Source organism: Teleopsis dalmanni, chromosome 1 (assembly GCF_002237135.1).
Source record: "Teleopsis dalmanni isolate 2A chromosome 1, ASM223713v2, whole genome shotgun sequence".
Taxonomy (NCBI): domain Eukaryota; kingdom Metazoa; phylum Arthropoda; class Insecta; order Diptera; family Diopsidae; genus Teleopsis; species Teleopsis dalmanni.
Genome location: NC_051846.1, coordinates 142,444,398 through 142,658,826, shown reverse-complemented (window position 1 = coordinate 142,658,826; position 214,429 = coordinate 142,444,398). Strand labels below are relative to the sequence as shown.

Here is a 214,429-nt window from a genome sequence, read left to right as displayed (position 1 = left end):
CACAACCAAACATTTGTTAATCCCATCTTAAGTAATACTCGACCAATCAATTTCCCAAGCTTAGGACCATTTCCTTTTGGTAGGAATGGTTCGCTTGAAAATTCTAATGGTACCGATTATTTCGATGAGGATGATCCATCCCTTTATTATCCACCAGCATATAGTTTTGTATACAAAAACAACTATAGCAACCCTGTACCTCCTGGACCGATTGTTCCAGGAATTGTACTACCACCACCTCCGGAACAGTTTTCGCGATTAGAAAAAGAAGAAAAGATAACTACATCAAGTCCACCTCCATCAACCACATATTTGCCTACTCGACATAGAATTTATTCTACAACATCTGTGCCAACTACTATTTCCACAACAACAGCAATCCCTCACCGGCAAGTTATAACAAAAATATCTGAATACACTCCAAAAACTATTACCATCACACCAATTCCAACGACAGTACCGACACCTATTCAAACGAAAACAGTTGTGAGATTCCCACCATCTCCACCACCAACTCCAATTTCTTCTGTTACACCACCTGTTGAACCAGTTCCAGTTCCAGTTGCTGTGCCAGTGCCAATATACCCATCTAATCATTATCAAACTGAACGACCAAGTATTGTGTCTTTTGTACCTACGACACCTTCATCTACAACAGATACACTATCTAAGTCCAATCCTATATACTACGAATATGTTGAAGCGAAACGTAAACCAACCACATCTAATGTTATTGATGACTTTTTATCTACTACAAATAAGCCTCCTGTTTCTGAAAGACCAGTAAAACTGTATCCAGCTAATAAACGTCCGTCTAAAGGACAAAATCATCGTCATTACTTACCAGCCAATCGTCCATTCATACAAGAAAATATTGTGTATATTACTCCCAAACCAGAAGTACGCTATAAACCGCCAACACATGTTACGCTCTATAAGCCTCGACCATTGGAAAACTTTGAAAATGAAGTCAATGCAATACGCGAGACACTGCGCTACTATCAAAATCAACAATTAAGAGACAATAATATACCACGAACACCGAAGGCAAAAACTGTGTATGAGTACTCATTTGATGCCACCAAAAACCTGCAACCAGTACAACCTATTGCAAATGATGACTTTAAGCCTCCAACAGAATTTGATGATCAACCCTTTCAACCAATGGTTACCTATAGTCCACCAGTCGATGATGAAAATTCATTCCGCGCTGTTGCTTTTGATAAGGTGGATAGTAAAACGCAAGAACAACCGCAACCGAAATATCAAACTTCCACGACTTTAATTCCGGTAGAACCAGAGGCACAATATCAACGTACTTCTCAAGGTAGATCTAAAAAATTACGATTAACTGCAAAATATCTTGAACAACCACTTGTTGCATCATATCAACGGCAGCAACAACAACAAGATCCAAGAATTTCTCAGGAGTTTCAGAGTACACCAAGAACTATATTAACAACACAAGCTCCGTGGGCTTCTATAGATGAATCAAGAATAACTGATTATAGACATCCACAACAACAACGTGAACAATATGAACGTGTACAAATACCATACAAGAATCGATTTCCCGGTTATTATTACGGTCCTCCTCAACCGCCGATACGTCAAAATAATCGATTCTACGATGAACCATTTCAAGGTCCGGTGCGTAAAATTATAAATTATCGTCCACTTCTACCGCCCGCTCAGCAGCATCAACAACAACAATCACCGGTTTGGAGTTTAGAAAACGATACATATGTAAATTATGCACCTAATCGTCCACCACTTAATCCCGAAGCTGAATTTATTGATCCTTATCAAACAATACCATTAAATCCATATCGAAATCAGGGCCCCCGCTTACCATTACCACCACTTTCACATCAATCCCAATATTATGCACCGCCACAGCGGCTATCACCGTCATTACGTCAACAACAACAACCACATTCTCTACATCGTGATATTTTAGTGAACTACAGACAGCCTCTACCACCACTGAATCCAGAAAGTGAATATATTTCACACCCACAAGTGGTACGTAATCAACCACAGCAAGTTTATAGAGAGAATGATTATAGACAACTACCGAATGTTGGTGAACAAGGCAATGTCTATTATATTACACCAAAATATCGACGAGCTTTTAACAGTAATAATAATAACAACAATAATAATAATAATAAAAACAATAATGCTAACACAGGAGGTGAAAATAATGGAAAATAATTGGACCCTCTTTTAAACATTGGTGTCAAATACTTGATATGGCTGTGTGCATGTGATGTCTGTTTGAAAGGAATGAATGAGATATGAAGATTGTGTATTAAAATATAGTTAGATAGTTCAGTATATTATTGATTCTTTTGAAATTCATATTTGATATGTGATTTATTGTAGAGACATAATTATTAATTTATATTTTTATAATGTATAGGTAATATATGATCAAAGAATAAAACTAAATATAATGTCAATGGTATTTCTTTAGAAGTTTTAATGATAGAAATTAGTTTGAACGTTATTGTTAAAATATTCCACTTCATATAACTTTTTATGAAGAATTGAAACATGAAATCATTCTTAGTTTCTTTTTATAAACAAATTTTCTTTGACTTTTACCTTTTATGCATATCTATCTTTAGATCTTTATCTTTATTTATCTTTATTGTCTTTATTATCTTTATCTTTTATTTATCTTTATTTTGGATTAATATTCTAATGAAGTGTATAAAAGTCTATTTGTCATTATTGAACATTAAATAATAATACACATATTGTGCTATCACAAGATATTCAAAAATACTTTTTTTTAAATTAGAAGTGTTAGTAACTAGACCTTAATTTCTTTTCTATCAAAGTTGAGACAATATAATCTGCGAGGACACGTTTGTTAACATAAGCAAAAAGGACTAGAAATCATATTAAGAATATATGCAAACGCTTACTTAATCTTTAAAGTCTTGGAATAATGTCAGATACTTGGAGTTTATAATCATATGATTTTATGTCATATATCATAGATGAAGAATTTAAGCATTTTGTGCTTCCTTATCTTTTTATTTCTCAGATCCGGCAAAAGGATAACACTTGATTCGAACTAATATGTTTAATAAATTAAATTTAATTTAAAGAATTAACAAATTAATATTATTTTTATGCTATATTAGAAATGATTTTTAATCATTGCCCTTAAAATTTCATAGTGTAGCTTTAACTATTATAAATAAAACGCTAGTGTAGTTTACGACAAAAATTTGCTCGAATATTGATAGATTTTATAATATATATATAGGATATGTATAACGTTTTTACAATATAAGATCTTGTCAAAAATTAATATTTGCATAATAAAATTTATTAAAGAAAAATTGTAAATAAATATTGAAAATAATAAAATGTTTAACAAACTATAAAAATGTAAGCCATAAATAATAAGTTCACTAATAAAATATATCAAAATTTTTGATAAAAATAAATAAGCAAAACATCCTTCTCCGATTAAAAAATGATTTAAGGAAATTATTTAAAAGAAATTTAATTTTATTTTAATTGTTGTGCATGTATGGAAAATGTATCAAATGAAATAAATTATTAAAAAGAAAATTTTGTTTTAATTTTCATGTGCGTTATATAAGAATACTTTTAATTTAATATCCAGACATATATTAGGTGTGTCAATGGTCTTAATATGAGAGGGTAAAAGTATTCAATCAATAAATCGATTGAAATTACTTTTAAAAATACTCCCATTTAAAAATTGACCTCACTTACCTGTGCAAGGATAAATGATAAAAATATACACAACATTTGTGTAGAACGATTACCTGCAGAGGGTATTTTTAAATTTACTTTTAAAATAAATTACTATGACATAAATATTTTATTGATGATTGTACTTATTTTTCCCTAGTATAGGTTTAAACGAATATAGATAAATTTAACGTATCTGGCAGTTCAGATATAATATCAACACAAATATTTTTTAGTATTTATGGCAGTTGTATTTTACTTTGCATTATACATTAAGACCGAAAAGTTTTCGGAAATTCTCATTTAAAATTCGCGCGCTGTATATTTTTCGATATTTTAAGTTTATGTAGTTTGGCAGCACTGTCCTTAATTACTATGCCAAAAATGAGCGCGATCTGTCAGACAGTTCGTTTACGGCAGCTGTTGAAACCAGTTCACCTCAGTAGTGCGTTGCGAAAAAAACAATGGAAAAAAATATTGAACAAAGAGTTTGCATCAAATTTTGTGTTTCGAACGAAATTTCGTGTGCAGAATCGTTGCGAATGCTACAAAAGGCTTATGGGGAATCAGTTTTATCGAAAACTCAAGTTTATGAGTGGTACAAAGCCTTTCAGGACGGTCGTACGACCGTCGAAGACATTTCGCAACGCACTACTGAGGTGAACTGGTTTCAACAGCTGCCGTAAACGAACTGTCTGACAGATCGCGCTCATTTTTGGCATAGAAATTAAGGACAGTGCTGCCAAACTACATAAACTTAAAATATCGAAAAATATACAGCGCGCGAATTTTAAATGAGAATTTCCGAAAACTTTTCAGTCTTAATGTATATCTCATATATCTCTCACATCTAAAAGTCTAATATATACAGGGAATCTATTTATGATCAGACAAGTACTCACACCAAAGCAGTAGTTGCATCACAAAAACTAAAAACTGTCTCCACCGACATCTTCACTGAAAAGAAATATGAATACTCGCAACCTAATATAGGACTGCAACATCCAAATATGCAATTTGAAAGCTATATCTTAACTACTAAAAATATAATAATATTATTAGAAGTATGTGTTTTATTTGTAAATATTGTTATACTAAGAATAAGTAAATAATTTTGCTAGAACTTTCATAAAGCTATTAACATACTTTAGAAAACTATGATAAAAACTAATGTAAGGCGGAACAATAGGATTGCAATAGGATTCGTTTTCAATATGAACCTTTTCAACAAAATTTTGAAGTTACAACAGCTACATTTACATACTAAATTAATAGGTCTATATTACATATATAAAATATGTGTACATTCAACCTAGAACAAATTTTAGTGGCTTAATACAACCGACTTTTGCGTTTTGTACCATTTAAAGTATTTGTCTATATAAAAATGCACGGTATTAATATAAGTGCTTTTTAACAAAAGATTAGCATTATATATAAACATAATTTTCTTACTTTTTAGTTGGACTATAGTTACAGAATATAAATCCAAAACATTTCATGTTATTAAGTTGTTAGCAGAATAATTATATATACTAGATTTACTGAAGAAGTTAATATCTATTTTCTTTTCAAAGATTTGATGAAACTTAGAAAAAGTCAACTTTCATGTTATAAAGACAATGAAAATATCTATTCCATTTAAACTATGATTTGCAGAGAGTGTTTTCATATAACAAACACATTTTATTAAAGACTAAACCTTAAACTTGATTTATTTAGGTAAGCTAGATACGTATTATATATTAGCAAATTTACTTTTCTTAAACAAATAGCGGCCTACCATACCCTACTCTTCACAGTCGATATATGTCAATACTCATTTTCTTTATTAGATTATCTAGCAATTCATGATCCAAAAGCCCACAAGATATTGATAGAGAGTATCTAGAATATTCCATTTTTATTGATACAATCATATCTCCTACAAATTTAATCCGTTAGGTCTGACAATGTGTTCACTAATTTAAATTTCCTATTACCTTTCTTAAGGATGAAGCTAAACCAATAATATAACTACAATTACTTTAAGTCTAAATAAATTGAACAACAATCTTTACATTACGAAGTTTTTTATATACACCATCCTTTAACTTTATATTAGACCTTACTTCTGAAACATCTTTAAAGCATCTGAAATGTTTAATATTTTTAGGGCTGATTTTGGTAACATTCTAAAGATGTTTTTTAATCCCTTTTTTAATACTTTGCTCTGATTAGAGAATATGGGATAATTTTTTCAATCGAGATGCTTCAAAAGCATATTTGTATTATATAATGTATAAAACTCAAGATTTTTTTATAACACTCTAGATATTTTGCCAGAGTAGCAAGATTATCCTGAAAACATATGTATTTATGAAAAATAAAAATGTCTACTAACACGACTAAAAAAAGGTTAGATTACTCCAAAAATGTTCGATTGGGCAACAAAATTTAAGAGTAAATCTAGATTGAATCCAGAGTTACCAAATAAAAACGCATGTTCATATCTTGATAGAGTTTATTCGTACTATTTCTAGTAGATTAAGTCTTTTGAGAGTGAGAAACACGATTTTAATGGTATTTAACCTGATTTTTTTCCAAGCATAAAAATTATATAAACATTTTTAAATGTTCAAAAAGTTGTATATAGAAAATACACACATCTATTGCCAACTTTAATAATACGTTATTTTAAATCTTTTTTATATCTAAATAAGGAGATTTAGCGATTTTTTTTTATTTCTATTTTCATTTTTTAGAATTCTAAAATAACTATTTTAAATAATTCTTATTTAATAAAATAAAATTTAACGTTAGTTATGATGGTTGTATATTGACTATTAATAGAAAATACTATTTGATAGAAACTATTGTATTTTATTACAGAGGTTTCGAAAAGTAATGAACTACAACAACAAAAATTATTTTTATTATTATAGAAATAATTTAATTTTTGACTGTACATACACAGCTGCTTTGAGTATTGCCAAATACCTACTTTTAGTGGTCTTAGAATTATTTTTTATATTCAATTATTCTTATTTAATTATTGTAGTTTACTACTTTTCGAAAACTCCCTACTAATTTTTTAGTGAACTATAAATTTAAGTATGAAGGAATAAAAAAACCGAAGCATATACTAATTTTATACTTATTTTTTTACAAATATTTTTAGTTTCATTATTATAAAAATTTATTACAAAAATCTCTCCAGTTACTAATATTTTAGAAGGATTAAATTTAAGGACCGCAATGTGAAGCTTATTTCGAATTATCATATCAAACTGTTAAACGTTCATAAAATAAATTTTCAAAAACCACCCTGTATGATTAAGACTTGTACATTATTAATGGGTTTCTTTGTTTTGTTTTCCTTTTTTATTAGGTGTTGCTATTTTTAAATAAGTGACTACTTGTTTTTAACAATTATAATTTAATATTTAAGCAGGTGAGTGTTTTGCTGTTGGCAATACTTAAATGACAAGCTCACACTTGTTCACTCTCACACTGCCTCTTCGCTCTCACACTTCCTGTCAATTCACCTACTAAATGTACAAGGATAACAAGAATTGCAAGCACATGTTGACATAAACACACACCAGCACACACAGCGAGCCGTACACTTCCTCTCTCTCTCGTTCTCTCTCCAGAAAGGTTATTCAAATATTACAATTTGTCGTAGGCCCAAAGAGGGCGCCTGCGTGCTTATGAGTTCCTGCTTTTTTTGCTATTGTATTTACAGCTCGTCCTTTTTTCAAGAAGTCAGTGTAACAGAACCGTTTCGCACGCACAAGAGCGAAACAACAAAAATCGATTCATATCAGCACTGCTCGCTAAGCGTGATAGGAAAGAATAAAAAATAATAATACACTTAAAAGGACTATTTTCTTCATTAAGTCAAAGGAAGACGTTAACGACGATAAACGACAGAATTGCACGAACCTCACGAAAGTAAAAAACATTTTCGAGTGGAAAAGTGATGATTTCAATTGGTTTGCTTTGAATAATAAAATGTTTATGTTAAATAAATAAATAAAGAAGTTCTTAAGATAATAATACACAAAATAATTATTCAATAAAATAAGTTCAGAGAGTTTAATTTCAAAATTATAGAATGACAAGTCAAATACGAAGGTAGTGTAGCGTAAAAATTCTCAAAGGTGTGTTACCTAAAAAAAGAAATAATTTGTATAAAAATATTAAACCTCTTTAAAATGACTCAAACGTGTTGTGCTTTTCATGACTCTAACAGAGCTTTGTTAGCGTTCATGAGGTCTTCAAAGTAATCTAAAAATACATTTCAAATTGCCAAATTTAAATCAATACATTTAATAATCAATCAATCAATCAATGGAAAAATGGTAACGATGACTTCAGAAGTGGACAAAACTCAAACTTCTAAGGCTACCATGGCTAGTAAACCGAACGCATCCACTACTTTCACATCTACTGTCACTATTGAACATACTAACGGCAATGCTATTACGGATGACGTTAACACAACAATAACAAATGCTACTGTAAATCAAAGTGCAATAACAACAACAATAACTACGACTAATACCTTAACAACAACAGTAACTGAAACTGAAACCGCAACAACAATTACTAATAATGGCACAATCGGTACAAATGCAAACAACACGACAACTAACAGTGCCTGCACGTCCAACACAAATAGCACCGGCAGCGTAAGTGTTACTGTTCCAACGGGTACATTAGGAACTGCAAGCTCTGCTACGGCATCGGGGAGTAGAGCGGGTGGAGTGAGCGGTGTTAGTGGTATTTATAGCATCGAAAGTGATAGCCAAACATTAAAAGCACCGAGCCACAGTGCGGGAGGTTCAAAAGCATTACATTCAAATGCGAAGACGACACCATCAACGGTTCCACCGCCTCCCAATCAATATAAGAAAAGTGAAGACTCACCAAATGTGTTAGTGTACAAGAAGGTAATCAAATCAACAGTTATATTAACGCATGTTTGTTTTATATACTCATACCCTACGTTCTTACATGTACGTTCTTACATCACCCCGTGCCAACGTACTACAACAGATGGAATCTATTATTGAGAAAATGCAAGCAGAATCAACTGGTGTAACTGTGCGCACTGTGAAAGCGTTTATGAGTAAAGTTCCTTCGGTCTTTACAGGGGCTGATTTAATTGCTTGGATTTTGAAGAACTTCGACGTGGATGATGTGACGGAAGCATTACATTTTGCACATTTACTTGCATCGCATGGTTACATATTTCCTATCGATGATCATCAACTAACTGTCAAAAACGATGGTACCTTCTATAGGTAAGTATACAATGTAGGCTATAACGTCAGGATCTGAGTCACAATCGCGTGTGTCACTGTCTTTTTCTTTGAAATTTATTGCCGCAATATAATCATTGCGGGTGGTCACACTAATTAATAAGTGCAGTCATCCTGCGGTTCTTTTATTGCCTTTTTGCTGTGAGACATAATTGTAGTTCATCGAATAGAAATTATTTTCTTGCATTATGTAAATAATTAATTGTCCTTTCAAATTTTTGTTTTTACTATTTAATATTTTTTTATGGGCGCTATTATTATTTAAAGTGGATAAAAGAAACCATTAAATGATTAACAAAACTGAATTAAACGAAGGCGTAAATATCGAAGTTGTTAACTAGGTATTAGGGTTTAAATTTGTTACAGTTTAAAAATATTGGGAATATTATTCCTTTAAAAGAACTTTAAAGGAATGCTGATCCTTTTGAATAAGGTTCCTTTATTAGAGAAACTGGAAAATATACAGGCATATTAATGAATAAAAAATAATATGTAAAATAAAAGTGTTGCCATTTATTTTCGTACTATATGGTACATCGAAAGTTTTAGAAATAAGTTTATTTTTAATATTAATTAAATTAATAATTTTGCCTTTGCCTTTGATAATTGTATAATGACTATATAAATTGAAAAATGTTCTATATTTGGATCTATCATAATTCTAATAATGAGCACTAGCACATTTGCATAGATTCATAAATGCTCTTAATTTTGTACATAGAGAAAAAAAATTAACAACAAAAAACTTTTTTTAAGACGCTTATGTAGTCAAACAGCAATTCAAGACATTGCTCGGATATTTGAATGTTCCTTAAGTCTTCTAGTAAACTATATTACTCGTTTTAGCTTAAGTAAACCTAAATCGTTTTGTTATTTTTTTAAATACCAAATAATAAGCCGGTTACGATGTATTAAAAATCGTAGCCAGTGCGTTCCCTAAAAAGCATAACGGAGGTTTCTGGTTCTCTGACAGGACTCTTCAGTATGCAGTACCATTTTTACAAAATAATAGTCCAAATTCAAAATAATGACCAGGAGAGAATATTACGACTGATGTTCTTTTTCCTTTCTAAAGTTTGGAATGCTTTCATGAACAATATTCACTTATCCAAAAAATCTTTATAAATAGAAGTGATCTATTACAAAGCTTTTATATCAAATAAGAGTACTCGTATATAACACCAAGAGTATATAAAATTTGTCAAATTGTTTGAATTTATTTATTAAAGGATGTGACTTTCACATATATCACATGTAATTTTAATCGATCTTACAAGAACTAATCAAATAAATGATCTCCATCTATTGGTATACCTGTTTATTATTTGTTTATTTTTGAGTTACTTGTTAAATTTTTTATTTTTGAGTTACTTGTATAAAGGCTTACAAAGAAAATTTTAATGAATCCATATTGATCAAGTCAACGATTGAATTAATTTTTCATTAACCAAAAATATGTCCACACTCTTATTGTACGAGGTTGATGACTCTACTTACTAAACTATATGGTTATTCACCCTGATTGTTCTAAGATGTTCTTTTATTCTACTTCCAAGGGAGTTTGAGGAGTGTACATGTTATAAATATTTTTTTCGTCCTGCTATTTATATTACATATTACATTATCGGTTTATAGTTTATATGAATATATCTAATATAAAACTAAGATTTTATAACTAAATCTTAAGAGCTAAAAATTTAAAATATATAATTTAAAATTCCGAAAGCTTTAGTATGGCGTTTACTTCGAAGATAAACTTGAACTATAATAATTATAAAAAATTTGGTCATTTAATGTTTTAACATAATTCTGTTTAGTTGTTTTTGAAGAAAATTATTATAAATATATAAACTATTTTTAAAATTTAAAACTATTAAACTGTGTTGTTATAAAAATTATTACTACTAGCTTAGTTAAAACAAATAAATAATTTTTTTTGATTCAGCTAAATTAAATAAATGTATATAATTTATTTATATAGCATGTACTTAAAAAACAATTAAAAATATAAGAAAATAAAACAAATTATTCAAATCTAATTAATAGAAATAAAATATATCCATAATTTTAGCAATTTATACCACTGTGAGTTCATATGTAAAAAATTTTTTGCATACTTTTAGGCTGGGAATTTAGTTGGTACAATAATCACAGTAGATCAAGATAGACATGGGTACAAAAAATTTATCATTTCGATATATTTCAAGAAGTAAAAAATCTATAATAAAATTAATTTGTGACTTTCAAATAGTTTATCAATATACCATATAACTTTCGATAGAATAATGCACAATATTTTTTAACTCTTATTTTAAAAAATTGTTCTTAAAAAATTTCAAAATTGTTTTATATATATTTTAATAATATGTATTTAGGAGAAAATTAAATATAACCCGAATTAATGTAAAATTTAATCAAAATAGGCTATCAAAATAGGTTATCCACTTAAAGTCAAATGTAATGCGAGAAGCAGCTATCAGATATGAACTTAAATATCAGTACTTCAGAATGATTCTGATTTAACGAAAACAGATTTGACAACAGATTTCGGTAATCAGCTTCTCTCTTAGCAACTTTCTTGAGATTTAGAATTGTACACGGATTACATGGATTAAGCAAGTAAAAAACGACATCTAGCGTCAAGCATATATATAATTTTTACATTAATTATATAAACGATAAGTAACAAGAAAAAGCGCGGTATCTGGTATTTTATGTCCAAATATTTTCAACTTAAAAGTCTATTCACTATATATGATTAGTGAGATATAAGTATCTATATATACAAATCTTTAAGAATATAACTCTTTTATTAGCACCAGGAGATATCGTAGGGCTTAATGTTCTTTAATTTATATTTCCAAATAAAAACATTATATGTAACAGATAATATTTAACAGATTATAAGATATTTAACTGATATGACGTCTTTAATTTCTTCAGAGGACATACAGAAATTTATAATTTCTGAAATCCGTAGACCAGTCTCATAGATATATGCAAGTTATTTCAACAGATTTTAATTTAAATCAATAGAATCCTAATATAACGGAACCTTTTTAAAAACTTAACTGAAATGTAAGAAAAAATATATTTTTTACTAAAAATTGAAAACAAATTATTTCGAAGAATATAAAAGTGAAAGCTTGTCACGTGTATAACTGTCACATGCTCAAGTCGCGGCATTTAAACTGAATAAAGTAATATAAACAAAAGTGGAATTTTACTGAGGTTTTATTCTATAAACAAATTTTAAGTAATTAGTTTGAAAGTAATAAGTTTACTCATGAAATTTGTTGGAATAATTGTTATATCGGTTAAAATAGTGTATTGTATAAAAGAAACAGAATATTTAACTAGAATATAGGTTATTTTCAAAATTTTGAAGTTATATTTTTTATCTGTTAACATATATTGTATATATTTTTGCTATTTTTTATATGTGTTTCTACAGTGATTCCAATTAATTGTGTAAAATGGTTCTACACAGAGACCTTATCCGCTGTAGAACTACAACTCGTTATCACTTTAACTCTTTACAACTTTTTAAAAACCTTAACATTTATGAATGAAATGAGCGACTGTGGCCAATGATCTATTCTGATCGCAGTGCATTAGATCTCTGTTAATAATAATAATATATACGTTTTGATCAATTTTAATAAATGATTCATATATAGAACAAAAAAAAATTTATAATAAACAAATTCTTAGACATGCTAAATTTTCTGGGAACAGTCCCATTAAATACTAAAAGGATAAAAATAAATGGTTGATTTAGATTTCAGACACCGTATTTTTGGCCATCGAATTGTTGGGAGCCTGAAAACACAGACTATGCGGTTTATTTATGTAAACGCACTATGCAAAATAAGACTCGTTTGGAGCTTGCAGATTATGAGGCTGAAAATTTAGCAAAATTACAGAAAATGTTTTCAAGAAAATGGGAATTTATATTTATGCAGGTATACAGCATAACTATTAATTTTTGTAATTTTAAAATATCTAACTTCAAATAAAATATTATTTGTTTTAGGCTGAATCCCAAAGCAAAGTTGCAAAAAAACGTGATAAATTAGAAAGAAAAGTACTGGACTCACAAGAACGTGCTTTTTGGGATGTACATCGTCCGATGCCAGGCTGCGTGAATACCACCGAAATTGATATAAAAAAGGCTTATAGACGCGGTGCATCTAGTCATGGTACTGGTTCAGCGGGTGCTTCAGTAGCAAAGAATCCCGTGGAACAACTGACGCGCATTATAGCATTAAGGAAACAAAAGCTTGAAAGACGCACCATTAAAGTTTCAAAGGCAGCTGAAGCGTAAGTATTTTAACAAAGTATAGAATAGATTTACTAAGGAGAGGAAATGTTAATAAATAAAATATTACAGTTTGGTGGCATATTATGAGCAATATAATGAATTTGATTACTTTATTACTTCTACTGAATTGCCAAATCCATGGCAAACTGATAGCACAGAAATGTGGGATACAGAAAAAAATACGTAAGTCTGAAATGCAATGGAAGTAAATAATCAGATAATAAAATAAGTAAATTTTATTTTATTTTTTATATGTACATTGCTATTCTATTAAACAGCAAAGAAGTGCCATTAAGACGTGTGAAACGTTGGGGTTTTAGCTTACGAGAATTACTTAATGATCCTATTGGTCGCGAACAATTTACCAAATTCTTGGAGAAAGAATATAGCGGTGAAAATTTAAAGTAAGTTTCGACTATATTCTTATATTTATCGATTTATATACCTTTTCAAGTATAATAATTTTGTTTTTTAATAATAATTTTGTTATTTAACGGGCTAATTGGTCAGTAGTTAAATAATACAATTTTTAAAAATTATTTTTGTTTTTTAAAAAACTCCATTTAAACCGATATTTCGATTATATTCTATAGTCATCAAAAAAAAAAATAATATAAAATTATGCAATACTTGTCAATAAATATAAAATACATATATAGGAAAATGATATATTTATCCTCTTCTGGTTTTGTTGAAGGTGCTTTTATACACCTTAAAACTTTTCAAAGCGTCATTAATTCTATTCTTTTGTACTTCGCCAAAAGGTCGTCCACATATTTTGCTAAAAGCCTTGATTTTATCAAATTTTTTCCATGCATTAGTCAAGTAGTTCCTCCATTACAATATCTGCAATGATTGGTGACGCTTTAGATCCCATTAGCATTCCTTTTCGTTGCTTATATATATTGTTATTTAACATAAAGTAGTTAGTTATTGTCTGTTAGACAAAAATTTAGGATTTTTTAAGTATTTAAGTATAATTATGTTAATTTTTTCAGTTAATTAATTATTATGAACTATTCGACGCAACACTAAATGAATTAATGAAACAGAGCATTTATCTGATTTTATTTTTTTTTTGTGAAATATTACGATATGTTTATTTACTATTATTATTAGTAGTGGTAGTTGCAGTAATTTTTAATTTTTTTTTCATATTTAAATTTATTGCATTATGAAGTAATTTGTAATTATAAAGTAATTTGTAATTATAAAGTAAAGTAATTATAAAGTAATTTTGCAGTACGACCAAATGAAAAAAATGTGTAAAATCAATAAAAGCAGGATCTTTATTATTATTATATTGTATATTATGTTATCATCTATTACATATAAAATTATTATTATCGTAAACATGGAAGAATTATTGAATCAAGTCCCGATTTATATGTGTTACCATGGAGCAATAGAGCTCCGGGTGTAGTTTTATAACGAAAAAATATTTTTGTCATACATATAAACAGGGTCTTAATGAATACTTTATAAGTTATTTGTCACATATATAAAGAGTGCCTTCATAAATACGTTATATGTTATTTGAAAATCTTAAAATAATTATAGATTTATAGACTACAAAATTCGAAATTAAATCTTTGCACTATTTATAAAACTAATATTATTTCTGTATCGGTTCTTGGAATCTGTACAAGAAAACAAAGCAATCATTAATTAATTATTAGTTTAATAAAAATTAAACTAATAATTAAATAGTTTCGTTTAATTAATTAGTGTAATTAAAATTAATATTAAATTAATTAATAAAATTTTAAAACTAGTAATTAAATCTTGTATTTACATAATTTATTCAATATATATAATTTCTCTTTAGATTCTGGGAATCTGTGCAAGAAATGAAAGCCCTGCCACAGTCTGAAATTAAGGAAGCGATTCAAAATATTTGGCAAGAATATTTGGCGCCAGAAGCACCATGTCCAGTAAATGTAGACTCAAAATCTGTTGAGTTGGCAAGAGAAGCTGTGAATCAAATTTCACCAAATGGACCAAACCGTTGGTGTTTTGATGTGGCTGCTTCTCATGTGTACCATTTAATGAAAAGTGATTCTTATTCTCGTTACTTACGTTCCGAAATGTACAAAGACTATTTGAATTGTTCACGTAAGAAGATCAAATCGATTCCTAATCTATTTGGAGTGAAACGTTGAGATACGGCTAATGAGGAGGATATGAAGAAAGGGAAACAAATCCTTTTAGGATAGCAGTAAACTGTGAAACGCAAAGCAACAAATTAATCACTAGAATTGTTAAACAAATACTCGTATGGTAATATTAACGCATGTGCTTTTTTATTGTTTGTAATTTAAAGGGAATGCAAATTTTTATAGTGTACAATATAATACTTAGAAATCATATGTAAGTAATTGATATTTTTTTGAAATATATAAGCTTAGGTTTTTAAAACAGATGGCATAGAAATAATTTTATAGTATAATGTTTTAATTTGTAGGCTAAAAATAGGTGAAACAAAAATACAGAATATTATTTGTATATGTTCTCTCCAATGTAAAAATATATAGTTAATATGTAGAACTTAAAAAAAATTTACTGTAATTGAAATGTTATATTTAAATGTTATTTAATGTAATGAAACTAAACAATAAAACTGCCAATCTGCTTATTTAAATTCAAAGCGTCCAATATCTAAAAAAGTGAAGAAACTATTTATTGAAGTTGTCACAAGAGCGAACTGTTTTGTGTGCACTTAAACTTATTTAATATACTAGAGAGCAAATTTAAGCCGAATAATAAGCTATTGTATTTTATTTGATTTTATTCTTTGCTACAACACAACCCTAAGAACATCAAATGGTATAATTTACTACAATTTATAAAAATAATTTTTAAAATAATTATAAAAATGAAACTTAATTAGTAATTATTAAAACGGTTATACCAACGAGTCTACATTAAAAATTAGTTTATTATGTATTTTATATACTAAATCAAAGAGTACGTACACGACTTGCAATAATAGTATTTATCCCTGGAGGCATGCAAAACAAAATAACTCTCACCATTTGCCGGCATATATAATCTTTATTACACACCTGTTGCTTCAAATGAACTAGTTCGCACACTGGTATCATAAACTAGTTACTGGAGCAATTTAAATGCAGCGACTTAATTGGGTATTCGTGACCTAATGCTGCCAACTAATTCTCATATTGGTAATGTGAAGTAATTATTAAAAAGACATTGATCATCTATATTGATAAATATATATTTTATATAAATTATATATTGACACAGATGACAAGTTATGATTTGACAGTACATGTTTTGCTTAGGCATATATAAAAGGAGAAAAAGCGACCAACCTAAAACCTTAAACAACCTAAGAGAATTAATTATGATTTTTTTATGAACATGAAACTTGTAACAATAGTCTCTGTATACAAATATAACCTGATATTAATTTAATTCTGATATAGTAAGTTATTTATTCATCAGAAAATTACAAAACAATATATAAAATATTGCAATAAAATATAATTAAATTCGAGTATCTTTGCTGAATATCTGAAAAATTCTTCAAAATTTATTTTTGTGTACTAAAAAACATTAATTTTAATCAACATAAGTTCATTAAAAAATTATAATTTATTTTTAAATAAAATTTATTCATAATTTTTTATCTGGTCAAAAAAGCGTAAGAATTAAACTCATCGCAAAAACTTTATTAATTATAACTACCAAACTGGTACTTAACGAATAACTAACAAATTTATAATAAAATGTTTATAGACCACCTATTTTTAACTACGCTTCTCATAAAGGAATATTTTATACTATAAATTTTTCCTAATGTGCACCACCTCTTTGTATGCATAATATCAATAATATATTATGTTCCTTAAATAATCTATTTATAACGGGTATTATTCACTAAATATTCATAATAATGTTATTATATTTATCATACATTAAAAAAGTAAATATTTATTTTTTATATATATTATATACATATTTTTATTTGATATAAATATTACAATATAATATTTTATAATAAATATCATCACACTATAATAATATATATATATATATATATAAATAGTTATATATATATATATTATTCTCTCTTTAAAAATAAAGATTTATTAAATGATAGCAATATTTATTTCTGGTTTATAAAAAACATAAAATTAAATTTAAGTAATATAAAATAAAAATAATTATTTTCATTTAAAATAATTTATATATAATTTTTTATAATTTAATAATTAATTTATATGCATTTTATTAGTACTGTACTTTATGTATATTATACACACATTAAGGAATTGATATGAATTAAGGGAAATGGGATTGAAAGAAGTTTATCCATAAAATTCATAAAACTTAGTATGTTTTTGACTATGATTTTTAAAGCAGGTACGTCTATTCATAAAATATTTAACTAATAGCAGCAAACGTAAAAAAGTATAAATAGGAAAAAATATAGAAAGTGATAGCGACGATCAAAACATATATATTGGTACAATAGATATAGAATACACTCGAGAATAGATATACGAAAAAAATTAGAGAAATATATATAGAGAGATATTAAAATGGCTAAGAGAAACGTAAATATAAAAGCAGTAAAATAAATAAGATGTAATGAGAGAATATCTATTAAAAATATATAAAGAAATCTGGAGGACTAAAAGTTAAACAGAATAGAACAAAAAAGAAAAATAGATGGCTAAGAAAGAGATCGAATAATACAAAACAGAGAGATGAATTTAAAGGACTAGAATTCAAATAAAAGGGAAAAAAAGGAAAGGCTATTAAAAAAAATAGTACGAAAATTAATATGAAAACAAAACAATTAGTAAAATGAAAAAATAAAGTAAGATAGACCATAAAAAGGAATGAATTTTAGAATGGGTATTTAAAAAAACAGAACCTTTTAAATAAAAATAAAGTGAAAATATTGAAAACATGTATGTGTAATGAAAAAATATATAAATACAAATGGAAATAGAGAAAATATAGAAATGTAAAAATGTAGCACAACTAATTAAGAATGTGAATAATCAGAAATGTATAAGAGAATCAAAAATTAAGAATATAAACTTTTAGAAAATGCAGAGATGCAAAAACAGATTAAATATAGAATGACGATAACAGATAAATATAGCGTTATAAAAATAAGTAAATAAGAAAAGAATTATGAAATAAGTCAAGACAAATTTGAAATAAAACCAGACTGAAGATAATTCTTCATCCATTTTTTATCTAAATGATTTTAAGAACTCGATTTAAATTTGCTCTATAGTGTATAAATAATATTATGTATATAAAAATCGGCGGCAGAAAATGGCAAAAAACTTATGTAAAATTGTTATATATATAACTAATGAAAATGTTTGTATTCTGTAACTACTTTTAATGTAATTCAAAAAAATATTTTTATAAAGATATTTTGCTATTGACTGCTTACCGAATAATTTAGATACCTGAAATTGAAAAATACAGGGCATAATGTTTCCTGACTTATATATTTTGAATAGACTAATTTTGAATATATTTATTTGTTTTAATTTCACTATTAAAGAAAACTTTTTGTTTATAAATAAATTAATTATTTCAAAATTTTATACTTTAATTTTTTTATAAATTTATTACAAGTTATTTCAAAGTAAAAGCGGGGAATGAAGAGTCTATAACCAGACTGAAACTCAAAATCATTTATTACTTATGTTATTATTATAATCAAATTGTTAATGAAGTCATACGAATGTGAACTTATATGGTACAATATCTATTAGAAAACTCATTTATTAGCAAGGTTGATAGTTGTAATTCATAATACCTATACCATTATGAGTAAGATTGGAAAAGTTAGTTTGCTTCCCAATTAATTTAGTAGAAATGTATTTCAAAACCATAAATTTGTTTAATACATATTTTATTATTATACATTTAAAATTGTTATTTTTTTCAGTTTAATCATTGTTTAAACACCATCTACAGATTTTCTAATCAAAAACAGGAAAGCACTTCAGTTCTTCTTACAAAGAAGATCACTTTTTTAAACTTAAATGAAGATCACTAACTTAATTTTAGAATTTATTCTGATAAATTGCTATTTTTATACAGTTATCTCTAAAAAAACATATGACGATTTTTTTTAAATATTTATCTGCACTTTTTAATAGGCTTACTTCTATTTACGGTTTTTTATAAAAAACAAAGCTAGGAAGCAACTGCTTATTTAAGATTCATAAGGTTTTGCATTCATTAAAAATATTTTTTACGCATTGCAGGCACGTTTTTTTGCAAAAAAGTAACCTCGTTTGACTTTTGTTTTAATAAAATGAAAATTGTTATATTACAATTATTTGCTGTGACATTATAATTGTTTAATATAATATTTAAAGTGTTTTTCATTTAAAACTTGTAAAATATATTATTAATATTCAGTTCTCGTATTGTCCACACTTTGATATATAATTTTTTTCTTGTGAATTACTGAATTACTAACTTAAGGAATACCGATTTACCATGGCATCAGATTAGATAATGGCCTAGTTCATTGACTCCTTATTAGTAAAGTGATAAAATGGTAAACGTCAGAACGTCTTGTTTTAATTCCTTCTCAGTAAACTTGTAAAATTAAACTGCCAAAGCAAGAGATTTTGTTTCTCTCGTACATAAAAGCAAGACAAAGGCAAAAAAAATATGAAGAAATTTAGAAATTAAAGTATAACTTTGTCTATTTACTTTTTTTCGAACACAATTAAATATTCAGCTGATATTTTAGCGAATATCTAAAAAATGATCAGAATAAACGTCTCGATAATTCAGTAATTTGTCTAAAAGAAAAGGTATGTAAAACTTTATAACTAAATATGTATATATGTATATGTATATATTTGGTTATTGGGTAAAATCTATTTTACATAGATTTTCACTGCAAACAAACATACATAATGCGCTGATTTATTTTTATAACTTTTCTTAGAGAAAATTAGAGAAGTGCGTTCAGACCTACATGGTTTATAATTTCACCCCTTTTATTATGTAGAGAAAATAATACGATTATTTTTTTAAAGAAAATAATATGTGCCGATTTATTATATTTAACAATTTGTTAGAAAATAGAACTTTAAAATTTACAACTTTTTTTTAAATAAATTTATTTAGTAATATTCAGCAGTTTAATAAATAATATTTTTTTTCTTACTAAACAAAAATTGATTACTTTTGCATCACTCCAATTTCTTTATGAAATATATATATATAAAATATCACATAAAACTGTATTTTACTTTTACAGTAAATCTTTTATTACTATATAAAAGTATATAGTATACACATATACTTTTATATATACTATATTTAATTTTTCCATATTTTAATAATCACTTCAATCTAACAACAGAAATATATAAAAATAAAATCTTCATTAATCGGTTACTTATGGACGAATAATTAAATCAAGCAATTGATGATGCATATACTTGTTTGTTAAATATTATTTATTAATTTCGTTTTCTTTCTTTTTTTAAAAATATATTTATTAAACATTTTGAATTTAATAATGCAAAACTCAAAATATTCTTCAGAGAAACTTCAACAAAACTTTACTGAATATTCCACAAAAAGTAATATGTACTATGGAAACATATCTCACATCTCTATGTGATTTTTGTTGAACTATTTTTATAAAGATTAATTTGTTAAATAAAAAAAGAGGTTTAAAAATGAAATTAATAATTGTTTAAAATTAAAATATAAAGCATATTAAAATTGAATAATCAAATTAACTTGTACTTATTGATCATGAGCAATGTATGTAACTCCATATTCTATAAAACGCAAAGTTGCAATAAAAATATCTAGAAAAAGTATATGGAATTTAAAAAAATTAGGTAAATTTAAAAAATTGATATATAAAAAAATTAAATACATATATACAAATGTTTTAGTAAACAAATGATTTGTTCGAGCTTATATCTAATTTTGCATATTGTATATTTTTGATGTAAAAAATAAAAATTCTGTTGGGGTCGTTATTAATTTGCGTTTTGCCTACCAAACTAGGGAAGTGGTTCTTCTAATGTGGCTTGGTTGCCATAAAATAAGAGTGCCTAGGTAGTCAATATAGAGAATTTTATGTTGAAATTCTTTTGTATTTTGTATTTATAAATTGCGTACATAAGATTTATTTTTTTCATATGTTGTTCCCACCGTTAACATTAAAAGAACAAACAAATTTTATTTAATATTTAAATTGTAATTTTTGTAAACATTTAAACATTTTTTTGAATTTCTGTTGTAAAAAATTTCGTGCTATAATATTATCAAATTATTAAATGATTTACAACAACAGAAAGAAATTAGTTTATATAAGAAAAAATATTAGGTGTATATTTTGAAGAAATTTCGAATTAAGCTTAAAAGAACTAGTCATAAAATAGCTAAATATTATATATAAAATACAAGGAGTATATAAAAACAATAAAAAATAAAATTTATATGTTAACTGTTATATATTATTTGCAATACAAATTGAAAAAATTATACAAAATATATAAATAAAGACAAATAATTAAAACAAAATTTAAAAAAAAATTAAAAAAAAACAAATAAAGTTTTAATATTTATTTGAGTTCTACATATTTGTATAAATTAAAAATCTTTTGTTTTAGTGCTTATTATTAAGATTTCAAAACATGAATGATATTTAATTAAATATACGTACTGGTAAACGTCACATATCAGACGTCAGCTATCTACGTTAATGCAGTTGTGAAACTGTTTTATTTTTAAATTCAGTTTTACTTATCAAAAAAAAAAAGGTGACAGTGAAAAAGCAGACGGTACGGTGAAAACGTTTGTCATACAATAAGTTATTGTTTTTTTAGTATTTATCAGTAGTATTTCAGTATTTTATTCTTCATTTTTTTTAATTTATTAATCTCAAATAATGATCTCAAAATTAAATCACTTATCTAATAAACTAAAAATAATAATCTAATTAGGTAAATCAATTTATAATTAATTAATATTAATTAATAATTAATATTTTGGTAAACTGATATGGTATTTCCAGAAATAGACGTTAACAAAACATTGATTGAGATTTCGATCAAATATTTATTACATATGAAAAACAACACTATTCAAATGTCCTCCACATTATATCTTGGAAGAATGGTATATAAATAATTGGTGATAGCTCGGCCATAACTTGACCAAATCAGTTTTTAAAGCATCAAGAGTTTAAGGACACGATCCTTTGTTTAACCACAAAAATAGTATTTAGTGGTTAGTGGTGAGAAATCACACCTTGTTGACCAATTTATATTAAGAAAACTTAAAATTACATAACCCAAAAATTTCTCACGCAACCAAATGAAAACAAGACGCGTTATATGGCTTAACGTACACCAGGGCTGTCCAAAGCATAGCCAACGGGTCTTATGCGGCCCGCGATATTTTTCTAATATACCAAAATTATGCAAATTTTCCTTTGTTACATTCTGGTAACATTACATTATTTTATTTTTGTAGTATCCCAAATAAATGAATTAAAACGGTTTAAATAATATATTATACTTCACGTTAATCTACTTAATTTACAAAGACTTTAATATATATTTCTTTTAACACCTGGTTCAAAAACCGCGTGTCCTGTGCCGTACGTCATTACATTAAAAATAAACCATGCTTTGTATGGCAATAACTAATATTAATAATATTGAAATTGATAGAACTGTAAAAGATAAATGAATGAAGAAGTAATAACACTCTGCGTATGTATTTATTTCTGCGGCCCTCCAACCTACATACTTAGTGTTTTGAATTGGACCGCGAATTTATCTGGTCTGGACAACCCTGTCGTACACAACACCACATTTCTATGTTGTACTTGAAACCACAACTTTTACATCGATATCTTTAATTAAATGCCTAAAAAATTGATAATCAAGAAGCTGTAGTGATGAGAAGTGACTGTGTCAAAACTTTGTTATTTTCAAAAACATTGTGGACGTATCCCACCTCCAGATCAAATGTCGTAACTTATAGTAACGTTTTGTAAATGCAGAGATCTTTTGATAATTAATAACTGCTCCATATGCATATTTACATATGTTGTAGATACTGTACAAATACTGAAGAATATTTATATTTATATTTGACTATTAGAACAGCATGGAAATTCATACTAAAAAGATATATTTAGAAGGTGATATAAAATTGCATAGAAAAAAGATCATACCATTTTTATCTTTTTTCAACGTTAAAAATGTTAAGGTTGTCTACCGATTTTTTTTCTCATTTTTATTTGGTCTTATTAGTACAGTTACCCAGCACTTTTTCATTTCTTACGTTAAGTTCTTTTTTATTCTTAGTCTTCACTTCCATTCAATTTAATGAATATGATTGAGCACTATTTTCTTTCGTGAGTAATGTAAAAAAATTTGGTCCGTCGTTGATATGAATTTAGTAGACTAATTTAAATGCATGATGATATTCTTAATGTGTTACTTAAATACATTAGTAGTAGTATTATCATGTCGTTTTTACGAGGTTAATTATAAGTTCTGATTAAACCACAGTTAATATTAATGAATGCCATTGGTGTGTCATATGTTTAGATAGTTTCTGACTGATGCAATCTTAAAACCAAATGGATATTAATTTAAAAATGGGGTTATATATCACAATTTCAATAAAATAGAAAACAGAACTTTGCATGTTTTGGATATTTTAGTTAAAAAAAACGGTTTTCATAAATTTATATTTTTTTTATCATGACAGTTTTAAAACTTAAACATTCACAGATTAGCTGTGAATTTCTCATATTGAGAAATCAACTGAATTATATAGCGCTATAGTAACAGAGCTGTCTAATAATCTAATTCTAATAAAATAGTGATAAAACAATAGACCTTACAACACAATTTGGCTTTTTCTGTCAAAACGTGAGAATAAAAAAACTGTTTTTAAAAATCCTGTGATAAATGGTTATGACAAATAAATCCAAACTGCTGAATTTATGTTTTAATAAATATTATTTGCAAACGGTCATTATTGCTAATCCAATAGATTTTTGAAGAGACTTTTAGGGAACAACGCGCTTATTTTTTTAATTTGTGTTATTAAATTGTAAAACTTGATGAAATTCTTTTAGAAATTCATATAAAACTCGTAATCGTAATATCTTATATCTTTTGTTATATTTTTTGTTTCTGTTCGATTTCTTCAAAAACTCTACTAAAATTTTTGGAACCATTTAGTTTTGAAGAGTGAAATTTTGTCAATTTTGTCAAATTGAAGTGAATTGTTGCTTAAAATACGCAACTAAGACATACGTCTTAAGTAATCTATAAATCTTTACTTTGGTCTTTTTACGGATCAGCAATGCGTGGTCTTGGTCAAAACCCGACAAAGATATAGTCAATATCTTACTACCTGTGACTATCATTTATTTGATTACATTAAAGATTTATTTACTCATAAAACGGTGAAGCTTTCAGTTCAGAATTCAGTCATAGAATACTACAGTTTTTTGTCTAAAAAAATATATATATGAAAAACTAATTTATGGTTATAATAATTTGACAAAAAACTGTTAGATTCCTTGTAAAACTATATTTTCCAAATTACACAATGTAAAAATGACATGAGATACAAAGAAAATTCACAACATCACTCAAATACACAAGTAATTAAAAATATTAACAATAATTCAGAATTTATTTTTATTTTTAAAAAAGTTCACTTTTTTGCAAATAAATACATTGGAGCCGATAAGCCTTAGCCCGTTATGGCGCCTTGAAGTACACATATAATAAACTTTATTTATTTACTTAAAATGAATATAATTACAGTATTGTCTGTAATAATAATATTCAATTACTACAAAAAATAGTCTACAGAAAGTGCGCTTCGAATTTACATAAAAAAATTAAGTCTGGCTCATTTTTTTTATTTTAATATATATATCTTCATTTAATTTTTGTAATAAAACTTAAATTAAATATTACTAAAAAAAATTATACAGGCTATTTATTAGATTCTGTAATATTATTTTGCAGGTGGCGATGAAGTGATCCACTTGGCAAACACTAACATATATAATGAGCTACTATAATATGTATCCATAATAGTAATTTCTTCATATAAAATTTAAAGTCTTAAAATATTGTTTTAAGAAAATTTTCTTAAGGTTTTTTTTAAAGATAATTTTTCATTGATGTATCAGCAGTAAACTGGGATTAAAGCATTAAAATATCTGAGTCATGATGTATGGTATTCTTACACAATAATAATAATAATAATCAGCAACTACCATTATACTAATCTTAAAGAATATATCTGCTATATCAATAATATCAGACGATCACACCAAAACGGAAAGTGTATATATATACTTTCCGTTTTTTAAAACTGAATCTAAATAAAATATAAAAAATGAAAATTTAGCTGTTTTCAGAAAAATTTTTTTTTTAATTTAACGGTTAATATTAGTACTTAAATTTAAACAATTTTAATTGTTTAAACAATTTCATAAAAGTGCAATCAATTATCTTTGAAACGCTGTAAATTTCAAGCTTCTACCTTTTATAGAACTTGAGATATAGCCATTTGAAAATGTGTCTACTATGCCAATTCTCAAAATCCCATAGGTCCATATCTCCTAGGAAAAACATCACAAAATTTTTTCCCGAGATACGGGTCCTCTTATTTTATGAAAGATCATGAGGAGATCATGAGGCCAAAAAGGTGTCCGAGTTGTAAAAAAATGACCCATATCCACCATCTATCGTGCGATGTTACAAGATATGGACATATTTCTCTTCATTGTTAAATACGTAGCTATACCGGATGTCATTAAAAAAGCCCCTAAAATGCTGACCTGTAGCATGCCTAGTTATGAGGTACTGTTCTATCAGTACAACTATTGTATAGTATAGATTCAAATTGGGATCAGATATTGAATGCAAATGACAAATGGGAGAGATCAACAACTTACAAGCACCCAAATAGGAGTTAGACTTATTCACTAGCCTGTCCAATAATAAATCAAGTTCAAAATAATCTGTTTGTGAATTCAACAACATTGCAACTTAAGTTATCGTATAAGATGGATAGGACTAACGTTCAATAACCAATATAGCAGTAGGGAAATGAAAAAATGTATCACGTTTGTTGTGCTACTTACATTTATCGTAGACATAATTATGTTATACATAGGTGGGATTGTATCTTATTAATAACAGCACTGAACTGTATTGAGGAAATTCTTATACTCGAAATAGTCTCCTAACCCACGGTACATACCTAAATAAGATATAATCAGCTGTCATTTGTATCATGGAAAGTGTATTTACCAAAGCGAATTCTAAAAGATCGTTAATCGAACTTAAAATAATTTAAACTGGAACTGATATATCTTAATGGAATGCATTTTAATTATGATGAATATTAACCTTAGAGTCTTTTAAAAACCAATAAAGAAGAATTTTAAAATTTTTATTTACTAGATATGTACATTACTCTTTCATGCTTTTACACAAATGCAGAAGTTTAATCAATAATAAAAAAGTGAAAATAAATAGTTTTAATATAAAAATTCTTTATTAACTTCATTCAATAATAAATAATAATATATCTGCAGTATAATAAAAATTAAAAATAAAATAATAAAATTTTAGATTTATTAGCATTTTTCAGTGCTTAAAATATATTTTTTAAAATATTTGTTAGTAACTGAAAATGTTAATTCTACTTCAACAATAAAACGCTTACATCAACATATTTTTGTTATTATTAATAAAATAATAACTGTTGATTCTGCAGAAAGATATAAATATTTATATTATTTTAGATTAATGCAAATATTTTTAAAGTTTTGTTCCATGACAACAATAACAAAAAAAAAATAGTGAAAAAATATGATTGCAAATAAATTAATAAGAAGGCAAGTAATAAACATGTTTATATGCTTCTCTTCCTCAATAAAGATTTCCATTGATATATTCTGAGCTATAACTTTTTGTTTTATCTTAAAATTAAGGAGATAAACAATATAAGTTAAGAATTCCCGTAGTCAAGCTATGTGCCATTTGTCATTCAAACGTGAGCATCTCTTGAAAAAAGAAACGAAATCCACCTGCTGAATAAGTTAAGGCACTCGAAATTATTACTGTTGATGTGGCAGTGTTGAAGTCAGCGCCTTTATATACTTTTTCCTTGCACTTTACAGCACACTTCACCCGAAACACAACTTAAAAAGACTGTTTTAGATAATTAAATTGTAAATGCAATTCGCGATAATATTATTAACACTGCTAAAGTATTTGCCAAAGATAAATTGAAGCTTAAGCAAATATCTAATGAGACACATTCCAGGTAAATCTTGTATTGTCACTGCGCGGGTATATATCTTATCTTTTACTGGTACGAGTAATATTATGCACACGTTTCACATTTATCTACTGCTATATTTTGTGCAAATAACTCTATTTGTTCTAAAGGCTCTATTGTTCGCAACAAATTCAAAACTCAACTGTAGTAACTAAGTTAAGAGATAGATAACACAAGTATAAACACTTATATTTATTTGTAATAAATAGAGAGTCTATTATATGTTAATAGGTTAAACTCACTTCAATACTACGAGTGTACTACGATTTTATTCGCATTAATACTACTCGCACTCGTAAATTATTTTATTATTTGACTGATATGCCTTTAGCCTATACATAACATATACTGTGCATATATGATTTCAGTACGATCGTTTTACTATTTTTACTGAATAATCTTAAATTGTCTTCATTATTTATAAAGACACTTAGTTAGGTTTTGCTTTTATCGGTGATATAAAATATTCTTACCAAACTTAATTAATATTAATTTCAGACTTGAAAATTTACGGTTAAGTTTTTATAGTAAAAAGTAAAATAAAACAAGTTTAAGCAAATGAGAAAAGTTTAATATTTATTTGAAAGTTTACTCTCACTTTCTTTTTACCTAAAAAATATAAAATATTCCTTAAATATTAAAAAAAATTCAAAACTAGACGTGTGTAGTGCACCACACGGTGGTCCGAAATGGGTTAAGGGTATTCACTCTGTCTTGCAGCCATTACAAGGTGTACGAAATACAAGAAAGCTATACTAAAATTGGTAATACGGAATTGAAATATGGGGAACCACCTGCAAGACTTTTATAAATACTATTCAAAGGCTCCAATCAAAAATCCTGCGAACGATAATAGATGCTAGATGGTACATCAGAAACGACGATATTCACAAAGACCTGAATATCCCTAATGTACATGAAACAATTCAAAAAAGCAGTGCTAAATACTTATCTAAATTGCTTCAGCGTTCAAACCTAGAAATGAGAAGACTTCCTGCCTTGGAACTAGGGTGCAAAAAACGTCTTAAACGTACACTGTTGGAAGTGTATTAAGTATTAAATTAAGTTGAATCCTTTACTTTAATTTATGTTTATTAATTTATTATTATTATTTGTTATTTATGTATTTATCTCTTTATTTATTTATTTATTATTTATTTATTTATTTTATTTACTTATTTATTTACTTATATATTTATTTATCTATTTAGTTATTTATTTTATTTACTTATTTATTTACTTATCTATTTGTTTAATTATTTATAAAATGTATTGAAATTTGTATGAAATATATCATTATCATTAACATGTTATCTTAAATGATGATTTAAGATAACTGAAACTTCCAAAATTTCATTTGTTAAAAGTATTACTAGATATCTTAGATAGTTGTAATATCAATGGAATAATAAAAAAAAATTGCAAGAATGCGAAAACAACTCTGTTCTCATGTTGCAGAATTGCAACATCAAAATGAAATAATTGTTTTTGCAACATACCACATCCTTATGAGAAGCAACAGATGTGAAAACAGCTGTTTTTTCCCCCTTTTTTGTTTCCTTGCAAGCATATATACATGGATTTAGGTATAGCAAGATTGCGAGCCATTGCAAGAAACTTTGTGCGTGTATTTTGTTGTTGTTCATTGCAAGCTCGCGCAATCTGTGCTTTCATGCACCTTACAATGAGTTTGCAAGACAGAGTGGATACCGCTATTGTTTCAGTTATACATGTGTATTATGAACTAGGTATGTGTTCCTAATATACATTTCTATAATAGTAATTATTTTTTTAGAATATTTAAGATTGGAATTGGAACAATTACACATATGTAGTAAAAATTGTATTTCTCAATTTAAAATAGATTATACGTACATCCCCTTATGTTATTGATCTTATTTTAGTGAAATAAATAAAATTGAATCTTTTCGATAAATAATTATAGGGAGCATTAACGGATATATTGATTGGCTCTTCTAAATGATTTATTATTTTAGCTTAATCCCTGATTTTTAGTAAGAAAAGAGATGTATGAGCTCAACATTTACATAAATATGCTTGTTTTCTTTCGGTCATAATTTTTTTTAATAGTCAATACCTAACAAAAATTTCATTTAAAATCTTCTAAACTATATCATTTTAATTTTTAAAGAAGATGAAAAGCAACAATAAAGTAAAGTGTCTCATAAGACGAAATTTATATATTAAACTCAGGCAGAAATCTGTTGCGTTTATGACTCTATTTATGAAATGACAATTTGAAATGCATGAAAATTATAAATTTGACAAATTATATATGTATATATTACATACACATACATATTTTCAAATTTATAATTTTCATTCACTTCAAATTGTCCTTTCATAAATAGAGTGACTTACTTTAATACAAACTATAATAGATTTCTGCCTAAGTTTAATATGTTAATTTATTCTTATGAGAAAGTTTACGTTACTCTTGCTTTTCATCTCATTTAAAATTTATGTTGATATAGTTTTGAAGATTTTAAAAATTATTTTTTGTTAAGTACTGAATAACAAAAAACATATTTGTGTAGATTAAGCATAAAAAGCCAAAAAAATGTCCTAAACTAGTGAATAGGCTGAAATAAATCTTTTAGAAGAGCGTATCAATATTTCCGTTAATTTGTTTTTGTAAATTCAAAGCTAAATGGTAATATTCAAAATAATTCACATAAATAACAAAATTTATTTTAGTTTAATTTTGTATACTTTATTTGGAAAATAAATTTGTTTAGTCAAAACATTCTCGTACTTTTTAATTTATTTTACCTTTTATTGAATCTTCTAAAAAATCAACTTAGAACTAACAAAAAGTAATCGCTGCTAATTAATTGCCCACAACTAAAGCTTCGCCCAGTTTTGTTTCCATGTCGAGCGTTATTCTTCAATAACCAGGTTTATGTAGTTTATTTAGAGTCGCTGGGTTCCAGTGTTCTTTCAAAATTGAAACTTCATTTAAATTGAAATTTATTTTTCATTTAAATAACAATAGCAACCCAAATCAACAATTTGGTTTCAAAGATAGTCATGGTACAACAGAACAAGTTAACAGAGAAATAAAACCTACAACCGCGAAGAACGAAGTACTAAAGCCAACGATTTGGGTCCATTCGTGTGCACACTTTTCACAGGCAATATTCCGGAAATCAAAAATGTGTCAAATTCCACTTTTGTCGACAACACAGTTTTTCCTGCAAGACACAAACAGCTAGCCACATTTTTTCTTCAAAATAGCATTTTTAAGTTACAAAATTGGTTAACGACTTGGCAGAAATATACCTTTACTTTCAGTTTACAAAAGTGCTCTGGATAATTATGGTAGATACATCAAACTCTACCGTTACAACATAATTTTTGCTAATAAAGCAATACTAAAACCCGTATTGTTTATTGTTTAATGTTTAATGGTATTCAATTATGAGACTCGGTCGCGAAATTTAACACTGTCCCCGGTATGTTCCCAATGAGACAATTCACCGTCATTTTGATATGACCACAGTAATGGAAAAAGTTTGAAGATGTCACACATCATATGCATTGCAGCATCAGTCTCACCTGAACAGCATCGCAACGGAATTGCTTCAACGTTTAATTAACATACATGGTAAGTTAGTATTACTTGTTTCTATTATTATTCTATACAAAAAGTATATTTTATATATTTTAAATTCGTTCTATTTCTTATTTTTGCATTATTATGTTTCCATGTACACCATAAAGAAAATCTCATTTTACATAATTAAAAAACCAGTCTTTTCTTAATTATATGTCATGACTTCACATTATTTTATTATTTATTCACACACATATGTTTGTAATTATTACTGTGATAATTCATTTAATATATTAGTCATCAATATTTATATATTATTGGAGTCTGGAATATTTCTCCCAGACTTGCTAATATATTTTCTTAGGCATGTGTACAGAATTGAATAAAATAATTAAAAGCATGTTATCTATTAAATTATGTTGTGGATATACTTTTTTAATATATACATTTAATTTAATTAAATTTTTATTTCATATTTATTGTAAAATATTTTATTAGTAGTACTAATACTAATATTGCATCATCTGCTACTGAAATTTCTGGCCAAAACCAAACTCAATAAATAAATTTTTAAAATGATTAAAATATTTGCTGATTGGAAAAATAAAATTTACTTTGTAGCTGTTCATATTCTAAATAATCACAGTAAACTGGTTTATTATTTAAGTATATTGACAACATTAAAACTTGTAAAATAGAAAAAAAGAAAATTATATTCGAAGAAGAAGTTTCGGTTTTCTGATAAAGAAAATTAGTAGACTCAATAAATAATTTTGAAATAAAAATATAGCCTCTGTATTTCAATTACGTTAACGTACAGAAACCCGCTATAACTTTAATAAATATATAATTTTTATTTTAAAATTTTATAATTATACAACATTTTTCTTATTTGTTTTTAATCATTTTTAATTTGCTTAAATCTATTTTTAAAATTTCGAGCTAAGATAAAAACTATATCGTATACCTAAGTTAACAATGGAATTTTCAATTAAGACTTTAGCGCATATAAAAAAAAAACGATTATTATACTTGAAGTATTCACATTTAAATCGTAGGAAAAAATTTAAACAATTATTATAAATTATATTTTTTTTTGTTATGTTTTTTGTTAATTCTGTATTTGCATCTAACCTATCAACTATAGTTAGTAGATTTAGATAAAAAAAATAAATCGTAAAACTAGTACCACCCGACTTTAAACAAAAAAAAAGTCGTAATTCCTATTAGAACTTTAAAATACTTATATAGAAGAACTATTCATAAAGATATAGAAATCAGCTAAAGGTCATTTTACACAGACACGAACACTTTTCGCCATTATAATATATTACGTTCATTAGAATAATTTAAATCACGTGTTTTAAATCCAAATTACAAATTACAAATTTAATTATTATAATTTCAACCTAATTATTAATTAGTTACTTAAGTGAACTGATAACTAAAACTGATAACTATCGCAAACAGGAAAATCAATCACGTATTCACTTTTCTGTAAAGTGTTTCTACAGTTTCTTATTAAACTTAAATAATTAGTAGATTTAAAAGTAAACTATATTTTATTTATTAGAAAATTTATAAAAAGGTTTTTTCGGACAGTAGTGAACTACAACAACAAAAAAATTATTTTTTATATTATTTTAATTAATTGAATTCTTGGCTGACCATACAGCTGTTTCGAGTATTGCCAAATACCCATCATCAGTGGTCTTGGAAATAATTCTTGTATTTAATTATTCGTAAATAATTATTTTTGAGACTGCAAATACTAGGAATCGAACTCGGGTCCTGCCAAATGTGAAGCTCAGAATCAGCGCACCTTAACCAACTGATCCAAAGCCGTACTTGACTTTTTAAGTTCGCATATTTTTCTGGAGTTTCGTTACTTTTGCTATGGAAGTTTTTTTTATTAACAATTTTATTGCTGTGTTTATATTAGAACGAAATCATAAACCAGCTGTAGAATAATTGAATTAATTAATTAATTATATTTTTTATTTTTAATTGTTAAATTTCAAAACTATTCTATTCGTAGAGGCATTATTTGTTGCATGATTTGTTCTTTCTTATGAATAGAACCTAATCTAGGAACGTAATGCTGAGAAAGTCATGCTAATGTTACTCCACTAGTCGCACGGGCGAGAACCAATATTTATTGGCGAGAACCATATTTTTCTGAATAAGTTGTAATTTAACGTCAAATTTTCCAGACGAAAGTGACTATTATAGTTTTAATAGAAACTTGTTATATTTACATAAAGAGGTTTTCGAACAGAAGTGAAACAACAACAAAAATTTATTTTTTAAATTATTTTAATTAATTGAATTTTTGGCTGACCATACAGCTGTTTCGAGTATTGCCAAATACCCTTCATCAGTGGTCTTGGAAATAATTCTTGTATTTAATTATTCGTAAATAATTATTTTTGAGACTGCAAGTACCAGGAATCGAACTCGGGTCCTGCCAAATGTGAAGCTCAGAATCAGCGCACCTTAACCAACTGATCCAAAGCCGAACTTGACTTTTTATGTTCGTATATTTTTCTGGAGTTTTGTTACTATTTGCTATGAAAGTTTTTATTAACAATTTTACTTGCTGCGTTTATAATAGAACGAAATCATAAAACAGCAGTAGAATAATTGAATTAATTAATTAATTATATTTTTTATTTTTAATTGAAAATTTATAAAATAACTTGATAAGCATTTGTTTTAACTTTTGGAAGAAAGTGAAGAAAAAAAAATTATTTGGATATATGTTTACGGTTTGAAAAAATGGAGTAAAGCAATTGGTCTAGCATAAAACCATATGGCTCTATAACTCTAATAAGTTTGTAATACCTATCATAATTTTTTTTTGATTCGACGGATAAACGAGTTTATAAATCAAAGCAACTCATCCACATCGACCAAGTGCCTCTACATATGAAGGTTTTATTTCGATCAACGTCAGTCATAATAACATTAATTTTTTATAAAAGAAAGTATTGCACATATATATTATAATAAAATGCAGATATCTATAAGGAAATGATAATTTAATTTAAAAGATAATCTTTTATTTCTTTAATTCAGTAACATTTTAATGGTTCTCTAAATTCGTACCTTAAGCATATTAAAAGATCATGTATTATTGATAATTCAATAAAGATCATAAATGATCCAATTACTTTTGCAATTTTTTTAAGATTACTATTTCTAGACTAGAAAGTCCAGCGATTTTTTTATTGTATATAAGCACGAGTTCATAAATATGGTGCTAATATAGCAAAGAAAGAATATTTTTGTCCAAGGGTTGCTTTTTTTATTTTTAATATAATTGTTGATTATAATAGTGGTGATAATAATATAATAATATATTGGCAGTAACTTACTATTTAAGAAGAAAGATACATGCATGCTGACATGCGAGTAGCGTAAACACAAAAAGGGATTATATTTTGGATTAATTATTATTTATTAATACAATTTTAAATTAAATAAACATAACTATAAAAAAAACAACTTTCTTTTAGTATTCACTTAAGAATCGTTGAAAGTAACGTCATTTTAATATACTTTTTTCACAGTCATAACTTAAGTCTCAGTAGAAACTTAAGTTATGCTTAAGTCATCACGTTTGGTGCTTTCAGTCATAATTATGTCAGTATTCATACTTTACTTACGACATAAAAATCGGCCTATGAATTTACTTTAAAGTTGTCTTTAATATGTTAAAAATGGTGAATTCAAATATCCGATTTATTAGAGACCTTGCAAGAAAACTATTTATAGGTATATAACAATTTATAATATATTTCAATTTTTTATTCCAAACTTATATGAGGATTGTTGTTATGCTATCGAGTTTAAAATAGATTTTTTCAGTTTCAATTATTTCCACATAATTTTAGCTATGTTTTTCCTTTAACGAAGGTACATAAAAATTAAACTATTAATTTTGTTTCCATATAACTAAAGACCACTTCAATATGCATACCACAATAACACTGACTTCCTTCTAGAGTAGGTCACTGTGTCGAGAACTACTTCTCCGTTCTGACATTAAGAGGTCCTCAACGGCTGACATTTTGGCTTTCATTCAAAGAGCGGAATGCAATTTGTTCGGTTAGGGCCTGTAGCAGCACAAGAGATCAACTATGATCGCAGTGCTCCCCTCCGTTAGAAGACGGTATACCCTGTTTACTTCTATTCTATATTCTATTCTTATATTATTAAAATAAACTCATATACTGTACTAGAAGATATATTTAATATATTTAATATTTAATAGATGCTCTTTTCAAGAGCACCTTAGGTAAGTGTACCAAATGTATTTAAATTAATAGTTAAAGGCATAATTTTTTTATTGTTTTTATTTTAAATTGTGATTGCAAATATTATATTGCGTATTCGTTTTTTAATAAATGTACAAAATAAATAAATAAAATTTAATAAATGTATAAATGTGTTAGTATCACAATGGACAATAGTTGTGTTCGAAAAAGTTTAAAATTTTATATATACGCGCTTTCTTAATCTACCCTAACGTTTTAACCCTAATAGTTTTTAAATTTATATCATTTATTATTTTAAAGTTAGACATGTATATCTATTTATGGCAAACAATGGAGTCATATGTGATTCGAGTCCTCAAAGCGAAGAAATTAGACCTAAAAAAAAAGAACCAGAAACTAGACCAATAAAAGAACTTGGCAGACACCAAGAAATCACAAGAGCAGGGCTTGAAATGATACCATTAAATAGACCCTTCTTGAAGTAATTCGAAAGCGGTTCCGAGAAGAAATAAATCTCGCCGAATAGGGAGTGTTTTAGACCGTATATTACATATTAATGTTAGGGCGTCGGGCACACTATTCGGACGGTCTGTCTGACAGTGTATAAAGCATTCCTCACTTTACTTATAATAGCACTTAATGTTAAAGTAAATTCTCTATTTTAATTACTCTACTTATCATATTATTTTAATACTGTAATAGTAAGTGGAAGTAGAATAAATGTAAGTCCAGATTGATGACATATATTTTTTTTTCTATTATTTAACTCTAATTGCGTACCAATAACACACTTAAAAGTTTATTAGAGATATAGCAACAATATCAATTATGTTCCAAAATTCATTCCGTCAACTTTAAAAATATATTTACTTTTGTGCATCACTGATGTTTTAGAAACTTGCCAATTCATTATAAGTTGTAAATGGTTTAGCACGACTTTTTGCCATTCCATTATGAAGTGTTTTAAGGTATGACGAAATAATTTGTATTGGTATTGTTTTAAAAGTTTCCATAGTAACAATCACAAAGAATTTTAATAAAAAAATATTCAATTCTTTTTCGTAAAAACTGATGTTTAAAATGCTAACTTGAAATGCATCTTAAAAGAAATTCAAATAAATATTTTAAAGGAGCGCAGCATCTAACAAGAACAAGAGCAATGAAATCAAAACAAAATCAAAACGCACCGTAAAACATCATCTGAAAGTCTTAAAATACGAGCAAAACAGTGTATACAGTCTATATTTTCTACAGACAAACATATATACATAGATACAATATATTCGTGTATGAAGATTCCGTATTGTTTATAACTCACACATCTGAATGGAAACGACGGTCGACCGTCATATACCGCCGTTCTGAAATGCTCCGCAAATGTATACAAAACTTTTGGGTTCACTTGTAGACTCCGTGATCAGATACAAAACAGTTTGCGTTTGGCACTGCTTGGCAATTGTTGTGCAGATCAGTTAGTACGCTGTGAATTGTTTTTTGTATAGAAAAGTTTTCAAATTTTGAAATGAAAAGAATATAAGATTTATAACGATTTTAAAAAGTGTTAAAAAAGCGAATTGATTTTTGTTAGCATTTGAAGTAACCGGAAAATAGCAAAGAAAGCCGGTTTTTTGGATAAGAAAAAACAAGTAAAAATTAAACATAAAAAACGAGATTTGAAGGAACTCGTGAAGTGAATAGAATAAATTATTATTAAACATTGAATCAGACAAAAGTCTTTGTTAACTGAAGTGTATCTTTAAATATAGCCAAAGGCTTACACCACGTCCGTCAGTGAATTAAGAGAAAAGTGAATAAAAAATCTTAAGACAAGACTTGTGCAATTTGTTCTTGCATTTTATTTCAAATAATTGTTTTCTAACATATAAGGAACTGCAATGATTCATACAACGAAATTTTAATATTAAAATAAACACTACTCTTTTATATTTATTATACAATTCCAAGCGTGGGAACAGTCATATATTGTAATGGTGATCAAGAATCAATACAACATCTTTACCATCACAATAGTTCCAAAATATAATCGTCGCTGCAAATTGAGTCTGATCAAGTTTAAAGAAAATAAATTTATTCCATACTTTAAAGTGTAAAAATAATATAAATATTTACAAAATACATACTAGACATATATACTGTATATGTAATGTAAACATATATATGTAGTATATGCGGGAAGTGGGAAAACGTCATTAAACAATTGCAAAATTTTAATTATCATGGACAAACCAATAAATTCGACATATCTGTAAAGGGACATTCACCTCTTTTGCCTAAACTGAAACGACTGCCAACGTAAAATAAAAAAATAAATTTACATATATTTTTCTTTGGAATTCAAAATTTTGTAAAATTATAAAACTTGTATGCAAAAATGCAAATAACTTTTAAATATATATATCATTTATCATTTAACTAATTATTTACTTAAGAAATAATTGACAAAATTTTTAAAACGGAACAATTTCGAAGATCTCAAAAAACAAGAACTTACACACAAAACTTAAAGTTCAATCAGCTTTATAGATAGATATATAGATAGATACAAAATCTATACAAAATAGATACATTAAGGAGCAAACGAAATTCAACGAAAATTTAGCACAACATAAAATAAACAAATTTTAAATTGAAAAAAAAAAAAAAGTGATAAATAAAATTAATTTGAAAATTCTAAACTCAATAAAAATTTAAAAAATTAACATTTGCTAAATTTAAAAAGTACAAAAAGTATCGAACAAACCAAAACGGAAAAATCACAAAACATCAACAAAACGAAAAATCAGCAGCAAAAGTCGTGGCAAAACAAACAGAAACGCATAAAATTGTGTTTTGAAATTGTTTTTTGTGAGTAAGTATGATAAAATAAAAACAAGATATATATATATATATATTTATATATATGTTTATATATTATATGCACACATGCTTTTTACACATGTAAAATGTATACGTACGAATAGCTTTTCTGATATTGCAAAATATCTAAAGCAGATGTTAATGTTTATATTACGGGACCCGATTTTATTCTACACAATAGTTTTATAAAAAAAAACATTTGTTTATTTTAATTTGTGCAATTATTATTTTTTTTTATTTAAATCTGAACTTTTTCTCTAAATACTTTTTTTTCTTATTTTGCTTTAAAGGAAGTTTTCTTATTACATGTGCTTTTTATCGCACAGATACAATTTTATAAATAGTCAATTTTTTTGCATAAAACAGAAAACAAAGACATTACATAAAATTACGTATATTTAAATACCATATAGAATCACAAAAAGAAAAAAAAATTAATTAAATACGGGTGCAAAATTTTTAAAAAATTTTTAATATTTTTAAGAGATATTTTAGCACTGTGGTAAAAAAAATGTCAAGGAAAATATTTATAACAAATAAACGAAATGCTTACATTTATCTAAACAATTTTTATTTCACTAAAAATAAATATTTTTATGAATTATTTATATGCAAACTTCAGTTAATTAGTCAATATTTTTTTTAAATCAACTTTAATAGATACACAAATAAAATATAGTTTCTTATAGTACTCGCGTATTTTTAAAACACTTCATTCTCTCATATCTCCACTTAGATAATATAAAGTTTATTTAAAACTGTTAAATTAAGAATTTATAAGCAATATCAGCATTTTCTAAGACTTTATCATAACAATAGCTTAACTCTCCAATTAAATCTAGTTTGTAACAACTTTCCATTAATCAGCTTTTATTTCAAATCCGTGTTCAAGCCTTGACTTTTTTTATGGAGTTTTAATGATATAATTTTATTAACTAATTTTTTTTTTTTGTTTTTGAATGACTTTAATTATAATAAATATTTTCTATAATATAATACATTGTTTAAACACAGCTGTATTAACAAACATCTTAATTTATTCTTCGTTAGTGCGAAATGAAGATTTCTCTCCTAACAAAAAGAAGAAAATGAAATGAAGTTAAGTTTAAATGAAGTTATAAATAATTTCAATTTCGAATGCAATTTTGTGTAAGATAAGTTTCTAGTTAGAATTGAACAAATTTATTTGAAATCCAAAATAAATGTTGATTTTCTAAAACATTTGTTGTAAATGAAGTATTAAATGAAGCCAATTTCGAATGCAATTTTGTGGAAGATAAGTTTCTAGTTAGAATTGGAAGAATTTATTTGTAGTACCGAAATAAATAATGATATTCTGATACATTTACTTTAAATGAAGTCATAAATGAAGGCAATTTCGAATGCAATGCTGTCTAGCCGGTTCACTAGACCAATGTGAACAGTTACCAAATAACTTAATTTAATTTACCTGTTATATAAGATATATTGAGCACTTTTACTCACTTTTACTGCGAGGTTTCTTCAAAACCCCTCTTTACGCATTGACTAAATAATTGTTTATCACTTTATCAGACTAAGCTATAATTGACCTCAGATCTGCATACCTCCCCGAGGAGCCTATAATCATTCTGAGATTTGATAACGCGGTCTTGGTAAGTCTGTCAGATTTTGCAAATAATTTCAGGACTCTATCCTTTATATATTTTTTGATAGGATCAATCTTGATGTCCCTGAGGATATATGTGTCTTACTATTTCATTACAATTGTTTGTGCAAAATTTACCAAAATCAATTGTAACAATTTTATGTACTAATTTTCAAATTCTTACAAACAAATATCGCATTTACTTATGTATTTTTAATTTTTGTATTTAAACTATAAAATTTCAATTGACATATTTTTTCACTTTCAACACAAACAAAGTTTTCAAAACTCTAATTTTCTATAATTAAATATAATAAATATAATCAAATTTTATTTTCTATAATTTATACAATAAATAATTAATTATTATGTTTAATAATTATAATTATATATTTATAAAATTATTATAATTATTTTTATTTTTTAATTTCTCTTAGCATATATACCATTTGCAGAAACAATTCAATTGGTACAAAGATATTTTGAACTTACTAGAATAGAAGTTTTACTAGTAGTTACTAGAAGAACCCACTAAGAATGATTATTTATTCTCAAATTCAAATTGTATAATCTTTTTCAATGCATTTTGTAATTCTGTTACAAAACAAACTTATATTTCTTAAACTCATACAAAAATGAGTGCAAAATCGTCTTTAACTTCAATCGTCGTTAACTTCATTAACTTCAATCGTCGTTAACTTCATTAACTTCGTCAAGCAGTATGTCTAAATAATTATGTTAAGTAATTTATCTAAATTACTATATCTAACGGTACTAATTTTAATTGTTTTTAACTCTATAAATGTGAATAAGTATAAATACGAACTTGCTATCCAACCTTATTTTTAGCATTGTTTAAAAAATCACACAATCTCATAGTAGTTTCCTTGTAATTTCTAGTAGCCGTTAGTTCCATAAATGATCTTTTCAACTTGAAGTTCTTCTCTTTTTCGCTTTTAAAAGGAAAGTAAAAAGTCATGAGTACTCATTTTTTATACGCTACAAATGATGTGGTCTTGAGGTCATTGCTCAGTACAATACTGGTTATAAAATTGTTAATTGCATTTTAAAAGAAGTTTTCAAACTTTTTATTACTATTTCTGTTCTTTATTGGAAAACTCAGAAATGACTCAGTGTAATTAACGTTACGATGTTGATGATCTATCTTACGAAGAATAAGCTTTGAATAAAATATAAATAAATATTACATACGTTTCGTTTAATTATATAAAAATATGAAATAATTAAGTCCATAAATTAAAATAGACGTATAATTTAGAATTTTATTTACGGATATACTCGTATATAATATGCTACATAAATGCAGACAATAAACTATTTAGTATTTCCATATACATAGTATTTCCTCGTCTTTGTATGATTTAGTTTTCCGTATATATTTAATATTCCTCTTTGTCAAACTGTTTTTTACAAATTTAATATTATTTATATAAATTTTATTTATATTATATTATAATTATTATTTATTTACAATTATATTGTAAATAATATATATACAAATTACAGCAAAAATTTTTGTTTACCTAAAACATATTTTGTTAAATAAATAAATATATATATATATATATATATTTAATTAAATTATAATATTTTATTTTTTAATCTAATAAATTTCAAATGTGTGGCACATTTGAAATAAAAATATTGCTCAGCAGTTTGTTTTGCATCTGAGGAGAAATATGTGTCTCATTATCTTATTAGTTCACAGAAAACTGAGAATATATAAATACATCATAAATTTTCATTTTTAAATTACCTAGCTGACCTACATTAAATGCAAAGCGCTATACTCGTAAAGCACTACTAAAAACTATTCTCATTTCATAACAAAAGACACATACTTAAAATACATTTATGAAAAAGCTAAAGACTTTAGATTATATTTATCAATAATAAATGTGAATATATCTATTATAATAGTACAGAATATAATATGGAAATAAATTTGTTTTAAATATATATATATTCAATATTATATATTTAAATACAAATAAAATCTCGCTACATAAATATATATCTATTTTTATTTTTAATATAAAATTGAAAATTTATGACTTAAATTTAGTACTTAATTAAACTCTAATGTATGTAAAATAAATATTATAAGAATTTCAATATTATTAATTATATATCTATAATTTACAATTTGCTTGACACACGTGCTCACCATCAGATAGCACTTGAAAATGCACCGTTTTGTCACTCTGAATTATAGTTCACAATATATACTTTCATTAAGTTTTCATTTTTATTGATTTTCAATTAAGTCAAGAAAACAGAATTAGTTGGGCATTGGCGAACCTTAAATACCCTTCACAATGATTTAGTAAGAGTTTTAAAAAATAAAAAATTAATATCACAATTTTTTCATTTAAATATACTGTCATGTCTGGACAGCCCCCTGCGGGTAAGGGATTTAGAATATTCCCGCAGTAGATATGCTTGTCGTAGAAGGCGACTAAAATTCCGGTGCCAATCCGGTACTTGTATAGGAAGTACGTATGGTAGTAAGTAAGCACGGCACTTGCGCCATCTGACCAGAGATGATCCGATCTGGTACTTCGGGGGTCAGTGGCCCGGCAGCTTCGGCTGTACTGACCATTGGTGTTGGCTTCGAAGTGGCTGTGGTTAATACCCATCCTCACGCGGGAAGAATGAAAAACATTATGGTGCATTCGGCGTGGAGTTGCGTATTTATCACCGGGTGCTACAGCCCACATTGTAGCAGAGGTTTTAGTTAGGCCTCGCGTTAAACCAAGATGGAAGTGATGACCTATACACATTTCTTCAGTGGAAGCTGCGGAAGTTAATTCCAAGGGGGTGCTTATTGACGCTTTGTATCAAGACGTTTGCTTTTGAGTAACGTGATGTTAAGACTCCACGGCAGGGAATCACGTAAAACACATAGAGACTTCTGTCATGTCTGAAAAGTTTAGTTTGATTACAATTATATACTGAAAACATATTTACTAAACATAAGTTTAAATAATCATTTGGTAGAAGTGAAGAATAGAGGGGTTCTTGTAATACTTCTTGTAACATTTGTTGTAATATCTAATTTTGTACGGTGAATTAAGAAAGGGTGTTTGGTCTTCGTAAATGAGCCAGGACGTAAATGGGTCTGATCTTAAAAGCAGCGGAGATGTAGTACATAAATTGTTTTAATATATTAATTGTTGTTCTCACAATTATACTTCTTTAAAACATTGATTACTACTGAAACTGATAAAAAACTAAATTAGTATTACTTTGCAGTTACCCCCTTACCTAGTTTACAATATCACAAAGACCATAACAAATTGAATATACTTTTTCAAAACTATGTCTGTAGGGTTAAGCAGTAAAATATGAGTTGCTTGAAGGCAATAATATATACTGTATAAAAAATTGTATATATATTATTGACAAATATATTCTCTCACATGTTCGACAAATGCATTTATTAAAATTGATTACAACGATTCTGGTGACAAATTTCAAATACAATTTCATTTTAACAAAGTTATGCATATCATTTTTTTTTTTTTTTGATTACAAATTGTTTACAAAACGAGAACTATATTCTATATATATATATCTTATTATATATGTTATATTACTAAATGATATATACCAATGTTTACCCATTTCAAGACAGATCACATAACCATAAAGATTATGCATTTCCAAATGGAATTTTATACCACACTAAGATATTGGAATTATAAAGTGTATTACTAACATGCTTACTTCATTTAGTAATTCTTTACCATAGAACGTTATATACTTCATATGCTTATCTTTCACTGAAATTGTTCAAACATTGGAGAGAGCCGCTAACTTCAATATGATTTTGAGTCAACGAATAGGATTAAAATATAGAGGAGACGATCGTCTCATAAAATAGTGAAATATACTTTTTTAAACATTTTAACAAAACAAAAAAAAACATGAATGCTTTCTTTTTGGAATCATATCTTTTTAGATTAAATTAAGGGGTTAGTCCTAAACCTATGGAGAGCTTCTAAATGTATGAAATGTCATTATACATTTGTAAAATCATAACCAAAATGTATATCTTTACATTGAGACTATTTTACTAATCCTTTTTTAGTTAGTAACTTGATTTTAAGATTATGTAGATCAGTTGCAGTTTCGTTACTTTAAGAACGTATGGTGCTTCATTAGCGATAAAATCTTAAATGAATTCTCAAAACTATCCTAATAATCTGTACTTTTTGTGGATTAGAAATGTAAACAATAAATTGTTTTCAATATATTTGTGGTAGCCTTTTTCGTGTTCTCTAGTATAAGGTCTCTAATGGAACTTTAGATGTAATCGTTTTCTTCAAACTGTTTTATATATATTTTTGCTATATTTGGCTATAATAATAATTATTTTCAACATAAGTAGTGTCTTAACTTGGTTAGCCTCCAAACATTTTTATCTGGAGCCTTACTACATTCCTCTTACTATATTCCCTTACTTTATTAAAGCTGATGTGTGGAAAAAAGAACCTCAAACTATCCATTTTCAAATGGGTTTCTGACCTCGTAGCGCCTGAAAGCAAATATTAAGACTCAGTTTTTTATATGTTAAATTGCATTTAAAAATATATATGTAATCATACAGTCACTCTAATATACAGTCATGAAGAGTTATAATCCTATTCGTTAGTTGAGTTAACAGTCACAGTTACAGTCCTAAAGCTTGCTAAAAATTTTTGTGGAGTTAGCTTACTTTCTCAGAAATTTCATCATTATTATTAAATTTAAAAATTTAATAAAGTAATTTAAAATGCGAAGGTGACACCGTGCTAGTGATTTATAAAATCAATAAAAATCTGTTCTTTTAGAAATAGATATGCAAATTTTTACTTTTTGTTGATTTGAACAGTTTTATTTGTTTTTGTCTAATATATTAGTAACGGCATAAAAAATCATGTCTGTGTTTACAGTATTTTATCTATTATTTTTAACGATAATATTACTAAACATTTAAAAACAGTTTGTTTATTTAATATATTAGTTACAACTCTCTACTTTTTTACTGCAGTTACATACGTATTAAAGATATTGTAGATAAATTACATTTTATATACGTATAAAAAAAAACAACAAGAAAATAATATTTTGTTAAATATATAATTTTAAATTCAAGTACTTATCTCTAATCCACTTACAACGATGTTAACTATTTTATTCAACGAAGCTATATAGAAAGAAATTAAGGTCATATCTGTAATGTAGGTATTTTTATATTAATATACAAGTAATAACAAAGGGCCTATATCCACGAAGAGAAGAAGACTACAGTAAGTAAATAATAATAATAACTCTATAAGTTAATTTAATCGAATTTAAAATCTTGCCTTAGCTATTCTAACTTTAAATTGATTTATTTTTTTTAAAACAGATTTAGAACTAAAACTATTAAGAAAGCACTTTTTTTTCGAAACTCTGAAAGAAAATATCATATAAAACTGATAAAACTCATGTACATATATAAATACATTTATATAAATATATTATTTTGTTAATTTAGAAATATAAACCAACCAAAAAAAATATTGAATTAAGTCACTAAGACATTCTAAAACCAAAGCCAGTCATTAAGCAAATTGCATGAGAACAATTTTGATAATAATTTATTTTAGCTGAGTAAATCTAAATTATTATAATGACCCAGAAACCTATTTAACTCGTACTTACCCTTTTTAACCCAACAAATAAAAAAGTTTTGAATTAACAAAAGGCAGCAAATTACTTAGTAAGAAAAAATGAAAACTGTTATAATAGAACAGTAGATAAATGTAATGACCAAAAATATGAGAGCACGATAATTTTGTGGAATTAGCGCTTTCATATGAACCCAGTACATATTCTTCAGAATTTCGTATTAATTTCACTGCTTTCCGGTAAGATTTCACTGCATGAAAGCCCAGAATTACAACTTCAGAAATTAACCGGAAAACAGAAAATAAAGAAATAAAATACGGAGAATTTGGGAAATCTTTAATTTATTGGTTGAATCATTCAACACGTTGGAGAGGAATTGCACTGAAAAGGTGAATTCCCGATTAGAAATTTCAACAAAGTTCAAAAGCACCTTTAACGCATTTTTGTTTTTCCTCTCAGCCACAGCCACAGCCGCAGCCACAGGCAATTCTGTTGCAACAACATTTAAATTTATTTGTTAAATAGCAAGTTTCGTATTTATTTACTTGCCTGCTTCTTTGCCTGTCTGTATGTCTGTCTGTTTGACTATTTATCTATGAAGCACACACTTGGTAAACAATTTGTTAAGTAAATTAATTAAAAATCTTATATTTGTAGTATTTTAATTTTGTGTTTTTTTTTTCAAGTTCAATAAATGTGTTTCATTGCACGTTTATCTTGTATAAAATAATATTTACATAATTAAATTGTATCAGTGTAGAAATGTTTAAATATGTAGGAATATATATGCTTAAAGAAAATAATTTCATAAAATTAATTAAATGAAAATATTGTGAAAGGCAAAAATTTGAAAGAATGCACAAAAAATAATAAATAATAAAAAATGCAGAAGTTAGCTTTCATTTTCCCTTTCACATTTACAATAATAGTTATAATAGAAATTAATCATCATCATATATGACTATACACTCCATTTGGAACTAAGCCTGTTTAACAACAGTATTCTATTCTACTCTGTTTGCTTTTGTTTTATAATAGAAATTAATCAAATCAAATTTTTTAGAAATCTATCTATATGTTACGCTAAAGTAAATCTAAAAACGAATACTCTCAATGCGACATATAATATAATTTGAGCCTTTATATTATGCAAAAAATTATTCTTTATGTACATTCTTCTACTATAACACTCTTCATGTTGCATCTCCAGATCGCACTGTCTAAAGTTAACGTTTCGTTCGGGCTTTTACGCCACGGAACTTTTAATAGTATTTTATCAAGTCTCGGATGGAGTCTGCCTATCTCCGGTGACAAGGCTTAACCGTGTACCGGCATTGTCTCTAGGCAATACACCGTGAGTTTGGGTCTACAACCATGAAAACTGGAGTTAGTAGATAACTGGAGATTTGGACACATGAACAAAGTAATTTAATCTCATACTACATTACCTAGTACCACCGCTTATGAATTTCTTTCATAAATATATATCTTTTGAAGATATATTCTTTTATTAAACTAGTTATTTGATTTTCTATCTTAGCTCCTAGTGCTTTTAAACTTAATTTACTGGCGTAATTATAATAATACAAACTATAACCCCAAAAAGAAACTGTCCATTAATATATATATATATAGTGAAAGGTCATATGCTACGACTGTCTTGTTTTTTGTGAGGCTTTCAAAACAACACTCGAATATTTTCAATTCTAGGTGTATGCACTTTGGTTCATTAAGTAGACGAACTTACATAGAGATCGTTATATTGCTGTAGCTATATAAATATGAGACAAGGCACCGAAGTTTTTAACATCATCGATTCGTTACCAAACAGTACCCTCTATTTAATAAAGACAACCTCCATCACTACTGGCTGCTATGCAGACATTTGCACAATAACAAATTAGAAAGTTCACACATACTCGTACTATAAAGTATGTGTTCAAGTTAACAGCAAGAAATTGTTATCTAAAACAATGTCTCAGTATTTATTTTTTAAAAAATTCATATCCAAGGAAGACTATCTCTTACACATAGACTCTTCTCAAATGTTTTGTATTAAACGCATATATCAGTCAATAGTTGAAGCCGTTAAGAATATTCAAACTTCAATACGAGTATGAGCGACGCTATGAAAAGCATAGTATAGGCATAGTTAGAAAGTCAAGCAGGGGAGGGGGGAGGCCAAAACGAATTAATGTATTCTCATATAACAAGACTTTATAGTTTATAAACTTTATAGTTTATTAAAATAAACTATAAAGGTCTTGCTTAATTTGCTATAATTTGCTATCTAACATTTAAAATTCATTGCTTTAATTGTTTCTTGGTACTGAAGAATATAATTAATATATAATCAGATTTGTAGATTTAAATTAGATTAGATTAGATTAGGTTAGATTTGGTTTATAATTTAAATAAATATATTTTCATATATATATTTTTATATTTCATTATTTGTTTACTATTTTTTAAATTAATTACTTAATTAATAAATTTTATAAATTTTATTATATTGTTTTATTGTTTTATATATACAATAAAACAATATCCTTCTTTAAAAAACTAATTAGGAAAACACAAATTATTATTTTATTGCTGAAAAATAAACTACTCATTTATTTCTCAGAAAATTATACTTTTTTTTTTAAATTTTAGATCTTCCAAGAACTATTTTTTTGTCTATACTTTTTAGTTAGAGCAAAACGCAAACCTAGTCAAAAAAGCTAAAATCTTGATTACACATTTATACAGAATAAATGTCAAACGAATTAAAAGTGTATTTACCATTTGCTGAGTCAAAAAAAAAAGAATAACAATGAGCATGAATAGATCTGCTTAATTGGAAGAACAAACATCTGAATACTATATAGTTTTAATAAAAAATTTGTATGAAATTTAATATCTATAGATTACTAACACCTTTTTCCAGAAAGCGCAGTGCCCATATTGCGCATCAAGCTTTGTTTTTACATGAAAATTTATAAGTTTCCACTGAAATGAAAAGTTTATCTCAGTACTTTAATAATTCTGATAATTGATGCATTTGAAAATCTAAACCATAATTTCAACATTTTAAAATAATATGATATTTAAAAAATAAATACTTGAATTAAATTTGATTATTTTTCGCTGATAATCAATTTTCACTAATTGTTTAATTAATCAAATTATTAAACAATTAAAAAGCGTAAACAAACAACATAATTTTTTTTTTCAAATTAATAATAATAATAATAATTATAAGAAATCACTTATGTGCTGCATGTTCAACTATTTTTAGGGTCACAGAGTTTGTTCAACCTAAACTGCTGCCAGTTTTTGGCTTTATAATATAATTAGAATACGAGTATATGTATATTTAGAAGTAAAATGTATTATAATCTGAATGAAAAATTTTATTTAAAAATGAACTAATTATGTTTAGTTTTAATAAAAAGAAACTTCAAAATATTAAGTAATACAATAAATTTATATGGTATATTAAATATTTCATTTAAAGCTAAAGTAAATATATTAAGTAATACACACACACACACACACACACACATAACTAAATAGTGTATTAAACATGTTTATTCTAATATTTACTAAACATTTTTTGAAATATCCATACATTTTATCTAAATATTATAGTGATGAAAAATCAATTTAATAATACAAAATAAAAATAAGACATAACTTTATCCTACTTCTAACAATAGATTTTGAATATTAACCAAAAAAATGTTTTAAATGTTTAAATGTAACCATTTCACAGTAAAGAACAATCAATGTTAACATCAAAGCAAAAACTCATAATACAACAAACTTATAAACGTAATGAACCCTCCTTCATTGACGTGTGGCAACGACACAAATATACTTAAAAGCGTCTTATCAAAAATTAATGTTTATAACACGAATACTGCATCACCAATAAAATAAAATCAAAAAAATTAATCTAAGCTATCCAGGCGTCTATTTTAAGTGCCAAATTGAACACGGATGAAAGTATTATCTATCTCAACTTACTTATTGGGGGGTAATCATTTCTGTAAATAATAATACCTTGAATAAAAATAAAAAATTTGAGAAAAACAATACTACTTAATATACAAATTTTTATATTTTTTAATAATAAGAGCTTTAAAGCAATCTATTGAAATTTCGGTTAATACGCACATACTCGTATAGAAGAAATTTATTTAAATTTAAAGCTATGTTAATCTTTTTGATAATTTTTTATTAATTATCATTATGAATAATTCTAATATATAGCATTATTCGCACATAATTGTACATTTATTAATATATTTTAATATTTAATAGATTAACTTTACAGTCAAGTCTGTGTCAATATCAGTGTTTAAAATATAATAATCCTATAACCTTATTAATTAAAATAATATAAAAATTAATTTTTGTTGTTGTAGTTCACTACTATTCGAAAAAACCTCTATTTTATTTTTGCATTATTAGAATATATGTTTTGACTATTGAAAATATTAAAAGTATATAATGAAATATAACGAATGAAATAACTTGTTAAGATCTAAAATATGAATATTTTCTATTTCATAATATTACAGATGATATATTACATCATAGGGTCATAAGGTGATTAACTAATGGTTTTATTTTCAGATTTCCTTTTATCTCATCCCCATAGTTTGAGAAAGTTTAAGTTTAATTGTCAGATAAAAGCCAATATATAATTATCATTTAGAAAAGCGTGATATAAATATTAAATTAAGAGTTCATCGATTATAACATTTGTTATGAAAGTGATCCTAAATGATCCTATGATCCTGAAATAAAAAAGACGGCTTGATATTGTAGTATTTTTATATACAAATAATAAAAGGTATAGTTTCGAAGAAACCTTGCTATAAATTATATTTTATCTACAAGAGCTATGACACTTGTTTTAATCCATTTTAACAGTTTATCTTAACGGTTGTGGACTATCAAGTTAGATAAAAATGCGTAATCAACAAATAAATGGAAATTCTATAAATTAAAAACTTAATATAATTATTACATTTAGTTTAATTTTTAGCGCATGTTTATAGAAAAAGATTAAATAAGTATTATAAACAAAACGAATAATAGAAACAATAATAATTAGAAGAATAAAATAGAATAATAATACGATAAATTTTACAATCTGAAAAATTTTACTATAAAAAAGCAAAAAGCATTTTTATTTATCTATACAAGTGTGTAAGCTACTTTGCTTAGGACTCAATGGAAGATTGTCCTTCTTATACCAGTATTTCTTAATTTTTTATTTTGCATCAATTATATTTAATGGAGTCCTCATTAAGACATTAGTTATTGAAACAGCGGCCCATATGTCAAAAAAAGTCTGTATATTAATCGACAATATACGGCGCTTTTTCCGATATATAGATTTTTTTTTTCTCTCGAATTTATGATATATTTAAAAGAAATTTTTTGTATATTGTAATACATTATATGATATATACTTTATGATAGATTAATTATTAATTGTAAAGACGAGATTATATGATTATGATTATTATTATGATTATGATAGTCTATATATTAATCGACAATATAGGTAAGGCGCTTTTTTGGATATATAGATTTTTATTTTCTCTCGAATGTATGATATATTTAAAAGAAATTTTTTGTATATTGTAATACATTATATGCTATATACTTTATGTTGGATTAATTATCAATTGTAAATACGAGATTATATTCAACATTAAAGTTCAATATAAAGTCACGTATAAATATCACGTGCAAAAATGTGATTAAAATGCCTTTTATTTTTACTCATGTAGTTCAATCACTTTAAAATTAAAGGCGCAATATGATAAGAACAATATTAAATAACTAAATTTATAAATAATACCTTCATATTTATTAATAATTTTTTATTAACAATTTTAAATAGAAATTTCAATGATAATTATAGAGAATAATAATGCTTATTTCTTATTTATTTCATTTAAATAAGATTTAATTAGAGATAACATAATGTATTAATATAAGTTTTTACATTCATTTCTAAAATATTGAAATGTATAGGTATATAAGCTATGTAAGAAGGATCAATATAACAATGCATGTCTCTCTCTCTCTCACTCTATGCGTCTCTATTTTTACATACATGTATTCATCTTTATATCTATCTATATATTTTCTTTCTCCGTAACTCCTTCTCCTTAACATATACTCGTATTTACCGATATTAGTTTATACTCATATGTAAGAATGTCCATGTATACCATACATCATCTATACCATACATCATCCTTTCCCTTAATCTGTTTTTTATATTATCACACGTATGACGTATGAGTGACATATGTTATAATATTTTTTTTTTATTCTGATTTTTGAAACACAAGTAATACTTCACATATAACAAAATTAATATTTATTTCATTATATTAATATAGCGTCCAGACTATCTAATTATATAATATTAAAGCTAATTAGCACTTAAAAAATATACAATTTATTCTGTTACTAACGACCACATAAAGAAAACAGGTTACTAAATGCAAATAATCTTAAATCACCTACTGATTTTCATTTAATTTATAAATCTAAAGACATATATCAACCTGGTAACCTAGATTTGCTATCCCACAACTGATTTCATTATTATATTTAATGATACAAATAACATTAAATATATTTTAGTTTAAAATTGTACTATATATGATACATAAAAAAATTACTTAAGGAAAAAGTAACTTCAGACATTAGTAAGATTTGTTAATGTAAGAAAATATAGAACCTTCTAGTTAAAGGTTCTAGTTAGATCATATTTTAAAAAGAAAGAAAATTATTCAAATACACTAATTAATAATTATTATTTAAATTAATATTATTTTCTAAGCTTTCTCTGGATAAATTTAAACAGCAATTAGCAATTTTTTCCTAATTTTCTTCGAAAACATTTGAACAACAAAGTCCAGCATTCCAAAGTTTATATAACTAACCTTTTGCTAATAGGTATTTGTTAGAAAGTTAGAGATTAGAAAGTTAGAAGTTAGTTACATCGATTAGACAGGTTCTTATACTTATTTGCGTCCTTATTATGGCTTCATAACATTTTGTAAATAATTTTTAGAATTTTTATTTATTACGTATTTTTAACCGAACATGTCTATATATAATATAGTAGAAATATACATACTTTTCATAATTGTAAGTAGTTTACCTTTTATCATTCCTTCAACCAAAACGAATCTCTTCAATTGTGCAAACCAGCCTTTATTTGTTCTATTTTAAAAGTTCATACGCCTTTGTTTCATTTTTCTTTACGGCTAAGTGTTGCTAACTTGATTTAATGTTCAAGCTTAAGTTTTATGACTTAATAAATATTTTTCAGTGTAAGAGTAGAGTTCCATTAGAGTGCCTATACTCGTCAAGCTTTGCTACAAATTAGGAAACAACCCATTTTAAACAACAACAAACCCATTTAACCAAAAAAACCAAGACTTCTAAATGATTTGTTGGCTTAAGTGTGGAGTCTACAGTCTCTCTACCTAATAAAAAACAACTCATTCCACTATACTTTTAATTCAGTACCAATGGAAAGCCAACTCCGCGAAAGAGTCTTAATCTTATTTGTACTCGAACCGCATAATGTGAAGACCAGTTTTACATTTGTCAGCTTGAAGTGTTCAAGTATCTTTTTACGACCTTGTCAGTTTTTGTGGAAAATTATATAACAATCATAGAATTTCTTAAAATTTAGTTTTACTTTTTTGTTATATTTTACAAAATTTCAAACAATTTAATAGCATACAACAGTTAAGCCATTAAAAGTTGTTAGCCCTTCCAGATAATTTTTTTTTGGCCTAATTTTTATTTAAATTTGTCATTTCCTGTGTGTGAAATTTTAAACAGAGCTTGAAGTATGTGTCAATTTCGGATTTACTCAAGACTTTTAAATAAATAATTTTTAATAAGAAGGAAGTAGTGCAATACTAACTGCACTAACTGTTTCATAATTAAGTTAATAAGTGTCTAAAGTAATAAAAGAAATACATTAAATTACTATATATAATACATACATATATATTACTAAACAATTCTAAAAGCTTTGGTATTCAGGAGATACAGATTGTATTAAAATTTTTTACTGTATATATTAAAATTGCAATAAAAATCAAATTTAATATTGAAATTTATAAAATTGTTTAAAAAAGTCTATTAATTTATTAACATTTGTTTATATTACTTTAAAGTATCATATTTTAAGTTAGTTAGCTTTAATTGTAGCAAAGCTTCCTCTTATTTCCAAAAAGTATAAATAATAATTACTAGTAATCTTTTTTTTTAATACTCTAATATTCCTTCATATATCTATTTTGTTATACATTGAGGCGAGATAAACTTATATTCATCTGAAAATTGTTTGGAATAATATAGTGACTTTTTATTACAATTTTAATACTATACTTCTTTTTAAAAAAAGAGAACCGGAAATGTATTGTCTATTACTAAAAGACAATATTACATATTTTTTCTAATAAATACCTTTTAATTTTTAAAAAAAAAATAAGGCACCATATATATACGGCATCACAATGGACCAATAGTACTAAGTGTATCCACTAGGGATCACCGGTATAACCTAACCTAACCTATTGTCGTCCAGATAAAAAAAAACGCTCAAGACAGTGATCACGATTATACATCAATCACTGTGATGCTAAAAGAAAAATTTTTGTACCTGTATCATGCTCTTTCTGCCTTTACCAGTTAACTTTGTGAGGTAATACTACTCCTGCTTAACTTAATCTACAGTTTATATACTAGCAAAAAATAATCTGTTTGAGTTCTATGCATAGTTGCTTTACTACTGATATAAATGACTGACTAAATTAATTTTTATCTCGAGAACTTATTCAATATATATGTACGCTCTTTATTTTCTATTATACACCCGTTAGTTTCGGGTTAGATTGAAATGGCAGCTTTGTGCACAATAGCTCACTTATACCATGTTTCTACTGCTACTTAGTAAATAAGTAACTTTAACATTTTGTCGTTTCCATTGACATATGTTACTTATGTCATGATATGGGGAAAAACTTTTAGGTGTCAGATAGCTCTTTGAAAGTTTTAAATGAGCTTCTGTTTGTTTCGAAAACTTTCACTCAATAATATAATATATCACACAAATAATTAAATATATAATAAATATATTATATCATTTATATATATATTTTTTATAAATCGATTACGTATTCAATTAATAAAAATAAAGATTTTATTAAATTCTAACTTTCTTAAATTTAATTAGATTTTATTAAATTTATGGTCTACTGTGATGCCACGGTATATGTATTCGTCTTAATATCTTAATATTTTAACAAATAGTTTCATTATTCAACTATGAATGATAGGTATATGATCGATAAAGTGCCTAGTGTAGGTCTCAAATGAAGTTCTTAATGGAATAAACTTTTTTATCAGCCACATAGGTTTTCGGTAAAAATGTCATCTTAAATCTTATCTTCGGATGTACTATATGGTAACAAAGCTACTCTTATACACCACTTGAACAAAAGAAAAAGATCTCTCCCCAGAAAAAAGGACTAACTATGATCGGTATATAATTTTAATAGATATTATTATTATTATTATTTCTTTAGTGTATTTACAATGTCTTTATTATTATTATTAGAATGTATGGATAATAGAATATAAAAAATTTGTTAATCTTACGAAAGCCTTACGAAAGCTTATTAATTAGTCTTATGAAGCGATTTTAATAAAATCAAAGTTCTTTTTAAACTTTTAATCATTTTTAAAAAATATATTTATTTACGTTATTTTATTTTTGGTTTTTCTCTAGATAAATCAAAATTGAATGCTTTTTATCACATATTTTAGGGATTTCGATCTACGAGTATTATACCGATTAATAGTTATCCTAACTAAATTTCACCTGCAACCAATCCATTTCACTTATGTACGTTCTTTACTGAATATAATAATCCGTAAATATTAAGTGTGCCTATATAGGTATGAATGAGTAGCGTAATATTAGGGATTTTATTTTAAAATTCATGATATGAAATAATGTTCTCCTATTTACTCGGATCTTATCTTTGATGTTTCTTAATATAGAACTTTTGAGCTAAATTTCACCCGTAACCAAAGTTTAAGTGTAGCTGCTTAGCACATACATAGACTAAGTCATTATTGTTGTTATCATCTCAGGTGTAACAACGCGGCTGTTTGACTAAACAGTTGAGTGCGCATATAACTACACATTAAATAATATAAATCACTAACACACATATAAGTATCGGATTCTCATTCCATACTCGTATACAACTCATATACCAAGTTGAATGAAGATACGCGCATCTACTGATTCTTAACTGGGCTCGTACCTGCGTCAAGTTGAAAATTGACTTTTTACCGCTAGCGCTGGAAAGTATAAATAAAAGCAAATAAATAAAAAATAAAAAAGTATCTGCAGTCGTATTTCTTAACTGCCTGAGACTTTGCTCTATGTCTGGCTAAACACAACATTGAAATACGATCTGAGCCAAATAATGCGGTTAAAGTCACAGAGTCATCACAATTATAACAATTTTACAGTGATATTACTTTCTGGCGGAGTAGAGAGTAAATGTGAAACGTCTGCAAAAATAAAATTCTTTTTCTTACATTCATTTCGAATTTTTTATTTAAAGCTCTTGAGCTCATTTAGTTGCCGTGAAATATTCGCCTTGAAAGGTACAATACGTCTTCCGGAATCGTTCAATGAAACGTGACTTTACAAATTTACTTTTAGTAATTTTACAAAAAAAAAATTAAATAAAAAAATAATATAAACACACCTGTTCCGACCGAAGTACGAGTTAACGAAGAAGAAATGCAAAAATTGCAAATTAAAAACTTATGAATAAATTTTACAAATAAACGAAATGTGATAAATTTTTTTAAATCAATGTTAATAAAAAAATTAAACACAGAACAGCTGATCTCCTACGACAAAAAGCTAAACCTCTCAATCTCTGTTGCTGACTTTTCCAACTATTTTAAATGTTTAAATGAAAAAAAATGAAAAAATCTCACGATCTTCTCGACTAGTGCTTGAGATTATCGAGTATTCTTATTTCTTTAATTAAATATTATATTTAAGTGTTTACAAAAAAATTAAAATTTGATACCAAGAAATAATAAATTAATAAACGTCAACGTCGAAAAAACAACAACGATTAAAAGGTCTTAAAGGCATTTCATCAAAATAAAACAATTAAACTCTTACTAAATCAGCTCGGATAAAGTCAATTTTATCTAGTTTAAGTTTACAGAACGAGTAATAAAAACAATCATGAGTTTCTTAATTTCTTTTTTTTTAATTAACACTCAACGAACGTTGGGATTTTAATTATGATTGCAAATAAAACAAAATATTCAACAAACTAACCGTGTTTATTTAAAACTATAAAGATATGAAATATAAATATCCTTTATGAACTCTGTAGTTTTAAATAAATAAAAGTACACATTTTGTTTTAGATTGCAATCTAAAACAAATCAACTGACCAATACAATTTTACGACTATTTGATATGCATAAGTTATGACAGTAATAGGTTAGAACTTTGACCAATGATCTAACGCTTACGAAAAATATTGTGTGTTATCATCAAAAACCCTCCATTCTAACTCCATTCTGAATGCTCTTCTCACTGAATGAATGCATACATAGAACTTGAATGATAATCACTCTAATATTTATATTTACTAGAAAAATGAATGATTTTTAATTAGAAAATTGTTCACTGAAATGTGTAAAATCAACTTATCTTTTAAGCTCTTAAATATATACAATATCTTACATAGAATGAAATTAAATAATAACAGGAAGTTCGACTCCCAAAAAAATAGAGCGCTATGACAACTGCAGATAACTAACTTTTATCGAGCAAAGGCATTCAGGTTTTTGAATGCAGAGCAGAAGGAATAGTTTTTAATATCAAATGGCGTCAGAAGATCAAAACAAAATAATTACAAAGAGGCACTTCTGAGGTTAAATGACCTTCTGTCATACACTCAAAGTCAACTGCCAGTAACCTTAGTCCTTTCCTAATGTGGAAAATTATCCACAATACCCATAGTACTGCGCCAGTAACAATATTTTTCAATTTTTATCCAATTATCGATTGAAGGTTTCATTGCGGACTTAATGATTCAATTAAAGATTAATTGCATCACAATTAAAAAATTGCATAATAATAAACAAAATTTTTTCTGTATATCTGTACAACTGCAGTTCAAAATACTCTAAAATAATTTCAAGATCCTTGATCAAATTTGCAGCATTCAAATAGAGCAAAAAACATGTATTTTACTTTTTTAAAAAAGGAAGGACTTATTTATCATTCGCAATACAATCCATAAGGGTCTGTTATAATTTTCACCGTCGATCAGGCTTTATAGTACGTTTCCACTGGCTTCGTTAGACCACTTAACTTACTTAAGATTGCTTGAATTACTTGAATTTCAAGTGAGTTAAATGGACTAAGAAACTATTGAAAACATATTATATGTTTTATACATATTTATATAAAACAGAACGAAAACAAATAAAGCATAAAGATTTGATGGATTGCTATTTGACCGGTTCGAATATTTTCGAACATTTTCGAATTAAAGTATACTCGAGGTGGTCCACCACTTTGAAGTATAAATACTAATTAGTTAAGATATGTAGCTCTTCCATGAAAAAATAATATTTTTCAATATATGAAACCTATTATTTAAAGATAGTTATTGCGTTAAAACTCTACATAAACTTAATAACGTTGGTATGGCATAAGATCATGATCCTTATTTCTTGCAAGTTCAATCCAGTATCCACTACGATATGATTGCGTATTTACACTTTCTAGATATTAAATTTAAGCTTAGCAAGAGTTTTAATTCCCTATATTGAATCTTTGCGGTTTTTACTCTTTCACTGCTATTTACTCACTGATTAAATATACAACAGAGTATTAATCCCATTTATAAGGCGAGATAAGGGATAAATGGAGCGACCTTAACAATTAAATGTGTATAATTTTGCAAGATTATTTGCATATTTAAATGATTTCACTCGTTGTTGTTGTGAAACTCAAATCTGCATTACTGCAATCACATGACAAATTATTAAACATTCTTATCAAGCTTATAAAGAATATAAATCACGAGATAAATCAAATAATACACTACGATTGTGCACCGCAATGCAAATGTAGTTTACAGAAGTAACAATTACTTGTGTTACAGTTGTCTAATGACCTTACACTATCAATTATCTATACATTTTGCACAGCAAAAAAGTGATGAATTATGACTTAGAAGTACTTTACGAATTATTCTATTAATGGAAGACATGTTAAAGAAAACTGCGATAAATTTAAACATATGCATTCTTATACGTAATCGTATACTACTCGTATTTACGTGACGATGTCATTATAACTAAATTAGTTTTTAAGAGTTTCTATTAATAGTCATTACCAGATAGTAATCAAAATATATGAAAAATTATAGTAGGAGGTAACGAAGATATCATATTTTTAATACTTTATTGATATATTTATTTAACTCAATTCCATTGTAAAATTCGCTTTAATAATCACTTTAATAAGTTGACATTGCCTAACAACTATTTATTAGAATTATCAAAAAAGCATTTTAATTGGCGGCCTGAAGTCGCTGATAACTATACTATCACTATTATCATCGATCATGCAATTTTTGAGGTCATGAAGCTTAAGTTGCCTATCTCCCTTTCTCTTTTCGTAAAAGAGAATTTTAAATTTGATTTAACTTCTTTATAATAAGGAATATTACAACCCTAATCAAAAATTTTATCAATAAACTTACTATTTATATATTTAAACTTGAGTCACATATAACTGTGTGTCCTAATATAGTTATGTTATACGACGAAAACTTACTAAACTCCTTTTCACACTTTCGACCAAATTTATTCTATGTATATATTGTATAATCTTCAAAAGCAAGAAAGTTATTCTCTTAATTGTACTAAGATAATTAGTAGTTAAAACATTACGATTCTAAATTTCTAAGCCATAAAGAATATCAAAATAGCTTAACATTAAACAAGATACTTAAAATCTATGTCATTAATAAAATTATTCAGCCAAACGCCATAGAGGTAAATAGAGTAATGATAGAAGTAGTGTCGACAAATAATTCTTATTAAAAACTATACTAAGCTTTAATCGTGACAAATTAAGTAGACTTAAAGATATAATCTATCCTTAAGTTATTAAGCTTCTTCAACATTTTTAAAGCAACTTTTTAACACATATGTATATGACGGTAGTATACTATAAGCAAATACTATAATTTTCAAAAACTTATTATCGGTAATCATATAAAAAAAAGTTTCAAAAATAATAAACAAAATTATAATTAAATAATATTTAATATAAAAAATCTGAAACATAATTAAAATTAAATATGTTAAACGGTTAATCTACTGACTACTTTCTGTTAAAAAATATCCGTTTTTAGGAACGATATAATTCAGAATGAAAAACAAATATTGTTTATCATATATCACCTAAATATATTTTTTTGTTTTATAGCTAAATTGTTGTAATGAAAATACGTTTTAATTTTTAAATATTTAAAAATAATAAATAACGGCAACACTTACTCGCCATTTTGTGACGCTTTCGTTTTAAAGTTTTTTTAACGACTTTAAAAAAAAAATTATTAATTTCACAACTTTTTCAAAAACAATTGTAACTATTAAATTAAAGGTTTGTTCGTTTATATAAAATATATTTAAAAGATTTTGAAACAAAAATAACTCTTAATCAACATAAAAGTATTGGTAATCCACAAAAATTGCACACGACGTGAACAAAACAAAGCGAAAAACTTTCGACGAAAAGGATTGCACTTACACAAATAAGTGAACCCAACTCTTATTATTATTAATAATTTGAAAACATTTAAACAATTAACTGCTTCAAAATATGCGTATTAGTTTACCCGGTGATCTATTACTGAGTACAGCGTTTGATTCAAGGTAACTCTAAAATTAGTTAAAAGTAAATTTGACAGTTAAAAGAGTTTCTGTGTCAATTAATAAAGTTGTACTTTCGGTAATTAAGAAATTTCAAATTTGTTGCCAAGACAAGCTGCTTTGGCGCATTGACATTAGAAAACAATTATTAAATACATTTAATGTTTTATTCAATAAAGTATTGATTTTTTGCTTTAAAAACATACAATATTTAAATTGCACAATTGTTTTAACTAATTATTTAGTATGATTATAATATTAACACTGCTAACAGATAAATTTGTGTACTAAACTTTTATAAATTTTTATTTTCAGCATGGTACTACGTAACCAGCATACAATTGCAGTACAAACTAATAGTTACAATAACAGAACGAATATTAACCCAGTTCGCGTCATGGCCAATCAAAGACCAATAATTGACTTGCTTGTCGGAATGGTTGGTGTACCAGTACTTATTTTGTGTGCAATACAATTGGAGAAGCATTTGCGTGAAATGGGCCAAAATCCAGATAGTAGATGGATCGTGTTTGCTTTGGGTGTCGGCATGTTAGTTGTAAGCCTAATAATCTGCGGCTATATTACCCATCGAATGGGTGTTTGTATTTGGACAGGTCCAATAGATGAAGCAGGCAATCCAATTAATGGACGCAACGTGCAACATGTAAGTTTCTAAAATTTTGTATTTTAATATTTAATAATTAAGTAATTAAAATTTTTTAGATCAATTCACAGAATGATATATTGCGCATTGTAGATTCTTTACCGCCAAGTTATGATAGTGTTGTTAAATTTGATATACCACCACCACCATATGATTGTCTTGTTATTGACATGGAGCTTAGCAAAGAGGAAGAAGGGTCTACCGGCAAAGAACTGCCATCAGCAGTGACTTCATTGCATATGTAAAGCTAAATGAATATATATTGCACAAAGCAAGAATCACTTATGGGAGAGAGAATTAAGAGATTAGAGGTTTATGTTTTTAACAGAAACTCTAAAAGTTCTCCTATAGACTTTTAATATTATCAACTTACTGATTATATTATACTTCTTTCCAAAATCCCAAATCATTCTAAATTGAAAAAGCATTTTAGTTTTTTCATTTCAAATGAAACTAACTTAGTATTTACTTAATAAATATAAAATATAGAAATAAAGTTTTATAGTGATATATAATATATATATTGATTTTAAGTTATTTTTTAAATCATTGTAAATAATCCAAAAAGCATCTAGTCTATATTACATGAACATGTAAATACACAAATAAAGAAACACATACATATAACTTAATTTAATAAATATTTTAACGTTTAAATGTACATATTTCCAAAAACAATTTTTTATAAGTATTTCGAAAAAATGTTCTCAATAAACAATGTTACAGGACAAAATAAAATTTATATAATTGTAAAAATATATATAATGATCAATTGTTTTAATTCAAACATAATTTAAGTGAAACTATTTTTTAGAAGGTATGTAGCTTAAGCTAGTGTCATCGGCACCTCTACTCTATTATTTTGCGGGACCCGCTAGCATCTCACTGGGTCTGTTAAATGTTTCGATGTTAGTCAATTGGTTCATAGTGTGTAGTGCCACATATCTGTTTGGAGTTCTATTTTGATGGGAATGTATTTTTTGGAAAACTTTCAAAAACCATTCAAACCTTAATTATTTTAAAATTAAACATTCGTTCAATAATGTACTTTTAAATAGATTACAGGAGTGGAATAATTCACGCTACGTGAATATATATCAGAAAAATTTAGCATTTACAATATATTTAGATATAAAAATGTTATTTAAAAAATAAAGGTGTTATATATATATATATATATATATATATAATATATACATATATATAAAATATATAATAAAATAAAATATATAATATAATATATATATATACATTACAAATAAATAGTTATTCATATTGTTCATAGTTTTATATCCTACATTGGATTGATTTTAAAAATTAAATATAGAAAAGAATTTTTTATGCATAATCCGTTAAAATAATGCTATATACAGTTAAACTCTTTTTAAATGCAAAAATAATAAAGTTTTAACACTAAAAAATTTGTTAATATATTTTTAAACTTGATGGAACTTTTATTCGCAAATTATATTATATTATATATTATAGTAATTATGTCATATTATTTTTAATATATGATATTATTATATTTTATTATATTATTATCCAATTGCTTACCTTTGAGTTAAAGGCAAATTTTAATGAGGACCACAATAGAGCAAGAATCTATTTTGCAAATGCAAAAACTATTTACAATATATAAAAATTCACATAACGCAGCTATTAACCTTTACCTCAATTAAAATATGTTATTGACACTAGAAATTTTTTCACCAATATTAAGATCAGTGGATAAGATCAGATGCTTTCGGTTGTGAAGGTAAGTGGATAAAAGGACGTACCAACATACATATGTATTAATAACATAATTTGGGGCAATGTTGCATAGACAAGTCTTAATGGACTTCTTTGTAATACGTCAATCCATTACTCATATCATTTAGACAACTGCTAAAAATTGTAATTGCTTTAGTTATAGGAAACTCTAAAGAAATTTAGATTAAGAAGTTTTTATTTTAGTTTGTGATGATTGTCTAGTCCTTTTGGGGGGTAGCTCCGGAATATAAACTCGGCCTTCTAGATTAGTAAGTCTCTATAAGAAGATGATTAAGAAGTTGTTTTAGTTCGTGGTGAATCCGTTTGGATGATGGTCAGAGGCACTTAGTCATCAAAATTGATGAGTGGCTCCGAAATGTAGATCCGGATGTCCTAGATTAAGAAGTCTCGCCGTACAATAAAATTTTTTAAAAACGTTTTTTAAACTTCTATATTATATATTAATAGAAACAGTTTTCGCCGAAATTCTTCAAACACAAATAATACAAATCAAATTTAAATTTGCTAGTGCATGTGGAATGCTTTTATTATTTATGTGTTCATTTTTTTATGTATATATATTTTTATTAATTTATGATTTTTTTTTCTAATTTTTCATTTTTTATAAAATATATTGTGCAAACATATATATGTATATAACAATGGAAGTGATAATCATTTAATAAAAAAAATATATTACAATATCAAAAAAAAATTTACATTGGTCCCTGTAAACAGCACATTGTATGGATCATCATTGTCGCAAATTAATCTGAATCAGAAGATATATTTGTACAAGAATTTTTGGATACACGCTTACTGGGAATATTGCAGTCTGACATTACTGGTCCCCTATAGGTCACAGAGTTTTTATCGGTTTCATATATTTTAACTTCGTATAAGAGATCCGGTTTTTTCAAATGTTGACGAACACCATCGTATATGAACACTGCTAGATTTTCCGTAGTGCTAGGTATTTTTTTAAAGTATTCGCAATCTTTATCTAAATTCTTGTGGTCTAATTGCTTGAAGATTATTGCATTCATTGCAGCACTTAATTCTGTAATATTCATCACCATACCGGTGCGCATATCAATAGGACCTTTTATTGTTACTTCTACTGTGTAGTTATGGCCATGACCATTGGGATTATTACATTTACCAAATATTTCTAAATTTTCCGCGTCCGAGAGTTGAAGACTGTGTAAGCGATGCGATGCACAGAAAATCTCTTTACGTGTTAGGAACGCAATTGGTTGCTGGCTCATTTTGCCGCTTGGCTTTATTAAAATATCCTTAACTTTAACAGATTTAAAATCGCTTTTTTAAGAAATAATAAAAAAAAAATTTTAACAATGCTTAATATATTTAATTTTTCAATAACATAAAATAAACTTTCTATGGCTTCCGCAAAACTTTTACTTTTGCTTACATTGGCTAAATACGTTTACCTGTTGATGTGTTGAAAAACAATCGATAACGATTTCTTGACAGCTCTATAGTAACACACACAACTCAACAGAGATGTGCAAGGACAGAAATGTTAATTTTGGATCGTCATTATTTTATTATTGTATTTGATACAATCGTCTCGCATATTTTGTTATAATATTGTAAAGGAAAAAATTAATATTACTTTTACAATCCGGCACATTACACAAATAGCAAAACAGTACACCAAAAACGAGATATGAGATAAATAGCTAGAGAATAACTTATTTTTGTGAAAATCGAAATTAAAAAGATTTTTGAATTTGTTATAACTGAGCTCTTTTGACTAACTTAACTAGTTGTTACCGCCAAAAGTAAAAGAATAGTTCTATAAACACTATAATCAGATAACATTTGATTTGCTTTAGTTTGAATTTAGATCTGTTCCTAGAGCTACTCGTAGTAACTTTGAGTAACACTGTGTATACACAAGTGCGTTCCACCAGCAAATTTCCGAGTAAATGAGAGCATCAGAGAGAGCGAACATCCCTAACGAAAATTGAAAATGCTACACAGACTTTACTCGTACATTATATTTCAAGTAAAATTTGTGTGATATGTGCCTCAGCTGTTTTGGTTTGAATTTAAATTTTTGTGTTGTTTATTTGCGCGGCACTGGTGTTCTCACCAGACTTTACACAAAGCTGTTTCATGATAATCTGTGTAAAGTGCGGCACTTTATTTGTATTAAGCTCTCAGTTTACTTTACTTCTGTTTTACTTGAGTTTTACTACGAGTAGCTCGTGAAACAGACCTTTTTATTGCTGGATTAAAGCTTATTATTATCTATGCTGGATAGTTAAGCCCTAGTCATACTGAAAGTTTCATACTGAAACTGTTAACGGTTTCTAATTGATTTCAATCATTCTAATAAAATTTAACATTTATCGTTTCGTTTTGCAAAAGGTATTTGCCCACGTGAAGAAATGTTTAAGATTTTCTTTAAAGTTTAGATGTAATTAGCAACCAGTTAACTGATTATTTGGGACGCTAAGAGTAATTCGCAATTTGAAACCAATATTCTTTCTCCTTATCCAACCAAGAAAGCTGGAAGTCGGAGTTTGTCGAAGGTATCTTTGAAATGGCTATCTACACCAACGACATAAAAATAGAGAGATGTACAGGGGTAAATAATTTCTAAAACAATTACGAGGTAAGGTTGTCATACTGTCTCTTTGATTCTTGAAACATTTTCAAATTGAGATATACATGATTAAAAAAGCAGGCAGACTATTCAACCTTTGAATATCAGAATTTTGTAGATAATTAAACAGCGATGAAAGTAATTACATCTAAAACAGTTAAAGCAAAGATTGAAATTGAATATCTCGTATCAAAGTAAAATACATCGAAAAAAGGAGCTATGAGCAGACGAAATGGTTAAAAGAGGTTCACACTTTAATACAAACGCCGGTATTGACCACTTTAGAACTATAAATGAATTCACCATTTCGGCGACGAGTAACTAATGGACCAATCGTGCACACTGTGAGGTAAATGGGAACCTATGGCCTCAATTATAAAATAGACGAATGAAGATTTTTCGAATTTAAAAAAACTTGTACTTTATGTACTTACTGAAGTGCTCATTATATATGTTAAAATGAGAATTTAGATAATCTACAATTAAGAACAGCTGGATATATGTATATAAGTTGACATTATTGTTTTTAAATAAGGTCCTATATTTATATATGTAAAACATAATAAACATTACTGCGAGCTCTGACTTTGGTGCCTATTAAAAACTTTTTCAGCAAAATATTTGTAAATCATTAATATTTATTTTCTTGTTTTTCTAATATATTAGAATAAATAAGAAATGTATTCAATACAGAACGGGACAAAAATCATATTTTATTAGTGGTGACAACTCTAGTAATTTTAAGTTATTTATCGATTGTTTTGTTTTTGACATTTTATAGCACATTGCGAATATTGAGAGTTAAAAACAATTACAAAAACATTTAAGTATGGCAAAAGAAACGGTTGTTAATAATGAATTAAAAAATAAGAAACGTAAATATGAAACAGAAAAATTGAAGACAAAAAAAAGTAATATGATTAGAAACATGATTTAGTATACTTTTTACAATAGCATTTATGTTTCAGGAAAACATGAATCCCCTACGAATGAAGACATCGTCAATAATACAAATGTTAAGAAACATAAACACAAAGATTTGAACACAGAGCTTTCTACAGGTATTCGAAAAAAGAATAGTTAGTATATAAAAACACGCCCAAATAACTTTCTTTTAGATATAAAAAAATTCTCTAAAAAGGAACACAAAAGCAAAAAGAAATCCAAGGATATTGTAGAAGAATCATCTGCGGTGTCGGAAAATGAATATAATAAAACTGATGATGAAACTTATCAACCGACTGTAGATGAATTACGTGAAAGCAAGAAGCCGGAGAACGTTAAAGCTATACTCACTGTTAGGCAGAAAAAGAAGCAGAAGCATCTGGAACGTGTCAAGGTACACAAGGAGCAGTCGGGTGACAAGGAAGTCCGCAAAAATGAAGAATATTTACAAAAATGGAAAACTTCAAAAGCGGAATGGAAATTCGAGAAATTGAGGCAGATATCTATACAGCAAACTGTATTTGATGAAAATAAAATTACAACACATATTTGGCCAATTGCGTTAGAATACTTATCTGGTTCAAAGGGAGCTGCAAGGGAAACAATAACAAAACTTGCGGAAGAAGTTATTGACAAATTAGATCAGGAATGTGCAACTGAAATATCTCAGGAAGAAAAGCAGCTTATATTAAATTCAGTAAAATATCAGCGCGCACGAGATTTACTACAACATTAATTTTTAAATGTTTCTTTTATTGTTACATACTATAGTTTATAAAATAATTAAATCTTTAAAAAGTTACTAAAGTACTATTTACATGTATTTTGATAATTGAACATTTATAAGTCCACAAGTGCTAATATATTGTCAACATGTTCGACACGCTTTGTAAGTAATTCTAGCTCAACGTCGCTTAATTTTAATCTGTCTCCACCCTCGTTTAGCAAAAAGTGTTGCATGAATAAACGCAAACTGTTTTTAAATTGACGTAATTTTATATTTTTTGCTACACGTTCGAAACATTGGTAAACTTGATTCTCATCTGTGGTCAATAGCAAATCCACAATAACTTCTTTCATAAATAAAAAGCTCTGTTTATCTAACTGAAGAAAGTCGACCACTTTTAACACTGACAGTACCAAACCACCGTTGATTATTAAATGTTGCAAGAATTTTGCTAAATTTTTGATCTGTTGTTTGGTTAAAGAGTCGATATCGTTTATACGATCCCAGCTCGCAAACTGAAACGCCAATTGATATTTTCGATTGTAGTTACAAAACTTTAAGGCTAAATGGGAGTAGTAAGGATTCGATAATTTCTCATTAAGACAGCAATGTATGATGACGTAGGCTATAGAACGTTGGTCTTTCAATGATAAATGCAGAATCTTTTCGAATGCGTCTACATAATCTTCAGCACTCATAATTATGCAAAATAAGTTACGACGTTCATCTGTATTCATTTTTTGCTTTTTCGCTAATGCAAGTAATTTCTCTGAGAACATTGCATCATTCTTTGTGTCGTTATTATTTTTTGTCGCAGCACCCAAATCATTAATATTACCACTCCACGCGGACCCTACTATCCACCATTTACCAACCTGATCCGCACGTAGTAAATCCTCTATAGTAATATTTAATGTAATGACATATTTATCATTTCGTAACATGGCCTTCAATCGCTTTCGTAAATTTTCTGCTAACTCAGGATCAAACTGTGGTATTTTGGTGCTGTTATTATTTTTAACTGCAGTCAATATGTCTACCATAAATTTAAGACGCAAATTTTCCTTCATTTCGAGTGGTGCTTCTGCAATTTTTTTGTGTACATTTAGCAGCATTTGCTTAAAAGCCAAAGGATCATCTTTGCGTAACTTAAAACCAACAGATTGAAAGATTAGTAATAAGCATTCAATAGTTTTCTCACACAAATTGTGAGTTAGGCGTTCAACTATCTCAAGTAACAACCGATGCTCATAAATTTTGAATATGTACATATATGATAGGACTAAAACTAAATTATTCAAGCTTTTGTCCTCAAGACTTATTGCTTCTGCCTCTCGTACAAGCTTGTCAAACTCCTCAATGAATATTTGTAGAAAATGAGCACCAATTTCGTTTCCAATGTGGGCATGCAAATATGCTAACAGCACCATATGCTCTTGCACCATACGTTCCTTTGCTATTGTTTTTGAAATAAGTATTTCCTTCAGTAGCAGCGTAAGAGTTTTGTTCATATTAAAACGAGAATTTTTCATATACATATCCTCTATAGCGACAGCAATTTTATGTAAATTAGCTTCAGAAAGACGATTTAACTGCCCCTTGCAGTTCTTGCGTAGCCGTTCTAAAATTTCGGTTTGATTGTTATCTTTTGTGGCTAAAAGTGCACGTTGATGTGGTGGTACATATTTCTGCATTGTATCTGTTTCATTTAATGTAGTATCATCATTCACCACATTTCCGTCTTTGTCTATTTTGCGTCCATAAATATCTTCATGTACTAAAATAAAAAAAATATAAATTTGATTTGAATCCCATTATGGAACCACTTACATTTTTCGTTTTCACTCTCATCAATATTTGTATCGATATCTTCAGAACAATTTTCCAAGCCTTCAGAATCACTGCCACTTCCATCGGTGTCATCACCACTGTCATCTCCACTACTAATGTCATCACCGTTTTTAGTTTCTTCTTCATTTTCATACAAATCCTCGTCGCTGAAATCATTTGCTTGTTGTTGTTGCTGTTGCTTACGTTTCTCCTTTAATAATAACTTCTGTTCTTCTTCATCATCATCGAGACAAAATTCTAACGCATAGTCCAAGCCATCATTAAACATTTTTCTAACTAAACGATTTTTATCTTTTGTTTTATTTAATTTCAATTTCTTTTCCAGACGAGATATAACTTTATCCTCTTCTTCATTTTCTAGTAAGAACTGTTTGACACGTTGTTTTTTGGAGGCATTTTCCAAATCCTTCTGACGTTGTTTTTCCCGTTTGTGTACTTCACTGGCATCTGGTCTCGTCACAACATGTGTTTTTGCCTTTTTTGCATTAACATGTTGAGTATCTTCTTTTCTTTTTGCAGCCATAGTTACAGGCAATCGTGCATTTACCTCTTCATCTTCGAAATCAGATTCAATTGACTCATCATCATCACCTAACACATCACCCGAGAGCATCTGCTCAACTGAAATGGGTTTTGCTAAATTGTTAGCATTTTTATTTTTCTTAACATTAACTTTATCAAACTTTTTATTGGTATTGTGTTGACTAGAATTAACAACTTCATCCTGTTTTTTATTGGAGAAAAATACACGTTTGTTTTCCTTCTTTTGCAGCTGCTTTTGTTTACGCAGTTCTTTACGTGTAAGATTTTTTTTAATATGTGAATTTTTTAGTTTATTCTTTTTTTCAGTTTTAGACTTTTTCATATTAGAATATATTTTAGATTAATTTAATTCAATAATAAAAATGTATTTTCGGCACTAACAACGGCACACGTGTTTGGCGATTTTGTAAACAAGTAAACAAAAATGGGAAACAGCTGACTTTGACAGCTAATCGCCGAGTTCATTCTTTATTTATGTCAAGATCTTGTGCACTCTAACAAAATTTGTAATTGCGCATAAATAGCATTAATATTATTTCATAAAACTTAGTAAAAATGTCTACACGTTGGTATCCAATTTATCAACGTGGTAATCCACAATTGCGAGTTTTTTTACCAAACTTCTGGATGAAGCTAGTTCGGCCAACTGAGGAGCAGCCCAAAAACATAGCAACATTTTCAGTTTCTATGGAAATGACCAAATATGATGTGAAAAACTATCTGGAAAAGATATATAAAATTCCAGTTGTTGATGTACGTACCCGCATTGAACTCGGACCCACGAAACGTGATCAGGTGTATGGCCACATCACAAAAGATGACGACATAAAATATGCTTATGTAACAATGGTAAACTAAACAAAATTTGCGTAGTTTGGTATTAATAATGTAATACATTTTTTATGTTTTTTTAGCCTAGAGAAACAGAATTTTCATTTCCAGATATATTTGAGAAAAAAGCTGAAACAAAAGCTAACGACGAAAAATCGTTGGACGAATCTAAAAATGGTTTCAAGAACTTCTTAGAAAGAAATAAGAAACGTCCTGGAACACCAGGCTGGTATTCATTTTAAACAATCATTAGCTTATAATAAAAAAGTACAACAAATTAGATTTAGTTTTTAATTTCAACATAACATAACTTTTTATTGGTATTACTAGTTCGTTTAGATTTTACAATTATATTTTAAATGTTTTAGGCTTTGTTTGTAAACAGAACTTTTAAACGTATCACAAATGACAATAATTTTTGGTTTACTTAACATCAGTTACGTTCTGATCTATCCATGCACGCAACTTGTCTGTGTCTTGCAAGCCAACCATGCGGTTGATTACTTTGCCTTTCTGCAATGAAATCATTTATATATTATAAACTTGTTATTATTATTAATAAATAATAACTCACCTTCATGACCATTAGCACAGGCACTGCCCCTACATCATAATCCAAAGCTAGTTCGCTATGCTCATCTATGTCCACCTTGGCTAGTTTTATAGCACCAGCCTTTTCGCCAACGATGGACTCAATTCGAGGAGTAAGCATCTTGCATGGATTACACCATCTATTTCAAAAATTGAATAAAAGAATACAAAATATCTTTATATGTATACATATATGTGTGTAATTAGTATTACGTTGCAAAAAAATCAACAATCACCGGTTTATCACTTTTCTTTACTTTCTGGTCAAAATCCTCAATACTCTGAACTTTAAATATTTCGTTATGGATTAATGACGAACTTATCAGACGCACATTATTTGCGCGTAATTGACTTTTGCCAACGCTAAATGCAGTGCGGAGTTGCGATGAGAACATTTTATGAATTACTGCACTGAACAACAAAGATATGAATATATAGGCAAGTATTTAAGTTCAGACTGTTTTTATGCAATTACTTACATTTTCTAGAGATGAGATCTCAGTGATTTCAAGTTGTCAAAATTGTTATCGACATTTATTATCATCGAATAGGATTATTTTAAGAATTTTTTGTTGCTAAAATTTAAATAATTAAATTAAATAATAAATAAGAACAAAATGTATTAATTTTCAATTTTATCTTATATTTTATTACTAGCTCACCCGGTGAACTGCGTACCGCGTAACAGTCAATGAATGTTATATTAAATTATAGGTAAACTGAATTTAGAAATTTATTAACGTAATAAAATGAATACAAAAAATTTGTTATGTTCAATAGTTCATAAGGATATTAATATATAATCAAAACAAATACACAAATACAGGAATATAACAAAACTTTTTCACCTATATTCCGCATTTAATCAAATTTTTAATCTTAAATCTAATCTTTTAAAGAAAATAAATCCATGGATTAAATCCATGTTCTTCAAAAATGTCTGCCCCGAATGAAGTCATTTGAAAGCAGCCATTGTATGTTTGAGTGTTCGCTAAAAAATGTCGGGATTCTGGTGTTTCACCACAAAGCAATGTATGCAATGGCTCAGGTGGCGGAGTCAATAATGACAATTTCACTTTGCCATTAAGGCAGCACAATCTCAGTAGTTCTTCAGCAAAGTTTAATGCTCCACAATGTACGCAAGTAACGATGCGAAGTGTAATCATTTGCGCAATCGTATAGAAACGCTGCTCGATACAAATCAATAGTTGAAGAATTTCTTCTTGCGCGTCAGAGATTATCTCGTTGTTGATCTGTGTGATAAGCTCGACGATTTCTAATTGCTAACCGAGCCGTTTCACGGGCTGCCTCTCTTTGCTCTTGTGTTTGAAAAGCGCGAAGTCGGATCACACTAATGTGGTTATTTTCTCGTGAGATTCCTCGTTTTTCTTCAGTGAGTGCATGCGTAATGTTTCGACGCCTAATTGTATTACGGCTTTGTTGAGAAAGATTAGACTTTCTGGATCGCGGTATTATTAATAATAAACACTCGCACAAAACAAACAAATCAAACGGTAAAATGTATATGCTTTTTTGCATTATTTTAAATAATTTCCTTATTTCTCTATGAAACAAAAAATTAGAATTTCGATACTTACAGCTCATATATTGATGACATTATTTATTTATTGTATTTGAACTTATTATATTTGAAATATTTGAAATATTGATGGCACACAAAACAACAAAAAGAAAATCAGTATCACTCAAACTGTTAAACTGTCAACAGTTTGAAACAGAATTTATAAATTTATTATTTATGTTAAAATTAGTGGATTTTTCCAATATTTTATAATATATTCTCCTATTCGAAGCGGAGATTTTACTTACTCTCATATTTTAATGATTTGATGAGCATTTATTTATTATATTTGAAATTTGAAATATTGATGACACACAAAAATACGAAAAGAAAATCAGTATCACTCAAACTGTCGAGCTGTCAACAGTTTGAAACAGAATTTATTATTTATGTTAAAATTAGTGTATTTTTCCAATATTTTATAATATATTTTGCTATTCGAAACGGAGACAAATCAAAGATAATTAAAATCGGTCCAGCCGTTCTTGAGTTATAAGTGGTCTAACTAACACGACTCTCTTTTATGTATATAGATTATATTTTGTTTTATATTAAACATTTTTAAACTGGAATATTATTATTTGTATATAAAATATTAATCAAAAATAATATTTATATAAAATCGTATATTAATTAAATAAGCTATATTAGTTGACGGACTTTTAAGAGAATTCAACACCTAAAACTCAGTAACGCTCCAGCAAGCATATGTCTAATGTAATACACACCTTCATATGACGGTTGGTCACGGCCATTTTACACACTTTTTGGTCATGACCATAAAAGACATATTTAGTAATGTGGATTTCGTACTTTAACCACTAATTTAACACATTTTGGTGAGGCCTAAATTTCAGGGATTCAAACAGTCAAAAAATAATAACCACCTTATAAATAAAAGTCAAAAATTATTAATAAAATTTACTTTGTATTATATTCATCAAAAATAATTATTATCATGTGCCATTTATTTTTTCACGCAGAAATAACTCTTAAAGTTCCGCTCTTTATTTTAAAACGTACAAATAACTGTTATTTTTGCCTTATAAATATAGAAATCATGAATAACTTCTATTTTTGAAAACATTTTTTCTTTTAAAATTTAACTCACACTGGACTGCCCAATATTTTTGAAACAACTACCTTACATGAAGAACGCATTTAATATTTTCGTTTTTAAAAATATTCGTTAGACCAGTGTGAATGAAATTTTAAAGGAAATATAGACATGCTAATTTTTTTTGTTGACGCTTTTTTAAAAGGTAAAAACGTAAATACCACAAAAATAATAGATCTAATTTTAAAATAGGTAATATTAAGCAAATCATCAGAAGAGCGTAGAAGACTGCTTAAAATTTGTGACAATGCTGAAAAAAATAAATTACCTAAAAGAAGAATTCATAGTTCAACAGTTTTCAAATGCTATTAAAGCTGGTGAAAATGATTTACAAAAAATTATACAAACGTTCCTAACACAATTTTTCTGAAAGAGCACTGGTTTGCAATCGTAAGATTTTTGGAACTGCAGAAAACTGTAAGAGTTTGAAGTATCAAACAAGATTAATGCCATTCAAAATTGGTGTACTCTATACCAAGAGTATGTAAAACTTTTTGGAATAATTCATTGATTTAAACGGAATAATGTTAATTATTTTTAAAATACTTACAACTTATTTAAAAAAAAACTAGTATATACAAAATGATATATACAAAACATATGAGTTAAAGGTAAATATTTAATTTTGTAAATAAATTATTTATAAAACCTAAATTAAACTAAACTTATTAGTACAATACATACAGAACTAAAAAACATACTTATTATATATAAAAACCAAACTAATTTGTACAATAATAGTTCTACGATCGTAATTATCTAAAACTCCTACTAGCGTGTTCGTCTATACATCTGAACGGCTACTTTTTGTTTTTGTCTCATGAGATCTCTTTTAGCAAACATCATAATGTCTTGCTGTATTTTAGTAATTGCTTCCAATATGATATCTTGGTCTACCATATTGTTTAACGTAGACACCACCTGTTCACCTAGCCATTCAAATTTTCTTTCTCTCTTATTGTCTGACTCTTGTAAGATCATGTCGGAATCATCGTCGATATTAAATTTTCGCTTCTTCCCTTTTTGAGATGAAGTGGTAGGTATTGAAGCACAAGTAGGTACTGAAGTAGAAGTAGGTACCTGAAATGAAGCACAGTTTTATATAAAGTAAAGCAAAAGCAAATTTATTAATTTCTAAATGTATTCTAAAATTTAATATTTTTTCTAAATAAAAGAACCAATTTGGAAAGAAAGACTTTCAAGAGCCAGGTAAGTTGCAGAGAGTTCATTTGGCATTCTGTCATCGAGGTTAAGAATATTTCAAAAAGCGATAAACCTCAAAAAAGTATGGAACATAATGAATCACAACTCTAGAATGTTTCATACTACATAATATTTATATAGGTAACTATTTGCAATATGAAACTTTTGCCTGCCCGTTACTTCTACAAATTTGCGATGATATTTCCAATTAATATACAAGACTTTAATAATGAAAATACATACATAAATATATACTTACTGAAGTTAATTCATCGGTAAATTCACTATCTTCAACGAATTCATCCTTAATTCGATGTTCTCCAAATTCATCCGCCTGAAAAGTTTATAGTATATAACATATTAATTGCTTTCTTTCTATTCATTGATATAATTTGTAAATATATTATATATAATATAAAACAATAAACTTACAAATTCACACACATCGGACTCGCAATCACTTGCTTTGATTTCAGCCGACCCGTCCTATTAAAAAAAGATAAAGAGTTTATAGCGTATTCATAGATAGTAATTTTTATATAGTTTTAATATATAATATACAAAACAATACTTACAGATTCATTAACACTGGACTTAGTTTTTGCACTTTTGATTGATGACCGGAGGAAGTCAAGCAAGTAAAAGCACCACAATTTAGGAGTTCTGACTTTTTCATTCCCTACTACACTTCGTTTGCTGGAGTTTATGATTCGTAACTCTTTACTGAACTGAGATCTGACGCTTAAAACTTTTCTTTTCAGTTCCTCTACAGTTAACCCAGCTATATCGGCTCTCAACAACTCATACATTGTGTTAAATGCCTCATCACGTTCCACTCTGTCATGGTATTTTGGATGGTTTACCTCCCACAAGCATTCGTGGAGCTGGTAGATGGCAATTAGTTTTTCAGTCAATTCCCTACTCCACTGAACGGCCATATTCGCAGAAGCTATACAATTGTTTATGCATTATTATATCAGTTTATCGTAATTGTAAAAGTTGGTTTACTTTTATTTAGTTAAAAATACCTACAATTCGCTATCAAAATATAACCCGCAGCAACCGAAAACTCGAAACTGTGAAATACCATGCATTATTATTTTAGCTTATATTAGTTGTTAAGAATACTTACAAAATTATACGTCTTTATTAAAAATCAAAAAATGCAAGACTTTGATTATTATTGGTATACAAACTTGTCAGTGTTGCTTAATGGCGTTTTTTCTTGAAAAATGTATAAAATTGTAATATTTTGCTTCTAAAAGGCATAAATTATGACATTTATGACAGCTGTTTTGATTAACGTGACGAGGCACACAAAGGCTCGTCATTGTGATCAAATTTAAATCGAAATTTCTTTTTCCCTTAATATCCATTTTTTAAAAAACTTTGAAAATAATTTGAAAATTTAATGTGACCGTGAATATAAGAATGTCTTGCATGAAGATAATATAATTTTTAAATTATACTTAAACAGCTTCATTCCGTTCACAATAGTTTTGATATTGTACTATTTCTGAATCCAATTTGTAAAAGAAAACACTTATTAATTGTGATGATGGAAGAACAGCATATTCAGAGTCAGAGTTTTTGGAAACCAAAAACATTTTTAAAATAAACAATTACAACGAAGAAAATGAGAATATTTCACAACATTTTAGAAAAATAAAAAGGGTTTTCTAAGTTTGAAACGTCTTGTTCAACAAATTTTATATATTAATATAACGAATTTTCCTGCCGTCCGAACATAACAAAAGAAGATCTCGAATAATACGTGAACATGTAAACCAGATCTTGCGCATATGTATTTTAACGTCTTTTTAATGTTCCATAAAAGATTTGTTACACGAAATAAATTCAATATATGTATACATGAATTGTAGGTGAAACTGAGTTTATTGTTTATAAGTGCAGGAACAGAATCTTTCAAATTTCTTTCAATACCAGTACAAGCTATGTAAATAAATTCATGATGTTTAAATTTAATCAGTTCTGCATCTGATAAATTTAGTAGTTGAGTAGTAACTTTGTTGGATTTTTGATATCATTTGCAGAAAATAAAAGACTTGAGTAAAGAACCTGCTTTAAACGATTAAAACTTAAACCAGTTTTAACTGACACAAATATTAAAATTTAAGCAAATTTGGAATACATCAATTTTAGACGTATTCTTGTATTTAAGTATCTTTATTATATCTCAATACTACAATATGTTTACGTTACAATAGGTGTCATGTTTCAAACAAAACCCATACAAAAATGTGTTAATAGCATTCTGTATTAAGAGTGTCAACGTAGTATTAATCAAACAGCTAAATAATACGTTCGATTCTGTGAAAAGCAAGTTGAGTGTTACGATTCTGCAACCCCGCACCACAAAATTCGGGGTTACTTTTAAGAATGAACTGCTACGGCAATTTTGTTGCTTTCACTGCGAAATGAAAATTTGGCAGTGACAGCTCACATCACATCACATCATTTTGAATTGAAAGCAACAACAATTAATGACTGTGATTGCAATTGTTGTTGCTTTATATTATATTAATTAAACTTGGTTTATATTAGATTTTGCAGAAATATTATTATTTGTCTTTATCAATGCTTGTGTGTGAAACCCGCAGTCACGATGTTTTTATTAAGCAAATTAACACTTTAGCAATTTAGCACATGCATAGCATGCTAAATAAATAACGTTAAGGCCTATTTATTTTGACAGCAGTTAAATCAGCATTTAATTAAGAAATCTGAATTAATATTTTTGAGTATTGTCCACTTTTCTGTGATTTTGATTAAAAAAGCTATCTGATAATATCACTTGCATTATTTACTAGTTCATAATATAGTTTAAGAGTAGTAATAACTAACAAGTTGTGATAGAAAAAACTTAGAATTATGCGTTTGTTGCAAAAACATATACAAATACAATATCGACAGAACATTAAGAACCATATGTGTATATACTTAATACATAAATAAACACCAACTGAACAATACAAATAATCGCCCTTGTTGATATTACTTAAGATAATAATTGGAAACATGACAGTATTAACTGTTAATAAATCAATTTATAAAATTTATAAAATTTATAAAAACCAACTTCTAATTAAATGGAAAACATTTATTATTTATGTAACTCTTTAATGTTAATTATATTCATAATAGTAAATTTTTACAATATAAACAAAATAACTAAATATCTTAATGTATAAGTTCGATTATGTGTCAATTTTTTTTCAACATGATGCTTGAGGATCAAATAATTATGTTAATGTAATCTTAACGTAGACAACCATTACACCAATATTCCTGCAAACAAACATTAAAATTATATCAACAATTTTTATCTCATTTTATAAAAAATGACTAATAACAAAAAACACAAATAAATATTTGTAAGCTTTTCGAACAAATTAATTATAGAAAAAAAGTTTATATAAAAAGGATAGTAAGGAAAATGCCTAATAATCAGCTTTAATCACATTGGTATTCGTAGTTATTACCAACTACGTGTAGAGATTGTTGCATGTGTAGTATAAAAAACTACATATGAACCCATTGCGCTATTACTTGTGTCGAACTGTCCATTTGGCGAGCGATTTCTTCTATCAACCCATGGCCTAACCACTTCAAGTGTATTTGCTTGTAACGTTCTTTACATAGACGCAACGGATTGCCTCGTCTCAAACCCTGATCGGCTTCACCATATTCATCTATATATGGCGGTGGTATGAAACAGCCTTTTTTCCTTCCTAAATAAACAATATGACAATCTCGTATTCGTAAAAATATACCAATTTCAGAGCTGCAAAAGCTAGCGTGATGTGTGCAAGCACCAACGCCATTTGGTTGGCAACAATATGATTGACCACACAAAATTTCACCGCAAATCAAGCACATTGTTGGAGTTCTCATTTCTTCCCGTTCATTATTTGGACAAATAAAATCGGATACACTATTTATCAAATCGCTATAGTCTTCTGGTAAAACTACTAAATGTGGTACAGGCCTGATACATGGTACAATTTTTAAATCTCTTCCCTGGCGGTTCCTGTTGGTTATTACATCAAGACGTAATATATCGTGGTGTGAAGCAAACATTTCAATTATTGTTGGATAAGCACTTTCATTTTCAAAGTATACTTCTAGATTTGTTTTCAAACCCAGGTACTTGCACATATTATCGAACGTATCACTGTCACACTGTCCCAATTCTTCTGGAAAATCAACATCAGTTACAAATTTAAAGAAGATACAACTGCACCGCAAGAATTCGCGCATTTCCATTTTAATATGATCGAAAAGAGCAGTAATTATATGTGAGTCACATTTAATATTGGCAGGATGGATTTGTTCTTCGAAAATATCTGTCACATTATCATCTTTTGCGTCGTTACATTTCGCTTGAGCTTGACGACGTGCTGCCAAATTATATTTACAATAAAAACTTGTAATATTGTCCACTATTTTTTCCGGCAAATCTTTAATCTCATTTAAATCATCTGCATCAATATCCATGTAACATTCCTCATCTGGGGCTTCGAAAAGTACTAAAGCTTTTACTAGATTAGCCAAGAAACATAATTCTAGCATGTAAAACTCTAGCATACTTCCATTTGGTACAACAGACTCTGTTTCTAGAATTACAGACAAAGGATTTGTTTATCTATATCAGTTAGTATAATTATATTTTCTTACCTGAGGTAGCGTAAAGTAAATTTGGTATCATAAATATCATTGATACCATCTTACTGAAACAGTTCCACTCCAGCACTGATTCATTCTTTTGTTTAAATACAGTTTCCAAAAGTTCTGCTACTGGTGATACAATGTTTTTATAATCTGCAGTATTTATATTAGCCGATTGAAAACAACACGTTCGAATTATTCCGTTCAGGCAACTATTATGTCGTATGGATAACTCGTTTTTAAGTGGTTGATTAATGGCACGTAAAAAAATTTCCATAGCTTGCACAGTGTAACTGCAAGATTCCCAAATAAATAACAAACTCTCAGTTTCATTATCTTCAAATATATTTTCAAATTGTTGTCGTGCCGCTTTTACATAATATTGCACTGCAGTAGTCCAACCTGCGCCAACCTGAGGTTTCGGAACAGGATTTAAAATATTGAGAAAGTTATTAACATTTTCGTTTTTGAGTAATGATGCACAGGTTGGTAAGCTGTAAATCCACATATCCCTATCTTCTTCCCGGCACAGTTTATTTAATTCATCGCTGTAGTTTTTCATCATTTCAATCCAATTGTCAATTGGGAAAATTTCATCTCCCGCATGTATTATATTTGGTGTAGAGAATTTTGAAAGTGATGCAGTAAGAGGTAGCACCGTGTTACTCAGGCAACGACAATATGGACAATAGAACTCAGTTAATTGACCGTTCGCTGATAATGCAGGTCGAATGCGATTTGGACGACGCTGATCTTTAGTTTCTTCATTAGAAAAATATTCCTTCCAACATTCAACATGCATTACATGGCCACAAGTACTTGTATATAATGAGAAATTTCTTTTAGGACTCTCGAGTGGTAAAATCTATACAAAAAAAAAAACTTTTTTAAATATGATTATAATACAAAATTTGTTTCTTTAAATTACTTTAGACTTTTGTATATAAGCAGAGTAAACAAGCGTGGTACCGTCACAACTGACTTTGCAATCTTCAAAGCACAAAATACATTTATGATCCAATTCTTCAGGTTGCTGTAGGCGACGATCTACGCCCAAACATGCAACAGTTTTATATGCCACCGCACCTTCATTATCATCCTGCCATTCCATTGCTCCCTCACTTGGCTGTGCTACAGCACTTGTATTAGCGAACAATTCTGCATTTGTACTCATAAACAGTTTTTGAGCGTTTTGAATTTGTGCTAATACTTTTGCACGTTTCTCAGCAGCTAATCGTGCACGTTCTTTTTTCTCTATCCTTTCCTGTTCACTGGAGGAAATTGCTTCACTCTTTTTCTCGCCAATATTTGCCTCATCATCTTCACTCTGCATAGGTTCACTTCGTGCTCTTGTTTCAAATTCTTTTAGCTTTTTAATAGTCCAAAGTATAAAGTCTCTATGAGCCTCAACCTAAAATTTTATTAATTATTATTAGGTATGCATTTACAAATTCAGACTTACTCTCTGACTGTGCGATAATTCCTCTAATTTCTGTAGAAAATTGTTTTCAGTTGCACGGTTGAAGAACGTAAGATACGGATAATTTCCCGATTGTTCTTCTTGTAATCCAAAACCAATCAAAAATAAAATCTATTTTTAAAACCATAGATAGAATAAATTAATTTAATAATGTAAGAAATAAACAATAAACTTTTTTACCTTCTGCAAATGATTTTCCAAAAATGATTTCGCTTTCAGATCTATTGCTCGATCCAATATGATTGAAAAAATATGCATCATAACATCGCATTGAAGTAGATTTGGAATCGTGCTAAATATTAAATGTAAAACATTATTACTCGATTATTTAAGTTTATTTACTTACAAAAAGGCTTCTGTTAATTTCGGTAGTTTTGGCGGAGGGCAACAAACCAATTCGTTTTCTTTTTTTCGCTTCAAGCGTTGCACTTCCTCTGATTTGGATTTATCTTCTTTTGTGTAATGATAATAAAACATATTGTAGTCATTATAATATTCTGATTTCAATTCAAAAACTCCTTTGGCATCATTTTTAAGAGGTTTTTTAAAGTCTGCTACTTGAAGAGTTACATCTTCTAATGCTGTATCATTATTAGACTCAGGTACAGCCCGGTTGAGTTCCGAATGTGATAATGGTTTAATACAAAGCAACTGAATCATTTCTTTTTTGGTACGATCCTCCTCAGTGATATTGCTAATACCCGGTATATATCGTTCCCCAATTATAACTATCAACAGTTCAAGGAATTCATCAATCATTGCCAGCTGACGTATAAAGTCGTCTTCAACTGGATTTGTCAAATTCGTTTCATATGTAGTTTGCACCCAATCTATCAAATTAAACTTATTTAACAAATGAATTAAAAACACGTTGCTTTCAATAAGAGATGCTCCGATTTGCAGTCCTTGTATATCACGATCCAACATTTCTAAACGGCATCGAACATTGCGATAAAAATATAGCTGATGCAGCAATGAATAGCCATTGCGCCGCCACATACCAGAATTTACCTAAAACACAGTACACAGTAAAGTTGATAATAACGATTTTAATAATGTTACATTATATTTTATTTTATTGACTCACTTGTGCAATCATCACTTGTGCACATAGTATTGGTTCCATTAATTCTTCTGGTGTTCGTTTAACTACACTTAGGGCGTCATAAGTTAATCCATGAGCTCCTAAACGCAAGTAGATTCCTGCGAAAATTCGTGACAGTGGCAAATGTATAGAGACTGGTTTTGAGCCAACATCGTACATTAAGCATTTGGCAACATGGCCAGCAACAGATTTTTCTTCTTGTTTAACTGAATTAACTATAAAACCATTTGAAACCAGGTTTTGCATTATCATTAAATAAAACTTCTCCAGAACTTCTTTGTCCGTAGCAGACCATTCAACCACCATTGTTATTGCATTGGCAAGTTTTATATGTAAATTGAATGCACTTTCCCACTCTGGCTCATAGTCCATATGTTGTCCAGTCTGACGAACCATATGCTCCATACCCTGCATAACATTAAGTATACGCAGCAAAGCTCTGCAGCCTATGTAGTTATATTTTATTAATAACTCGATATTATAACAGTAAAAATTATTTGTTATATACATACCTTCTATAAAACCATTTCGTAAATCAGGCGTCCAACTATCAGGAGGGAAGCTTAATATATATCTTAGATCATATAGGATAAATGCTGAGCGCTTAAAGGAGACACCATTACTTGTGCTTTTATCAAAATGAACCGTTTTATTTTGTATGAATTTTGCGATAGCCTCATGGTAGAATGTGTGCAACAATTTATAAAAAATCCCTTCATCGGCAATCAAATAATGAGCTATACTAGGTACTGTAAACAGTTGTACGCTAAGTGATACAATAGAATATGAATGGTCATGATCGTCACGTATAAAATCTTGCATAACAGTTGCATAATGTTTGGAGAATTCTCTTGCTAAGGCCAACTTATTATCATATTCCATTAACATTCCTGAAATTAGTAATCGATGCCAAGCAGTTCGTGCTTGTTTCCAAAGTTTTACATCGTACTCAAATATATGTAGTATACTGTATGGAGCTTTTTTGTCCATTAGTAATTTCGCAAAAACTTGCCGAAATAAGCTACAACGCCCTAACAGGTCCTGTAACCATGATAAAAGCTGTAAAGCAAATTGTTGACAAGCCATCGAGTACACATGCAAAACTGTCACTCGAAGTGGATGTTGACTATTCGCAATTGCAGCACCCATCGCAGCTGACTGTCTTTCAACAGCTTCTCTGAGTTGACAACACTCAAAAAATGTATCACATTTTATGACAGCGCGTCCCTCACGATCTATACTTCCCACAATTTCTTTAGATTCTTTATCAGGGAAATTGGCGTACTTTGTTAGGGTCTGTATTACTTGATCAAAGGTATGAGATTCATCGTTATACAATAATGTACAATAGTTATCATCTGGATCTCCATCACTATCAAGACATTTTAAACTAGCATTCGGTTCAATTTCAAGAAACGTAATACAATAAGAAAGAATTGCACTGAAAGCTATTTCACAACGTTCCATTATGGCATCTGTGATAAGAGTAGTCTTCTTAGGGTTCTCTTTGCCACGCTATATGAATAACAAAAGATATAAAAAACTTTTATTGAAAATATGATTATGAATATTATTTATATGCCTATTTTACCAAATGTTCCGCACAATAGTAATCCTTCTTCCATGCTTCCTCATCACCGCAATCGCAGCAACCTCCACCGCCAGATGTGGACATTTTATATTTATGAAAACGATGTTCTGATTGTTTAAAACAACCAACACACAGTACACATGTCGGATCCATGCCACATTCGCGACAGGTGTACGTTGGTTCACCATTTTTAAAAACACGACCGCACACTGAGGCCGTGTTTCCTTCTTTGTGCAGTTTTTCTAAAAAAGATTTAGGATTGTCACCAAGCATAAACTCCATTATTGTGAGAATGATGCCCTCTTTTGCTTCACTTTCTTTAAACGCACATTTTACTGAAGCCAAGTGGTTTTGAAAGTAAATTTAAACATACATAAGTTATTTATATTAAATAATTTTTGATCAGACAATATACATTTATAATATTAATTTAAATGATAATGTGTGATATGTACTTTTTAAAATTATTAAAAAAAAAAAATAAAAAAAAAAATAAAAAAAAAACAAAAATGAAATGAAGAGTACAATTTTAATTTATAGGGATTTTAATGATTACTGGAACAGTAGGATTTTTGGACAACAAGTAATGGTAATGGTCTAATATATACATACGAGGGCTGTTTCAAAAGTCGGTGATAACTGCACTAAATAAGATTTAAAATATTTTTATATTTTTTTCAGTCTAATAAATGTAATGAGAATTTTGAAATCCGGTTGACAGGCATAAGTTAAAGTTGAAGGTAAGTTATAAAATTGAAACGGATAGCGATTTTGATTTAAGCACGACTTTACAAAAAAAAAAAACGGTTTTAAAAGAAAAAGAAGGCTTTACGAGCAATAGGAAGACTCTCTATCACATACAGATGCTGAAAGGTCAGCATGGTAACAATTCCATATAATGTGGATAGTATTGTTGATCTATTACTAGATCATACTAGATCATAGTAAACATCTCGCGTGAAAAAATTGCAGGATGTGCACTCATAAAAAATAAAAACTGAACCTGTGTGATCACATCAAAGTAGTGTTTGTATATACATATATCATCATTAACCAAAAGTTTTTCAGGGACATGAGAGATGAGACGAAAGAGGAGTTGAAATAGTGGAGGTCCACTGCTGATGAACGTAGACTGAAAATGGTGCATAAAGGTTTTTTAGCGAAAATGTTTATAGTTTGTATATCTTGGGATAAACGAGGAATAATTTTTAGTATGATTGAGTACATTGAAAAAGACACAACAATAACAGGGCAATATTAAGCGATACTCGAAGACTGCTTAAATAGTGAATAATTTGAGATGCTATCAACAGAATTTTTTTTTGTCGGATGTTATCTCTCTGATTATATAATAATCTGAGATCCTTTGAGAATCATATTTTTTAGAAGGAATAAAACATTTGAAATATCATTTCAGCTGTATTAAGTATACAGCTCAAGAGGAACTACCACAAGATAAATTTAACTCATTTTTTTAATAATCACCGGCTTGTCAAACAGTCCTCGTAGAATACCATTCTTTCAGGTAATTACCCAGAACATTCACTTAATTTGCAATAAGGCTGGCAGTTATTTACGAATATGTTGATATTTTGATTTCCAAGCTCTGAAATTATTTAAACACCCAGAATTGCGATAGTCACTACCTTGAAGATAAGTATAAATTTAATTATTAGAGTTAGAGTTTAAAAATACGTGTTTAGGAACTGGACAAATTAAAAAAAATTGTGTGAATATTAAATTTACTCAAAGTTTACACTCGATGACTGTCTTTTAAATATTATCCAATTGGTTTAAAATTTATATTTTGTAGTTTTCTGGGCATTTGAATAATTTCAGGGGAGTGCAGCCAATCTGCAAACACATTTCATTAGCCCCATGGATCTTACGCTCATTCCAGCGTATATAAATATTTATAGTATATTAGAAGCTATGTATATTATATATATATACATTATTTATTTTATCGTTGTGTTGTTTTTCAAAAAGTACATTTATAAAAAACTTACAAACGGTGTCAATTTTCCAAACATTTACGGTTCTTGAATTTGTAGCTCCTTTTCTAAACGTTACTAACCCTTAAAAAAACCAATTATTGTAAGTAACTTAAAAATAAATTATAAAGATAAAATAATTTTTTATAAAAATTGCAATTCATTATCAATTTCTTAAAACTGCCCACTTTAGAGCGGTTCGATTATTATGATCGGTAAGAATAATGAATTCTGTTAAAGAAGGAATTAAAGATTTTTTAAATAGGCAGCCCATTATACCAGCCTATCTTTCTGGCAATAGCAAAATTCCAGGTTTATAAAATATTTGTTCCTTGCTGGCAAAAAAAAACTTATTTGATGATTTTGGACCTCTTGAATTGAAGCTAAAGTTTTACCGTCCAAAAATTTTATAGAGACCAAGCTGTAAAAGTTTGGTTAGTTTGAAGAGTTACCACACTTGTATGAGGTCTCAAATTAACTTAAACATATACCTTTTCTAATAATCAATTTTGACCTTTTTGGAAAGTATACTTCAGAATTGATCATTGACCAGTAGAAGTCAAAAAAAAAGACAATTCCTTTAAAATTCCACTAAGCATTATCTGTTTTTTCGATGAATATGATGGATGCTACAAATAGCATTTTTAACAAGCTTGGATTATTTTGGGCATTGTATATTGTTATTGTATATCCCGAAGCCTATAAAAACTATTGGAATTGAATAGATTTACAAGTCGAGAGAAAGTAGTTGGTGACAAAAAAAACTGATTTTGAAGGTTTCCTCCTAGAAGTTGGAAAATTGTTGAATTAAATAACTTGAACTAAGAAAATTTGTATTGTGAAATAGGAAATGTATGCGATCTTTCTTTTTACTTTATAACAAGCCAATTAAATCATATTATTTTTATAATAAGTTATTTCCACCGACTCTTTATACAATAAGTTTCCTTAATGAAAACAGGAAATACTGTATTCAAGAATTTTAGTGTAGTTGACTTTCTTTCTGTTTCCTAAACTAAAACTGAGAATATCACTTTCAGAGTAAAAGTTCAGAGTAAAATCTGAAATTATACTATCATTGTTTATCATTGATAAATACTCAAACCATTACTTTTCTCAAGTCCTATGTGAACAAAAATTATATTTGAAATGTTGATTAGAGAGACGTGGAATAAAATAAACAAGGATTTAGTAGCATGCATTTGGACAGCAAAACATATGTTAGAAAATGAATAAATAGATAAAAATAAATGAATGTGATATTTAAGAATTAATAAATTTTTTAAGAATTTCTAGAACTTTCTCCATAACTTGCAATATATATTGTACAACATAATTATTAACAAAAAAAAGATCAAATTTTTATTTTTTATAATAGCAGTTATTGTATTAAAAGTTCTAGAAATTTTGGAGACTGTAACCGTTGGTATACAACGATATAAGTCTTTTCTTTCTAAAAACTAAAAGAATCTCATTTTTAATAATAGTACTTACATATTTTACCCGCTTCTGTAAAGTAAAAAAAAAAATACGAAATAAGTAACAAATATATAATAATATATTAAGAATATAAAAGGAAATAAAAGCTGAACCTCTTCTAAGATATTTGACAGTAAAAAAAATATATGAGTAAATGAACAGAGTTATAAATAAGAATCATTACAAAATATCATTCAAAATGTGTACATAGAGTATACCTATACAGTCATTCCTCCTAAAATCATAAAACACACAAGATGCACTATATACCAAAATCGAAAACAATATTTTTGTATTGGAGTATTGTTCCAATGTCAAATTTATAGTCAAGTTATTTTGATAGATGCATCCGCGTTCTCGATGTGGTTCAGGTAGAAAAGTATATATGAACAACAGAATTGAGAAGAGAATAACTTGAAATGTGTGTGAACCCGCCGTCGAAAGTAAAGTAAACAGTTTAATTTTGATTAGTAAAATATTAATTAAAATATATAAATAAATAGTTTTTGGATTTGTAATATTTTTATACTAATATAGCATTTATTATCTTTTTTATTATTTTATATAAAAGAAACAACTTGATGCAGAAGATACTTAATTTAATTTATTTTTAATCATAGGATGGTTCTATATAATGTTTGATTATATATGCAACCAGATAAAGGAAACCATTTTTAGAAATGATAGGATAAAGTTTTCATCTATACTATGATAATATAAGTAACCGAATAACATAAAGGTAAAGGAAATCATTAATATTTTGATATATAACTTTAAGTTTATATGTTAGCCATATAAAACTCTAAACACGATTTATTTAGTTTTTGATAGTGATATAAGTCATTAGTATAGTTTCCTAACAACAACACAAGACGTTAATCAAAATCTTTAACTGATAGCTTTAATTTAACCTGGAGAACCATCCCTTGATAATGATGTATAATATTCGTTATTCAAAAATTGAGGCAGGCGAGTATAAATAATAAATATTTTATTTACTTATACACAATAGATCTGAACGAATCAACATAAAATTTAACAAAAATATTAAATATTTACAAGTCTAAAATAAATTTTAAATAGATATTCTTTGAGCAATGAAAACAACTTAGTTTCAATTCAATGGGAGTTAACGTATATCAACTCATTACGATTGTTATAATAAACAGTATAAGTATATTCCCAAAAAATTTATTTAAAATTTTTTTTAATTAACTCAAAGAGTGACACACTAATTTGTATCAAACGAACATAATCGGTTTTATCTTTACTGCATTATAACTATATTAACAAACTAATTATAGCCTATTCACCCTACATTATATGTGATGTGTATTTACCTTATAAAATAGTTTAGTAAGAACCAATTGGTTAAAGCAAATATTCAGTCCTTAATAATATTTATATAATTCAAAAAACAAATCAGAAGAATTTTAGTTTCAACTTAACCGATACTTTAATACCACCCTTTATTCAAATAATTATAATAAAAAAATTATTTACTATTTAAATTCTTAAAGAAAATATATACATAGGCACGATTTTGTTAGGGTTAGGCGATTGAAGTGCTACCTATTCAAGCGAGCATATCTTTTTTGTTTGATATTATTTTTTATTGATTCAAATCACAAAAACGTATAGAAATAGTACAAATATAATATAAAATTTTAGAATACACTCACTCTAGCCCTAACTGTGGCCTTCAAACGGTCAAAAAATGAGTTGCCTGCTTCATGAATGTGATCTTCCAGTAATTTGATCCAGTCCTGACCAATAGCTTTCTTCAACGCATCCATAATGTTATATGGAATAGTCTATCGCTATTCGAAAGCCATTGTTTAGACAATATTTTAAAATATTCAAGCTCGTGGTTCACACGAGCTTTATGTGATGGTGTCGAGTCTTGTTGGAACGTCCATGGTCTACAACCGAAATGTTTGCGTGACCACAGCTCTTAAGCAACTTCAAAAACATTTTCCCGATTATAAATGATATTGGCTTTGATACCAGGCTCGATAAAAATAATTGGAGAGCATCCATTGGCGGTTACAGCTGCCTATACCAATACTTGAGATGGAAAATTACTACGTGTGGCAATTCGTCGTCTTAAATTTTCGGCAGAATTTATGAACTACTTAATTGGAAAAATTTATCATTAGAAAACACAATGTTTAAAAATTCGTAACAACTTCTCTGCTCTTTCAAGTCTAACTTTTTGTTGCTTTGGTGTAAGATCTTGTGTCTTTTGAAACTTGTAAGGCTTTAAGCTCATTTTTGAATATCCACCACACAGAAATATTTGGTCGCCTATTGTAGTTGGCTTTAGAATACGTTCCAAACATTTTTCGCTTTACACATTGGCATTGATGATTCAAAAACTCCTACGTAGAGCAACTATCGACTTGACTTACTATGACCATTTGGGTGATCCAAATTGTCATTTCTGTTAAGTAAACGTTTGTATTGAGGAATGAGTAACATACTCTTACTTAGATCTTTTAATTAAGTAAATTTATAATTCATTTTCTAATAATATATTTGCAGCTTTTATTCAATAGTATGAAGTATACTTAATGTACTTTCAGAAAAAGAAACAAGTTTTCGTTTTCATTTCAAGTGTGTTTCTGTGCAATCTGCAGCCAAACTGATCGAACCTACTAGCATTATGTACCCATTCATAAATTTTGCTCTAATTTTAACATTTGATCTGTGTGTTGCTTAGTGACACTGAAAGATCGGTGTTACGATCTAAGAGTGCAAGCATTCGATTTCGTTTCGATTGGATTGTTTAAATTGTATTAAATTTATATTTTGTCAAAACAAAAAGAAATATAAAAAACAATATCACGTTTACGGTTTCTTAATACGCGTTTGCTTTCGAGCAGCTTAGTTTGTACATGCAATGATTTTGATAAAAGAAAAAGCCGATCTGATCAAGGCTACTGATAAAACCAGATTTATACAATATTACGTATTTAATGCATGTCGAAGACATCTCATAACAAATCTTAAAATTTAGGAACAAATTTTATGCTATATATGTAATTATATTATATGAATAAGCGGCAACTGCTAAAGTAGTTGAAAGATAGTTTTAGTGGTAGCATCGGTATATATATGTTGAGCCTAATAATGAAAAATACTAACTTGTCGTTGAAAATGACTTCATTCTTTCTCGAAGTATTCTTTTTTATGATTAATACACTTTTGTATGCGTTCGAATCATTTGTCAAAGCGTTTTTTCCAATCTTGTTCGCACCTTCGGCTTCGGCTTCTTCCGCCAAATTCATTCTTGATATTCGGGAACAAGAAGAAGTCATTGGGTGCCAAATCAGGACTGTACTCATCAATTCGATTTTTTGAATGTTCAAATAGTCGGTTGTTAGACGAGATGTGTGAGCACTCGCATTGTCTTATTGGAGAATGATCATCAACGCAGACGCCGCTTGTTTGTTTTCCGTATTTCACTTAAGACTTCCGGTAAATAAATGTTTGTATACCATTCGGAATTGACCATTTTACGTTTCTGTAATGGTATCTGTATAGTTGCCACATGACCAGTTTTCTCGAAAAAACAAGCGGCCATTTGTTTCGACACCCACATAATCGACTGCTATATACGTTCCGGCTCATACGCATATATCCATAATTCGTCACCTGTTACCATCTTATATACATATTTTGAAGCACCGGTATTGTACTTCATCAGTATTTGTGTGGACCAATCAACACGAGCATCTTTTTGAGATTTTGTCAAATCTTTGAATAGGGAATCCACGAAAATAAACCTTTCTCACCGCTAAATGATCGTGCAACATTTTATATATGCTGGTAGAACTAATGCTTAGGTCTCCCTCAATCTCTCAGATAATCTTGCATTATTAGCTTTTGCACAGCATCAATATTTTCTGGCACAACAACTGATTTGGACGACTTTCACAAGTTTCGTCAGTAAGCTAACTGCGTCCACGATTTAAATCATTGTACCAGCGTATCACAGTGACAAAAAATGGAACTGCATCACCAAATGTCGAAGTAAGTTGATCGATGCACCTTGTCTTGATCATCCACGCCGAAAGTCTTAATGAATCATCTCACAAAAATGATCTTGCGTTAATTCTATTTTTTTTGAACACTCAATTTACCATTTACTCTAAATAACACAAATAACGCTATTTTGATAAAAAGTCTAAAGTGGGTTATGTTTAATAATGTCAAACTTTCATATGGAAACATCAGATGACACCTGACAACAATCGGTGTTGCCAAGGCTGAAAATATAAATAGCGACCCTCATATGATAAGTGATGACTGCTAAGGTAAGTGTAAGATGATTGAAGAGTTTTTACATTACTTTTGAAATATAAAGGGCGGTTACCAAATGATACCTAATAGGAGAAAATGCTGCGTAATATCTCACTGATTATTTTAAGTGTTAAGTTAAAGTACAACATTTTTAATTATAAAAAAAGCTAATAACGACTAACGGAATAACGACTATGTAATGTTTCTATAATTATTCAATATGAATATTTTATTAATTTATTTATTATTGTTTATTATTGAATTTAAAGAGAAAGAGAGAGACAAAAATAGAGAGATGTACAGAGAGAAATAAGGAGAAAGAGATATAATAACAGAGAAATAAGAAGAGAGGAGAGAGAGAAATTAAGATATACGAAGAGAAAGAGAGAAATTAAGACAGAGGAAGGGAAAAAGAGAAATTGAGTTAGAGGAAGAGTAAAAGAAAGAGAGATATTGAGATTAAGGTAAAGGAGAAAAAGAGAAAAAGCGGGAGAGAAAGAGAGAGAGTAATAACATTATTTAAGGTAACTATAATTTGAGATATCACAATCACAGTTAATAATTTAATTTCAGGCTGTAAAGAGATCTTGTTGCGCTATAATATATATGAACGGTTACAAATACAATAGTAATAAAACCCTTAAGATGCAATATACAGTGCACATTCCAAAATAACGTGGCGATAAAGCATCAATAATGAAATTAATAAATTCATTTGTAATTTATAGCATATAGAAAAAAACTATAGCTTCTGGATATGCCATATAGATAGCTTAAGTTAATTAGTTTAAACGAACATAATGAAAAACAAGCCATTACTTTCATTAATTATTTGTATAAGTAAATAATATGTAGAAAGCTATATTTTAAGTTTGCTTCCAATTTTTAATAAAAGCTTAAAAACTTAGTGCAAGTTTATGATTACACATATACTTATATATGTTAACATAGTCAACAATACATACTTATTTGTTTGTTTGAAACAATCTACTTTTTAATTACCCGGCAATAATATGTTTGATTGATTGAATTTAACTCGGAAGCATAAAATTAACCGTGATAACACACTAATTTGCTATATTAAATCAATCTTGAAACAACACGTTAACAGATATGTAGTTTATTATAATAATTATTAATCATAATTATTAAGGCTGTGAGATCTAGCTTAAATTTGCTTTACTAGTAAAACAAAAAATTCAAAAATTATATTTATTAATTTTAACCGCAACTGCTATTCCGAATTGTACGTTAGATTTTCTATTTTCTGATATTAGATGGTTAGTGAGTATTTGATTCTGGATCGAGTATTTGATGTTACGTATAACTTAAGATTTTTGTAGTTAATCCAATAAAATCAACATAATACATCTGTCAATAAGTCGTGTAACTGACACACAGATGGCGCTGCCATTGTCAAATTCATATGACGTTTATGAAGTACCAACCTTCAAAAGACTATATGTAAAATTTCATGACATTTTAATTAGTCAAAAAAAAGTGATAGCCATTTAAGTGAAGCTACTTTTGTTATTTTAAAAACAAGGAATTCAATTGGATTGGTTCCTCATCCCCCATATAGTCCAGATTTGACCTCCACGACTACTGGCTATTCACTGATCTAAAAAAAATGCTCACCGTTAAGAAATTCCTCTCAAATGAAGAAGTTATTGCTGCAATTGAAGCCTATTTTGAGATAAAAGACAAATCCTTCTACAATCACGGCATCGAGAAGTTAGAGAAGCGTTGGAATGATTGTATTGCCCTTGAAGGAGATTATATTGATGAGTAAAATCGAATTTTTTCAGAAAAAATTTGTTTTTCTTAGTTAGTCACACGTCTTATTGACTAATGTGTTATGTATATACATTATATGTACATATTACATAGTAAAACACTAATTATATTGTATTTATTTATAAATATGTATATAGATACGATTAGATTATGTTGTACATATATTGGCATATATATTATGAATTTCTCAAAATAATAATAATAAAATATTTTGATATTATTTTAATTATTCGTAGGCAATAATTTTGTACTTTATAAACGTCATGAAGTTCATAACAAAAACTTGATTTTATCAAGGTTAAATCAAATGATGCAATTTAAACATTCACAGAAATAAATAAAACTGGTCAGTTGAAAGCTTTACAACATCGTCTTTTATGATTCTATAAACCAGGATGGATAGCCATGTCAACGATTTTTAAATATTAAAATTATTTTATTTGTTTAATTTAAAAGTTTTCTCTTTATAAGCAAGCATGCATTCATTATATGTGATATATTTGATCACGTCTATTGCAAGTTCTTGACGCATGTGATTAGTTAACTTTTCAACAATATAAAAATACATGAAAGCATAAGTACGAGTATATGACGTCATAAAATCCAAAATAGAGTTGTTATCACCAAACCAATACACTCCATTGGGTAGTTCTATAAATGTTTAATATTAAACACTCCTTAAGTAGATAAACAGTTTTAGATTCCAGAAAATTTTTATCGTATGGCATTTGTATCTAATTAAGTGCGATTAAATTTCGTTTATTAATTACGCATATGTAGGTATAACATAGATCGTTTATAACAATATTTTATCTCTGTAATATTAGCATAGAATAAGTTGAAGTTTCACACAGAGTTAATAAAAATTTACTAACAAACCATATTTGTTACCAATTGTTGCTGTTGTTTTATAAAAATATATTTTTTAAAAATAATATTATATTTTTTACGTAAATAGTATAATAATTTCACAGTATAATTAAAGACATAATCATTGGCAATACAAATCTGTTAAAAATTGTCTCTCCATTCGCAACTATATTGAGCTCGTCTTCTTCATTGTCATCGTACTGCGTCTCACATATGCAAGCGAAATCTGAATCTTAAGCAGAATAAATGAAAACAAACTGTAAATACTAGAGCGATAGGTGCTTCCAACCATGGTGCTATCCCTGAAATGATAAATTCGATCGTAACGCCCAAGAAAAGTCGCCCATCAACTGTGCAATTAATTTTAATTTTTGACTAATGTCCTTAGGTTTTTCTGGGCATAACTATGAAGGCATGTTATGTAGAGAGATAAATCCAAATTATCAATTTCTCGTACTCTTAGTACTCTCTTGGTACTTTTTAATCATAGAAAAGTAATTATTTTAATGTGGAAATGTGAATACGCATACTACCGCCTAAAAAGCATAAATTCTGACAATTATTACTGAGCAATACTCATTGGATCAACAGACGTGGCGCATGTTATGTAGAGCGTCTCGGGCTCGTCAAAATTTTTTGTTTTGGGCTTTGACTAAGTGTCGAGGCACAGATAGTCTTAGTTTGATCGATTGTTTATCTGTCTAATCAAAAATATATATACTTTTTTGATATTTAATATTATTTTCATTTTGTAAAGAAATCTGTAAGACACGTATTATTAATAGTGGTTTTCCGTTTGCAATATTTTAGAATTTAAACATTTTCCAATAAGAAAAGGCGGTTTTGCAAATAAGATTATGAGTATCACAAATGTTACACAAAATTATGGATCTTAAATTCCCAACTACTAATACAAGTTTATCCAAAACAACTATTTTTATCGAGGTCATTAAACTCATACAATTTGTATACATACATTGAAATCTTTTTTATATAATAGAGAGAGATTATATAAGACATTACACGCTTTACATTAGTTTGTATAGGTTTGCAAGGCAGTTAAGGAGAGGCCAAAGAATATATACTCTTATATTATATTATATGTATTTTTTATCAGCATAATAATTTTATTAACTGCCTACCAATTACTATCTGAATGTAAGGTAACCAAACCAATCGAGACATACAAAGAATTTTTGCGAGTAAAGGTGATGGGTTAGTACAGCTATAAGTATAATCATTTTAGTTGATTGTAAAAATGTTATATGTTTATTATTTATATTATTAAATATATATTTAAATTGGATTTTATGTAACATATAAATTAATATACTTTGTTTGAGAAACTTTAATTAATAAAGATTGCTTATAATACCTCATATTTAAAATGGATTGACGGGTCAAAGATCAATTTGTACAAAATTAAAGTGATAAGTATTCAGTTTAAAGTAATCATTCATGGAAATATATCCCACGACACACACTAATCTGAGCTTAATATCACCATACCCTGCCGACACAGATACGTCTGTTTTAGTACTTACTTTTCAGATTGTTTTTATAATTGCTATATATAGTAATACGATAGTAAAACGAAACATATTATATTTTTGTTTTCTTATTATATTACGGTTCGACTGGTTGGGACCCACCCCTTATTCCTTACCCCTTATTATATTCGCTCATTCCTAGATTAAAGAAATTATTTAATAACTTTAGAAATTTTTTGGAATTAAAATTTCAGTTTTTTGTTAATTTTATGATAAATTTATTTAACTTAATTTTTAGACCCCAGGACTGACTGCCATAACAGCAACATATTTGTATGCTCTTTTTAGTAACTCTTTTACAATTCATGAAATATGACAAGTGACAAAACCTAAACAGCTTAACAGTTGGAAATAGATGACGTGTGTAGTTTTTGTTGATCAATCTCAATATTTTAAAAAGCAAGCTAAATCCACATATAGCTTAGTAGGAAAAGTTACTAAACATAGTTGACTGTACTCTAACACGATAGATATGTTCGGGAAATTGGGATTCCGCCCATATATAAACATAAACATAAAAGTTTATCAATACTATATCCACAAGTAATATATTTGAAATAAGATTACTTCTATTATTCTAAAGAAGAAAACATTATGATTGAGATCAAAATATTTTGATTATTCGTCAGTTCTGCTCGTTTTTTACGTAAAGAATCGGTTTTTTGTCGGCTTCCATGCAAATTTCATTCTGTTTTAAAAAGTGGAAGCGGAAACATCGTTTTATTGTGTGCGGGATTACTTCATACTGATGAGCAAAGCATATTTATGGTATACTTGTAGTAATCTTTGCTGATCAGTGTTCAAAAGATTATTGACAGTGAATGATGTGTAATAGCAAGCGACGTCATACCAAATTAACGTTCAAGAATGATGTGTAATACCCGTTTTAGACATATTTCGGGTCGTTATGTTGAAATTGTAGTAATTTGAAGAACATGTGGTTACAAAATCTCATTATGGCTTGTTTATAGACTTTTTATGATATATACGCAACACACATGCATATAAATGATTTATTATAAGTATAAAGTGCAATATTACACTTTTTATCGCACCTTAAAAATACATTTAAAAATAAAATGTTTATTTATTCAAATGTTTTTTGTAGAATATCTATTCGAATGAGTCATGTTAGATCTGGATAAAAAGAAAAGTAAAAATATTTATAAAAATATCATGTCATCGCGCTTTCATTCACAGAAGCTTGGAAATGTTTTTAGAAAAAAAGATATAAAGATTATTTTTTTTATGATATTTACAATATAAACATAAATTAATACGTTAAATGAAACGACTTTAACAAGTTAAATATAATTTTTAATTAACTTTTTTTTTAAATAAAGCAATGCAAATTATTTTGACAATTTCCTGAAAAGAGCAACGAAGGTTTTAAAGTATTTGTACCAAAATTTTCATATTTCATCAGACATTTTTGAGAACAATATTGTCAAATTTATGGCTGATACACTTTTATTTTTTAATTGCAGACGAAATTGGTACGGAAGTTTTGGTGAAGGAATTACCAGTAAAAAATAAGACCGTTAATTTGCTTACTCAATACAGTCAAAATAAGGATCATACGAAAAAAAAAAGATACTTTTGTTTTTTGGCAATAAAATTTTAAATAAATTTGGCGGCAAATATGGAGAACAAAAGCAATTAATCGATTTTATTGTAAATCGGAAGATCACTGTTCTTCACGACAAAGTGATAAATTTTCATTCGAGTTATTACATGAGAAATAATTATGTTTTTGTCAGATGTGCAGTTGTGTCTTTTGTGTAAAAATAACATTTAAACAACAAATGATTTCATACTAAATTTAAATAAAGAAACTTGTTATTATTCAGATATTCAAAATTAGGTCAATAAACCTGAACACTCAAATACGTCACCGTAGTCGCTGCCTCTTGTCTTATACATACGACTAATTAATATTAAAGATAAACAAAAAGGAATACGGGACATATTTTTGATGCTATCGTAACTCCTGGAATACAGAGAACAAAGGCATGTGAACTAATAACAGTACAAAATGTATGAGATGTATATTTTTCAATTAAATGAGACAATCTATTAGTAATATAATAACAAAATATACCTTCATTATAGGCCCATTAAGCTAAAATAAAAAATTCTCGTCACACTTACAAAATCTTTTAATCTAAGTTTACAATTTAATGTACATATAATATTTACTATATTTAATATAGTATATACCTATAGTATATATCAGGTTTAAGCTTCTGGGGGCCCCTTCTTCAACTCACTTAGCGATATTTCCAGCATTAGCATTAGCCAGATTCTTACCTTTGTTAATGCCTCTGGCTGGTTCTAGGTTGACACTCTATCTACTACCCACTATTACGAGGTTTTTTTTGTGGATTCAAAACGGCTTTCTCTTTTAGCTAATTGGGGAGGTTTCGTCCTCCCTCCACCACAAATAACTAACTAACATATAGCTATATATATTTACACTGATATATTTTAACTCTATAAGGTTATTTATAGAACCTTTACTTAAAATCCCAAATAGAGAGCTTGCTGAGACAGTGACAGTGGACACTTAGCACAGTGACAATGAGAACAGTAACAATGAGAACAGTATCAATCAGAACAGTGACAATGAGAACAGTATCAATCAGAACAGTGACAATGAGAACTGTGACAATGAGAAAGAAAATGTAATCGTTTTTCATTGGAAATGTTTTATTGGGTGGCAAATAATTAAACATTTATTGTTCTTTATTATAGTAAATTATTATTTTTCACTGAAATTTATTATTTTACTCTTTACTTGTTATGTTTATATGCTAGTATAAAATAATATACACTCATCGTTGGACCTGTTAGTATTGTCCCTGTTGGAATGATGGATCAACTGCATCTGTTTAGACAATTGAGTCCGTGAAGTAGACTTAATCGCTTCATGTTTTATTTAAAGCATAAATCTCTATGTACTTAAAAAACAACCAATGTATTTAAAAAAAACTGTAGGTAACGTTTAAAGATTCGGAAATTTGAAATTGTAATTGACAATATATTCTTCTAACGATATACTACGATATAGTTGCCCCTTATTATTACTATAAGTATTAGAAATATGTGATATTTTTTGTTATATTAATGCTTACAATATTATATTTAAATGAAAAAAGCAATATGAGTTCCTTTTATTTTGTGAGCGCGTCTACTGTCTTCTAAGCGCCAATTGTTCCTATCAAAGGGCCACCTTAACGGATTTTAGAAAAAAATCTATATAATCAACAGATTGAAATTATGTCCGATAGTAAAGCAGTTGCTATTCTTGCACTCGTCCAATTATAGCACAAAATCAAAGCTAGTAAAATAGTACAAAACTTAACTGAGGTAAATAAGTAATAATGGCACAATATCATTAATCTAGGATTTATCTACCATCTTCAACAGAGCAGTAAATATTGATCTCATTAAAAGAAACTTAAACACATATCCAAAACAATGTTCTAGAAATAACAGACTATTAAAAGAAAATTATTATGGATTACGGAAAATTCAAACTCATAAACTATAACTTATCAATAACGGAAATCCTATTTAGTCAAGATCGAGCAAAATTTGGGGGTCATTTTGATATATCTACGACCATTAGGCACCCATGCTGAAATATTGGGTATCGGGATAATATATATATTGGGATATACATTACACACAGCCAGGGAAAGCAAACAAAAAATAAATTGAAAACTTTCTTGGCAACAAATACCAAATAAAGTACATAACATATAAAACAATAAATAAATAAATAAGTTTTCAAAGAATTTTCTGTCAAAGTTACACTTAAAAGTGTAATATATTTGATAACAATTTAAACATTTTTAAATAAAAGGCAAACACAACATTTAGTTATCAATTACAAGTACATACTTAATTTTATGGTTAAAGAAACCATTTCCAGAATGTGAATAAATCACTAGATCTTTGTGTCATAAAAATATTTTTTTTTACATTTACAATTAACCTTTAGTTTGTAATCTTTTTGGACTACAAACGATGCACTTTGTAATTTGTGAAACTTAAAATGTAAAATGCAAACCATAGTCAAGTACGGCTTTGGAGAAATTGACTAATTAACACTAACTCTGAGCTTCAAATTTGACAGGGTAGATAAAGGTTTAATCCTTGGTACTTGCAATCTTGAAAAATTTTTTACACATAATAAAATAAAAGAAATATTTCCAAAAAGTGCATTGGTAATGAGTTTTTGATAGTATACAAAATAGTTTGTATGGTCAGCCAAAAAAATCAATTAATTAAAAATTAAATCTTCATTCTTATAAATCACTACTCTTCTTCTATATGAATATCATAGTTTATTTCGTCATGACTTTAAAAATGAAATTCATACATTTTATTTAACAAATTATCATAAGTAATGATGTCATAAGAGTACATATGTATGAATTGCCAGTGGTAATGTCTATAATCTCAATACAAATTTTTCAGTCAGGCTCATAAAAAATAATCTTTCTACTCAATATATTACAAAGCACACAAAATGTATGCAATGTAAAGTTATGACTTATAAAACAAGAAAAAAAGTTAACTTTGGTTTCGCTGAAGCTACAATTTTCTTAATATAGAACTTATAGTTTTACTATGGACTTTGTATATTTTGTTCAGTTGAAATTTTTTCTATTTAAAATCCAATACGCAATGTTGTCTACACATTTAAGTTTGTTTTTGACAGTTATTCTACACCAAATAGTAAATCAGTTTCATGTATTTCTTAATCTGATCTGGCTAGATTTGCAAAACGCTGTTAAAAAGATTTTCATCAATTCGTTTAACATCTGAACTACAAGTTAGCATACCAACAAGTGGACAACAGATTAACGATACGTCTTTATATACATAGTGTCTGATGTCTCATTTATTGGCGTTACATTTATTGTTTAAATTATTTATTATTTTTAAGTATTTAAACAATAAACTTTATATAGTCCTATCGAAAAGTGACCACGATACGAATTATTTAATTAGGATTAAGAAAAAATACATAAAATGCGAAAAATATATATAAGTATTATCAGTGCTTGTGTATAGAATAAGTAATGTTATACAAGAACAATTCTGAAGATCCATTTAGGTCTTTTTAACCATTATGTTGCCGTATAGAGTTCATTTAAAACTGCTTAAAACTTTTAATAAAGTTGCAAATGTTCTTTAAGGAGCGCTTTAGTAGCGGGCTGAGATTCTATAGAAAGTGAATCCTTAGCCTTCTAGAGCTTTGAATTTTCATTTGCTTTCAAGTTATAACAAGGATTGTAAAAATCAAGAAATAAATTTGGTCCAATGACTATTCTGATACTACTCAGTGCTAACTTGCTGATATATAGCATACTAAATATTTCTTATTCTGATAATATTAGCATGGATTTTAACATTAAGTGAATTAAAAGCATAATTCACTGAAAGTATAATTATTTTTATTGCGTGATCGCGGTCAATTCTATGAATATAATTTCTGCACTTTGAATTTAAGGCTTATAAACCTATCTCCAATGCAAGTCCGTCAAGGCAATAAAATTTATAAATAAATTTATAAATGCATATCTAAATTTTAGTAAAATCTCACTTTCAACACTTTTCTTAGTGCAAATATTGCATTATCAGCATTCAGCAGAAAACATTTATAAATAAACAAAGAATTAGAAAAAAGTTTTCTTTGTTTATTTTCCCGTACATTTAAAAAAAACCATATGGCCTTATATGATATAAAACTGTTACCTCAATTATAGATAAACAGACACAGTTTTAATTAATAAACACAAATTGCACAGTTAAGCTTTGTATAATACTTGCAGCAGTTGTCAACGTTGTTGGGAAGTGCAATTAAAAAGTTGTTAACCGATTATCAACTGAAACGATTATAACTTTATTTATAGATAAAATTATATTTAAAAGTACATGAAAATCGCGACACAAAAGTCAATGTAAATATTGATCACACCAAAATAGCTGAAAATCACATTTATCCGAATGAGAGTATATGAAAACGTGTAACCACAACTATAAACAAATGATTGTTTATATGGTATCAGATAATGTGACAAAGGTCAGCATGCGGTTGCGCTAAACCCTAACTGTGAAAATGCCTAAAGAGGGCCATGTATGTACTCATGTTCATACTTGAAAACTTGATAATCTGTGGTTTGATCTTGTGCTAAAGATCATGAATAAATAATAGGCTCACCTGTCACGCGGTCCCGTTCAAAATGAAAATATTTCCGCACTTGTTTGCGAAAAAATTCCATGAAATCATTTTTTTGTATTGTGCCGGTTTGATATTTTAGACGCCAATCCTTAAGTGGTGATTCTGAAACCTGTGTTATTGGTGGAACCACATCCTCCATATCAAATCTGTCCATTTTGTGTATTTTTGTTTTTGTTTTTGGTTCTGGTTTTTTCCTTTGTTACAAATATTACAACATATATTTTTATTTGTTAAATTTTTAACAATTGTTCTGAATCCATAAAAAGCTTTCTAATCGTTTTCCGATCTAAAAAAAATTAAATATTATTTTAAAAAATATATTTTTATAATTAATATAGCATTGTTAAACTACTAATTTAGAACAAATAATAATTATTATAAAAATTAAAATAAAATGAGAGTAAATAAAACTACTAGATGGATATAAGGAAATAAATATTCTGATAGTTTAATATATTCTGAAAGTTTTAAAAGAACTTTTGGGGCCATAGGTTCAATCAAATTTAAAATTTTGTAATGTCCCTATAATTCCCTATAATTATAATTAATATTTTTTTATTAAATTATTATTATTATTTTATTGGGAAATACTATACATCGAAACTCTGATGGTCATTTTGGATGATTTCGTTTTGTTGCATATGGTATGGAGTAACGAATATGTCCACAAGATGGATAAGTCTGTCACTGCTCAGTTTTGGGCAGTGGTATTTTCGCTATTTGTTTTGATAAATTTTATGCAACAATATAACTTTCTGAGATCTGTAATGTTGTTAAAATTGGATTTCATTGATTATTAGATTTGGAAAATTCTCAAATATATCCGAAACAATCGCTTGGTACAACAAGAAATCAGTACTGTAGTCTGGACACTGCAAAACAATCAAAGCAGCAGACTTAAGAGTGATTAAAAAAATTCCCAAAAAGACGAAGACTGTGATTGCAATTGAGAATGTCATGACTATGGATTATTTGAAATCACAAAGAAGTATACCTGCAACATCACTAGCCATATTAGACAGCCTATCACAAAATGTACCCATTTACAAAGGTCGGACAACAACTGGCGCATATTATTGCGAATTTGTTGCAATGAATTATTTTAGAAAAGATCTAGCAATTCTAAGACATAAATGTTTTAAAAACAACAGAATTTAATTTTTGCAATGTAGGCTTCAAAAACGATTGAAAATCTACTCATTACTCAGACCAAACTTGGATTACAACTTCCAGCAGAAGTCTATTGATGAGCATGAAATCGAACCAGTTGGCGTACGCAAATAACTCAGATACCTTAAGGGTTAAAACAATATAAACTTATGAGCATACATTAATAAATTAATAAATTTTAACATCAAAATTAATGCTCCTAGCCAATAGCTTCTTCTTCAGGCATCACTAAGTAAGCTGGTATTCGGTAAAGTGATAAAAGGACAAACGTGTAAACTCCTGGTTTTTATTTTTTCGCGGAAAAGGCTGAAGTTGCTGTCGTAGGAGTAGTGAATGTGCAGAAATTGTTTAGTTATAATAGTTTACACACAGCGTAAAACAACATAACACAAAACATAAGTTCAATCCGAATACCAAATACTTTGCACAAAAGAAATACAATGTTTCTATCAGCTGATATAAGATTGTTCCTATGTTTAGGTAAAGCAAGCAAAATCCAATTGGTTTTAACGTTTCCCTTATATTGTTTTCAATACAAATAATCCTTGAAGGGGTCAGCTGATTTCAGAACAATTAACTCAGTGTTCCAATTGTAAAATATAACTTTCAAAGCAGCTGTTTTTGTTTATTTTGTTGTATATAAGTGTAAGAAAATTGCAAGAAAAAGGAAGTAAGAATATTAAAATTAATATAAAACATTTAAATAAATAATTATTTTTTATTTTTATAAATAAATTTCTCTAATTTATTTTTTCAAACATTTCAAATTTCCAGTTAACTTTAAAATTTGTGCGGTACTTCACAATAATAAAAATCAGTTGATGTTCTACTAAATACCAAAACAATAATCAGATATAATGCCTAGACAACTCCGTAACATTAAAATTTCAAAAAACAAATAAAAATTTCTTTGACTCCACTGAGGAATCGAGCACATCTATATACCTCTATCGCGTTTATTGTGTATACTACGCATTCAGTCTCGATCTGTCAAATTTTGTTGTCCAGAAAATTTTTAGAGTAATCTAATATTTTCTTAGTCGTGTTAGAAGACATTTACATTTTTCACAAATACATATATCGAATCAAATCACAGTTTTTCTGTCAAATCATATAAAACAGCTGTTAATTTCAGGGTAATCTTGCTACTCTGTCAAAATAACTAGAGTGTTATAAATTAATCTCGAGTCGAAATCAAAAATAATCGAAAATAAAATAGCACTAAAAGAGTATTAAAAAAGAGCATCTTAATTAAAAAATTTACCCTAGCTTTACCAATCGAAAACACCATAAGAGTACAATGACAGTGCGAAGAGAAGTGTGTTAATTTTTCATTTTATTTGAAAATTAATAAAATGTATTGGACAGAAATTCAAAATTTCGAAAAACTATTGGCCAATGTTGAAATTGTTCACAATGATCTTTTGATTTATGCTGGATTCACACTAAAGTTTTATTGGTAATATTAGCTATCAATTATTGTTGCTTTTGATGCAAGATGAAGATTTTTGACAGCTAAAATTACAAACACAACTCTAGTGTGAATCCAATATTAATTTGTCAGAGAATTGTGCACAATATTTAAAATAAATTTTTAAAGTAAAATAAAACACTCAGAGCATTCAACATAATTATATTAAATCGACGTCAAGAAGTATGTTTGGGATTCTGCATATAATAAAAACTTTTTAACTTCATAAAGCTCACACTTGCATACCTTAAACTGGCTGGTGACAACCTGATCGAAGTTTAATTTCAAATGTGAATTTTTCTAAAAGGATTAAATTATTTCTATAAGTATTAAAAAATAGTAAACAACTTTATTATGAAAAATGAATGCTTATTAACCCATTAAGTACCAAGCAATATCAATCTTGGAATTTTACGGAGAAATTTCCATAGTAAATAGTAAAATAAAACAAGTTTAAGTAAATGAGAGGAGTTTAATATTTATTTAAAAAATTACTCTCATTTTATATTTACCTAAAAAAGATAAAATATTCTTTGAATATTAAAAAATATCCAAAGCTAACCGTGAGGTGCACCACATGGTGGTCAGAAATGGGTTAAGTGCTCTATACAAAGTTTTAATAACATCCTATTTAAAGGGTTAATACTTGTACTGAGATCATAATAGAAGAAGAATATACAAAAATACATTTAAAAGTAATAAAGGCACGGTACATGGTTAATATAAACACATTATGACACATCATGAACTTTTAAGAATATTTACTTTTCTGAGGTCTACACCGTAGACATTTGCACTTAAGTCCCATATGAATTAATAAAAAGTGTCCAACTTATAAATCAAAAGCATAAAAATAACAACTTTGATTTTCTTAACAGTCTATTTTAAGTATTAGTATATAGATAACATATGTTTTATATGTATAGCATAAAAGATATAAAGTTTTAGTTGTTTTTTTAGGTTATAAGTCTTTCCTTATTAATTCCTTTTAAATGCTTTGTCTGTATTGATCATTTAAAGCCGCAACCGAAGCATTTGCAATGGCATCCGCTATCGTCGACTAATAAATTTGCTTCATAGCAAAAATAAAACAGCTGTGCACGCAAAATTTTATTAAAAAAGAATTCCAGTTTGGTTTTTCTTTTTGCGTTTTGCCTTGTTGCCTTTTATAAGAATTTTAATTTTGATTTTGTGCACATAAAATGAATAGCTCTTCCTCTAAAAACAAACAAAAAAAATGTTATATAAATATATCGGGCGAAGTTATTGAACATATAAATGTGTTAAAAATCAAGTCATTATCATTAATTACGTATTCCTTTGGAATTCTTTGGGTAATACTGTATTTAATATATAAATTGTATGAAAAGCATTTAATTCCCCCGCAAATCCTATTGCATTTTGCAGTATATATGTATGTGTGTATGCAGCACAGCCAAAAATTCAACAAATTCAACAGAAACAACTGCAATACCCAGCGCAGTGAAAACAGCAGCAGCCCACGTATGTACGGACAGCGCAGTCACTGTTATACAAAAAGAGCAGCAGTCCCAAAACAGACCAGCGATTTACCTATCAGAAAAGTGATATATCCGATTGAAGGTCATACCAAACAACTTCCTTTACTAAGTTTTATATAATAATCACAAAATGTAATTTATTTCAAATATGTTTTACAAAGCTATTGAAATCTGTTTATAAATATATTAACATACTCACTAGATTTGTTCAAATTTAGTATTTATTTGAACACTTTTTTTTGGTAAAAGCAAAATTTCATCCACTTTTGGTTTCAGTTTTATTTTGCAATAATTTTTATACGTATTTTTTTAAGTGTACGTTTGCAAAAACAAAACAGAGCACATTTAAATCTTATTGCTTATTTAAATTTAATTTATAATTAACAAACTATATTTACACTACAGTAGTTGAAATATAACTAAAGGTTATTTAACATAATATTTTCATAGTATAACGCAATTTTTGGTGCTTCAATCTCAATTTTTTTTATTCCGTTTTTCTTTATTTATTTTTACTAAATTTTAGCCGTAACAATACAATAACGTTGCGAAAATTAAGAAGAATGAATAGCAACTAAAATATATAAAGCAAGAGTCCAAAATAAGACTAAAATAAAAATTCCGCATTGGAAAAAGAGTGAAGAATATACTTACAAAATAAAATGCTACTTTTTTGTAATGGTAGGGTTGCAATCATATAAAAGTATGTATAAAAATTTGTTAATTTTCATTAAAGTTATGACAATACATATATTTAAGATTTATATATTTACATCTGTATAAGAAAAATGTGTTTCATAAAAAAAGTAATATTAGCGATATTTATATTATTTTAACATAAGTTAAACTTTTCAAATTTAATGTCTTATACTATGTTCAGACAGTCAAATTTCCTTAATTGCGTAAAAATGAAATTAAGTTTATTAAGTTAAAAATGTTCATACTTCCCCAAATTAAAAAAATCATATGTTTTCTGTTCACAAATCGAATGTTAAAAATTACATGATCCAAACACCATTTGAATCTGGGAAATTTTAAAAGTTGATTACTATACTTAAAAGAATGACATTCAGTAGCTTTATTAGCTTTAGTCAATTTCAGGTATGTGAATTATTATTTTTCACCCTATTTTTCAGTTCTTTCTCTACATTCAAATTTAAAAATTTACATTACTTTCAAAATATTTTACTGGTTTTATTAAAGTCAACCGTCACTAACATTTATTTTAAAAAAATGACACTTCTTTGTTATCTCAACTTAAGTTTTTGCTTAAAATTTATCTTACGTATTTATATTTATCTTGTATTTCAAATGCCTCTTAATTTCAGCCTTCGTTTCAATGATATTAAAGCCATTTTCTATAATTTCGTTCTAACCTTAAAATTGAATTTTGTATTGAAAAAAAAAACAAATTAATTTCGCTGAAACGAAGATAGAATTAAGATTTTTGCGAAATTAAGGTGTATTTGAACATAGTATTAATTTCATTAAAGAAATAAAGTAATTAATAATAAAACAGAAACAAGCTATGATATTTCCATATCTTGAAGAATATGTCAAAATGATTGAGATTTGGAATAAAGCAATTTAGAAAGTAAAAACAATTCGTCTGTACGCTTGATTGCAACCCGTTTAAAATATTGACCAACTATCTGAGTAAAATCGAAGCTTTTTTACTTTAAGTCAAATATGTGTTGGAGCTTTAAGATAAAGTTTTCATCCTAAATATATACCTCTAAATTTAAAATTTTATAGACTACATAAAATTCATATTATAAATTAATACATTATATTAAAAAAAAATCATATGTATTATATAGTGCAATATATTTCTTTTAAATAAAATTTAATTTAATTAATTTTAGAATTAAAAGTATAATAATTAGTTAAATAAATATTTAAATGATCAATAAATATATTATAAATTTTAAAAAACAGTTTACATTCACTTTATTAATATATTCACTAACAATATTTTAATTAATTTTATTTGACAGAGTGTACTCAGAGTGTACTCAGACAGAGTATATCTAATTAGATATAAATACCTAACAAGAACATCTTTCCTTACTTCTCTAACTTGTTTCCAATTTCCAATATTTGTTGTTTAAATATCATGTCTTAAAAAGTGGTTTTAGTGGGTTGAAGTCTCGCATTCGGCTTTCAATTCTTTCAACCTACCAAAAAAAAAATCCCGATATATAATCATGACTTATGACTTTACCTGCATTCTGCGGTTTACATTTTCTTCGTTCCATTCTGATATTCGTTTACAAATATACTGGAACTTTTATTGCTCGAACGTCAGAATTTCATAACATTCATAAGTAAATAAAAATATAAACTTTTTCTGTTAAAAATAAGTGCAATAAATAAACAAATAAATATTTACATAAGTGCAGTGCAAAAAATCTCTAGGAAATTTCAATTTACTTTGCTTAATTTATTCGAACTCGCACACGAACTACATTGGGATTTGAAAATAACTATATAAAATATTTATTTGGTTAGCTACTGGCAACCATAGTAAAATTCGAATTACCATATGACATTACACAGTAGCCAGCTGTAAATATCTGAACATAATTACCTATATACTTTTAGGAAGTATTTTATTGATAGAAACTGGACCATAAAATATGTGCATAACTCATTTTAAATTATATTTATATTTTAAATTTAAAATTAATAACAATATGTGACTTAAGTCAACATATGCGCTCAGAAGTTATCATGTCATCAAATCAAACACCAAACTGTCAAAGTCTTTAAATACCTGTTAAGCTTTTGCAAGCTTTCATCAAACAAAATATAAACAAAGGACTTTATTTCATCAATCCTTGGATATTTTAATTAATAAATACTACATAAATCGACAGTTCAGTAAAAATTACTCTAACTGTGAACAGTAAAATAAATTAGAATATATATAAATAAAAGATATATACTTTATTAGTTAATTTTTTTAAGAATGAAAAGTAAATATCGTGTGAACGAATAAAACGTAATTACCTTTGATAAGTGAATTTTTGACAGTTTTTCGAGAGTTTTGCAAACGAACTGCGTTCTGTTGTGCTTTATTTAAATGGCGAATATATTTTTTTAATGCAATTATAAGAACGTTATAAACTTATTGTAATTTATTTTGATAAATCGAAATTCATTTAAATCCAAGGTCAATGCAAATATCTACAACATAACAACAATAATATAAAAAGTGCTTTTGTTTTGATTTTCACTCGTAACTACGCAAAATGTCCAATTCTGATACTAAAAATTCGAGTGCATTAATAAATGCGATTATTATGGAAAATACACTGGAACCAAACCAAATCACAACAGATAATATAAATGAGAAAAAGGAGAAGAAAATAAATGACGTACATAAGAATAACTTCGAAGAACAATCTGCATTCATATCGGTTGAGCAGTCAATAACTTCTTCGCCCTATGCCACGTCCGATTCACAGAAACCGCGTTGGCTCTCCTCCCTGCACAGTGTTATTTTCATAATAACTTGTGCATTAGCCGTATTTATAGTTTTTCGAAACGTTTTGACATGGTAAGAATATGTTTCTATAAATAAAAATAATAATAAAAGTTCATATATTTTATTTATGAGTATTCATTCCATTAAATACAATTTCAACAAACCATTTTATGATAAGCATAAGAAAATCGTCATTCTACCATATATTCTACATGCACAAGTAGGAACACAAAATTCATAGATCCATTCCCATTTCCATTGATCTATCCCTAATAAAAATATTAGGGATTAAAGTTCAGATTGCGGCTTTGTTTTCCCTGATTAGATAACATGTATCGTTCATCGTTTCGTATTAAATTGATTTTTATCATCCGTTTTGCTGAAATAAACTAAATTTTTAATATAAACTATTGATGTCAATAGAGTGGTATTTCGAACAGTAAAAAATTACAATAAAATTTTATTATATATTAATTAATTGAATTTTTCGCTGCCCATATTGCTGTTTCGAGTATAGCCAAATACCCATCGTCAGTGATCTTAGAATTATTTCTTATGTTTAATAATTCTTTAGGATTTTTTTTTGAGACTGTAAAAACCAAAGGTTGAACTCGTGTCCTGCCAATTTTAAAGCTTAGAGTCAGTATACAGTAGCAAATGGACCTAAAGCCGTACTTGACTTATATGTTCGAACTTTTTGGAGTTTTATTAATTTGCTATGAAAGTTCATTACGAAATCATAAACCAGCTGTAGAATAATATTCAATTATCAATAGTTTCTTATTGGTACAATCTATAAAATAACAGAGAATATTGTAGATCAAAGAGCACTCCATAATGAAACAATCAATTAATTGTTAACATTATTTTGTTGTATAATTGTATATAAAACTTTTGAATAATATATAAAATATTTTTATATTTAAGACTACAAAAGCGTCATTAGATTTTTAATAGGGATTAATAGAGATGTTAAAAGACTTGTGAGTTTACGAGAATTGTTTTTTAAAGGTTGTCATTCTTATTTTAAATTTGTATATTGTTGGTGTGGTTCGTCGTAAACCATATCGACCATAAATAGTAGGAAATACACTTGAGTTATCGAATTAAAACTGGGTTATGGGATAATATTGATTTTTTCGATATATTTTGAAAAAATTGTTCATATCAAATATTTTAATGGAGTTAAAGCTCACATTTGAACTTGCATTTGGCACTTTAAATAATTCATCTAGTTTTAAAAGCATCCAGTTTTTATTTTGGAGCAAATTTGGTTTTGCCACTGGTTAATAGTTAAAAATATCAATTACATATAAGTCCAATTTCAAAAATTATCTGCCAAAACAATCAACTTGCGCACGACATTGTACTTCCCAAATTACTTGTATCAATTTATATAAGAGACGAGTAAAAACCGAGTGCGAATGATTGGTACATCCATTTATTGCGGTTCTGAAATTATAGTGGTAGAAATTATTTTTTTGTAATTTGTACAGTAATCAGTTTCTCTAATACTGATTTCCTAAACTCCTTCTGGAGCATAGGACCTCCAGTAGTCAGTATCTTAATATTTTGACTAGTCCACAAAATCTTATAATTTTGCCTATTCTACTAATAACAACAAAATAAAATGAAATTGGCCATGATTGCCTGTATTCTTAAGCAATTATTACGATTATCCAGTTGATCCAGTAAAATTAATCGAACTTATAGAAAATGAAATTGGCGATTATTGACTGAGTTCTCAAGCTATAATTAGTTGATCCAGTGAAAGTCCTTGACCTTATATCGAAAAAATTTAAAGATAACTCAAAATTTGTTGATTTTTAATCCAAAACCTGTAGCCTTCAAGTAAATTTCTGCCTAAGAGCTTAGGTTAGCTAAGGTTGGAGTGGTAGTCTTGCGCCTAAAGCCTACTTACGTTTAAATAATTGTAGGCCACACGCAGACCAGAAGAATCCCTAAAAGGACTGCAGTGGTTAGCGTAAGAATAATGCTGGCTAAAGACTTGGCTAAAGACTGGCTAAAGATTTCAGCATCTGTTAGGAAACAGATATTCTTAAGGATTTTTAAGAGAAAACGTAAATGTTTAATTTAAACCAATCTAGAAATTGTTCTCCTTTTTATAGTTTAATAATTTTAATTTTCATTGAGAATATCATAATTAACGACTAGTTTTCATATGTAATTGAAACTATTTGAAAGATAAAAGCCAAGAAAAAAGTTAGTACTAGTTGCTAAAAGTTCACTGTTAGCACGTAAAGTGATTACTCAAAACATTTTAGCTTATACTATAATTGAGCTAAAAACTCAGTTATGAACATTTTTATTCGAATATTGTGCAAGAAACAATCTCTTAAGAGCATTTTTGCAAGTTCAACGACAAGTAACACTCTTAACTCTCTTAGCTGTTTGCGAAAATAGTCCACTTTCTTTGTTACTTGTTACGCCACGCTCAGATTTTACGTTTCCATATGAAATGCTAAGATACATTTGAAAAAAAAGAAAAAAAAAATAACAATGAGCTTACATACCCGACTCGTACATTTACACACATTAGTATTCAAAGAGTTCGCATATAAATGAGGTTGTATCTTGAATTTTTATTTTTAAGCTTCTCTGTGTGTAGAACGTTTCAGTTCGGTTGAAATTGTTGTGTTTTAAAGATCGTTACAAAGTTTCACTTAATGCTCATAACCATTTATTACTGTTGTGGTCTTAGTTTTATAACAAAATAAATAATAAAAATATTAATATAAAATATATCTAAGTTATGGATAAATATAATCATATTTCTGTACTCCCTGTAAGGCATCTGCAAAGCTTTTGGGGCGCCTCCGGCAATTTTTGGCAATCGCAATGGGACAAGTTTATCCAAATAACTGGTAAGTCTGGAGGTATCTCAATGCAAAAATAATGTGCGAAAAATTAAAGTTCTAAATTTTATGTTTACGCATTTAAAAGTTTAGTTTATTAGCACTTTTATATTCTAATTATTTGTTCTTTACTTTTTACGCAAAGTATCTCTCATTAATTGAGATACTTTTTTGTTTACATATTTTCGCGTTCGTGGAAATGAATTTCAAGTGCAAAGATCGTTTGTCTGCGGAGCTTTTCTTTTTTGTTTGTATTGCGCGGTGTTCTGCTTTAATTGGTGACGGTCATGGTGACTTCAGTGTGGTCTTTCTGGCTTGCTGATGTTATCAATAGAGGTCGTTTGCCGATAGTACGAAAAATCGGTGCATTGGCACCCGGCAGTATAATTTTTAAATTCGCTTCTTTGTTATATTTTAATATTTTATAAAATTCAGCGATAAAAATGCTTACGAGCTTAGACCGCAGTGGGTCTCACTGGGTGTCAGTGCAATTTCAGAATTTACTATATTAAATGCTGGTGTTTACTTGCTGTACGTAGTATATTATTTTACTTTACTCTTGTTTACAAAAATAACTGAAACGCAAAAAATTTTTATTCACAAATAAATTTGTAATTTTGTATCTACAAGCATAGTATTTATTGTTTGTCGCAAGTGATTTCGTTTATGGTGCACAAGTGCATTTCTGCTTAGTCAGCCTTTTTGTTAACTCATTTTGTTTATTTATTGTATTTTACATATAATGATTATTATCATGTAGATAAAGAAATAGCTATTGTTCGTTTCATTTTTTATTTTAATTAATAGTTGTCTGGTCAAAAAAGATACACTGTAGCTATCAAAGTGACATTTCAATTTAAAAATATAATTTTAATCAATCTTATTTTCTTCCCTTAGCAGCGAGAAAAGCTTAAGTAGCAAAAGTACTAAAAATTTAAATGAACAAATAAATATATATTATTCCAATAAAAATAATATGTTCAAACTTATTTAATTATTTTACGAGAATGAATATATTCACGATTTGACCATAAGTGGCTATAAGTGGTCTCAATACTGACTTAAGTCGTCTTATTTTCTTCCCTTAGCAGCAAGAGAAGCTTAAGTAGCAAAAGTACTAAAAATTTAAATGAACAAATATATATTATTCCAATAAAAATAATATGTTCAAGCTTATTTAATTATTTTACGAGAAGGAATATATTCACGATTTGACCATAAGTGGCCATAAGTGGTCTCAATACTGACTTAAGTCGTCTTATTTTCTTCCCTTAGCAGCGAGAGAAGCTTAAGTAGCAAAAATAGTAAAAATTTAAATGATAAAATATATATTATTCCAATAAAAACAATATGTTCAAGCTTATTTAATTATTTTACGAGAATGAATATATTCACGATTTGACCATAAGTGGTCTCAATACTGACTTAAGTCATGGATAATTTGCTGACTTAATTCACACTTAAATCAGTTTTGAAACTCGTGTTATACTCTGTTCAGACAGCCAAATTTCCCTAATTTCGTGAAAAGGAAATTAAGTTAATTTCGAAAGTGTTCATACTGAGTTAAGTCATGGATAATTTGCTGACTTAATTCATACTTAAATTAGTTTTAAAACTTGTGTTATACTCTGTTCAGACAGCCAAATTTCCTTAATTTCATGAAAAGGAAATTAAGTTAATTTCGAAAGTGTTTATACTGCCCCAAATTAAGAAAATCATATGTTTTTTGTTTACAAATCAAATGTTAAAAGTCTATGAAATTTTAAAAGTTGATTATTATAACTATAAAGGATGGCATTTAGTAGTTTCATTAGCTTTAATGGATTTTTTTTCTTTTTGTACATTCAAATTTAAAAATTTGCGATGCTTTCAAAATATTTCCCGGTGTAACGAGTATTAAAGTCAACTGTCATTAGTTAAAATTTATCTTACGCTTAGTTGCATTTGAAAGGTCCTTTAATTTTAGCCTTGGTTTAAGGTTCGTTTTAACCTCAAAACTGAATTTTATAAATTTCGCTGAAACGAAGATGAAATTAAGATTTTTGCCAAATTAAGAAGTGTCTGAACATAGTATTACTAATATAAAACAAACAACAGTTTGATGTACTCTTGATTTTGGTTGGTTTTAGTGGCGGCAGAACTTACTCTTCTATCTAAGTAGCGCAATTGCACCGTTTTGTAACCACAAACTCTGTTTTAAGCATTTTAGTTATTAAAACCCAGATGCATGGTTGATAAAGGAGATTATATGGCATTTACAGATAAAGTACGAAGTTGTTTCTTTCACCTCTTTCTTCCCTGCAGTAGTGTATCTCTAAATGAAAAGAATACACAATTTTTGAGCAAGTGTGCTTTTTCGTCGGCACTGTAACGAGTTTTGCCACCTCTATCTTTATTCTAAGAAGAAGTGTGTTACAGTTCGATTTTTGAATTAGTTTTAATGAGATCAGCAGTTCTTTTTCTATTATGTTTTTTTAACCATAACTTTAAGAAAATTGTGTTTTTTTAGCTAGTTTATCCGCAATTTCATTCCCTTGTATTTCTGGGCGTCTTCATCGTTGGTATCAGAACTGATTATTATTTGTTCTTAAATGATATTTGGTTTGCAAGACTCCCAATCCAACTTAATCTGACCATAGTACTGTAACAAAAAATGTATATTCAATTTTAATATATATCAGTTTTTCTGATAAATGGCATTGATCATAGTATTTGTAAAAACCTGTTGAATTGCAACAGTTGTTTCGGATCACATAGTTGATTCGAGTCAACAACAAAAATATTGACATTTTCATTCTGATATTGGCTTGTCTAAATATCTAGGTGGGTCTAAATCTTATATTTCATGAATCTTAAATTAATGTTTGCACCTCCTGTCACTAATTGAGCTCAACAGACTGGCGCTCCGTCATCATCATAGGCACATAACCATTTCTGTGGCTACAATCCCATATCCTTAGTGTATTGCCGACATATTATCCACTGCTGAATTTAAGATTCAAATTCGCAAGCAGGTACAACGAACTCTCATATCCTCATATGCCTATCTTATATAATCGTACAACTCTATTATTAGGATCCAATCCGTTTTCATTTTCATATGGGTGCCATTGAACCAAATGTTTTAATTATGTTGAACCTAGTTGACTCAGTGCACTTGAGCACTTCTATTCTCTATTAACGGTGAGGTTTTTTCGATAACGCGGTATTGATAAGCTTGACATCTCTGAGGATGTCATTCGTCCTAATGTGCCATGGCACCTTGAAAAGTCTTCTCAGAGCTTGGCTTTGTGCAGTTTCTGGCTGGCGAATAGTAGTGCTTGAGGTATTGCTAAACGCTACACACCCATATAAAAGTGACAGACGAATTATTTGGTTATATATCAGCTTTTTGTTCTTAGCATTGAGATTTTCATTTTTGAATAGCAGTTGGAGGTGATGAAGAATTTTGGCACAGTTAAACATGTTTAAGCCATAGGAATCGTTTGTCCACCATGATGCCTAGATATTTAGTGCTATCCTCCTAGTTTATTACTATATCTCCCACTCTCACTCTCGACGAGTTCTGTCTCCTCTTAGAGTAATGTTAGAGTAGTAGTTTTATCTCCTAATTAGGAACAAGATCGTAGCGTGAAAGCCAAAATGTTTGTTTGTGGATGATTTAAGATAATTACAAGTAAAGAATAGTATAACGGTGATATGTCTCTTTAAACACAAATGTAATTTTTTCAGTTTGAAACTGAATTGTTTCATTTAAGTGTACTTTTTTTTCATTAATATAATAATTGTTGGTTGATTATGCAAATATTTTAATTATATCATAATTTCCTGCTCTATTAAAAGTAAAACTTAAAAAAAAAAGCTACCTTTACAACCTTACTTAACTTAATTCATAACATCTTTAAAATTGTTTTGATGTGTCTATATATAAATTATTTTAATTATACTTAAATCGTTATATTAATAAAACATTAATCTACAAATTTATACAATTTTTTTTTTGATTTTTAATTAAGTGTAAAAGTTTTTACATACAGACGTACATAAGCTTCCCATAGGTATTTTCGATATTTTTATAATGAACTTAACTCACATAGCACATTTATTTTATTAATCCATCTTTGTGTAAATTTTGTCCTTTAATTAACTTTACTAACTAAATAACTTTAATTAAATAACAATGTAAATTTTATTCTTTAACTTTACTAACTAAATAACTCCTTTAACTCTTTGTTCACTTGGTATCAGCTATATTCTGATCAATCCATGCACGTAACTTGTCCTTGTCTTGTAGGCCTACCATACGATTGATTACTTTGCCATTCTACAAAAATGTTTTATTTTTAATATTTTAACAAATATATATAGTATATATATAATCAAATGAACCTTCATAACTAATAGCACAGGAACAGTTCCAATATCATAATCTAAAGCTAGCTCACTATGCTCATCTATGTCGACCTTGGCTAATTCAACATCGCCTGCCATTTCGTCAATAATGGCTTCGATACGTGGTGTGAGCATTTTACAAGGATTACACCAACTATTTAAGAACATCAATTAAAATTAGGTATAGACATTATAAACATAAACGTTACGTTGCAAAAAAGTCCACGATTACAATCTTTTCATTTTTCTTGACTTTCTTATCGAAATCTTCCATGGTCTTAACCAGAAAGATTTCACGATTGATTGATGATAAACTTATACGACGTACTATATTGGCACGCCTAACAACCTCCAGAATAGGCCGAAGTTTTGCTGAGAACATTTTGCTATTTCGTGATTAAATAAAATTAATTTAGAAGAAAATATTTAAGTTTCAGATTGACTTGATATGTAAAACAAATCCTCGAAGAAATTTTTTTTATAAAATTAAATTGAAAACAAATTTCCAAGTCAAATTTTTTGTTGAAATTATTGAGTTCCTAAGATTGAATTATTTTAACATAATTTTAGAAAAAGGTTGATGTTAACCTTCTGAAGTCAAGGTTACTAGAATTTTTTAAGTGTTAATGGATTATTTTCCTTACATTTTTAAGATACTCTATTAACACTTTGTTAAATAACCGCGCATTGTGGTATTAAATTTTTAAAATTTTAATTTTTAATAATATTTTTATTTATAATAATTGTCAATTCCTTTTTTAAATTTTTTTTAAAAAAGATTAAAATAGATTTTTTAGTTGAAGTTCAAGTAAAACAAAGTTAGGTTAGGTTGGATAGGTAAGCAGCAAGACATCACGTTTAGATGGTTCTTCGCAATGGCAATTTGGAAAAAATCTACTACAAATGTTAACGTTAGATTAAAATATTTATAATGACGATTTAGTAGTTCAACAAGAAATTATGAGGACTAATACTGAATACCTTAAGTTAAGAAATAACCACTGCAAATACAGGTATACACACATAGGAGATATTTACCAGTATATTAAAAGTTACAATTAAAACGATTAAATTTTATAAATATTGAGTACCGAACTGTACATATATTCTCAAATACATAATATCTCTAATATGTAAGGATAATCATTTAACAGTTACGCTTCCAAACTGAAAATAGAGAGAATAAAAAATGGAACAGAGAGACATGTATTTTTTTATCTGTAGAATAGACTTTTATAGTACGAAAAATCGTCACGGGATTGTTGTTAACACAGATGATGGTTTTTCCTTGAAATCGTCAATTATTCTTGTCTCCGGTTTCAATTAAAATAATTTATACATTAGTAAATGCGAATTGAGATTTTATTTGAAAACCCCAATGATTCAATAAACTTTTAACCAAATTCATCAAAAAATTTGAATTAATTTCTTTGAGCCTTGGTTCGTGGAAAATATGTTCAAGATATTTAATTCATGAAGCATATGAGTTTTAAATTGTTTTCGAATTCTAATAATGAATATAAACCAAGGTAACTAAAATAAATTTATATATCTGCTGATTTCTATTATTTTAACTAAACTCTAAATATGCGTATGCCGGTTCAAACTCTGAAAAGAAGCAATAATATTAGTTAAAATTTTGAATAAATTATGAAAGGGTGCTGGACTCATCGGATAGTAGAATACTCTAATTAAACTAGATCTTTAATACAAACAATTGGAGCTTTAGAGTTAAAAAAACTGTAGAATCTGCGGGGAAAAAGAAAAGGGAATGACTTTAATGCAGAAATTTCTAGATCTACCCTAAGTTAAGCATCTCACTATGGCAACCTATGAACTAAAAGGATTGGCGGACACGAAAAACATAGATCTTAAAACAATAGTATTATTATCAGGTGCGTAGGTTGATTGTATTCTGATTGTAATATTACAACGTTTATTCACTATTTAAGCGGAATCTCGTACACCCTTAATATCAAATAACTAATAGTATTCATCTAAGGATATATATTATTTGAACTTAAAAAATTATTTTTTTATATGCAAAAAATTACTATGAAAAAAAATTGGGGTCCTTTCAGCTATGGAGTAACACAATTTTTTTACAAGCATAAGCTAGCTAGCTTATGGGTATTACGTTAAAATATAATGTACTATAAATACAATATTTTTTGATTTTCAAAAGCAAATTAATATTTTAATATTTATATTAGTCTTTGATTTATTCTTTATATCAATTAAATTGCTTTTTTTATTATGACTTGAATAAAGGCATGATACATAAGTTAGTCTATGCTAATATAGGTATCTGTATATTTTTAAACATTTGTTTTTTATAGCATTTTTTATTAACTATTAAAGTGGTTTTTGTGTTGATGCATTAATAATTTTATTTGGAACGGTATATGTATGTTTATTTAAAATTTTTCTAGGTGACGATCCAATGGTTCTTTGGGTTTTCGGTACCACAGCATTCATAATGTTAGTATATTGGTTTTTCGGCGGTATTTACACATTTATGGATCTGACAAATCGTCCAGCATTTCTCAGAAAGTATAAAATTCAACCAGGTACAAATGAACCAGTTGAAAAAGCACGTCTCATGAAAGTAATATCGCGCGTTATCAGCAATCAAATCTTTATTGGCATCCCAATGGCTTACTTAATGTACAAACTAATGGTATTACGGGGGTTAAGCTCGATAAGTGAATTGCCGACGTTTCATTGGGTTTGTGTAGAGTTGACAGTTTGCATTTTAATGGAGGAGCTTGGGTTTTATTATTCCCATCGTTTACTGCACAATAAGCACATCTATAAATTTATACATAAACAACATCATGAATGGACTGCACCAATCGCAGTAACTGCAATTTATTGCCACCCAATAGAACACATTTTTAGCAACCTATTACCGCCTTTCTTAGGAGTTTTTCTAATGGGCAGCCATGTAGCAACTGCTTGGATGTGGTTCGCTTTAGCAATATTATCAACACTAAATGCACATTCCGGTTATCATTTACCATTCTTTCCGAGTCCTGAAGCGCATGATTTTCACCACTTAAAGTAAGTTAATTTTAATGCTTTATTTATTATTAATTACAATGCTTTAATGTATTCACTTTCAGATTTAATAATTGCTTTGGAGTTTTGGGAGTTTTGGATCGTTTGCATGGTACAGACTCATTATTCAGAGCAACTAAATCTTATGCGCGTCATATTATGATGTTAAGTTTCGTACCTCCTCGAGAAGCATTTCCAGATTCTACCACGAAATAAAGAGAGAGCAATAAGAATTATTTATTAAAGGTTAAATTTATAGCTTTAATTTTGTTGTTTATCGAGAACACAATTTTATATTTTATGGAAAATAAAAAAATATATTGCAAAGAGCATTATTGCTTCAAAATTCAGCACTCCACAAACCTGGCGCATTCTAGAAAAAGCAAATCTTATGTACCACAAGTATTTACACTAAAATTGTCATACTATAGTTCTAGGTTCTGGTATTTTACTAAAATGTCTAACATTTTTTATATGTGATAGTATACATCAAAATCTCATTTATATGTATGTACGTTTATATGTGATTATTTACAGTTAATATATTTTGTATTTAGTATTTAAATTAACATTATACGATGAAAGCTGACACTTCAGCTAGACTTGTAAGAAACAGTGAATTGCTACTAGAATCATTTAAGAAACGAACTTTTCAATGCATCTACAAATATGAACACTTTAATCTTAACGAATAAGTATGTAAAATAAATATGTACAATATTAAATAATAAATATTGGAACTATTTTATAAGTAAGATTATGTCATTTTAATGACCAGTTATATACTGGTTACACTGTTTGTAAGTCTCTTTTTTTATAAAAATCTATAAAGCTCTTAATATAACTTTTAATGTAAAAGCGAAGAATTAGAGTCTCCTATACTCTTCTCTAAAATGAAGCTGAGTAATTTATTGGTTTTTACAAAAATTCAATGAATATATGAAAAATATATGAAAGATATTATAATAAATTAACGGAATGCTGATAATATTTAATCAATATGTACCAAGTATTAATAAACAATATTTTATTTGAGGAACAATGAATACTTAACACTGTAACAGAAGACTTCTTTTAAAACTTTTTAGATCAAGAATTTATTATAATGGTATGAAATTAAATCTTAATTACGATCACGATTTCTCGAACACTCCTTTTTGACTATGGATTTTAGCAAAGACAGCTATTTTGAATAAATCTTAAATCCATTACGCTCTATGCTAGTATAGCTTAGTTATCGAGTTATCAATTTACAGAGTTACACTCAACAATCAATGTACATGAAAACTCCAATATTAGCTATAGTTGAGCTCCCTATAGTTGAGCTCACAAGACGTCGCAGACTTAAAAGGACACGACCAGTGGACTTAATTTGATCTTAATTAAATTAATTTAATTATTAATATTTATAAATTTTATAGCTTTTATTTATATCTACTCCACAACTAATATGGCTTCCAGTTGTTGAACAGATAGTCCATAAACTTTTCCTTAACTTAACTGAATTTTAAAATATACTTAATGTCTTCAATAAATTAGACATTAAGTTCTAAAAAAAAAAATTACAGAGTTAAAAATGGAAACTACCAATAACAGTTATCTATCTATTTGTTGTCTCCCGTTGTTTGTCGTGTTACTTTTTCATTCTAGAGTTTATATTTCATCCACTTTTACTCGCTTTTGGAAGTGATTACTTGGGTTACTTGTGAAGTATAGATGTCATTTTAAATAAATTAATTGCTTTATAAATAAAAAAATTGCTTTATTATAAGATCAGACTTTAAAATTAGCTATTGAACCACTGGTGATAAAAGGATTAATAGTTTTTAACAAGCTTAGCTCTGAGAATTCACAGTATCAAAATCCTGAGGATCCTCTTTCTAATAAATTTTTTACTTTTTTAACTTTCATATCCTTGGTGATATTTGAATTTGTTACATTTTTTTGGGATATTTACGTCTTCTAAGAACTATATTTTCATATGATTGAAATTTGTTTACCGTAGTCGTGAACACTTCGCCAACCGGCAAGCCGCCTCAAAGTTAGCTTGGACTGATCTGTTCATATATTGGGAATTAGTCAATTTAAATACAATTTTCTTCTCCTTTATATGCTCATTGCAGAAGCATTTTTTATTAAAATTTAGTCCAATATATTTTACTTTGGATTTCCATTTGGATCTCTTTAATGGAAGAGTTATTTATCGGTAGTTATTTGGGATATTGATTTCTTTTTCTTGCGATAAATATGGCTTTGGTTTTTTCTGTACTACCTTTAATTATCAGTTGATAAATATAACATTATAATAACATCATCTATGGGTGTTGGAAAATTGTTTGTTATCTAGTTCCCGTTTTCTTCAGGGTTCATGATACAAATATTATCAGCAGATAAATATAATGTAATGCTGTCTATAATTAGAAAGTCAGCTTTTATAATATAGATTGTATAAGATTGGAGATACGGACCATCTTTATTTATAATTTTGATTTTAAAATTAGTAGAGTAATCCTAGTGGTGATAAATTTGACTATTTTATTTTGAATTTTGTAATATCCAAGTTTAATTTATAGTGCAGCATGCCACATTTCTTGAATGTTTGGAAATGTCACACATTCCTACGTCCGCTGACTAAGATTGGATTTTCCTTGTTGTGGAGTAGAAGTTTTCTATTTTGACTTTAAAATTTTTGTTATTAAGAAAACTGCTAATAAGTTTGACTAGGTTATTTCCAACTCTGTATTATATAAATTTAATTATTAGTCCAGTACGCTATACTTCATTGATTGTTTAGAAATGTCACACATTGCTATACCTACTAAGTTCCTCTTACTTAAAGCATTTACATCTTTTGCGAAACCAAAACCAAATGTAGTTCAGTTGTTTAATTTTTAATGATTCTAAATTTCTGTACTGTAGTTTTCTTTTTAATGTAAATTATGTATGTAATTTGTGTTAGTATAATCGATGTAAAAAGTAAACAAGTGTGAATTTCACTATCTCGAGAAGAACGCTACATAGACATATAGCGAAGTGGAATAGCTGACCCTACTAAAATCAGTTGTTAAATCTTCAAATCGAAATCGTTTGTATTATTAAAAACAGGTTTATCTACTAAAAGTTTGCATTAAAACTCAAATATATTGAACATTTAAAGGAATCGTTTCAAAAAAGCTAATCTTTCTCATCAATAGAGAACATCTGTTAGGCAAAAAATATTTAAAGCAAAAACGCAAAATTTTGTATTGTTTATTGTTCAAGTACCTAACTGGCACTAATTATGGTATTGGTACCGGTACTCGTACCCCACCAGTGCAATTTCTTTAGGTAAGAAAAACCGAACTAATCCGAACTGCACTAATCTAAAGTGAACACTTCAAAATATCTATTTATATTTTTATATTTATATTTATTTCAATATTCATATATATATATATATATATTTTAACGTAATAAATGCATATAAACCATTTGAGATAATATTTTTTTAAATTTTATTGCTTATCTCTATACCAATAAATTATTGTGTTATTGAACTTTGAACTTCATAAGTGCTAGAAATAATTCTATAAAAAACAAATACTAAATTACTACTATTAGATAATATTATATTTAGTTTGATTTAAAATTAAATTTATAAAAATATAAACAAATTTCTAATGATAATATTTCTTACTAATCATTAATGATGAGACATACCTAGTATGGATTGCACAATATCGTTTTTAAAATGTTTTCCTGCTCTGGCGTTGCCTTAGCTTTAATACACTTTATCCAAATTATTAGATTTACACGATTTTCTAAATTATTTGTAATACAGAGTAGGAGATAACCACTGTAAGTATGTAGCTTTATTTGAGGATCATAATCAATCCAAGCCCTTAGAAATTAAGAACACACTTACGTTTGATACAATAATAATAAGCTTTTTTGTAATAAAGTAATATCTTATTGATCTTAGACGTTATGTTTAAAATTAGAACCTTAGATAGCGATTATTCCAGTGTTAACAACATCACCTTTTGTGCCAATAAAATTATTATCAATTTAATTTTCAAAGGTTACTTAAAGATTGACTACACGACAGTTTCATTTTTTATTCCAACTAAGCTGCTGTTGGAAAACACATATCAAAAATAAAATTTTTAAAAATTTGGTCATCTCAGGAATATCGTTTCATGCACTTCTTAGTTTGGCAGAAATGCATACTACAATCTACAGAGTAAAATCTATAGCTATACTTGATATCGCCAACGATGAATAGGTCTACGTGTAGTTCACACATAGCGTAACTTAATAATTTAAAACAGGGCTCTCCAGGCTAATACTATAGCGGGCCAATACGAACACTGTGCAGATTGGAGGGTCGCAAAAACAAGTACATACGTCTATGGATTTTTTGGAGAAAATAAGAATATGGTTGTAATGTTAAAATTAGTTTTATTAATTTATTCATTTTATTTCACTTTTTTGAAATACTATAAAAATAAAATTTTTATAAAAATTTGCGTAATTATGGTAAATTACATACATGTCGCGGGCCGCACATACATATATTATCCGCGGTTCGCTTGTGGCCCGTGGGCTTTGCTTTGGATAGCCCTGATTTAGAAGTTATTTAATGAATTTATTTATTTATTTGTCTTTAAAAAGTTAATCAAGGAATGATTTGAATTTGCCGCATCTATTTCTGTTGGCATGAGAGAAAAATATGTGCTTATGTTCCATATTCATATATATATGGTATAATATACATATAAATGCTTAGCTTATTATTATCAGCATATGTATCAAGTAAAAAATATTGTATTTTTAAATCACTAAACAATAGAAATACTCTCTAAATCCGGCTATGCTGAAATATATAATCATTTTTGTCTTGCTCATATCTCCTACTTTTGTAATAATGCGATTAAGAAGTTGGATTTAAGTGGCGATTAGTAAAATTTGCTGTAAACAAAAATCCAATAGAACTATTTTTAAATATTTCTCGATAACAACCAGGTTTTTTTTTGCAATATCAAGAAATTGAGATAAGCTTCACTCATAATTCTAGCACGTATATAAAGATTACTTCGGTTTAGTCTTATAAGCACCATGGAGAGCAAACAATTGAAGCAAATAAGCATTGGGTGGCGTAATTTAGGCGAAAGTTTGGAAATAGGATGGAATAAATTGTTGGATGCAACGAGTATATACAATTTCTGCAATACATACTTCTTTATATACTCATTATTAAAATGCATATACCATTGCAGGTGATGATCCTATGTTATTATGGGTTTTTGGTTCAACAATAGTTGTCTTTACTACCTACTGGTTGTATGCTGCGTTTTTCACTATAATGGATATTACAAATCGACCTACATTTTTGCGTAAATATAAAATACAACCGGGACAAAATGAACCAGTGGATCAAAAAAGGCTTATAAATGTATGTAGTGAATGTGTTATATTTCTTGGAACATCAACTAATATTACTGTACTAATTATTGTGTTTATACAATTTAGGCTATAAAAGTTGTATTGATCAACCAAACAGTTATAAGCACACCAATATTTTATTTACTTTATAAGAGTGTACAATCATATCAACATTTAATACCAGTACGCGAGCTTCCCACTTTTAAGAAATTTGTATTTGATATGGCTGTGATAACCATTTTGGAGGAATTTATGTTTTACTATGCTCATCGGTTATTACATCACAAATCTATTTACAAATACGTACACAAGAAACATCACGAATGGACGGCGCCTATAGCAGCTATAACTTTCTATTGTAACCCAATTGAGCATATTGCAAGTAATCTTCTTCCGGTGGTCGTCGCAATAGGTCTATTAAAATCCCATATATCAACTGCTTGGTTATTTACTGCACTAGCAATTATTAATGCTATGAGTGATCACACCGGCTATAGTTTTCCATTTTCAGCAAAATCAGTACGCTTTCACGATTTGCACCATGAAAAGTAAGTAATTTTATAAAAAATGTTGTTAACGTTTATTTTTTTATTATTGTTTTTAGATTTAATTACAATTATGGTGTATTTGGATGGTTGGACAAGTTACATGGTACTTACAGAGAATCGTGTCCAAGCAAATTGGGTGCAAAATTCAAAAAGCATAAGCAATAAAAGTTTGAAAGATGTTTATATGTAGTTAAATTTATTTTTTATTAAATGGAAACAACTATTTAAATGCTTTTTATCATTTTTTTACCCTTAGATAACATATAGAATTATTTGTGAGTCCATGTATAAAAAATATATTGTTATACAGTTTAACAATCAACGAATTTATCTTGTATATAAATTTTCAAGAAATACATTACATTACTGCTTCATAAGATAAAAATATATTTAGTAAACTCTAAGATTTAAAACGCGTTACTATACTACAAGAAAAAAATCCAGCTATTTTTAAAATAAAATATTGATTTTTTTAAAAAGATTTCCCTTCCACTTATTGAATTAAAACTATATATTTATCTCAAACACCTGTGCTAGCGTTCCGCGAAATACATGCCACATTTAGATTTAGTACTTTAAACCCAGTGAAAAATAAATTATCACATTAATGTTACAGTTAAATGATAAATATTTTTATTAATTAATATTAAATAATTAATCAAAGTCAAATTGAAATCCTCGATCCACATAACTTAAACCTCTTTCGGAATCTGGTGGAAAATCCGCCGACAAATGAATGTACTTTTGCTGAACCCAAAAATTTATATTCTAGAAATAAATAATATTTTTGTAGTATTATTATAAAATAAAATATAAATATTATAAAGCAAAAAAGGTTACTACTTTTTTAGTAGTAAGCTTTATTTTGGCTATTAAACAAATAAATTTATAGTCTAGAAATAAACTATATATATAATAATAAACTATATATATATAATAATAAACTATATATATAATAATAAACTATATATTTATAATAATAAAACTTACTACATTTTCAATTTCATCTTCCAAACCACTTAACAGGTAATACACATTTATGGTTCTATGTTTATGCTGTTTGAGCAATTCAACTGCATCATACAGAAATGATTTATCCAAATTTTTACAGTAGCTTACATCTATGTGCTGTAGATTTGGACATAGTTCAATAAATCTTAATAGCACATCTTTAGATAGTAACGACCAATTGCGTAAACAAAGTAATTTTAAATTCTTCATTTTTGTGTACTTTTCAAGTGCCGTCGATTCAAAGCTTGAATTACAAAATGCAAAATATTCAAGTTTACAATGTTTAAAAATATCTAAATTGTCATCCCAATCTTCCTTCAAAGGCATAAAATAGTTATCTATGCTAATACCCGTAATCCTTTCACTTTCTGTATTTAATATATAGTAAAACTCCTTGGTTTGATAAATTTTAGTACTAAATGTATCTGGACTTTGTATGCTTGATGCATTAACAATGAAATCTAATAATACTGTAACTGTTTTCAACTTCGGTAGCTTTAAGACATCACATACAATTGTTTTTAGTACGCTTAGGTTAAGCTTTAAAACTTCCAAATTTTTGCAGTATTCTATATGCGTCAAAGATAAATGGCTTGCATTAAAAGTACGTATATCCAAAATTCGTAGCTGCTTTAGCTCCACACATATATCCTTTAAATAATTAGCACTTATTTCCAATTCCTTTTCTTGTTCGTCATACAGATGTAATTCTTCTAGATATTTAAAATTGGTCAAAAATCTACCGGTTATAGGTGCTGTTAATCGTAAATATTTCAAATTAGGTAAAAGATTTGTTAAGTTAAATATATCACAGTCATTTGGATAACAATCAACAAAATCTGACAAATCGCAACGTTCAACGCTCGGCAAACATGTAATATTCCATTCCTCCAGATCTTTAAGGGTTTCACTGAGACAGTCTTCGGTTATTACAAATTCCTTAAAATAAAATTGCATTACATGCAAAAAGTATTGCAAATCTTCAATTTTTGGGAAAATGCTACGCCACTCATTTAATTCCAGAATTCGGTAGTTTGAATTGGCATTCCAAATGCGCGTGTAAATGTTTTGAAAACGTGTACATACTCTGGAAATCTTTAGTTGATCTGGCAGGTACACTATTTTACGAAATATATAATCCAAGCAATCATCATTGAGATCATATAAAGATGCTGTGAAAGATTAAAATTTTATTTGATTTTTAAAGTGTTTGTTTCATTTTTTATTTACTTACGAATTTCGTTCTGCATTTCTTCTTTCTATTATGTTTGTACTCTTGTGTTTTATGCCTTACGAGGCGAATAATATATATTTTGTGCCGTTATTTATAAAGCAATAATTACAATAATTATCTTAATGAATAAGATTCACAAAAAATAAATTTAGCAACTCAATTTTGCAACGCTGTCAACAACAGCTGATTTTTGAATGAATGATGCCACATGTTACTCCTATGTTCTAAATGCTACAACGACTTAAGTTATAAATTTATATTATAAATTTATTCATGGTCGAGTATTCAGACATGGTCAGTAATTACTGAATTATTTGTACTGTATTTGTACTGCACTGCACTTCTGTAAATATTTATTTATTTATTCATTGCACTTATTTATTATTTTTGGCTAAAAGCTTTCAAATTTATTTATTTATTTTAAACATCTTATAAAATTTTAACAATGGTAACACCTAATTTATCCTACTCGAAATTCTGGTAAATATCAACATATGTCAGAACCATTTGAAACTTTTTAGTGAGCTTGTATTGGTGTAGAAAAAATTCACTCAATAATATACTTCACAAAAAATTTAATATATAATTGATATAGTAAATCATTTATATATATATATTTATTTTAGAGATTTATTACATATTTAATTAATAAAAACAAAGATTTTATTAAATACTTACTCAGCTCAGCTGTTGTTCGTTTATATTTTTCATATAAAACATATGACAGATATTTCAAATGTTGGTAATTTTTATTGAGCGAAATTTAGTTTCAAGGGTTACATCATTGAGTATATATATTATAGAGTAGAAATCTGAAAACAAACTCAATTTGCTAAGTAGACCTGTGGGGGCGCGGGTAACAATGTTACATGAATTAGAGAGCACAATGAATTTTTCTACAACGCTCTATAACATAGTGAGCACGTGCATGTAAGTTTTTTGTTATAATTTTGTTTCCTTGTACTCTATTTTGTACCCTTGTGTATTTTTATTTCATTGAAACTAAATATCACTTTTCAGCACCAAATTTAAATAGAGGAATATATTCTATTTTATGGTCATAGGCATAGGCATATGAACATATTATTATTTTTGTTTCAGAACTTCCTAGAAATAAAGGGTACTCATGTTTTTTTTAATGAATTTTATTAGTTTTGGGTTTATTCTCATATATTCCTTACATTCCCATATATATATATACATATATACGTATATATAATATACGTAGAGAAATAGATTTTTGGCCCCAAATACGGAAAGAAGATGAGGTTGTAACTGCACCATCAGAATTGGTTAAACATTTTTATATTTATTCTTTTTATTTATTTATTTATTAACACATGAAGCTCATAATATATACATACATACATATGTGTATACTGAAGCAATTAGTAAGCCTTTACATATACATACATATTTTTAAAAACAGTTTTAAATCAGAATCAAAACAATAAAAATAATAGTAGCATTGTTTCTGATATGAAACAAAAAAAAACCAATCTTCTTTTTACGCTTACAATTTCTTAATATTGGATGCAAAATTAATACAAACATACCTACTTGCTGAGAAATAGAAAAGAAATATGTAAACATATACAGTGATGAACAAAATTATTGGCACAGCAAGCAAATTGAACTTTTGCACCATTTTTATCCTGTCAATAATGCGATTTTTAATAGTTCAATTTGCTTACTGTGCCAATAATTTTGTTCGTTACTGTATGTATGCTAGTAAAGTGCACATGCAATATGAAAGCACACAAAAAGACTAGAGTAATATTTTTTTCCTACATATACCTTCCTAATAAATTCGCAGAAGCACTGATCAATATAACAAACGACGAAAAAAGTTATTTGAGAGAATCGTCTTTACTTTAATTTCCAAAGCAATTCAGAAAACAAGACATGAAGAGAATGGAGTGTTTTTTGAGTGCAAAAAGGTTGCCAGCAGCAGCAACCTCATACAAAAATTTGCTTGTACGAGATTGCTACTCTATAATATTTATACTCAATGGTTACATTCTACTTAAATGAGCTGTTTTAATGATCAGCTCATTTATATGAAAGCATTTTGTATGGAAAATTATCCTTATTAGTGGTTGTAATGAGTAAAACCGTTTAAATGAGATAGTATAAATGATTATTAAAGAGGATACAATTATGTATGGACGATAACGCAACTTCCTTTGGAACATTATATATATTGCAATTAATCTACAACAATTGCATGACATTAATTGTTATTTGTATTTCGTTACCTGCATTTATTTGCATAAATACCATTAACTGCAATGGTGCAGCTTGAACAGGCTATAAACAGAGAAACAGATACTTAGCAAACATGATCCGAATGTAAGCACCAAATTTCAACAATGCAATATGTGTATTTAATGGAAGAAACTTTTCTGTGACGTATTAAATCACAACAGAATGTTGGTTGATTAAGAAATCAATCATCAATCATTTAAACCCAATCACTTGAGTTGAAGCAAAAATATTTCGAAATCAAGTTATGCTATGACATTTGAACTTTTTTATCTAAACATTCATAGAAATATTATTAGACTTTTTTCCAATACTGGAAAAACAGCTGATTGCGCAAATACTCGTACTTCGCAAAAGTGTAGTCGTAAAAATAGTCAAAATTAAAAATAGAAACTAATTGAATATATAAAAAATAGATGTGAAGAATCAAATTGATTTAGTTTATAAAAAATGCATTATAAAATTCTTTTCTTCACTTTTGTGTATTCTTTATCAATTGTAACAGGTCAGATAATCTCGCCGAATGCAGTGAACACAAATAATGAAACTAAAGGACTAAAACAGGGCGACAGCCCCAGTCTTCAAATAGAGCTTAGTAATGACACTAATGTACCTATTGAATCGCATAAGCCACGTATCCGCAAAGTTTCAGACACCAGCGATTCAAAACCATCTAAAGATTTATTAAATTCAACAGCTACTGGTGTCTCCCAGCAAACCAAAATTGTTGCTGAAAATGTGGTAATAAATGTGCCAACTAATTTAACATCTAAAACACCAGTCATTAATTCTACACAAATCGAGGCCAGTGTTGAAAATGTTAAGGAAGATGTAGTCAAAATTGCTCAACCAAATGTAACAACAACATTACATGCAGAAAATACTACAAGCAATAGCAATGTATCTACAACAGCAATAAATAAGCCGACATTAGTCACCGTAAGTAACAATGGAACATCAAAAACATCTGCAGATACAACACCAAAATCAGTCATCACAATAACTAACAGTACTGCAAAGCCGACAACTCCTACTACTACAACAACTTCCACAACAAGCACTACAACAACTACCACAACAAGCACCACCACTACAACAACAACAACGACAACTACGCCTAAACCGAAGAAACCTACTATTACTTATGGAGTAGAAGATTTTCCAGATTTAGATGGCAATTTAATTAAATTAAATGAGGCCTTGCAGCAACAATCAACGACATTACCAGAAACTTCACCTGTTCGTGAGATACCAAATGCTCAACCATCGAAAGAAATGAATGGATTCCAAATTAATCATAGTCGTGATTATATAGTGCCAATTGTTACACTACTCTTTATTTTGCCTCTAGTACTAGGTGTGATGATAACGGCATACAGACGCTTTAAAGACTTTTGGTCAACCCGTCACTATCGTCGCATGGACTTTCTTGTTGATGGCATGTACAATGACTGACAGCTTAGAACGGTTGAAGGCAGGGATTGGGCTGATGCAAACTTAGAGGAGGCATTTAAAATTGCTTAGCAATTAGTAAATGTTGAAAACTTTTAGAATCGTTGTGAGGGGGGTGATAACTAATAATTTATCGTAAAGCAAAATATGTTTCGAGTGAGATTGATTTACCTATATCTATTTATACATATAAATTATTTGATTTTTGAGTTTAGTTTGTTTTTTTTTTTTGGCATTTTTAAAATGCAATGGCTGCATGGTCAATTACTTGCATTAGGTGCGCATATTTTGTTTTTACTAAATTTGTGGCCAAATATCTATTTTATAAGTAATAGCATAATATATGGAGTGTTTTTTCCAATATTATGTCATATACAATAACTTTTCCTTTTGTTTAACTGAAACACAAAACAATTCGAATTTTTAAAATTACTTGAAAAAAATGCATATACGTAATAATAATCTGGAACAGCGTTAAAAATTATAGTAACATAGAATCTGTATTATTAAGGATACTCGTATAGGTTAAGCACTTTTAAATCGAAATTATTTTACCAAGACAATATGTATTAATAAATTAACATTAACACGATACCAATTAATAAAACTTTATACGTAAAAATTTTAAGTGCCTTAAGAAGTTAAAATTAATTCTTTTGGTATTTTCAGTTATAAGGATTACACTAAAATATATTAAAATGTAAGTTACATACAATAAAGAAATAAAGCAATTTTAATTAAACGTTATATATGATATTCGTTATTAATAATTTATTATTATTATTATGTTTAGGCTAGTTGAATCATTTCACTTGAGTACTTTTACTTTCTATTAACTGCGACGTTTCTTCATAATCCCTCTCTACGCCTTGACTGGATTATTGTTTATCACTACATCAGACTAAGCAATAACTGACCTCAGATCTGCACACCTCCCCGAGGAGCCTGTAATCATTCTGAGATTCGATAACGCGGTGTTGGTAAGGTTGTCAGTTTTCGTTAATAGTTTCAGGGCTCCATCCTTTATCTATTAGTTTTAGATTTTATAATTTCAATAAACGAATATTTAACGACGATGTGAACAGCAACAAATGTGGCGTTATTTATGGTTTTTTTTTTTTTAAAATATGTATCTAGACTTCAGCATTGAGTGTCTAAGAAATTTATCTGAGTGATCTATCGGTAATTTTCAAATGACACCAATAGTCTTTACGTTTAAATCTTATTAAAAATTACGGTTTTTATAAAAAGCTAATGGTAACCTTCCGAATATTTCGTTTGCGCATCAGTAAATGATTTCTACCAACTTTAGTTTGATTCATTCTTATAGTTAATTTCATTTCTCCTAAATGCAGATGTATTTAGAAAAACACAGAAATAGCATGTTAAAACGAATACATGGGTTAGTGTGATTGTTTAAAGGTAGAATGAGAAGAAGAAGGGTAATTATGGAATATAGGAAAGGATTAGAAAGTTAGTGGGTCATTAATTGAAAATAGTCTAAGTCGAAGTGAAAAAACCAGGCCACTTCAAGGGATCGGAATAGGGTTAGACAATGGCATAGTAGAACTACAGTTGGAGTACTCATTGGGAATGAAAGGGAATGTATTTACAATTCATGTGTTATTGGTATTTGTTTGGCAAAAATTGACTTAAGATTTTAAATAGTTTTGTAGGGGATCATGGGTCAATTTACGATATAACGAAAAAGGAGTACAATTTTTTTTTTGTATCTGAAGTAACCTCCATATAGACAGAACCATGAATAGGAAAGACGATAATGACAACATCAGCTCCAGCACTTTATTGTATATTTATCGTTTATCATTTAGAACAAAATTTGTAAACAAATTTCAGTATAAAAAAGCGCCTTACATATTTCTGAAGAGCAGGTGTAACATTAAACCTCCATGTGAAGGTGTTTTGGACAGCACTGGTCTAGATGAAAAAAATTGAAGGCTATATACTGAAATTTGAAATATTTGAAATTTCCTGGGCTATATGAATCCAGGAAAATATCAAATTAATTTAATTTTGCTAAAAAGCTTGATAGCCATTAGAGATATTTTGAAAATTGTTTATGGACTTATAACATATTCCTTTTTTTATTATTCACAGCATTGATGTGTAACTGATAATCAATATTGAAAGAATATATGTACAAAAATTTGGGGATAAACACATATAAAATAAGTTATTCATACATTTCCCAATGTTACTTTAAGATAAATACTGTCAAATTAACAATAACAAATCAAACTATTACAAGATATAATAAAGTTTTCAATTGTGTACCCTACATTCGCTGTATCAGCATAGTATAATGCAGTGGATCAAATATCTCATAATGAAAGCTTTTTTACGATAATATATGTCGATTATAGTAGTAAATTATGTTATGCGACATATAACAATATTTGCAGGTTATTATGGAGATTTATTTTTATGAGAATAATACAAATAAAAAAAAATTCTTACATAAACTATAAAAAATGTTATTTCGTGCGGTATTCTAGTCCGTATTATCGTCTACTACGAGGTATGAGAATTTACTGCAAAATTAATAATTCCTAAGCGCTATTATTGCAAAATTAAAGCTCAAGCGGAAGAAGAGTCTGTTTTTTTATATTTTTGGAAATGTGAGATATCTAAAAATCATTCAATCATATAATTCTGTTCTTTAATATTTATTCTTATTCTTAGGAGAGAGATATTAAGGGTAATTTCTTTTTTAATTTTTCCTCCCAGTAACAGAAAGAAACCAATTACATCAAGACTTCCGTTCGACTTTGTTCCTCAATTTTTTCTATAACATCACAGTGTACAAGAAACTCTTTCTTTTTTAAATGTTCGATTCTAGTTACAGATAAACCCCGAATACTTTAAACTTTTATAGTTTGCTTCTTTATTTGTACAACATCGTCTCATTGCATTTGCTGTACAAAGTATCCAGAATCATTAAATAAAACATCATCATTAAATTTATTTTGTCGATTATGCATGTGCTTAACTCAACTCTTCATATATTGATTAAGATATAATGGCTAATGGTCACAAACTTCTTAAAGCGTCTTCCTAAAGTGAGAAATTGTGAATGTTGAGCACAAAAAAAATCAGACGAAACCATGAAAGGCTACTTGCCTTACATTTTTAAAAGTACTTGTCAGTACTTAAATACTGGATATTTTTTTTATATTATATATAAACATTGTTTTTTATACAAAAGAAAAATTATTTAATCCTCGACGTGGTGTCTCTTAGACGCGTTTTTCAAATTTTAAAGTCAGGAAATTTTGTACACTAACATAAATGTTTATTAGGTTTTTTCGTAAAAGCCCTATAAAAATCCATATCTGGGTAAATGCAAAATTGAAATTAATGTTTTCTTTCTACACTTTTTTTTTAAACTAAAAAGTCCTTAATAAATTAAAGCGTATTTTGAAAAACAATACTCTATAGATTTATAACATATATTATATAAAGAAGTGTATTTATAAATTATCTTTATTTCTACATAATAATAAAATGTAATAATTTTTAAGTATTACGTTTCTAGATTAGGTTCTATACATAAAAAGGAATATATAAATCATGACAAACAGAATAGTATTGAAATTTAGCAATAAAAAAAATATATATTTAATTAAGTCAATTATTCTACAGCTGGTTTATGATTTCGTTCTTATATAAACGCAGCAAGTGAAATTGTTAATAAAACTTTCACCACAAATTAACAAAACTTCAGAAAAATGTGCAAACATGAAAGTCAACTAAGGCTTTGGGTCAGTTTGTTAAGGAGCGCTGACTCTGAATTGAAATTTAGCAGGGCACGAGTCCGATTCCTGATAGTTGCAATCTCGAAAAATTATTTATAAATAATTAAATACAAGAATTATTTCCAAGACCACTGATGATGGGTATTTGACAATATTCGAAACAGCAATATGGTCAGCCAAAGAATCAACTAATTAAAATAATAAGATTCAAATAATTAAAATAGTTAAGATTGCTATTCATGTCATATATATATATATATTTGAAATTCTATATATATATATAGAATTTCATATCAATTTTTTATACGAAATGGATATTAGTTATATTATTTTTATTTTCATATTATTTTATTTTTATTCCCGAAATAAGTACTAGGCTTTAATGCTAATTTTTATTAATATTTAATTCCTTTGAGTTGAAGGCAACTTTAAAAGTTTAAGTTAATTACTTAATTAATTATTTATTTGAGTTAATGATGTGGGGATTTTTTTACATATATTTCAATGAAATTATTGCTTCCCATAATTAGTAAATAATTAAACCAAAATTAAAAATTTCTTTATTATAAATATGTATTATATATTTACAATATTATATTATACTTACAATATTATAAATATAAACCTAACTTTATTATAAAGTACTAAATAAATATGTACATATGTATATTATTTCAGAAATTTCCGACATTATTTTAATGTATAAAGTCTTAAACGCGAACACCATATGAAATATTTTTCAATTTATCTAAAATCAATAAAACTATATAGATTTATATACCACTGAGAACGCGTGTTATTGTATAGAAAAATCTTTCAGTCTGGTTAGCTGCTGGAACGCTACGTACTAAATATGAAAAAAAAAACTCAATAGAAATGCCCAAAAATAAATTATGTTGTGTTCTTTTATGTTTTCATTTTGGTTCTGATTTTATAAACAAAACAACTTTTAAATAAAAGAAAAAAGTAATAAAAGAGTTCATTTGCTGAAAATATTGCTTTCTGTTTAAATTTACCTTATCGAATAAGAATGTGAAAATTTGAAAAAATCCGCTGAATTATTCAGTTGATGTTTTTGCTTTGCTTAATTAGGAACAAAATTCTCGGGAACAGCAGACGTCTGCTTTCAGTTGAACGGTGTTCGTAAATTCTTTACTTAGTGTATTATTATTGAAAAATGGATTCTTCTGTGCAACATCAACGTGCACGTTTTAACCAGCCGCCAACTTTGATAACTACCACCCATCCCACTACGGATATACGTGCCCATACAATTTCAATACCGGCGCCACAAGGATCGAATACCTATCAGGGGCTAAAAACATGTGAGTGGTTTGCGTGAAAAAATTTTAAAAAATTAATAGTACTAAAAATAAAAGATAAACTTCAGTTACAACGCCTGAAATCGGATAAATATAAATGTAGACATATTGGCTACATACAGGATGCCTATATCCAGTATGTTTATATCTCTATAAGGATATAACAAATATGTGAAAAATTCTAAACGAGATTTGGTTAATATTAAAAAAAAATTGCTTATAAAATGTGATAAATAATTTCTTTAATTAATTAAAAAAAAACAGAATATATACTAATTAATTAAAAACTGGATACCTACTAGCAGTTTATATCTCTATAAGGATATAACAAATATGTGAAAAATCCAAAACGAGATTTGGTTAATATTGAAAAAAAATTGCTTATAAAATGTGATAAATAACTTCTTTAATTAATTAAAAAAACAGAATATATACTATTAAATTAAAAACTTGCCTACGAAAACAAAAGATCTGTGAGGGTGTTAGAACTGCTGTTCTGCTAATAATAATAATAATGTCCTGCTGTCCTATAATAATTATAAATATAATGTAATAATTATAATATAACAATTATAACAAAATAGTTAACATCTCAAATTGCACTCTTTCAAGATTAAATTTCAGTTTAAAACATCTTTTTTATTTAATTAATTCTATAACTTATCAGTACTTTAATAAAATTATTAAAACCAAAAATTTCCGTAAAAAATTTCCGTTATTACATTAAATAAGCTCCAGAGATATACAGAAAAAGTGGATTTTGTTCAACTTTGGGAAAACACATCTTTTATAAATACCATTGCTAATAATGTTAATCATCTTTATTTAATGATGTTCTTATTTTTAAATAATTATATACAAAATATTTTAATATCTACTGTTTTGTTTACAAACAAAAAATTAATTGTTTAAACATTTCAATGCCACCACCATTTGTTTTCTTACATATCAGAAAAGAAATAAAATCTATTCACTTATTCAACTATAATAGTTCATACAGAATAATCCCAGTCTTATATATTGTTGAACATCTAATTTAACAATTTATATGTGTTATAACCCCATTAGTAACTCCTTTAATACTTGAATATTCAGAACAATTATATGCTGTTAAACATCTAGCTGCTTAGATGTGTTGGGACTTATTAACAACTCTTTTAATATTTGCCCATTTAGAGCAAACATAGGTTTAAAACTAACATTAAAAGTAGTATTCAATACAGGATTTAGTATGAAATTAATAATCTTGTATATAGAGCAGAATAGTTATAACAGCTAATCATATGAATAGCGATTAAATAATTAATTATTTCGATCATAATGACTTGATTGTGCTTTTAGCTATGATTACTGTGTCATCAGCAAAGGTTGCGGTGTGCGATGTACATTAACATATATATGTAAATATTCCAGTATAGGTACATACTGTAGCTGATGTTTATCCCCATGAAAAAAAAGCTCAAATAATCCTGTGGTAAGGCATGCCTATTGTAAGAAACGACAAAAATCCAGTATGCATTAGCCATTATTGTTTGGAGTTTAAACGTTCGGAGTAAATGAGTTTCACTTGCAGCACCCGACCAGAAGTGTAAATTTGGCACCACAGCTTTGGCTACCCTGGCTAATTGAGGTTGGGCCATTTAATAGAAGCATTGTTGTGGGCGTAGTTAAACCCCAAAACTGTGTTCATTATTTTTATTCAAAATTGTGTTGCATTTTCCAATAGCAGAAGCCCTCGCGCCTTCCCTTCAATTCTTGGTTGGGAGTTCACCATAAACTTAAAACATCTAATAAAATAGAGTAAAAATTAGTGATGAAACAACAACATTTTAATTTAAATTTATTTGAATTTTTCAATTGTTTTAATTATTGGATGTTTTAGAACTTTGAACCTTTCAAATCAGAAGCCACGCTTTTCAGATTTCAAGCTTTGTCAATTTAGAAGACAATAATACGAACATTTCCATAATAAAAGCTGGAATGTCAGAGAGGAGTGTACTAGGTCCAACCCTTAACACACTGTTCTCAGCTGTTGATGAATTATCACTTAATCCAACAACGCACATCGCAAACTTTGCTGATGACACAGTGATCATAGCTAAAAGCGAAGATTTAACAGTCGGTACTAGTTAGTTGCAAACAAATCTAAACAACATCCAAGTGTGGTTAAACAAATAGCGCATTAAAGCTAACGAATTCAAATCTCCACAAACTGCATTCAATATTCGCCATGGTTACTACCTACCAGTTAAACTAAATAATAACGAACTATCACAATCCGATCGCACGAAGTATCTTGATCGGCGTCTCACCTTTGATACTTTTGTTTCAAAAACATTATAGATTTTCATAGCAATCTATGCATAGACTTTCCAGATAAAAACTCTGGAGAACCTGATACCACAGCTATGTTGTAGATTCTTTAATATTAAATTAAACTAAGTTTTTTATTCTTTTGATCTTTTGTCTTCTTTATACTTCTATAAAACTTAGATTTTCTATTATTTATATATAACACATATATTTAGTACAATAATTGAATGTTATCAGAGAAATATTTAGTTCTTATACATCATACTTTCATCGCATAAATAATAAGAAAGTTCAAATTGTATTGGTTTGTTTTTAATGTCTGAAATGCAAGGATAAGCTAGATACCATATAAAGACGATTTGTCTCAGCAAAGATATTATGTTTAAGGATGTTAACTGTAGCATTTTTACCAAACATCGCTTGCCATCAATGTCATCAAAACCACATCAATGTGATCAATTTTTTTGTTGTATAGATACAGCTAACATCGGAATATATGACTACTATGCAAAAGTAGTGTCTTGATGTAATTTTAAAAAACAAGATATATATTTAAAGTTAATGTTATATATTATAATATTATATTTAAAGTTAATATCTATAATCCAACTATAAATAAAATAAAATAAAGTTTAAATTGAAATAAAGTTTTTAAATATAATATATTACAAATTACTCTCTTTAACGTTACTACAGAATACAATGGAAGAAACTCTTAACCCCATCGATAATAAGACATTTCAAAACAAAAAACATTCTTTATTAGATCGAATTGTGATATAATATATATACTCACAGTATATTCGCAGTGCTGTTTTCCACTAGAATAATGTGTCATTATTCTATCGAATTCTGTGTAAACACAAGCGAGATCATAATAGCATTTATATCGACAAATTATAACGAATGAGGAACTGTGGAGATTAACTAACCAAAGTAGGATTGCAAGCAAAATCGAAAAGCAAAAGTATGGCTGGATAGGTCACACTTTATGTAAACCTTATGAAGAAATTCCACACGCAACAATGTACTGGAACACACAAGGGCATCGACGGAGAGGCAGACCTGCAGCGACTTGGAAGCAAACTATACAGACAGAAACTAGCAAATCGATTAACGAGTTACGATGTACTGCACTAAATAGAGATAGTTGGAAAAACTTTGTTGTATCCTTAGGCTACTAAATGGAATATGGCATTTAATAATAATAATATCGACAAATAGTTCAGATACACTTCGGATGCATAATATAAATTTGAATAAAGCAGTATTTTTAATAAATCTTACCACTTTTTTGCGATATTACCCAGATTTTCTCCCTATTTGGTTTTTTTTTTCTTTTTTTCCGATTTCTTAAATATTAAAGAATTTAAGAATTTCCTTATTGTTATATTATATAATATATTTAGTGCTATTAGCTGTAGTTTACTTCAATGTATATACAGAGTTTTCCATATTGTGGCTTTGAAATTAAACATACATAAAACCCAATTGTAATGAGATTTTGATTAAAATTTAATTTCTGCAATTTGTTTAGATTATGACTTTAGGTTTGAAATAAAAATTATTCAAATATTCTGCATCTAATATATTACAGAATTGTCTACTTTTGAGGCAATTTTCAACGACTTATTGACAAATAACCAACAATAGCTATGCCATAACTTGACGGGTATTTTTTTATCAAAATGTTGACAGTCCGCATAAATACAATGTGTTAGTCCACAAAAAGGTGTAGAAGTGACAAAATTCATGATATTTATATTTGTTATATCATATTCACGTAATGTTCAAAAAAGTACATGTCTATCACAGCTTAGTATGTCACAGAGGTGACAATCTTGTTTTTTAACATATCCTTTAAGTTATAACACAACGCTTTCAGACCTACTTAACCAATAACCACCAAGTTGAAATTGAGTCTCATCACTAATGATAACTATTCGAATTTTGACAAAATTTGCGGTTTTTCAGTATCAAATAATACATATAGTAAATTTATAACCTTAAGTTAGGTTAGGTCTTGAAATCAAATGTTTTGAGTAATAGTTCTGTTTGGCATATTACTAATACAGGCCTTCCAATTTTTTTTTTTAAGATGAAAAGCTTTATGCGCCGTTAAACCGAACGTCGTCGTAATGGTGTGCCCGACTCCCTAACACTAATATGTAGTATACGGTCTAAAACACCCCCTCTTCAGCGAGACTTATTCCCCCTCGGAAACGCTTTCGCGTTACTTCTAAGATGGTTGTTGGCATAAGATGTTGGCATTTCAAGCCACGCTCTTGTGATTTTCGATCTGCGTTCAAACCACCACTTTTTCACCGCATTTTTTTGGTATCTGCACTATTCCAATTTTATTTTCCTTTCTAGGTCTAATTTCTTCGTTTTGAGGACTTGAATCACATATGACTCATATTAATGTTAGGTGTGCCCGACTCCCTAACATTGATATGTAGTATACGGTCTAAAACATCCCCTCTTCAGCGAGACTTATTCCTCCTCGGAACTGCTTTCGCTTTACTTCGTGGAGGGTCTCTTTTAGGTTGGAATTTCAAGCCACGCTCTTCTGATCTGCGTTCAGACCACCACTTTTTTGCCGTATTTTCTTAGTATCTGCACTATTCTAGTTTTGTAATTTCTTCGTTTTGAGGACTTGAATCACATATTACTCTATCGTTCGCCAACTCTCTGGGTTCGCTCTCATCTTTTCCACTATATTCTTTTCCTTCCAAACAGTTCTTCCAAATATATTATCATGAAATACATATGTAATTCTATATTTGAACTAGTTTGTGCACTGACTGCTTGTATAAGTAAAACAAAAAGGTGTACGTCTTAATTGATATAGTTTTTATTAAAACTAATTATTGTAAAAATTGTTAGAATTTTCTATTAAAAAACACTGTAACAATTGTATTTTAAATAAAACATAAAATGTCTACAAATAAGTCTACTTGCCCTAATACGTAAAGTTTTGTGCTGTTTTGTTTTAGATTGAATGGTATTGAATGGAACTATAGCTATCCAAAAATACAAAATCTGTCGTTTTATTAAAATGAATATTTTTGCAATGTGTTTAGAACTTTTCTGCTTACTTTGAACCGCGGCCATATATATATTATATATGTTATGCATGTGGATAAAAAATAGTTCACATAACTTTGAGTAAATTTTATTTTTTGTGACCACCCAAAATAGACTCATAAAAAAGTAATAATAAGCAATAAACTAGAACTAATATTTGCTTGAGCTATAAAACTAAACAAGAGCATCTGAAATAAACGAACCAATAAAAGTGAAGGAACACATCACTAATCTGTTTGATTTTGTGGGTTAAGTCGTAAAATCGAAATCAAAATAAAACTAAAAGAAATTAATGCGCACTGTTTCCACACGAATGTCTTCAAGATGATTAGAAAAGCTAGAAACGGAAATCCGACACAAAGGAATCCAACAATAAATATACCCAGTGGTGTACACCATTGCTTATAATTTATAAGATAAATTGCGAACATATATTAATTCTGATCAATCAGGTACACATATACTCGTGTATAAATATACAGATTGGAATATTGATACCCGAACAATCCGAACAAATCAACAATTGCACAATCTTACAATCTTCATTACTTGAACATGAACTGAATTAAGAAATTTCAGAAATTCACACGCACATATCTCAATTATTCAAATCAACATATCTGCCGACCGATCCCTCCCAACCTTATATTAACTAAATCGATGATATATAAATTCTGTATTGAAAATTTGAGTTTTTAAAAATAAATTTTTTTTCGTCATTAAATCTGAAATATATTCCAAACAATTTTTCAATATGCCACTTGCGTCAGTATTGCAAGTTCGTTAAACGCCTGAAGTCAAATCAAATCAAATCTCGTAAAATAAATTTTATATCTTTTTTAATAGACAATTTTCATTAAAACTGCATTGAATGATTGTTTTTATTATCTTAAAGTGATTTATACGCCTACAATTCATGAAGTGTTTGAAAAATATAATTAACCATTCCAACTAAAGTTAGTTATGGTAATTATTGATTGATATTAATTATTTTAATTATAAGATGTATACATTTTTATTAAATCCTTATGGCTTTATGACGATTATTGATATGATAATACTCATTATTAAAACTATTATATATCAGACAACAAAGAATCTGTTTAAACAGAAATTAAGTAATAACTGGTATTAAGTGAGTGATGAAGGTGACCCTGAACCCTGATAAATTTAAAACGCTTGATTACTTACTAGACTACCGATGTTTCACTCTCTTAGTCGCTGTCTTTTAATTGAAAATTTGATAGTGAAACACTCTTGTAGTTAATCCAAGTTACCACGAGAAAAGTAGTTACGCTCTTGTTTTTTCAACCGCAATGGACTGGCTGTGGACTAGTTTTTTTTATCAAGCGTAGAAAACACAGCTTTATAAATACTGTTGTTATTTTTTAAATTTAAGACTATTTCTGCACCCTGGTATATCAGAAATGAAAACATACATTTCGAGTTGAGAGTTCCGATGGTTAAAGTTCGAGAGAATAAGGCAGAAACATATTTCAAATCTTGAAAACCTTGTGAATCCGCTGGCTAGACCTCTTGCTAATATGACAACTACCTCTAGACTGATTGACCCCCCATTCTGCTTTGCTAAAAATCATTCAGATTAATTCAACTTATACGCCGTGATATCTGGTAAATATCCCGTGGTTACTTATTCAGAGGCCCCTTAAAAAAATTTACGAATCATTTTATATTTCATTACAGTATGTTTAAATAAAATAATTTGTAATGTAATGTTATTAGTCTTCAAGTATTAGTCTTCGCTTTAACTTAAAGCGATTCAATAAAGACATATTGTTAAATAAAAAAAAAAAGACTATTTCTTATAGAAAACTGTTATACATATACTATATACTTGCTATGTATCGCTTTTTATTTAATATTAGTGCAAGTAGTTATGCTATTGCCAAATTAAATAAATCTCAGTATTAGAGGAAAACTAGAATTTAATTTTAGTCTTTTTTGAAGAAACGTAAGAAGGAATTTCAACACTGAAAACCTTGTAGTTATATTCTGAATCACAAAAGATATTGTTTCCTTTTAGTTATAGAGTTACTTTTTAAAACTAAAGTGTGTATTTCTTACTAAAATTAAATTCAAATTATGTAGTGTAATATAATACTTTTTAAAACAAAGGTCCAAAGAAAGTAGAGAATCAGTAATCTTATTATTAGAAGATTACATATATGATATTCACTCTTAATAATTTGTTAAATATTTTAAAAAGAATTCGATTCATGCTCATTTCTGGAGAATATGTATTTTTGCTATTATATATATTTCTTATATTTACCATATAAATCTAATCAACATTATGTATATATTTTCACTTCATTGTACTTTCACTATTCATAATGACAAAATTTCTATTATGAAAGGATAAAATCAAATATTGAAAATGTTCTCATTTAATCTGAATACAAAAACAAACCTGTGAACCTGAATAGCGTTCAGTTATCTATATTTACAATGCCTGTGTAAAATCCGTCATTTTGTATGAATCAGAAATTTGATTGGTAAAACAGGGAAATGCAAAGAAAACTTTACCAACAGATGCTTACATAAAATTTTGAGAATTTGTTGGCCATGTAGAATTTCAAATAAGAAATATGAAACTACTTCAATGAACAAATAAAGAAGATATCTACTATTAATCCAGAAATATAATTGGCTTGGCCACACTATTCGAAAGCCGAACGATGAAATATGTCACGCTACGTTGGACACTGCGATGGAACCGCCAAAGCTATAGTCACAGAAGAAGATCACGTTACACCTGGAGAAGAACAATAACAAATGAAACTGGCAAATATTTAAAAGAATTACATTATATTGCTAGAGATAGAAGTAGTTGGAGATTATATGTAACAGGTCCCTGATGCAGATGAAGAACAGCTAATAATAATAATCTCATTTAAAAGAACACTGAATTTTATAATTATATACTCTTCACAAATATGGTTATATTGCAAATAATAATTACCTTACAAATTTCAATTTTCAATAATTCATTTACCAATGAAGGTTTACTATTTTGCAATATCCATATACTCTAAGTGAATTTTGTACAAATAGACTTTTAAAACACACAAGACAACATAATTATTGTTGCAAATTTATGCCATTCTTTGGCACGTCATTTTTCCTTTTGCATTGTTGCTTCTTGTTTTCTTGTGCTGCTCCTCTCAACCAGCTCTGAATTCAAATATATGTATTGAAAAGGAAAATATTTAAACGTTTATAAACGCATTAACGGGTTCTTCTATCGATGAAGAACGTGACCACGTCGTTTGTCTTTATTGTGTGGAAACAAAAAGAAGTCGTTTGGTGCCAAACCAGTACTATTCTAAATAATTGCACAACAAACACAATGATTGTTTATGAATAAAAAAATTCGAATATCGTCGACCTTGTATGTTAACACACAGGTCCATAATTCAAAATTAACAGAGTTTTGACAAAAACAGACTTTTAATTATAGCTTAAAAAACATATAAAAATATGTTAATATTTAATAAGATGTGTTGTTCTTACTAAAATATTTTAGTTTTTTTATTGTTAATTTTTAGAACGTTCTATCCATTAGCTTAGGGTGTCATGGCCTGTATGTTGGTATGTACGACTAACATTCAATTATACCAAAATCTGGTGTTCTCACATAGAATTGATAGTCTGCTTAATCCCAGTTAATGGTTATTATTTCGTATTCATAATTTATTCCTTGTTGTAGTCAAAGCGGGTATTTAGGAATCTACCGAGTTAATGCCATCTGACTTAACTCTCTAAGTTTCTAATGCATAATATTTTATGCATTAATCCCATTTTAATTTTTTTATTTTGAAAATTTTGCTTAAAATAATAATCACCCTCAGAAGTTGAGATAAGCATTTTAAATTTAACTAATTCTGAAGTATAAAAAATATAAGGCCTGAATTGACCATCTTACAGTATGTTGTATTAGTTCTTATTTTGACCATTAATTGACCATCTTACAGTATGTGGTATTAGTTCTTATTTTAATTCTATAAAAATATTATGGTTCTGAATTTAATGAAAGGTGACTAAATTTTACCAAATCTGTTATGGAATTGACCATCTTACAGTATGTGGTATAAGTTCTTATTTTAATTCTATAAAAATATTATGGTTCTGAATTTAATGGAAGGTGACTAAATTTTACCAAATCTGATATGGAATATATCTTATAATAATTATAGAATATAGAATATTTTATAAAATATATTTCATATTTTTTGTGATTAATGTTATGGTTATAACTTTTAATTTTATATACATATTTTCTATATATGACGCCCAATACGAGTACACATATATATTCTATACAATATTCACTAAATATAGATTTATTAGTGCGATTTGTGTTTCTTTAAGTACATACTAATATACATGCTAATTTAATTTATTCTTTTAAAGAGATGAATTTACAATTAGTTGAATAATTTATTATTATTAATTTATAAATACAAAAAATAAACAAGTACGAGTACACATTATTTATACACAAAATGAAATATGTTCTGGATCCCAATACCCCTTTTCTCAAAATATATCAAATACATATTATATTTGTATATTAGCGTCTAAATTCAAAATGATTCAATTTCTGTAACATTTTAAGTTAAAAAAAATACATTTGTTTAAATTTTGGATATTAAATAAAATTTATGCCTCACTTCTGTTTATTTGAAAAACATAAACATACTTGTAAATACATGCGCAGCAAATTTAATAAAATTTATTAAAAATATGTACAGCATTTATTTGCTAGCAGTTCCTAAATTGTTTATTTTTAAATAATTAAAATTTTTTTCACATTCTAGCGGAGAATGAAAATATGGGTTGCGTGGAACTACTTGCAACTGCGATCTCTGTTATACTCATGGTATTAACTTTTCCCATATCGGTGTTTATATGCTTCAAGGTAGTTTCAGAGTATGAACGGGCTGTTATATTTCGCATGGGTCGCTTACGTAGCGGAGGTGCCCGTGGACCGGGTGTTTTTTTTGTATTGCCCTGTGTTGATGATTACTGTAAAGTCGATTTGCGCACAGTTTCATTTGATGTACCACCACAAGAAGTACTTTCAAAGGATTCAGTAACAGTTACTGTAGATGCCGTCGTTTATTATCGCATAAGTGATCCCCTTAAAGCTGTCATACAAGTCTCCAATTATAGTCATTCGACTCGTTTGTTGGCAGCAACTACTCTACGTAATGTTTTAGGTACACGCAATCTTTCTGAGCTGCTGACAGAGCGTGAGACTATTTCACATACAATGCAAGTATCGTTAGATGAAGCAACTGATCCATGGGGTGTAAAAGTAGAACGCGTGGAAATGTAAGTAAAATTCAATCTTTTTTTTAATAATTTTTGTTTAAATTTATAAATATGCATATATATAAATAATAATTAAGGTTGATTTTTTTGTCCAATGTGACGCCTCTTATGAACGTCTTACCATGATGAGTACTTGGCCATACTCGACACAGCGTTGTATGGTCAGCCAAATTTCAATAAATTAATCAATTTTTTTTTATTGTTTTTTCATTACTTTTTAAATCTTTTATTATTTATGAATTTATTATTATTTATGATTATTTTTATATATTTTTGTTGTTTCGAAAAATTATTGGACGAGAAAGTCAGATTTTATGTTAAGGATAGAAACCGTTGGTATCAGGGAAAATAAAAGAAACATTGCCTTTTTGAAATAAGTTTTAAGTTAAACAATCAAATGTTAAATATATTAAATTTTGCCGAACTTTAAATATTTATTTATTAAATATTGATTTATTATTGCCATTTGATTATTGAAAAAATAGAGTACTACCAAATAAACTATTCACATAAACTGGAACACCAGCACAACGTATTGCGAATGCATTCATTTAAATATATTATTATCATTTATAATATTTAAGAATAATACTTAATATATCACAATAAATATATTTAATAAATGCTATATTAAATAACATATATAAGCATCTATAAATGTATATAACATATGTGTATATTATCATATTTCATATTATTAGTAAGGATGTCTCATTACCAACCGCTTTGCAACGTGCAATGGCTGCTGAAGCCGAAGCAGCCAGAGAGGCAAGAGCAAAAGTTATCGCTGCAGAAGGGGAGATGAAATCATCGCGAGCTTTAAAGGAAGCTTCTGAAATTATATCAGCTAGCCCCTCTGCTCTACAGGTACTATTAACTTACTCTAAAATAAGTATCAAATTAATTTAACATTAATATCTTTTATTATTTCAGTTACGCTATCTACAAACTTTAAATAGCATATCTGCAGAAAAAAATTCTACAATTATATTTCCCCTGCCCATGGAATTACTAACACCTTTCCTTGCAAACAATTCACACTGCGCCTGCCGACATCAGAAGCAACACCAATGACGATTACCACTACAAGAGTATTTAAATGCTCTAAAACTATACGAAATTCCTTTTGAACAGAATTAGTCATATACTTGGAACTAGTACATATATAATTCTATTATTAGAACTACTATGTTATATTATTATTATTTTTTAATTTATAAGAAGTCTTAAGTGGATCTTATTCGATAAAGCATCATACAGAATTTTGTGTAGATTAGTAAAAAATGCATATATGCATATTGTATATATGTCTGCATACTGTGTGCATGATGCTATGAGTGACATATCGTGCATGGATGCTTGAAAATTATTTGTAGTAAATAAAGTTCGTGATCGTTTATGAGGATGGTCCGCAGAGCATAAAAACTTTAAAAAAATGTTTGACAGTTGCATTGATATGTGAGTCAGTTAGTATATCGATTACTTACGAAGCTTGATAGATGAGGATGCTTGACAGTAAAAGAACCGCCTTAAGCTTCAATTACATCACCTTTTGGGGCGTAACTAAAAGGGAACTTCTTTTCAGATATTAATTTCTATTGTTTTTATTACTTGTACTTTATACTATTATACTTAGTAACTTATAAAATAAAAAATAAAGAAAATATTTTGTAAATATATTGCATTAGTTATTATTATAATTATTGACCTTAAAACTGATTACCACTTATTCCAAATCCTACAACGACAATGTTATTTCCTTTAGAAATATCTTTGCTGAATACAAAATTATGAAGATAATGTTAGATGTGAACTATCTAAGTAAGAAAGAAAATATTTTAGGCAGTACATTACTGTCCTTTTATGACCAGAGTCTACTGTTTTATAAAACGAAAACTCAATATGCAATTGTTAGGTTTGGAGTAACACATAGAAAAAATTTACAATATCTTATAAATATGATCTGTTAAGAGTCACGCTATTTGCAGATATACTTTAAATTTTAATTGAATTTAGGACGTGTGCGAGTTAGGCTAAGTTGATGCTAAACCAAATGGGAGATTTTTTGGGATTTTAACTCGCACACGACCTTAGACAACTTTTAATCACAGGCATAAGTATGTCTATAAGTCACAGACTGAAAGTTACTGCTGGTGATATCCACACCAGCTACAGTTCGAAAACTAGTTTGTAATAATATCGAAACAAATCTGATAATCGGATCTGCTCCAAGACTTTCAGACAATATTTCTTAATTTGAATTATTTTAACATAAACCCATTAAATATTTTTTATTTCTTGTTTAGTTTCAGGAGTGTTCAGCCAAACAATTGCTTGGCCAGATCTTTGCTGGTAGCTCATGGTATATAATACAATTCTACCAAGTTCTACTTTGTTGTCAATCTCGGTTTTATCAAACTAAACCTATTTATTAATGTTCTTTTTTAGCTAAAATTATTAACACATTAAATTTTTATTTTAATAAAAAAAATTGTTGATTTGTCAACGATATCACAACAGGTCCATATACTTCGCCGATTTTAAAACAATGGAACCCGTCAAATACACGTACATTCGTCAATAATTACACTGCAACAATTTTTGATTAATTTGAAAATGCTTCAACTTAAATCTGAACTTCATTTTTCTCTTGCACATTTGAGTCTCTAGTAAAAATGGAGATTTTTTCAGCAAACTTTTTACGAATTAATAAGTTTATATTTTTACATTTCCATCAATTCCTCTATTTCTTCCACAAAAGGACTAGTTTTTTAAATGTTTCTTAAACTTATTTTTCAAGAAATATTTAAAATATCCATCCTTATAAAATGGAAGGGGGAGATATTCGAAAAAGATATCTAACGCAGCAATTTTAACTATTTTTAATTAGTAAATCTGCAGAAGACAAAATTCATATTACTTTATATGTAAATTTTTATTATATTCTTTAAAACCTAATATTTTCAACAGAATGTCTAGTAGAAAAATAGATTGTAGACTTGAGCTCGACAGCCAAAAAGTACTGAAAAATCGTTGAAAACTCAAAAAAATACCACTTTTTGTCGCAGTGTTGTTGAATATAACAATGGATTATCCTCCGTTTACATCCAACACATTTAATAAAATTCATTTACCTTTTAGGAAGTTGATATATTTTATTATGTAAAAAATTATAAAGCCTTACCAAAACTCAAGTTAACCTTATTTTTTATTAGTTATTAATTGAATATAGCTCATAATGCAAATATTTAAAACCTTGCAAGCAACCCTCGTACGAATATTTTATAAAAAAACAATCATTCATTTAAAATAAATATGTACAGTGTATACTGATATAGGGATTTGCTACAAAAGTAATGTCTCCAATTATTTAAAACATTTTATAGTGATAAAAAGCAGCTACGATCAGTTAGTTATTGAAAGCTCGGCATTACGCTCTGAAGTAAATATTTTTTAGGAATTTTTGTATTGTTATTAAACAAAGATAGATATGAATCCATCTACAACGGCAGTGCAAACTGCGTATATTATGGAAACTATAACGGAATCAAATCACTCGTTGGACAACAGAGAAATTCGGATTCCCGGCCCACCAAGAAGACAAAATCCATACCAAGGTTTAGAAACATGTAAGTACAAATAATTGTATGTATATGTTTAATATATACGTATGTATATTGCATATCATTAAAAAATATTAAATAAAGTCCGCACATTATTATTTATTATAGAACTATAATTTGCAATGGATCGTTACACATGGTTCTTTAAATAGTTCCAAATGGAATAATATTTTGTATATAAACAAGAAGTATATAAACTTTTTAGTATTATTTGTAAATTCAAATTCCATTTAGAAAAGCTCAATGAGAACTCATTATATGTACATACATATGTATGTGCTTCTGAGTGTTAATCACTGCGTTCATGTAATTTATTTAATGCACTAAATACAACTCAAATGAATACACATACATACATATGGTATAAATTTATTTAATTTTTAGATTCATTGTTGAAATACTATTATGAATCACCATGAAACTAATTTAACAATAATTTTATCTTAAATACACACACACTTTAGCGGAACATAAGAGCATGGGATGTTTTGAAATTTTTGCAACGACGTTGTCAATAATTCTAATGATCCTCACGTTTCCCGTTTCGGTCTTCATATGTTTTAAGATGGTAACAGAATACGAACGGGCCGTTATATTCCGAATGGGTCGCTTGCGAAGTGGTGGTGCACGTGGTCCAGGCGTTTTTTTCGTATTACCATGCATTGATAAATACTCTAAGGTTGACTTACGCACGGTTTCGTTTAATGTTCCTCCACAGGAGATACTAACCAGAGATTCGGTAACAGTAACAGTGGATGCTGTAATATATTATCGCATAAGTGAACCACTTAAATGTATTATACAAGTATCCAACGCTAGCGAATCTACGCGTTTATTAGCTGCTACAACACTTCGCAATGTTCTTGGTACATGTGATCTTTCCGAATTATTAAAAGAACGTGAAGGCATATCTCATACAATGCAAATATCATTAGATGAAGCAACATATCCATGGGGTGTTAAGGTGGAACGTGTCGAAATGTTAGTCTGATATTATCTCATTTATCTCAATTATTAATTTTGCTATTGATTTTACAGCAAAGACGTTTCACTACCAAAATCCATGCAACGTGCAATGGCTGCAGAAGCTGAAGCAGCTAGAGATGCTAGAGCTAAGGTCATTGCTGCAGAGGGTGAAATGAAATCTTCACAGGCCTTAAAGGAAGCTTCAGATATTATATCAGCGAGTCCGGCAGCTTTGCAGGTAAAAAAAACGATTTTTCAATCTATTGCGATAATAATCTTTAATTTTTTACAGCTTCGATATTTACAAACATTAACAAGCATATCTGCAGAAAAGAATTCTACAATTATTTTTCCGTTACCTATAGACTTATTAAGACCATTCATGGGAAATAGCTCAGTATAACTATGTTGAGTTCACAAAATGGTATAGTCTATTTCGGTTATCTTATCACCGAATCGTGTTAATTTCGAAGAAATTTAATTATAATCAACCTATTGAGTAATATAAACTAGTAATATGAAAAACACATTTAAATTTTGTTTAGAACATTGAAAATATTTATACAGAAATTGTATATTATTTTATTTTAATTTTATTTAATTTTGTTTCATTTTATTTAATTTTATTTAATTTAATTTTATTTTAATTTATTTTAATTTATTTTATTTTATTCCCTTTCTTTGGGCTATTATCTGAAATTGTGATTGTGGTTTATTTCACTATAAAAACTAGAGTGAAATTGAGCATCAACTGCATGCATGGCTAAAGTTAAAGGGTTTACTGTAATGTTTTCTTTCAATTGTATTTCATTGAAACATATAATTATTTATAATTAAATTCACTTTGTATTGAGGATATTTTTAATTTCTAACTAGATTATTTTTAAAAAATGATGATAAGGATTTTTTTTTCATTTCTTTAAGATGAAAAAAAATTGAACTATTCATTCTACGAGTACAACAACGAAAACTTATAAAAACAAGTGATCAAATAAAAATTCTTCTTAAAAGAAATGGTTTTAGTTACCAAATATTTTATTTAGTAAAATCGAAATTTAAACCAATTTTTATAGACATATATTAAATGGTTATAAAATTAATAAACTTATGTCTATCATATTTGCAAATTAATTAATTTTTGAAACTATACAAAAGTAGTTTTAATTTTATCTATAAGTAAAACATGTTACACAAAATTATTCATACTAGTATAATTAGTTTATCTGTTTATACTTATAAAAATAAGATCAATAATATCTTTAACAGTAATATTTGATTGATTTTAATTATCTAACATTATCTAGAAGACTGAATCTGATTTATCTTGAATTGAATGAAATAATCTCCTAAATGTAGCATAAAGCATCTTTTATTAGTTTAAATCGATTTCTTTATAAGGATAGACAATAAGGTCATATTTATTCTTTCACATTGAAGACAATATGGTTTTCTATTCTTCTTATCCAACTTATCCAATAGTTGAAATTATGTGATATATTAGGCGCGCAAGATTTTGTACTATTAAAAAAAGTTCTGAATTTTTGATTGGATTACAGCGATTGCCCTCCATATTTCCATAAATTTGCCTTTATATTTGTATTGCATATACAAGGTCTTGTAATAGTAGGTATATGGCTGCAATTTCTTATCTTATTCTTCTTAGTTGAATAAATGCAATTCTAATCTTCACTATATTCCTCTATTATTATTATTATTGTTAGGGGATGTGGCACTGTGACCGGCGAGTCTATTGTACCTCTTTCTAAGTTTAGAGCAGGTCTCTAAGCCCAGTTGCGTCAATAAAAAGTAGTATAGAACCTACTTTACAGAGTTTTATCGTTTGTTCCGTAAGAATATACATTTCCAGAAGCCTATTCCGTATGTGCATAAGCGCAGCGCATTCTAACAGCACATGTGTGGCCAACTCCTCATTCTCTTCACAGAATCTACAGTTTGTATCCGTAAGTATACCCAGTCTTGTAAGGTGGTATTTTAGTTTACAATGCATTGTTAACATTCCTGTGATGATTCTAAGTTTTTTTTTTGATGGATTCATACAATCCTGGTATCTCTTATTGTTATAGGTACCAATAAGTGATATCGATTGTGTTAATCTTGGTATATTATCCCAGTAATCCTTTTTATTCCGATTGTTCCATATTTTTATGGGAGAAAGGTGCGTACTATGTCCTAGTCCATTATTAATTTCAAATATTTTGCATTCAATTAAACAAATAAAAGTGATTTGTGACGACATGTTCAGAGCGAATTAACACCCGAAATAAGTAATCTTGATAATATTATTATTAAGTCCGAGTAACTTTTTTGACTTCAGTCAAACATATTTGACATATATGCATATATGTATATATGTTTTAAAATTTATTATTAATCTTTCATTTGATTTTATCGTGCATTAAATTCCATAGAATTGGAATTTGTAATTTTAATTTTAAACAGTTTCTTATTTATAGTTTTTGCACATAAAAATAAATTATTTCTTACATTTTTTTCAAACTGAAAATGGGATTCCCCATACTCGTTGTTTATTCTGTGACTGTTGAAAAACTCAATGCAGAGGTTAGCAGAAATAAAAATTGGCATTTTCAGATATGCCTACATTAGATATATTATGTTTAATGCACAGCGGCAAACTACTGAACATTTAAGAATTAATACTATTTCAAAAAGATTTTTATATAATAACTAAAAATTTTTGTTAACATTGATTTTCAATATAATTATTATTACAATAATATAATATAAAGTGTACCATAAATGTTTTAAAACATTGGAATCACTTTTCAGTAAATTTCCTAATGATAAAAAGTTTGAAAGCATAATCGCTTTTGCCGATCTCTAACCTAATGAAATGAAGGATTGACTTGTTTTTCCCTAAGCCCACATAATAGCTTTTTACTTTAATTGTTCCCGTACTTTGGGATCTCGAAAGATGAGAAAGTTTGTGAGAGCAAATTGAAATTTCATTCTGTACAAAATTTACTTGAAAAATTTCTTCTGGTAAAATTCAAGAGAAGTCGAAAAATAGCTGATAAGTGTTATATATGGTATATCAACATTGCAATTGAATAACTTTTTTGAAGCAATGGCGCTAAATTTGTATATCTTATTTGTACGTGATGTAAAGAGCATCAAAAGCCACAGTGTAAGACTTAAACCCTTTAAAACAATCTCTTAGGAATAAATAGAGAAGATTTCCACAGCAAGATAAAAACTTAATACTAGTAATCAAAGGAGAAAGATGTAAGCAACGGGTTTAATACTTAGGTGACTAGGTTTATCTAAACCAGAAGGCATGGGAGTCTTGCAGTTAGATGGGGATTAGGTGGTAGAAGCAGGGGCTGAGTTATTTCACGACCACGGGGATGAATTAGTTGTAAACTCTGTGACCGGGGTTCGAGAGTGAATCACGGCTGTAGATTGGGATGATGGGGCATCCGAATCCCATTTATCGACGTATAGCGTGAGCTATTGAGGGGGTTTGAGACACAGGGCTTAGATGAGGTCTTCAGGGAGAATGCTGGAGGTCACAATTTTTTATTGAAATAAATATTTAAATGTATCGGAAAGTGAAGATTGTTTTTATTTAATGAAGACTCAAAAACAATTAATGTAATGAAATTTATGCAAAATTATATATCTGAAACATATGTCAACTACAGTGAAATGGAGTTTAGAAGGCAATTTAAGATTTCCCGAATTTTTTTTTCAACATACATACGTTATATTTGCAAAAAGTGATAGTTTTAAAAGATTACATATGTACAAGCGATTCTATGCTGAAATGCAAGTAGAAATAAATAGAATCTCTAAACCAATACTGCTACTATACAAATTGAGTTCCTATTCTTCTATAACAAATAGAATATTTTACCCTTTTTTCATGATGATCAAGATTCGAATGAATAAAACTACTTTCTACAATCTTCATTCAAACAAAATAGTCATTAGAAACAAAAAAATAATTTATAAGATTTTTACTTGAAAGTAGGTACTCCCAAACTTTCTGTGTGAATCACTTTTCTAAGATAGTAAACATAATTTTATTATCATTTTTAACTTTACTTGACTCTAATTGAACAGTACGGGAGCAGACCTAATGATATTATTTGAAAGACAACAAAAATCACGGACGGATTTAATGTCATTGAATAACTTTTGTGAATTAATTTTACAGTTTTCTACTTTTTACGAAAAAGAAAATGTACAGAGAGTAAAGCATTTCGAAGACTAGAACTCCCTGAAAAAGAAAGTGGTCCCAATTTGTAAGCGTCTAGTGTATATACGACTTACCAAATAATATCAGACATGTAGTCTGAAATATGCGAGACGTTTATGAGCTTTTATCAAAACAAATATAAACATTTTATAATTATATACATATGTATGGAGATAACGAATGTTTCTCTCTCACATATAGTATGAAAGATAAACAAACTTCAATGAGCACAATCATAATTTAAATCAATTTTATACTTAAAAAAACAAGCAAAATCTATTTTTATACTTGACATACAGATTACAATAGTTGACGAAATATTTATACGGTAGATTAAAAAAATAAAAAATCCAATTGCATTAATAACTTTATTAGTCAGATATGAGTATAGTTGTATATTAAAATTCAGCTGATCGAAAACTTTATAAAAAATATAGAGGTGTACCTATTAAGATAATAAAAAATATAAACAAATGTCTAAAATAACTTACAAAACTTATTTAAGAATCTGTTAGATATCTTTACTGAACATATCTTTACTTAGACGACTTACTTAAATTTTTTTAAATTTGTATAAGTAGATCAATTGAGTACTAACTGAGTACCGAGACACCGACAAAGTTGATATTTAACCACATGCTTCCAAAAAAGTCGAAACAACAAATATGGTCTACCACCGTGATTCATAAAACCGTATGTATTCCGATATTAATTATTTCAATCAATAAATTATATCTATCACGAGGATGCAACCGTAATGCATCCGTATTCTTAATTAATCAAGACTTTCTTAGGTTAAGTTGACTAATGTAGAATCTGTGTGGTCCTCTATCAATAATTAAAGGATTCGCTCAAATTTTTTTAATTCATAAAAGAAGATCAATTTACTTAGAACCAAGATAATAGCTTAGTAAATATTTAACCATATTTTTCCATAAGAGTTCAGACTTAAAACACTTCCCTTAAGATTTGCCTTAAATTGAGTCTTTATCTCTTTTCAAATCGTCGATAAATGATATACAAATATGAAAGATATTATTGTGTCTATTATTTTTATTTTTTGTAAATAAATTATTGTATACTAAATATAAAAAAGAACAAAATACTACTTAATAAGTATGTATATATAAAAAAAGTATATAAAATATAACACCACTACTCATGAGATTATTTTATATTATCTTGCAAAAATTTAGCGGTTTTGAAGTAGCCCTTGCAGCAATCTAAAAGTTATTATTGTTTATAAAAGTAAAAATATATTTGTTTATATGTACAACTAAAGTGGCCGACGCATATTATAAATTTCTTTATTAGAGAATGAATAACACAGAATCAGAGTTGATAAAATATAATTATAACAAAAGCAGTCAGTTAATATTTATACTTCGGTGGAGCCGCTTGTTTAGCACTTGTTGGCTATAAAGATTTTTCTCTATATTGTGTTTGATTATGGACTCACCAACGCAAAATCATAAAACTTATTTAGTGAATCACGATGAGAACTCCCAACAACCACACACTGCCAATCCGCAAATTGAAGTAACAATGCAACCGGGTCCCAACAATTATCAAGGTTTCCCGACTTGTACGTCTCTGGTATTTAAAACTTATTATTTATTAATTATTAAAATTCACTATAAATTTATATTTCAGGCTTTCTATGACTTAAGCATGTACATTTTAAGACCATAAAAGAATAGGTTAATAACAACAATATTTTCATAATTTTCTGCTGTTCTATTAAATGGTTTTGCTTCTCATCTTCTAATCTTGATTTAGAATTGATTTAGGAAATCAATTATAGTAAGTTTAAAAACCATTTAGAGCTATTTTTATGTCATCAAAGGTGTGGGATTATCTTTAGGCCTGTTTAAGGATTTTCTCACAAAGTGCTGATATATTATAATATGTCTTCGATGATTTGGGAAATGATTATGTGCTTATAAAAAACTTTGCTTAGAGAATTTGCTTAGAGAGGGCCCATAAAGCCATATAGTACACTATGATATTAGGGAAGGATGTGATTAGATAGGTTAGCTGAACTATTTATTTTTTTTAATTTACATCAGAATTTAATATTATTAATAATAAATTTCGACTACGGCAACGTTAATAAAGACTAACAAAAATTCCTTTTTAAATAAAAAAAGTTATTGTGTAGTAGTTGCCTGTTGAAGTGATAGACAATAATCCAGTCAAGGCATAGAGAGAGGTTATGAAGAAACCTCACAGTTAATAAAGAGTAAAAGTTCTCAAGTGCACTGACTCAACTAACCTTAACACAGTAATAATGGCAGATAACATGAAAAAAATTACAAATACATGGGTTCGGATTTTGTTGGTGACAGGAGTTGTATAGTAGCAGGGCATTTTTTTGGGAACAAGAATGCATTATGAATGGTTGGGATTTTAATTGAAGCTAACCTTAATAGAGAATAGAACTGCAGTTAGAACACATATTGTGAATATAAACATTTATGCATGACAAGTAACTGTATAGTACCTACATGGTTGTACCCTGATTTAAATTCGGCTAAGGTAGTTCTAGCTGCATTGAGAAGGGGTCACTCTTTACTGGAGATATTGGAGAGATGCTTGTTGATGTCGATATATGCATGAAACGAAGAAAGAGATTTTTGAATACATCTTGGGAAGGGTTAACTTAACATGTTGCCTTTGAATTGACCTTTGACAAACAAGTAGATTTAGCTTAAATAGTATCTGATTATGCTCTTTTACAAGAAGCATTTTAGATTCTGCATAAAGGTGGTCAATATGCGACATGTGATGATAACATCGCAATAATATTTATATCTAATAATAAGATTTTATTCCATGGCGTCTAACACAGTTCTATTGCTTTATATGTATCCAGCAGGTTTCCTTTGTCTTTCCCCCTTAACAAACGTGCGAGAGACTTCAGCACTTTATTATGAGACTAGTCAACTTTAGTCAACATCCTGTCGAGAACAAAAGTATGAAATAGACTACGCTATTATATTTTCATATACAAGTTTATATAGCTGTAGTTTAATTTTTGAGAACTAAAGGCAATGACTAGCTTAAAAATAACTTTAAAAATATTATTCAGAAAATTATATAATATAACAAAATACATCAACTTAAAGCATTTGCCAAGTTAAAATACACTCTCAATAATAAACATTAAAATGCTCTTATTTCAGCGGAGAATGATGGAAAAAGTGTGATTGAGATTTTAGCAACAGCCGTCTCAGTCTTACTCATGATTCTGACTTTTCCCATTTCGATATTTATATGCTTTAAAATAGTAACGGAATATGAAAGAGCGGTTATATTTCGTATGGGTCGTTTACGCAGTGGCGGTGCTCGTGGACCTGGGGTTTTCTTCGTTTTACCATGCGTCGATAGCTATTTTAAAGTAGACTTGCGTACAGTATCTTTTGATGTACCACCTCAAGAAGTACTGACCAGAGATTCAGTGACAGTATCTGTCGATGCTGTAGTCTACTATCGTATAAACGATCCACTTAAAGCTGTCATACAGATTTCGAATTATAGTGAATCCACACGATTATTGGCAGCAACTACATTACGTAATGTACTTGGAACACGAAATCTTTGTGAAGTATTAGCAGGTCGTGAGATGATTTCACACACAATGCAAGTATCTTTGGATGAGGCCACAGACCCGTGGGGCGTTTTAGTTGAACGTGTGGAAATGTAAGTAACTATTTTAAATTCTAAATTATATTAGAAGTTATATTAATATATATAAAATAAAATAAAAAAACATTTTTTTATAGTAAAGACGTTTCACTGCCAAAATCTATGCAACGTGCAATGGCTGCTGAAGCTGAGGCAACTAGAGATGCTAGAGCTAAGGTTATTGCTGCTGAAGGTGAAATGAAGTCATCACAGGCTTTAAAAGATGCCTCAGACATTATATCGTCCAGTCCTGCTGCATTACAGGTATTTTGACTTGCTCTGTTTGTTTTTGATTAGATTATTAAATTACTTTCTTTTTTTAGTTACGTTATTTACAAACTCTTAGCAGCATTTCTGCTGAAAAGAATTCAACAATTATATTCCCGTTACCAATAGAGCTTTTGAGACCATATATGGGCAATAACACATAGTTATGGCAAAAATATGTATAATGTATAAAGAAGCATATAATGTATAATAAATATGAATATAATGTATTGCAAAATAAGAGTATTCTTAAATATTTTAAAATATGTTTATGTTCGAGCTAAAGAAATGTAGTAGTTTGTAACGACACTTTTCCTAAAGTCGTTGATAATTGTTGGGATATCCTCAGCCTATCCACAATCGCCACAATAAATTTCTAACTTATTATAATTAAAATTTTATAATCCAAAAAACAAAAACAAACAATAATGAAGTGTTTAAATATATTATTACTATGATGAATACCAATCGATCCGGAGCAGAGTAATTGTCTTGGATGTCCTGGTGTAGATCTTGTGCTAATTATGTTTTCTTTAACGCTGTTGTAACAACCGATCGTATAGAGACAGGTTTGCTTTGAATACTTCTTTATCTCGAAATATTCTTTTTGTTTACTATGTCTTCAGTTGAATAGATCCTTATATGGAAATATTCTTTTATACTTAACTTCAAATTGTTTCACTTGCAGTAGGCGTACAACAGCCGATCGTAATGATATAATTTCTAATGCAAGATATTACTTCGTGTGAATTATTTCTTTATATCGAAATTTTTCTATGTGTAACTAGTGCTAATTTGAACTTGTACCTGGGGATTACAAGTATGTAAATATTTTACAAATCGACGCCTGAACAAAAATGCGCGTCTTAAACACCCAACCGACCGAGCTTTTTTGTAGCGTATCATTTTATTTACAGCTGATCTCACGCAATTCTTGTTTACTTTGCCGTTCTGCTTGTAAACTTTACGTCTGTTTGAGCTCTCTTACGGCAAATAAATTTAATAAATATTAAAAAATGTTCCAAAGCAAAATATAAAATATAATTCATAAATAAATAAGGTAAGTGTATTATTCATTTAATTAATTACGTTTTTAACTTTTAAATTTTATTTCAATGTAATTGCAGATCACTTGGTTATGTTGATGGTTCATGCTGTAATTAGTTTATGCGGGGGTGGGTTTTGGTAAGTAGTTTATAATATATATGGTAAATATTTATTAATTGAACTTTATTTCAGGTATCTCAAACATTTGTTACCAGTAAGCGTTTTATTAGGTTTTTGGGATGATGGCAGTTGTGTTGTGTGTAAAATAGATAAAACTGTGTTGTGATGTTATTTTTTTAGTTCATTGTAATGTTTGTACCAAAGTGATGTGTCCAATGTAAATTTATGTAGGCGGAAATTTAATGTAACTTTCTGTCCTTACAAGCTGATATTCCCCATTTTATTGAAAACGATTAAAGTAATCTTTACTCTCTTTCGCGCAGTATCTCTATCCCTAAAGCAGCCTACGTATTTGTTTAAGAGCAGTACTTGGTCGTTAATAAAAAGTTGCACATATGCCACTTTTGGAACCAACCCACAACACAATTTATTTCAGTTGACAGCGAAGTGAATTCTGAATATAAAGCACAATTGTTAAAAGTTTATGTAAAAATATATTTATTCTAAAATAATGTTAGATTTATAAAGCAAATTTAAGAATTGTTTAAAACCAATAAAGAAAACTAACATTAAAATTACATAAATTAAATATTAATTAGCAAATTAAATGCTCAAATATTTACAAAAGTATGATGTCTTCGTTTTCATTGACCAAATTCATTTCATTAATGATTTCAGATATAGTGTGCCACTCTTTAGTGCCACTAATTATAAATTCCTTTTGGTAATTTAAATTGTTACAGCATATTTTCTCCAAATCCGTCTTTATAAGTCTTCGAGTATATGCTGGTTCCTTGTACCATAGCAATTTACGAAAAACCTCGCATTCACCGCAACAACTTCCCAAGTTTTGGCATTTTTCATTGCTGCAAACTTGATGTGCCAAGTAAATGTGTCCCTCATAGTTCCAATATTTGTTAAAATCATTCAAGTTTTTTCGAAAATAAATGTGGTTGATATCAGTGAAACAGTTCAAATGATGAACTCGTGTCAAATCATCTTCATTGTGCACTATTTGTTCTACAATTGGTATTGTTGGCGCAATAGCAACCCCTTGTGTTATAATATATATACATTTATCACAAGTTGGTGTTTTGTGCACAAAGTTCCCAATAGGCCCACGAAATTCTACTTTATCGCCAATACTCAAGTTTTCGATGTAATTCGACATTAAACCTTGTGGTTTCAAATTAACTAGTATTTTAAATTCAAACTTTGAGGTGTCAACCCAAAATGGCGAGTATGGACGTAACCAGACTTTATCTTCGATAAACGCTCTCATCATTATGTGATGTCCTGGTGGTACATGGATACAAAAGTCACTTGCTCCGTCTTTAACATCTGCATACACGAAATGTAACTCAATGACATCAGGCAGTAGTGGAGTATGTGGTTGTTTATTTTTTAATGTAAACTTTGTGTAGTTCCGTAGGATATTTTGTTTTGATGTTATTTCAATGGGCGAAATAGATTTAACATTTAATACACAATTTACGCAACCATTTCCACAACAATCACTTTCAGTGTATGAATCGATGTCATTATCCTGTGCAGAAACCATTTTTGTTAGTGTTGTAAAACATAAATGTATTTGACCGTAACAATTCTGCTAAATTTTATCACATCATTCTATATAATGCTTACACTTCACAGCAAATATTAAAAAAACGATGATACGAAATTATTAAAAAAATTATTAAATATTTAATTATATATAATATAGCATATAAACTATCTGGAAAAACTGCATTATATTTTTATTATTTCAGCATTCTCAAAATGTTGAAGTCTGTTTTTCATCCTTTATAGTTATAATAATCAACTTTTAAAATTTCGCAAATATAAATGGTGTTTTGAACATATAATTTTTAACATTCGATTTATAAACAAAAACATATGATTTCCAAATCGAATATTAAGAATTGTATATTTAACAGCATTTTTACCTGCACCACAAAACATTAGTTAAAACCTTGATATATAATAAAACATTTGAAATCTAATATAATTTTAAAAGAAATGAATAATAATGAGGAATTGTTAATAAAATTTATTTTGCAAAATACTTGCCATTGTCAAGCTATGGCAAAAATAAAGAGAAGTGCCTTAGGGAATGAAATACATTAGTTGTACAAGACATGACATTGCCACTTAAAACTAATTAATGGTGGACTACTGTCAAGCTACATTATTTGGAACAACGTGATCTGTTTCAAAGCTGTTTTGGAAATTTGTAAATGTATTCTCGTACATTGAAATTATGATGTATAATTTTTTTTTATAGAACCAGCAGTCATCATTTTGGAACATGTGCTGTCACACGTCTTTACAAAAAAGGACACTAATTGGTGTAAAACGACTCCTCTAGACAAAAAAGTCGCAATTGCTTTATGTGCATTAGGATCTTCGGGCGAATACATAGCCAAATCCATAGTGCATAGGTCCAGTGAAACCTAATAGCTCTTATTAAGCACTACCTTTAAACATGCTCGAAATAGACAAAGATAAGAAAACTCTTAAATTGCGATGAAATGTAGTCAATATCAACCAAGGACCGGTATAGTAATCCTGTCGGTAATACTATCACTTTCGAAGAGCTTATCAGGGAGATCAGATAGACAATTGTTAACGAAATCAATAACAGTCAATATGATTTAGATCGTTGAAAGCAATGACGCTAAAGCTAAGGTTAATGGAGTTATTAATACCAGTCATACAGCTTCAATCCATTCTTACAATTGGTCATTGCTCCAACAAATATATTTGCTATTGAAATCGCCCAAAATGATTAAGAGATTAGGAAATGAGGATATAAGCTTGCTCAAGTCATCGGAGTCTGTATAATGAGCTATGGAAGGTGTGTAATATATACAAAGAAAGTTAATTAGTAATTGTTGTACATTTTATTCCAAAAAACTAAAAGTTTTATAAGAATGGCAGGCATCAATATCAGATATCTGAGAAATGGCAGCGGGAGCACAGTTGCCGGGAAAAATATGCAAAATCTTAGGTACTGAAGTGGTCAAAGCGTCAGCAGTTTATAATCTGAAATTTGCGAGCTATGGGCTTTTATAAGAACTAATATAAGCATTTCCGATTTGCTGTAATTTTTTTAATTCATAACTAAAACAACGACATAATAGATATTTAACCATATTCTTCCATGAAAATCCGGACCTTACAACGATTCCCTTCAATCGACTACTTATAACTTTTCAAATGATTACCCATTTTTTTGCTTTGCATATATAATAAAATTAAATGATATTCGGATATAAAAGAATCTATTTTGATTTGATTTTTTCTTTCTTCATTTTTGTGTTTTTTTTATGAAAACGGCATTTTAATATATATCATTCACTACCACAACGATTATTCACACATGTCCACTAATTGTAGTAATATTAATTTTGCCAATTCAGTTCAAAAGATTTATTGCGTAGAAATAATCTGTTTTACTACTTCTATTAAATCTAACACAAATGTCTTCTTCAGTGACTTATAGTAAGTAATACTAGGAGGCGTTTAAAAGCTACGCTATGTTATAGTGAAGTACAGGACAGCGTATCTTTGAATATAAAAAATAACTAAAATATGTACATATATGTAATAACAAAAAAATAGTCTGTAGACGACTACATCGGTTATTTTCGTCAGTTCATAAGAATCATCGGATTTATCGACTGGTTTTTTAACTCAAATTTGGTTTGTCATATACCCACATATAATTTCGCACCCCTTATAGCGACACCGATGTAACGATAAATCGGTTCTTAGAACCGAATTTTAATAAAGTAGATATTGATTCACTTAAAGCATTTCAAGAAAAATTATTACCTTAAACATGTAATCGTCAACTGCGAGGATGTAGGGTATATGCGTTCAAAATAGCTCACTAAGTAAAAGTAAAAAATTATTTTTCTCAAAGGGCAAATATGTTGATAAGAATACATACATACATATATACTTTTCTAAATAAATAAATTAACTATAATTTAATAATGTGTAAATATAAATTATTTATAAATATATATGCTTCGTTAAACGTTACTATAATATTTTATCTTTTCATTTATTTACTACTTACATATAACGATTATCGGTTCTACCGACCAGACTAAGTCAATCCCTTTAATGTCATTATACCCGGTTTCAACTGTATACATATATATGCATATTAAATGCAACTAAATTATTATATATACAAAATAAAAAAAGAACAACAAAAAGAACAATATAATTTTTAAAAGAAACTAGAAATTCATTTTAAGATGTTTATTTATTTATTTGAAATAAAATACAGCACTGAAGTCGTAGTGAAGTAAAATATTCAGAAATTAGGGTTTGGGATTTTGATTTTTTTTTCTTATTTTTTGTTGCCAGTGACTGGCATTTGCACAAAAAGCAAAATAAGAAAGAAAAAATTTAAACATTTGGTTTCGAAAAACGGACTTCCCCTTACACCAAAATAGATTAATACTTAAAACAAAAATTCGACTTATAGAATGCACTTTCCCATATTCCTATTGGCACATGACAATATTTTAATTCGAGTTATAGAAGTTTGAGTTATGGAAGAAGAATAGTATATAATTTGACCTCTAAAATCCTGTTAAAGTTTTAGAAAATTCGAGTTATGGAAGGGCTCTTTTTAGTTCTAGTTATAGAAGTTCGAGTTATGGAAGTTCGACTTCACTACTGAAAAATATATAAAATAAATATATTTTGCGTTAAACATTACCATAATTTTTTATTTTTTAATTTATTTACTATCCCCTCAATGTTATTATACCCGGTTTCAACTGTATATATTAAATGTAACTAAATTATTATATACTGAAAATCAAAGAGTACTAAAAAATATACAGTGACGAACAAAATTATTGGCACAGCAAGCAAATTGAATTTTAGCACTATTTTTGATCCGATTTTTAATAAGCAGAAAATTTTTTTAGATAAACTGCTTGATTTGCTTTTAAATTCATTTTATTTCATATTATTTTCTTTTATATTTAATTTTTTAAAATTAACAAACCAAAAAAAACTAAATTTGGCTGAACAAAATTATTGGCACAGCTAACGTATATATGAAAAAACAGATTAAAAAAAAATATTTTGATAACAATTAATATTTAGTGGCCAAGCTCTTCTATTTAATAATAGCTACTATTTGTTTTGGAATCGAAGAAATCAATTTTTGTGTGGTTTTTGTTCCAAAATTTTGCCACTCTTCAGCAGTGCCACCTTCAGTTCTGCCTCTTTTGTTATAATGGGCTTTTTATGGGCTTTTTTGTTAATTTTAAAAAATTAAATATAAAAGAAAATAATATGAAACAAAATGAATTTTAAAGCATATCAAGCATTTTATCTAAATTCTAATTTTATCTAAAATTTTTTGCTTATTAAAAATCGCATCATTAACAGGATGAAAATAGTGCTAAAATTTCAATTTGCTTGCTGTGCCAATAATTTTGTTCGTCACTGTATAAAAAAACTAATTTTAAATTAATCTTCAATAAAAATAATATTTAACCATAGATAAATTATAGAAAATGAAATAATATTTAAATATCCACTGTTAATGGAATACATGATATACATAACATACATTCATTCAGTTTTTTTTCCATACAATGAATAATCGAAGAGTCAGAGAGAAAATTTTACAAAGTTTAAGAGCAAAAGCTATTATATTATTAATGATCAATATTTTAGCGAACAGATTACTTTCGTGATTACTTTCGTCTTAAATTTAAAGATACCTGTAACATATATATCTGAAAATTATTAAACTTTTGAAAACGAACTACGTCGATAGCCCTACCAATAGTTATTTCCACTTTCATATTCATTCTCTTACTAGCATTTTTGATGTGATCATGAGCGGACTTTTTTTATTTTTTTGTCTTTTTAAACATATACCGAGAACGACATGCATACACTAATAATATTTCTAAAATATGTATTATTATTACTATAATAATTATAATTAAGATAATTAAAAGTAAATAGAATATCTAAATTACCTAACGTTTTTTTAAGAAAATACATTCGGTACTTCATTAAAAATATCTGTACTCATGAGATTATTTTATATTATTTCGCAAAAATTTAGCACTTTTGAAGTGGCCCTTGCGGCAGTCTAAAAATTATTATTGTTTATAAAAGCAAAAATATATTTGTTTGTATGCACGACTATTTATTTGCGGATCGCGCATATTATAAATTTTTTTATTAGAGAATGAATTATACCGCAGATTCCGAGTTGAAAAAATATAAATAAAACAAACGCAGTCAGTTAATATTTATACTTCGGTTGAGCCGCTCGTCTAACGCTAGTTCGATAAAGAGATTTTTATCTATTTTGGTTTGATATGGACTCACCATCGCAAAATCAAATAACTCATTTAATGAGTCACGAAGAGAATTCTACACAACCACACATCGCCAGTTCACATCACCCCAACACTTATCAAGGTTTAAAGACTTGTACGTCTCTGGTATTTATTATTTATTATTTATATTTACTCTAAATTTATATTTTAGGCTTTTATGAATTTCTATGAAATTTACATTTTGAAACAATAAATGATAGGTTAATATGGAGATTTTTTTTTTATTATAAACTTCTCTATTAAATAGTGTCAAATATTTCAAAACAATGCTTCTCATCTTCTAAATAATATATAATGATATATTAGTATTCTTGTAATCGAACAAAAGACTATTGAAATAAAGGCGTATACTTCATTTCGATAAGTCCGTTGAGTTGTAGCACTATAATTGGTATATAATATATTATGTTATAAGCATATAATAGTATATAGTACATCAGCATTGAATAATAAATAAATATAAAAAACGAGGTGATTTATTTTATGTAAAGTTGGAATAGCGATCATAAAATTAATGTCCGGCAGATTGTGACACCTTTTGAAGCTAATGATATATATTCAGCTGATTTCCTGGTTTAATAACCATTTAAAGCTATTTTTGTGTCAACAAATATGTGGGATTATGTGTAAGAAACTTAAGAATTTTATCAGAAAGTGTTGATATAGTGTAATATGACATCAAAAAATTAGAAATGATTATATGCTTCTAAAAAATTAAAGAATTTGCTTAGAAAGACCCGATAGAGCGATATAGTACACTTAGATATTAAGAAAGAACGTAAACTGAACCATTCATTTTTTTAATTTATAGTATATCAGTATTTAATATAAGTAGTACTAGCATTATAAATGCTTCAGATAAATGAAACTTGACTTTCACAGTTTCTACAATTAAAAATTACGTATTAAGATCAATTTAAAATTCTATTAAAAATATGGGGTGCGGCTAATTTGAAAGACTTTAATAAAAATCATTACTACATTAACGATAGTATAAAATATAAAAAATATATATATAAAACAACAAAATTTATATTTTTTTTTTTATTATTTTAATTAATCGAATTTTTGGCTGACCATTTTGGCTGAAGCCTTTTATTAATTAATGAATTAATTTCGATTTAATAAATGTTTATAACTACTGATAGCAAAAAGGTTTTTATCAGATATATACTTCTTCTATTACATTATTGTATACAAAGTTATAGATATATATAAATCTTAAAATATACATAAATCTTATAATTTAAGGCAAACACTGGTTTAGACATTTATCTTTACACTACTTTTATGTTATTTTAATTTTGAAATTATTCATAAATTTAATATATATAACTAAAATACATTTAATTATTTCGCAAATTTCAAATATTTGCAATTTATTTCATATGCGCTTTTAATAATAAACATCACAATGCTTTCTTTTTAGCGGAGAATGATGAAAAGAGTTTAATAGAGATTATAGCAACAGTCCTCTCAATCACACTCCTGGTTTTAACTTTTCCCATCTCGATATTCATATGCTTTAAAATAGTAACAGAATATGAAAGAGCGATAATATTTCGTATGGGTCGTTTACGCAGTGGCGGTGCCCGTGGACCTGGGGTTTTCTTCATTTTACCATGCGTCGATGACTATTTTAAAGTAGACCTGCGTACAGTATCTTTTAATGTACCACCTCAAGAAGTACTGACTAGAGATTCAGTGACAGTATCTGTAGATGCTGTAGTCTACTATCGAATACACGATCCACTAAAAGCCATCATACAGATTTCGAATTACAGTGAATCCACACGATTATTGGCAGCAACTACATTACGTAATGTACTTGGAACACGAAATCTTTGTGAAGTATTAGCAGGTCGTGAGGAAATTTCACATACAATGCAAGTATCTTTGGATGATGCCACAGAGCCATGGGGTGTTAAAGTCGAACGTGTAGAAATGTAAGTAACTATTTTATATATATATCTTTATATATAACTTATAGAAGTAATTCTAATTATAACAAAAAAATATTTTTTTATAGTAAAGACGTTTCACTACCAAAATCTATGCAACGTGCAATGGCTGCTGAAGCTGAAGCAGCTAGAGATGCTAGAGCTAAGGTTATTGCCGCTGAAGGTGAAATGAAGTCATCACAGGCTTTAAAAGATGCTTCAGACATAATATCAACCAGTCCTGCTGCCTTACAGGTATTTTGACTTGCTCTATTTGTTTTTGATTTAGATTATTTAATTACTTTTTTTTTTTAGTTACGTTATTTACAAACTCTAACCAGCATTTCTACAGAGAAGAATTCAACAATTATATTCCCGTTACCAATGGAACTTCTAAGACCCTATTTGGGTAACAACACAAATACCGCTCCACAGAAGTGACGTCTAAGAAAAGTATAATGTATATTACAATAAAATTAAAAATAATGCAATGCAGAATTAGAGTATATATATATAATGGATACTGACAAATTCTTAAATATTTTAAAATATGTTTATGTTCGAGCAAACGGAATGCATTAGCTGATACCCCTCATTTTATTGAATGCGACTAAAGTAATCGGTACGTTCTATCACGCAGTATTTCCATTACTTAAGAAGCCTGTGTATTTGTTTAAGAGCAGTACTTGGTCGTTGATAAAAGGTGACACATATACCTATCCACTTTTGAAACGAACCCACAACACAATTTATTTCAGTTAACAGCAAAGCGAATTCTAATTATAAAGAACAATTGTTAAAAGTTTATGTTAAAATATTTTTATTCTATAATATTGTTAGATGTACAAAAGAAATTTAAGAATTGTTCAAAACCAATAAAGAAAACTAACATTAAAATTACATAAATTAAATTTTAATTAGCAAATTAAATGCTCAAATATTTACAAAAGTATGATGTCTTCTTTTTCATTGACCAAATTCATTTCGTTAATTATTTCAGATATAGATGTCTGAAACACTTTAGTGCCACTAATTATAAATTCCTTTTGGTAATTTAAATTGTTACAGCATATTTTCTCCAAATCCGTCTTTGTAAGTCTTCGAATATATGCTGATTCCTTGTACCATAGCAATTTACGAAAAACCTCGCATTCACCGCAACAACTTCCCGAGTTTTGGCATTTTTCATTGCTGCAAACTTGATGTGCCAAGTAAATGTGCCCCTCATAGTTCCAATATTTGTTAAAATCATTCAAGTTCTTTCGAAAATAAATGTGGTTGATATCAGTGAAACAGTTCAAATGATAAACTCGTGTCAAATCATCTTCATTGTGCAGTATTTGTTCTACAATTGGTATTGTTGGCGCAATAGCAACCCCTTGTGTTATAATATATATACATTTATCACAACTTGGTGTTTTGTGCACAAAGCTCCCAATAGGCCCACGAAATTCCACTTTATCGCCAATACTCAAGTTTTCGATGTAATTCGACATTAAACCTTGTGGTTTCAAATTAACTAGTATTTTAAATTCAAACTTTGAGGTGTCAACCCAAAATGGCGAGTATGGACGTAACCAGACTTTATCTTCGATAAACGCTCTCATCATTATGTGATGTCCTGGTGGTACATGGACACAAAATTCACTCGCTCCGTCGTTAACATCTGCATATACGAAATGTAAGTCAATGACATCAGGCAGTAGTGGAGTATGTGGTTGTTTATTTTTTAATGTAAACTTTGTGTAGTTCCTTAGGATATTTTGTTTTGATGTTATTTCAATGGGCGAAATAGATTTAACATTTAATACACAATTTACGCAACCATTTCCACAACAATCACTTTCAGTGTATGAATCGATGTCATTATCCTGTGCAGAAACCATTTTTGTTAGTGTTGTAAAACATTAAATTATACTTTGATCAAATTTTACAAATCATTTTACAAAATGCTTACACTTCACAGCAAACATCAAAAAAACTCGAAATTAATAAAAATAACTTTAACTTTTAAATATATATATAAATTATTGAAATAATTATTCAATATTATAGCATAAAGCATATAAATTATCTCCAAAATCCAAAGATTTTAACAAGGGATTTAATATATATATTGGTATTCGAAAAAATCAACAATTACGTATAAATTTCTTATATTCGATGTTCACTGTTCACTGATCTATTTTGAAATTTAAAATAAAATCAAAGCATAAGATTTTAACAAGGGATATAATATATATATTGGTATTCGAAAAAATCAACAATTACATATAAATTTCTTATATTCGATGTTCACTGATCTATTTTGAAATTTAAAATAAAATCAAATCATAAGTGAAATTTCAATGCACTTAATGCAGTAAACTGTTCAAAAACTGTTATTAAAAATAATTTTATGGATTAAAATATTCCTCATTTGTAGTACAGGTGATATGTCTTAATTAAGGGCAATTATAAAGTAATTACTATCTTTTGATGCAATTGCCTAGAACATTTTCATGGGAAAGTTGTTTAAAGTTTATCAAGATAATTTTAGAAATCCATTAAGATATATATAAACAAATAATAAATTTGACATATTCTGTCTCAAAATTCATATTTTTGCTGTGATGCACAACATCGTATAACGATTTAACGATTTAATACGGCATTTACACTGGTCTCAAATGGCTCATTTTGGTCAAAAATCGAAAATGAGAAGCAAATGGCTCATTCTTGCATACAAAATTTCCAGTGCGAATGAGATCTATTGGATCACATTCTGTATGAATGCATTCCATCGATGATCGAATGCGTTCCAAATGTGTTCCAAATGCAAAGGAATACATTGAACATACCCTAAATAACAGCTTTTTGACAGTTTGGCATTTTGACAGTTTGAGAAAGCTGTTTTTGACATATTAACAAAAAAAATTAAACAAATGTTTGGTAGTTGCATTTTCTTGAAAACGGTGCACGTCTTTTTAGAACTTCTACTTCCCAAAAAGTAATTAATCGAAATTAAGAATATGTTTTAAGTTTATATTGTAAGGTTTGAAAGCGTATTTAATCTTCATGCAATATTTTTTGGCACAATCAAATCAACAGGCAAGTTGAAAAATCAGCTGTTTGAAATGGGAACAAAAGCATTAAACGAATGTTAACACTTTCAAATGGCTCATTCAAAATGAAAACCGCCATATTACTTTAACATTTATTAAAAAATGTTTTCATTGTCGTAAAATTGTTTATTAAGTAAATAAATATACTTTAGATAATCCTAAAGATGACATAAAACCAGCGAAACATCGAGTCAAAATGATGAAATAAAATTTAATTTTTATTTGTAGCCAAATTTTCTTAATTTCGTGAAAAGGAAATTAAGTTAATTTCGAAAGTGTTTATACTGCCCTAAATTAAGGAAATTATGTTTACAAATCGAATGTTAAAATTACATGCTCTAAACACCATTTGTATCTGCGAAATTTTAGAAGTTGATTACTATAATCAGGAAGGATGACATTCAGTAGATTTATTAGCTTTATACAGTATGCGAGTTCTAGCAAATTGATGGTAAATTGACGGAAATAGTAAATTATGTCGATATGGCAGCTAATGTTGTTATATGCCAGAATTTCAAGTATGGTAAATTAAATAAAAATTAGATATATTAGGTATTACCATTGTGAAAATTTTATAAGATGTTTAATAAATAAATAAATAAATTTCAAAACTTTTAACCAAAAATAATAAATAAGTGCAATAAATAAATGTTTACTTAAGTGCAGTGAAAAAATCTCTAGAAAATTTTAATTTACTTTATCTCAGTTTACTCGAACTCGCACACGGCCATAGAAACCCATTCAAATGTTCAAATTCGAATGTAGTCGAACTGCTCGATTATTTATACTGTAGCAGTTTGAGGCACTACGGCTTACGTATAACAATACTATTATTAGAAAAGTGAAAAAAAGAGAAACTAAAACACCCTGTTAAATTTTGACATCTCTCTGCGTTGCATATACTGATGCATTTTTGTTGTACGAAGTGAAGGAGTAGGTTGTTTGGGTAAAGTTTAGTGCATTAATATATTAAAAATAATTTTTGCAGTTTGTATACGAAATATAAAAAGTAATATGGACGGATACAATTAATAAAATATAATTGGATTTCATTAATAGCACTTGGTTTTTCCGAGGCAGTCTCGTTAGAAACTAAGTTGCGATATTTTATTCTTTGTCAGCAGTCAAACGCATTTTCAGAAAAATATTTTAAAATATGAACCTGCAATCATTATTTAGGGATTTCAATCCAAGGTAAGTAATTGCATAATTTTCTAACTTTGTATTAAAAATTTCTTGTTTTTGTATTTCAGTAAATTTATTGTACACTGCAGTCTCTTTACTTTCGTGACCCTCTTTGCCTTGCGTTTAGATGGATTTATTGGTGAGTTTTAAGGAATTAATTGTGTATGTCAGTGTTGATGGTTTTCTTACAGATTGGCCATATTGGGCAATATTTACTCCTCTTTGGATATGGAAAGCTATAGCTTCTTTAGGTGCAGCTATTGGAGCAATAGTTTGGTGTCGTTATCCACATTATAGGTAAATAAATATAAAAATTGATAAATATTATCTTATTTATATACTGGATTCTGTTATAGACTTGAAGGCGATTCTTACACACAGTTTAAGGCCATGTTAATATCACTTTCGTTGCATTTAATTTTGCTTATGTTCGAAGTGCTTGCCTGCGATAAATTAACTTCTGGCAGATACTTATGGGTATTAGTTTTTATACCTTTGATTTTTGGTTCAGTGGCTAGTGTGGGGGCATGTGTTTGGGCTGTAAAACATGATCGCTCATTTGAATTAGAATTATTTTTAGCTGTCAATGCATTGCAATTCGTTTCTTTGCCACTTAAGCTAGATCAATTCGTTTATTGGAATTGGGAAGTTGTATTTGTACCTATGTGGATTGTAATTTGCTTAAGTTTAGTTAGTAAGTATATTTGTTTTTTATTTATTTGCAAAAATAACAATTATTCCTTACAGGTGTTCTTTACAATATCATTTTTTGTGGTATTATGATGCGCACCCCTGAAATCTCCTTGCAGCAAAAGAAAGCCGCACTAAATGCAGCCGTTGGAAACATTTGTACTGTACTACCGTTGCTTTGTTTTCAAGTGAGGCCAATTTTAATAGATAATATTTTCTATTTATTTAAAAAAAAATTTTTCCCAACAGGTAGTCATATGCGACAAATTGGAAGGCGAATTAAAATTTCCATATATTGTTGTTTTTAGTCCTTTGCTTGTTTCAATATTTGCACTTATTGTTTTAAGTTTTAGTGCTAAAGGTGGCAATAAGTGGTGGTTTGGCATTCGTAAATCTTTCAGTCAATTCTTACTGTCTGCATTACCATTTCTGCAAGAGTATGGCAATATCTCTTATCATACAGATCACAGTTCGGCAGCACAATCGGTACCGTTGGACGCTTCTACAAGTTCAGTACATTTGGGTGACTTTGAAAAACATGACAAAAAAAATAAAGGAGCTAAAAACGATAGCATGAAGCCTGTTGTTCCTATAATAAGTATTGATATGCCAGACTAAAATGTTACGTACAAAATCTCATTTTTCTTAAAATTATTCAGTATACACATTATGTTAAGAATTTTTTAGCTAAGTACATTTCAACATAAATTTAAAAATAATAAGATTTAATTATAATCTTCCATTTGTACGTGCTCATTTAAACTATATGTATGTACATATATTATCATTTTTACCATTCAAAATACTTTTGGAATCTCTTATCATATTTTTCGGATAATATTAGAGAATATTGATTATTTTATTTTTAAATGCAGTTAAATACGACTAAATAATTAACTGTGAGTACATTATATATAGAAGAAATAAAAAATATTAGAAAAATAAAATTGTACCTTTATATTCTGATGCTAATTAATAAATGAATGATTTCGCAGTTTATAAACAAACATTGGAAAATAACTAAACTTTTAATTGATTAATTTTAAATTAATTTATAATTCAAAACACTACAACACAACCAGAACATAAATCTGCAAACAAAGCTTGCTGATCACTTGGTCTGTAAGCAACGATATTGTTCTCTGCTGGAAAGTGGGAACGTAAGTTCTTAAAATAAGAGCTGGGAATATATTGGGAATAGGGAACAAAACTCCCATTACCATATTATTCAGAAAATGGGAAAAGGATAAAAAACTCCTATTCCCATGCGATTCAGAATAGGCACAGTTAGCTTTATAAAATACGACAATACAGTCAAGTTGGAAAGCATAAGAATGCTCTTACAAGGAAAAGCAGAGAGACACTCAAAATACCGTAAATATAGTATTTCAGAAATTAGATGAGAGAAGCGTTCGCTTAAGATTTACTCGTAAGATATGCAGTCTTGGGTAAAATCATTCCTAAACAGTAAATTAATGTGTTATACCTACAATAAAATTAAAAATGAAAATGAAACAAATTTAATAGATCAAGTTTTGTGACATATGACAATTAATAAAAATAATATAAAAAAAATTCAGAATAAAAAAATTCGACTGTTTTAGAAATAACTCTTACTCCACGATCAACTCAATTCCATTATTTAAACTTAACTATCAGAGCAAGGATTGACACAAATTTTTTAATTATGATCGAAAACAAACTTTGAGAATTCGATTCTCGCATTTCATAATATCAACATTTGGGGAACTACAAATATGTAATCTGACAATGATGTCATACAACTTTAGCGTTATTATATTGTTAAAAGTTGTAAAGTTAAAATATAGCTAGAATTTGAAGTCATTTAGCTACCATTAATGAACATAATGGCTAACGTTATCGCATTATATGCACACTGATACAATAAGGCCAAAGTACAAAAATTGCATTTTTTCAATTCTATGTTCGAAATCAAATAAACGCATATAACGGAAGCGTTGAGTGATAACGCCAGCAAATGCAATTTGTATACTTTGCGTTTCTTACGAAATGTTGCCTCACTGATATAAAAACAAAGAATATTTGTTATTCTAAGGCGGTGTGCGAGTTCGAGAAAATTGAGGTAAAGTAAATTAAAATTTTCTAGAGATTTTTTGCATATATGTAAATATTTATTTATTTATTTATTGCACTTATATATTATTTTTGGTTAAAAGTTTTCAAATTTATTTATTTATTTATTAAACATCTTATAAAATTTTCATAATGGTAACACCTAATTTACCTAATTTTTATCTAATTTACCCTACTCGAAATTCTGACAAATACCAACATTCGCTGCATTGCCGACATAATGTACTTTAACCCTTAATACCTTAAGTATGCTATGTTTACACTGTGAGATTAACAGCCTAATCAAACTAGTCGTTGACATTAAAACTCTATTGTGAAATTGTAAATTCAAATTATCGCTCCCAATTGTTAAAAAATATGATACAACACTGCGTTACAATAGCAGATCCTTGTATATAAACCAAAGAATATCTTTACAAGAACGGAAACTCCGCCCACTACGTGAGAGTGCATTTGAAATTGTTTTTGAAAACTTATTTTTTATAACATTTCGGCACACGTATTAAATACATGTGATCTTACCACGGTAACATCAAATTGCTCTCTTTTTAGGGTTGCAGTATAATAATTTGCTGCTACTTGCTAATCATATGTTAACTTTTTAGTAATATAAAAAACTTATGCTTCCTTATTTGGTTAATAATATCACATTACGTAAACAAAATGTATATTGTAACAAATAATATATGATAAATAAATATATAAATTAATATATAATAATTTAAACCAATTAATTTAAATCAGCTTAGTTTACTTAATCATGTAATATATATTCAGTAAATTAATTTTTGTTGCTTTTTTCATATGAATTTTATAGTATTTTAATTTATAATGTTTGGCAACAAACTTTTGTAGAAGCAAATATTTTAATTAAATAAAAAGAACAGTTTTGAATATTTCTTATTTAGTGAGTTATATTTTCTTATATATTTTTTGAGCATGTAAAACATTATTTCAAAAACAATTTTGATATAATAGCATTAAATACCGTTTTGATGTGAAATTAATAACAAAGATTGAAGCTACTACCAATTCACTTTTTTATACGGCAGCACTTAAGTGATCCATGATAAATTGTGTTTCTCTGCGAAGACTTAATTTTTAAATTTAGTGCCAAAAAATATGTTGATGAGGAAGGGTGTACGCGCATTCCCTTTAAATGTGTGGTACGTATTATTGCCTTGCATGCATTTCTAATTGATTAGTAACAATAAATCTGTTGATAAGGGAGGATGTGCGCGCATCCGCTCTAAATGTATGTGGTGAATAATATTTATTATTAATTTACGTACATTACTGTGTGATCAGTAGCGAAAAATCTATTGATAAGAGCGGGTGCATGCGCATTCATTGTCGGATTTATGAGTTTTTCTTATGAAGATATATTTTTATATAAAATTTAACAATTTTTAAATTTTAATATTGAAAAATTTTAATTTTATATTATGATTATAAAATATATTTATATATAAATACTAAAGTATTTAAAAATATTAGCTAAGTTTAATTAAAAGAAGTACAAGTTGTTTACATAATTTATTATTGTTATAAAATGAAATAGACTTGATTATTTACCAGAATTAATGCAAGATTTAAACGAGATATATGCTATACATTTTTAGTTCATCTGTTTGATGAATATTATAAATTTTTGCATAATATAAAAATTAAAAACATATTTATTTTATTTGTGTTGATTATGTATAGAATATATGAATATTTTCTTCAGAATTTAAATGACCTTAAAAACATAAATTTATTTGGGATATGATTATTATCATGTAGCGCCTTATGTTTAAGTTTTAAATATTTTTATCTCAATGTGAACATAAAATGCACACCTACTAATATTTTAAAATAAATAGTAAAATACTTTCGCTAAACTGTTATATTAGAAATATGCATAGAACTTAAATGAAAATTTATTTTCTTTCATCATTATTGTGTGAAAATTTAAAAAAAGAACTATAATAAATTTTTTACATCCCTTGTATTTTCCTATTTCTACATTTAGTTTATTTAGCTATGTAGTTTATTCGACCAAAGTTCAGGATTTGGTATGCATTTTCCACACCACCCAAGAGGTATGCATAAAGGTGCGTTACCGAGTTTATGTGCCGGTTCCCCAAGAGGCATATCCACCATTATATATTGGTTATAATTTTTTACAGACTTTTACAAATACAAAATTAACAGAATAATAATTACAATACTTTTAAAAATTAATTGCAAATTTAAATATACATAAACTAAAAGCAAAAAAATTATTAAAATAAAAATTTAATTTATATGTAAAAGTCAACTGAATATCATGTGGAAAACTAAGCCTATGAATGCGTTACACGCAAGAGCTTTTGCCTATAGTCAGATGTATTCAGAACCCTATTAAAAAATTTTAACAGGAAATACATGCGTACCCTTATAAAAAGAGTTAAAATACTGTCTGTTTTGCAGTTTTGACAGCAAACATATGGACGTATATTTTTTAATTTTTGGTATAAAAATTGTGCTATACCTACTTTTTGGTAACTGCTATTAAAGTGTTTGCAAAATTTTAACTACTTTTTGTTATATATTTGCGCAGTAAATTTTGTATGATTTGGCGCAACGAAATTTTATATTACTCTCAAAAAATCAAAACCCAAAAACAAAACCACACTCTTTCTTACACTCTTCATGGTAAACTTTTTGAAATATTAGTTCACAATGGAGTTGCCGTTCTTGTAAGGTATTCTTTGTTTATATCAAAGAATACCTTACAAGAACGGCAACTCCATTGTGAACTAAAATTTGTTTTTTCGCACAACAACAATTTGCCGTAGAGCTCTTGAAAGTGTTAGTGAAAAGTGCACTAACACCAGCTGAAATCATTGAAATTTTTCACCTTTTCACCTTTTTCCGATGCTTCGAGTACTTTTGAGAACTGAATATTTCAAAAAGTTTACCATGAAGATTGTAAGAAAGAGTGTGGTTTTGTTTTTTGGTTTTGATTTTTTGAGAGTAATATAAAATTTCGTTGCGCCAAATCATACAAAATTTACTGCGCAAATATTTAACAAAAAGTAGTTAAAATTTTGCAAACACTTTAATAGCAGTTACCAAAAAGTAGGTATAGCACAATTTTTATACCAAAAATTAAAAAATATACGTCCATATGTTTGCTGTCAAAACTGCAAAACAGACAGTATTTTAACTCTTTTTATAAGGGTACGCATGTATTTCCTGTTAAAATTTTTTAATAGGGTTCTGAATACACCTGACTATAGGCAAAAGCTCTTGCGTGTAACGCATTCATAGGCTTAGTTTTCCACATGATATTCAGTTGACTTTTACATATAAATTAAATTTTTATTTTAATAATTTTTTTGCTTTTAGTTTATGTATATTTAAATTTGCAATTAATTTTTAAAAGTATTGTAATTATTATTCTGTTAATTTTGTATTTGTAAAAGTCTGTAAAAAATTATAACCAATATATAATGGTGGATATGCCTCTTGGGGAACCGGCACATAAACTCGGTAACGCACCTTTATGCATACCTCTTGGGTGGTGTGGAAAATGCATACCAAATCCTGAACTTTGGTCGAATAAACTACATAGCTAAATAAACTAAATGTAGAAATAGGAAAATACAAGGGATGTAAAAAATTTATTATAGTTCTTTTTTTAAATTTTCACACAATAATGATGAAAGAAAATAAATTTTCATTTAAGTTCTATGCATATTTCTAATATAACAGTTTAGCGAAAGTATTTTACTATTTATTTTAAAATATTAGTAGGTGTGCATTTTATGTTCACATTGAGATAAAAATATTTAAAACTTAAACATAAGGCGCTACATGATAATAATCATATCCCAAATAAATTTATGTTTTTAAGGTCATTTAAATTCTGAAGAAAATATTCATATATTCTATACATAATCAACACAAATAAAATAAATATGTTTTTAATTTTTATATTATGCAAAAATTTATAATATTCATCAAACAGATGAACTAAAAATGTATAGCATATATCTCGTTTAAATCTTGCATTAATTCTGGTAAATAATCAAGTCTATTTCATTTTATAACAATAATAAATTATGTAAACAACTTGTACTTCTTTTAATTAAACTTAGCTAATATTTTTAAATACTTTAGTATTTATATATAAATATATTTTATAATCATAATATAAAATTAAAATGTTTCAATATCAAAATTTAAAAATTGTTAAATTTTATATAAAAATATATCTTCATAAGAAAAACTCATAAATCCGACAATGAATGCGCATGCACCCGCTCTTATCAATAGATTTTTCGCTACTGATCACACAGTAATGTACGTAAATTAATAATAAATATTATTCACCACATACATTTAGAGCGGATGCGCGCACATCCTCCCTTATCAACAGATTTATTGTTACTAATCAATTAGAAATGCATGCAAGGCAATAATACGTACCACACATTTAAAGGGAATGCGCGTACACCCTTCCTCATCAACATATTTTTTGGCACTAAATTTAAAAATTAAGTCTTCGCAGAGAAACACAATTTATCATGGATCACTTAAGTGCTGCCGTATAAAAAAGTGAATTGGTAGTAGCTTCAATCTTTGTTATTAATTTCACATCAAAACGGTATTTAATGCTATTATATCAAAATTGTTTTTGAAATAATGTTTTACATGCTCAAAAAATATATAAGAAAATATAACTCACTAAATAAGAAATATTCAAAACTGTTCTTTTTATTTAATTAAAATATTTGCTTCTACAAAAGTTTGTTGCCAAACATTATAAATTGAAATACTATAAAATTCATATGAAAAAAGCAACAAAAATTAATTTACTGAATATATATTACATGATTAAGTAAACTAAGCTGATTTAAATTAATTGATTTAAATTATTATATATTAATTTATATATTTATTTATCATATATTATTTGTTACAATATATATTTTGTTTACGTAATGTGATATTATTAACCAAATAAGGAAGCATAAGTTTTTTATATTACTAAAAAGTTAACATATGATTAGCAAGTAGCAGCAAATTATTATACTGCAACCCTAAAAAGAGAGCAATTTGATGTTACCGTGGTAAGATCACATGTATTTAATACGTGTGCCGAAATGTTATAAAAAATAAGTTTTCAAAAACAATTTCAAATGCACTCTCACGAAGTGGGCGGAGTTTCCGTTCTTGTAAAGATATTCTTTGTATATAAACACGGTTGCCACTTGAAAATTTTTTTCTGTACCAAAATTGGTTTAAAAAGGTACCATTTCTGTAAAAAAAGGTCCAAAATTTTTCTATTGTCTTTTTATAAGAAAATACAATTTATATAAAATGTACAAAAAGTATAAAACAATACAATATCCACAATAAAGTTGGGTCGCCGAAAATGTACCATTTTTTGAACATGAGTACCAGAGTACCAAACGGAAAAAAAAGTACCAATTTTGGTACTAAAGTACCATAAGTGGTAACCGTGTATATAAATATCTGAAGTTTAATATTTTGAACATTTTCAATTAACTCACACTGCATATGTTCATCCCTTTCTAATTCTATTATACACTTCAATTTTTTTGTTATACACTAACACTTAAATGAACTGAAACAAAGTAACTATTGTTTTAATATATCTTTCTCACTCAACAAATAAAAAAAACAGAAATTTCCACCACTGCTTGCACATTTCTTCTGCTGCAAGTTTCGACACATTCAATAATCTAGCAGAACTTCGATTTGCAAAAAGACAATTGAGCTACTTTTATTAAAATACAAAATAAGATCTCAATTTCATTAAGATTTACTTCACTTGAAAATTTTATGTTTCAAGTTTCATAAAATTTGTTAAAATCATTTATAAATATTTATATTTATCTATTTAAAATTTATTAATTTCGTTGCAATTCACAAATATGTACCAATAACATACATTTTTATTTTGAAATTAAAAACCGATTTATAAACCGGCTTAAATTTTTGGTTAGTTAAGTTAATAAGAATTATATACATAATAGGCCTTTTCTTTTGTAAGCATATCACAAAAGAACAACTGCGTATTTTAAAAATAACATATAAAACAACACTAGGCCTTTTCTCTTGTAAGCATATCACAAAAGAACAACCGCTTATTTTAAAAACAACATATGAAACAACAACACTGCTAGCTTATTTAGTCCAACCTTTTTGAAATTGCTTAACTAATAAGCAACCCAATTCACATGCTTGCCAAGACTAAAAATTCGTCTATTGTGAACGATTTTTGGAAGTACATACGAAATTTCCAGTTACCTGTCAACAAATGATTTCGTTAATTATTCGTATTTCGTGTCGTCATTGTTCGTAACAAATTCGTTATACTGTTATAATTTGCTTAATTATTTAAGCAAATTTAGATAAATACATAAATGAATTATAGAGAGGTAATGAAAAATACTGAACTGCTATAACAAAAATTCTTTTTATAGCCGTTTTCTTCTTTCAGAGTAGCAAAAAAATGCGAAAGAAAACATGGGAAATAGCAACAAAGCTTTTAAAATCTTTAGAGTTAGATTTTACTCGCAAAAAATTTTATGTCTTAAGTTTTAGTACAACCAAATTGAAAAATAAATCTTTTGTGAATGTTCACTGGAAATATCTTGCAAAACTCCATTCATGTGTTAAAATCATATGACCAGATGAAGTGATAAACAATAATCCAGTCAAGGCATAGAGAGGGATTATGAAGAAACCACGCAGACATAATGTTTGAACCAGGCATCTTGGTACAAAAGGAAGGTCTAGTACTTGTTATAATCCGAGGTGCAGCTGCTACACATCCCCAAATATCTCCCAAGAGAGATTTGAAGAGTTTCTTGATAGGCTATCAGGAACAGTCAGAAACAAAACTCCCATCATTCTTGCAGGAGATTTCAATGATTGGACAGTCAAATGGAGCAGTGCTCTTGCTACGCGCCGAAGTAGAGCTCTATTACATACGTTCATCTCAGTAAACCCAACACAACTGAACAATAAGCATACCCTACGTGCGATAATGGTAGAGGCGTATCCTACATAGGTCTCACCTATGTCATTAGTAAGGTGTTCTCAATGGAAAGTAACAATCCATTACACCCACAGCGACAACCATGCCATTTGCTTTTCTATATCGTGCAAATAGACCTTGAAGGCCAGAAACAGTTTTTTCCTGTATTCTCGTCTACGAATGACCGAAATTGAGCAATTTCTTTTTTTTTTTACAGTAGGTGGATCAAAAGCCACCGTGTGAGACTTGAACCCACTAAACCACCTCTTAGGAATGAATGGAGAAGAGTTCCACAGCATTGTGCATTGTGGTGTGGTTAGAGCAGATGAGCGCGGGCGAGGTTAGCGGTAAACTTTCTGACTGGGGTCACGAAAGCCGCGGTTATATGAGGAATGGAATTGAGGTTACAGTCCCACTCATCGAGGTAGTGGGTAGTGAGATTGCAGACCAAATGGGGAAGGCGTAGGTGAGTAGATGGCGAATAAGTTGCTTATAGCAGAGCAGCTTAACTTTGCAACTAAGCTGATTGTGTCTTCGGAGTGCGTTTTTGAGCTGAATATGTCTAAACCGGACGTTATGGATGGCGTAATCAACGGACATGCAAATGATACAAGCCATTTGTATCTTTAGGAGATTTTTCCTCCAGGTAAAAATTAAAATTCAACATTATAATGAAATACACAAATAAATTAATTAATTTAAATATATAAGATAAAAAACCTATCATTGCCCTTCGAATATTCATTTTGTTTTCTTTTATTTAGATTCATTAATTTTTAGTGTTAACGATTTTTATATTTCATATTGTAAACAGCACAACAAAAAGCATATGTCAAAAATATGCATTTAATATATTTTGAAAATGATGCCATTTGTTTTAATTAGACTTAATATAGTTCTTTTACAACTCTAAATTTTAATCATTTGAAATTTTGGCTGACCATACAACTGTTTCAAGTATTTTCAAATACTCATTCTCAGTGGTCTTGGAAATAATTCTTGCATTTATTTATTTGTAAATAATGTTTTGAGACTGCAAGTACTAAAGGTGGACTTGTTCCATGCCTAATTTGAAGCTCAAAGTTAATATTCATTAGCAAACTTGAGTTGTATATGCGTACTTAGAGTTTTTTTTTGTTAATTTACTGTGAAATTTTGACAAATTCACGGAATCAGCTGTAGAATAATTGAATTAATTAATTATGTTTTTATATATAATAGTTAAATTTCAAACCTATTCTGTGAATAAATACTAATATTTTGCTCTACTATAACTTTTTGACAATAGTACTTAATATATATGAACTATAGGCGTTTTCGGTGACTCGCAAGTATGGTAAAAAACAGCAAGTTGCTGGCCTATACTGGCCGAAATGTAAACAAAATAACCCAATTTTTCCAATTTATGCCAGTAATTGTATGCTAGCCACACACTTCGACCAGTAAAGAAAAAACTGTTACCAACACAGCGCATTATTGTGAACCTTCATTGGAAATTCCAATGAATATTCTAATCACATGTCAAAAATCATATGTAAACAAAAATTCAAACAAAAAAAAATAATTTCATAGATTTGAAAATTAGGAAAATAGAAAAAATTTCACATTTTTATTTTGAAATTCCCAATATTTTTACCATTCCTTTAAATTCTGTATTCATTTTAATTTTCAATTTTATATTAATTATTTATTTTTACACAAAATGTAATTTACTTGCATTATGTGCACATATGCTATTTGCCAAAACATAACACTTGACAGATTGCAACAATGATACCAACGTCTCGTTTAGCGAATATAGGCCAGCATGCATTTTATGCCACACTTGAGAGCCACCAAAAACGCATTATGTAATTTTATTTTATCTTCAAATAAGAATTGGGTTTTCAGTCCGAAAAGCATAGTAATAATTAAAATCTGTAGACTATAAAAACAACGGGCTATTAGTCCCTTACGATTTATATACATATATATATATATATGGAACTCTTTAAAGATTTTTCTAATTTTTTTGTCTTACTATCAGGGTTACAAATCATGAATATATGTTTTACTTAAATATTTTGTATTCAATTAATATGATATAATTAATATATTAATATATAATTAATTATTATAATTAATATATAATAATTAATTAATATATAATAAGGACAGTATATAACAATATTTAACAAATTTTTATATTCGATTTTTAATTTAATATGATTAATATGAATATATAATACGAGTACAATTTTATTATTTTGATGGACATTGTTCATAACAGAGTTTTGTTGCTCTGTGTAAATGTAATTTTCATTTCATTTGAAAAAAAGTATGTCTATTGAAAATATTTGGCAAGGGAGTGTCGCTTTATTTAACTTTCTGATTTGCTGCAGTAGAGTGAGTGCTTGCCATTTTGTTATCACATTAAACTGGCGTAAAATTATTCTGTATCTAAAAGTTCTGGGGATAACTATAACATAAAAGTATAACATAATTTTCTTCTTAATATTTTCAACTATTTAAACTTAAGAGTTTGCCGAAAACGTATATTGGGCATAAAGCAGATTTCTTTACTTTGTTTTACGCGTGGTGGTATTAGTGTTAGTGAAAAAATAAAATAAGAGAAGAAGCAAGTGGTGTAAAAAATGAATATTATTGCTGGTGAACCAGTGCCTCCAGGGTTTGAGGATGAGGTAAACCGTATACCTGAGATTCAACCGGCAATTGACCAATATAAAGGAAATGCACTAATAGGTTTGGAATATACGGTGGAGCTGTATGAAGAAGACCGCGAGCCAGGCTATATATGCTTATTATGCGATAAGCGTGCTGATCCTCGCAGTGTGATGCAGCATTGGACTTCTTTTAATCACCGTGTTAAATATTTAGAAAAACACTTTCCCACAGCTATTCGAGAGAGTAATTCAGTTAAATATAAACCAAATTCGCATAATATTATGATAATAATTGTGCAAAACTTGGCAGAAGCAATAGAGGATTGTCATGGGAGATCAAGTCTTTCAGTGTATCATGTTGATGATTTTCGTCGAATGAAAAGTAAAATTATTAAAGACGTTAATGCTAAACATCATTTTGATGACCGTATGGGACCCAATTTTTTGAATATAATTGATCGTACATTAGCTGATAGTAATGGTCCTAATAAAAAAATGGAAAAAACCATTCAAATCACACTGAAGGCACAAAAGCGAACATCGGTCGACCGACCATTGCAAAGTTCAAGTAAACAAGATTTGGATGAAATATCAAGCGATTCAGATACTGCTGAGACTCCGAAAAAATCAAAAAAGCATGAACAGACACCAGCTTATCGAGTTTTACCAAGAGTACGACGTTCCCCACCATTTGAAGAGGAACGTAAAAAAAGTTCGGAAAAAATGTTACCAACACCGAGAGAATTATCTTTGCAAGCATCACATATTGCGCAGGAGCGTTATAAACTTGAAAAATTTTTGTGTATTTATGGAATGAAGTTTAAACAATTGAAAGCTAAGCAAGATGAGTACGATAAAAATCCTGACAAACATCCATGCTATGAAGAAGAATGGAATAAATTTTGGAATCGTCGACGTAGTGAATTGCAGGCAAAAAAAAATGTTGATCCAAATACATATGATTATAACTCTGAATGGTTAGTATTTTGGACACAACGTGCCAAGGAGCTTTTTCAAGACGATGTAGAAAGGTTGAAAAAAGATATTAAAATTCAATTAGGTATACCAGAGGATAGCGAAGAAAAGGTTGATTTATTAAAGAAAAAATACAAAGTACATGTTTCTAATAATGGAGCCCTACCCTCAAGCAAAGCTCATAAAAGCGAAACGAAATATCCGGAACGTATAGCAGATGTTATTGATATAAGTGATGATGAAGATTCACCTATTCGATCCAATTCACGTTCAAAATCTCGCCATACAATATCTTTGTCGCCTAGTCCACGACGCGAATATCGAAAAAAATCTAGGGACTCGCTTAGTCCAATTGAGAACGATCGTTACTTTAGTAGAAAACATACCTCTAGAGCTTACCCTAATAATGAGGGGGATTATTACACTACATCAAGTTACTCGCACTCTCGTTTTTCCAGTTCTCATCATTATCCACCGCATGCAACAACATCATACCGTGTAATGGACTCACACCAATATTCTAAACTAACAAGTGAAGCAAGCTTAAGTCCAACTTCAAAAACGTCTGCCTCAAAGGAGGAAAAAGAGCCTGAAGAGGATGTTGGTACATTAACTGTGGTTGCTGTGTTACGTTTACTGACCGCTCTTGAAGATCATTTGGGAAGTTTAGGTCCAAAAGTTGTTGATTTGTTAGGCAAAGCTCTTGCTTTGGAAAAGGTTAAAGCCAATTCTGCTGATGACCTTTTGATGAATGATGATCATTGCGTATTCTTTGAAACTATCAAGGAAAAACTGAAAGGGCTACTTATTGCCGATGTGATTGAAGATCACCAAAAGATTCGTGCAGTAAAAAAAGCTATAAAAAATATCGCTGCCATTATTCATCAAGTAAACACAAAAGGTAAGAAAAAGTATTTAGCAAGGACAATTTTACGTGAGTATTTTCCAATTTTACTTAATTATAATATAAAAATTTATATTGAGTATTCATAGTTTAAACCGGAAGTGATGTGATTAAACAAATTATATTTTATTATTATATCAAAATTAAGTCGGTGAAGTTAGTGTTCCAAAATTGCATAAAGTGGTTCGGTTGATCTACATATAAGTAAATAAGTTTTCCTCTTAATTACCGACTTTGAAATCTCAAAGTTAAAATTAAATATTTAATTTGTGGACATGTTTTAACAGAAGGATTGTTTACGGTCAAATTTCCTTTACAGTTCTTTGTGAAATTTGTAAAGAACTCGTTTTGAAATCCTCCTCACAGTAGGTATATTATATTGTACAATTAATATTAAAAAGCGGTATCGTCACGCGTATACGCCTAATCAATTCATTACTAAGAATATAAAAAAGTATTAATATTCGTAAATACTACAGATGTTTGTTGTCGACAACAACAATTATGAGAAACATATAACAATTGTTATTACAATAAAATAAAATTATTTATAAATCTTAAATTACTTTAAATAAGTTTTATTTTCAACTAATTATTTATTGCAAGATTTCTTCGACTAACGACATTTGTTGTTGTAGCTCAGCTTAAAGTCCCACCAGTCTTTTGGGAGCCTTTCAAGCTGAAACTACACAATGATTACAATAACAAGTAACTACTAATGTCACTTATCACGTTTTGAGTGCTTTTATCGCATAGCGTGGAAGTCATTAAGTCCAACGTATTCGATTTATTGTTTTCGTGTGTGAATATTAAAGTTCTGTGAATCATAAATGAAAGGGAAATAAAAAAAATAAATTGAACGCATTTCAGACACAAATAGTTTTTTGTAAATAACACAATATATAAAACTGACTTCATACGTAATAACATGTATTTTATTCATAGGTAAAGATGCTGACAAAGTAGCTGAAAGTACTGCAGACTCTATTGTTAGCGGAAATGCAAAACGTAAAAGTTCGAATAAAAAACCAACTCTTAAGGAGTTGCCATTTGATCGTCAAATTGTTGCTACAAAGTTAGCAGCTGCTTTAGTTCTACAAGGTCGGGATGATGTTTCTACAGAAGATATGGATAAGTTAATTTTCATATTTCTTCTTATGGTGAAATTATCGAAAGCCAGGTATGAACTTGATGGCCAACCTTTACGCATAAAGAATATATTGCCGGAGTTGGGAATAATGATACATAAACCAGAAATTCCTGTACTTGCTGGACTCGTAGATGAATTTCTTGAAAAAGAAGTTAGTGCTTTGGTTGATCAGGTTGAAGATGAAATATCGAATGATACTTCAGAGAAAGACTCAAAAGTTGATGCTAATAGTAGTATGCTCGAATCCCTAACTGATTCCGATTTACAAACGTTATTGCAAAACTTCAAACATTTATCTGTTGAAGAGCAACATCATCTAATAGCCCATCTTAAAAAGCTGGAAAATGCTGATCCCGTTCGTGTTGAAAAATTACGAAAATATGTTGATTTAGGTGATTTGGGAGATGAACCATCTACATCTAAGAACGCTGAAATGAAAAAATCTAGCTTAAATGCAACGGCACCCACTAAGAATGTAAATACAAACGCTTTTCGTAATTCACCTTCTGCTTCGACTAGCAGTGATACTCGAAAATTTTTCGAAGATGATAATTCAAACGATAGACGTCGTAATAATAATGTTATAAATCCAAATAAATTTAGTCTTGATGATGAAGACGATGATGATGATTACAATTTTGAAGACGTATTTAAAGCTGTCTCTAATAATGTTAATCGAACAAAAGAAGATGATAAACGATCATCCAATGATGATAAAATTAAAAAACCAGATAATGAACCAATCGTACCAGTATCATCGTCACCAAACGCCCTAACATTTAATCCGGCCGGCTTAAATATATCTCTGAGCGATACTCATAATTTGATTGCAAATCTAATGGGTTCATTACAACAAAGCAAATCAAAAACGCAAAATCCAAATACTAATACAAAAGGCAATGAACTGAAATCAGGCACAAGTTCCTCAAGTACACTTGTTCAACAGCACCAGCTCCAACAAAAGCAACTTCAACAACAACAGCAACAACAACAACAGATATCTTCACAGGATATGCACCAACAGCAAATGAATCCGCAAATGAATCCGCAAATGAACCAACAACAATTGAATCAACAAATGAATTCGCAAATGGGACAAAACAATATGCAGCAATACTATCAACAAGGTTTCAGTGGTTATAATAATATGATGAACCAGCAACAACCAAACTCATATATGGGAAACTATAATGGAAATGCTATGGGTAACTATAATACTGCTGGGTACTCAGGTTATCAGCAATGGGGCAATAATCAAGCGATGCCCAATATGCCGCAATTTCCATCCAATCAGAACTATGGACAAGGCCAAATGCAAGCTCAACAGCAGGGTTACAATATGTACGCACGTAATGGAAATTAAAGAAATAATTAGTTAGGTTTATAGTTATATATAGTAACTAAAGTTCATTAACATTTACGGCTATGTATAGATTTGTTTTATTTTGCTTGGTTTTTTTTTTTTTGTTCACTTACCTTTAAGATATTGCATAATCCTATTTATGAGTAGGCAAAACATAGTTACAAAATAATTCAAAGCTAAAGTAAATGATTAAAGATAATCATGATAACTCCAAACTATTATGATTTGCTTAGTTTACCTAAACATTCACTTAATTATTGTATTGTATTTTGTGCTTGGATTATATACCTTCAAGGTGTAACATAAATTTTTTAATAAGTTATTTATGAAACGATTAAATAAATTGTCGAAATGCTGATGAAGTATGCAACGTTATAACCAATTTGGAATCAATTCAGTTTATCAGCAGCTTAAAAAAACATTCAAAGCATTGTAAATACAACAACAACAAAATATAAACAACAACAAATGCATGAAAGCAGAACGAAATTACGAATAATTTATAGTCTTTATTTAAGAACCAAAAACCAGTAAAAACAATCATTTTTGAAATATATATATATATATATATTACTTTTTTTTCTTTTCGTTTTTTTTTTATAATTATTAACACAAATAATAAAAATTAAAACTTGTAATGTTTATAATTACAATTATAAATGATGAATATTACTATTATAAGTAGGATTCTTATTGTTAATTACTTATGATTTACAATAAATTCAAAAGTAATTAAAATTGTTCTTTAAAAATACTGCTAACTTAATAAAATTAAAAAAAAAACACATGTATTATAAGTAAATTTAAATTACATTTATGATAATACTTATTATTATTAATTGTTATTTTTCGAACGTTACTAGCAGTAATAATTTATCTGATGATCCTAGTAAAACGTACTTTAAACAGTTGATTATGGAGAAATACAGGAATCATTTATAAATATTGGATTGGTAAATGTGTCTAAATTTGATTTAACTATGAGTCAAAATGAATATTAAACTAATCTATCTTCGTTAGATTTAGAGATTGTATTTTATCAAATATAAAAATAATTTTTAATAATAAAACATTAGTTACTGATAATTCAAACTAAAAAAAAGAAATTATTCACAACCGATTTTCGGTTTTGGCCTCCTTCAACTTCTGAAGAAACTCCTCTTCACCAATTCCAATTGTAAGCCATAGTCACTTGTTTTGGTTCCCACGTCAGTGTGAACGAAATCTCTGCTGACCACCGTAAAAAATGTTTATAGAGAATTCAATTTTTTACACAGCCTACCTAGCTTAATGTTATCATTGCTTAACTATATGTCACGTATAATACGTGATTGTACTGACTCGAAAATCGCCTACCCTTATATACTTTTTTAATAGGAATATTGGTAAAGAAGTTTTTCGAACAGTAGTGAACTACAACAACAAAAATTCATTTTATACTATTTTAATTAATTGAATTCTTGACTGACCATACAGCTGTTCCGAGTATTGCCAAATACCCAGCATCCGTGGTTTTGGAAATAATTCTTGTATTTAATTATTCGTAAATAATTTTTTGAGACTGCAAGTACTAGAAATCGAAGTCGTGTCCTGCCAAATTTGAAGCTCATAGTCAGCGCACTTTAACCAACTGACCCAAAGCCGTACTTGACAAAAGACTAGAAAAATATGCGAGTAATATTTTTCTAGACTTTTGTTAAATATTAGTTTAATTTCAATATTTTTTTTATTTATATAGTTTTTTCCTAGCAGCATCGTACCGCCAAGAACATCGTCTTTACTACGATTATGCGCATGGTTTCATTTTCTGCCATAAGAACAACTGGAATGGTGTAAAGGATCAGAGTAGCGGGAAGGATATTCATTAATTAAGTTGTATCAATTACAATTATATAACTAAAAACCTTAAAAAGGAGTAAATTAATTAATGTTGCTATATATATATTTCAAAAATAACTTATTTAAAATACTAATAGAAATATTGTTAGAATTTAATGGAGACACAATCTGGATGTGATAAATAATTTATATTGCAGGAAAAATCTACTTTATAATGGTTGGATGTCAAATGAAAGTTAATTTGTAAGTATCTAAATTTAAGCGTTTATATTATTTAAAATTTCAGCTAATGTAAGATAAATAATATTTTATAAAATCCATTGGACTAATTAGTTTAACCATTAATTTATTAAGTTATTAAAAGTTATTGTGTTTTATTTCTCTTTTCTGAGTCAAACTTCCTACCAAATCAATGTTTCTAACGATACGCATGCCTCTTTTTAATGAGTAATCAACCACATTTTGTCATCAATGATTCCAAAGTGTAAATTCAACTGCTCCTCTGAAGCCATAAAAAAATTATTTTGAAAAAATCTCGAACGGATCGTTAAAAATGTTGATATTTCTGACTGGAGAACTTGAGTGTGGAACACTTGCAGCTGTAAAAACTGAACAACTTATATATAAGTCAAAGTATTAAGATATGACTGAAGCGAAAATGGGGTCAGTGATATTACTCCTTCAAGTCTTGGCATGTAGAGGGGTCGGAATCTAAATAAACAAACCGATTTTATTACAGCCAAAATGTAATAATTAATTTTAATAAATATTGCAATTCAATATACTCTTAAGTGTTTTTCTTTTCGGATATTCTATTTGCTGGTGTCATTAATTTTATTTTAAAAGAATGCTATATTTATTATGGATATGAGGTATTTAGCAAAGTTCATCATTTTTTGTGTTATTTTGCTTTAATAAAATTATTATGTATATAATAATTAACAAAAATATATATGTACATTTGCATTATAAATAAAATTTAGTTAGTGTCCAAATCTTCAGGTCGAACTGTTTGATTACATGGAACAATCGATTTTTTTTCAACATCACGTGATAAAGCTTTTCTCATTTCTGCAAAGTAAATTTATTTATTTATATATTTATGAATTAATATATATATTTAAACAAATTTTATTAACCATAAGCATCTTCCTTCTCATTGCAATAATACTCTAATATGGTTCTATAAATTATATATCCCAAGTTTTTATACATCTTAATTGCCACTTCATTACTTTTGCGGACGAATAAATCCACAAAATATGCACGTTTTCTGTTAAATTTAAATATTAGGAACATAAGATAAAAACATTTTTAAATGAAAATACTTCTCAAAAACAATTTCCACCAAGTTCATTAATGTTGCAGCCAATCCTAAGCGTCGATAATCTGCAGAAACGGTCAACGCAGTTACATGGCCATGCCAGTTGTCCATAAATCCCTCCGCTTTGGCTAAAACTAATTAAAAGTGTCAATTTATCAAAACTTTTTCGTTCACAATTAATATTTAAAATAATTCTTCATAATTTTGAATACATACTATAACCAATAATTTGTCCATTGGGTGATTCGATGACTAGTAAATACTCTGGCCACATTGCTAAATAGTGTGTGTACAATGGAAGACTGTAAGTTTCTGTCAACGGATCAAAATTGCTAAAAAGAATTTGTTGAGTGAGATGGATATTTATCAAATTTATTTCTTACACATTATTAATTTTAAAAAGATCATCACATTTTAAAGATCGTAACGTTGTCATAATAAAGCAGTTATTCAAACCGTATAGACCTACTATATTTAATCCAATAGTTAATTCTTCTAATAATGCAGTGCCGACTTTCAATTAACTGTAAATTTTGCTGTTTTAATTTAAAATACCTTTTTATTACAATGACACTGTTCTATCATGTATATGATAGACTAATTTGTAATTTGGAACTAATTACTTATATCCTAAACAAAACAAAATTCATTATAAAACGTTTCTAATATTTGTAAGAAAAGTTTTTAGATCAAATTTTAATTCAAGAAAAACTAAATACTAGATTATTCTCATCGTAATAAAGATATAATGATCATATCAATTAAATATTATAGTTCCCAAACTAAATGGGTGGTTCGTCCTTTCGGTAGAAAAAATCTGAAAGGTTACCTTACAATTTAATCTGCATTATCATCTCAACAAGATAAGTATGTCAAAGGTGAATAAAAGTAGTCTCTGTCTGGAAGGAAATGTTATATAGGACGTGTGCGAGTTAGGATTAGTTGATGATAAACCAAATGGGAGATTTTATGCACTGCACACATTTAGCCATTTATCAACACGTTTTGAGACATCACTACATTATCGGCACAACTTACAATTTCCCTCATTTAGAACACATCTTAGCCTAACTCGCACACGTCCTTAGAGTCAAATTCTAGGCTGAGAGCTTCTATCCCAGTCTGATATTAGGAAATTTTTAACAAGAAATAATATGAACAAAAACCTGAATATCGTCTTATAAGTTGAAATTAAAAATTTAATAAAAGTATGCTGTATTTTGGTAACATATATATTCAATTTGAAATTTATACACTACAGAGGAGAATCGGGATCACCAGATAGATTACATAATTAGTATTATTTCTTCTACAATAAATAACTAATATTCAATCCTGAAATTAGAACAAAACCTACTATAATAACATAATTATAATAGAGATTTAAAGACTTCAAGTAGTAGTAGAGTAGGCAGGCTTGGATTAAAAAATTTGGATCAAACGTCTTAAATGTTTGAAAGTATGCAGTCTCTCGACGATGTTCGAACTGCGTATTTGGACATAAAAATGACCCATTTGTAGTTATCCGCAAAATTATAAATATTTACGATATTTGCTTCGCTAATAACTGTTATCTCAAAATATTGCTTTCTGTGCTCTTTTAAGACAGCACACCTACCCAAGAAATGTCCTAAATCTTCGACTTTTCCAGTATTACAGAAAGAACACGTGCCAGTTTCAAGTTGACCAAAATTATTACCATTTAGGCAAAGCTCGGATCTCACCTTAATTATCCACATAATTTTAGTAATACCAAAATTGAGATATTTTTGGCTAGTAGTCTGATCAATTTCTTTATATATGCGTGTGACGCTGCTCTTTTCCCAGAACGTACAGTTGTTGCTGTTGTAGTAAGACGCTGGGACCTGTCATTCGGGGGTTGCTGAATGGCACTTGGTCGTCGACGAGTGGCTCCGAGACGTAGACCCGGACGTTCTTGGAACCGGTACATTAAAAATATATACTGGTGTTTTTTTGTGTGTTTTATTCTAATTTTAAGAACTATTGTATTATAAGGAAAAAAACCTATTTCGCAAAATTAATATAAAATCTACAATCTCAAGTTACTTTTGAAATTGTAATCGCTTTACAGAAACACAAACTTCATGATAGAGGACATATTTTCTAAAATATAATGACTGGTCCTTCTGGAAACGAGTAGATCTGCTCTGGTGATTGAGTAACGCAGAATTTTATTTGGTAGTTAGACCAATTTACAATATTTAAAAGATTACAAAGTCAATTTATATAAAAACTGAATAAATATAATTTGAGTATGAAAAATAGTATATATAATATTATAAAATTTAAACTACGTAATTTTAAGACTACGAGCCTACAACAGAGGTATGATTTAACGATTTTATAAAATCTAGGTAGAAATTATAAATGATCCATTATGGCTGCACAAAAACTCATTAAAATTAGTTCTGCTTTAGTTACATTTTAGTGAAATATATGGACGACAAGCAAGCGCTTATTTGGTGAAATCTTTTTTGTTCTTGCCTGTTTAATAAGAATAACAATTATTAAACTCAAGGTCTATGCAATGAAAATCCCTCAAATAAATTTACCTCTCATCACAATAATTAAACAAAGTAATAAATGATGAATATGGACTTATAATAATTCATACTACGAATTCTACAGCGTTAGAAATTATTCTCCAATTTTAAAGTAAAACAATGAACAATTATTTAAATGAAATACATCCTAAACCATATTTAATGTTTCTTCTCTCTCTTTTCGATATTGCATATTTCGAAGTAATAATTTTAAGTGATCATTCGTTTTGAAGTCTGAAAAAAAGAAATAAATAAATTAGCATACAAAAATGTAAATAATTATAAATCGTATATCTATATGTTATTTACCTTTTTGCTTTGAAAGGATTATTATTAGATTTAGAAACTAGTAGGAAACTAAAAGTACTATAATGACTTGAAAGAGATTTAGCAGTTTATAGAATATCTATATGTTGTGCCAACAAGAGTATGGTTTTTATTGTTCCAATTAAAAATGAATAACAAAATATAAATATGGGCGTATAAAACATAGAAAAAAAATAAGTAAATTTAGACCAATAGAAAATCTAGACTTATATGTTAGCACAATTCACAAATACATGCAACACATGTGAAATAAATCAAATATTAGTTCATTTCCAAGTCTTCAGGTCGTACTGGTTGCGTATGCGGTATAATGGATTTTTTTTCAACATCGCGTGATAATGCTTTTCTCATATCTGCAATATAAATAAGCACATTAGATTGATAAAGAAGTATATGTTATTAACTAACCATAAGCATCCTCATCTTGTTCACCAGAATAATACTCCAATATAGTTCTATAAATTATATAGCCCAAGTTTTTATACATGTTAATTGCTACTTGATTACTTTTACGAACAAATAAGTCTACAAAATATGCACGTTTTCTGTCAATTAAATAAAAATTAAGAAACATGATAAAATTAAAATGAAAGTGAAATACTTCTCAGAAACATCTTCCAGAAAATTCATTAACGAGCCAGCCAAACCCAAACGGCGGTAATCTGGCGACACAGTTAAAGCAGTTACATGACCATGCCAACTTTCCATATGACCCTCCACTTTGCCCATAACTTAAATGTAAGAACAAATTAAACATAGATAACCCATTTACAACACATATAATATATTCCAATTTACTCACTATAACCCATAATCTGCCCGCTAGGCGATTCAGCAACTTGAAAATATTCTGGCCACCTTGCTAAGTATTGTGTGTAAAATGAAAGGCCATAAGTTTCTGTTAGCGAATCAAAATTACTGAAAATAAATATAAAAATATAATAAATTAAACTCATATGTATTAAATTCATATCATACACATTATTGAATTTGAATAAGTCGTCACAAGTAAAAGGTCGTAACGTTGTCATACTGTAATGAAATGTGTATTAACAATGTAGCAGGCAACAAATGATATTAGATAATTAAGTCCCGTGCAGCACTGAAGTTTAATACTCTATATAACTAATATATATTTAAATATTATTTTATGATTTATTTTATAAAGTTATTCTACGGACACTGGTGTATTTATAGTTTTACAATGTACGCGAAAAGGTTATGTTAACTCTTTTAGGCTGACCATGTTCAATATTGTTGAATCATTAATTGAACATTTCGGCTAATAACGGTTTAATTTAATAACATTTTTGTACAATTCTTCGTAAGAAACTAATAAAAATATATACAAAAAATTTAAATGGATATCTATTATTCTCAAATGTGGAAAATTCATTTTCGTTTGCAATTTATTCATGTTATAGTGGACGTTCAGTGAATACGCCAAGATTTTTTAAAATATTTGTTTTGAAGACATACTTATTTAAATTAATATTTTTTTTCTTTTTTTTTGAACTTTTTTAATTTAATTTAATTGCATATCAAATTTTCCAAATATTTTGTTTTACATATGGTAATTTTCAAAGGGTTTCATCACATTAACCTGTCCGGTATGCGTGTTTGTGATTTTTATAGAAAAGGTGAAAGAAATAAAATTTTACCTATATATAAGCCATGAAACCAAGAGAGGATCGACACGCGTTCACTTACAACTTTTGAATTTGTTCTAAGTAGCAATTACACCGATAAAATAATAACTGTTTTTAGAATTGATCGTAATATTTTAACATGCAAGAAAACATGAAAGCCTTGTCAATGGAAATAATGAAGTTAGTAAATTGACACAAAGTTTTTTACATTCAAGCATTGTTTTTCTTTATGAAATATAGACAAAAGCGCATTCTATACTTGTCAATGTGAATATTTAATATAAATTTCACATGCTCCTTGCGCAAAAACAAGTTTTTATTTTATTTTCAAGTTTTTATTTATTCGAAATTCGAACATTTGGTGACATTGAAATATCGAAATTATGTGAATTTCAATTGTGGGCATTTATCGCGGATTTTGTGACGGAGCGAATTTAGCTTAACATACTAGAAAGGCAATATATTGTACATGTACTAACATAAATTTAACAATAGAAATTAAGATAAAACTATATAAAAAAATTCTTTAACATATTTTGACTTATAAATTGTTCATGAGAATATCAGAATTAAAACGAAGCACGTATATGCAACATACGCGCAAACCGATAGCAACATATTTTTGTTGTTTTATAATATTTAAATTGTACATATATCTTAAATAATTGTACGTATAACAATAATAAATATATGAGTTCATTTGTGTTTTGTAATTATAGTTTGTGAATTTTAAACAATATAACAAATTTTACATCACTTAGTTTTTTGCACAAAATGCCTGTTACTAAATATAAAGAACAAAGTAATAGAAAAATTGTAACCGACGAATTCATTCGGTGTAATTTGGTCCATAGTGTTGTTGAATTCGGATATATGATATTTTTAAATTACATTTCTATCGTACTTAAAATTAGAAAATAAGTGCAATTATAATACTGTGAACCTATTTTACATAGCAAATGCTTTATATTATATATATTAGCAAATGTTTATACTGTGAGAATATATGGACGAGATTAAGTAACTCTACATTTTTAATCTACACCGTTTACATAATATAAATTTAATAAATTGTTCTTCAACAAAAATTTATTAAATTTAAATTATAATTATGTATAAGACTATTATTAAACAAATTTAATTAAAATTTCAGCAACTTCGGAACTTTCAATATTTGTTTTAAATAGATTTTGACATTTTATTTCCAAATCTTCTAACATCGTAAAAAGTGTACGGTATTAAAACATTTGCAAAGTAGCACAGAAAAATAATCACCATTTCTAACGAGATTAAAAATTAATCTTGACCAAAAGAAGATTGACTTTTGTATGGGATATCTGAGATTAAATAACGAGATTAGTACTTTAATATCGACTATTGCTTTAATCTTTTTATTTTGTTTAATATTCGATTTTTGGCGTTTTCGTATCGCATAATGAAAATATATATATATCGTAAGATATTGCGTCGTACAAATTATATATTATTTTTAAATTCAATCAATATCGTAAAACATTATATTGTACTTACCATATATTATTTTTATTTTCAATTTAAATATATCATAATTTGGATTATTAATAATATAATTAAAATATGATAAATGTATTATTTTATTTATCTTGATTTATAAAATTATCAAGAACTTAGGACGGTTTATGAATATAATAATTACAATACATATATTAAAAATACATATATGTTATATGTAATAACAAAAATGTGTTATATTTTTTTATATTATTTTCTAAAACGATTATTTATTGGACGCATAATTTTTAATTCAAATTAAACAGAATGTAATACTTGTATATAATTTTTATAGCTTATTTTATCTTCTTAAAATTTAAATAATCAACCATGTGTTGCTATAGTCTTTTCGTTTTCTAAAGATGGCGCCTTTTGTTGCGCCGGTATTTGTCAAATATTTCTGTTGCACTCACACTTTAGCTAAATTTTGTCTGTAGTTCGTAGTTGATTCGTGTGTTGAAAAATTCGTCGTGTGGCGTTAGTATTTTAAAAACAAATTTTTTGCGCTATAATTATTATATTAAAATAAAATATTGAACATAATCAGCAAGTTTATAAGTTTAGTTAATTACTTGGGAGTGCAAATGAGTCAAAGTGTCAAAATTGTGTACAATACAATACAAACGGAAAGTAGGACAAACGTAACAAGCAAGCAACGAATACTGGATATGACAATATAAGCTAAATGTAGTGAACAGCTAGAAAAGTGTATAAAATGATGGAAAAAGTTTTCAATTTAAAAACGATTAAGTTGAAAACGTGTTGAAGTGTTATATCTAAAATAATGTTATGAGATAATAATATTATATTCAAGCATTATAATAAAACCACAAAACTATAAATTAAAACTATGTTTATTACAGAATAAACAGTGTTGTTGAGAGTGAGTTCGTTGACGGGCCTTATTATTTATTTATATAGTTTTATATTAAATTGTTAACAAATAAAAATTGCAGTTAAAAATATGAAAATAAATAATGTGTTCTATATAATTATTTCACAGACTTTTATATAATAATAGGTAAGTTTATAATAAAAACTCGATTAACATATTCTTATTGTAATCTTTGCCTGGGGTAAATATGTAATTATTCTACCACCACCAGCATAATTTCCCCTACTTCATTGCAATACATAAAAAATCTCATATATGACAGAAATAATACACATATAAAAATAAATAATTTCTAACATTATATAAAAAATATTTTAAATATTTTTATTACAATGTAAAAATTTTAAGGAGTTTTAAATTACAACATAAAAAACCCATAATTAAAACACATCACTTATCTTCTCAGTTATAGCAATGTTCTTAAAAAATTAATAATAATGGAATTATAATATATTTCATAAGGTTACCATAAAGTAATAGTAATAGTAATAAACATTACTCTTAATATGAAATAAATTTATTTTAATAAATAATCGATAATACTTTTAAAATATTAGAAAAATAGAAAGAAAAATAAAAATATTCCCAGGTTAGTCTCTAAAAAATGTTGATATCATATTTTTATCTTCGTTGTGCTGAACTTCTTGTATATAGTGTAGTTGTAATTTAAATTTTTTAATATTTATTAATATTTAATATTATTTTAAATCAAATCCTTTGTCTGTGGAGTAGTTGCTGAGAAAAAATCATGATTCAAAAATATATTTTATTATTATTAGTCTAAACATTTTAATCCAAAATATTTTAATCCAGAACACTGCTTGTCTTTGCAACACAAATAAACAATTATTCAAAAAAAAATTTTGAACTAAATATATATATTTTTTATATATTTTATATGCTCATTTAATACGTCGATTTTTGTATATTAGGGTTTCAATTTATGTTCTCATAATCCTTTTGTTTTTTTAAATACGTATAAATCTTAAAAAAGTTTACTATAAAATACACGAAAATAGACAACTGAAATAATATTTTTGTTTTTGGGAATACGTTGATAAAGACACAGGAATAATTTCAAAGATTTCGGACGATTCTGACATTTGTTTCTTAGACTTTTTTAAAATGGATCTATATAACCGAGTGCTCTGATCTCTATTATGGTATAATAGTACCGACAAAATACTGATGAAGTGACCCGTTAGTGAATTTACAACACGACAAACTTCGTTAAGGGGAACGGTTGTAAGATTACTTAAATGCCATTACACTGTGGATTTGTTTAGTGTGTTATTAAAAAGCACATAAGACAAACTTAAGAAATAATGAGGTTTATCTTCTGAAGTGCACTACTTATCTAGCTTATCTTCTTTACGGAAACACAAAGACTATGTTCGGAAATCAAAGAACTATTGACATACTGACATTAGATGACATTTTTTGAGTCAGTTATCATTATCTTAAGTGTAAACTAGACGTTCGTTAGAGATGTAAATGCCGACTATAATCCAATCGACTATAATCCATAACATAATTACAATATTACAAATTCACAAGTTAAGAAATATTGTATCTTCATGAATAGTAGAAATTCTGCCTCAAAAACATTGCAATAGTTTGGGAGCTTGGTAAACTTTGATATGTTATTGTTGAATCGTATCAAAAAATTTGTTTTTTAAAACCATATTTACTTATGTGTAAATATTTTAAAAAAACCAAAATTTGTCATTACCATCAACAAAACTCAAGCTATATTAATAATAAAAAAACAACCAACAAATAAAATTTTGATAGAATTGATTAAAGCGGTCCCACGTGTGAAGAAAAAATATGTATGCTACGGGCATACTTCACAACCACAATGATTGTTATTATTTGTTATATAAACACAAAAAAAAACTAAATAAACATATTACGGTTTTATACTATTTGGGAATATTCCGTAAAACAGAATGCAAAAATTAAAAAATTCCGCAAAAGAAATTTGTTACTGCCCATGGTATAAAAAAAAGTACAGATACAATCGGTATATATAGTCGGTATATATAGATTAGGATAGATTAATTTGGCTGTAATTCAGGCATAGGCCTATTGGTTCCCAGCAATACTGGTATCTGGATACAGTTGAACCTCTATATATATATTGTAGTAGGTATTTTTTTTTTATTCTGACTAGTCCTTATAGCTCTGTTCCTGAGACATAGCCACCAAATATTTATTTAAAGATGTATTTAAATATAAATAGATTTGAACTGATATAAAAATTATTAGAGAATAACAAAAAGCAAACTAAATTTTTTTAAATTATAAATTGTTAAAAAATACCAATTGAGAGCAGTGGCTTCATCTCCTTGGTCAGGATGATGTATTATGAAATATTAAATATTTTTTTATAGTGTATTATTATAAGGGGGATCTATTCCTTCAGATGCGCTACCCATTAAAACCTGTATTTCTTGGTTTAATATATTCAGTAAAATAACTACTATATTCATAGAGATTTAGGAATAGAAACTGTAAAGATATTCATAAGATATATAGCACCAAAATAGACAAACAAAATTTCTTTTTCTATAAAGGTAAATATACATGATAATTGTATAACGCATTTTGAAATATATATATATTTATTTCAAAAAGTTACTGTAACACATATAATACTATACTTTGTTGTAAAATTGAGTAGGTGAACAAAATCTATTCTAGCTATATACCACGATTTTAATAGTAAATGCGAATGAACCGTCAATTTCTGCCCCGTATGACGTTGATAATTTGTGCAATTATCCTTATACACACACAAATTTGAATCTAAACATGGTTCTCATTCATTAAAGCTTCTCTAATTTAATGTATCATATATTATATACACTGTGCTTCAAGTTCACTATTCATATCATAATATATTACACTATCTCAAATTTTACTTCAGTTTTCTGTTTGTTGGGACCTTAAATTGTGTTAAAAAACAAACTAGAAGTCATATATTTCTATGGTCTCTTGACTTTATTTTTTATGTGCTGTAAAAATATTATATTGTAAAGAAATAATAATTGTTTATATAGACACCAATTCCAACAAAATTTTATAAAATTCCTTTCATAGCAACAAGTTTTATACCAACAACAAACAATCATGTCGAGTAATCATATAGGTATTAAGCTCATGTTGTATATTGGTTTAAAAATATTATTTCTTAAAATAAATATAATTTATTTATTATTAGTAAGCTAATTACTATGATTATCCCTGTAAAACACCGGGTGTAAGTTGATCTTACTTTCAGAGATCATCTTTTCTAGTCCACAAAACCAATGAATATTTCATTATTCATTGATCGTTATCGCTGGTAATGACTATTTGGGAATGCTCGAAACTATATATAGTTAGGAAAAAAAAATTTGATCATATAAATAGATCAAAGTTTTGTTGTTGTTTATGGTAAAAATTTAAGTATTAGAAAATTAATAATTTTTAACATTATTGAAGTCAAGTCAAAATTAGTTTTTGTTATGAAAATAATATGATATATTGTAGGCAAATATAAAGCCTTGTTTTTATATAATTGGAATACTGAAAATGTTTTCAATGTTTTCAATTTAATCAACCTTATATATTATCTCATATGTTGAAAGAATCAAAACAAGTTATAGTTTACTTAAAGTTTTTTATAATGGATACAAAGTTTTCCAATTTTTTCGGATACTACTCTCATAAATCGTATTGTGCAACTCAATTTTAAGTCAATAGATCATAAGATTATTGTGATCTGGTAACAAATAATAGTAATTTACCAGAATAATCTTGTATTTGTTCTTAAAACCTAATGTGATAGATTTTTGTCATAATACCTAAGAATAAAAATGTTTGAAAGAACTGTATTTTAATAGATGGTATCTTAATTTGACAATATAGCAATTTTGGGATCCTTCTATTAAGCTTTAGACATTTTAAACATTTGCGATAAGAACATAAGTTGACATGTAGCTATTTTCTAATTTTTTTATAACGGTTTCACTTAAATGACCATTGATTAGATATTATACTATTGAATATTAAAAGACTTTTTGAGTTTTTAATTTGAATACAGGGACACTAATCTAGTCTCTATTGTTTCGCTGTTAATCCCATTTATGTACGGTATGGGTTCGCTATATAACTTTTTTGTTAGTAAATCCCGTATAACACTATATTTTCTTTTATTATTTAGTTGATTTTCTTTTATAGGAAAGACTACGTTATATTGCTTGTAAATTGAAAGCTGAAGAATATGCCAGAAACATCAGTTTCAGTTTTCTATTATTGAACTTGTGAAAGTAAGAAAAATTATAAAAAAAATATGAACCACAAATAGCAAAAATTGTGCATTTATTTATTAAATATATAAAAAAATACGCAGAAAAAATATCTACGTATTATTATTAGTCCAATTATTCTGACTTTAATTCGATTATTATTTGCAACTTTAAGTTTAACAACTTTAAACTTCATATAGTTAAACTTCTCATAAGAAAACAACGGAGTTGAGTAAATTACTGTAATAAATATTTCGTTTTCTCTTTGCTTTTATTTTAAAGCTTAAAATGTAATGATAAATGGTTTGTCATGTAGTTAAATAAAATTATTCACTTGAAAATATCGTCTAAAAACTATTTATCTTGTTTTTAATATACCATATTTAAATAGTGTGATTTTTCATTTCACCTCTTAACTACATTACTATTAACTTTATTTTTAAGGTATTTTTCTCTAGTTGTATTTTTATACACGGTCTGTGCTTCACTGAGTGAAGAAGATGTTAGAAGAAGTAATTGTTATTATAGTCAATAATCCTTGTCAAAGATAAAGAATCTGTTTGTAGAAATATCCAGTGTCAGAAGAAAAAATACCCAAACGTCTGTTATTTCACTGCCCAGATTTATCCAGTTTTAGATAAATGTGCAAGCACTTCATAACAACTCCAATCTTGAAATCAACGAATTATTTAGATTCACTAATCGGTCTGGTTGATTATAGAACACCCCACCTACTTATTAAAATGACCAGACATGTAAAATTGAAAAGATTTATTTGCTAATTAAGGCGAATAAACAACACTCCATTGACCAAACGGTATGCTTTGATGTAATTGCTTATCCAAATGATTATTGATTAGCTTTTTTTGAACTTCATATGTTTAACAGTTATGTATGTGATTTAATATGTATTTAACAAAACTTTTTATGAATTATGAACTTCTATATAATTTCATAGAAGTAACCTTAAAGTAAATCGGAAACCGATAATAAGTTCTATCATAAACTGATAGTTATAAATAACTTCAAATAAGGAACCTGAAACAGGGTTATAATATTTATTTAAGCTGGAAAATGTCTTAGGATAATTCACAAATTGTTTGCATATATCTATAAGTGAATTTAAAAAAGGGACTGAAAACAGAAATTTGTTGATTATTCAATCTGGAAAAATTATAGTTGTAATTATATTTAGATTCCAAGACAGACTCGAAACAGAGTTATGATATTCAGTCTGAAAAAGTCTTATGGTAAATCATCATTTGTTAAGAGATAGCAGATAGCTAATAAGTAACTTCAAAGAAGAAAAATTGAAAAAAGTTTTGACATATATTCCGTTTAGAGAAATTATTCGGACAAATCATAAATTGTTAGCTGTAAGTAAGTTCAAATTTAAAAAAGGGACTTAGAACAGAGGTTTGTTGATTATTCAATCTGGATAAAGTGTAGATATAGTTATAATTAGATTCGAAGATGGACTTGAAACAGAGATATTTAGTCTGACAAAGTGTTATGGTCAATCGTCAACTTTTAGCAGATAGCTACTAAGTAACTTAAAGAAAAGGAACCTTAATAAAAGTTTGGACATTTATTTTATTTGGAGAAATTATTCATTTTAATCATATACTGATAACTATAGCCCAAATCAAATAAAGCACCTGAAACAGGGTTATAATATTTATTCAAGCTAAAAAAAAATCACAAACTGTTAGTAGTTATCTATAAACAAAGTTCATTCAAAGAATGAACTCCAAGAGTTTTACATTTGTTCTGTGTGGAGTAAGTATTCGGGTGAATCGGAAACTGTTAGCTATAAGCAAGTCAAAGGCGGACTAAAAACAGAGGTATGATGTATATATTGTTGTCTGCAGAAAATATTTCGATAAATCATAGCAATGTGTTCTTTTAAAGTAAAGACTAAGCATTTATTTCAGTTCAGTTGTAAATGGAAATGAACCGGAAAAGTATTTAATTGAAAAAAAAAAAATATGTTTTTCCATAACATTTCACCATGGTGTGTATTAATGCATAAACCCATATAATGTAAATTATGATCATCTACAGCATTTTCAAGAGTTCATTTTGGCATTTTTTGTACACTAATTTAATAGAAATTTTACTGCACAATGTCTTGAATGCATTAAGTATACTAATTTTCATATATTAACAAGTATCACCAAATCGTACACATGTTTTTCCCCAATGAAAAACATATTTCTCTGTTATTTTATCGTAATATGTACCTCGAATTCAATGGTTGTAATTGTCTTATTTTCTTATTTCAATTTATGGTTTTGTTGTAAATTATTGGTTAAATGTATTGTGTATGCTTATGATTGAATGCATATGTGTGTGCGGTGCAAACATTTGCCATAAATACAGCATTCATCCCAACAAACACAAACGTACTACATGATACTTTTTTTTTAATGTTGAATTGTGTTGTTTTTGTTGTTGTTGTGTTGTTTTGTGCGAGTACATATTTTTACGTTCGTTCGTTCGTTTAATAAATTCGTCATTGTTGGAAGCGAAGCAGCAGTAGCTAAGCATAGCTCCTTCTCGTTGTGGTGGTGAAAACGAAATGAAATGGCGTTCGGTATCTTATAATAATGTATCTGTCAGATACTTTAATACGAGTAGTACGTTATTGTTGTTTTTGTTTTTGTTTTGTGCTCTTTGGCTATTGTGCCTCATACATGCGTTCGCATTCGCGTTCGTTCTATCGTTCGTTCGTTCGTTAGCTCGTTCGCTCAGTTTCTTTTTTGTGTGGTGCTGTTGGTTGTTCGTTGCTGGTTTTCATTTTCGTTTTCATTTTCATTATCGTTTTCTTTTTGATACACTCGATTATTTTCGTTCATGCGCCTCCGTTTGTTCATTTATTATTGGTTTTTATGCTTTATTCATGTTCGTACGTTATTCGAAGGCAGTGAAGTAAAAATTTTTAAAGTAGAAATTTTTCGATTTCGTAAACGCGTGTTTTTCAACAAAAATATTTTAACAGATACCACCGTGAAACTGAAGAAAGAACTTATCGTTTCTACTGAAGAGGCATTAAACTGCGGGCTCCTCTGTAGCTGAGACGACGATAACTGTAAGTTTTGTGGCTGCATTCTGCAGTTTTAATAAAATTCAAATGCAATATTTTTCGTACGTTAACGCTACGCTATGTTCGGGTCACTTTAAGGCAGAACTCATTCTTCAATTGTCTCGTCCCGTATCGTCTGGTGTGCTTTCGTACCGTTCAACTGTGTGTGCTTTGTGGGAATCGCGTAAAATATACATTTTAAAATCTATTTTATGAATTAGTAGTGTGTGTTCTCGTTAAAGGCTAGAAAAATCCTTCTCCCCAACGATTCGAATGAGGCAGTAGTTAGTGTAAAATGATAGCTTAAAACTGTCTGTTTCGTTACATATAATATAGTGAATTTCAAGTCTTTGTTTATATGTAATATGAACCAAGGTCACATACGACATTTTATTCTTCATAATGAATACATATATGAATTTGATGAATATTCTGAACACTGTTCTATACATTATATTACAATACACAATATAGATATGTTGCAAAATTCAATTATATATTGTGTGGTTTTCATTTTTGTTTTTGTTTCGTTAAAATGGTATTCATTCAAAAATATAGTGTAATTTACACATACACATACACCTCTATATATATATATCTAAGTGCAAAACTATAAATTATTAATTGTGTAAATATATAATAAAATAATTAATTCCCGTTAAAATATTATTAAAAGCAATATATTTTTCATATTAATTTTTTTTTTAAATCGAAAAAATTCAGAATAAAATAAAACGAAGACACAGTTCCGGACCTCTCGACTAAAAAGAAATAATAAATATAAAAAATATATTCTAAATATTATTAAACTATTATTACAAAATAAACAAATGATATAGACATGCAATAACAACATATGTATGTTTTAGATTAAATAGCACACATGATGATGATAAACGATAAAACTAGGTAAAACATAATAATCATACAATTAACAATAAAATATTAAAGTATAGTTAATACATGTTTTTTCAATGTAATACTGGAAAAATTTGAAAAATTAAATTAGCAAAATATTTTTATGCATTTCATAGATAACTTTATCATATTTTTTTATTAATTATCTGTACAAATAAATAAACTACACTATATAGCGCATATATATGTAAACATAACATATATAATATATTGCATATTGTTTTCGTATCTATTTTATCTGTTCTATAATTACTCAGTACACATTTGCGCTTCTAATTATCTTAATAGTTTATCTGATATATCCAATATGTGTATTAAAGACATATTAATAGATATTAAACAATCATATCCCGATTTAAAATAGTAATATATTGCCAATCAAAATACCAACGGTCAACTTAAAAAATTAAGTTTAAATTTTCCCGTGCTATTATAACGACGTATAACAAACGGTTCGTTTAATATATACATATCAATAAACATTTTATATATGCATATAGTTCTTATATACATTAGTTATAAGTTATAGGTTAATATATAAAGTTTGTTTATTTCCAAACTATTGAAGGATATTGAATACATAGCATAAACATTACACAAAATGTATATATTTTCTATACATGATATATATAACACACTATATATATGTTATTACTTATGAATAAGTAATAACATTTTGAATTCATAATATATATCATAGATTTATAACTTGGATACATATTGCATATATACATTTTATATATATGACATATATTGTACGAATATACGAATACTTACATATCACTATATACGCTTCAAGATTAACTATATGAAAGCATACCGTATACCGCTATTTCATGATCTCGAGTAATGACCTCAGTAATCGAGTAACATAATAATACTGTAAGGGCTAACGACAAAATAATTGTACTCGCAATGTTATGGCTTTCGTGAAACCACCTAATGTGTTTTTGTTGTAAAAATCGAATTTATGATCAATAAAGTCTCCCTTGCCAGTAATACAATTAAATTGAAACTTTTCTCTTACATTACTTTCTTTCTCTTTCTTTTACTACAGTTTATTTTTATGTTCAAATTAAGAGTTTGTTTTCGATATAATTCCTTTCTTGAAACAAAGGTTCTTTTGCTGAAGTATCTACTCCAAATACACCTTTCGATGTATTTGAAGAAATATCATTAAAGGTTTGTTCAAAATGATATTTCAACACCATCTGATATCTTTACGGTGTCAATTATTTTTCTGAATTTAAATATATTGTTGTCGTAAGGATCTATAAAGCAGATAACATTTATAAGTCATTACAAAGACGTATACATGGGCTAAGATGTGGATACGTAATGGCAGTCTGAGAAAGAAGGGGACTATTTAGGACTAAAATGGTATTGGGGTTGGGTACGATTTAAATTTAGGTCAATCTGAATTTGTTTCGGATTACTTTACGGTCATTTAATCTGTTTTCGTTTTTTTTTGTTTTATAAAGTAACAATCCAATTCCTACATTTCTATCATTCAATATCATCGACATCTGTAAGGGTGCGTTTAAACTAATTAAACCACAGGCAAACAGTTGATTTCAACGAAATAGAGTCACCATTCCAAGTCATTATCGGGATTTCATAGTCTCTTTTTTTTCTTTAAACATTAGTGTTTTTCAGCACAAGAAAGTGTTTTTTTTTAATTTTTTTTTTTTTTTGCAAATACTAACCCAAGTGTCACTAAAACAGCTGAACGTCAATGAGTAGCAGTTGGATTATCATGAAATTTTGACACGTATGATTTGAAGATTGCCACTTGTTAAAAATAATGTACAGATTATATATGAACGACGTTTCTCTGATGTGTAGTTTTGAAAAATTTTGGAGTTATGTGTTACTTGTGTATTACACATAAGTACGACATACACATTGTAACAAATAGTAATTTTATAGTAAGTAATTTTATTCAATTATTAGATCAAATATTAATAATCGTTTGGTTTCTACTATTTGAAAATTATAAAAATAATTTATTTTCCATTTCAAAAGTTAATTTCTTGAGGTATATTCCAAAACACTTAATATATTTATCTTTTTATTAACAGAGAGATATTTTTTTATTCAGGATATAACAGAGGTTGAAACTTTGTACTGTATGGAATTAAAATTAGATTTATTTCCATTACGTAAGTGAGACCCTTATTTGGTTGTATTATTACCAGTCCAATATGAATAATTTAGATAGAAGTAGGATATCGCAAATACATTTCGTTATTTATTTCTTCTATAAACTATGTATTCCACAAAGTAATCTAATAAAAAGCCTTAAATACTCTTCACTGCAAATATTGATAAATTAGTCACTAGTTTTTTACATTAGAAACTAATTTAAATGTTTACACATATGTTCTTTATATTATTTTGCATAATATATATTTTAATATTCTACATTAAAATAAATACGTTTGATAAAATTTTTGAACACTGGAATTATGTTTGATTTTACTTTCTTGAAAACAAAAGTCAGCGAGTTTACGTGCAAAAAATTCTGTTTTTTATAAGATAAGAATTCAAAATTGTAACTTAAATTAAAATATTTAATTGTGAAATTAGAGAAAATTCATTGACACATACATGTCTAAAAGAAGCTTTTATCGGACCTCCAAAAGATATATATATAGTTATACTATAAAATACTTTACATATATACTATAATATACTGAAATAATTATTTTGTTGATGAGATTTTCATTTAATAATTCCGTCCCATCTTACATTTCCATTATCTATTCATATCCTAATCCATGTATACATGTATGCTATCTGCTTTATAGTTATAGTTCTAAAAAAATCTAACTTTAAGAAATAATAATAGTAATTCCAGAGTGTTACAAAGTATTAGGAATTTATAGTGATTGATCGTCACCTATAACTGTGTCAAAAGGTTTATATTTTACTGACTGATCAGGTAGTTTTATATGACGTTTCTCAAATCATTTATTGATGTTGTTATATTTTTAAGACAAAAAGTTCTCGTTTACTGAGGAAATTATAATTTTTAAAAAGTATTTAAAGTATTATTATTTTTGCAATTAAAAAGTTTGTTATAAAATGAAATTATCTAGAAGTTTAATTTTTTTCTCTCCAAACAATAATACTTCTTAGTACATTTTGAGAAGTTATTATAATTTGTCTATATTTCATTACAATTCAATTATTATTTTTTTATACAAAATTTATAAAAATTTATATGCAAATACGTGTATGTATCTTTAAATTGTAAATAAAATTTGGTAATTTAGTAAATTTACTTTTATTTTATGAAAAATAAAATAGGAAAATATTACATATTTCACATTTAAGGAAAATTTCAGTGAATAGTCTTCTATTCATATTTTATGAAAACAGATTGTCTTTATTATGAGGTGATTATATTCCTAAAATAAAATTAAGTTTCATCATTATGTGAAAAGCTAACCTCTTTTGGTCGGAGACCCATACGATGAGTGCCGCTTAAAAGGATTTTACTGTATTTAATTTTTACTAAAATATATACAAGCATATTTTTTTACTCCTTACATTTTTCAATATAAAATATAATAATAATAGTGGATTTAATATTAAAATTTGAAAAAATATAAATGAAATTATAATTTATATTTACTACTTTCATCTTATTACAAATATTTACTTATTATATTTATAATTATTATATATAATGTTACAATATTAATATTTAATAAAATTATATTTTATTATTATATATAATTATATTTTATTATAAATATTTACTAATTATATTTATAAGAAATTAGGAATAGATGATGGCAGTAATTATATATAATGTTCCAATATTAATATTTAATAAAATTATATTTTATTATTATATATAATTATGTTTTATTATAAATATTTACTAATTATATTTATAAGAAATTAGGAATAGATGAAGGCAGTAATTATATATAATGTTACAATATTAATATTTAATAAAATTATATTTTATTATTATATATAATTATATTTTATTATAAATATTTACTAATTATATTTATAAGAAATTAGGAATAGATGATGGCAGTAATTATATATAATGTTCCAATATTAATATTTAATAAAATTATATTTTATTATTATATATAATTATGTTTTATTATAAATATTTACTAATTATATTTATAAGAAATTAGGAATAGATGAAGGCAGTAATTATATATAATGTTACAATATTAATATTTAATAAAATTATATTTTATTATTATATATAATTGTGTTTTATTATAAATATTTACTAATTATATTTATAATAAATTTGTAATAGTTGAAAGCAATAAATACATATAATTTTACAATATTAATATTTAATAAAATTGTTTAT

At 27.9% G+C, this 214,429-nt stretch overlaps 25 protein-coding genes across 38 annotated transcripts; 14 read left to right on the top strand and 11 right to left on the bottom strand.

Annotated features, from left to right (window-relative positions):
* Window positions 1-3: 3 nt before the first annotated feature.
* Window positions 4-2,507, top strand: LOC119666355 (extensin-2-like; the record flags this gene model as incomplete). The annotated part of the gene is made up of 1 exon (XM_038075638.1): window positions 4-2,507. A coding segment is annotated over one exon (2,214 nt), but the record flags the coding sequence as incomplete, so codon positions are not given.
* Window positions 2,508-8,084: 5,577 nt separating this feature from the next.
* On the top strand, window positions 8,085-15,729 carry LOC119669138 (regulator of G-protein signaling 7). The gene is made up of 7 exons (XM_038078930.1): window positions 8,085-8,678; window positions 8,785-9,032; window positions 12,832-13,015; window positions 13,087-13,373; window positions 13,444-13,557; window positions 13,653-13,778; window positions 15,203-15,729. Exons 1-7 carry the CDS (start codon window positions 8,085-8,087, stop codon window positions 15,534-15,536), a joined length of 1,887 nt encoding a protein of 628 aa, XP_037934858.1. The 3' UTR covers window positions 15,537-15,729.
* A 22,654-nt stretch (window positions 15,730-38,383) lies between these two features.
* Window positions 38,384-61,969, top strand: LOC119669135. 4 transcript variants are annotated; one of them, XM_038078926.1, is made up of 3 exons: window positions 38,384-38,485; window positions 61,163-61,511; window positions 61,571-61,967. In XM_038078926.1, exons 2-3 carry the CDS (start codon window positions 61,164-61,166, stop codon window positions 61,754-61,756), a joined length of 534 nt encoding a protein of 177 aa, XP_037934854.1. In that variant the 5' UTR covers window positions 38,384-38,485; window position 61,163; the 3' UTR covers window positions 61,757-61,967. The 4 variants fall into 4 exon arrangements, with proteins under 4 accessions (XP_037934854.1, XP_037934855.1, XP_037934852.1 ...); XM_038078927.1 differs by having other exon boundaries at window positions 38,384-38,481; window positions 61,571-61,966; XM_038078924.1 differs by lacking the exon at window positions 38,384-38,485 and adding an exon at window positions 60,596-60,850 and having other exon boundaries at window positions 61,571-61,969.
* A 1,946-nt stretch (window positions 61,970-63,915) lies between these two features.
* LOC119667127 (6-pyruvoyl tetrahydrobiopterin synthase) lies at window positions 63,916-64,621 on the bottom strand. The gene has a single exon (XM_038076418.1). It carries the CDS (start codon window positions 64,532-64,534, stop codon window positions 64,034-64,036), a length of 501 nt encoding a protein of 166 aa, XP_037932346.1. The 5' UTR covers window positions 64,535-64,621; the 3' UTR covers window positions 63,916-64,033.
* Window positions 64,622-66,679: 2,058 nt separating this feature from the next.
* Window positions 66,680-67,631, top strand: LOC119669132 (uncharacterized protein C7orf50 homolog). The gene is made up of 3 exons (XM_038078920.1): window positions 66,680-66,812; window positions 66,870-66,962; window positions 67,020-67,631. The coding sequence occupies exons 1-3, from the start codon at window positions 66,731-66,733 to the stop codon at window positions 67,580-67,582; spliced, it is 738 nt and encodes a 245-aa protein (XP_037934848.1). The 5' UTR covers window positions 66,680-66,730; the 3' UTR covers window positions 67,583-67,631.
* A 26-nt stretch (window positions 67,632-67,657) lies between these two features.
* Window positions 67,658-70,379, bottom strand: LOC119669131 (nucleolar MIF4G domain-containing protein 1 homolog). Its single transcript, XM_038078919.1, has 2 exons — window positions 69,404-70,379; window positions 67,658-69,350 (listed from the first exon to the last, which is right to left on the bottom strand). Exons 1-2 carry the CDS (start codon window positions 70,287-70,289, stop codon window positions 67,687-67,689), a joined length of 2,550 nt encoding a protein of 849 aa, XP_037934847.1. The 5' UTR covers window positions 70,290-70,379; the 3' UTR covers window positions 67,658-67,686.
* Window positions 70,380-70,437: 58 nt separating this feature from the next.
* Window positions 70,438-71,078, top strand: LOC119669133 (39S ribosomal protein L23, mitochondrial). The gene is made up of 2 exons (XM_038078922.1): window positions 70,438-70,816; window positions 70,882-71,078. Exons 1-2 carry the CDS (start codon window positions 70,523-70,525, stop codon window positions 71,038-71,040), a joined length of 453 nt encoding a protein of 150 aa, XP_037934850.1. The 5' UTR covers window positions 70,438-70,522; the 3' UTR covers window positions 71,041-71,078.
* A 2-nt stretch (window positions 71,079-71,080) lies between these two features.
* LOC119669134 (thioredoxin C-1-like) lies at window positions 71,081-71,875 on the bottom strand. The gene is made up of 3 exons (XM_038078923.1): window positions 71,603-71,875; window positions 71,373-71,529; window positions 71,081-71,311 (listed from the first exon to the last, which is right to left on the bottom strand). The coding sequence occupies exons 1-3, from the start codon at window positions 71,782-71,784 to the stop codon at window positions 71,222-71,224; spliced, it is 429 nt and encodes a 142-aa protein (XP_037934851.1). The 5' UTR covers window positions 71,785-71,875; the 3' UTR covers window positions 71,081-71,221.
* Window positions 71,876-74,687: 2,812 nt separating this feature from the next.
* On the bottom strand, window positions 74,688-76,648 carry LOC119667103. Of its 3 annotated transcripts, none has more exons than XM_038076400.1 (6): window positions 76,424-76,648; window positions 76,300-76,367; window positions 75,867-76,240; window positions 75,724-75,777; window positions 75,551-75,625; window positions 74,688-75,168 (listed from the first exon to the last, which is right to left on the bottom strand). In XM_038076400.1, the coding sequence occupies exons 3-6, from the start codon at window positions 76,227-76,229 to the stop codon at window positions 74,860-74,862; spliced, it is 801 nt and encodes a 266-aa protein (XP_037932328.1). In that variant the 5' UTR covers window positions 76,230-76,240; window positions 76,300-76,367; window positions 76,424-76,648; the 3' UTR covers window positions 74,688-74,859. The 3 variants fall into 3 exon arrangements, with proteins under 3 accessions (XP_037932328.1, XP_037932335.1, XP_037932320.1); XM_038076407.1 differs by having other exon boundaries at window positions 76,320-76,367; XM_038076392.1 differs by having other exon boundaries at window positions 76,324-76,367.
* A 1,783-nt stretch (window positions 76,649-78,431) lies between these two features.
* LOC119669129 (E3 ubiquitin-protein ligase UBR1) lies at window positions 78,432-107,139 on the bottom strand. Of its 4 annotated transcripts, none has more exons than XM_038078916.1 (13): window positions 106,768-107,139; window positions 102,387-102,693; window positions 87,645-87,659; window positions 86,166-86,234; window positions 84,157-84,491; window positions 83,078-84,080; window positions 82,548-83,011; window positions 81,807-82,471; window positions 81,641-81,752; window positions 81,443-81,571; window positions 80,909-81,391; window positions 79,990-80,845; window positions 78,432-79,928 (listed from the first exon to the last, which is right to left on the bottom strand). In XM_038078916.1, exons 2-13 carry the CDS (start codon window positions 102,559-102,561, stop codon window positions 78,835-78,837), a joined length of 5,400 nt encoding a protein of 1,799 aa, XP_037934844.1. In that variant the 5' UTR covers window positions 102,562-102,693; window positions 106,768-107,139; the 3' UTR covers window positions 78,432-78,834. The 4 variants fall into 4 exon arrangements, with proteins under 4 accessions (XP_037934844.1, XP_037934843.1, XP_037934846.1 ...); XM_038078915.1 differs by having other exon boundaries at window positions 78,835-79,928; window positions 106,764-106,858; XM_038078918.1 differs by lacking the exon at window positions 86,166-86,234 and having other exon boundaries at window positions 78,835-79,928.
* A 2,405-nt stretch (window positions 107,140-109,544) lies between these two features.
* On the top strand, window positions 109,545-121,042 carry LOC119669127 (fatty acid hydroxylase domain-containing protein 2). Its single transcript, XM_038078911.1, has 4 exons — window positions 109,545-110,130; window positions 112,870-112,943; window positions 119,759-120,389; window positions 120,452-121,042. Exons 1-4 carry the CDS (start codon window positions 109,823-109,825, stop codon window positions 120,600-120,602), a joined length of 1,164 nt encoding a protein of 387 aa, XP_037934839.1. The 5' UTR covers window positions 109,545-109,822; the 3' UTR covers window positions 120,603-121,042.
* Window positions 116,943-117,786, bottom strand: LOC119669128 (thioredoxin C-1-like). 3 transcript variants are annotated; one of them, XM_038078914.1, is made up of 4 exons: window positions 117,536-117,786; window positions 117,324-117,480; window positions 117,145-117,258; window positions 116,943-117,090 (listed from the first exon to the last, which is right to left on the bottom strand). In XM_038078914.1, the coding sequence occupies exons 1-3, from the start codon at window positions 117,706-117,708 to the stop codon at window positions 117,169-117,171; spliced, it is 420 nt and encodes a 139-aa protein (XP_037934842.1). In that variant the 5' UTR covers window positions 117,709-117,786; the 3' UTR covers window positions 116,943-117,090; window positions 117,145-117,168. The 3 variants fall into 3 exon arrangements, with proteins under 3 accessions (XP_037934842.1, XP_037934841.1, XP_037934840.1); XM_038078913.1 differs by having other exon boundaries at window positions 116,943-117,094; window positions 117,148-117,258; XM_038078912.1 differs by lacking the exon at window positions 116,943-117,090 and having other exon boundaries at window positions 117,105-117,258.
* A 4,329-nt stretch (window positions 121,043-125,371) lies between the features above and the next one.
* LOC119669126 (fatty acid hydroxylase domain-containing protein 2) lies at window positions 125,372-126,587 on the top strand. Its single transcript, XM_038078910.1, has 4 exons — window positions 125,372-125,577; window positions 125,645-125,820; window positions 125,898-126,358; window positions 126,415-126,587. Exons 1-4 carry the CDS (start codon window positions 125,484-125,486, stop codon window positions 126,521-126,523), a joined length of 840 nt encoding a protein of 279 aa, XP_037934838.1. The 5' UTR covers window positions 125,372-125,483; the 3' UTR covers window positions 126,524-126,587.
* A 381-nt stretch (window positions 126,588-126,968) lies between these two features.
* Window positions 126,969-128,994, bottom strand: LOC119669125. The gene is made up of 3 exons (XM_038078909.1): window positions 128,604-128,994; window positions 127,349-128,541; window positions 126,969-127,126 (listed from the first exon to the last, which is right to left on the bottom strand). The coding sequence occupies exons 1-3, from the start codon at window positions 128,617-128,619 to the stop codon at window positions 127,013-127,015; spliced, it is 1,323 nt and encodes a 440-aa protein (XP_037934837.1). The 5' UTR covers window positions 128,620-128,994; the 3' UTR covers window positions 126,969-127,012.
* A 2,173-nt stretch (window positions 128,995-131,167) lies between these two features.
* On the top strand, window positions 131,168-132,529 carry LOC119669124 (cell wall integrity and stress response component 3-like). Its single transcript, XM_038078908.1, has one exon. The coding sequence runs from the start codon at window positions 131,319-131,321 to the stop codon at window positions 132,321-132,323; it is 1,005 nt and encodes a 334-aa protein (XP_037934836.1). The 5' UTR covers window positions 131,168-131,318; the 3' UTR covers window positions 132,324-132,529.
* Window positions 132,530-137,193: 4,664 nt separating this feature from the next.
* On the top strand, window positions 137,194-149,322 carry LOC119667092 (band 7 protein AGAP004871-like). The gene is made up of 4 exons (XM_038076381.1): window positions 137,194-137,421; window positions 147,660-148,176; window positions 148,878-149,043; window positions 149,110-149,322. The coding sequence occupies exons 1-4, from the start codon at window positions 137,274-137,276 to the stop codon at window positions 149,248-149,250; spliced, it is 972 nt and encodes a 323-aa protein (XP_037932309.1). The 5' UTR covers window positions 137,194-137,273; the 3' UTR covers window positions 149,251-149,322.
* A 2,277-nt stretch (window positions 149,323-151,599) lies between these two features.
* On the top strand, window positions 151,600-153,269 carry LOC119667084 (band 7 protein AGAP004871-like). Its single transcript, XM_038076370.1, has 4 exons — window positions 151,600-151,805; window positions 152,264-152,780; window positions 152,838-153,003; window positions 153,058-153,269. Exons 1-4 carry the CDS (start codon window positions 151,667-151,669, stop codon window positions 153,166-153,168), a joined length of 933 nt encoding a protein of 310 aa, XP_037932298.1. The 5' UTR covers window positions 151,600-151,666; the 3' UTR covers window positions 153,169-153,269.
* A 5,135-nt stretch (window positions 153,270-158,404) lies between these two features.
* Window positions 158,405-161,150, top strand: LOC119669122 (stomatin-like). Its single transcript, XM_038078906.1, has 4 exons — window positions 158,405-158,590; window positions 160,191-160,707; window positions 160,791-160,956; window positions 161,016-161,150. Exons 1-4 carry the CDS (start codon window positions 158,455-158,457, stop codon window positions 161,121-161,123), a joined length of 927 nt encoding a protein of 308 aa, XP_037934834.1. The 5' UTR covers window positions 158,405-158,454; the 3' UTR covers window positions 161,124-161,150.
* Window positions 161,151-162,745: 1,595 nt separating this feature from the next.
* LOC119666354 (NADH-cytochrome b5 reductase-like) lies at window positions 162,746-163,688 on the bottom strand. The gene has a single exon (XM_038075637.1). The coding sequence runs from the start codon at window positions 163,685-163,687 to the stop codon at window positions 162,746-162,748; it is 942 nt and encodes a 313-aa protein (XP_037931565.1). The 5' UTR covers window position 163,688.
* A 4,693-nt stretch (window positions 163,689-168,381) lies between these two features.
* Window positions 168,382-171,352, top strand: LOC119669123 (stomatin-like). The gene is made up of 4 exons (XM_038078907.1): window positions 168,382-168,615; window positions 169,951-170,467; window positions 170,551-170,716; window positions 170,777-171,352. The coding sequence occupies exons 1-4, from the start codon at window positions 168,501-168,503 to the stop codon at window positions 170,900-170,902; spliced, it is 924 nt and encodes a 307-aa protein (XP_037934835.1). The 5' UTR covers window positions 168,382-168,500; the 3' UTR covers window positions 170,903-171,352.
* Window positions 171,353-171,399: 47 nt separating this feature from the next.
* On the bottom strand, window positions 171,400-172,386 carry LOC119669120 (NADH-cytochrome b5 reductase-like). Its single transcript, XM_038078905.1, has one exon. It carries the CDS (start codon window positions 172,345-172,347, stop codon window positions 171,403-171,405), a length of 945 nt encoding a protein of 314 aa, XP_037934833.1. The 5' UTR covers window positions 172,348-172,386; the 3' UTR covers window positions 171,400-171,402.
* A 2,106-nt stretch (window positions 172,387-174,492) lies between these two features.
* Window positions 174,493-176,351, top strand: LOC119669119 (transmembrane protein 185B-like). The gene is made up of 6 exons (XM_038078904.1): window positions 174,493-174,759; window positions 174,819-174,889; window positions 174,942-175,047; window positions 175,107-175,444; window positions 175,498-175,628; window positions 175,690-176,351. Exons 1-6 carry the CDS (start codon window positions 174,722-174,724, stop codon window positions 176,056-176,058), a joined length of 1,053 nt encoding a protein of 350 aa, XP_037934832.1. The 5' UTR covers window positions 174,493-174,721; the 3' UTR covers window positions 176,059-176,351.
* Window positions 176,352-186,953: 10,602 nt separating this feature from the next.
* LOC119669118 (uncharacterized protein CG7065) lies at window positions 186,954-192,216 on the top strand. The gene is made up of 2 exons (XM_038078903.1): window positions 186,954-189,133; window positions 190,082-192,216. Exons 1-2 carry the CDS (start codon window positions 187,228-187,230, stop codon window positions 191,647-191,649), a joined length of 3,474 nt encoding a protein of 1,157 aa, XP_037934831.1. The 5' UTR covers window positions 186,954-187,227; the 3' UTR covers window positions 191,650-192,216.
* Window positions 192,217-194,424: 2,208 nt separating this feature from the next.
* Window positions 194,425-195,458, bottom strand: LOC119669117 (N-alpha-acetyltransferase 20-like). The gene is made up of 5 exons (XM_038078902.1): window positions 195,196-195,458; window positions 195,029-195,144; window positions 194,817-194,946; window positions 194,628-194,761; window positions 194,425-194,559 (listed from the first exon to the last, which is right to left on the bottom strand). Exons 1-5 carry the CDS (start codon window positions 195,246-195,248, stop codon window positions 194,468-194,470), a joined length of 525 nt encoding a protein of 174 aa, XP_037934830.1. The 5' UTR covers window positions 195,249-195,458; the 3' UTR covers window positions 194,425-194,467.
* A 1,529-nt stretch (window positions 195,459-196,987) lies between these two features.
* Window positions 196,988-199,556, bottom strand: LOC119669116 (N-alpha-acetyltransferase 20-like). Of its 4 annotated transcripts, none has more exons than XM_038078898.1 (7): window positions 198,682-198,940; window positions 198,506-198,621; window positions 198,305-198,434; window positions 198,112-198,248; window positions 197,686-198,056; window positions 197,386-197,610; window positions 196,988-197,317 (listed from the first exon to the last, which is right to left on the bottom strand). In XM_038078898.1, exons 1-5 carry the CDS (start codon window positions 198,732-198,734, stop codon window positions 197,965-197,967), a joined length of 528 nt encoding a protein of 175 aa, XP_037934826.1. In that variant the 5' UTR covers window positions 198,735-198,940; the 3' UTR covers window positions 196,988-197,317; window positions 197,386-197,610; window positions 197,686-197,964. The 4 variants fall into 4 exon arrangements, with proteins under 4 accessions (XP_037934826.1, XP_037934828.1, XP_037934829.1 ...); XM_038078900.1 differs by lacking the exon at window positions 196,988-197,317 and adding an exon at window positions 199,365-199,556 and having other exon boundaries at window positions 197,414-197,610; window positions 198,682-198,735; XM_038078901.1 differs by lacking the exon at window positions 196,988-197,317 and adding an exon at window positions 198,947-199,046 and having other exon boundaries at window positions 197,414-197,610; window positions 198,682-198,735.
* Between the last annotated feature and the right edge of the window lie 14,873 nt (window positions 199,557-214,429).

Coding starts and splice junctions, on each gene's coding strand:
- LOC119669138 (XM_038078930.1), top strand. CDS start 8,085: ATGGTAACGATGACTTCAGAAGTGGACAAAACTCAAACTTCTAAGGCT. Junction 9,033..12,831: donor AACGATGGTACCTTCTATAG/GTAAGTATACAA, acceptor TGGTTGATTTAG/ATTTCAGACACCGTATTTTT. Junction 13,779..15,202: donor TATAGCGGTGAAAATTTAAA/GTAAGTTTCGAC, acceptor ATTTCTCTTTAG/ATTCTGGGAATCTGTGCAAG.
- LOC119669135 (XM_038078924.1), top strand. CDS start 60,798: ATGCGTATTAGTTTACCCGGTGATCTATTACTGAGTACAGCGTTTGAT. Junction 60,851..61,162: donor AGTACAGCGTTTGATTCAAG/GTAACTCTAAAA, acceptor TTTTATTTTCAG/CATGGTACTACGTAACCAGC. Junction 61,512..61,570: donor ATGGACGCAACGTGCAACAT/GTAAGTTTCTAA, acceptor AAAATTTTTTAG/ATCAATTCACAGAATGATAT.
- LOC119667127 (XM_038076418.1), bottom strand. CDS start 64,534: ATGAGCCAGCAACCAATTGCGTTCCTAACACGTAAAGAGATTTTCTGT.
- LOC119669132 (XM_038078920.1), top strand. CDS start 66,731: ATGGCAAAAGAAACGGTTGTTAATAATGAATTAAAAAATAAGAAACGT. Junction 66,813..66,869: donor AAAATTGAAGACAAAAAAAA/GTAATATGATTA, acceptor TTTATGTTTCAG/GAAAACATGAATCCCCTACG. Junction 66,963..67,019: donor GAACACAGAGCTTTCTACAG/GTATTCGAAAAA, acceptor ACTTTCTTTTAG/ATATAAAAAAATTCTCTAAA.
- LOC119669131 (XM_038078919.1), bottom strand. CDS start 70,289: ATGAAAAAGTCTAAAACTGAAAAAAAGAATAAACTAAAAAATTCACAT. Junction 69,351..69,403: donor TGAGAGTGAAAACGAAAAAT/GTAAGTGGTTCC, acceptor TTTTTATTTTAG/TACATGAAGATATTTATGGA.
- LOC119669133 (XM_038078922.1), top strand. CDS start 70,523: ATGTCTACACGTTGGTATCCAATTTATCAACGTGGTAATCCACAATTG. Junction 70,817..70,881: donor AATATGCTTATGTAACAATG/GTAAACTAAACA, acceptor ATGTTTTTTTAG/CCTAGAGAAACAGAATTTTC.
- LOC119669134 (XM_038078923.1), bottom strand. CDS start 71,784: ATGTTCTCATCGCAACTCCGCACTGCATTTAGCGTTGGCAAAAGTCAA. Junction 71,530..71,602: donor ATTGTTGATTTTTTTGCAAC/GTAATACTAATT, acceptor TTTTTGAAATAG/ATGGTGTAATCCATGCAAGA. Junction 71,312..71,372: donor CTGTGCTAATGGTCATGAAG/GTGAGTTATTAT, acceptor ATTTCATTGCAG/AAAGGCAAAGTAATCAACCG.
- LOC119667103 (XM_038076400.1), bottom strand. CDS start 76,229: ATGGCCGTTCAGTGGAGTAGGGAATTGACTGAAAAACTAATTGCCATC. Junction 75,778..75,866: donor AGTCCAGTGTTAATGAATCT/GTAAGTATTGTT, acceptor TTTTTTTAATAG/GACGGGTCGGCTGAAATCAA. Junction 75,169..75,550: donor TTACCGATGAATTAACTTCA/GTAAGTATATAT, acceptor GCTTCATTTCAG/GTACCTACTTCTACTTCAGT.
- LOC119669129 (XM_038078916.1), bottom strand. CDS start 102,561: ATGGACAGATTTGATATGGAGGATGTGGTTCCACCAATAACACAGGTT. Junction 81,753..81,806: donor AAATTAACAGAAGCCTTTTT/GTAAGTAAATAA, acceptor TTTAATATTTAG/CACGATTCCAAATCTACTTC. Junction 80,846..80,908: donor CTTATATACAAAAGTCTAAA/GTAATTTAAAGA, acceptor TTTTTTGTATAG/ATTTTACCACTCGAGAGTCC.
- LOC119669127 (XM_038078911.1), top strand. CDS start 109,823: ATGTCCAATTCTGATACTAAAAATTCGAGTGCATTAATAAATGCGATT. Junction 110,131..112,869: donor TTTCGAAACGTTTTGACATG/GTAAGAATATGT, acceptor ACTCCCTGTAAG/GCATCTGCAAAGCTTTTGGG. Junction 120,390..120,451: donor CATGATTTTCACCACTTAAA/GTAAGTTAATTT, acceptor ATTCACTTTCAG/ATTTAATAATTGCTTTGGAG.
- LOC119669128 (XM_038078914.1), bottom strand. CDS start 117,708: ATGTTCTCAGCAAAACTTCGGCCTATTCTGGAGGTTGTTAGGCGTGCC. Junction 117,481..117,535: donor ATCGTGGACTTTTTTGCAAC/GTAACGTTTATG, acceptor GTTCTTAAATAG/TTGGTGTAATCCTTGTAAAA. Junction 117,259..117,323: donor CTGTGCTATTAGTTATGAAG/GTTCATTTGATT, acceptor ACATTTTTGTAG/AATGGCAAAGTAATCAATCG.
- LOC119669126 (XM_038078910.1), top strand. CDS start 125,484: ATGGAGAGCAAACAATTGAAGCAAATAAGCATTGGGTGGCGTAATTTA. Junction 125,821..125,897: donor ATCAAAAAAGGCTTATAAAT/GTATGTAGTGAA, acceptor TATACAATTTAG/GCTATAAAAGTTGTATTGAT. Junction 126,359..126,414: donor CACGATTTGCACCATGAAAA/GTAAGTAATTTT, acceptor TATTGTTTTTAG/ATTTAATTACAATTATGGTG.
- LOC119669125 (XM_038078909.1), bottom strand. Junction 127,127..127,348: donor AAGATGAAATTGAAAATGTA/GTAAGTTTTATT, acceptor ATTTATTTCTAG/AATATAAATTTTTGGGTTCA.
- LOC119669124 (XM_038078908.1), top strand. CDS start 131,319: ATGCATTATAAAATTCTTTTCTTCACTTTTGTGTATTCTTTATCAATT.
- LOC119667092 (XM_038076381.1), top strand. CDS start 137,274: ATGGATTCTTCTGTGCAACATCAACGTGCACGTTTTAACCAGCCGCCA. Junction 137,422..147,659: donor CTATCAGGGGCTAAAAACAT/GTGAGTGGTTTG, acceptor TTCACATTCTAG/CGGAGAATGAAAATATGGGT. Junction 149,044..149,109: donor CTAGCCCCTCTGCTCTACAG/GTACTATTAACT, acceptor TTATTATTTCAG/TTACGCTATCTACAAACTTT.
- LOC119667084 (XM_038076370.1), top strand. CDS start 151,667: ATGAATCCATCTACAACGGCAGTGCAAACTGCGTATATTATGGAAACT. Junction 151,806..152,263: donor ATACCAAGGTTTAGAAACAT/GTAAGTACAAAT, acceptor CACACACTTTAG/CGGAACATAAGAGCATGGGA. Junction 152,781..152,837: donor AAGGTGGAACGTGTCGAAAT/GTTAGTCTGATA, acceptor TTGATTTTACAG/CAAAGACGTTTCACTACCAA.
- LOC119669122 (XM_038078906.1), top strand. CDS start 158,455: ATGGACTCACCAACGCAAAATCATAAAACTTATTTAGTGAATCACGAT. Junction 160,708..160,790: donor TTAGTTGAACGTGTGGAAAT/GTAAGTAACTAT, acceptor ATTTTTTTATAG/TAAAGACGTTTCACTGCCAA. Junction 160,957..161,015: donor CCAGTCCTGCTGCATTACAG/GTATTTTGACTT, acceptor TTCTTTTTTTAG/TTACGTTATTTACAAACTCT.
- LOC119666354 (XM_038075637.1), bottom strand. CDS start 163,687: ATGGTTTCTGCACAGGATAATGACATCGATTCATACACTGAAAGTGAT.
- LOC119669123 (XM_038078907.1), top strand. CDS start 168,501: ATGGACTCACCATCGCAAAATCAAATAACTCATTTAATGAGTCACGAA. Junction 170,468..170,550: donor AAAGTCGAACGTGTAGAAAT/GTAAGTAACTAT, acceptor ATTTTTTTATAG/TAAAGACGTTTCACTACCAA. Junction 170,717..170,776: donor CCAGTCCTGCTGCCTTACAG/GTATTTTGACTT, acceptor TTTTTTTTTTAG/TTACGTTATTTACAAACTCT.
- LOC119669120 (XM_038078905.1), bottom strand. CDS start 172,347: ATGGTTTCTGCACAGGATAATGACATCGATTCATACACTGAAAGTGAT.
- LOC119669119 (XM_038078904.1), top strand. CDS start 174,722: ATGAACCTGCAATCATTATTTAGGGATTTCAATCCAAG. Junction 174,760..174,818: donor TTTAGGGATTTCAATCCAAG/GTAAGTAATTGC, acceptor TTTGTATTTCAG/TAAATTTATTGTACACTGCA. Junction 175,629..175,689: donor TACCGTTGCTTTGTTTTCAA/GTGAGGCCAATT, acceptor TTTTCCCAACAG/GTAGTCATATGCGACAAATT.
- LOC119669118 (XM_038078903.1), top strand. CDS start 187,228: ATGAATATTATTGCTGGTGAACCAGTGCCTCCAGGGTTTGAGGATGAG. Junction 189,134..190,081: donor TCATCAAGTAAACACAAAAG/GTAAGAAAAAGT, acceptor TTTTATTCATAG/GTAAAGATGCTGACAAAGTA.
- LOC119669117 (XM_038078902.1), bottom strand. CDS start 195,248: ATGACAACGTTACGATCTTTAAAATGTGATGATCTTTTTAAAATTAAT. Junction 194,762..194,816: donor GTGGAAATTGTTTTTGAGAA/GTATTTTCATTT, acceptor TAAATTTAACAG/AAAACGTGCATATTTTGTGG. Junction 194,560..194,627: donor TGAGAAGGAAGATGCTTATG/GTTAATAAAATT, acceptor TTTACTTTGCAG/AAATGAGAAAAGCTTTATCA.
- LOC119669116 (XM_038078900.1), bottom strand. CDS start 198,734: ATGACAACGTTACGACCTTTTACTTGTGACGACTTATTCAAATTCAAT. Junction 198,435..198,505: donor CGGGCAGATTATGGGTTATA/GTGAGTAAATTG, acceptor CTTACATTTAAG/TTATGGGCAAAGTGGAGGGT. Junction 198,249..198,304: donor CTGGAAGATGTTTCTGAGAA/GTATTTCACTTT, acceptor TTTAATTGACAG/AAAACGTGCATATTTTGTAG.